The sequence below is a fragment of the Colletes latitarsis genome, chromosome 10 (assembly GCF_051014445.1).
Source record: "Colletes latitarsis isolate SP2378_abdomen chromosome 10, iyColLati1, whole genome shotgun sequence".
Lineage (NCBI taxonomy): Eukaryota > Metazoa > Arthropoda > Insecta > Hymenoptera > Colletidae > Colletes > Colletes latitarsis.
Genome location: NC_135143.1, coordinates 13102000 through 13306195, shown reverse-complemented (window position 1 = coordinate 13306195; position 204196 = coordinate 13102000). Strand labels below are relative to the sequence as shown.

Here is a 204196-nt window from a genome sequence, read left to right as displayed (position 1 = left end):
GTGCACTTCCGTTGTACTAGCAATAAGTAGAGATTTTTTCGACCAACTTTCGCGGTGTTTTTGGATTTGTCTAAGGACTTTGCGAGCCGCGAGTCACGATGTGAAGCCAGCTTTAGGAGATCCACGCTGTGGAAGTAACGCGTTTCGATTTTGCGTTAGCTCAGCTACGCGTGAATCCAGCCAAGGTCAAGTCGTTCCCCGTTTCCGAGCATCCCTCCACCGCCAGGCTAAGATCGATTCTAACGAATTTCATATCTAGGGTGGATCTGCATAAAGGCAAGATAATATTTCGGTCAACTATGATTAGTAACGTGTTTGCTCGCTGTTTATCGGCAAATTTTTTCACTCTTACAACGCCTCCATGCGATGAAAAGTGGTCTTCGATCTTGGAATCGAACGCACGATGAGACTTTGGGGTTGTGGACTGTATGTATAACTTATAATTATTTTGTTGCACTATTGACGAGTATTTAAAACCGTTTAGAACGTTGGTTTTTTTATATTATCATTGTTTTTACACTGATGTATATTTTAATAATACCATTATCTTGAAATTGTCATACGCGTGAAACTTTGTTGACATTATACTGAACGCGGTATTAAAAATTTGACGAAGTGTATTTTCAATTTGACGTAGACAGGTAATAAAAGTTTATTTGTCGAATACAAGATTGTAAAGTGGCCTAGTAATGTTTACGAAATGTTACGATTGAAGTTTTTTACCTATATATAAAAACTATATTTGTTCGTATAATTGACGACTAAATATAACATTGGATTCACAAATTTAAACAAAAAGTATGCAAAGTCTGATTACAAAGAACAAGTTATACATTTTCGATAGTCTTTTATTTTGAATTATTTTTTAAAGAGGTAATAAACACTTATGAAACTTTTTTATTCCAAATTTAATTTTCTTCAAAATTTATTTGAAACATCTTTAGAAATATATATTTACCTGTAGGGAGAAAACCAACAAAGAGTGAGCCATTAATATCTTTGGATTTAATCAATTCTTGAAACGAGAATATGAAATCTAAGTGTAAGTTTTTATTGAAATCTATTCAGCTGTTTAGAGACTCATCTATTGTAACAAGTGACCAACATATTTAATGTTTCTTTTTCTTAATAGTCGAAACGCGATTGGGGAGTTTTGAAACATATTTTTCCGTGAAAAACGATTTTTCAAAATTTTTCTCGAGTACACTTTCCTTCCTTATGACTCCTTATGAATTTTCGTGGAATACTCACAAAGAAACTGCTTTATACTTATTAGTGGCATTTGTTGTAAATAGTTTAACGCGATTTTTCATCATAGACAGAATTTTATTCGCGTAGATAACAAATAAAAAAACAATATCTATGTATTCCATTGGACAGTTATTCAGACGAATCTTTATTTGTTCAATGTGAAATAATATTTAATTTTAAAACTCAAATTTTAATTCTTACGAATAAATAACGAAGCAAAAGTTGAGTAAGTATTTAATATATTTATCTAGATTTTGTCCATCTCTCGTTATCATTTGACATTACTAAACGTTTTCCTATGATATATACAGGGCGCTCCATTTGAAGTGGCACACGAGCCTAATTATCTTCTAAACTTGTTTAAAACAATATACATAGTTACGTGTCAAGCTTCAAGGTATCCTCAAATATTAATATTCCTAATTACCAACCATGATTACTAATCGTATTTCTGTAATAATCAAAGCGAGTATTATCGACACTGATTAACGACGACGCCGCTCACATCTTTTCGATGATAATTCCTAACCACTTGAGTAAACGTGAAAATCGTGATACACGAGACTCTGTTACCAAACTGGTGAGACAAACAAGTTCAAAAGAAACTGACATACGCTCGATACAATCCTTCCAATTATAATAACAATGTTTGTAAGTTTACACAATTGCAACTGTATTAATGATTCTACGATGTTCAGAAAAATTACACAGTTGCATTTGGGCCGTGCAAACCTGGTGGGGGAAGGTATTTAAATACGCGCGTTCTTAAAATTAAACATTTCGAATATGGTGTCCTACATAATCTGAGAACGATCCATATTTCGTTTGTTTATACGAACGTAAAATAAACAAATGATAGACAACTGACAGTGTGTTAAACGATAGTTATAAAAATTTATCAACATCCCCCAAAGAAACGTGTTCAATACAGAAAGCGATAAGAAACTGTTCAACCCCCAAGTGGATTATTGGGGCCCTTCATAAGTTTAAACTAATATTGTATAATATATGTCAATATAATTATAAACGATAGTTATAAAAATTTATCAACATCCCCCAAAGAAACGTGTTCAATACAGAAAGGGATAAGAAACTGTTCAACCCCCAAGTGGATTATTGGGGCCCTCCATAAGTTTAAACTAATATTGTATAATATATGTCAATGTAATTATTTAAAAATTTATGTGATTCTCCATTATCTTTTAAATGCTTTAAAGGAAAGTTGATTTCAATTTGAGGTAAAAATAAACATTGAGTAAAATAGTTTAATGAAGATTGAAAGTCCACTTAGGGGTTGAATTCCAAGACTGGCCAAGATCATCCCAAATTTTCAACTTCCAAAAGCTTCTTATCTTCTAAATTTCCTATTCGATCCTTCGAGCTTTTCCAAGAAATTTCAATTTTCTCGTAATCGTGCAACAATATTTATAAAACGCTCGAAGTTTAACGCGCCTGTTGTTAACGTTTCGACCATGGAATTTCGCGGTTCCCAGTCATGGTCCGTCGTCTGCGTGGGTAACTGTGTGAGTAGGACAGGTGAAAGGCGGGCTCGCGAGCGGAAAAGGGAGAGCCGAAAGTGCTCCGAAGGAGCAAAAGAGGACCGTAGAAGGGTAAAACAAACAAATTAACGTCAGAGTCGCTTGTTTATTGTTGGGTGGGGACACGGTAACCACGCCTTTGTCAAGCACGCCCTCCGAGCGTTATATTCCCCTTTTTGCCCCACTACCATCAACGCCCCTGACTCAGTCTACCACGCAACCCCACTCCGGGAACTGCCATCGGTGGTGGAAATGACGTCAGTCCTGCCAAGATGCAACAGGCTGCTCTATCGGCCAAAACCGTTCGTGAGACATCGGCTCATTCCGCGGGCAACCTTCGTCTCGTACTGTCATTCGAATGCGCTCAAACTACCAACACGTTTTCCATGCATTTTAACTCCGATTTCGATCATGTTACATATGCGTAAAAATTAACTTTTCGAACAACTTTTTCCTCCCCCATCACTTTACATTCATTCGCTATCGTAAGTCAAACGATTACTAAATCGAGTACAATACTTTTTAACCCCTTAACGTTCATGCCCGAGTTTAACTGCTTTGAAAAACGATATTTGTTTAATCGAACGGTTTAAGGAATGATAATATTTGTTTTCCTTCAAATTATACGTTAGATACAACATTGTAATTAACAAAAACCGCATTTTTAGAAACAAATCCAATAAAGAAAACTGATCATTCTTGGTTAACACGAAAAATATGAGCGTTAAAGGGTTAAGTGTCCACTAGTTAAATGGTTAAATGGAAGAGGAAAATGTTGTTCGAAATAGTGATTTCTACAAAATATAGAAAACGATCGGATGTGGGTCATATTTTGTTCTGTTTGCAACTGCGCACCTGTACATTGCAGATATGCAAATCGTGTGTACACGATAAATACACACCCACCTGATTCGTGCATCTGTAATAGTGAAACGATATTTTTGCACTGATAAGGAACACCTAATTTTCTTTTTATTAACATTTGACGAAATTTAGGACGCGAAAGCGAAATTTAGGTTGAATATTTTACGGTATACGATTTGTACTCGTATCAAAAACGGATTTATTTAAGTACCCTTTATATTATGAAGGACCAAGGTAGCCTCTTACACGCGTTCGTTTCACAATATAACGTAATATTTTATTACTTTTACGAAATATTGTTTAAGTACTCTTTATATTATGAAGAATTAAAGTAGCTTCTCACACGAGTTCACAATATAATGTAATATTTTATTACTTTTACAAAATAATTACCCCCCAGTTTCGTTCCAAATAAAACAGAATTATTTTTCGTCTCAACGCCGAGAAAAGTCCACGACTCTCGATGGGATATTTATGAATCCTCTTGTGCACGAGTTTGCACGGTCGATCTCTTCTCGATAGTCGAGCTCAATAGCCCGTTGATGGAAACTAATCTGATTTCGAAAAAGCAACGCGAACAACGGGACACGACGGTAGAAGGAGAATCTAGGCACGGACAGTTCAGCGAGAAAGCTCCGACATAGATTGTAAATTATACCGGGCAGATAGAGAGAAATTCATGCTCTGATGACGCAGCGTTAACCACTCTCCGGTCATGCGATGATCAAAGGTAACAGTAATGACCCGTGAGAGGATATCCGCTTGTATTTCGCCTAATATACTGCTGGGCTAAATGCTGACGCGATTTCGAGGGCCGAAGCAGAAGATGAAGCCAGAAAGAGAGGGACGCGGCGCGCGTGCGAAGACAGGATCGGAACAGAGATGGAAGAAAAAATAAAGAGAGCGCGTAGATCGGAGTAAAACAGGAGAATTTTCAGGGTGTACGAAAAAGAGTCGAACGAATAGATTCCCCGACGACGTAACGGAGAAAATGGCGGCGAAAGGGTGTGGGGGAGAGAGAGACAAGAGGGTTGGGAAGGTCATAAATTGTTGGAGCAACGTGTGTACCTAACGTGCACGCACGGTCGAGCGCGAGATCGCGCTTACCCCGTGGCTTTCAAAAATTTCACACGTTACCGATCTTCCCGACTCAGGCGCTACTCTCACCGGTCGATCCATCATTTCGGTAGTTTACTACGGAATCCGCGAAAATTATCTGATAACGTACCGCTGTTTCATTTGTCTTTGGTACCGTCTACTCCTAGCGATGATGGACGTCGATTCGATTACCGGGGACTCGGTTTCCCGTGAAGATTAAGAGCCTTATCCGGTATCTAAATCGCGTCGTCGATTACGAGGACTCTACGACGGGGTTAGAGTGACTAACAGATTTGCTTACACGCCTCCGCGGTAATCCTTCGTTGCTCGCGCGATCATAAAATCGCCCAATTACTCGCGCTCTAGTCACTATTTACGATTGAATGGGGGCTTATTTTTTTAATTATATATGTTTTATTTTCAAGCAGTGCGTAAACGAATTTACTGTACAAAGCGTGTTACACTACAGACTGATCTATAATCAATAGGTGGTGCAGCAGGTGGCAGTCGAGTTATCTTTTTAATTATATACGTTTCGTTTTCGAGTAATGTGTAAACGAATTGACTGTACGAACCGTGTTACGTTACAGACTGATCTATAATCAATAGGTGGTGCAGCAGGTAGCAGTCGATAACTTACTCTACTTTATCGAGTGAGATTTATGTTTTGTCTTGTTACTCCTGACAAGAGAATATACCAAAATATAGACTAACGCTGACGTTTATTCGTGCCTATGAATTCCTCTATAAACAGGAACTTAAAGATAACTTAAAAACAAAAAAAAAGACTATATGAGGGTTGAAGCTAAACTGCAATAGAGCGTTAGAATAAAAAAGATTGAACGTAATTTGTATTTGCTCAGAGTTTTATCGACAAAAGTTTTGTCTCGTTACTCCTGACAATTTAATTCATAAAATACATTTTATTCCACGCTGAATATACAGTAAGAATTACACTCCTATAATTGTATTTCCTTGTATATAAAAGAATTATAAGAACACCTATGCTACTTTCAACTCCCCTGTAGGTGACACAATGACTTTGAATTTTTGTCGTTCCATCTAAATTGTTTCTTTTAGACGATTCTTCGTCAGAGATTTTAAATATCTTCAAGATGAAGACCCCCTAACCAATTCTACAACGATCGTCCAACCCAACCCTGTATAATCGAGTTTCGTGCTAAACAGAACAGACTATTTACAGTGTACAAATAAATGAACGTAACGGAGGTGTCTACTTCGATTTTAAGGAAATCTCAGCCCCTCGAATCTCTCTCTCTATCGATAAATTCTTTGCAATCTGGCATACCTTGACGCGTTCTGGAATAAAATTCGCATAAACGTCGTCTGGTACGCGTACATTTGTGCATCGTCGCGAGCGTTGGACTTTAATAAAGCGTCAATAGACGATGGTACACCGTGTGCCCCGGGGTGTCGAATATAATGGGGTGTTCGCGTTCGTGTTCGGTATCGTTATAATGGTGTTTCTCTCTCCTTCCTGACAATGGGTCGGCCAGGTCAAGTGTACGTATACTAATCATGTTCCTGGTCAGGATCGAGGTCTGAGAATGTACGGAGGAAATGCGAACTATGCGCGACGCACAATGCCCCTCTCACACTTTCGGCCAGATGCCACGGATATTCTGTCCGCTGCCCCCTGGCTGGACGTCGAACGCGTGTGTATGCTACGCGATGGAACACCGTTATAAAAATTGAAAGGAAAACGAGAAGGAACGGCTACAAGCCTCTTAATTTCCCTAAATATTCGGTTGGTCCTATATTTTCGTACGGCTTCTCGATTATCCAATAATTTTTGTTGCGTGTTCCAAGTCTCTGCACTTTTTCCAGCCTCTTTAAGCAATATAAATACCTTCTAAATTAATGTTAATAATCAAGTGTTCGCCATTTTGTAACGCGGTGTCTATCAGCGCATTAAATACAAAATTTATTCTGACTCGTAAAAATCTTAATTATTCTACATTTCGATTTGAATTATAATCTTATAAAACTGATCAAAAATATTTGTATAAAAATTTCTTCAAAGAACGATACATAAAATGAGAAAGTAAGTAAATCTTATCGTGGACTACCAAATTAATCTACAAGTTTTTTTATTATTGTATCCCAGAGAATCGAAGTATATTAATATTTTGTTCACGTTTATTGCAAACATATATTCTTCTTTCGTTCGAGAAAGGCGAAGTTTCGACGCTGTCGGGGTCATTATAAAGAAAAGCCTAATGTTGCCGAAGCTACGAGAAAAATATACGAGGTCGAAGGAAGATGCAAAACTTCGCGCGTCAGTCACGGCGAAAGAAATTTAACGACGATGATATCAAGTGGTTATATCGACCCCGTAAAAGGAAAATAGTAGGTCGTAAACGGCCACACCGTATATGGAGATTAGTTTTATTGCAAAATAATCTCGATGTTTGGCCCATAAGGTTTTGTGTATAAAAGGTGCAGTATTTTATCCACGCCACTATATACTTCCAGTGCAAACTACTGTATTGTTATTCTACAGATCCTAATAACACCAACATTGCTATTAGGATTTTTTCGGTGTATATTATCAACGTATTACCTGGTCATTGGCCTAAATTATTTAATTTCAATTACAAAAATCACCCCAGACAGCAAATATTAATTCTTTAACCAAGTCAATGAGCTCCTAATAAAATCATGGAAAAAAAAAATCAAAAAAATATCTGCTCGAAGGAAAGAAGACGTTGGTTGACAACGACTGTACTATTTCGCGAAAAAGAACGTGAAATATATTTTCGACTTGTCAGGTATACCCCGACGTCTTTCCTTTCAAGCTCCAAATAGTATCGCCGTCTGGAAACGCGAGAATGAGCCCCGAAAGTGGAACTGCGCGTTTATTCGAAAAGAAAATATGCTCGAAGCCAAGAAGCCAAAGTGTCGTGTCTACCTGCGTGGTAAAAGTAAAAGGGAGAGCACGCAACGCCCTCGCATTCTTCAAACGAAATCCGAGCGATGTTGGCGGAGCTTTCCCACATAAACCGATGGAGAGGCCGCAGAGAGGGTGGGTCTGCCACACGAGAAATTACAATGAAGACTTTCGACCACTGTTGTGGGATCAGTCGAGAGCAAGAAGTGCCTGGCGACACGAAACGTGGACGAAACGCAGATTTACGAGACGCGATATCGCGTGGGATTGCGTGGGATTAAAATTCGAGTAGCCAGCTTTCGCTAAGGGGTGTATAAATCCGGTTGCTCGGCCCGTGGATACCACTGTCCGTTTCTTTTCGACCACCCCAACGCACGATCAACCTTAAGCCAACGTGCTCGAGTAGCATTTTGTGAGTTTCAGGCTCCCTTTCACTTATTTATTTATTTACAAAATTCAATCAAAATTGGTACCATCAAATTTCAATATTATTTCTTAAATTCGAAACATCCGCAAATAGCGAAGTTTATCTGTTTTCTTTAAATATTTAATACTTAATAATATATTCGTACATGGGAAACCTTTCAAAGAATCAGTACTTGGGACCAAGAAAATTAAAATCAGAAGTGACATGTACGTGTCAGGGAAGCCTGAATATCGAAATAAATAAAAAATATAAAGATAACGTATGTCTATAGTATCGCTGACATATCATTTTCTGTAGCTTGTTTACTATAAATAATAAATGATACGTCCCTTTTCTTTTCAACTACCCCAACGCACGATCAACCTTAAGCCAACGTGCTCGAGTAGCATTTCGTGACTTTCAGGCTCCCTTTCACTTATTTATTTTATTCACAAAATTCAAGCAAAATTGGTACTATGAATACTATTTAAATATGATGAAGGAACAGGAGTTCAAAGAATCAGTATTTGGGCCAAGAAAATTAAAATCAAATGTGACAGGTACGTGTCAGGGAAGCCTGAATATCGAAATAAATAAAAAATATAAAGATAACGTATGTCTATAGTATCGCGGACTTTCTGTAGCTTGTTTACTATAAATAATAATTGATACGTCAATAAGTTTGAAAGAATTGATGTTAGGGCCTACGTTTATTAAACACACTTCGTTCGATAATTACAGTGCTTAAAGTTACGAACCCCTTTTTTCGCCACCCTGTACGAGTACATATAAACGACGCGACGGTGCAAAGAAAGAAGGACGATCTCGACGCCAATGGTACGATTCACCTTGCGATGGGTGAAAAACGTACCGCAACGCGCGCGGAGGTGCACAAAGACACAAAGAGAGCTCGAGAGGGGGTGCGTTGAATGGCCGTGTCCTGGATTTAAAATCCGTCCTCCACTCGAAATCGCGTTACCGAATGTGTCTCTATGGGCCCGGTTGCTCAGCGTGCGAAGGGATTAAATACCTACGTAAAGTTCTCTACCCATTTCCACGGTGCTCACCGCAGGGTGTTCTTGGGTAACCGCAGATGCGACACTTCAAAGTGATGTTACCACTCGGGGCTGTTACGTGTGTAAACACGACAACATGTAAGTACAACCGGAAAGGATAAACAGGAGCGTCGTTTATAAACGCGAGGCGGTGAAACGTAATTCGAAATAGAGGACTACGAACGGTGGTCATATACCGGGGATATTAATTTTTTTTTATGATATTTAGAAACACCTGCGCGTGAGTTATAATTCTATAGAAGCGATCGAGTCGAGTTCGAACATTTTAATTATCGAACGTTGATTTGAAAAACTTTCAAGCTTGTTCAAAAAATTCACACTGCACAGTGCAGCTATGCAAATCATGTGTACACGATAAATACACACCCGCCTGACTTGTGCATCTGTGAATAGTGGAACGATATTTTTGCACTGATAAGGAACATCTAATTTTTTTTTTTTTATTGACATTTGACGAAATTTAGGACGCGAAAGCGAGGTTTAGGTCGACAGTATATTTTACGGTGTACGATTCGATTTGATACAGAAAAAAATTAGTTTGGAATTTTCGAGTAGCGTTTTAAGCTTGTTTAAAAAATTCCCACGGCATCGTTGTTGCCGTGTGGACGATCTCGCGGTGTTGTTTTCATCTTGGACATCTTTGAGGTGGTCCACTTCCCATCGTCGGTCATCTGCCACGTTTCTTTGATGATTTCGCCGCTGGTATAAAATGTCCCTGTCCGTTTGCAGCAGGTGACCGGTCGCTGGGTCACCTTATACGCGTACCACGCATTTTTTCGACGTACCGTGTCTAGGATTTTGCTTGCACGGTATACTTGGTGCGCACTGCCCGTGGCTAACGTTACGCTTCTGGGTGGTTCATGGTCTCACCGACGGGTTCCTCTTTTTTCCAAACCGTGCAGATGGTTTACACGTTCCTAGCCCTTTTCGATGAAACTCTACACCCCTCGTCGCGTAATTACTGCGGCACTCTTAACGATAGGTCAGTTCTTCCGGTACGCGTCGGCTAATTTTGACAATCCGACCCGACACGAACGCGAATGAGACTTTTACAAAGATTTGATTACCCCTTTGCACCTTGAATTTAGAAAATATTGGAATAATTCGGGGAAACAATAAACCCCTTCCTCAGGAAAAGTCATTATATCGTCGCCACAAAACCTAACACAAATTAAATTTAGAAAATATTGGACTAACATTTATATTATAGGTATTTATACATTTCTGTGAAGAATATTTGTTTATTTCTAAAAGTCACGTCTCAAAATTGCATTTGGTATTGATAGACTCTAGGAGTGTAAAGGGCTACTACTAAAATTCTATTTAAAATTAGCAACAAGGGGGAAATTTTACAATAGATACAACTTCCTTCCAAACGGAGGCGATTCAGAGATTCGATGACCACTTTTTCCAATTTTAAATGAATCTATCGCGAGTTTCATTTGATATCGAACGTGATTCATAGTATTCGATGTTACGATTCCTATTGTATAAAAAGAGTCGCAGGTTAACCGAAAGAGTCAATCCTGCAACGAGACCGCGTATGTATATTAAATCTCCAAGTAATTCTTCTTCGTGGCGTCCACGTCGATCGCACGGCGATTGTTCGAGTGGAATTGAAAGCGTCGATCTATCACCATCAGAACTTTTTATGGAAATGACAGAATTGTGTCGGCGAAAAGGGTGTCGAAGCGAATAAGTGCAGTTACGATACGACGCCTGTTCGGTCACTAACAATAAGTGATCGATGATCGAGTTCCTGACTCAGCAGACATTCGCGAAACCGAACACCACGGGTATTTTCGCACGCAAATGTGCACGCGACAGACGCGAACAAGGGTATGCCCTAACGTATCACGGCACGTATTACTTAACGCGATATTCATAGATCGCGTGTACCCGACGACCAGTTTCGTCTGCAGGCTGTCGTTTTCGATCTGATCCTAGAAAGTTTTCCAAAAGTTTCTCGAGACAATTACCAGAGGTTCGAACAATTTTTTTTCTTTATTTTCTTGATCCAACATACCGGAGTCTTCGACGCTAGATTTATTAAAACTCGTTATATCGATGATTACATTAAAATGTGGCCTCTTACTAGGTCGTGTATTCGATATAAATTCAATATAAATTGCTAATAATATTTATGAGATTCAAAAGCATTGAAAATAATTTGCTCGCGATCCTATAGAGAAACTCGAAAAAATGAAATATGAATTTCTTTCCGAGGGAAATCTGTAACCAAGCGCGAAGGAAACAGTGCATTTAGATATTAAAAAAATACTTTAGTAATCTGTAAATAAATACGGAAACATAGTCGAACAAAAATATTTTGAAAGTTAAACTAAAATCAGATTAGGAACTTCTACACACGCTTTTTTACATTTTATCGATATAATGAAAGAAAGCATACAACTTCGAATAAGTCTATGTTTAAAAGAGGCCTTCAGATATCGTTTTCCTTGCTCTCGTGCAATTTAATTAATATCCGAAAGTGGGTAATATTTATGAATCGAAAGAAATTCTCGCCAATGACGACGTAAAAGATGACCAATAAATTCGCGCAAGCCGTGCAGTACGATCCCCATAAACGGCAGGAACGCGGAGCGTGGAAAATAACAAGACACCCTTGCTCGAATAATAAATCTCGAACCAACAACATTACCAACCGACAAAAGGATCTCGATGGGCGTGACTCGGCCCTGTTACTCGTTCTGATCGTGAGAGATGGAGACGTCAACTTTTGTAGAATTCGTCACGGACCGCTGTCGGGGCCACGGTTGCCTCCAAGTGGCGCGCATACAGCGTTTAGGTTCACGCTCGAGCTACTCAAACACGCTTCGACGAGGCGATGCACAGTCGTCGGCGTTGATTTGCCGCGCGTGTTGCAGCGACGGCGGTGATAATTCCGATCATTGTTCGCGATCGAATCTATCCGAGATGCGACGAATCATCGGGCCAGCTGACAGCTTGTTTTCCACGGTCGTTATGCAAATACGGGACAAAAATCCAAAACTTTGCACGCCCACGAAAACGAAACAGAGGTAAACGGTACCATTTAAATAAAAACATCGAACGACAAACGGTTTTCAAATAATTCAGATTTTGATAGGTCAGTCAGGGCTAATAAACCTTATTTCTTCGTTATATTTTCCATTTTCACGAATTAATCGACACCATCTATTGGTAAACATCGTCACACCACAAGCAACCTGTAATTATTTTTTGTAAAGGGCATAATATATTTGTTTGCACAAGTTTGCACAAGCTTCTGTTCGAGAGCATTTCGACTAAAACTTTCAAACTCGCGTATGTGTTTTATAACGAAAGGAGAGTAAATAAAAAAAATATATCGTTCTTAATTATTGAAGTATTCTAGCAGGATATTTGATAAAATTTGCACAAGCTTTTGTTCAAGTTCATCTGAAACTTTCAAAGTCATGTATGTGTTTTATAACGAAAGGAGAGTAAATAAAAAAAATATATCGTTATTAATTATTGATGTATTCTAGCAGGATATTTGATAAAATTTGCACAAGCTTTTGTTCAAGTTCATCTAAAACTTTCAAAATCACGTATGTGTTTTATAACGAAAGGAGAGTAAATAAAAAAAATATATCGTTATTAATTATTGAAGTATTCTAGCAGGATATTTGATAAAGTTTGCACAAGCTTTTGTTCAAGTTCATCTGAAACTTTCAAAGTCACGTATGTGTTTTATAACGAAAGGAGAGTAAATAAAAAAAATATATCGTTCTTAATTATTGAAGTATTCTAGCAGGATATTTGATAAAGTTTGCACAAGCTTTTGTTCAAGTTCATCTAAAACTTTCAAAGTCACGTATGTGTTTTATAACGAAAGGAGAGTAAATAAAAAAAATATATCGTTATTAATTATTGAAGTATTCTAGCAGGATATTTGATAAAGTTTACACAAGCTTTTGTTCAAGTTCATCTAAAACTTTCAAAATCACGTATGTGTTTTATAACGAAAGGAGAGTAAATAAAAAAAATATATCGTTATTAATTATCGAAGTATCAACTAGGAGTTAAGAGTATCCTCATTTTCAATTTACTGTTTTATGCCACTCATTAAGGTGCACGTCTAAACACGAATTTTGTTACCAAAACGAGATTCCCTACCTGAAAACAATACTGAATTTCAAATCATTTATGCTACAAATTGTGTCCCTCGTACGCTTTTTTCCAGCATGATAATTCCATCGATATTAAAACAATTTGTCCTTTCGGTTGTTCACATTGATGCGCCAAAGGAATCAATGATCCATGTAGAGATACATTAAACCGAATCAACTGCGCGCAGCGAACGAGCATTTAGAAATATCTTTTTTTTTTTATTCGTTTCGGAAACGAAGTCTCGCGCGTAAACATTTCATTTCGAACCCTCGACTAATATTATTTTTTTATGGAAAATTGTGTAACGAATCGCGGCAGAAAAATTACGAAACACTTTGTACGAATCGAATATACAAAATCTGTTTAATAGTTTCTAAGGATGCTTGTTGACGTTCAGACGTACCTCTAAAATGATTGTATTAAATTTTTTCTGGCTACTTTTTTCTTCAAATTTTGCTCGAATATGGTTTGAAGCGAGGCAAGAAATATTTTCCTTGGCGTTGTTTTAGATTTAAATAAAAGAATAGAGAGATTTTTCTAAAGAAAACTAAAATAACCATTTTCATAAAACGTAATTTCGCGTGGAATTTTGTAAAAAAACCTCTTCCTCTGGCAACATTGTTACATTGTTTTTACAAAACTTTAACCTTTCATTAAAATATACTTCAACACTGTTCCTCTAAAAAAAGGTTGACATTTTCAAATTTCTCATCCACTAATAAGCCTGCCACATAAAATTGTGTTTCGTTTCTTATCCCCAGTTATTAAGTGATTTAAAGACTGTTCTATTTAAATATAATAAAAATATTCCTACAGACAGGCCCAAGCACGATCAAAAAAGTTTCACAATACCTGTTTCAAATTTCCATGAATTATTGCTACTGTTATATTTAAAACTGAACAACGAAATTATGTTTCTTTCCCACTCAATTTAAGAACCTATTGGCGACCTAATACATCATTTGCTTAGAATCTACTCTCAATTACGGCCGGTATACACCTTCGCAGGTACGATTAGAAATCCTGAAACCTGAAACAGATTGATGGTCTCGCTATAATTACGCGAGTAGCCAAAGACATCTACGTGGACTGAGGGTGTCGGTGGTCGGGTGTCGGAGGGTGGCGTGCACGAACAGTCGCGCGTTATCTAAATACCCGTTCGAACGAAGCGTGCCTCAGAAAGAGGAAGAAACAGATAGGCCGAAAAAGGCAGGAAAATTGAAACAGAGAGGAACAACGAGCCAAGGGAGGGACAGAGACAGAATGGGACAAAAGCACTGGTAGTGTGTAAAAGAGAGACGTAATGAAAGGACGGCTGGTGGAGCGGAGGGTGCGGGTGTGGGTCACGTGAGGGTGGCGGCGGTGGAGACGGTGGTGGTAGCGGCAGTGAGGTAGTCATGACGACCGCAGCGACCAATCATCCGGAAGTAACGCAGCGCGAGATAACTCTGCATCCAATCAGGTTTAAAGCGGGGACGGGGCTGGCCATCCCCCGCAGAAAATCACCCCCGTAACGAAATTTCTACCGTACGAGGGTAGATATACAAAACGACAGACGGCCCTCTCTCTCTCTCTCCCCCCCCCCCCTACCCTCTCCCTCTCATTATCTTCATCTATCTATCGTACTTACCCTCACACAGTATTCTCGAATTGAGGATAAGCGGAGACAGTGGTCCTTATCCGTCCTCGAAGTCCTTCTTTTCTTTTAATTCATAATCTCGGACTGTCAGTGATAACCTGGTGAACGTAGATAAGGGGACCGCGACGTCGCTCAAGGACGGTCTTCCTCGAATACTTAAGCAGGGGATTTATATCAAAACACTAAGTGCCATTATACCAGAAACTTTACCAATTCTCGTATTCGATCGACCAGTATCTGTTGAATCCACCAATATATTCAAGATGAAACACTAAATATTTTCTTTTATAGATACAGTAATTAGAAAATATTAAAATCGCCATTACCACCGTTAATTTTCACGACCCTCGATTATTAATATAAAATTTATAATCTGTGTGTTTGTGATATTTCTGTTCCTATATCCCCTATTATTTTGTTTAGTTGTTCATGTTCCAAAATATAAGCTACAAAACAAATTACAAGACTTTAACACTAGAACTACTCATAATTATGATATATTTATTTTTACTAAAGAAATTAAAACAACAGATACTTGAAGAAATGTATAATGCACTGGAAATAAATGTTTATTCATTCTTTTATATAAAATTACGGTAAATTTTCAAAAATCCAGTCGAGTAAATTCTTTTACAATTTTTATTAGAAATTACGAGTCATTTTGACCACTTTGGTAGTTTTAGCGTTAAACTGTGCACCTAATTTAATACGATATTTAAAATCTAAATAATATACATACAATTCGACTTTTAACAAGAGCTCCAGTTTATCTAAGAAAAACCTCAATCGTCCATCATGCTCGATAAAGGAATATAACAAAACAAGTAGAAATAGTAAGTAATGATCAGACGCGCCAATCAAGTCCTAATTCACCTTGCACGCGATCGATGAATTTTCAACTTCGATTTTCTCGAAAACAGAGGCCAACATTAACGAATTTTATTATATATTTTATTAACTTCCACGGTTGGTAGTTTAAATATAAATTAAACATGAGTGTTTTCTGGTTTGATCTGCCAAAACTGCGCCTAACGAGACAAAAATTCTCATAATTAAATACAATGTAAATAAGTATTTTTAGACCAAAGTGTAATAACTATACAATGGAAATTCTAGTTTCTTAGTATTATATTAAAGGCTGCTCGATTTTATGGAAAACCTAGTCTAACCTTTTGCAACGCGAGCTAGGAGAGAACACACGCGACGATTGATCTACGAGGTAAAAATAGAAAAAAAAACTATAACCTTATAATTACACTCGCTTTGTCACCCTCCTGAGAGTTTTCTATGTATCGTAAATTATTTAAGCAATAACAGATGTTTGCGCTATGTAACCACAAACTTTATATTTTTATTTGTATCTCGTTTAATTGCTGTTTTCTTAAGTCAATCGCTTTTTCACGCATTTTCTAAAAGTCCTCGTTAAAGAAATTACTTTTTTATTAAACAAACAATCTTCGTCAGGGTATCTAAACGTCGAGAAACTTTCAATATTGATTTCCCAAATTTTGGGTAAATAAAACTTGTTCGAAATAAAACTTTGAGTGCTAAACGAAGATTACAAAATTCTCAAACTCCTTCCATGGCATAATAGTGCCACGGTTACCGAGATATTCTATATAATACACAATTTTCTCGGTTTTATCGTTACTTGGTCAACATCTATACTGGTATTGAAACTTTCTTTGCTCTTTTCTCCGTTCTTTAGCGACATACATTTGACGACTGATAAACCTTCCAGCACAATACATAATATGTGCCCACAGCGTTCGATAAATACACGTTGGTGACATCCGCCACATAAATGCGTCAACGATGCTTCCTGTACGACGAAGATGCGTTTATGGGCTGGCAGCGGGCCGATAAGAAGGCTCATAAAACGAATGACACCCCATAAGTGTTTGAAGCAACTTCGACGTTACCTTCGACGCGATCGGTTGTCGAACGTATACCTCGCATTTGTCACGTTTATCGACTCTGCTGTATACACCACACGGTTTCACTGTGACACACTTTGACGCGCAAACGAATGGCGCGTTCTCTATGGACTGCAAACATAACACCCAACAGGAGCTATAATAAACCGACGGTGACAAAGTTTTATATTAAAACACGAACGAAACAAACGTTTATCTTGTAAATGTTTTCGTACGGTGGCGTTTCAATTTAGAAGATGTCCATTTAAAATTTCTCTACGCGTTACATTGAATGTGATTTCAATATACTTTTGTTTTTCAAAACAAACGGAGACCGTCGCCTTTTAGGCTTTTCGTGTTTTCGTCCCTGTTCAGAGATGCAGTAAATCGTGATCAGGTGGTTTTTGCGTTTGTAGGGGAGGCTAGACTCGATTGTAACGCTTCCATTAATCATAGATCGTCCAATTTCTTACTAATATATCGGTTGTTCCTAGTCTGACATTTTTTAGTAAACTAGCTTTGATTCAGTCCAATTCGATTTAATACTCCGAGTCGAATGAAAAAGCGAAATGTTTTACTAAATAGTTTGATATTTTAATAGCCTTTTCCATGCCTAGATCTATAAATTGAGACACTCAGGATGGCAGTTTATGTTTGATTTTCCACAGAATATTGTCGAAGAATAAATAAATTTTCACAATAACATTTATTTTTTAGAAAAAGAATGCATCTTCCTGAGTAACTTCAAAGAACTTCGATCCTCGATCAGTCTAGATCCGCCATTACCAAATTTAATTAAATAATAATCCGTTGGCTGTTTATGGATAACGAGACCGCGGATTAATAACAGACCGAAAGGATCCGAAAAAAAAATTATAAATTATATAAACCCGTTTGTGCGGGGATCGGACCTCCTTTTTCTCAAATCAACCGAAAGAATATTGGTCGGCCTCGCGGAAAATTTTCTTCGGCCAGCTTATCATGAAAAAACCTTCCACGATATCGAATCGCTAATCTACATCGCGCCTTCTTGATTACGATACACGCCCAGGCGGGTGGAAGGAATAAAGGAAAAAAATTTTTCTCATCATCCCCGTCGCGCGCAACTTGCCCTCCCCAACTCCCACAGTCCGCTCACCCCCTCCCCCTCCCTTCCACCCTCCGTTCCTCGTCTACTTTCGCCGAGAGTGTGGGTGGATGAATTCCATCGTTATCGAGTCGCACCCCCATTTTACAAACGGGAAAGAAGCTTTCCCGTCCGCAAAATCCCTCGACCGAACGTGCATATTTCCATTTAACACGCCTCAACGATCGCCTGATTTTATTAAAAACCCTCGTAACCTGGTTCTGGCTCTTCGTTCTCGGGTCTCCAAGGGTAGAAGCCTTTTCTTCTGGATGCCTTCATTTCGTTGTCCTGCCTACACCTTTCCGGCGCGAAAAATTGTTCGCGGTGCATGTGTGTAGCGAGCAAATTGAGAGACCCGGAATGAGATTGAAGATTGCTCGTAGATGTGCAGACGCGACGGTGTCTCCCGTTTCTGCGCCGCAACGTTCGACGTATTCTTACATTTTGCCAGAGTGTTTCAAACAAAATTAAAATAGAAAATAACTGCGCGTTTATGGATTTAAATACAATTTTTTTAAAGAGATCTTAATTATCAACATTCTGAAAAATATTTCGCTACTACAGTAAACTTCCGATTATCAGACATATTTACCCCGATTATTCTTTGGTAAATGCTACGAATTATAGTTCACATAAACAAAGTAGTCACAGCCACATGCATCCAGCAATGACGTCGATACTAAACAAATGACGAATAGAACATAGAAATTTTATGTATTTCATTTTTTATTAATATTGTATTGCTACATTACCCATGACTGTGTTTATTAAAATGAAAAACAAATTTTTAAGAAAAATCGACAAGGGTAGGTACCAAAATATTTCGGCGAAAAAAAAATTTCAAATCGTTCTGAAAAAATTATTTTCGGTTGCGCGGGTCAATTACAAGCATTTTTGGTGAATAAACATACCCTCGAATTCCTACGCATTTTCGAAAAAAAAATTCATAACCGAAAATTCCATGTCTGACCATATCACTGATATTTTCACTGAAATTTCATGCGTATCTTTAAAACATCATAACTCTTGAACGGATTGGAGTATTTTAATGTTTCAAAAGGCAAACAACGTGTACTTTAGTGGAGAATATGTAGGAATTCCAGAAATATTCGGAAAGTTGTTCCTTAACCCCGTAAAGTTAGAAAAACCCCATAAAAATGGCCCAATTTTCAAACAACCATAACTCCTACAATAATGAATATATTTCAATGAAACTTTTTTCTGAAGTAGAGCTCATAGGTACCTACAAAAAAGTATTACACAACTTTTCCGTGGCGCGTCAAACAAATTTATTAAAATTGAAAAACGAATTTTTAAGAAAAATCGACAGGGGGCCTAATATTTCGGGGAAAAAAAATTTCAAATCGTTCTGGAAAAATTATTTTTGGTTGCGGGGGTCAATTATAATCATTTTTGGTGAATACACATAGTCTCGAGTTTCTATGCACTTTCGAGAAAAAAAATTCTTTACCGAAAATATAATGTGTCTCCATAAATCATACGTATGTTTATACAATCATAACTCTTGAACGGATTAAAGGATTTTAATGTTTCGAAATGCAACCAACGCATATTTTGGTGAAGAATATTTAAAAATTCTAAGATTCTTCGAAAAGTTGTTCCTTAACTACCTACATTATTTTATAGATTTCACAATATTTTACGTTACTAAATCACCTCAGACGAAGTTTCGCGACTAAAGCTTGGGATGCACGAGTAAAAGTTACTCCACCTCTAATTGAATTTAACTATAAAGTATCTGATTGAAACTTTATCAAATTTACAATAGACTTCGTGATACAAATATTGTAAGAAATTCGAAGATTAAAGCGTAAACCGAGACGATATCAGCATCTGTTCCCGTTTCAAGGTAACGACGTTCGCTATTTCACAGCGACGCGAGGGAAAAGCGGTCTACAAAAGTAAACCCCTCTCCCCCCTCCCGAGCAAGGAGGCTCGCGTTCGCGTGCAATTTTCCCTCGTTAAGAAAGCAGAAATCCAGGAGAACATTAATTCGGATTGGCTGAGCAAGGCAGCGTGCGCGAAACGCGAATTCAGAGTTAATCGTGTTACATTCAAGGCCTCTCTCGGTGCCACTCGTGAAAACACAACCCCTTCGATAACAGAAACGACAACAGCTCGTTACGCGCCGCCATATTTGACCCTCTTCCTCTCTTGGTCCTAATTTTGAAACTCGTCTGCCACACCGTGTCGTACGTAGGTCTTCTGGAGAGGAATCCAGAAGGGAGGAAGACGGGGTGGATAGGTTCGAGAAAGAGAGAAGTCGTAAACGAGGTCGAGTGTCGGCAGCGTATAATTTCGATGACAAGCAAAGGGGTGGTTATATCTCGCCCGTTTCCCTCTCCACTTTCTACGTGGACTGCGAGTGGTGAGCCACCCCTGTGATTGTATTAATTCAACCTACCCTCTCCTCCCCCTCCCAGGTTGCTTCTCAGTTTTCATCTTCCTCGTCTTCGTGACTCGGTTCCACGCGCCCTCTTTCTCCGTCCCTTCGTTGTAGTTCCGCGATGGCCCTCACATCCTCCCTCCCCCTGCCCGTTCCACGGCCGCGACCCTCCTAAAGCACGACTTCCGGAGGCAAACGAAGCGTGCGAGCGTCGTGTATAATGAAGCGCGCTCGTTCGTTTCCTCGCCGTTGTTCCAGGCGTCGTCACCTTCCTCCGTGTTCTCGGACTACCCCCGAAGATTTCTGAATATGCCCAAATTTAAAGGTGCCCTTCCCTTCGGGTGAATTATTGCACGGTGAAATGCGAGTCACGCCACTGGAAACGGGAACAACTTCGTCCGAACGATCGTAATTACGACAATTCTTGCGGTAATACGCGGCTAAATATATTCTTTTAAAACGAGATTAAACCAGAGAATAACGCCACATTTTTATTTATACGTTGTAAATAATGTATTAACATGATAATTAAATTTTGTATACGACTGGGAAGGTACGTCTTATCGCTTTTAATAGAGTTCTAAAAGCATATCTTGTACGAGAAACTGGGCAAAATATTTTGTACATGCATTAAAGACGTGAGTGGAATTCATATTTTCGTACAATTTTAAAAGAAATAGGAAACTATACGAAAAACAGATGACTGGTGTCATTCGATATGCAACGAAAACGCAGAAGGTCGGATGTATTTCTTGCGAGCTACGAATTCACGATAAGCATTCGTGTGTGAACCATGCACGGATGAGAAAAAATAATAAATATATTCGTGACGTTGAATGGCTTATATTTTATTTCTTGAAACGAATAGGTGTAAGAATTTAGTCGAAAGTATCGAAAGTAGTCCAGTTTGGAGAAATGAAATTTTGGTTCGATGCACGTAGAAATTAGAGAAAACGTACTTTATCTATGAGTCCGGCGCGAGAGTCGTTCTAAACGATGTTCGATAGAAACTATGTGCCTGGGGTTGGGTCCTTTGGAAGGAGGCGGTGGCGAATCCCGAGGAAAAAGATGGATGTATAAAGGGGAGATACAGAGAAAGAGAGAAGGAAAGAGAACGATGGTAGGGGGTGAAAGTAGGAGAAAGGGGTACAAGCCGTTTAGCGATATTTCACGGGGCTCTCGTTCGTAAGGGTTTCTAGCCGCGCACGGTATTACCGAAGGCAGTCTTGCAAACTCGAGATAAGGGAAGGCTGGTTCTCCCCGTTGCCGACAGTGTGAACGGAAGCTAAGACGCTTCGCTTTAGCTTCAACTTCTCGTACGTAAGAGAAGAGGATATCTCCGAGAAGAAAGCCACGTGAACCCTCCTACCCCCCCTTTGGTTGCCACGCAGTATCTCCTTTACCTCTACGATCTCGTTTAATATCGTCTGCTTATCCTCTGACGCCATTCGTTTTATTCATCCGCTTCGCTTTTTTCCCCTCACAGGTTTCTTACCTTCGTCGTACAATACGCCGACCTCTCATTTTTTTTGTTTTTTTTCAATTGATTTCTTACAGAAAGTAGCCAAATTGTCCTTTTTATACAGACAACTTCCTTACTGCTAGAAATAAAAATAATCTTCATCCCTAAGGTAGCCTAAACACTAGTTTCGTTTGTTCTTGTACCGGTGGACCGTTCAAAATGTTTTTCGTGTAGTTTAATATTGTTTGAAGAGAGCATCGAGACGAGTATATTTTAATGAAGAAACCTATTTTTTTGTTCACTCATCGTTCAACGTAATAAATACATTTTTCCCCATTTAAACGAAAAAGAAATGTTAAGAATTGTTAGCATGTTGTCAGCAGAAAATAGAAAAAAATCAATTAGCAAGAAATTTAGAAATTTACTAGAGGACAAACATTTTTAACAAACTACACAACAACAGAGAAAATTAAGCTGATCAAGCTATGTGGTGGTTCGTTCTGTATAATAAATAACAGTGAAAGATATTTTTCAGGTTAAGAAGAACTATAGAAAATAATTTAAGGAGTCCACACTCGTACGAAAGAAAATCGTTTTCTCGCGAAAAAGTGTTGAGGGTCTTCGAGAAATCGGTCAAACGTTACATTTAAGTTTCTCGACAGCGAAGAAACGTTGTAAAAAAGTTTGAAGAGACTGGTTCTACCTTTCCAACCCGTTTCTACATTAATTCGAGTTAGAAAATGCTATATTTATTATGGAAAATACTATATTTATTATGGAATATAATTTTTACTAAAATATAGCTTCGAATCGCGAAGATATAAAGGAGGGCGATTGTGCTCTTTTTTTACCCGCTATAGCCTCTCTCGAAATTGTCAAAGCATTTTATTACAGAAATTTAGAGGAGAGATTCTATTTAAAGAGCTGTGGCTCACGTTCGGGCAATTAGCGACCATTTAAGTGCACGTGCACCCGAACCTACAGCTAATCCCTACAATTTCGCTCAAGGGATGGCCTAGCGTTTGTACCAATTAAAAAGAAAAAACCTCAGGGACACCCTGCCGTCGACTCGTTATTTATACCGCAAAAGAGACGCACGTGCTCATCCAATCCTCCGTCCATAATCCTCTCTTAATCACTTCGTTTTACGTAAACAGGCGCGAAGAAATTGTCCCTCTTCTTTTCTATATGCAAAAGAACGAGGCAACCCGAAACGAATTTCGAAAAAAAAACACTTTTTACAGAAAAATACCGTTCCGAGATCCCTTGATCGCGTTCCAATTAACAAAGGTTTCTTAATTAATTGATAATATTATTTCTTTTATCATCTTCGCAGCTTATTATTATTAATACCTAAAAAAAGTCTCAAGGAAGTGGAAATTAGTAAATCTCCAGATTATCAACATAATATTATGCCAATATTAGCTCGTGCTCTTTGAAACTCTTTGTACTCCGAGACTTTATTAATACGAACTAGCCATTCCAATTGCAATTTTGTGGCTTCTAAAAATAAAAAATATTCCTTTCTCCGCAAAAAATAAATTAGTTTTAAAATTAAATTAGTTTCAGTCACGAGTCACATTCTTGCACTTAACCGAGCAACTTCCCCATCCCTTAAATGACCAATTTTGCTAAATGTAAAATCATGCTGTGACCAAGTCACGATAACCCAAAATTACAAAATTCTATTTTTGAACGTGGCTGTGCCCGAAGTATACCAACAGTATCTTACACTTAACTGAGCAACTTCCCCATCCCTTAAATGACTAATTTTACTAAATGTAAAATCATGCTGTGACCAAGTCACGATAACCCAAAATTCCAAAATTCTATTTTTGATCGTGTGATGTGTGTGTTGATTTTGAAGTGTACCAACAATATCTTGTTGTTATTGCTATTTAATAATCCCGCAGCAGCCGGTATACCCTCTGGCAATGAACGCAGCCACCTTGAACTGGCAAACGGGTGAACGGGCAGCCAGTAGCCAGTCTGCAGCGGTTAGCTCGAAAGAGAAAGAGCTATTAGGGGGTGGCTAGGGCAAAAGAGTGTCGAGAGACGCGGCGATAGCCACTAAAAGGGGTTGTGTCCTCTCTCCGGTGCGACGGATGCACCCTTCTGTGTCCCGCCATCGACTCTCTTCTCGCCGCTGACGCCGCTTTGGTTCCTTTTCATGAGGGATGGAGGGAACGCGTACCCCCGCGTCGTCCAACCGGCGGCTAACATTGGCATTCGTATGCATCCACACGCACGCGTGTATATATGTGTTTATACGTCTGCGTATGCGTACATATTTCTACGCGTGTTTTCCTTCTGCGCGTACGAGCGATAAGCCCATCGACGGCTGACTGATCCGACGCGATTATACGTCACTTCGCCAGCTTTTCTTTTTCACGAGACAGCCCTTTTCCGCGGAAAAACTCGTCGAAACGTTAGTCGGACGATTTGTTGAGAAGCGTCGTTAACCACGTCTAATTATCACTGCCTGCCGGACTACAAGAACACCTCGTTCTCATATGCCATTACTCATACGCGGTAGTGTGTGCTCCACGCGTCTCTTTGTTATCTTGGCCTGCACAGTACCAAACGTGGGGCGAGCTCCCGTGTGCCAGAGTGTGGCTGGTTAACTGCCCGCTTCTTAGAAAGGACTGCCTTTAAAACTCCTCCTCCCCCCAGACCCTAGCCCAGCCAGTTATCGAGTCCATTGTGCAGGGGAAAATACAGTACACGATTTATTAATGCGACATTTTAAAAATACAGAAAATGCAAAACGATATTGTGGACTAATGAAAATATTATTCAAGTTTCAGAGCGGTCTACGAGATCAGAAAGATCGCGTATTGCAAGTTTATTTTATTACAAAATTGGTATACAAAGGGGAAAATATATTATTAGATTTATAATAAAATATTCCTATTTTGTGGCATTAGTGTTATATTCAGATGGGCTAACAATTCACCTAACTTTCCTGGCATAAATAGTACCCTTCTTATATTTTATTAACCCTCCATGGGCCCAACAGATCACATATGCTAATATATGGACATTTTACCAAATAATTTTAGTTTTTTTCACAAGATGACGTACAAAATGACGTCTTAATTATGTAATATCTCTGAGATAACCAATAACAATATTGATGAGGGTTGTAAGTCACTTGCAAGTGTATATTTAAGAAAAAAATTCGGCCCATAGATGATTAATACTGTGAAATGCAAATAATATAGGAGTGTCGTGTGTCGTTTCGTCGAAAGCCATACTTAGGTTTCTAATATTCTATAATAAACTAAAGTTAGACAAGAAAATTATTTCTGTCCCATGAAAGTGTTAGAAGAAGCCAAGAAAATATCTAAAAAAGTAACGTCTCTCTTTTCAATGAATACATAAATTACCTTTACTTCCCAAACGTATCCTCGTAAGTTACTAAAGAAGAAATTCAACCCCATCGACTTACATAATCGTCCTGAGAGGAATACTTTTCCCTATCAATCAACACATAAATAACCTCGAAACAATGAAATTAAATTTTATGCAGCGCCTTCTCCACAAATTGCCGACGAACACCGCGAAGATTGCACACAATTTCCCGAGTTCAAATCTCCCTGTAATTCATTAAAATTCCAAAAACTCGCGAGACAATGCACAGAAACAAATATCATCGACCCGAAGTTGCCCAACAGCGCGAATCGACCATCGATTCGAGGGGAAACAGTCGTCCGAAAGGCGTGGTTCGAAATAAACGAGAAAATGTCGAGGATCCCCGTTGGTGCACCACGCACTGGTCCATAAAATGTCATTTATCTCCAAGAAAAAGATCTTACCGAGCCTCGAGGAACGAAGGAACGTCGCGGGGCTGCTAACGCAACCTGGTATTTTTCCGGACGATTCATTTCGTCGGCCTTTTTCTCACGGACGACTACAGCCGATTACTCGTACATTAACATGAATTTCTCGCGCAACTAATTTCCAGGGAGTTAGGGGACAGGGGTAGAGGAGGATAACGCCCGGTCGGTGACGGTATTGTGATCCTCTCGCTCGGCTGGACCGAGCTGACCGACTTAGCCAAAACGCGAGTTCAGTTACGGAGATTTTCCCGGGGGATTTAACGCCTCGCGGCTCCTCACGGATTGGATAAAAGGGATCATCGGCGTGAGCTTCAACCGTGGATCGCGGTTAAGGCCGACGACAAACCGCTTTCTTTTCACTGGCTCCAGACAGGATCAGGCGAGGACTCTCCGCGTCAGCAGATTGCGAGATCCTCTTTCGAAACGATCCTCACTCCGTGTCACGGTGCCTTCGGGTCAACCTAATATTGACGTTTCGTCAGACTCATCCCCGTCGCTCCTGCTTCGATATCGATAAATGTTTAGGTGCTTTGAAACTCGAGCTTCGATAAACACGATAATAATACTGACAGTAAGTTCAGAAAATTAAGAAGTTCCAAATCATTCTGGAAAAATTACATTTTGGTTGCAGGGGACAATTACAATCATTTTTGGTGAATAGACATACTCCGAAATACTACGCACTTTCGAGAAAAAAAATTGTTTACTGAAAATCTAACGTGAGGCCAGAAATGATTCCTTGAAATTTCATGCATATCTTTAAAACGTCATAACTTCTGAACAGATTGGACGATTTTAATGTTTAAAAAAGCAAACTACGCGTATTTTGGTGGAGAATATGTACAAATCACAAAAATATCCGAAAAGTTGATCCTTGACCCCGCAAAATGAGAAAAACCCCATAAAAATGGTCCAATTTTCAAACAGCCATAACTCCTACAATTGCGAATATATTTCAATGAAACTTTTTTCTAAAGTAGAGATCATGGGTACCTACAAAAAAGTACTAGACAACTTTTCTGTAGAGCGTCAAACAAATTTATTAAAAATTAAAAACAAATTTTTAAGAAAAATCGACAGGGGGTAGGTACCTAAATTTTTTGGCGAAATTGAAAAGTTTCAAATCGTTCTGGAAAAATTATTTCCGGTTGTGGGGGTCAATTGTAATCATTTTTGGTCAATACACATACCCTCGAAATCCTACTCAGTTTCGAGAAAAAAATTCCTTACCGAAAATATAATTTTTGGCCAGAAATGTCTGCCCGAATTTTCATGCGAATCTTTAAATCGTCATAACTCCTGAACGGATTGAACGATTTTAATGTTTAAAAAAGCAAACTACGCGTATTTTGGTGGAGAATATGTACAAATCGCAAAAATATTCGAAAAGTTGATCCCTGACCTCGCAAAATGAGAAAAACCCCATAAAAATGGTCCAATTTTCAAACAGCCATAACTCCTACAATTGTGAATATATTTCAATGAAACTTTTTTCTGTAGTAGAGCTCATGGGTACCTACAAAAAAGTATTAGGCAACTTTTCTGTAGGGCGTCAAACAAAATTACTAAAAATGAAAAAAGAATTTTTAAGAAAAATCAACAGGGGGTAGGTACTGAAATTTTTCGACGAAAAAAAAATTTTTCAAATCGTTCTAAAAAAATTATTTTCGGTTCCGGGGGTCAATTGCAATCATTTTTGGTGAATAGACATACCCCCGAAATCCTACCCACTTTCTAGAAAAAAATTCGAGTAGGTGCTGAAAGTTTTGGGTGAAAAAAAAGATTTTCGAATCGTCTTGGAAAAAATATTTTTAGTTGTAGGGATCAATTGCAAGCATTTTTGGTCAATACACATACCTTCGAAATCCTGTGCACTTTCGCGAAAAAAATTCGAGTATGTGTGAAACTTCTTTAAGTGCATAGAGTCAAAGTAAATTTCAAAATAAACATAGAAGTCAGTATAAATTATAATAGTTGATACAGTCTTTCGATAGAGGATGAAAGACTCTTTAAAATGAGCGTTCGTACAAGACGATGGCTTAATTAGTTCCGGAGATATAAGGGTTCGAAGTTTGTTTAAGTTTCATTGTTGACGCCCACGCGAGTTCATTGATCTCGAACGCGTAGATAGTAAATAGTACGCACTAAAATTTTGGAAATACTACGACTTGCTGGTCACGACTGTCAAATTAGAAAAATTACCCCTTTACATAGATTGCGATATCTCCAAAACGGAAAGTCGTATCGAGACAAACAGAAAACAAACTATAAAAACAGAAGTGAATATTGAAAAATTCATTGTACGTGTATCATAGAAGAAACGTTGTGAAGTTAAATGGCGCTAAAATAGCATTGTTAGAAATTTTAAACGAAATTTTAAAAATGGTGCTGGCCAGTTTTGAGCATGGTCCTTGTTCTCGTACGCAATTCGGTTAGGTATTGCCATGCGCGGAGGGACGATAACGTCGTCGCGTCGGTACGACGTCCCGCGGTGTTAGACTGTGACCAAATTCGCGGTGCCCATGCAGTGTTTACACTCGAGATGATGCCTCCTAATGCTAATACGCGGGGCCCGGGCGACGACAACGTAGCCCTCCGGTTTCTGGTTTCTTAATGCTCAATCGCAATCCAATGAAAAGTGTATGAATGGCAAGCGATTATCAAGTCGAACGGGCGCCCTCAATGTGTCCGCCGAGGCGTCCGTGGTAACCCCGCTGCGTTAACCGACGTCGAATCCGGACCAAATGGTACGAATTCTCCTTCCTCTTTCGAGCCCCACCTTTCGCTCGCTTTTCACCTCGTCCGACGCGTTTCTTTTCTTTTTTTTCTTTTTTAGACAAATCGACCGATCACCGCGCGCAATACGAACTCGCGTAAGCGCGTGGTCGAATTTCCGGCTCACTCGTCGATCATAATCGGGTCAGAGAGCAACGAGTAATTACCGTTGTTGGCAAACGCGAGCTTGACAGACGGAATGGACACGCCGACAAAAGCAACCACTAAGGAAAGAGTTCGGTTTTAAAGCGAAGTACACTGTCAGATCATCGCAAGAATGTAATTCACTTGCTGCTTCGTTAGGATGAATAGATCAGAAAATACTTGTTCCTATGCTGTTAAAAAAATTTCGATCAATGATAAATAAAAACATATCTAGGAGATTTGTATTGGATATTTGTGCCGCGCCGTAGCTTTCTTGAATGTTAATTTATGTGCAAAAGGAGTGGTTGTGATAGATAGACGTGTTTCTTAATTAATATTAATTTATGTAAAAGGATTGTGTGTTTGGTGTGTTTCGAATTCGTTTATATATTTATATCATTTGTAAATTTGTTTCAAATACAATTCTACACATATATAGAAAGTTCCCCAAAATTAAACCTCACAATCATATCTATTCAAACATTTAGAACGTACATAATTCCACGTTCCGTTTGCAAATAAAATTTTCCCCAACTAAATAACAGGAATCTCAGAACGCAGATAACACAAGATGCTAGAAACTGAAACGTCGAAATTAATTTTTCTGGAAAACACACCAGTGAAGAGACACTATGCGGATTCGAAATTAGTGTCGTGGATAGAAAGGATTCACAGGTAGGCGCGTAACAGGCATTTCGAAACGAAGATAATTTAATAATCCGTTCGATGCACGGGCGACGAAACGTTGCTCGCTGATAGATATTGGCGTTCGACGGTTACCAGGCGCGTTTTGATGCACTTTTCCGTGCGATCGGCCACGGTGCAAAAGTGCCCTCCGCAGGAATACGTAGCGGCGCGTGGCGTTTATCGGGAATCGAAAATTTGCCGGGATGGAAATGAAAACGGAAGTGGCGTAACAGCGGTGTGCGGGCAAAGCCAGTTAAAAACGGCGGGCACGTTCGAAAAAAATCGCTCGAATTTCTTGCTACTGACGTTTTTCGAACGCAACGAGCCTCCGGGGGCAACGTGTTCATCGGCCACGAAGAGAGTGGCAACCCCGGCGCACGATCCGTTCCACCGAACGATTCTGTTTGCCGACACGCTCGCGAGCACGCGCTGTTCGTTGGCCGCTGAAGGATCGTTTTTCGGAGTCACTGACTCCGAAACGCGTTCTTCTGGTCAATTCCGACGTCCTGGAGAGTACTTGAACATTTTGCACGTGCCCCCGTTGTAAAAATTGAAACGATTCGCCCGATACCGCCGTGTCGATCGTTGGGGGATGAAAGGAATTCGAACGATAACAGGACTGTGTGTTTGCGGTGGATTTTTAGTTTCGTTATTAGTGAAAAGATAAAGAAGGCTTAAATGTCCCACAGGTGGGCAATGGTGGCAGAATCCCGGGGGGGAAAGCATTCTCTTTTTCAGCATTAACCTCTTCAGAACCAAATTATTTTGTTCTTAAACAGAAATGCAAATTGATACTCACTCACGATGTTCGTCAATTTTGTGGCAGTGCTACCGTGTCATGTCATTGGAAAATTTAACTATACAGAGTGTTACTGAACGGGTGGTACCATCGGGTAGTGGGTGATTCTACGTACAAAAATAAATCGAGAAGAAGGAATAAAATTTGTTCATTTGAAGCTTCGTTTACGAGAAAATCGAATTTGAAAATGTGTTGATAATACGTTTGTTATTATTTGGTATTAAAAACTGCCGTATCAAAATTTACAGATGTTTTACGACCACCAGATTTATGGTAATTATGAAATGCACCGCACTCAATTAATCACTTCTCCGTTTTCTGTATTATCATTTTGTTTCGATGGCGACGATTTCGAAGCTCCTAACGTTTTCATCGTGTCAAACTTGGCTGAAGACAATGATTGTGTCAAGATCGAGGAAGACAGAAAATGATTAATAGAATCAAATCGATAAAGTAAATAAATTTATAAAATAATATTAACGTCACGAAGATACGAGAAACCTTCGAAAACCGTAATCGTCAAAACTGGTGATCCATATTTAAACGCGTCCCATTTCTAAACAGTTGCTAATGCAAAAATTGTTGAACTGAACGGTATCGTGTAACGCGATTACTGGAGTACGGAGACAACTTTATCCGGCGCCATTAGGTGGGATCGAAAGTCGTGAGCAATGTCAGATGTTCCCGGTTATTCTTCGAATTACGCACAGAAACTGATCGAGGACACCCGTTGGGCTCACGTTCCGGAATAATTTAATGATACAACCCTCGAGCGCTCCGTTCCTCCTCCTGTTGTCGCCACGAGCCGAATTTCGTTAAACGCTTAACAATTAAACGGGAAACCGACGTGCCGTTGGTCGTCGACACAATGATCTTGAAACTTAACCTTCTGTCGACGAAACCGGTTCAGTGTTTTGTGTTTTCTTATATGTACAGGTAAAGCAATTTTCGACCGACATTCACCGGTAAAAAAATATTTTCGACGACACTTAGATACTTTCAGAAAATTAAATAAAAAAAACATCGATCGTTTGAAGATTCTAGAATTTTAACACTACATTTACGGAAACTTTCATATTTACAGAATTAAGTTGCAGAATTCGTAAATATTATTCGTGAGTAATTTATGTTTCTGATCGATTTGATGATACAAATATATCTTCCAATTGTTGAGGTTTTACTGTATAATGTATTTACTAATTACATATGTTTTATTTTTAACAAAATTGAAATTTACGATTATGTCTCGTTACTCCTGGCACTAATTAAAAGAAAGATCGTATTTTAATGTAACTGTCAACACAGCAACAATAAAAATATCTGCAACGAGTGCCCGTAAACCTACTGTTAAAGTCACAGAATTCATAAATATTATTGGTCAGTAACTTATATTAAATTTGACCGATTTAAGTATATATTCTGATTAAAATAAAAATCGAATATCAATGTAACTGCGTTTAAATGCGTTTCTCTCAAAACGTTACTTTCTTAACTGGCGTAGATAAAATCTCAAAAACTATGCGTTCAATTGCTTTGAAATTTTTACACGTTGTTCCACACACTAGTAGTTCTCGCCCGTACTAAAAACAAATTGTTATAATGAGATATCATATTTTTTTTATTAAAAAGTTGCGAAAGAAACGACGAAATTTTGCAATTTTTACTTTAAGCCTTCACCATTTTGTCAATTTGCAACATAAATTAATTATTTTAATACAGGCGATAACTGTAAACCTACCGAATAAAAATCTTTTTGATTCTTTTGATTTAGTTAACCTTGAGAGCTGCAATCACCTACGCCAGTGTTTAAACACATGTTTACCGCGGGCGTGATAACAACATTAAAAACTAATAAAAGTCAATAAAAAAATTATTTTGTATACCCAAAGGATAGATAAGTAAACTGCGTAAATGAATCATAACGTCAGATGTAACAGTTCCTTAAAAAGAAATTAAGAAAAATAGTTCAACTTTCTATCAATCACATGAGACTCGCCCCTTAAATCGTACGCCAAGGGGTTAAAACGTAAGACGAGCGAAGAAAAATCGCGGGATAACGACGAATCGCGTCGAACGCGATTTCTCTCCCTTCTCTGGCCCCCGTCAAAATATCGTTCGGGGAATTCAGTTTGTAACGGGGCGCGTTTTGTCTCGCGGGTGCTTTGACAGAGAGCGTCGGAGCCGCGAGAATTACGAGTATACAAGCGGAAAGGGGGAAAAAAAAAGAATGAGCGGGAGAGTAAAGAGGCAGAGAAACACAGGGACTGCGGTGGGCGATGGAACCATAAGAGTGTGAAAATGTTTTGCAATTTCGAAATCAGGCGTGCCTGCCAGTTTGTGCCAAAGCGCGTTACCGGAAACTGGCAACCAGTGGGCTGCGGGCGGCACCGACTCTCGCCGCAAAAGCGGATTGCGGTTCCGCCGGGTAACATGCATTAAAAACGCACACGCAAGCTTCCGTCTGCCAAACGGCTACACGTTCTATCTCTGTCTCTCCCTCCCTCTCTCCCTCTCTCTCTCTCTTTTAATTTTTTCCTTCCTTTTTTCACCCTTTTAAGGGAAAAAACGGTGCGCCACCCCCCTTCCTCTCTATGCATAAAGTAATTTCTACGCGCTGAAAACGCAGCTCATTCGCGCACGATCTACCGGAAGAAAACAATACGAATAGGATTAACGCTCCTGTGTAATTCTGTTATAGCAAAATCCACCGTTCTTTCAAATTTTTTCTCGTGCGATTTCGTACGCGAAAATATCGAACCGCGTTCGCAGATAAATTTTAATTCGACGAAAACAATGTTCTTCGATTCTGGTTAGATATGTATGCTCGACCAATTTTGTTATTTAACACGTCGAGTGCGAACTTGTCGTGATCATTCAGACTGGAACGCCATTGAGGATAATTTATGCTCGACGATTCGTTCGAATTATTTTGCAAAAACCAGGAACCTCGTGTACTTATTATTTTGTATAAAATTTTGCAAATAATTACGTTTTTATTTATGGCAGTTTATGTTTTATATCATACTCGAAAATAATTCCATTTGAAATAACAAAGTTGAGCTCTGTATTATGTACTTTCTTAAACCTCGCAACTTTTGTAACATTTTCTCGCATTGTTTGAAATAAACATTATGTATATGACAGCATTTTACGTTTCAAAAACGACAATATCTTAAAATAATTTCCCATTGCTATCTTTGTTGTATAAAGTTAATAATAATGCTCTAAAAGAATCCTATATTCCGGTGTTTTGAGATCGATAAAGATCGAGACGTGTAAATTTGACACCGATAGAGTGTCGTCGTTTGAACGTAGAAAATTCCAGTTAATCTTTGGAGATACAGTGACCAGGAAGAGCCCAGGCGAGGTTAGACTCCTCCCCCGTAGCATACAAATGAAAGTATTCGCGAAGCGAAGGACGGATCTAAAGATGTTGTCGGCGAGATGAGAGGATCATCCCTCTGTGCGAGATCGTCGTCAAAGGGACACGCGTGTCTGGTCCCCTGCTGCGATTTTCACTCGACTGCTCGTCGCTGGGCGTCTCGCCTTGGTCCCCGAGCCGATGTGTCGCGTGCTATTGCCGTTCCTCTCCCGGTTAATAATACGTATCTTCGTCTTTCCACGCTGCGACCAGTCGGCTATCTCTATAGTTTATGCACAAAGAAAATTCCTCCTCTTTAAACACCCTCTTTAACGAGTCTACACTGGCATATTCGGCGCTGAGCCGTTTTCCTGCAACTCTTCCTGTCCTTACTTTTTTATAACTCTTGCTTCGAATGCTCCGACTCCGTCAGAATCTTTTGTGATCGAGATGATACATTTAAATAACAATGCAATTACTTTTTATATCAAAGTATCGATGGAAGTAGTAAAGCATTGTCCTATTTTAAATGTTTGTCGAAATTTTGAAATTTGTATTTGTTAGGTCACCGATAAATAATTTTTAGCTGTCATGGTTGTGAAAACGATTGCAATTCTCTCGAATATCACGGTGGACCTAACCCAGTCCTTAATTTGTAGATTTAAATAGCAATGTAATTACTGTTTACATCAAAATTTAATCAGTCCATGAAAGTAGTAAATGTTCGTGGTTCTAAACACAATTGCAATTGCCTCGAATATCATGGCGGGCCACATATAAAATATTCAATTGGCCTATTTAATAAATTTCATTTATACGTAATTGAAAGTAGCATAGTTTGTGGTGGACCATTTTCATTGGAGCTGTACGCCGAGTTTAAAAGATATTAAAGTTGAAAATGATCGTATCGGAAGGTGGAAAAATGGCGTTTTCTTGCACGATGTGAAATCTGCTGGAGAGTGGCTGTAACATACGATCATTTGTGCGAGTTAATGCGATGATCGGGATGACCGACACGCGCAGCCAAGTATTTAAGATCATAGGATAAGCGAGTCACGTGGCGGGCAGGATCCATGGGATATTTATTGAGAGCTCCCTCTCTTTCGACCTCCGACGCTTCGACGATGTATTGCTTTTTAAGGGACTTTAAAAGCTCCCTTATCGGATCTTCGACACTCGATGATAAATCTTCGACACGACGCCGCGCAGTATTATTCGAATTCGGTCACTTTTCCTTTCCGACGAACGGGCAATCGTCGAAGTAATCGAGTGCTATCCTTCCGCCATCTTCGTCCCGCGGTTAAGGTTACAACCTGCCCACTTTTACGTAGTAAATTCGGTCTCGAAGAAGCTTATTTTTGCGACACTTGCTGACTACTCCATTTTTAAAATACAATCTAGATCAATTTCCATCCGATTTACTCAAAATTTTGTACGGTGATTCCTAACACTATTCTATCAAATTGCATGCACGGAATATTCGATCGAATAATTAATTCCTACGCGGCGTTGAAAAAAATATTGACTCTCTCTCAGGTTTCTCAGATCTTTTCTTCAAAACTCCACCATTTTTTAATGAATTATTCTTTTCATAAATCCTCAAATGCAATTGAAGCTACTGTCTTATAGTTTAAGAAAATTGCACGATTTCTCGTTTCAGAATTTCCAGTGAGAAATCACACATTTATAACAAATTTATGGAGGCCTCTCACACTTGTTCCTATTCTGTCTATAATAACTACGAGAAGTTCGAGAAATGTATTTTCGAACCCATTAAACATTTGTTAGAAAAAGTTTCAAAGCTACCCCCGAAAAAATTCTTGAAAATTGTTTTTATCCTCAACCATCACAGTGGTTTAAATATACTCTATAAAAAGACATGTATCGAACATATAAAAATCGCACAACACTTTCTTTAGAAAGGAAAATTCGTTCGTGGCAATGAGGTCTATTAACCCTTTACCATACAATGACGTGTCTGACTCGTCAAAAACAAATTTATTCTCTCTCGTGGCCATTTCTTGAACGAATAAATTTAAACGAAATTAAAGAGTGCACGTTTGAAAAATTATTTGAAATTGAATCGTGCGTCAAGGGGTTAAATAGAGAAGTTAATGCTCCATTATTTTGACTTCCGTCGATGGTCGAAGGACGCGACAGAATATGAACGATATTTCGAAAAGTTGTCGCATAAATATAAGACCAACACCCGTATCCGGGCAGGGACACGCGTACACACACGCAACAGACGATATTACAAAATTATCGGCACGTCAATGTTATCGGTGCCAGGCCTGCAGAGCACGTAGATACACGAACCGATATGCTCGGCTGGTATAATAGAACCGATCGGCCGGGACCCCTACGTGAAATGCAAGTTCCCCATAGAATAGATGTCCCCCGTGCAGGTCTCCGGTGTCCGAGATAATGCGATAACGAGGTTTACTACACGACTACCGCCACTGTGCGTATATTTGCTGGCGATCGATTGGTGCCACTGCCCCGCGGCAAATAAATCGTCCGACCGGCAAAAACTCTGTCCAATCGCGCGCAAACTCGCTCCAACTATTCGAAACTTCGATCGAAAGTGAAAATCGTCCACGCTCAGACTACGACGAACTCGAGGATATTAAATATTCTAATTTATGCTTTGCATTTAACACGGATATCGAAGATTCCACCGTGCGATCGATAGCTTCTTAATTCTTTGCACTTCGAAAGATTTTTTTTTTCTTTATTATTATTGTATTTTTTTTATTATAATAAAGTAATATATTTAACACGCTTTAGGTTATACACTTTAAACTATGTACTGTGTGTTTACCTCTTGGCTGACGAAATGAAAATGAAAGATATCCTCGTACTATTTAGAGATCACGTGACAGATTACATTGAGTTTAGATTTATGACTAAAAGATATCACGACTAGTCTGATTTGCAACAATTATTAGACCGCTAAATTTACTAATCAATTCCATCGGGGAATTTTCAGTAAATATGTTGACTGAGATATAACGACACGAATGATATACTGGCGAATACATAGGTTGAGATATTAAATAATAAGGGTGAAAGAATACGAACAAGTAGTAATGCCTAGAAATAAAAGAATATTGTTTTTTACACAAAAATGTACAAATACCTGTAACGTAAATTTTGTTCGTGTATTTCCTAAATTAAATTTTTGTTATCATGGAGTGCAAAGGGTTGATGTTGTGTTGCCTAAAACGAAATAAATGAGAATTTCTTATTAGAGATCAAGAAGATCTGCTTCTTGGAGGAACGTGTAAGATTAAATATTTTCTATTGTACATTTTGAATGACAATAAAAAATATACTCTAGGCAAATAATTAGTGGAATAAATCAAAATATGTAAAGAAACAGATAAATCACGAAAAGCTTTCGAAAAGTATGCATAACATGTGCAAGAAACGTGGATAAAAAATTCAATCCAAGGAGGCAGACTTTGAATCTCGAAACAGAACAAAAATGGAAAATTGCTTTCGACGTTTTACGGTCAAAGTAGCATAAATACTATCCCAGTTTCTTCTGTATCAACATTCGTGTCTGCTACGGTGGATATTACGTTCGGTTGAGATCACAACCTATTATTTCGCTAGCTCTGAATGCGCGGGAACGGTGTACGATAAGAAAATGTGACGGGAAAGGCGGATATGGTGCTAGTTTATGGCGAGCGCTTAGAAAATGCTGCAAAAACGTAAACTCGAAATTTCCTAATCGACGACATCCACCGAGTAATTACATTTTTGGGACAAATTACGATCGAGAGGGTGAAATCGATCGAAACTAGCATAGAGGTGAAATTAAAATACTGTCTTAGAGTTAATAGTGACTCGATTGCTGGTAAACGCCCAATAAAATTTTTGGAAACCGACAAATTACGATCGAGAGGGTGAAATCGATCGAAACTGACGATTTGCAAAAATTCAGTCGCGTATATTTTTCTAGATTAATGGATCTAGATTAGTAGATTAATAGAATATGGAAATAAATATTTATTCGTCGTCTTATAGAAAACTACGGTAAATTTGCAAAAATTCGAGTCACTTTGACGAGTTTGGTAGTTCCCATGATAAAGTAGAGGTGAAATTAAAACGCTGTCTCACAGTTAATAGTGACTCGATTGCTAGTAAACGCCCAATAAAATTTTTGGAAACCAACAAATTACGATCGAGAGGATGAAATCGATCGAAACTGGCGTAAAGGTGAAATTAAAACGCTGTCTCAGAGTTAATAGCGACTCGATTGCTGGTGAACGCCCTTTTTCATTGCACGTTCCTGAGAACGTTTGACTCCGAGCGACTGATTGCAGGGTGAATTTCTCGGGAGTTTGCTGCATTGTCGCCGAAGAATAAGTAGGGAGGCGCTGCGGCCGCGAGGGGTGCCAGTTATTTTTCCATCCTCCTTTCGGACCCCTCTACGGTCCTCGTAGCCGGTTCTTCCTGAGAAGATTTCAAATTACAGGGTCCAGGAACGGCGCCCCCGTCGAGGTTCGCCCCTCCCCCGTGGGGGGCATCACGAAAACTTGCACGAGACACCCTGCCACGACGTCACGGTGCACCGATTTTTTGTTCCACGCTTTTCTCTTGCCATATCTTCCGCTCCACTTGCCGATATTATCGACATGACCACCCGATCGTGGGTACGCGACGCGAATACGTTTCTAACGACGATCTTCCACGATAACGAGCTCCTTTAACGCGCCATTATAATTATTTAATATTTCTGTCCCATTGTCTTTTTTGTTGCTTTTATACTCGACGAAAATGTCGGGAATAAAATGGCAAGAAAAATATTACATCGACTTTTGGAGAAGTTCCAAAGGAGGAAATTTTACCTTCAAATTCGTGTTAATTTTAGACGAACGATTACTTTGTCCTTTGAGGAGTGATTTTAATTTTTTATAATAAAAAAATTTTCTTTGACAGTTTTTATATCTAAACTTGTAGCTGACCAGAAACTGATTAACTTTTGTCTGAAACATTTTTTCATCAAACATTATCAAATATTAACAACGTGTATATCTTTCTAAAATTAACTTCTGTCTGGTGTTTGTCAATTGTATCGTTGATTTCAAGTTAATAAACTTTCGTTCTTATACATATTTCATTATGGTGAAACACTAATCTCTAGCATACTAACAACTTAGACTCGTAGTTGGTTGCAATATCCAAACATAAAATTTAATTAAGATGTCGAACTTGTTTAAGATTGTTAAGATTGTTGTTTAATCTTACACGTGGTAGTCGAACATTTTAACAATATAGAATTGTGATTTCATCCACAGTGTACGAATAATAAATAGTATACGAATATACTATTTATTGACATAAATACATTAACATAAGTACAAAGTATACGAATAATCTTGCAGTAGAATGTCTGTGTTCAGTGGTAATGAGTGAGTGGTTAAAGGGCAAAGTATAAAGTGCGAAACCGCGGCGTGCGGCGACAGTTTTTGAAAATCTCTAGGGAGCACGGAGCCGCGTTTCAGACGAGCTACGCGAACGCTCGTGTTATGGGGTTGTCAAAGCAAGGACAGAATGACATCTCTATTATCACGAGCCGACCATAAAGGAAGACAGACGATCGCGATGGCGAGAGAAAGAGAAACGAAGGGAAGAGACAAGAGGTTTCACGTAGGAACGCGTGCCATCGAGATAACGGATCTCCCCGATGATAATCCTCCTTGGTGACACCGTAGGGCACATATGGTCCGACCCCATGACTGTTAAACAGATCCGTGTTGGCAGCCGTTGTTGCCAGACTTTATTTCGCAAGATGCTGGAGATTATTTTCATTTCTTCAAATATTAAGTCTAACGGCTTCAATATTTCCTTCGATATCCTTACGGAATTAATAAAATGCACAGGCCGAAGTGTTTACGAAAATAACTGTGTATTAGAAGTTCCAAAGATCGATTCTTTGATCACCGTTTCATGAATTCTCTTTACTCTTATATTAATATGAACTGTTCCATGAATTTTCTTTATTTGTATATTGATATGAATTGTTTCATAAACTCTTCTTATTTGTATACTGATATGAACTGTTCCATGAATTTTCTTTATTTATATATTGATATGAATTGTTCCATGAATTCTCTTTATTTTTATACTTATATGAACTGTTGCATGAATTCTTTTTATTTTTATACTGATTATTGACACCCTCCCTTTTCCTCGATTCCTTTCAGAATCTCAACAATTGAGAACGTTCTAATAAAAACGAATCTCGACTGTGTACTTGAATAATTGATATTCATTCTTCTTCCAAACTCTAAATTGTTCGTATTAATTTACAGAACAGCTGTCAATACGTTAAATAACCAACTCCGTGATAAATTCAACGCATCGTCGTGCCTGTAATTGACTAATACGTAATTGTCGACTCGTACAATCCGATAAGGGGTTTAAGCGCGTAAAACAGGAAAGAGAGGAATCGTTGGCTTCGATACATTGTACGTGAATGAGGAATGCTCGAAGTAGGACAAGGAGAGAGCGCGACCGGGAAACTGGCCACAGCTTCCGGTTCGCTGCCACATAATTTCGTTACTTTGCACGAAATTGGATTAAGGGGTTCGTTAAGGGCGCATTAGCGCACGTTAGCACGTTACACGATGACCCCGAACTGAATTACATTGTGGCGTTTGGTCAACTTTCAATGGGCCATGTCGAGTGACCCCGCTGTGATTCCGGAAATGCCGCAGATCTATGCGTTTCCCTACTTTTCAAAGTCTCGTTTTCATCGGCTCGAGCCAACACACGGACAGAATCGCCCGGTCCGTGATTCTGTATTTCTGAAATTTCAACCCTCTTCGCTTTGATATTTTCTTTGTTATTCGAAATCCGGTGGTGACGTGTCGTCGAGCACTATTTTTGAATAGTCATTGTACAAATTTGCTTTTTGGTACGTAAATACCGTGCTCAGAATGATCGGGGTAACACGGTTAATAGATTAGAAATCTTCGATCTATACGTGTTGATAAATCTGTAAAAATTGGATACGTTTAACGAAAATACGATTGGCCCTATTTTAAAAGGGAAATTATTAATTTCTCACTCACAATTGAGATTGTAAATAAAATCAGAAGAATTGAAGCTCATAATTCACAGACATTTTAATGCATTTAATACTATTATACATATAACTCTCTAACTAATTTATATAGGGAATAATAAAAAAATCAAGATTGAATGAAAATATGATGGCCAACATCTGTGACGTAAACTCTCTATGGTGATTTTATTTTTAAATTTACCGAATTAAAATTAATATTTCATGATTTGAGCGATATTCTTTTTTTAAGGGCCAATCGAATTGACCGAAAAATGATGGTCTCCCTTCATGATCGAGGCGCATTATTCAGCACGAAATTGCCGAAATTCCCACAGCCTGGTCACGCCATAACTGGCAATAAAAGAGGAAATTTGGTTTGAAGAAGAAAAAAAAATGCAACGCATCGGCGGAGGGAAACGGAAGGACGTCTTCGTTAAGGGGTGCCCGCGGGGCAGAGTTAAAACGGCGCGGAATCAAAGGATCGATTAGAATCGAGCCTCGCCGCGGGATTTCTCTGGCAATTCGTAGGGCAAAGTCGTGGTTCTTGTCGCTCACCCTCGTGCTTCGCTACGAAAACCAAAGAGGAGGGTCGCGTGTGAGGAATAAAGGAAGAGGAGGAGAGGTGAAAAGAGTCACCCTCTCCGTCGCACCACTTTTTGCATCCACGATTCCGAGGGAACCGTCCATCCTCCCTTTCCACAGGAAATTCAATATTTTGGCTATCGAGTTTCCACGAAAATAGAAAATATATACCACTGTACTACCTTTCTCATCCCCTTTTATAGTTCTCGAGCAATTTTCGCTAATACTACCGACAATAATGGTGTATTTATTTGTACCAGAGAAATTAAAACGATAGACACTTGGAGAAATGTATAATGCAATCGGAAATAAATGTTCATTCGTTCTCTTATAGAAAATTGCGGTTTGCAAAAATTCAGTCGAATATATTTTTATAAATTAATAGATCTGGATTAGTAGATTAATAGATCTTTGAAGAACTGTATAATTTTTGCAAATTTAGTGTAGTTTTCTATAAGAGAATGAATTAATATTTATTTCCATTGCATTCTACATTTCCTCAAGAATCTATTAATGTATGATGCAATGGAAATAAATGTTCATTCGTTCTCTTATAGAAAACTATGGTTTGCAAAAATTCAGTCGAGTATATTTTTTGCAATTTTTATTAGAAACTGCGAATCACCAGTGTGTAGGTTCAGTGTTAAGGCATTACTCTCAAATTTTGATATTTTCGATATCGAAATGATTTTTCTTCGAGGAACTCGCCGCGAATTAATTGTCGTGACTTCGTGCGCCTGGAAAAATTGATAAATCTGAATTCTGAGGTGGTTCTCACGCAATATTCGACAAAGTCGATCCAAGAGGCGATCTTGGAATCGAGATTCCGGTACGGTTAATAAAGATCTAAGGAGCCAGGATCCCACGGGAGCGCAAACACGAAGAAAAGACTCGCCCGCTGAGACGAACACCGAGATGGGCGTGGCGGGAAAACATGCAGTCACAATGTTGGTCCAACTACACGACAATTATCGCCGGTGGGCTTTATAATTAAGAGACCCGTAGTCCCACCCGACCCCTTTCTCGCCGCATTCGGGGCCGTATCTAGCATCTCTTCGATACCCCACGGCGAAGATCCGGTCGATGGAACAGCCTTCGATCGGTCGTTGACGATCGACGAGCAAACTTGTTCCATCGAATCCCGCCCAGCGGAGAAATCTTGTTACTGTAACTAAATAGTATGCGTTTCCTTTCTATCGGCCTCGAGACTACGTGCTGAGATATTGTCACGTCGCGCTCCCATTGTCACGAGCTGTTATTTCTCGCTGGTACGCTACGACAGTGCTTACTATATGGGAATTCGACGCATCGAGAAAAATACGGAAACAAATAATTAGGGATTCAACTTATAAAAATTATTTAACTTGGAAACCTTGGAAGGGACTTGGTCCCTTAACTTGGGACCTAGGAAAAATTTTAATGACTCTAGAGGCCAAAATAAGACGAAAATCGAGAATATCAATTTCTTGACTGAGGCTTCGTTGAAAAGGTATTAAAAAATTAAATTAAAAAATTTCAAACCATTCTGAAAAAATTATTTTTGGTTACGGAGGTTAATTACAATCATTTTTGGTGAATACACATATCCCCGAAATCCTAACCACTTTCGAGAAAAAAATTCGTGTAGGTGCTGAAATCCTTCGGTGAAAAAAATTTTTTCAAATCGTTCTAAAAAAATTAGAGTCGGTTTCAAGGGTCGATTACAATCATTTTTGGTTATTACACATGCCCCCGAAATCCTACGCATTTTCGAGAAAAAAATTCCTTACCGAAAATCTAACGTGAGGCCAGAAATGCTTCCCTGAAATTTCAATTGAATCTTTAAAACGTCATAACTTCTGAACGGATTGGACGATTTTAATGTTTAAAAAAGCAAACTACGCGTATTTTGGTGGAGAATATGTACAAATCGCAAAAATATTCGAAAAGTTGGTCCTTGACATCGCAAAATGAGAAAAACCCCATAAAAATTTTCAAACAGCCATAACTCCTACAATTGTGAATATATTTCAATGAAACTTTTTTCTGAAGTAGAGGTCATGGGTACCTACAAAAAAGTATTAGGCAACTTTTCTGTAGGGCGTCAAACAAAATTACTAAAAATAAAAAACGACTTTTTAAGGAAAATCGACAGGGGGTAGGTGCCTAAATTTTTCGGCGAAAAAAAAAATTTTCGAATCGTTCTAAAAAAATTATTTTCAGTTGCGGGGGTCAATTACAATCATTTTTGGTGAATATACATGCCCCTGAATTCCCAACCGCTTTCAAGAAAAAAATTCGAGTAGGTATGAAATTTTTCGACAGAATTAAAATATTTCAAATCGTCATAAAAAAATTATTTTCAGTTGCAGGGGTCAATTACAATCATTTTTGGTGAATAGACGTACCCTCGAAATCCTGCGCATTTTCGAGAAAAAAATTCAGTACGGGCGGAAATTTAAACATTAATAACTTTTTAACGACGCCTCCATCTAAAAATTGGTATTCTTGATTTTCATCTTATTTTGGCCTCTGGAATGTCCCATTAAAATTTTTCCCAGTGGTGGTCGAACACCCTGTATATTTTACTGCCAAACCCAATTCACAACATAACTAAAACAAATACTCAACATAACTATTAGCTACTTTGAAAAATTCGAGTGTCATTCTATGCTTGGTGACCATATTTTATTATTTTTTATTGTCTTTTTAACGAAAACTCACCTAAGTATCTACACTGAGTGGGAAAAGTAGTTAACACTATAACTAACGACAATTATGGTACATTTATTTATACCAAAGAAATTAAAAAATATACTCGATTGAATTTTTGCAAATTTATCGTAGTTTTCTATAAGAGAATGAATTAAGATTTATTTCCATTGCATTATACATTTCTTCAAGAATCTATTAATCTAGATTATACATTTCCTCAAAAATCTATTAATCTAGATTCTTGAAAAAATGTATGATGCAATGGGAATAAATGTTTATTTGTTCTCTTATAGAATACTATGGTAAATTTGTAAGAATTCAGTCGATTAAATTCCTTACAAGATTTAGTAGAAATTACGAATGGGTCGTTTTGACTACTTTGGTAGTTCTAGTGGTAACGGAGAACCGTAAGAAACAGAGTTGGATTGCTCGTATTTCTTTATTGCCCAAAGGAATTCACAGTTTTCTTTGTTGTAAAAGGAATGGAGATATTCTGAATGATATATTAACGTTATTGGTTTCACCAAGAGGATCTAAACCTATACTTCGTCGACAAAAAATTTTGTTATAATATTTGATGGACATTATACCTTCTTCGTTTTGAAAAAAATAAGGGCTAATTTAAGGGTAACTTTTAACCGAGAATTAACATCTCCCCAAATTTAACTATTTTTATATAAATCCAAAAGTGAGTTTTGTCGTCGAATCGAATCGAGATTTATAAATAAAATCACGGTGCATAGCAAAGCGTAGAAAATAATTGTTTTCTTGCGTGGTTGCGTGGGCGGTGCACATACCGAAACAGATTGTTTCGAGCGTGGAAAGTAATATTCGATTCCAAGGGCAGAAGGGTATCAACCTCGTCGAGAGTCCTCGAGACTGCAAGTAATTTCGAGTGATTTCAATTTCAATTTAACCCCTCAAGCCGATTTCGTGAGTTCTCCATTACCCTATTTCGAGGATCGACAGTAGGGACGCAATTATCCGATATCGTTGACGGAATAGAAAGTCTCATTATGAACTCGCTTGTTCGTTCGACGAATACTATTACGGATAGGATTCGATTCAACCGAATATCTTAAGTATCTACAGTTGAAAAGCCGATATTGTCGGCGGGGAATATTAACTCTGAGGACTGATAAAAATATGACGCTGATGGAAAGAAAAAACTCGATACCGTCACGCTATTGGACATCAGTCTTTCATATTATATTAATAATACCTTTATCGCGGTTGGCTAGCAAAAATCTATAAACAAGATTCGTTGTTTAACGCTAGAACCACCGAAAGTAGTCAAAATGATTCGTAATTTCTAATAAAAATTATAAAAAATTTACTCAACAGTATTTTCGAAAATTCACCGTGGTTTTCTATAAGAGAATGAATAGACATTTATTTTCATTGCATTTCGTCAAGTATCCATTGTTTTAACTTCTTTGATACAAATAAATGCACCATAATTGTCTGTAGTTCTAACGTTAAAGAATCACATATTAAACGTGTTGTGAGAAAAATTTGTATACAGAATGTTCGGTCACCACTGGGAAAAATTTTATTTTAAATTTGTTGATGGAGGCTTCGTTAAGAAGTTATTAACAATTAAATTCAAAACTTTCAAATCGTTCTGGAAAAATTATTTTCGGTTGCGGGGATCAATTAGAATCATTTTTGGTGAATAGACATACCCTCGAAATCCTGCGCATTTTCGAGAAAAAAATTCAATACTGGCGGAACTTTTAACGTTAATAACTTTTTAACGAAGCCTCAGTCAACAAATTGATATTCTTGATTTTCATCTTATTTTGTCCTCCAGAATCTCCCATTAAAATATTTCCCAGGGGTGGCCGAATACCCTGTATATCTTGTAAATGATAGCTATGAAACAGAATATTTTACTAATAGCAATAATAAATACTCTCGACATTTCTTCCTAAGTAAAAATTATTTCTTCCCAGAGGGCTAACTTTCTTTTGCTCTTATGTAAAAAATGTTTATCAATTGTTGTTCCTCGTATCACGAACAAGAAGTATTGCTTAAAAATTCTTTTAAAAAGTAATACTTGTTATCAAATTCACCCGGTTACTTCGCGGACAAATTCTGGCGAAGAACGTTCGCGGCAAAGAAAAATTTGAAAGAAGTCGTCACGGAACCGCACCAGAAAGTACGACGAGGAGGGAAAAAGGAGGGGGAAGACGAAAGGGATAGGAGAACAGGGGAGTTTTAAGAGATAGAAGATCCTCTGAATTTTCGACGACGAAAACTGAGCGGAGGATGAGAATCGACAATAACTTCTCGGCTCAGCGTACAATTTGATTTTATGCAACGCTTGGCACGCCTCTTAGCGCGAGATATCCTTATAACGTTTAACTAGATTGTTATGATTGTTGTCCCCAGCACTGTTTCTCTAGATCTCTTTCCCTCTTTTAGTTCGCCATCTTCCTCTCTTCGTCACGTGTATATATATATATATATATAAATGCACACAGCAGAAGTAAGCACATAGGTATAAAAGCACACATAGACTGTTGGCAGCTAAATTCCGAGGGAATTTCAAACCCCCCTTCTCCCACCCCTTTGACCGTACATATTTATGTATACATATATATATATATATATATATATGTATATACACGTGTATATGCATACATACGTTCTTGCAGCCGTTGTACACAAAGATAGTCCTGCATATCCGCGCTTCGTTTCTCTCGCAAAATACTGCCGCATTGCAGCTGCTAATAGAATAACCTGTTAAACGGCGTTAAGTAGAAATCAAGGAAACATCGTTCCTAACTTAAGGGAAGAAACCACTGTGACGGCTGAAAATAAAAGGAATTTTTCTAGAATTTTTTTGGAGGGTAACTTTGTAAGTACAAGTACATTTCTTGAACTACTTCTCGTAAAAATTTCGTAGAAAAATATTAATTATTGTAGACATAATACGAACTGGCGTGAGGCATCCAAAAATTTGTTAGAAATAGGTAGACGTGTAATTTTTCAATGGAAATTTTGAAACGAGAAATTATGCAATTTTTCTTAAACTATAAGAGAGTACTTTCAGTTGCAGAAACTTTGAAGAAAAGATCTCAAAAATCTGTGAAAAGTCAATATTTCTTTTAACAGTAGGAACTAATGATTCGATCGAAAATTCCGTACGTGCAGCTAAAGAGAATAGTATTAGGAATTCAAGCGTTATGCATACATTGCATTTTTTGCATCTACTAGAACTTGTGTGACTTTGCCATTCTTATGAATTTTATTTTAATATTTTAGGAGGTCACTCTTAAAACGCTAAACATTAAAAAGAAATAGAACAAAAATTTCGATTTTTTCAATTCGCCACAGTGATTTCCTCCTGAAATTGTTCACGAAAAGGAAACTTTGTCTTTAGACAATTGGAAACTAGCATATCCATTTGTTAACTGATTTTTATAGCCGCGTTAAAATTCAAGAGTCCTATCTAAATTTATATTCTCTAACATCTAATCTTGAAGATTAATTTTTTTGACTCCTCAGTGCAAAATTATATGACCCACACATGGGTTTCTATTAAGAATTTCGAAAAACTAAAGCTCTTCTAACTGATACAGTTTTAACACTAGAACTATCAAAGCAGTCAAAACGATCCATTCAAAATTTCTAATAAATCTTGTAAGGAATTTAATCGACTGAATTTGAATAAACACTTATTTCCATTGCATTAAGAATTTCTCCACGTATCTATCGTTTTAATTTCTATTGATACAAATAAATACACTATAATTGTCGATAGTTCTAGTATTAAATTTACTGCATACTGTGGCATTAGATGTCACCGTGTGGTACCAGAGTTCATAGAATAAAAATTTCAGAAAAAAGGTACGATCGATCGAAAAAGCAAATAGAGAGGAGCATTTTAATATTAATAGAACATTATAATGTATCTTGCTGTAAGGTTAAAAACAACCTACTTGTACAACAAAGGAAAAACGAAACAAAGTTCTCGTACATCATTACGCAAATAAATCATACAATACTGTGAACACATAAGACGAAGTTCCATCGTACTCTCGTTTTCAAAGAATCGTTATATCGCGTTTTTTTTCAGGTCCCATCGGCAAGAAAGTAGGTAGCCATTATGTCCGATTAGCATTGTGATTGTGTAATCGACGTGACGTGACTCCATTATAAAGTGTGCTCGCGCGTGTCGCATTATGTCAACGAAATACCGTTCGATATAATCGCCCCGGTTCCCTTTCCCTTTTTTTTTTCTCGTTCTCTACCAACGTGTCCCGCCATTCCCATTGACACCGTGCTCCCGGGTACGAGCCACGGGACGACCAAAAATACGAGACAAAAAACGATCAAAAACGCACGAAAATTCCTCCGTCGAATACTTCTCGATACTTTCGACGAAACAAAAGAACGATAGACAGCGTCGAGAAGTTCTACCGTTCGGCGAACAGTTTCGAAAGTATCGTTCCAAGGAGGGTCTCTCGTTCTACTTTCGCCACGGGCCGTAGATTCTTCTCGAAACATTTTTGACATGGCGGGTGAATCGCGACGGAGAGCAGACACGGCTGATAGCGTTGGCGCAAGCAGAAACATCGCCTAGGATATTCCGGTGGCTTGGTAGCATCGCCCTACGCTCGCCGTCATACAATTTATTGGTAAACTTTGCTAGCTTGTTAGAGGGTTACGTGCGCTGGGATAAGAAATATCCAGAGTGGTATCCGCCTCTCCGCCAGGGCCTACAGCGTTCTCCAACCCCGTAGCCACCCTGGCACATTCGCTCGTTCGTGTTACCGACATTCTTTGTCGCTGTGTGCGCGCTAACGGCGCAGACAGTACCTGGGAACGGTAGCCCAGCGGCATCAGCACCAACGGCAGAGGCAACCAGCCCTCTTCGCTGTAGGGTTAGAATACCAGGGTTGCCTCCATCGGGCCACTGGTCTGCACCACTGGCTTCGACGCTCTGCCAACCACCACCAGCCTTTCTGCCATCCTCTGTCTCTCGTTCCTCTCTTCTTGCGCTCTTCGTCCTCGCGCCACCCGACCTTCTCTTGGCAGAGACACTGCCAAGAATATGAATATCATACACGCTGCCCCTAGGACACGTCGATGGATACCGGGAGGAGACACTTGGATTCGCCGAATTACGATCTCCTGCGTACCTCTTGGAGGCGTTTGGCTTTTTGTTTCTTCGTCTCGTAGAATAATCTTTAATCTATTTATGCGGAATAGATTCACGTAATTATTATTACGCGTAGCGAAAAATGTTTCGACGCTCTGCCATCCTCTGTCTCTCGTTCCTCTCTTCCTGCGCTCTTCGTCCTCGCGCCACCCGACCTTCCTTGGCAGAGACTCTGCCAAGAATATGAATATCATACACGCTGTCCCTAGGACACGTCGATGGATACCGGGAGGAAACATTTCCATTCGCCGAATTACGATCTCCCGCGTACCTCTTGGAGGCGTTTGGCTTTCTGCTTTATCGTCTCGTAGAATAATATTTAATCTATGCAGGATGGGTCACTATGTATCGTCATCTAGATTTACGTAATTATTATTACAAATAGCGATAAATGTTTCAGAGGAAGTAGCATGGTTTTAAAACTGGCACATTCTGATGATATTAACCCTTAAGTGGACTCTCAATTTCAACTGAGTTACTTTACTTAATGTTGATTTTTACCAAATTGGTAAATAGAAATCAGCTTTTCTTTGAAGCATGTAAAAAATAATGATGCAATGGATAATGAAGTAATTATTAGTTTAAACTTTAAGGGTTGATTTTCTCCTAGGTGGACTTGTAGAAGACATAAGAAGGTCATTAACAGTCGATACACTTTGATATTCTTCATAAAAAAGCATTGATCCATTCATGTTAAAACTAATGATTTTTCAACATAAACAGGTTAATATTTTTTGGTAATATCAAGATGCATCAATTAACGAAATAAAGAACATATGATTCCATTTAAAGGAATATTAATGTCCAAACTTCCCACGAGATTTTCCCCTACGTGTGATAATAATTACATAAATCCAGATGGTAATATGTGCTGACCCTGTATATTTACGTCTAAATATTGTATTTCGTATTCATTGAGAAGACTAAAGATTTTAAACTCAATATCCAGACTTGTACTAGGTGTTACTACTATAATCTTAAAGTAAATTGAGTATTGCAACTAGTGACGTTCGAACAGAATTATCACAAATTATGAATGTCTTCTTTTAACAGTAAAATACATTATGACGTTCTACGGTATAACATTTAAAGGCGCTCCTCTCCATTTTCTTTATCGATCGATCCTTCTTTTCTTATGTTTGCATTACACATCAAATAAAGTAAAAATGTCAGTTACTTTCAGTAAGTTCGAAAGGACGAAACACGAAACAGTGAAAGAAAATATTTTCATTCTATGCACATTCGTATTATATTTTAGAACAATACAATTAGCAATTGCAAAAATCGTCTAACTGTATAATTCACAGATCCACGAATATAACGTGAGAAAGCTAAATCGACGTGAATGTGTCAATGTCTCGAAACAATGCAACATAGAAAAATGATAAAAATCTTCCGCTGATATCGGATTCCCAAGAAATTATTATACACGAAGTAAGGAAGGATCAAATATTTCTGAACGCAGAAAGTAGGGGTACGCGTACAATGAGAGTTTCTCGTTGGTTGGCTATCGCGCGTTCGCTTTCGAGCGCGAAACAACGTACTCGAACGGATATATCTTGAATCCCCAACGAAGCGAATCGGCTTAAGTGAAAATCACTGGGCGGTTTGCGACCCCGTAAATATTGTACCGTTGTAGCCACGGGTGGGTAAAGGCGAAACGAACGTTTCGGGGGTAAGCGGGAGGGTGGGGTGGGGGCTGTGAAACTCTTGGAAAGCGTTTTTTTTTTTTTTCTAACCGGTTGCTGTTCCAGCGTTCACGCGTGCCTTCTTGCCCCTTGAAGTGGTCCGTGCGATATGGCGGAAGAATCGATTGCACACGAGGAGACCAAGGAAGAGACACTTAAACCTCTTCCAACTACCTCGCGTTTCCTGCGCATTCAAGAAGAGGTTTCTGTCGATCTCTCTTCCGGAAATGAACCGGCCTCTGGTAATTCCACAATCCTTTTGCTGGACAGACCGAATAGCGGAGAACAAAGGGCTTCGTGTTAAATGCTTCAACGGCGCCTCTTCTTCTTCTCTATGGTCACGGTTTCAGTAACTTTCAGTCCATTCGTCGAGGGCTCTGCCTAGGCGGTAAACGATAATCGATTTTTCCTTGCGTTTCCTTAAAAAATCAACCCTCGAAAGCGTTTAACGAGTCTGCAATGTCTTCCAGTACGAAATGCACTTTTTCTAAGTTTCTCTAATTTACTAGATTCGTGTGTTCGTGTTTGAATAACATTCTGAAACTTTTTTGGGATAATATAGTCAAACTTAGTCCCTTTTGAAGAAGATTATCGCGGTCATTTAGTTTATTCGAAACGTGGAAACGTGCAATATTTTAATACTCAACTTCCAAAATTGAATTTTGAATTAAAAGTTTCACTTGTAGCATATAGAAAAGTTAAATATTCGCGGATAATCGTTTGTGGATTTCTGGATGCGTATACAGTCGCGTATAAAACTGTTGCATTTGAATATTAAATGATAAGATTGTGTGGAAGCAGGGAACAGGGATGGAATTAAAAAAACAGGACCATAAAGTTTTACCGTTTGCGATCCTAAAATCATCCGAACGAACGGTTTTGTTACAGCACGCACGAGGATCGCGACAAATCCGAACTTCGCCAGTGTCCAGGGAGGGAAATAGTTGCGAACACAGCGAAAGGGAACAAATACTATTCGGAATGTGCCCGACTACGGACTTTTCAACGTGAAATATCGTCGAAAGAATGGACCGTCTTGAATCGAACCTGCGTGTATGTATTTTAATGTTACACGAAGTGCTTTCGTCTTCGAATGTTCCCCCGCGTTTTGTCGCGTGCTATAGAAGCTAGAAAATGTCTATAAAAGCCCCCGTCCTCTCAATCTCTTCGAGAAAGACTTATCTTGTTCGAAACAAACAAAAATTTTTGTAATACTGCTACTATGATACATTATTGAGACATTTGAATATTAATACAAATACATTGGCTATCCACGAATTTCACATACATCGCATTACGTAAATTCTGAAGAATACGCGAACCAATTTTTGTTTAAAATGAAAATCACTAATGAGGAATAACGTTTAATTTTGTGTCTTTCGTGTGAATAATTACAAAGTGTTAGACAGTAGAGTGATAATTTGTTTTCCCAGATACAACCTGTACGATTTTCAGTGTGACTGTAAGTGAACGTTACGGACTATAGAATTTTAATACGCGTAATTTATTATACACGGTTCGTTGTAAGAGTCCAAACGAACGTATTGACCGACCTGGTGTGCGAATTATGTGGGTAAATGGTGAGGTAAGGCAGCTCGCGAAGGCTAAATCTGGAAAGGTGTTAAAGTCGCGGACAAAGGTTTCGTTTAATTCGTTTTGCACACCCTCGGGCCGTGTATTCGCGTAGTTTTCAGACGTGAAAAAAGCCCTTGGAGCTTCAGAAGCAGCAGGAGAGCCTCGTATTAGCGCCAACGAGTCAGAAAACCCTCCCGCGGCTCGCGTCGCTACAATATTTATGGGGTTGCTCGTGCGAGCGAGCGATTCTCGTTCGCGCGAGTTCGCCTCGTTGGGCGCTCAAGGTCCGATCAAGTCCTAACGCGTGTGCGGGACGAGACTGGGACGAGCGTGAAAAATTAATGAGCGAGGACGCCGACAGAGAAAGCCTTAAAACGTTTATGAAAATACGTCTACACACGTACGCAAAGTGGGCTGATATTCAGAAAGCAAATTGACTTTTAAAATACTCGACGCGGGCTCCTCTGATCGATGCGTTCGACGCTTTAATTTTACGTTACGTTTGCGAGTCAAAATTCCAATAACCATTGGAGCAGAACGATGCAAAACTCTTAAGAATCACCACATGCATTCTGTTTCACGATGTCATACAATAAATTTAATAAAACGATTCGTCGAATTTGTGAGAAGCCGAAACATAGTCGATAAAACAGAGTAGGTTATCGACTGCCACCTGCTGGATCATCTTTTGATTATAGATCAGTCTATGACACGCTTCATACAGTTGAAATAAACATATATAATTAAATTAAATACATTGTGCAGTGATACCTCGACAGAATTAATTAAGGAACGAATAAATAATATTAAAACACATAGTTGAAAGAAAAATATATATAATAAATGAAAATTGTAATATAAGTTGAACTTTTACACTGGGTTTAAAGATTTCTTTGTTCGGTCCTGACCATAGTTCCATCCCCTAATCTTCCCATATATCTGAAACATTCTATTTTAACAATTAATTTTACAAACTCGCTATATCGTGGAAGCTACTATACATCGCCACTCAAAATTCATAACACGTCTATACAAATGCCGAAAGGACCTAGAAGAATAATGAAAATCCTGGAAATATTTAACAAAGAACGCTCCTTATGTTTTACGCAATTATCTACGAGTGAAATAAAAAATGTGTGCAATATCACCTAGAAAACTTCACCAATGCGATTGATAATAATTACTCGTTCGACTTTGAGTTATTATATTCTCTGTACAGAAGCACACCTTCGTTTAGTCTATATTATTATAAACTTGAATGTTGTGCTTTTGTTTGGAATTTTCAAATCGACATTATCGAGATTGAAAATTTTAATATCCCCCCGTTGGCTCTGCTCGCGGCGATTGTAGTTATCGATTCATCGACAACAGGATCAGGAGAGTTAAAAGAAAATGCGCCGCGAATTCGAGGGAACCATTTCCGGTTCCGGCTCTTTGAACGTATTCGAGGAAGGACCGGTACTTACGCCCCCGAACGAAGGCGACACTTCATCGTGATTGCGAGCGACGGAGGGTGAAAAAAACTCTACCACCCCCTTTTTACACTTTTTCTTCTTTTTTTTTTGCCCACTCTCGTAGACAACAGCCGACGGCAGAAGCGCGAAGACGCGAGAAAGAAAGGAAACGAAATGGGAGCCAGAGCTAGACGTAAACCGACGGTCTGCTGATTAGTCGCGAGATTTCGCCCGTTTTCCTCGCTTTCTTCGCTCGATCCTGACGAACGATGACGGCTCACAAAGACGGTGGAAATCTTTCAGCAAACAACGGACGCGAATAAAAATTTCACGGATAATTGTACGCCTCTCGCGGGGGAACTCGAAGCAGTATGGACGCGACTATGTTTGCTTTACGAAATAAACAAAACTAAGAAGAGTGCAACCTTTTTCGTTTGCTATCCAAACTGTTTGAAAAAGAGAAAGAAAAATGTATCGTAGCATAAGTTAATTTTAACATTATTTATTGACAAATGATTGACCCATTTTTTGTACAAAATTGAACTTTCTACTTCAAGTACTCGCCAATCAAACAAAAATTAATGTTTCAAAAATCCCCTACGCATTTCTCTAGCTATACTCGTGTAGACTAAGAGAAAATTTTTTGTTTCTTTCCAGATAGAAAGTTGCGTCAGTTAGAATGGCTCCAGCGTCGTCATTTTGCACTATTTTTGAATAAATATTTTTTTTTGTAACACTTAACCACATGGTTAATAACATTCTCGAATATTATTATCCTCTTACTTTTCCTTCCATCTAAAAAAAAAGAACGCTTTATTTCAAGTTTCTACAGTGGTCTTACCCCTAAAGCAAACACGCACAAGTGTTGAACGAACTTCATAGTTTGTCGCGCTTTCTATAAGCTTGCAAGGATCAAATTACACGATAGACGCGAGACAACTGTCCAAATCTCTTGCAGCGGTCTCGACGTCTCGCGATTAAATAAACGAACGACAAGGGGGTACAGGTGGACGCGTTTACGGAATAAGAAGGGAAGCGTGAAAAAGTGAAAATCCTAGCAAGAAAAGAAATACGAAGGGAAACGCGTGACGAGGGGGGAGGGGGGAGGGAATGTAAAAATCGTTCGGCGTAGGGTAAATAAAGTTTTAAATTTCCGCAGTTCCTTTCGCGTTTCTCTCCGGTTGGCGCCTCCGCTATCTGCATAATATATCTCTAATGTGACGGAGGGAAAAGAGGGTAGCAAAAGTTGCCTCCGCCCGGTATAATGTAAGAAGAAAGGAGAGAAACGGGCGGTTTCTGGTGGCACCCGGCGGTGGCTGAGGCACCAAGCTACGCGGAGATCCAGCGGGAAAACCGGGTCCTCGCGGGAGACACGGTGCTTAAATAACGCGAGTTTGGATTTATAGTAATACTTTTATGAAATAATGTTAGTGGCGGATATTAAGGCAGACACTGGGAGCGTCGCTGGCTAAGCGCCATCCCGCTCTCGCTGCTCCCTTCCTCGACGTTCAACTCGCTCCCGATTTTCCTTATTTTCCTTCTGGCGCGCTCATGAAAAACTTCCGGCGATCTTTACGCTTCTATCGGCAACTCTGCCGCGAATCTGTTCGTCGCGACCCGGAGAAACACGCGTCTAGAAAAATACGGGCCCTTCGTACCGAAACTGGAAACAGAAATGAAACGGCAGGGGAGTTTGAAATTAGGAAAATATTTGGAAAATCACGGATAGAACTGGGCGATGTTTATTTCGAATAGTAATTTTTAAATAGTCGGTTCGAATGATGCGAATTTAACACCGGAATTATCGATAATTGTGGCGTATTTATTTATATCAATAAAGTTAAAATAATAGATCTTGTAGAAAGCTACGGTGAATTTTCGAAAATCCAGTCGAATTTTTTTACAATTTTTATTTTTATGGAAATTACGAATGGGTCATTTTGATAGTTCTAGTGTTAATAGTGTATTTCAATCGATCTTAGGCTCTTTATTTGGTCGATTAATACTTTGACTGCCACGTTACTCATACAGGGTGTTCGACCACCCCTGGGAAAAATTTTAATGGGAAATTCTAGAGGCCAAAATAAGACGAAAATCAAGAATATCAATTTTTTGACTAAGGCTTCGTTAAGTAGTTATTAACAATTAAATTCAAAAATTTCAAATCGTTCTGGAAAAATTATTTTCGGTTGCGAGGCTCAATTCCCATCATTTTTGGTGAATAAACATACTCCCGAAATCCTGCACATTTTCGAGAAAAAAATTCAAAACGGGCGGAATTTTTAACGTTAATAACTTTCTAACGAAGCCTCCATCAACAAATTGATATTTTTGATTTTCGTCTTATTTTGGCTTCTAGAATCCCCTATTAAAATTTTTTCCATGAGTGGCCGAACACCCTGTATATGCTCCTCGACTGTTTCAATGTCCTGGCATCTAAAACAGGGTCTGCAAGGGTTGTCTTAGAGTTTTCACTAGCAGCCACGGGGCAAAACGTTCTTCTGACCTTAAACGTTAATAACTTTTTAACGAAGCCTCCATCAACAAATTGATATTCTCGATTTTCGTCTTATTTTGGCCTCTAGAATCCTCCATTAAAATTTTTCCCAGGGGTGGCCGAACACCCTGTATATGAGTGACAAAACTTCCCCACTATGGAACTAAAACAATTCATTCTGAAATTAAAATTGAAATGTTAAATAAATTTGAATAGGACGAGGTAAATTTTAAGCTATGTAGTTTACAATTGTCTAAAATCGAAGTATGGTCTCGTGAAAAATTGTACGGTTTTGGTGTGGCAATCAACGTGTTAATAGCGAATTTAAAAACTGTTTATTTGAAAAGATAATGTTACTCAACTTCAAACTATCAGTGATATCGACAGACTATAATATTATTTATCGTAAGAGAAATGAAATATGACTAAAACTTCATATTATTTTTAAATAAATTCTTCAAACCACCCAAGTCGAATTTGTAGTACCTACTTGGTACTATTTATAATGTTTTTACATTCACGAATGAACTGATTTATTTATAAGAATTTTATATTTCTGTTAGAACACGTAAGATTTAATAGACTATTGTTCCACTGTGTCGGAGTTAATAACAATCGATAGAGTAGAATGTCGATTATCCGGACAAGTGATTGGCTCAGACTGAGAAATCGGTAATAGTAATAGTATATATTCGATTACGCGAGCAAAATCTATTTCCCTGTTGCCGCTGCAAGAGTTTCTGATCTCTTGTCCGGCTAATCGACAGCCAGGGAAGCGACTTTGAAACAATGGAAGTCCAAATAATCGGTATCCGGCTAACTGTAGATCTACTACTCAAGAAAATGTCTGCCAAACGCGGGAAAGAGTCACTTCAGAAAATCTCCGTTATCAAGAAAATGTATACTGAATTATTAATTGAACATTCATTCATTAATTTGTTCAATATTCGTTGATTTATAACTATAATATAAATATAAATATGATTTCAGTCATCACCGCGTCGTCTATAATTTAACTTACAGTTTTTACAGTTAATTAATATCATACAAACTAATTTAAAATTTGATGTGTGACCGTTTAGGTACGATATCACAATATTGTATTTACTGAAGCGTGATTGGGAATCCTTCCGCGAGGGAACAAAGTCACGAAGGGAACTCTGATGTCAGCCTTGGCGACAGCCTGACTCACAATCAGAGAAATAATTATATCTGAAACAACTCTGATAAAATTAAGACATTTTTAGAGCGTTATGTGCAAATACGGTGGTTCATTCGTAATACAAAACGATTTTTCACTGACGCTATAAAAGAGTTTCGCGGAATGAAATCGCCCTTAGAAGAAACGTAGATTCTACTTTTTTGAACTTTTGAAACAAACTTAAATAAAAATTGAATTTTCTTTCATATCTACGAAATTGTTAACGAAGAATTATCGAAAAATCAATGCTTCCTTAAGTTTATATAAAATTTCAGTCGTCTGGATCTTTTTAAGAAACAGAGTACAACTTGGACATCGGCGCAAGTAGAAATATCGAGCAATGGTCAGACGCGCCGGGCAAATCGTACTTAATTTCACGCGTATCCGAGAAATATTCAAATTCAATAAATCTAGTATAGTACGTACGATAACTATCACACAAAATTCGAAAAACAAAATTTTATTTAACGAGAATCGATCCCACATCGAGAAATATGTAAATTAATATTATACTGTTCGTATCTTTAAAACTTCTAAGATTTTAATTGCAGCCAGTGGATGTTACTTGTGACTTTTGTTATTTAGATATCAATAAAAAAGATATTTGCACGAAAATATTTGTGATTATTCTGAACGACTAAACGAAACTTCCAGGTCAAGTGATTAACATAAAAATGAAATACAATAAATATTGACTAAATATCGATTCTACATCGTCTGCTACGTTATCAATTATACATGACTATAGGTTTATAGTTAAATTTTTCTAAAAAAAACTATCAAACAACTAAGCTTAACGTTTCACACGTATCACTAGGAGACTACGATCTATCAATTTACGTAATCTCAATGAAATCAAAGTCGAACAGTGTGTATTATCAGCTTTCGCCTATACCGGTGATGGCAAATCTTTTTAAGAAATGAGTCAAATTTTGTTCGTTATTTTTTTCAGTACAAGCTCGTGGGTCACTAAGTTGGTGGTGTCACTTGGAAAGGGAGAGGGGAGGATGGTTAAAAACTACTTTTTTTTGGTTCTCACTTTTAAAATCCTCTAAAAAGTTTACGTTTCCTTTTTGTTTTACAACTCTAACCGGACTGATACTCATAGCCAGAGCCTCGTTAGCCGGCAAAGCCGTTGCCCAGCGTCCACCGCGTGGAGGAGAGGTTGGCTCATGCTATGGGGGCCGGTGGGGGTGTGCAAATACCTCCCCCACAGCTTTGGACACCATCAGAGTCGAACAGTTAGAACAGTTAGAGCTTTTCTTGTAAGGAGGAATCTGGCACGTGCCAGTCCTTTTGCCACGCGTGTTTTTTTTTCGATCCCTCGCTATACTGATCTCTCACCACACAAAATGTCTACCAATACGCGATTTCTCGACGATATCACATGATCTATGGGAAAGGCCAGGATCGATCGTACAAGACTCGATACGATGTGTGATTCGATTGATCTAGGTGCTTATACTCGTAGTAGATCGAGTCATACATTACATTGGACACCTGAACACTACCATCTTACTGCTGAGCCTCTCCTCTTGTGGATATACAAATAGACTAACTACATACGTAAATCAAGATAAGTCACTTATATAAACACCGTCTAACTACAATTGTTCCTAAGTCTAGAATAATCATGACAATTCGAGAACCAGGGTTGGGTTTATATTCTGTCAGATAGCTAGGTAACATTTTCGTGCAAAAATTTTGATTGTAAGCGTGACACGTTTCGAGTTATTGTATACCAAAGTCAAAGTGTTACCATTGACCCTGGAGTCTTCCCTGGTCGGACAGCTCTCGATGCAATTAACAAGAATTTCACGAGTCCTCGTCGAAGCTAAACACGGTTTCGTTCGTCCCATCGGCTTTTGGAAGTCGACGAGGAGCCACGAGAAAGACGGTCGCGTCGTAGGCAAATGAAATCAACGACGTTCTCCATCGATTTCGCAGCCCGGTGAGGTACGATCGCAAAAAGGAGGGAGGGGGCGAAGGATCGGAAGGGAGGCAAACGTCGATGAAGGGTATCGTATGTAATAGAAAGAGCAAGCGTTACGGATAGATGTATATTCGTATATTCGATGCCCGGGGGGCGTTTGCATGTTCCTGGCTCCATGTCCGAGAGAGCATGCTTCCGCCTGATCGCCCGCATACATTTTCGTTAAAACGCGTGTTCCGTTCGTTTCATTAATTTTAATGCCCGCCGAGCATTCTGTTCATTTCTGCGCAACATATGAATATATAGGATTCGCCCGGTGTCCCGCGCGCTCTCTGTCTCCGTCTATCTCTCGTTCGGCGTGCACGCGCAAAATCTGCGGGATTAGCGTGTCTGCGTGGGCCACGCGTACACAGAGCTCACCGGGATATAGGTACAGAGGGGAGGGTGCATATAGGAGGGAGGGGGGAGTTACGCGTATATCGGCGCGGCTACGTATGAGAGCGGCAACGAGAGAGCTCGCTCATGCGAACACGGCCTCGGGTTGGTTGATATTAATTAATAATCAGAAACAGATGCGGCCTCAACCCGCTACGTTCCCGCGCGAGGCGGCTTCGAAACGATAATTATTTAAGTCTCTCCGCGCTTCCATCGCCCGTACACCACCCCCGCGCGACCCCTTCGCGCCAAATCCCGGCTCCACACCCACCCACCCCCGCCCGCGCGCGCGTCTTCTTCCTTTTCCTTCTCCCTCAACCCCAACAACTTCCATCCCGGGGTTCCACGGCGGCGCCCATTGCGGCGTGCTAATTAAAGAGCATTCGGCTACGAATTTTACGTGGCTCTCGCTTCGTTATGCACGGCCCGTTACCCCCGGCACCCTTTTCCCCAGAACCTGTAAACCCCGCAAGAAAATACCCCGGAGACCTTGTGCCACATTTTATTTTTCGATTTCGCTTCACCGTCGCTCACGGAATCGGTGAGAATGGCGAGCACGGGGATTCTCCCAAGGCGAACGCGCGATCCGTTGCCATCCGAGGGCAGGGATTCGACGAGCAGGGGTAAACAGTACCCGGTGATTGGCCCTTTAAGGAACAGTTCACGCTTAAATCGCGATATATTAATTTTAACTTGGTAAATTTCTCGTAATAAAATCGACGTAAAATTTATAAGTGTGTGATGGATTAGAAATTGACCCTTTAAGAAACGGTTCACGCTTAAATCGTGAAACGTTAATTTTAACTTGGTTTTCTCGTAATAAAATCGACGTGGAATTTAAAAATATATGACAGACTAAAAATTAGAGCCCTTTATAGGGAACAGTTCTCTCGCTTAAATCGCGATATATTTGTGGGGTCTTGTGGAGCAGATGGAAAAGGAAAGGTCAGAAGAACGTTTCACCTCGTGCCTGCTAGTGAAAACTCTAAGACAACCCTTGCAGACCCTGTTTTAGATGCCAGAACATTGAAACAGTCGAGGAGCATATACAGGGTGTTCGGCTACTCATGGAAAAAATTTTAATGGGGGATTCTAGAAGCCAAAATAAGACGAAAATCAAAAATATCAATTTGTTGATGGAGGCTTCGTTAGAAAGTTATTAACGTTAAAAATTCCGCTAGTATTGAATTTTTTTCTCGAAAATGCGCAGGATTTCGACGGTATGTCTATTCACCAAAAATGATTGCAATTGACCCTTGCAACCGAAAATAATTTTTCCAGAACGATTTGAAATTTTTGAATTTAATTGTTAATAACTTTTTAACGAAGCCTCCATCAATTTTGGCCTCTAGAATCCCCCATTAAAATTTTTCCCAGGCCGAACACCCTGTATATGTAAACGGAAGATCGGTCGAGCATTTGCGAGAGGAACGATCCCTCTGACGGCGAGTATGGGAGGCGATAGACCCCACATATTAATTTTAGCTTAGCAAATTTCGTAGTAAGATCAACATGAAATTTATAAGTGTGTGATAGACTATAAATTAACCCTTTAAGACACAGTTCATCATGCATAAATCGCGATATATTAATTTTAACTTGGTAAATTTCTCGTAATAAAATCGACGTGAAATCTAAAAATGTATAAGAGACTGAAAATTAGTAAAATTTATGAAATTAGTGATTTACAATAAAAACAATTGAGTAGCGAAGGCCTGCTGCTTTTGGTCAGATCTATTTATTATACGATCGTTCTGTTACCATTATTCCACCTGAAAAAAATAAATTTCATTAGCAGTAAAGATACGATTAAAATTATTGAAAAAACTAAGCATGTTTTATCATATTTGTATCTATTCGAATATGATTATAGAAGATGTTATGAAATAAGTTGTTTCTTAATATTCTTTCGCTTTTAAAGTAGGACCGAAAACTGTACCCTTCGCCCCTATAAGGTGAAAAATATTGCCAGCTTAACGACCAACCTATCGCTCCGTTTGCGTTCGTTATGAATTACAAGGATTTCAGGTAGAACGTATGCACGAGCGTTTGAAGCACTTCGAACTGTATCAGAATGGACGCGCGGCAATCATTCGTTACGTTAGATTGATCGAATCGATCCCGTTCGCTTTGGTTTCCGAAACCTAAATTGGTTTTAGGTAGAGTCAACGCTAACGGAAACGTTAGCTACGAGATGAATTTAATAGTCGATGGGGATTAGCGTCCATTTATTTTTCGATTGTAAGAGTAATATCTATTATTGATCTACCCCCTACACATGCTCAGTTTCAAAATTTAAAAATGTTTCACGTCAGTTTTATTTTCAATCAATGTATAGTTTCTAATCCTCTTTGAATACTCTTAGAACAGTTAGTATTTGGGCAAAGCCATTTAAATTGTTTCTTTACATTTCCCTTTGACGATGAACATGTTTTTACATAACCCTGTAAAAGAAAGAATCAATAGTTTTAACTACGAATAATAAAATTCGTTTTTAAAAATATAGTCCATGTTCATATCACAGCTCATCGGGGCCATCTTGGAAAATGGCGGGTAAATTGTTTCATTGACTGAACTGAAAAGTGGTAATATTAACTAGTAACTTTACTAAGTTACTTGACTAAGTCGCCTTCAGTTTCCCTAATGTAAAAAGATGACGGTTCTGCTTATAACCAGAAAAGGGTAAAATGTAATTTGAGTTATCAATAATAAATACAACAGCATTTGTTTATCCCTTGCTCGTTATTTGAAATTTGTATTTAGATAGAAATTTTGTCCACCTTTCGTTACAGCTAAATGAAATATCTCTCGAATTATGTCACCCCATGACTTCAAAATGCCATCTTGCGTTAGGGAGTTCTTAGTGTTACGGATGAAGCAAACGCTGGTAAACTTAACGGGGCTAAAGAATCGGAAGGTTCCTTAATGAAGAAACTTCAAATTGACCAGGGATGAGAATACGGAAAGATCGAAGTACCTACATATATAACTATACACGGGATGACATTTTATCGGTAGAAGGGGTCGACGGGTATAGCGAACGAATATAAATTTGTCCATTATCCGGTGATTAGTTTACGCAGGGTTGCTTTCGGAGGCATCCGGACCCTTCAAAATATTATTCAGGTGGAATGTAAAATTCATTTGATTATGAAATACTTCTCTGCGTGGATATTTAACACAACTCATCGTGGACAATTTCGGAAACGTTAAAAATTTAGGCAACTATACTTAATGAAATCATATAATATATTATTACACAGCAATAATATAATATATTATATAATGACTCTAATAAATAGGCCAGAACTACTATGCAAAGATAGAAAAAAATCTTAGAGTAAAATTTTGTATGATTCAATGATCTCTATTATCCTATTATACGACTTTTTTATTCTATGTTTTTCGAACATTTTCAAACAAAAGATAGAACTTCCAGAGAGGCTACACATTAAATAAGAATTGCAAATGCTTTTTTTGGATGGATTAAAAATGGAGGGTCCAGCTTGTAGGAATTGTTCCTAGCCTTAATATAGCATTTGATGTCATGGTTGAGTTTATTTATTTTATGCATAACATCAAATGGAGATTTGAGTCGCATAATTCTAGAGTTCACGAGCACTATTGCCATTATCGATTCCGAATGGAATAAGATTTGAGCGCTATTATCGGCATGGGTTACAATTATGACCTTTGACATATAACCTAAAAATTAGACAGCAGCTTTTATTCAGAAACAGCGGAAATAATAGGAGTTTAACTTCATCATACTTAGTTCACTATTCGCGAATTATGGAAAATTGTACTTTATTTTAATATCTTTTATCGATATACCAACGGCAGATATATTATCGAGCTACGTTGAAACACAGACGAGGTATGTGAATATACCTTTCACCACAAACGAGGTATACGAGTAGATCTTTCACCTGATAGATTTTCGTGGCCCAATCTGACCGCCATACCGATCTGAAAATTCGTAGATGATTTTAGCGTCCTCTCCTCATGGATGGCGATCAGTTGAAAAACTATTCACTGAATTAGTATTGATAGGCTGACAGCTGTAATGTGTGCATAATTATATTTGAGTTGACTATGCAGGGATTGAAATTCATTTCTAAATCTGTTGGTAATGTTCCAAATGGCACGAAAATGGTAATGGGGTTTCGAGACCCCATAAAAATGGGTCGAAAAAATACACTGGGTGAAAGATCTACTCGTATACCTCGTTTGAGACAATACTCTAGACTCTTTGATGGATGAATGAGAATCGAAACTAACCTAGTGAAGAAAAGCTATATTTATAAACTATATTTATTAACAAACAAAAATTTGACATTTGTAAAACTATAAATACTACAACTACAGGCAAGTGCAGTGACAAAGTAAAAATAGTACATAATATATGTTACTTTGATTCTAAAATGTATTCGTCGCGAAATATCTTCTTGCACGTCAATCTAATGATATATTGTAATAAGTAAAGAAAGACTTTAGATATCTTCAATATCGAAGATACCCAAAGTTGCCAAATCAATTATGAAAGTGAATTTAATTTCTGAAGAATATAAAGGACAATCGGAAACTCTGTATAATGTAAATTTATGGCAATAAGTGATATAATTTCAAAGAATTCTATGTATTCTCATCATTTTTACCTTTCTTTTCCTCTCCCCATTATTCCTTTAGCTATAAGATACATGCCACCTCTTCGCAAGGCCGCCAGCATTTTCAAAATGTTCCGGGCACTTTGGAAATCCGGATGGCAAAACGCTCAAGTTTCGCGTGGAATAGTTCCTTACCTTCAACGCTAGATGGCACTTGTTTTTAGACCTCAAACCCCCTGGTGCTAAAACGCCCAAGTTTGTCGTGGAATAGTTCGTTATCGTCAACGCTAGATGGCGCTTATTTCTCGACCTCAAACCCTCTGGTGCTAAAACGCCCAAGCTTATCGAGAAATTCATCTAGCGTAGACAATACGAACTATTCCACGACAAACTTGGACTTTTTACCATCCGGATTTCCAAAGTGCCCGAAACATTTCGAAAATGCTGGCGGCCTTGCGAAGAGGTGGCATGTATTTTATAGATAAGAGAATAATGGGGAGGGGAAAAGAATGGTAAAAATGATTAGAACATAAAAATTCTTTGAAATTATATCATTTATTGCCATAGATTTACATTATACTAGGTTTTAATACATATGAATATATTATATTATATTATACCATGTCAGAAGTTGTCAACGACGGCCGAGGCAGAGGCTAGTAGAGACCAGCGTATTAAAACTTTGTATAATGTAAATCTATGGCAATAAATGGTATAACTTCAAAGAATTCTATGTGTTCTCATAATTTTTACCTTTCTTTTCCTCTCCCCGTTATTCTCTTAGCTATAAGATACATGCCACCTCTTCGCAAGACTGCCAGCATTTTGGAAATGTTCCGGGCACTTTGGAAATTCGAATGGTAAAACGCCCAGGTTTGTCGGGGAATAGTTCGTACCGCCCGCGCTAGATGGATTTCTCGACAAGCTTGGGCGTTTTAGCACCAGAGGGTTTGAGGTCTAAAAATAAGCGCCATCTAGCGTTCGAGATAACGAACTATTCGACGACAAACTTGGGCGTTTTAGCACCAGGGGGTTTGAGGTCTAAAAATAAGCGCCATCTAGCGTTGGAGATAAAGAACTATTCGACGACAAACTTGGGCGTTTTAGCACCAGGGGGTTTGAGGTCGAAAAATAAGCGCCATCTAGCGTTGGCGATAACCAACTATTCCACGCGAAACTTGGGCGTTTTGCCTTCCGGATTTCCAAAGTGCCCGGAATATTTCCAAAATGCTGACAACCTTACGTAGAGGTAGCATGTATCTTATAGCTAAGGGAATAATGGGGAAAGGAAAAGAAAGGTAAAAATGATGAGAACACATAGAATTCTTTGAAATTATATTATTTATTGCCATAGATTTACATTATACAAAGCTTTAATACGTATATATCATGTCAGTAGGTGTCAACGAAGGTCAGCAGTGGTCAGCAGGAGCCAGAAGAGGACAGCAGAGGCCAGCAGGGCCAGCAGAGGCCAACGGAGGCTGGCAGAAGTCAGCAGTAATAGTTATTAGTTGTCAGAAATACAAGCAGTGGTCAGCAATGGTCAGCAGAGGCCTGTAGGAAAATAGAAAAATATTTAAAGTATTTTGATTTTGAAAAATCGTATTAATAATATACATACGTACGCTCATACATAGGAATAATAAAAATTATTTTTATATGCCGGGATAATAAAAATTATTTTTAACCGAAATTACTTCGGGCAGCTCCGAAGAATCGAGAAAGAGGGCATGCCTTTGTAAATTTTCCGAAACTCTAAGAGCTCACGTACCTGTGATCTGACATGCGGGTGTAGTGCACCGGGTGTTGAATGTGGCATCTCTGATTTATACACAACCAGCCTATTTGGCTATCACGCTAATTCAATGAGTATCCCAACTGACCGCCATCCATGAGAAGAGGACGCTAAAATCACCTCCGAATTTTCAGGTCGGTATAGCAGCCAGATTGGGCCATGAAAGTCCATTAGGTGGAAGGTCTACTCGTATACCTCGTCTGTGATTCAACGTTGCGTTAGATCTATGAACCGAGCAACAATTTTACGAAATATTAATATTTACAACAATTATTTGCCACTCATTAAAAATTACAATCGATAGAAATCATGATATAACGATATTTGTATGGATCGAGAGTTTCGTTGAACTTTTATTCCGAATCGTGACTGTAATTAATATTTATATATTTTTTAAATGTTAATTTAACGATTGATCCATATAAATAACTTTTTACCCAATTCTATAATAAAATGTGGTTCTTAAAGTGCTTCTCAATTACGTAAATAAAGTTTTATAATAAGGAAAGTAATATGTCATTACTTATCGGATGCATCGAGTTTCGCTCGGCCATCAACCTGTTAACAAACAAATAACAAACAATCAGATCCATACTTCATCGAATGCGGAAACTGGAAAACATTATTGCTTAACATCGTTGCAAATTGTTATAAGAAATAAGTGACACTTTTTATGTGAAGCACAAACATATATTAACCTACTTTGCAAACCACTACTTCCAAAAACTCATATTCCACTTTTTCCAAAAGTACAATATATTTCGATGTATTCATAATAATCAACCCGACATATATAAATAAAACTGTACTTAAGCTAATATTATTATTAAACAAAATTATTGTTAAATGTGTAACAAAAAGGCTCAATAAAAAACTTTTTAGGAAGAAAAAATCGAAAATTACTGGGCATTAACTATTCATTAAATAATATATTGATGTCTGTTTTCAGAGTATAAATAAGTTAGTGAAAAATAAATGACATCTGTTAAAGAATGCACAAAAGAATAATTGATATATTATATGTTAAATAAACATAAATGTTTATTTATATACTATAAAATAATTGAAATATTTTTACTAAAAAATGAAATTACTTTGTATGACCTTCAATAGCCGTGATCGTCTAGTGGTTAGGACCCTACGTTGTGGCCGTAGTAACCCAGGTTCGAATCCTGGTCACGGCAATGTGAAAACATTGTCACGGGAAAGGTTCATTTTTTGCATTCTTTTTCAAATTACATAATTATCAATTTGTAACATACCATATATTATTTAATACATATATAAATTGCGACTATTTTATGATTAACTTTATGTTTGTTTACTTTTTTAATACGTATATCATAAGACAACAATTTTTGAGAAAACTAACTGTTATTTCAACAATTATATATATTTTTATATTTATTCGGCACATATGCATGCACATGACCACAATTTCTTCTTGCATCAGTTATTTGAGTTCTGATGCAATTCGATGTAGTCGTGCATATCGAAGCAAGCTTTTATATTATGATAAATAAAAACAATTTGGTCATAAATTGTCAGCAAATTTTCTGTCGCAAAGTCCATATATTTCAGCTAAAAATATGTACGACTCCAGTGTCGAATTTGTCTTTCAAAGAATTTTAATTGCTCTTATTGTTTGATTTCTTAAATATCGATCGTTTGATGCAAGCATGAGGCAGAGTAGATTACCCTTTTTAATTTTTATTTTATATTGTATCGATCAGTACAAATGTGGAGTTTCTTGTGCTAAACTAAATAGTGCGAAGTTACCTGCTACAATTAAATATGGGAATTCTGATACACACAATGAACACAAAGGTAAAAGAACTACATTTCACATTCCATACATTATGGTATGCTCACACTACAAAAAAAGAAAACGTTTCATTCGTATGAAAAGGTATTCTACGATCTACATAAACTTTCACGATTAATCTCGGTCTTTTACAGATTCTGAGTATAAAATACGTTTTGGGAGAGAATTAAAAAATACCGATTTTAATACGGACACTAACGACCTAATAAAACATGATCGAACTTCGCGTGGCGTATTAGGATCCAGACGACACCTAAGACTAAGTAAAGAAAATAACGATGTTAATACAATATTACATTAATTAATGTACTCCTCTATATTGTTCTGATAATTTTCAGGCGATGCAAATCAAATAACAAATTATTTCCTAACTGGAGGGCTAGAAAAAGGACATGCTCATTTCGTAGGAGCATCAAATTGCGATTCAAACAATGATGAAACTAACATAGTTGGAATGAGTGATCCTACAAATGAAAATGATACAGATACATCTGCAAATGAAGAAAATTTAACATATACAAATTCGTCTGAACCCATAGTCGGAATTCCACATATTCGCCCATTAATGCCACTGCCAAAAGTTAGTCCTATAGTACAGCCACATGGTTTGCTCAGACCTATTACTAGCGGACTGCGATCTCTTATACGTCCACCACTACATACTCTACCTGCCTTGCCGCACATGCCTATGACGAACATATTACGTTCAGTTCTTCATCCTAATCTCCACTCATATATTGATAAATTACATAGCATGCCTCATACTTTAGCTAAAGCTGCAAGTTTGCCGCTTCAAAATTTACTTCGGGCGCAATTACAACTTCATCAAATATTGCTACCAACTTTATCTCCAACAGTAAGTACTCTAATATGACATAATGCATACCAGTGAACCCTTGGAAATTGTTCAGAATTTTTCTATGCAAATTGACCGATTACAACTCTGATTAGTTTGAGTCTCAAACATTGGCCAATATCCAAGGCATCACTATGTCCCCATTATTTTTAATATATAATTTCTGTTTCTGTTTTGTTTTCTTAGTCACTGAATAATGCTAAACCAGGCACCATTCCTACAACTGATTTAACACATCTAGTTGGTCACTATTCGCCTGTGGTTGGAGCACCTCCCACTAGCTTCAAAAGTACAGTATGTATTACATTATTATAAAATTTTAAACCCATACAAATAATATCATATATTAAATTTACAGCCAACAGTTGTTGATTCACCACAGCAAGAAGATCCCACTTCTATGGATAAGAATTCAAACACAGAAGAAAACATAGTAAGTTCTGCTAAGAATGAAAAAAAAGATGCAAATAAAAATGAGAAAGATGGAGTACAGAATGAAGAAAATAATTGCAATTAAGTTACAAAAACAGGACAGACAGGCTTTAAGAACAACATTTTGAGCATGATTAAGATGAGCTATTAAATATGGTACCAATAAAAAATTAAGGATTCATATTCGCTCCTTCAAAATAAACAGAAACACTGCTTGATTATTTTAAAACAAAATGGTGGTCATATTTTTACAAAAGGACATATTTGAAGCTTCGAAAGGACAAGTAGCACATTCTGGTGTTAAACATTTAAGAACTGTATTAAATAATAGTGTGGATATACAGTATTGTATATGATTATACAATATTCAGTTTAAAACTGTTAGTTACTTTATACAAAGTGTAGTACAATTACTTTTTGTACATGAGAATAATTCTCATTTCAATATTAAAATATATACGTAAGTAAAAAATATTTGTACACTCTATTGCATTCTCATTTCATTTTATTACCTCCTTCCTTTTCCCTTTCCCTTCTTTGATGAGGAACTCGAAGACTGGGAGGATTGCTCACCCATCGATTGTTTTCCCTGACGAGTTTTTAATTTGGGAATAGTGGTGCCTAAGTAAACCAAAACAGAATCTCTAGTAGGGAATTCGGATTTCACGGGAGTACCATCGTCGTTCTTTAATTGTACACGAATACGTCCGCGATATAACAGTTCTTTGCTACGTTCCCTTGGATGAAGCTTATTCTCCACACCAACATTGAAACCAGCTGCCACCAAAACGTCACGGATCTCTTGATGTGTAGGGTTTTCCACACATTTATCTTTCGCAAGTTTACGCCCTCCCGCTAACGTTCTTTTACTGTTTATGTAAACTGGATAAATGCAAATCCACCTGTAAAAATGAATATTGCACATCTGTCAGTTTCACGTCAGAGAGGTTATGTGGCAAATGATAGTGACGTAAAACATATCTTCAATCAATCTGATCGTACAAACATTCTTCTTAAGTTAATTTTATAAAAATGTACGCAAAAAAGGTTAGAGTAAACGTATTTTAATAAACATACCTTTCACGATCGCTGTGTTTCTTTGATGGATTCCACGCGAGCGCCATGTTTGATACCTATATTCGATAACTCTACGAACTAGTCATTAATTTCAACTTCAACATTTACGTTATAAAATAAAAATATTGTGTTCAATCGTGAATAACAAACAAATTAATAATACTAATAAATAGTAAATAAATAATATTAATGAATAAATTAAATAATAATTTTAAAAATATAAAAGAGAAACAAAAATAATGAAACTTGGGCTCGTCCGGGATTTGAACCCGGGACCTCTCGCACCCGAAGCGAGAATCATACCCCTAGACCAACGAGCCATGTAACAATCATTTTTCAATAGTATTATTATAACTTAACGATATTTAACATTATAACTGCAAAGAAATCGATTCTTCGTAGAAAAATAAGTAGAAAATGTACAATGAATTTTTTTAATGAAATACTTGCTTTTCAAGTTGTATTGAAAAACGAATGTTGATTTAATGAACATGAATATAATCAATTTACACATTATATGTACCATGATTTGTTGCTTTGATCCTGCCTTGAACTTTGACCTGGTCGATTGATTTTCCGGTCTCAATGACGTGTATATAACATGTCAGTTAATCATTCACCTTTTATAAAAGCGATCATACATTTTTGTTCAACATTTGCTAGGCATTATTTGTATACATATACATTTGTTGCATATTTACAGGCGTATGGAGCAAATTCCAATTTACTATCTAATGCTGTTAACATTTCTTTTCTAACGATACGTAGAGAAGAAGCAGCTTATTATGACCAGTTTGCGTAAGGTGAATAAAAAATTACGACAGCGAATGGGAATAAATAACATCGTATAAGAACATAACAAAACTAATAATTTTTATACTTCAACTTTACCATATGTATGGAATTTAATTAGAAAGACATACGAAAACTGTTAATAAAAATGCGTAAAATATTAAGGAACTTAAAATGAAAAAAGTGTGTTTCGTAAACCTGTTTTAACTTTCACTGTAGGAGCTCATTGCGGGGTTAATGAGCAATTATTGATATAAAGGTGAAAGTGAATGTGTTGCGTATTTTACTTTCGCTTACTTAGATTGTAACTGTAATAAGTTCATGGTGTGTAAAATTTACTAATTAATATGGTTTAACATTTAATATCTCGATAATAACCATAAAAAAAATTTTAATTAAAATCGCATTCTCTGTTTCACGAAATATATGAATAAATTTTTTATTTTCACAAATTCAGTGTAGATGAACATCGTTGTACCAAATCGATAAACAAAACAGAAATGTCATTCAATGACGAATGTCACATTTGAGGTATTTACGTGTTGCGTGGAACTATGTGAAAATGGAATGTTTTAAGTAAGTTAATTAATCATATTGAAGTCAATTAAATGTTAATCGACCGAATTTTCAGCAGACTTGGCAATCTAGAGTGTTCAAGTTGCCCGAACAATGGCGTGTATCCTAATAATGAGTGAGTACACGTTCAAAATCTGATTACTCTAATTTCTTCAGACCTGATGTACATTGCAATGTATACAGATTTATAAATAAGGCTTGAGATATTTTTTTAATAAAATTGATATTTTTGTAATTTTATATTTATTTTATTTACAAAGCAGAAGGACATTAAAAATAGTTTAGTATTAATGTCACATACGGTATCATAGGAGAGTCGTTTCAGCTAAAAACATTTAAAATATTAATTTTATTGCGAAGTATATCATGTTGTACGTGAAGAATACTTATTTTTTCAGAAAGGAAAAAGTTAGGCTGAGAAGCATAGAGTTCTGTGACTAAACTTGCCAAATTTTACATGTTTCCTCCATTAAAAAAAAAAGAAAATGACAATGATAAGAAACGAGTCATTTTGACAATTATTGCAAAATTAAATAAATTTTAATATGTTCCGTAGAAACTTGATGACGAGTAAAAAAAAAAAACAAAATTGTTGCTATGCAAGAGCAGCAACCGACATCCGCTCATTGATCTCAAAATAAATACGCGTATTCAATAATAGTATAGAGTCTAGCTTTATTTTTATCTAACAAGATGAACGTCATTAGTAAGAAGCGCCAATTTCAATGAAAATGATCTAGAAATCCGTAAATACAATGGTAGCTAAATGTTTCCACAGAATTTGTTAGAAAAGGAAGGTAAAAATTTGGAAAATTTTACTTGATCGCTGGCGATATTGCGTTGGTTACAGTTTAATGAACCGTGAAATTTGTCATCAAAATATCTCACAGCAGGTTATTATCTGAGTTTGATATTTAAATTTTTTGGGTCTGGTATAAACGAAACTGTTTCCAGTTTCTTAGGGTTCCTTCATTCGCCTATTCGAGTGTTGTCATTCAATTTCCCATGCTTTATAGAATTATTATTTCATTAATGCTGTTAATTACTTACACTAACTATGATCAGGCTTTAAATGACATTAAGAATGGAATACCTCTACTAGGAAATATAAAGGTCTCTAAAATAAAGATTCAAAAAAAGACAAATTTTTTATAATATTTCGGTTGGTATCGTAAATATGGTGCCACCTTATGATAAAATAAGTCTTAAAATGTAATTCATGTATATTTATCTAACCTAGTTAATGTTTATTACCTAACATTAAAATTTATGTATAAAAGTTATATACATACACGGTCGATAGAATGTTCATTTTAGATACTTCGTATCAACTGATAGTATAAATAGTAACCACTTTAATATCGCGGTAAAACTACATCTATATCGCGTGATGTTAAGCATAGCCATTATCATGGATTGATTTCTTTTTTCTATTTTTTTAATCTTAATTGCGTGATCTAGAAATTCGGTACCGCGACTGATAACGCTACAGATAACATAACACAAATATGTATCATTGAAAAACCGTTTCGATCCTTGAAAATTATGTTTGGTATATTTATACAACATTTACGAACTACTTGAATCTCTTTATACGTAGTGTTAATCCTTTTTCTAATTTATCACTTTTCAAGTATATGTAACAATTTTTTCTTCACTGTTAATTACTGTTATACATTCAGTTTTACGTATTCGAATTCGAGTAACGAATTTAATTAATCGATTGCTTAATTTTTCTCAAGATAATCTCGCACGTTATCGAAAAAACCACACACGTAAACAGTCTTTGTGTTTATTCATTTAAGCAAACGTTTCTACCGGCGTAATATTCGTATGAAAAGGAATGACTAGGCATTTTTAGCAAAAAGAAAGCGAGTGAAAATTACCCTTTCAATTGAAACACTGTCACGTAACGTATACTTTTAGGAGAACTATTATTTCATTTGAATATCGCTTCGTACTTTTTCAGTTAAGTGTTCAATTTAGAACTGAAAGGAATGTACAGTATAATAACTAGCAATAATATATAGTATTGATTCGGAAAGTCAGGTTTTTATAGTGCAGACTGGACTATTGCGCAATTCTATTAGTTTTCCTTGAGACTGCAATCGCCTTTCTGCCCCAAAAACTTCGATCATAAGGCCGATTTCTACTACGTCGAGGTTGCAAAAAAATGGGCAGCAGGCATTCACGTTCTTTATCGTACGCACGTCAGACTGACATCGTCAGTTACGTTTGCAATCTAGTCGTGATCGGAAGGATCGATTTCACTGAACGACGGCAGTTCCAATAGAAAACGTTCTTGTTTTTTTTTTTCACGCGAAAATAACACGGTGTACTTAATCGCCAGATCGAACTTCAACCTACGACGAAATTATGAACAGTTATTTTTATTGAATCGTATCGTTGAATTGTAGATTTAATATAATTTTAGTTTTCAATGGGTAGCCCGCAATCAAAGGATACTCGGAACGCACAACGAGCCCACAAAGCGTAAGTCACGAAATTTTTAAATTGCATTGCGTTTGTACTAAAAAATATTGCGCATTTCAAAACCTCGTTTTGGTAAAATTGAAACAGAACTTCGTTTCAAACGTAATGATCTACGGTCTACCGTCATCGTTCTAAAAATGATCGAAAATACTAGCAGTTTGATGAATAATATTGCTGAATCTATAATTTTTTTATATGACGTCGCAGTACTTTAATGGCCATAGAATGTAATCTGATAGTCACGAACAAAATTGATAAGCTAATGTATAATACGTTATTCCGTGCAATCTACGCGACATAGTTCATTTTATTCGCAACTGAATTCATTTTTAGAGTAAATATCTTCGTGAAGTTTTGTTTTTTTTTTTTTATGTCTACGATCATTAAAAATAAAAAAGAAATCCAAAACGGGTTTTAGGAGTTGTGGGGCCCAATTGAGCACATTGTTATCGGATCCGTCAGGTTCACAGTCAAGGTCTACTTTAATGAAATGATTTATGAAGAATATTACTTTAAAGATACTAAATGACTGTACAAATGACCAAATTGTCAGGCTACTAAACTTGGATTATGTTTTTTACTTTCGAATCAATATTTGTAAACATTTGTTTCGAAGAAGAAAATTAGATGTCAGAGGTTAAAAAAATATCGTCAAAACGATTGATAACCCGACATATATTTAATTCCTGTTTTTTGACGCAATTAAAAGTTATTAACTGCGTTGGATGTCTGAATAATTAAGTGAAAGATAACATGATACCGTCTTGAAAATATTAATTTCTATCAATGATTTATCGAAACATAACTCACAGAACAAATTAAAATGTACATAATCGCTGGCCACGCATGATTTTAATTTGATTTGTGCCTTTTTTACGTTTATCAGGCGACTCGTTTGATTTCCGTACATTAAAACGTACAAACAATCGGGGCCAATGTTTGTAATAAACCAAGGAAGTAAAAATGGGCAAATGCTGATCTGTTTACATTTTTGTAAATAAAATAACTAAATTATTAAAAAATTTCAATTCAACTCTAAAAAATAAAAGTAAGCATAGGAGGAAGTGTCATCATTCAGTGATTCTTAACGCGTCATATGCTTTTCAACCCTTCCCGCGAACAATTATATAACTTTTGAAAAAACAAAGGTTTCTTTAACGTTAACCAAACAATATCAATAATTTTCTAGACGTTTATGAAGTAACGATTTGATTGTATTGGCGTTATATCTTCGTTGGGCGATATAATGTATTAAACGGATGACTCATATCAAGTATCATGAGATATTCTTGTGCCTGCAGATTGTTATTACTTGACAACTTTAAATTTTGCATCGTAGACTGAATATACAAATGTATATTATAATTACATACCGCTATATAAATATTTATCTAATTATGATTGTTTACATCCTGAACTGTTTATTTACTTGCAATATACTCCAAAGCTTTCTATATTTGACAAGTGAAACAATAGCCAATATGTTTTGACAATAGTAAAATTAAGGATTGTATAACACAAACGTAATGGAAAACAGAATATTTCTCATTTCACATTGCCAGTAAAGGCTTACTCGAATATACAGGGTGTTCGGCCACCCCTGGGAAAAATTTTAATAGGGGATTCTAGAGGCCAAAATAAGACGAAAATCAAGAATACCAATTTGTTGATGGAGGCTTCGTTAAAAAGTTATTAACAATTAAATTCAAAAATTTCAAATCGTTCTGGAAAAATTATTTTCAGTTGCATGGGTCAATTACAATCATTTTTGGTCATTACACATACCTTCGAAATCCTATCCACTTTCGAGCAAAAAAATCGGGTAGGTGCTGAAATTTTTCGATGAAAAAAAAAATTTTCAAATCATTCTTAGAAAATTATTTTCGGTTGCGGGGGTCAATTACAATCATTTTTGGTCATTACACATACCCTCGAATTCCTACGCACTTTCAAGAAAAAAAATTCCTTACCAAAAATCTAATTAGGTGCCTAAACGAAAAACAAAAATTTCAAATTCTTTTGGAAAAATTATTTTCGGTTACGGGGGTCAATTACAATCATTTTTGGTGAATAGACATACCCCCGAAATCCTACCCACTTTCTAGAAAAAAATTCGAGAAGGTGTGAAATTTTTCGACGGAAAAAAAAAATTTCAAATTCTTTTGGAAAAATTATTTTCTGTTACGGGGGTCAATTACAATCATTTTTGTTGAATAGACATACCCCCGAAATCTTGCGCATTTTCGAGAAAAAAAATTCAGTACGGGCTGAACTTTAAACGTTAATAACTGTTTAACGAAGTCTTCATCAACAAATTGGTATTCTTGATTTTCGTCTTATTTCGGCCTCTAGAATCCCTCATTAAAATTTTTCCCAGGGATGGCCGAACACCCTGTACAGAAATTTATCTAAATGTTATATGCAGCGTGATTTTAGTTATTTTGACTTTGTACGCTTGATGTCACGTGAACATGTGCGCTGGTTACTTACTATGCTGGCTATACTTATCGCCATGACGTGACACAGTCATCCGAGAGTAGCTTAACCCCCATCATAGTTATTGATACAACAGTTTATCGAGAGATGTCATCGAATAAGAGTGGTCGTTTACGGAAATCGCGAATATGACTTCGAAGCGTTTTCTAAAACGGCTAGAGTGTCATTTTACTAGCTTTCTCCGTCGGTCGAACCGTTTACGTTATGTTGCTAATGACCTTAAGTCTGGCACATGGCAGCACGATCCGTGTCATGACAGGTAAAGTAATAGATTTTGTGTTATCAAATTATAATTGACTCTTAATATTGTGCTACCAATATTTCCTGCAATACCGTAAACAAGAAAACGTTCACGACGATAGATAAAAACTACGTCAGTTTTATATTCAATCATTAAAACCGTAATTTTTATGAAGAACATTAAATTCGTCGATATAATAAATAAAGAATGATAATCGGTTTTGATAAAAAAAAAAAATAATTCGACCTTTGAGTTTTACGTCATCTTCAGAAAATAAACAATAATAATATCTTAGGAACAAAACAATGAAATTATAAGTTAAGAAGTCTACTTTTTATAATTCTGAGACAATTGTGAAAGATCGCGCATTCATGATCCATAGTATACAAAACCATCACGCAATAGTAGTAAACTATTGTGCTATAAAAATAAGTCGAACGAATTCATTAAGATTCTGATCCTTTATAAATATTCATGTCGTTACTTTCAGTTAAAAAGAACGTAATTATCTGAATGGTATTGTTAACATCAGTAATGAATTCTTTATTGCATTACTTTAAATTCAGTAGAATATAAAATATCGTTCATGTCTTTTTAATCGACCTATGGTAATTACTGGATATAGATTAATAAAAGCAATTGTGTAAAAAATTATTTTACTCACTACGTACGACATTATTCATGGTCAAACTATAAAATAGAATAATCCCCACTTTAATGGGCGAGCACATGCGACTGCGCTGTTATATGTTTAGTAACGTAATAAGTTCGCTATGTACCCTCCGCTTTCGTCGCTATCGTTTTCGTGCAAATTCCAACGAAAGTTAACATTTTCATCTACGTATAGGCTGTAAGTTTTTAACTACTGAGTATTAACACGTAGTCTGATAGGTTAGCTTTCCTTTATACTTGGCACAGTATAAAAAATGCAAATATTAATGTTTCAGTGACCTACTTGTTATTTTATAACATTCCCAATAACAGTAACACTGTTTAGAACTTTACAAATATTAGAACTCGTTCACTCTAAGTACTTTAAGGAATCATAATAACTTCGAAGTTCTAGTCATCAGTGCCTCAAATCGATCGAGTATTCGTCTCTCCATTAAATTGTTTTATCAAAGAATTATCTTTCATTGGCTGCAAAGATTACTCTTTAAATGTAAATGAAATTGCGTTCCCAATCTCGTAGAAAATGAAAAAAGGTAACAGAGCGATAGTGCGTCGTATATAATTGATACGTTACCGAAACTTAACCCCACGCCTAACCTCACCTTTGCTCGACATTAGTGCGTCCTACCGTACCGACGTTACGTCTCATCAGCCTTAAAAGTTTGCTGTTCGTTTCAGGATCCAAATCCGAAGCAGTAGTCAGTCAGTCTGCGACGACGAATCTTCGAGCATGTCGAGTCTCGAGAGGGATCAGCTGGGTAGCCGGGGAAATGGAGATGCTTTGTGTGCCGGCATGTTACGTGGTCTCGACCATCTAAAGAATCCACAGTTAAATAAGGTACGCCCACGTTACGTGTTTCAATGTGAAGTATAATTACCATTGTTCGTGACATCGGGAAATTTTCTGACAGTTCGTGGCTTAATATTGTCGTGCTTCGTGCTCGGTAAATCTCGCGTTTTCGAAAATCGTTACCTGTATATTAGTGCATAACAATGCTTGAACGATATACACGAGAAATATTATAGCTGCTACTTATTTATTAATCATTATTGTGTTTACTGTCACTGTTTCCATGGGCCGTTCATGAATATCGAACCTGATGCTTCTATTGAAATTGATAAAAATACCTGGCGAATAAATTATTTGCATTTTACGAATCAGATGTAAACGACGATTTGGAGAATTAATAGATTAAAACAGATGCTTTGCCTAAATATGTTTGGATGAATTTAATATAGAATAAAAAAACGTGAAGGGAAAGTAATATTTAAAATTACTTGAGATCGCGAATGTATTAAAAAAACATGTTCGCTGATATGCGCTGAAAACGTAAGAGAAATATTTTAAAACAGGATATTCATTGCGTTATGTTCAATCGGTCACGTAGTTACCGCGTTTCCGAGAAATTCACTTTCACGGAACATAAATTTACGGAATAAAAACTGGTGGCATGACACCTCGATGATGAAACACGTAGACAATTGATTCGTCTTACGTATACACTCGAGTATCGTTATGTCTCTCACACTTTTGAAAGGTTTATGCAAAATCGATCGCCTGACTATCAATTGAAACGCATTACCTGCTATTGAGTCGTCACTTTTACTGAAAGTCACGGCAAACTGAATGATTTTTTTTTTTTTTTAATTCATCTACTTATTTTTGTCAATCCTTTATTAAAATTAAATATTTGTCATCTGTAAAGATAGCTAGGAATTTTTCCGGAATTTCGGAATTAACGAATATCCTTTGGATAATTTCTAACATTCCTTTGTAGTTTCTATGAATCAAACATTCCATTATTCTTAACAAGTACGACACTGACAGATCGTAAAAATAGTCACACAATATTGCACAGCGTTTATTCATCGCTTCTAAAAAATTTTTCTACCATATACGAGCGTCGTTAATGACGGACAGTATAGACAATTTTATGCAATATCAGTGTTTAAGTGGAGTTTTTCATGACTCACTCGCCCCAACGCATACGTTTATGCTTACTCAAGGTGTTCGAACATTCCACTATTTTTCAAATGTTATATTACTACTTTATTTATGATATCAGGGACAAAAAGCATATAAATTCCATCGATGAGCGTTATTCTTTTGACAGTCCGTTATTATACTTATGAAAAAAGTAAAGTTACAGGAAGATAGACCTTGTTACATCATTCAACTGTTTTTTAAAACAATTTACTTCTATCTTTAACCTAGCAGAAGATAGAATCACATAATTGGATGACGTACCGTGTACATATGATGGAAAGTTTTCCTCTCGAGAGCTATCTGGAATAATACTCCAGTTGAACAGGGTTTCTCAAATTGAGGGTCTGCGAGCTCTCAAGGAAGAACTAAAAAAATAAATAAGAGAATGAGAAACATCGCTTTGCCACTTTTACGTTAATATGTTAAACGATTAATATCAATATTTATGTCTTGAAGTATTGAGTTATCTGCGATCTTACATTGTACCTTTTATGCACAGAATGACTCAGGAAATTGTATAAAAAAAAAATCAGCAAATTCTATTTAAAATAAAAATAGTGCACTTGCAACTGTCCCGGATCATCATTGTTTGGGCTATAGTTATAGCTACTCTCAGCTACTAGATACATACAACCTGCATAAATATTATCCTGTCGGAAGTATGCAACGGCGTAACAATGTTGTTCTCCAGCTTCACTTCCTGTTGCACAATATCTTACGTCGGCGCGACTAACCTATGCTATCGCATCCACGAACCCAAGGTTCGTGAAAGAGCCGACGAAAATAAACCAAAGCATTTCTCTCTCTCTTTCTTTCGCGTTCCCAAGGACTCAGTCAGATCACGAGCGATACGCAACGTTACGGTGCAATGCACTCGCGATTCTCTCGCAGTAGGCCGCGGCTTACTTTGCGCTCAAGAACTCCTAGGGCTACGTATTGATCGTGGCAAGCGAAGGGTTGCGTTGCTGGAAGTCGAAAACCCTGACAACCGTTTCCAAGGACGATTGTTTGACATGAGGCACAGGATCAGGAGTTGAAAGGAATGATGGACACGGACTGGTGGGACCTTGTACCGGATTTCCACAGAACGCAACGTATCCCCGAGCCTCTGCTCGCTTTGGATGGAAGGGTATTCTTGCTACATTTTCAAACCCACTCTTCTTTTTTATTTCACTCGTCGTTGCACCATGAGCACGATACCCGACCGTAGTAAAACCAACTTCGTTGCGTATCGCTGCTCGATATTTGATATCTTTTCAACGGAATGAATTTTTGAATTTTTCTTCTTACGGTTCGTTGTCCTGTAGCAAATTTAAAATGGCGGGTCGTTCGATCTGACGCTTGATAGATTCAGTGGCTGACCATGGCGCACAGGATCTGAAATTAAACCATAAGGCAAGGGGTTAAAAAGTATCGACGGAAGTGCTTTGGTATTTCGTTTTGAAGAATAATGACCGTGCAGGATTTTAGAAGTAGCAGAGGTGGGTAAGGAAGGTTTAGAACGTTTCACATAGTATTTACTAGCATAGGTTTATAATCATTGATTATTTTTCTGATTACACTTTGCCCAACTCTGTCTTCGAGGGTTTGGAAAAGTCTCGAGATTAGATCGACCTGACAGTAGCGCGTGCATGGTAATTCAATTCGACGGGAGATAAGTTTCAAGGACGGAGGCTACGCGATTACATCATAAACAGACCACGTTTGCCTTTGAACCGTCTTCTGATGTGTCTACTTGTTCTTTAACCGCGGAAGCATTGCGGTTATCTGCTTCACGTCGCGACATTAGTCGAATAACATTGATAATTAACGGTTAATCTCTCTTCTCAAATGTTAAGAGCATTTTTTGGGCCTCTCCGAAGGACAATTTCTCATTGATCTCTGTGTACTGTCACAGTAAAACTTCGATAATTGCAAGACAAAAAGATTTAAAAGTTGTTCAATTATCAAGGTAACTAATCTATTAAGGAGGCGTTTTACGTATGAAATATAGTCCCACTATCTGTGACTTGTACTTGACCTCTCACGTAATCGCGTCTCTTATCAACAAACCACTTTTGTCTCATACAGAAGACTTCCATTGATAATTTCACTTGTTGCTAACTGTCCATCCCTTCCACGTGTGAACACAATGCAACAAATGAGGTTCGCGTACAAGTATAGGGGTACAATTGTACTGAGATTTTAACCACTTTAGGGATCCAATCTTTTGCTTGAAATAAATAAAACTGATTTAATTAAAGCACATTTCTGAATCTTCTTTTGCATGTTGTAAAATATATTTATGATTTATTTCTTAGTATTCTTTATTAAATTATTATTGTGGTTGATTTCAGATCAGTTATTATCAATATCAGGACACATTGTATTTACTATGAAACTTTATTTGTCCGTAGCCGGTACGATGTGTGTAAAGAAATATTTCGTATAAAGCAACTCAATAATATTTGTTATTACGTGATAAGATAACGCATCATCCTCCATTAACCAACTCACGCAATCGACGAAAACCACTTTCCATGCTAATAGTAACAAAAAAATATAATAATAACCATGTGTTATTAATATTTGTTCCGGCAATATTCAACTGCTCGTAATGTGAGCAATTTTAATTTATAATTTTTAAATTTCTTTAAAGGTTATTACGCAAATAAATATTAATAAGAGGCAAGTATAATTAATATTTGTTCCGACAATATTCAACAGTCTATAAAATGAGGAATTTAAATTATTCTCGTGCAAAGAAATATTATTAATATCGAAGTGTTATTCATATTTATTCCAATAAGATTCATCCGTCTACAAAATGAGAAATTGAAATGTTTAATTTTTAGCAATTTTTGATAAGGCTTATTGCGTGAAGAAATATCAATAACGGTAAAATTCCATTGACTTTGTCTTCGATGAAACATGGCCGACAAATTTCGAGTTAGAAAACCGTTAAGCGTTCGAAAACAGAGAGGGCCCGAAAAACTTGTCTAGCCTTGTCCCTATTATAGTTTATAAAAGTCAATTGCTGTCGACGACGATTGGTCTAGCCCCAACGTTTGAAGCATTGTCAACGACCCCGATGGAAAAATACTACTTTCGCTGAGTGCTTTGACCCTTTCACGTAGTTAAATTCAATTATAAAGGAACACGTTGCCCAATGGAGTCGTTTGTAAAAAGAGCGGCTACTGAAAAGGAAGCTTTATTACAGAAAATTATTATTAAACTGTCATACGACCTCGTTCACATAGTATAAATAAAAAAATTTAATTCACTGAAATGTTTGGACAGTTTAGTTGCATTCAAGTTACCTAATTTTCAATCACCTCTATGAATTTGAACTATGCTAAACGCTTTAAATACTTTTATTGCTTTCTAAATAACGCTGTGCTTAAATCATATTAATGTCTTAGAGGTCAGACGAAAGTACTGACCGCATGTAAATCGTCGTTAAAGAGATTTACATGTTGCAAAATACCAGGCGCAAAGTCTTCTTGCGGAATGACGCAACTATAATACATTCACGTACTTCGAATTATAGTTAATTTTGTTTCGTACGTACCGTTTCTGCATCGTTGATTTCTCGTTAACTTTGCAGAATCAGAAACGTAAATAGTCGACTAGAACAGAAATCATAAATGGATTTGAAGTTATGTTAGATATGTATAATGGCGGTTCAAATCTAGCTGGAGGCATACTGAAGTAATACACAAAAAGCCTTACAATTTTTTATGTTTTTATAAGATGTCCATAGTACTCAAAAGATATAATCTACTTATATTTAATCTAATCAACTGTTATCACTTTCCTAATTCTTACTTTCAAAATTTCTAAGATAATCGATCATGAGTGCGATCATGATCGAGTAATTCATAGCCGCCAACGAAAACAGGAAAACTTCCATTGCAATAGGAAACGATGCAGACAATTTGAAAATATGATATTGGACAATTTAATTAATAAATGCACATTCTGTTGCAATTTGAATGCATAATGGTTAAATTCTTTTCATTCTATCGAAGTACGGTTCGTTGACCATGAATCGATACAGTTCACACAATAATCGACGCTGCTCGAATAATTGTTTCATTGCATTCTATGGCATATGAATCGTCTGTTTTGTTCGAGCAGAGGAGTTATCGTGTCTGGATTGATACGCGTTAACGACTTGTTTATTCTGCAAATGAAGAATGGCCACAGTTGGCAGAGACAATGCATTCATTGTAGATCTTCAACTGCAAATCATTTTAAACTAATTACTTTCGTATTGCGTTCTTCGATGGATAGTCTAGACTGAACTGTAGGATTTCGACTGTTTAAATAATCATGAATTGCAATAGTCCACGATTTAATTTAACAAAATTTGTACGATTAAATTTAAATGATCCATACCCATCACTCGGTGTCGCGAGCTTAACGAAACCTAATCTCAGCTGACAAGGAAAGAGTAGATGTGATGAGAGTAAGCGAGATGGCACACAGTACGTCGAAATCTGGTATTAGAAAGGGCTGCAACGAGAGAAAAAATACTTATGCAGTAAAGAAAATTTCACAATCGGTAATTTTCATTTTACCTTTATGAAAATAGTATCAGTGGATTGTTGAGGTTCTTTCGATTAAGGCTGCACTGTTTTTCAATTAAGACCAACGAAGACAAATGTACAATTCTGCAGCAAAATGTCGTTCCATCTGCATTGGACCTAAAAAAAGTACAGATTCAAATGAAGGATGTTAATGTTATTTTATTTCATTGTATGTGTATGTTTTATACTCCAAAATATATGTTCTTTATTTTAAAATATAATACTGTATTTTATTTAAAAAAAATTATCAAAAATGTACACCTTCACCAACCGTACTATCAGGATATCTAATGATGATTGAATTAAAGTTTTCAAGATTCACAGAATTTTTTTTATTTAAATAGATGTTAAATTATTTGTTGAGAAGCTCAATTTTAACGTACAACAGATATATCCTGATTGTAATGCTAAAACGTCTCTGCCTTAGCAAATCAATAACTTCATCGTAGTTTCATAAAAATTAATTCTTTTCATTTATTCGAGTCATGTTTACGTCAGTACTGCTCTATTACGTTAATAAGAAATTTTAACTTTCAAATCAAGGTTTTAACAATCGTACCTGACCAATATATAAATTATAAACGAGCAATGTTTTTTATATATTAGCGTCATAGCTACATAATCTTAGAGACTATGTATTTCAATATAAATTGAATACATAATTCAACTTATTTTCATTAAAATTCTATCTATTTCAACTAATAAACTTTGAGTTTTATTAAATGGAAATTATATACATAATCTCTCTATAACGACGTAAGCAGAACAAAAATACATACTGTCTTTGTTACGAAAGCGATAAAATGGCGACTATATAATCTGAATATCATTAGCAGATCAATAGAAGTACATCTGTTAAATTCACACAACATAATACTGCAAAATAATAAGAACCATATACATACGTATACATTTGTCAGTTAAGGAGGTGGATTTTGCATTGAACGTTTAAAAAAATCTTAATCTGATATATTATCGTGTCGAATGTAAAAAAACAAGATAAAAGAAATCGGAGATTGATCGAGTGGCATTATCTCCATATATTAAAGTATTGAACTTTGAAAAATATATGAAATGTACATTCAATTAGATATATGTATTATTTTTAATTCATTCGTTATTTTATACCTTTATACTAATTATAATTAGTAGACAGACTTTCTGGTGACTAGATCAAGCAAAATGATTTATTAAGGATATTGATAGGCATTCGAAAGGTTCTCTTCTCTTTTAATCAAGGTCCCTACATTGTTTTAGGTGCCCGAAGCATTTTCCTCATAAGTAAATTGGTCCTTGAATAAATTGCACGTCGGTCATGGAAGTTTATTCTCTGGGGGCATTCGTTAATTCGTATGAACGTCGTCATGATGTATGATCACCATCCCTCAAGCATTAAAAAATTAAAAAGAAAATAGTTATTTTGTACAAATAAGTAACTAATATGAACTTGATTATTTAGGTTACTATCACAAATATATTTGGCATATTTCACCCTACATAGAGCGCAAATAAAAAATAAATACGTGCTCTATGTAAAGTACTTTTTATAAATAAATTTAAATATGCAATAAAGAATGCCTCGCTTCGCAGAGGATCAGCAGACGCAATTTATCACATTCACTACAAGTCACAGTTGTGCAAATCATTTCTTCATATTGCATTTATGACTCTACCGACACTGAAATAAATGTATTAATTATAATGAAACGTATTTAAAGGTCTGTTCTCTTTATTTTAGGGGATGGCATTTAGCATTCAGGAAAGACAAACTTTGGGTATACATGGACTTTTACCAGCAGTTGTGAAAACGCAAGATGAGCAATTAGAACTCTGCCGCTTGAATTTAGATCGTTACCCTGATGATCTCTCAAAATATATCTACCTCATAGGCCTACTTGTATGTATTATATACAAATTATTAAATATTTTTATTCAATACATTTATACTAGAAATATCTTTTTACATTGTGTGGTTTTCACATTTAAAGCAAGGTCCTTCTTCTCACTTACGGTGGGAACGCTGCACCTAGAAAAATATAAAATAAATTAGTATTAGTAAATATAAACTATAAATATTTCATGTTACAGGATAGAAATGAAAAGCTTTTCTACCGCTTACTGGCGGGTGATGTGGGTAAAATGATGCCTCTGGTATATACACCCACAGTAGGTCTAGCTTGCCAGAAGTTTGGCTTGATATATCGTCGACCACGCGGTATGTTTATAAGTATATACGATAAAGGCCACGTATACAACGTTTTGAAAAATTGGCCCGAACACGATGTGCGAGCTATCGTAGTCACGGATGGCGAAAGAATACTTGGACTGGGTGATTTGGGCGCCTATGGAATGGGAATACCCGTTGGAAAATTATCTTTATATACTGCTTTGGCCAGCATTAAGCCTAACCAATGCTTGCCTATTACTTTGGACGTTGGCACAAATACTCAGGTATGATAAATATATTCTGAACTATTGGTAATACTTCCTTGTATGAGCAGTTTAAAATATTCTTAACATGCCTCGAAAATAAAATATGAACATTCAACAATAATTTAAAAAACGATTAAACATTATTTTTTGTTCCAGACTTTGTTAGACGATCCTCTGTACATTGGTCACAGACATAAACGTATCACCGGCGCAGAGTACGATGAATTTTTGGACGAATTTATGACTGCTGTTGTCAAACGATACGGACAGAATACTTTAATTCAGTTCGAAGACTTCGGGAATGCTAATGCGTTCAGATTGTTGAATAAATATCGGGATCATTACTGTACCTTTAACGATGACATCCAAGGAACTGCTGCTGTTGCCGTGGCTGGATTATTGGCATCACTTCGCGTCACAAATACGAAACTCTCTGAAAATAGAATTGTTTTCCAGGGCGCTGGGGAGGTAAGTAATTCTTTGAATTAAAGGTGTCAAAACTGTTTAAAAAATACAATCCGAGTATTATTAAGACAAGCTATATTTTCTAGGCTTCGTTAGGTATTGCATGGTTATGCGTTATGGCGATGCAAAAAGAAGGTGTCAGTTTAGAAGAAGCAAAGAGTAAGATCTGGATGGTTGACTCAAGAGGGTTGATAGTGAAAAATCGTCCGTCGGGTGGACTGACAGAGCATAAAATGAAGTTCGCTCGTAATGACCAACCAATAGATTCTTTATTAGAAGTGGTGAAGACGGCTAAACCTACTGTCCTCATTGGTGCTGCTGCTGTCGGCGGTGCATTCACGACTGAAATATTGGAAGAAATGGGAAACAATAACGATAGGCCAGTAATCTTTGCTCTTAGCAATCCAACTAGCAAAGCAGAGTGCACAGCTGAGGAAGCATATATTGCTACAAAGGTACAAATAATATTTTCTATATTATCAAAGACCAAGTTCTTGCAAATAGTTGTATTATTTCAGGAAATTAATTTTAAGGTTTAGAATAGGATTGGGACTATAATATTTGGATATCATTATTATCATATTTAATTATAATATGATCGACGCATTATTGCGTCGTCAGACTTTTAATGAAGCTAGATTAAAGAATATGACTTACACTCGGAAATCTAAAAATTCCCTTGCTCAATTTATTGTTCGCAGGGAAAATGTATATTTGCCAGTGGATCGCCCTTCCCACCAGTAACGTACAACGGTAAAACTTACTATCCTGGCCAAGGAAATAACAGTTACATTTTCCCAGGAGTTGCATTAGGTGTTATATGCGTTGGTATGCGTACGATTCCTGAAGAAACATTCCTCGTTTCTGCTAAAACATTAGCAGAAATGGTCTCGCAAGAAGACTTGGACCATGGAAACTTGTATCCGCCGTTGCAGGATATTCAAAAGTGTTCGTTGACGATAGCCTGTGAGGTTATGAATTACGCGTATAAAAATAGTAAGAAAATATGATCTTTATTACCCGATTGACACACGTTGATTATTATTTTACGAATTAAAATTTCTTTTTGCGTAGACCTTGCATCGGTTCACCCAGAGCCTAAAGACTACAAGGAGTTCATCAAGGCGCAACTGTACGATACAAGTTACAAACCATCAATACCTCCAGTATATTGCTGGCCTGAAGTATAAATTTTACTATTACCATTACATACGAAAAACTTCGATAAAATTTAAGTATGTTGGGTACTCACATGTGTCAAACATGTATTTAATGATGTTTTTTTGCCTTTATGCTGCCTGTTGAGCAGGCATAAGATGTTCTGTGCAGATGTGTATGAGCATGTATGTGTGTGTGTGTTTATGTATAGAAAGCATCTTCTCTTCAGAGGAAAAATGTATTTCAGATTGTATGAATCACCGTTCACTTTAAATTATTGGGATGAAGTTTAATTTACTGCTTGTAATAATAAATGTGCAACGATTATTTGAAAGAAATGTGTTTTATTGCTACTCGAAACAGCATTTTCTCAGTGCTCAGGCATATTTTCTTCTTTGTACGAGCAGCACGATCGTTTAAATTTCCTTCGTATCGTATTTATGAGAGTTAAAAAGCAAACAAGACGTACATGAGTGGTAGGAGCTTCGTAATTTGAAGATTTCATTCCCTATTAAACAAAATAAAAGCAGATGCACGATCCGCACGTATTTATGTACGTAAGCATACGACTTTTAGAAAGATACGCGATACACGCAGCATACAGTTAATTCCAATACAATTAATTGGAAACAAAATAAAGTCGCCTCGTACTTCTACTGATTTTGTAAGGGCTGGTGAAACAGAAAACACACATGATTGTCTGCAACAACACGAGACAATACAACAAAATTTAGATATACGCCGAACCAAAAACTAATTCACTTCAGCTCCATCCAAATGTCGACAAAGTACATTTGCGTTTCCTAAAATAATCACGTATCCTCTTATGGTTTCTGAGAACATTAACAAGTGTATATTTACGACGATGACTTGGCGTTCCTAGTTTTTCTCACACACTCCCTCTCTTTCTCACTCTCACTTTCTCCTTTTAATTATCTTAATTATCTCAACACGTACTCATATATTTACTGTCTTATCACTAATCTGATTCTTACTACTAGACATGTCGTGGTCATCAATCTATAACAAACAAGAGTATAAACTGCGACCATTCTTTCCTCCAAACTTTGTTGCATAGTAACATCCGTAATAAAATTAAAGAATAAAATGTACAGAAGAGCATTTAGAAAATGTATACATTAATTGGGACTCTGTTACGCTACACTGAGCAGACACACTGGCCATTTCGCGCCAGTAACAAGGGATCTCGTCAATAATTTAGCTATCTACCAAATTTTGACGTGCGTAAACGGAGATAAGAATATGCCGATGATATACCTTGACACGAAGATCTTAACGATCTCGTCGTATAACATACTCGATTGAGTCCGAGTTCCACAGCACCAATTGCACTACTGCTTTTATTTCACGTTGTGGTAAACAATACGATTATTTGATATTTTAGTTGACATTATTAACATCGAATTTCATCATATTATCTATCCCACAAAATTTTGAGCATCTTCTTTTATTAGCTCAATACTATTTCATAAGCCTCGACTGACGTCATCGAATCTTGTTTTCGTAGACAAAACATAGTCTTGCGAGACTCAAGTATGCAAGGATAGTGACGTAGAGCAGTAGTGTCGTCGTCGACAGTGGAGTGTCTGTCCAGCACGGAAGTCGGTCCCTTTCCTAGCTTCATCGAGAGAGAGAGTGTGATCGCTCATGAGATTGTTGAGAGTCACCAGCTGCTCGAAGGTCTGGTAATCTTTGATTTACTGGTAACGCGTCAAAGAAAGGATGTGCAAGTGCGTCCTTTAGTACTATCCTCTGGGCTGGTTCGTATTCTAACATTTTTTGAATGAGATCAAACAACTGTCGGTGTTCTTCGTCATCCGTGAGCATACAACGCTGTTGAACACGAAAGAACGAACGCGTTACTTATTACACACTCTTTGCTATGTTGTAATTAGTAATGCGTAAAGCTTAAGAAAACTTCGAAACTGAACTCATAAAACATAACAAATATTTCTTTAATCTATAATAAGAGAACTATGTGTTTATTAATTTTCATTTTAATTGTTATTTCTTCTTATAAAAAAAAAATATATATCTAGAGAGAGAGAGAGAGAGAGAGAAATCAGTTTTCGGGCCGAAGTACTAGACTGCCTCCTAAAAGCTGCGTTTTCAACAATTGTATGTAAAACTAGAGATTTGAACCTTGACCCATCTCAATAATATTAATTATAATCATGAAATATCACAACGATCACTCACGTGTAAAGGTTTACAATTATCTCGAACGAATCTGCCGGCTGAGCTCTTCTCATCCCAGTCCAATTTACCGTGATAGAAGTACTTGGTCTTAGTTTTGCGAGCCATACGATGTGGAATCGTGCCAAGTATACGCTCCATCATCGCTAAGTGCTCGCGGTTGTCGTGTGTTTGGAATAAAGTAATACCCAGGTACAGTTCGAAAAGGATGCAGCCAATCGACCAAACGTCGCAAGGCTGGGACCAACCTAATTCTACAAAAATAAAAGCGCCGTGTCAGTGTGCGGCGTGTTGCAATGAACAGATGCGACTCCACACGGTTTCACTTACCTAAAATTACTTCAGGCGCTCTATAATGTCTTGTGCTAACGATCGTGCTATGGTGTTCGTGATCGAACGTGGCACTACCGAAATCTATCAGCCTTATGTCTGTTCGTTTTATACGCTTGATTTCCTTTCGCTTAAAAAGAAACTTCTTTTGAATACTTAGACCATGATGCCCCACCGGTTGTGTTACTCGAACCCGGTAAATATATATCGCTCTACGTTTAGCTCAGGAATGGGCAAAACGAATTTCAAAAAGTATTCGAAGAATTGCTTGTTTTAAGCATTCGATTGATGTGTTCAGCATTTTAAACGTACTTCGATTATAAAGTTATTCGAGTGTGCCCATCCCTGTGTACAAACAATAAACAGATTCCTCACCTTTTTGTTATTATATACTTTCTCGTAATCAGAGTCTACGAACAATATATTTTCCGGTTTCAGATCGGTGTGCGTGAGTTTGTTATCGTGCAGAAATTTTACGGCGTAGCAAAGCTGATATCCGATGTGCCTAACGTGCTCCAACGGATAGGGCTGGTAATGGTTGTCCCTCTGCGAACACGAAACGGTAACGTTACTGACCGACGTCGTCTCATCTCGCGTGTGAAGTATACGCACCAGGAAATCGAATACGCTAAGTCCAAGCATTTCGAAGGCGATGCACATGTGCCCGTGATAATTGAACCAGTCAAGCATCTTTACGCACAAGCTGCAATACAAGACAAACCAACGTTTTATCGATAAAGAACAACAGAAAATTCACCAGCCGTCGAGAATAAAATCAGCCTTGCGTATACTAACTGTTGGCCTTCCGGATCCTTGGTCGCAATTTTCTCTAAGGCGTTTATTTCGAGCTTCGCGGCTTCCCTATACTTCTCTACGTTCTTGATAATTTTCAGAGCCATCACGTGATCCCTGCAAACGTCATTGTACTTTTATTAGACAAACTGCTCTCTTTGCGCCCACCGAATCGTCGTCCGATATACCACATCGTGGGAAGCGCATCAAGACGCAGAATTGCGTCTAATCGGTCATAAACGAAGGGGGAAATTCTCGGGTCCCTGGGGTCCATGTTACCAACTGGGCCGGGTTTTCTCGTGCATGCGTGTTGGAAACAGCATCGATAAAGTATCATAATTTAATGAAAAATATGGCTGAGTCGGATGTTCAATATTTCTGTAATTAAATATTCGAATATTTTGTGAATATTCGTAGTATTTGAATAGTGCCATCTGGATTATAAAGGATGTTTTTTGAGCACATCCATTCTTGACGAACAGAAGCTAGTTAATGTTCTTCAACTGTGAACAGCTTCTGTTTGCAGCCATTATTATATTCTCAGCTGCAAATGTGAAAAACATTTCGCTAATTTTGTCATTGGAGGAAACTTATAAATTCTGTTTCGCTTAGAAAATTATCTAAAAGTTTTATAATCTATTACGGGAATTTTATATTTTATTTCTTTGTAAACTTTCTATTTATAATTCGTTTTATATGATTATGGTCGTAGCTCGTTTATATAAAACTATTACCATTCATTTTTCTCATAAGACATGAATTAATGTAGAAGTAGTCAGCTAGGGTTAGCCATCTTGGAGAACCCACCAAAAATATCTGTACAACGTCTCGATTTTTATTTTTCTTATCTTTTCGTTTCAGGTTTTCTACCATATTCCCAATACACATGCTACTATAGCCATTACTCTCTTAATTTCATGACTTTATTTGTTTATTTGTTTTCTCAACATTGTTATCCGTGTATCCATGTAATAAACACTATACGGATTTTAACACGGGTATGTATCATCTGTATATACCTCGTGTTGCTCACCAATTTTTCGAAAACTTTTAGATAACTTTTCACAAATAACAGGGGGTCGTACGACACACCTTCGCACTCGATCGGAGTACTTAAACGACGCCATTATTTTGGAGGGCGCGTGCGTGGAGAACCCGGCCCGTCTTAACAACGCCTAACCCGACGCGAATTTCGCGAGATTTCGAGTCTCTCGCTCGCGTCGGTCGTCGAGGATGCCTGGTCCGTAAAACAAAGTGCAAGGCCATCCTATTATTGCGACTACTCGCGCGTCATTTTGTGACAGTGCGGCCACGGCTATTTCTGACACCGTGCTGTGACTCGAGCCGCGCCACGCACCTTTAGGATTTTCCTCGACGCGTGCGTCGGTCATGGGGAAAAAAAGAAAAAAAAAAGGAAAAGAAGGCACAGGAGAAAGAAAACGCAGACCCGAGATTGTAGAGTTTACCTACATAGTAGTTACGTGAGCTGCCACTTACATTTGCAAGTCCTTAACCTTGACAACTTTTCCAAAAGTACCCGCTCCTAGGGTGGCCAGTACTTTATCTGCAATGTAAAAAGGGAGATAAGTGCCCGGTTAGATCGAAGACCTCGCGTCCACGGAAGGTCGTCAGCGTTGCTCCTCCCAGGCAATATACCGACGGGGTGAAACGTCCCGAGTGATGCACGAATGTTTTCCCTCGTCGTTGACGTCGTACTCTCTCCGTACGTCGGTGCATTGGTTACCCAAGAACGATAAACTTTTGACGGAGGAGCAATGCAGACGTACTTCCGGGGTATGGACGTTCGGCCGATCGTTCTTGTACGCCATAACGTCGTGAACGGATGTATGATAAAGTGAAAAAAAACGGTATCATAGAGCTTGTTATCGATCGGAACTGCTGCTCTCCTAAAGGCTGAGGTACACCTAACCGTAAAACGGCGGCCGAGGACACGACATTGACTATCAGTCCCGATGGCGCCCCGATCGGTTTCGGTCAGCCATCTTGGTTCATTCGCGAACGAGACAAAAACAAGGATGGACTCGAGCGCAAGAACATCGTCGAGCCTGGTGTCTAGCTAAGTTGTGCGGAAAAATCATCGGGATAATGAGAGCGAATGTCGAATGTCCTCGCGCGGCCTATTTAAAGAGAGAGGAGCACGTCATCTCGGAGAAGACGCATCGAGGAGATAGCGCAAGCGTAGTGTCTCTTTATCTCTCCTCCTTCCATCGCCTCTCTGTCTCTCTGGTCCAGCTTCACCTTCGACGATCACGTGTGGCACCGAATACCATGAAGTACGAAGAATAAATTATGTCAACTTCCCTGATCGTAATCGAATTAATGCCCTTGAGAGTCGTGTGTCTAACCTATCGCGTTCTCTCTATTACTGGAACGAACAGACCCGAGCCGAACGACTATTTTGAGGTTAGAATCTACTATTGGAGTTCGAACAGGCGCCGAGTACGTTTCCGAGAAACTGACGATATTTTACCTTGTACACGTTTCGCGACAAATGTCCGGTCTGACTGGAGTTTGTGTTACTATTGGTCGCCATTTTTTCTTTGTGAACAAAGAACGCACGAAAAGATAATAAGAGGGCAAATATCGTTATCTTTCTTTTTACATGGAATATAATTTTAGGGGAATTCTCAATCAACTTGAAGCATATGTACACGTGACTTTAGTTTTCTTTTTAATGGAAAGCTATTGGGGGGAAGCAGTTTGCTTTCAATAATTTCTGTTGGCCTTAAATTTCAAAGTAAAATGTTTGAAAACCAATTTCCAACTCGGTTGCACAAATTCGTTTATAAATCTTATAACGAAAATCATTTTTACAACTTACATCGCGTCCCTATATGATCTTGAAACATTGTTATGCCTCGATAACTACTTCCATGAAGTACACTCTTCAACTTTCCATTAGAAAGGAGGTCACCTTTGAATTTCAAAATTAATTGCATCTTTTTACGTTTGTATCCCATATAAAAAAAAACTTTTTCCTGTTTCATTTATTATGCAGCATTCTACTACGAGAAAAATACTGGGTAATAACGATGTGAACACCGTGTGTGTGCGTGATCTAGACAATAACGTTTAGTTTGTGTGAGACGCAGAGCACATTGTTTTTCACGACAAAAAGTCTACGGAGTCGAGTAAAAACGAAAAGAACTTTAGCGGAGAAAAATTGTTGAACATGACCGGTTTCGACGTAGATAGAAAGTGAATTACCAATGTCACTAACTGATCAAAGGGAAGTCTTGTTCGGTCACCAAAATTAAGTTACGTTGTACACGTTTAATGTTCGCATATACGACCCTTTGAGATACCTGTGCGCTACAATTGGAGCCCAACTAAAACAGTAGGTCCGAGGCTAATGAGAAAGCACGAGGACAGAGATTCGCGCCAATCGAATACCACTGAACTTAAGGTGTATCGTAAAAAAAAACTGTACAAACAACTGAACATAGAAAGCACTGGTTCTCGTCCAGATTACCGAACTGAAATTACGCGGTTGGATAGGGATCGATGCTCTGTATTCGGTGTGAACAGTCTAAAAAGCTGTCACGTGTTGTCGATGCCCTAGAAACCTGATGGATACTCGATCGTAACGGTAAATGCAAAGAAACAAAAAAACAAGTGCGTGCAGATTGAAAGACCTGAACAAAAAGAAGGACGAAGGAGAACTAAATCTAGCGAGACAGAGAGAATAAATGATCCGTGGGAAGGAGAACAAGAAACAAAGAGAGACTATGGGCAGATACCGTAGGTAACCGTCCGATCGATCGACCGATCGATCGATCTGAGGCTTGCTTAAATCTACTACAATGAGTGTATTCACGTATTCACGAACATCTATTTTCCAGGATGTCGCCGGATTGGTAAACAAGGTGGCCCTCTTCGTCGTCCTCGACGGAGAGCGGTCGTGGGCTCTACGTATGGGCCGGCGGAATCGGTATCAGCGGCGCGTGCCAACAGAGGACCCAATCAGTGTGGAGAGCACCGTTTGGTGTCCGGTTCATTGCGTCGACGATCGGTCGTCCCACGTGTTTCGGTATCATGATGATCGCCGACCAGAGAACGGTTCCCCAACCGGTCGTTGTCGATTCATCGCGTCGTTGGTAGCCACCAGAGAGGGGTCGTCGGGTCGTGATCCATTGGTAGAGAGTTGGTCGGGGTCCGCCATCCAACGGGGTCGTCGCATCAACCGATTGCCACACACCGTCATCCACCACCACCACCACCACCACCGCGAGGGCGGAGACCCGTGTAACACGCGGTAGAGGACGTGTGTAAGCACGGACGAACGTATGAGTGTGTCGATGGGGAGGAAGAAGGGGCATACATCATCATCGGTCATCATCGAATCACCCGATCCGAGCGCCCAGTCGACCATAGTGACCAATCCGTGTGCCATATCCATTTCCATTCCATTCCATTACAACGGAGATGGTAACCCAACAATCAGAGAGAAAGGGGAGAGGGCAAAATGGTTTGCCAAGTCAGAAAGTTGCGGTTACGAATTTACCATCGGCACTAAGCGAACTTTTTTTTTTATCTTTTACTCTTTTTTTTTTTACCTCTTTTTGTATTTACTTTTTTTTTTAATCGTTCAGATTTCGTTTTTTTTTCCTATACTCGTGTTAAAAATTAGGTTCCGTAATCGCCTCGAAGGAGCCGTCCCGATGCATTTATCCGCGCGATGAATACCGAAGATCAATAATCGATATCTCTAGCGTACACTTAGGCAGGCAAAAGACCAGTAAGATTATGTTATACGTTCATAAATCGCGAATGGAACCAATGTACCAATGTAAACTTCTTTTTCTTCCAGAAATCAACGAAAACGGAAATCGTTTTATGTAATACCGTCGCGCGACAGAATATCAAAGTTCATCGTTGGAAAATGCAAACAAGGAAATAATCGTCGGACAGCTTCTTTCGAGTGCTCGTTATATTTGTTTCTAACACGCTCGGAGAGGTCTTTACTTTTTGTTAATTATCAATCGTTTACAGAAACTTCGAGTACTTACGTGATCGTGCCTGGTGGACAACTCCACGATGATCGATCTGACGATCGATCCTCGTGACGCGTCGTCGCACCGTGGCAGTGCCGATCGATCGATCGACACTTTTCGAGTCTACCTTATCGATGGAAGGACAAAACGCGAACCGACCTGATATTTTCAATCGTTTATCGCGCAGACTTTTCATGTAATTGTTTTTGGTAGAAAAGGGTTAGGGTAGGACGACGGTACTCTTTCGGTTAGTTTCATCTTTTATTGTACACGACGTTCTTATCGTGTCTCGCTGAAATAATGAATCGTTCGAGCATGGGAAATCTAATAAATCCAATGTAAAAAAGAAACAGAACAAATCGATCGAGGTATTACGTACGCGAACCGGCACAAAATTTATCCTGACCTATTACGACTACTAATTGGTAGAATGCCAATCATCAATGTCATTCTACCCACCGGAAGTCTTTGCACCTCCGTGGTGTCAGGATAAATTTTGTCTACGTACGCATTCTGATTACATTTAATCTTTATATACTTCCATGTATGCATAATATATATATATATACTTTCACGTATGCATAATAAAGATATTTAATAATAATAATAGTAATAACTGTCGTTTTACAGTTGATCCCACAATATGTCAATAAAACCAACGTAATACTTATTAAGATTACAACAATGAATACTGGATTCTCGATAAGATAGCTCCAACGTGAAATATCTCCTGTGATCAAGACGAACTTTCACGACAAGGATGTTGAAGTTTTCAAAGGTATTTTAACATTAGTCGAAGATACGCAAGAGGGGCCACAGACGTAACAATTTATCGTACGATAAATACAACTGTAATACGACTGTTTAACCGAAAATTGTAGTATACTTGGGGTTGTTGTACAGTAGATTCAAATGATTTTCTATCCCTGGTATCACAAATACACTAGTTGAGTCAAGATCTACTTTTCAGTCAAGAATACGAAACTATCGTTGCACTTCGTGTAAACGCATCGTATGCTAAATCGTTGGGTCCGCGGCCTCTGCAAAACGGACTTCATAGGTATTGTAGGGAGAAAGAGAGATCAGTTCCGGGTTAACACGTTCACTGTCCATGGCCCGTATACGGGTCATAGCACCACGCTTTTGGATACGCCGCTAAAAGACCGGACAGTGAACGCGTTAAGAACGTACCCAGGTACCACGAGTGCAACACTCTTTACTAAGTCTGATTAAAACGTCTTGCGATTCTTTCCATGATTGATCTTTCATTCTCCCTCCAAACATGTCGTTAGTGAACCTCTTTCGTCGTGACAGCAAAACCACAAGCGCGGAGGCGCACGTGGCCAGGCCTGGGAGGGTAGGTTAAGGTTAACGCGTAAACGCAAAACAGCCACGCGTGAGTAGAAGGCGGGGAAATACAACAGCAACAACGGAAAACTGCTCAACGAAACAACACTGCCACGAATCGGCGGCCGCGGTTAGCCAACGCGCGGTTCGACAACTTACAATCGCGTCCTGGATCGTGTCCGCGTCGCTAACGACACTCGCGACCGAGGTCTGCGCCGCGTCTTTTCGCTCGTTTCGATGGTTGCTTTTCCTATACTTGCTGGCGATAATGTCCATGGTGCTGGGTCGCATTCTACCCTGGCCGCTGGCGGCCAGCTGGCTGTACGTCTCCTCCATTGCGGCATACTTCAAGATCAGACTCTGTATCTCTTTACGTTTCGCCGCTCTCTCGGAGATCGTTGGATCGTTGGCGTCGTCGTCCGCGACCTGGAGAGCAGCGTCGACGGCGTTGTCGCTGCCCGTGGGCGTCTTGTCCGGGTCGACGGGAGTCTGCTTGACCGTCTCCATCTTCGCGGGTCGGGCCAGCCTCAACGCCGTCGATTTCGACTCCAGTTGCTCGCTCTTCCCGTTTCTATAAGGCCTCACTTTCAAGGTACGAGTCTCCGCGTGTCCCGACTTGTGTCTACCGTATCGTCGATAGGATTCCGAATTGAGCAAAGTCTGTCTGTCCGATCGATGGTAACCCGGAGTCTTCTCGCGCTTGAACTCCTTCACCGTGCCAGATTTCACGTAAGGGTAAGCTTTCTCGGACAGAACCACGTTGGTTGGACTCTTCACGATGCTGCGTGTCACAGACGGTTCCAAGGTCCTGTCATCCCGCACGAACGGGCTGTCTTCGCGACGATAGTAGCTATGGTCCCGTTCGTGGGTGCGTCTGTGATCCATGGAGTCGCGATCGTGACGCTTCTTTCTCGAGTACTTGTCCAGGATCGTGGAGTACTTGTCCTCCAGCCGGGTCCTGGTGCTGTTCAGCTGACTGGCGTTCGGGGAACGTCTCGCGGCGGCCGTCTTGTTGGCCATGTTGTTGTCGCTCAACGCTGACGTTCCGCGTACACGGGTGGTAAGTCGCTGCAGGAGGCTCGAGCAGGAGTCGCTGAGCATCTGCGTCACGCTGGTGGTCGTCGAGGACCGCGCGTAACGACTTCGCCGGCTCGTCGAGCCCTGACGAGACGTTGACATGTTGTCGCGTGGCGCGAATATGAACATCGAGACGGACGCGAAATCTTCCAACTGGCAGGAGCGTTAAGGTCGCTCCAACTTTCGGTGACTTTTAAGGGAAGAACGAGGATCGAACGCTTACGATAATCAGAAGGCGTTCGCGGACTGTGAAATCACGATGAGTCGCGCACTACGTTTCGAAGGATCGAAAGACTGGCAACTGGCGAACCGAAGTATTAAGATTCGGAGGATCCAGAGATGGTTTCGAAGGTCGACGAATAATTCCACGGAATCGAAAGCGCTTGATTTCGATCCCGTTTGTTTTCGCTGGTGAGTCAGTCGCTTCCTGGAATTGATTTGGAGCAAGTTATCCGCTCAAGGTCGTCCCGCCAGACCTTGCCTCGCGGTCCGATCGTGACGCATCCGTGTCGTTTCGAACGGAATCGATGATCTGGGATCCCGTTGCACCGATTTTATCCGCCGTGTCCACCGGTCGCGAGGAACAACCGTGTTCGCAGGTGCATCACCGCGGAGGCACGTACATGTCGATCGCACGCAAGAGGGACGACGCCGCCGAAGGCACTAAACTACACGACCACGACGACGGTCACGGAGACGACGGCCGACGTCGACCGTTCACGAAGAAGCAAATCGGTGCACCCCGCCAAATACTCTCGTCGCACTAAAAATACCGAGGAGCGGTGGTGAGCTCCGACGATTCTCGGTCCTCTCTCGAAATGAACACTTCGCGATCGGATGCGAACCGACGGAGACGGAGAAGAACCACGAAAATAAAGAGCAACGGAGAAAGATGAACGGATAGACAGATAGATAGAAAAAGAAACGACAACGGAGGGAAAAAAGAGACGAGGAGGGGACCGATTACGTAAACTTGTCCCTCGTTAGAACGATGAAGTTCGGCACGCTCTAAGGGATCGGGGCTTGGCAACGTTGCGCTTCCTAGTGCACGGAACCCGCCATCCGGGAAGCGTTTTCGCGAACAGTTCGCGCGGTGCACGCGTTAAGAGGAAGATGCTTGGTGCGTTTTCGCGAGGCGTATCTCTCCGCACCTTGACACATATAGAAATTACGAAATCGTCGGTGAGCCAGGCGGTTCGAACGAGAGCAAGTTTGGCGGTCCGCGTCCCGCGATGAAATTCCGATCTAACATTGTCGGAGACGCGTCGCATAATTAGAACGGGCCGATATCGAAACCGTACCCCGAATCTAATACACGTGGGCCACCAATGCTGCACATTGTGACGCGAAACGGGGATACGTCGATCCTATCGCCGTCGACCTTCGCGCGATTCGAATTTTGTGCGTTTAAATAGCAGAATGTTTCTACGGTTTTTTATTGCACCAATATTTATGAAACTTTTTAATCTATCCAAAAATAGGGGATTCCGTACGCAAATTCTCACGGTTTCTAAAAAAAGAGTGTATATGTAAGTAAAGAAGAAATTTAAGACAGTCGAAAATAACACTTAACCACTGTCGCGTACATTAATCATACAAGATTAACTATCTGCTGTCGTCCGAAAGAAATCGCTGCAATTATTCATTTTATCTTCTTAGCCTCTTTAGAGATACACTGGACACTACCGTTCAAAAGTATTTCATCGTGCGTGCTGGTGTAATGGAAATTGATTTGTTTTTACTAGACAAATATAGACACTATCGAAAAATAATTATTAAACTTTCTAGTACGTGTACGCGTTGATATTAATAATCCTTTTTAGGACCGTTTTATCTCAAAATCAAGAAACATTGTTCTTTTTAAATGAGCTAGAAAAAACTTAATAATGTAAACGCAACGTAAAAATCCGTTCTAAAGCTTCCTTCCGGAATACGTACAGAAATAATTTTATTATGGATTACATTTGAACGAGAGTCCAATGTCGCGGAGTGCGTAGAATGAGAGCATCGCAAGTTGATAGATGCCACGGGTCAATGTTGCTTTGAATTTTTCTTCGTTTAAAACAAAATGATTCGACCCTGAAATTAATTGCCAATGTGCATACAATATCAGTGAAACATAAATGTACTTCCAAACGTTTGCGACTAAAAATAGTAAAACTGGTTAACCTTTTTATCAATTATATATTTTACTCGTGCCTGCACCGCGTTATTTTCCATCGAAAACTATAAAAAAGTTGCGTGCAACGCTTGCTTCTAACTACGCTAGTTTTCGAGATAGAATCCGAGGGACCAAGTTTTGAAAGTTAATTTCACTCATTAACACGTCGACTGCCACGAAAGTTCGTTTCTAGACGTCCTCGACAAGGATTTCAAGCTTAAACTCCGTCAACTAAATTCTTCAAACCTCGTATTTACGAATCATATTAAGCTCGTGTAGATGATTTTCAAGACAGTACCTCGATACCTTTGAACTTCCAGCAATCTCCAGTGTTATGAAATATGAATTATTTTGAGTTAGTCAACTAAACTAGACCAAATGTCCAACACGAAACTTTTTAAACTATCTTTGTATCGTTCTACCGTTCACGGCGATATCGTAGCAAAACTTTCTTGTTGTTTGCGGAAATGGAAAACCATAACTGCTTGGAAGTACATTTTCAGAACAAGGCCCACATAAAACTAAAATTAACAAACGTGACGATTCCTTAATAATAACGTCAAGTAAATATTTTTGAACGATCGCTTCGAATGGCATCCGTACGAACCGTCATCGATTCTAAATTTTAAGCGGAAGCTCGCTTAGAATATGGTCAGATACCACTGAGTGGTTTCGAATACTCCGTTACTATTAATAAAGCCAAGTCGTCAAGGTCGCGGAGATTCGGCAATATCGTCGATTTTCCACAAATTCATGTATCAAGTATAAATACGCGGCGTCGAGAAAACAGCGACGCAGTTCGCGCGTCGTTCGCCCACGGAAATACGAAATTTTCTTGGCGTGACAAATTCGTCCCTATCCATCCGTCTGCATCCAAACGTCTATGTATATTCTCACGAAAAGTCATTCATACGACAGGTCATCGAACAAGATGGTCGCTACATCCACCAATAAACACGAAGATCGAATGTTTTTCCCATCGTTAACGCGTGAACAAAGAAATTTACGAATCTAACTTCGGAGAAAATTCGAAATGACATTATATCGTGATATAATTGAAGACAGTGTGATTTTGATGAAGATAAATGAAGGATCGAAAAAATGCCAGAAGATATGGACAAGTATTAATGATTTCGTGCTAGCAACAAAACAAATACAAACTATTTGAAGAACTTATGTCACGCTTGATCGTTATATGCCAAATTTTTCTATCCTCTTTTTTCTGTTCTCTCTCTTTGTATATATAGTTAATTATATAGTTAAATCCTTAATTGCTTCGCCAAAAATAACGGAAGAATCTTTTCTCTTTGACGCGAGAAGCGTGTCGCGACGCTTCGTTCCGCTTTCGTCGACGCTAGAAGCAGCATTGAGAAAGGTTAGTCTATGTGTCGCGTTTCATCGAATGTATTTCGCCTTTCGTTTAACGTGTTTCCAACCTTTTTTAAAATCTGATCAAGAATGGATTCGGTGCGTGTCTTGTAAGAAACGGACTCAATTAAAATGCGGTAACGATACTTCGAATTATATGTGCATTAACTGTTGTTTACATTTAGAGGGATAATAATAATAATATTAATAATAATACGTGTTCATTGCACTCAAATTGTATAAATTGAAAAATACAATATTTAGTGAAAATAAGAAGAAAGCAAAAAATGAAAATTAATGTACAGAAGTAGACGTTAGTTATATATGTTGTTGTGCAAACATAAATATAAGAGAATAAAAATAAACAATGTCTTTTATTTGTCATTTGGTTACTCTCTACAGTAGGTAGTATTGGATTAGTTATAGCGAACCTTATGTATAAATACAAAAGAATTACTCACTGGTTCATAGGATAATTGAGTGTTTTATAAATAACACTTGCGTGGAATGAAACAAGCGTCGTAAAAACTGATTTACGTAATTCTACATGGCTGGTTATGTCTTTCTAGCGAATTAAGCAGGCACGTCTTACTGGAGAGTAAATCAATAACTTAGGACGAGACCCCAATTTTTAAGCTACTTTTGCATAATATACCAGACGTGGGTAGGTATAACATAATCTTTTGTTTAACACGCTTCTTTTTATATAATCTGTCAAGTTTTAGAATAAGTTACTTCGAATGTTACTTAAAATGTAACGACTGTATCTTTCCTATCCATAATTTAATTATAAGAAACGTAATTGAAACGAACACACAGTTATTACTGAATCCAACAAGTATTAATATCAATTTTCTTGTTTCATTTTATACCAAACAAAGTGTCGATAAAAAACAGGAAAACTCAAAAAACTGTATCATACGTACGTAAATTTTGTTGGTGCAATAATCGATTTTCTGTTCCATTAACACGAGCGACGTTATACTTACTAATATTAGCGTTTAATCATCAAATGTTAGTCTGGCCTCAATGAGACAGTGTCTGTTATATAAAACTCTCTTATTTTTCTCACTTCCATTTTTGCAATTGTTTTCATATAATTTACTGTCGACGTACGATCGCACAGCAGTTATAAATGCTTAATCACCGATGACCTTTGCTTGCGCGTAACATTTGACGAATGAAAAGAAGAATATGAAATGTCACGTCTAAAGATTTTCTGGTAATTAGTGAATCGACTAATTGATTATTCTCACGTAAGAATTATCGCATCTTACGATGAATCTGTAATTTACAGTATAGATTAAAGATTATAGATGTCGTAAAACGTAGAATGCACGGGAATTTGGTCATCGCGACATCTGTGAACGGAAACTGGTCGTTTGCACTCGAATTATGATGTATATGATAACATCATCAAAATATAATCTTTGTTGGACTGATTTAGCCGATCAAATTCTAGTTTTAAGACAGAAATCAACAACGACAAACATACGTAACACGTTCGATTTGTTGAATGCAATAAAAACTAAATTTTTCATCGCAGAACAATTCCGAACGTCGAATTGGACAAACAGTCGTTTAAGAAAGCGAGTAAACTGATTACAACAGTCAACAATTAAAATCTTGGTACATTCAAACGTTTACAACTATTTGAAGATTATTGTTTATTCAATCCGACCAACTTAAATCCTACTTAAAATTGTTTTTGAAAGAATTAAAAAGTCACGGAGTTCGAGACAGAATCCAACGAAGAAAAAAGATGGCGAGATATGAGATCAGCATGCCCAACGGATTCTCCCGACATGCTCCTCGCGTGTGTTTATCGTGGTCGCGTACGAGCCTGCCAAATATAACCAAGAAGCGTGAAACGCGTGCGTTCGTAAGACGGAACGAGCGGGTCGCCATGAGTCGGTTTTGTCGCGTTTAAATGTTAAGGCGAGCACCTAGCTAACTAGCACTCGCTAGCTGGCTTACTACTCGCTGGTTTCGCGTCACCGTTGCTGCTGTGTGGCAAAGGGCCAACAAAAACAGGTACATGCGTAGGCGAGTTGCGTGTTAAGGTAAGTTCAGGCTTAGGTACATTCTAACTCGGTATTTTGTCAACGGTGTCACCCCTTCTTCGATTGATATACGATCGCTCATTAATTTCAACTATTGGAACAACCGTGTCTATTGATAAACCTCGACCTTGCAGGCCACTACTGCTATCTTGTAATTACGATACATGGAAGACTAATCGCGAGTGTATCCAAGACCGGGATTACATAAATGTGATTGAAGCTGAACGTGGGATTATCGATACATAGAAAGCATAATTGCCGCGGTGTCGATACAGTTGAAGGATTCGCGAGAATTTGTGGTGGTATATCACCGTATGGCATTGATTTCTGCCGTTTGTGGGAAACTTCTAATGGTCACGCGTCTGAAACGCTAGATGGTATTGCGCTCATCGCGCAATGGCGCGAATCTTACGCTTTCAAATATCTAAATTTGTTTCAATATAATTTATTAAATGACGAGAACGTGAAGCTCAGAATAGAACGTACTCGATCCACGCGACATCAAAAGTGGTAAATAACATGTATGCGAATATATCACACGCGTTTGATACGCCATAATATACAACGATAAGTACTAAACAAATAATTGAACTGATAATTCGTATAAATATTAACTATAGATTTTGTATTCTGGACACTTGTGTTAGGTATATGTATCATTATTATCGAGTTAATCGCGTCGAGATCACGTGTTTTGGAAAGTTTTCAGGATACGTCATCGTATCGATATAGCATGCCATCTAACGTCTCAGCCGACAACTAAACGTACCGCGCAGAAGGGAAGGTAACTAGAGTAACTAGATTTGGTGACTTTCCCCTCACGCGGCACGGATCACTGTCACTTGGCGTATTACTTGCTTTTACGGCACCGTTATTGTAACAATAATAATAAGCTTTTAGTCGTCGCGCGACTAAAATGATACGTGACATATAATTATAATATTTAAACCTCGCAATAGAACCCGCATTTGATAAATTCTATTATAAAAGTTGAATAACGCCATCTACGAAAGTTTCAATCACGCGACAACTACAAACTTACCGCTAAGGATAAGGGAGTGGTCTGACTCGGTGACTTCCCCTAACGCGCCACGGAACCATCGTCACCGAGCTAATAAAGACATTCTGTTTCGTTCATGCTACCTCGAAAGCCGATGTGTCGTTAGACTCCGGCGTCACGTCGAGCTTCGCGACGAACTCTCCGGTCGGTTCAGGCGCACCGAGCTTCCGTAGCCAGGGTTCCACGCCGTCCCCCGGCCACCAGAAGATGTCCTCTGGCATCAGCAAGGCGTTCAGTTCCTGCCCGGCCGGCGACGACGTAGCCGAAGGTGGTCCACCGTCGGCCAAGCCGCCGCCGCGCACGCAACAGCCTCCAGGATCCAGGGCGACCGTGCCTACGTCCACTCCGTGAAGCGAATTCGAGTTCTAGGATACGATTTATCGCAGCCGCATCTCGCCAAGCTCGGCCAGTACGTGTATTTCTAAATCCAGGCTGATCGATTCTGGGTCACCAGATCCACGAAGCTGGGACGCAACGCGCTATGATTTTCAGCGGAACAACGACGTCCCGAGAGTTACCTTGAGCGAACACTGTTAAAACGAAAACGTTCTCTTCCCCGATCTTCCGAATCCTTACATTCTATTCTTGTGCACTTTATCCGTGAAGAGAGTCGATTCGTAGATCCTGGACGCGGCAAGTCCATCGGTTTCGGATCGTTCGCCACCCTTCCGAGGCAAACGTCACACGGTCGCGATCTTTGACGTGATCGCGGACTCCTGGGTACTCGAGGACACTGTTCGCGCGCGCGTCTCAGCTTCCGACGGACCGGCTTCCCTGCCGTCGCGTTTCCCGACGACGATGCCGGACGGTGTTGCGCTGGCCATCTGGCGCGACTCGCACTAAAACCACGGCGAAACCGCGTGACGAGCATAGATGCCAGATTCAGCACCCGGTGCGATACTCACACATGGCAGACCACGCGTACGTAAGCTCGTGGTGTTTCGGAAAGTCGACAAAGGCAAACTGACACATGCCCTCTTTCTCGATTATTCCGAAGCTGCCCGAAGTAATTTCGGTCCGCCTCGTGGGAGTCGAGAGAGAAAGGCTCACATTTGCCTTCTCGCTCTTAACAATTGAAATCCGACCTCCCGTCTACGGCATACGATTTGGAATCTCGAGCCGTGATTTTCGACTGCCCAGGCATTTTTATTTTCCGACCTATGTAGGCGCACATAAGCAAAGTACCCATAATGGAAAAAAAATTTTGTAAAATTTATTTTACCGAAATACATGTTTTAAAACCCCCTGATTATATTTTAATTATTGAAAAAAAAAGAAATTTTTTTTATTATTCCCATGTATGAGTGTACATATGTATATTATTAATACGATTGAGTATAAATGGCTGAATGAATTTAAATGGAACTTTACATTTAAGTTTTATGTTCTCATTTCAAAGTCCGATTAGTCTTCGTCTATAATCAGCCCATGGATAATAATGATTATATCTCTTGTTTCATAGTTGTTCCGATACATAGGCGTAATTTATAAAAGATCTTTTAAATGTTTCATATAAATCTTGGGAAAAATTCAATTTTATGTAAGAAAAATTAAATAAACTTTTTCTTTATCTTCTCTAGAAAAGAAAAACTTAAATGAAATCTTATATATTACATGCTTACTTAAATCGCATTGAAAACGAATATCACAAATGTTTTAGAATAATGTGCAAAATGGTTTTACTCACAAAGGGTTAATTGAGAAATAAATGCTTGGTAATTAAAAACAGCAGTAAGCAGCTTAACCGACTGGGATTTTCGCTAAAACAAATTGAAAACTCGATTCTAATAAGGGAAAGTTGGAATGGTACCCGATTTTGGGTTAAGTTTTACTGCAAGATATTATTAAAGTTATTACAGCTACTTCTCTTCAAAAATAGAACCAAATTCACCAATAAGTAGTGTGGTGTGAATGATGGGGTGTTTGGCTGTAAGTTCGAGCTTCTTTTGCTCTGCAGGTTCGAACTCTGCTAAAAGAAATCTTTTTTTTTTAATTATATTTTAATCGTACACTAAATGTGACATTATATTTTTGTCTGATCTTCGAATATTTGTTTTAAAGTTGAATTTACCAATTACATTTAACATGTGTTATTTTCAATATATGAAGTACATGAATCTGGATCGTATTTTTCGTAAAAACAGTCAAAACATAAAAATTTTAAACACCACGTACATCTAATGAAAATTCTGTTTTCACAGAAATTACAAAATTTTGTATTTAACTCTGATGGAAAGGCCGCTTCATTTACATTGATATAATGTGAATGATTTTCGGATTTCGATTTACTTGTACCTCGTACTTTTTACCTTATACTTCAGGTAAAAAGGGATATAACTGGCTAAAACAGTTTTATGATAGTACCTGCTAACTCATGTTACTGTTCTAAAATGAAACGCTATGTTTTGTACCTTTAAAAATATTCGACTATGTCCTTTTCAAATTTAAAATCCAACCCATACTTTGTATCATACTGGCAAACGGGATCACTATTCCTTTGTTTTTAAACGGTTTGATGGTGGGGATCTCGTGACTATTGCTCGTATGTACATTAATCAAAAATTAATGTATCTACGAGCTCTTTTTTCATTACATTAGTTTAAACATTTCAATATTGCACATTGAATAATTAAATAACAATTTTTTACATTTCCCTCCTGATGGAAGAGACCACCACTTTCCCGTGATTTCCATTGAACAGTATCGTGCACATTATTAATTTTTATGGATCGATACAATCATTTTTTTATGCAAAATTAAGCCAAATCAAACATATAATATTTAGTTCGTCATAACAAATTGATACGGTTGTTTAAATATCGCGTTAATTCGACAATCGAAAAACGTCGGTTAAACCGTCACGTGATCGAGAGAAAAACGGGCCATTTCTTGTACGGTGTTGTTCCTTGTTTACGCGACATTCCAGAGGCTTCTCTGAGGCGTAATACGTTCCAGGAACAATACCGCATAGAAAAACTCTGTATTTACATTCGATAACAGTTCCGCGATCGGCCCAGTAACGGTTCCTATACGAGGTGTTACTGCGCCGAAACGAAGAGAGGATTCAAAATTAATAAGAGACAGACAGCTTAGATCAGACAACGCCACGAGATGAAAATTTTCCCTCCCTCGTGGCCACGGTTAAGCAGGTATGTCTCAGGTGGACTCGCTATTTGGTTCTCGACGAGAGCGGACCTCGTCGTCGACCTCGTCTGAAGTCGGAGACCGATTCTCGACAAGTTAGTTTTGTCTAACTTGTCGTAGAATTATGTGAACAAAGTTGCTCGGAATGGAGACTGCAGCGGATTTAAATAATCCTGCCCTTGAGTCGAAATATTCCGGCTATACGTTCACATGCAGAAATCGGTCACCGCGACGAACGAACCATTTTGGAAAGAAACAAAATCCAACTGATTTTCATTCCACTTCACTCAAAAAGCAACCGAAGGCTGAAAAGTACCAAATTTACACTTTTATAGTGATTGGTTACCGCCATCGGTGCTGAATAAACTCGTATTGCTGTAATCAGTGGTCGTGTAAAAGTGGAAATGAATAAAATCAGCGTGATTATCTTTCCAAAGATTTATCCCGCAATCGGTGGCTGAGCATAATCAAATTTACACTTAAATAGTGCTTGATTATCGCCACCGTTGCGACGAAGAACACGGATTGCTGTAATCAGTGGTCGTGTTCGAGAACCGAGAGAATTTCTTGATTCTCTGCTTGGCTATTGCACGGTTCAAAAACTCAATCTATAGGGCGACTTTGTTGCATTCTCCCTGGGTTGGGTTCGTCGTTTTCCAGGGTCGAAACAAAAGTTTGGGATAACACCCGATAGGGGCCTTATTGGCATTCCCTGGGTAAATATCTCGGCTGGTTTCGACCTGCTCGAGCGTGGGTTCCAGATCGTCAGTGGGTACGGACACTCGACGTAGAACTACGTTCAAAGGGCACCGTGGTGTTAGACCCTTAATAATCAGTCGCTTCTGCGCAGTTAAGGCTCTGCATCACACCGATCCCGTACGGACCAGGAAACGGCGAGGGACCGCGGAGTTGACAACCTTTGGAGCCTTACAACCTCCACTTGTTGTCCTCTCCTGCAAAAACCAAGCCTGCAGCAGTGGGAAGATCGAGATTAGAATCTCGTCTTCCCCATCTGCAATTCAACGTTTCCAAAATCTGAAACGTTGAAATAATAATACAGTCCACTAACACAGTTGTGTATCGTTGTGTAAGAATCCCGCTCCTGTTTACCGTAAACGGAAGAAGGAGCGTGTGGATTAGAGCGAGTCAGACAACGCACCGAGCGTTGTCAGATATTAACCGCCGGATTTCGGTATTTCTTTTTGATTACAGAAGACCGAGACGAGAGCCGTAGGGGCCAACGGCGGCGCAGGTTTTTTTTCCCGAGCCATCAGCTCGGGGTTTTTTCCTGCAATTTTTTAAATAATAAATAAATTTAATTTCGATTATTTAAATTTCCTTCATTTTTGTTTAATTAAAATTTTAATTTTTGTTTAAATAAACGGCCTGTGTCCAGTGGACCAGGCGAAGGAAATTTTTAAATGTACAATTCACTTTCCCACACAATTCCAATCCCTTGAATTTCGGACTCCCCGTTAAAGGGTGAGAGATCAGGTCAGGGGAGAAAACCCCCCAGAGACCGACTCGCACCTATTTTAACAGCGGTTTACTCAAAATATATCGAGGAAAATCATTATTAATTAATTTCCGCAACTATTAATTCTACTTTTTTGTTTATGTTATAAAAATAAGAACTCTTCTTATTGAAAAATGCCACAACGTGCACAATACTGGCAAAGAGTGGACTCTCATTTTACTTTATTAATTTTCAATCTTAAAAAATTTTGATTTTGAAAAATCGTATTATTAATATGCATATGTACACTCATACATGGGAATAATAAAAAAAATTTCTTTTTTTTCAATAATTAATATATAATCAGGGGGTCTTAAAACGTGTATTTCCGTAAAATAAATTTTACAAAATTTTTTTTCCATTATGGGTATTTTGCTTATGTGCGCCTACATAGGTCGGAAAATAAAAATGTCTGGGCAGTCGAAAATCACGGCTCGAGATTCCAAATCGTATGCCGTAGACGGGAGGTTGGATTTCAGTTATTAAGAGCGAGAAGGCAAATGTGAGCCTTTCTCTCTCGACTCCCACGAGGCGGACCGAAATTACTTCGGGCAGCTTCGGAATAATCGAGAAAGAGGGCATGTGTCAGTTTGTCTTTGTCGACTTTCCGAAACTCCACGAGCTCACGTACGCATGATCTGGCATAGTGTGAGAAAGCACCGGGTGCTGAATCTGGCATCTCTGGTGACGAGTCCCCCTCGAAAATAATCGTCGGTCGAAAATAGCCGACGCTGGGTAAGAAAGAAGAATCATCGGCATTTGCGCCGGGGCACGTCGCGCTAGTTGCGCCGTATCTCCCGCGTACCGATCCTCCGCTCTTTCTCTTCGTACCGTTTTTCTTCTTTCCTCTTCTTTCTATCCTCGCTCCTCGATCCGTCTCTGCTTCGTTCGTCGGTCCAACCGCGTATTTATATCGCGACGCGATCCACGGTATCGAGAACCATGAGGGATCCACGGCTCGACAGATAACGGGACGATGGTATTATCAAGGCAAAGTATCCTCGGATTTGTTTATCACGTTGACCGTCGTGCTAAATCTGACTTACAGAGTCGTATTCTTCTTGCTTCTGACCTAAATCTTCATCGTCACTGTCGTTGATTCTCGATGCAAAAAATTAATACGTAATAAGAATTTTATTTTATGGGGTTGAATCCCTAAGGCTATTAAACGTTCCTAGAGGACATATCATTCACCAATTTCATGAAACTTGCACAGCAAACATTACAGAGACTCTCTAAGTGTTCCGTCATGACGAGGACGGAAGGTAACTTAGAGAGGAAAGGTAACACAAATTTGATCACTTCGCATATTCGTAGAGGACAGTTCTAGTTACCAAGGATAATCCAACCAATGACAGCACCCCATTAACGAGACTTTATCTGAGAATTTACCTTTGTTCTAATATAACATATTTTCATCCCTCATATAGTCGAAAATTTGTACAGCTAAAATTCAATTCTGGCCCATCGTGCATTCCCGGGAAATCTCGACATCGTCAAGTGGCAAGATGCTTCAGAGATCCCCGGACCCGATCTCAAAAAAAAGTCGTCGGGTTCTCGCGCGCCTCTGGTTAATATACTTGAGAAGTAAATTCCTTGGTTGCAAATTGGGGCGTTTCGTCCTCGATCCATAAGAGGACTCTTCAGTAAAAGCTTTCCTAGCGGATTCTACTTTAGACGTGACTAAACGTTTGAACAATTTCCTATTTGTAGAAAATTCGGATCAAACTTAGCAGCTATACTTAAAGAACGAGACGTGGCAATATTTTTGCTTTTATAACCAAAGAATTTATGTCTCATAGATGATTTCAAGAAGATTTTGTTGAACGGCGAATCTATAAGCGAATATTGAAAATACGAGTGAACGTGTTTATTTCCATAATTATCGCCACTTTACATATCGCGCTTTGATAAAAATATATATTAATAACCTGACGGAATAAACACGTCGCTCGAATTCGAGTGACACGGCAGTTAACGCGTTACAGGAGATGATTCACTCGTTCTATATCGGAACCCAGTTTCTCTTTTCTTTTTTTTTACCATGAAGCAATAACAGGAACGCGAGAGAAAAAGTATACAACGCTTTCGCACAGCTCGCGAAACGTCTAAAATTATCGGACAAGATGCAACCTGCAAAAAGAGGATCATCTCTCTGCTTGGCTTCGATCGTCGAGTACCGAAACGATCCTAACCGATAGAGTACCGCTGGCACCTGCCAGTGTGTATGATTATTGCTGGAAATGGGTATTCGGGGGTTAGTGTGAGGGGATAATCCTTCTTATGTTACTCGAGAGTATCGTATAGTCCGAAGCCGTGCAAAAGACGTACGGTCGGGTATGCAAACAATTTTAACAAGTCGTCGACACCTTTGGACTCACCTGACTTTTGGAGGACGGCGAACGGTGTCGGTGGCGTTCCTGGCTTGTCGACGACGAGGCATGGTGTCGGTAGATCCTTGGACGCCAGGAGGTCGGATGAGCTACGCGATCGCGGTCGCGATCACGATCACGATGCCCGTGTTGTCGACCGCTGCTCGGTGATCGTCGGTGGCTTCGCTTGTATCGTCGCTCCTGGCTCGTTCCTCGATCGTGTTGACGCGACCTCAGCACACGTTCTCCGCTAAAATTCAAAAGTAGATTCGACGTTAACCAGAAAATCGGTGAGAATTTCATCACCGTATCGTCGCTGAAAAACAAGCTACCGTGCGTGTTAACGTCAGTGTCCTTCGACCCATTCATCCCAAAATTATTAATCTTTAGTGGGTCGGTCTTATCTTCCGGAAAATTTATAAATTTCGTACCAGAAACTTCTACATAGTAAAATCTCAAATACCTACAATTTTGACTCGTTTTAGCCTGTTAAAACGAGGGATACGTACTCGCGTACGAAACAATGTGTTGTTTTTAAAGTTGAACGAGCACACGTATGTATGTACCAGATGTCGGGATATCGTTGCTCGTTATTACGGTACGACGATCATTTTTTCCTCGTATATTGCAGGATAAAGCTAAATGCGCCGTTTGTCGAGTACTGCAAAGGGAATAGCTGAATTTTAATATTTAACTCGTGTCTCAAATTAGTTTTTCTATAATCGAAGGTGGTATTCAATTAAATTTTATTAACAGTTAAGCAGATCTCGTTTGCGTACACTTAATGGTTCGCCTATTCAACCATAGAAAGTTCATTAAATTAAACGCGAGATTTACGAGTGTACTGATATTTATTATTCGGTTTCTTCTTAAACCCAAGCAGAACTTTCTGGCATATCTAATAGAGAAACTGATCGTAGAAATTCTGCTACGATTGTTAGAAACGATCGTACTTTCACCCTGTTATTTCAATGACTTGGCGATAAAAAGGGAGAAAGGAGATCGTACGATTTTCTAACACATTTGTAACGTGACTGGTAGATCATGTTCTTGGATAATTTACGACCTGTACATCAGAAATGAAAGTGCTACAAAGTAGTTAATGCAGCAACGCCTGTACAAAACGCTCAATTTTCATGTTAAAATATTTCTGATCTTGGCGAAGATACATAACAGTCGTTTATTTATATTAGCAAAGATTCGCCAGATAATTTACTGGAAATAAATTCTGCGCATATTTTAATTACGTGTAACCTTACAAAATATGACCTTGAAAGAAATATGTTATGTACCATTGTATTTAGCGCTTTGTTTATATCACCAAAAGTAGGCAAGTTATTAAAACTACGCACGAATGTTGGATTATTCCAGTGAAAATAATTATACCGTGTACGCAACGCACGAAGAAATGTACAACGCGAAACAGAACTAATCGCGACGATTATGGTCGCTCGATATAGCGAATTCGATGTAATGCGGAGCTGACTGAGAATTAAGCTTAGGCTGAATATGCTGCACAAAATGTACGTGTATTTCAGAGCAACAGTGAGTTGACCTACTTAAGCTGTCTGGCTTCAAATAGACCATTTCACTTAAGAGTATTCGCTGACGTATTCTTTAACGTCTTGATCGGGCAGACCGTGTCAGAAGTCCTAAATTTCAAGGTTAAACGCTCCACAGCTGTTACTTTGTCGCGTATTTGGTTTTCGAGGTCTGTCGGAAAAATTTTATATTTCGTATACAGGGTGTTCGGCACCCCTGGGAAAAATTTTAATGGGAGATTCTAGAGTCCAAAATAAGACGAAAATCAAGAATAACAATTTGTCGATGGAGGCTTCGTTAAAAAGTTATTAACGTTTAAAGTTCCATACCGATCGGAAAATTTTTCGACGGAAAAAAAAAATTTCAAATCGTTCTGAAAAAATTATTTTTGATTGCAGGGACCAATTATAATAATTTTTTATCAGTAGACATACCCTCGAAATCCTAACCATTTTCGAGAAAAAAATTCCTTACCAAAAATATAATTTCAGGCCAAAAATGCTTCCTGTAAATTTCATGCGAATCTTTAAAACACCATAACTTCTGAACGGATTGGACGATTTTAATGTTTAAAAAAGCAAACTACGCGTATTTTGGTGGAGAATATGTACAAATCGCAAAAATATTCGAAAAGTTGGTCTTTGAGCCCGCAAAATGAGAAAAACCCCATAAAAATGGTCCAATTTTCAAACGGCCATAACTCCTACAATAGTGAATATATTTCAATGAAACTTTTTTCTGAAGTAGAGCTCATGGGTACCTACAAAAAAGTATTAGACAACTTTTCTGTAGGGTGTCAAACAAAGTTACTAAAAATCAAAAACGAATTTTTAAGGAAAATCAACAAGGGGTAGGTGCCTAAATTTTTCGACGAAATTGAAAAGTTTCAAATCGTTCTGGAAAAATTATTTTCGGTTGCGGGGGTCAATTACAATCATTTTCGGTGAATAGACATACTCCCAAAATCTTATCCACTTTCGAGAAAAAAAATTCAGTATTGGCGGAACTTTAAACGTTAATAACTTCTTAACGAAGACACCATCAACAAATTGGTATTCTTGATTTTCGTCTTATTTTGGCCTCCAGAATTCCCCATTAAAATTTTTCCCAGGGTTAGCCGAACACTCTGTATAGTACTAATTAGGTAAAATACTCCATTATCTTTACTAGCAGGTCACTTATACAATATAAATAGGCAAAACTGTATTCAGAAAACAGATAACCAATAAGAGTAATACATAGACGTTTATTCTATCGAACAAGTAAATCTTTATCTTTACTACATAATAAACAAACTATCGAAATAAGTAAAGAAAACTATCTATTTCGAACCTAATAAACAATTTTTATCTTTAACACTAGGTTTACGGACACTCGTTGCGCACATTTTTATTATAATTCGCTACGTTGACAGTTGCATTAAAATGCAGTTTTTCTTTTAATTAGAGGATACATCCATATCATTACATCAATTCAATTCAACATAAATTGTTAACAAATAATATTTATGAGTCCTATAACGTTAAGTTTAGGATCTGAATGCGTCAAATTGGCGCGTACCGTAAACCTAGTGTTAAAATTCATCGTTTTGGTTCTTTTAAAATTCGTTGAAAATAAAAAATGATAACGTTCAATCGAAGCTAACGATACACTGGATACAAACCACAAGCAAATCTTGATTCTCGTCGACACAGCCGATCAACATTTATATTCCTCGTTGAGTTATGGAATTAGCGCCGGAGTCGCGATTACCGAGATCGACTTCTCGATACCGATCGCGCACTCCGGACGGAAGTTTATCGAAACGCGCGAGATCCCACAATTAGTTACGTTAAATGTAAATCACTTTGTGCGACAAACGTGCGCAACTCGCCGGAGCGGAAGGACGACGTTACGCTAGCAAGGATTGACGAAAAGTGGCCCGATCACGCTCCAGCTTCTCCTGCTGGCTCGTGTCTTGGATCACGTCCAAAATCCCACCGAAACTCTGGCGAGAACGTGGAATTGATAGCGCAACGTGTATCCTTTCCGAAGAATCCTCGAGCTAAAGAGGTCATAGGATTATGCGCAAAAGACCGCCCTTTAGCCGCAACGCTGCCCCCCACTTTCGGTCGTGCTTGTTCGTGCTTGCTGGTGCCAAGAGAAAAAAAATAAAATAATCGTCGCAGGAAACAAACAACCTTCAACGAATTCTTCCAGTCATTTAACTGGCTCCTTTGAATGAAACGGAATGAAAAGCGTAATAGTTCAAACGGTTGTTTGCGTCTGCTCCATTCAATGCTTGATGCGATACACGGGATGCGTGAGATTTGTTTCCCAAGGTCGTCTCAAGGTCATTATTTTCAAATGACACGCTGTATTTTCGCTCTTGTACCGCGGAGGTACAGGTAGGAAAATGAGTTACTGACACGGTTGAAAATTAAGATACGTCGTTTAACACTTTATGCATAAAATATAATTTAAGAGGATTGAAAAATTAATTTTAAAGTGTTACTTTTCGTTTATATTTGTATAGAAAACACGTCCACTAAAGATTGTTACTAATTGACAAATAAGAATGTACAACAGTGTTCATTCACGAATCGATAATAGAAAGAATCGCGTCATAATTGGAACAAAATCAATTGGCCGGTCAAGGCCACCGAGGAAGCTTCCCCACCATATACAGTTTGGCTACACCGACGCTCTATCTCTCGTCTCATCGCGTTAACCTCCAGACAGTTGCTCCCTGCCTCACAAATAGAAAATTTACTTTCTAAGCTGGCGTATCATGAAAGTACAAGTCGAAGTTGGCATGAGTCACGGGGGAAAAAGTGACCTTAAAAGCATGAATCGCCTTGAGTTGATTGTATTCAAACAACACAAATTATTTTCGGTTGCGGGAGTCGATCACAATCATTTTTGGTCAATAGACATACCCCCGAAATCCTACCCACTATCGAGAAAAAAATTCGAGTAAGTGCTGGAAGTTCTGAGTGAAAAAAAAGACTTTCGAATCGTCTTGAAAAAATTATTTTTAGTTGCAGGGATCAATTGCAAGCATTTTTGGTCAACAGACATACCCCCGAAATCCTACTCAGTTTCGAGAAAAAAATTCCTTACCGAAAATATAATTTCTGGCCAGAAATGTCTGACTGAATTTTCATGCGAATCTTTAAAACGTCATAACTTCTGAACGGATTCGACGATTTTAATGTTTAAAAAAGCAAACTACGCGTATTTTGGTGGAGAATATGTAGAAATCGCAAAAATATTCGAAAAGTCGGTCCTTGACCCCGAAAAATGTGGAAAACCCTATAAAAATGGTCCAATTTTCAAACAGGCATAACTCCTACAATAGTGAATATATTTCAATGAAACTTTTTTCTGAAGTAGAGGTCATGGGTACCTACAAAAAAGTATTAGACAACTTTTCCGTAGCGCGTCAAACAAATTTATTAAAAATGAAAATCGAATTTTTAAGAAAAATCGACAGGGGGTAGGTGCCTTAATTTTTCAGCAAAAAAAAAAAATTTTTAATTAATTCTAAAAAAATTATTTTCGGTTCCGGGGGTCAATTGCAATCATTTTTGGTGAATAGACATACCCCCATAATCCTAACCACTTTCAAGAAAAAAATTCGAGAAGGTGTGAAATTTTTCGACAAAATTAAAATATTTCAAATCATTCTAAAAAAATTATTTTTAGTTGCAGGGGTCAATTACAATCATTTTTGGTGAATAGACATACCTCCGAATTCCTACGCATTTTCAAGAAAAAAATTCATTAACGAAAATATAATCTGTAGCCAGGAATGTTTCTGTAATTTCATTTTCTGTCTCATTTCCTCGTGTATTGTATTTGATTTTTCGGCATTGCCCCGGTCCCAAGTATGCCGATAAAAGGACGAATTTTATTGTTAATAAGAGGACAATAGGAGATCCGCAGTGGTCCACATTGGAAAGTATACCCACAGATAACAGTAACAGAATAACTTTATTATAACAAAACAGAATACATTACGCGTCGCTACGAGAGCTCAAGACGATCTAGGGATCGCACGCCGCGAAGCTTCGTTTAAGTAGCGGTTCGCTTGACAATTGCCGATCGCCGAAAAAGCTAGAACGCGATCGGTCCACGTGTGCAGGCCAGGCCGTGTGCAAACCACGCCGTGTGCAAGGCGAACCGTTAACGGCTTTCGTCTCGTAATACAATGTAACGCGGCGGCTTCCCATGACAACAAATTTAACCCTTTGCACTCGAAGTTTTTTTTCATTCATATTACCAGCAACTCGAAGCGATTTTAGTGAAAAGATCATATTCACATGTAAGTTAATGATATTCGCATTAAAAGAAAAGTCATCGTGGTATGTTATTATTTTTTTAATTGTTTATGAATACAAATGTTATGATATATAAAAAAACAAAAAATTATAAAATTATTACATTTTGTAATCGTCCAAAGTGTGATACCTCTCGAAGCAATTGCCAATATGTAATCTTGGCTTTTCTAGACAGGTATCACAAAAATAATGGGTCTGCCGTCTTTCACCCGGAATTTTTCTATTGGAACACACTACACAATCTTTCTTGGTTCCAGAACGTATAATGTGTAGGTGGTTGTTGAGCCTGCCCTCCGTATTTGGTGTGTAAGTGTATTTTCGAGATGTGCTGTTTTGTCGAAAATTCCCAATCAATTGGTCCACCAACAATTTTACAAACTTCAAATGTGACATTGGTTTTTCATTATTTATTTTTTTAACAGAAGTGTACAATATGTATGAATTTACTGTACACATTTCCATCCCCCAGAAGAATAATTTCCTCCACCATTTCAGGGATTTTTTCAAAAAACAATATGTTGCAGCATATTGGTCGGCCCGATCTACTCCACGCATATTTTTTGTGTAATCAATAACAATTTTAGGTTTTTGTATTCTGACTAATTCACCACCACGTACTCTTCTATCAACCGATATCAAACCCGCTTCATTACGAGTACTTAACAAAGTTACAATCCTTTTGTCCTTCCATGCAAGAACTAGGGTTTTGCCTTTTCTGTAAGCCACTGTTTTTCTGTCTCTTACAAATTGCGGTTTTTTTATTACCATTGGTAAATATTTCCTATTTGTTTTTATTGTGCCGGTGAGGAAACAATTCATTTTTAGCAGTTCTTCAGCAAGGGGTATACTTGTATAATACCTGTCGGTATACATGTGATAACCTTTAGCATTAGGAACATTGTCCAATAGTTTTCTATACAGGTCTAAGGGAATTCTGGAACTGACAGGCAGATCAGGTCTTATGAGATTTTCAGAAGTAATACTGCCGTAATAAGGCAAAACCGAATAAACATAACCGGTATTTGAGTCGGCCAGAACGTGAATTCTAATTCCCCATTTAGTGGGTTTAGCTGGATTATATGTCATAAAACATATTTTCCCCTTAAATTTTATAATGGATTCATCAACGCAAATCGACTGATAAGGTACAAAATGTTCGGAAAATTTTAAGTTGATGTATTGTAAAAAGTTATTAGCCTTTTGAATGCGGGTCCTTAAGCATGTATTTCTGCCTACTGGTGCATTTTTGTGTAAATGAAGCATCCAAAATATTTGTTGGAATCTATCTCGGGTAAATACGTCTGAAAAGAATGGAATTTTACTGGTGAATTTGGTACACCAATATTCCTGGAGATTTGCAACCGGCATGGTTCCCATATTCAAGATCACTCCAATGAAGGCCAGAAATTCTTTCCGATTAACATCACTCCATGTATTCCATATTGATCTCTTTGACAATTGCTTTCCTCGCAGTTTTGAATTTGCGTAATCATTTGTCTCTTTTATTATGGAATCAATCAATGTATCCGTAAAGTATAATCGAAAAAAATCTAATGGTTCTTTTATATCGTTGGAAATTTGTGGTCCGGCAATTCGAGGTGAAATATCGAAATCCATAGGAGATGGAATATTATCCACTTCCGAAACATCTATCCATTCGTCATTTCCAGTTGAATCTGCTGTGTCTTCTACATTTTCTCCGGTATCACTTTCAGATCCCTCAATATCACTTTCAATTCTCGGTATGTATCGTCGTACAACAGGAAATATATCACTATCATTAGAATCGGATTCATGGTTTAGTTCAATATTGTCTGCGTTATCATGGGTAAGAGCGTCTATATTATTTATGTTATGTTCACTATAAACTTCAAATTCTAATTCATCGCTACTACTTTCAATATCACTATAATTTTCACAAATTTTTCTTTTATTTGCCATATCGGGGATATAAATATGAATTCAAAATATAAAAACAACAGATAAACTCGAATCTGATACACTCTACTACTAAATAATAGGACTTAACTCACTTGCATCCAAGTGCGGACAACAGAATGTTGCTCAAACCGCGATTATTTGCTGTTATCGAGAGCATAACAATCCGCGAGCTGCGACCGTCATTTGTCACCAACAGCGAAACATCCTACAACTAGTTTTTACGATTTGTTTTTGTTCTTATGTTAAAAACTGAAAATTATTTGCATTGTCTCCGTAGCGGAGCCCTCGAGTTTGAAGACAAATTTTAAATGGCTCCGCTCCGGAGCCCTCGAGTGCAAAGGGTTAATGAACTCTAATAAAGTGACTCTCAAGTGACTTCAATAAGTCACAAGAAACGATAAATACAAACAGTTAACCATCACTAGTACTTCAAATTATAATTCTTATTAAGTACAGGAATACATAACGTGTGTTCTGAGTGTGAAGGTCACTTCTAGCTGATTATTAGAAGTCATGGAATTCGTTTTTTATTAGCTCCAATGCAGCAATAAAGAAAAATAAGCGTTGGCATTCAAAAAATTCAAAATGATCTTGACATTTCATAAACTACAAGATATGAAGGAAGTGAAATACTTCTATTCCTGGAGCTCCATCAAATACAATATATTTCATATAGAAACTTATCCGTGAATTGTTGATTTTCTTATAATATATTGTACTTTACTTATAATATAATTTAAACCATAAATATTAATACACCCACGAAACGGAATTTTGCAACTGTTATAAGGCATAGATTTAGCAGAAAGCGTTCCAAGCGTGCAGTTCTTCAGTCTACATCCAAACTTTTAGGTTTAAAAGCATCTGTTTACCTTTACAAAAACCTGTGTGATATTCGAGTGTAAACCGTGTAATAGAGTAGGAAAATTATATTGTAGGAAGAGACAGGAATTAATATTTTATAATCGTATTCCCGTTATTGTTATACTGTTAATTTATCGTTCGCTTTAAATCTCAGAATTTCATTATTTATATTAAACCAGACTTTCTCTTCTTTCTTTTGCTCACACGAGCATAGAAGACAAAATTGACAAGGGAAGTGTAAATTATTTGGTTTTATCGAACAAATACTAAAATTAATTTAATTCTTTGCTCACAATGTTTCGACCAGATTTGCACAAAACTTTATTCGAGCAATAAGTAACCAATAAAACTATATTTTATTCGTATATGACAAGATTCAACGCGGACAAAACCTCAGGTAAATACATAATAATTTTTGTTAAATTTAAGATTGATTTTAACTGTTTCTGTAATTTTGTAAATGTCGAAAACGTCACGAATAAAGAATTCAATTCTAGCAGTTGCTCCACAGAACAAGATAAGTTTGCAACTCCCCTGCAAAATTTCTTTGTTCTCTTCAAAATCCCAATACTCCACGAATGAATCGTTGCCTTACGTTCTGTATTATTATTTCTCTTTTCGTAGGGGAGTTTCAAATGTACTGTACCTTGGTATCCAGGAAGCGAGGGCGACGTAGAGGACTGGCATCCTTTAACTTCCGTCCGTCTTGTGACCTGAATTACAATTGAACAGTATATCGTAATCGCTGCATCGTATCAATGTATCATCGTTTTCCCTCCGATGTATCAAAGATTATTGCAAATACGAACGAATACTCGCGCGATTATCGCGGTGTTCCTTCTCGCTAGGGCGCAAGGAGGAAGCTCGAACGTAACCGTGTAAACACTGTGAACGTTCTTTGAGATTCGATTCATCAACACTTCTCGGTCCACGCACTAGAAAACGCCATCGTCGAGGCATTTTATACGCGCGTCTTTACCACAGGAGAGAACGTTTTCAGTTACATCTATATTTAACCCCCCCGAGTCCTCATTTTACTAACACATAATCGAAGAGAACGATGCTCCATTTATTTTTAATCCATTCAGTACAATATTACTGTTGTTTCAAAATTAAAGATTCGAAATGAAAAGACAAAATAATATACAGCGTGTTCGACCACCCTTGGGAAAAATTTTAATGAGAGATTCTAGAGGCCAAAATAAGACGAAAATCAAGAATACCAATTTCTTGATGGAGGCTTCGTTAAAAAGTATTAACAATTAAATTCAAAAATTTCAAATCGTCCTGGAAAAATTATTTTCGGTTGCGGGGGTCAATTACAATCATTTTTGATGAATACACATATCCCCGAAATCCTACCCTCCTTCGAGAAAAAAATTCGAGGTGTGAAATTTTTCAACAAAATTAAAAAATTTTAAATCGTTCTAAAAAAATTATTTTTGATTGCAGGGACCAATTATAATAATTTTTGTTCAATAGACATACCCTCGAAATCCTAACCATTTTCGAGAAAAAAATTCCTTACCGAAAATATAATTTCAGGCCAAAAATGCTTCCAGTAAATTTCATGCGAATCTTTAAAACATCATAACTTCTGAACGGATTGGACGATTTTAATGTTTAAAAAAGCAAACTACGTGTATTTTAATGTAGAATATGTAGAAATTCAAAAAATATTCGAAAAGTTGTTCCTTGACCCCCTAAAATGAGAAAAACCCCATAAAAATGGTCCAATTTTCAGACAGCCATAACTTCTATAATAGTGAATATATTTCAATGAAACTTTTTTCTGAAGTAGAGCTCATGGGTACCTATAGAAAAGTATTAGACAACTTTTCTGTAGGACGTCAAGCGAAATTATTAAAAATCAAAAACGAATTTTTAAGGAAAATCGACAGGGGGTAGGTGCCTAAATTTTTTGACGAAAAAAAAAATTTTTAATTAATTCTGAAAAAATTATTTTCGGTTGCGGGGGTCAATTACAATAATTTTTGGTGAATAGACATACTACCGAAATCTTATCCACTTTCGAGAAAAAAATTCAGTATTGGCGGAACTTTAAACGTTAATAACTTCTTAACGAAGCCACCATCAACAAATTGGTATTCTTGATTTTCGTCTTATTTTGACCTCTAGAATCTCCCATTAAAATTTTTCCCAGGGGTTGGCGAACACCCTGTATATTTCTTCGATCATCGATTTGAACAAAAAATAATAAATAATTCTCCTTTTTATAAATATTTGTCGAATCTCCTCTAAGTAGAACGCCGATACTCAATGGGGGAAAGTAAATTCGTTCGTAGTTTTGTTACGTCTACGGCCATTTTGTTCCTTCGATGAATCGCTGAGAAATTTCAAACTTGTACGGTCAAAACGCCGGGTGGAAACAATTATAACGATATTTACACACGATTATAAATTAAGATCGAACTGGATTATTTCGAGTCTCGTTTCTCGTATCTGATATCTAAATTGCTAGGCGAAATTACACGCAACCAGAAACTGTGATCGCGGAGAAAACATCGCGGAACACTTTCGCCGCTCGATGAACGAAACCATGAAATCACGTTATATGTTACAAAACAACATTCAAGAAACCGTAGAATTTTCAGACGAACGTTTTCACTGCACGAAAGGAAACAAAGCAAAATAGGAAACGTCGAACGGAGCTGATGGATGTTCGAAGGCCGAACATCTTGAAGAAACTTTCAACTATTTTCGTTCGCCTTTGCAAAATACAACTTCAAAAAGATGAGATACACCAATTTCTGCGATATTACCATGATCATTAGCAGTAAGTAACGATAGAAATGTCGAACAGAAATTTATTGACGCAGTACTGTACTACAATGACGTCAGTCGTTTATGATACAGATGTACATTACGCGAGCAGCTCTTATAAAATCGATTTGTTTGAATCGTTCTAGTTTATAGAGCTTTGTTTTGTATTTATCGCTTATGATTCATACGTGTCGTTTAAAATTCTTTTGCAAGCACGCAGTAAGCCGAACACAATACATATGGCAACACTGATAAATTATGAAAACAATCTTGATATAATTTTGTACAAAGAAGTATTGATATTTTCTCTTTGATCAATCAATTCTCAAAATCTTGAGAATTAATATCATAAATATAATTTTTTGAAATATTCTATTCTAATAATTATTTTTAAAACTGAATATATTTCTTATTAAATGGTCGTTAATTTCAGCCGAAAAATACAGAATTGAACTTCTGTTACGTGCAATTTATTCGTATATTTACGTGTATCCTTCGTGAGAAATTTTGCTCTCATAGCACGGTTCATAGGAACTATTACGAACCCTCGAGGTGGATGCGCAAATAACACGATGGCGCGAGAAAATAAACGACCACAGGACCTACATACCTAGATTCTAAGCTTAATCAGTTTTCTCCGAGCTAAATCCGTTGTTGATGCTCCCTGTAAATTTGCAATCACACCGAAGAAATAACGAGATGAAACTTTTCGAGACCGTTTCAAATTTAATCGAATGGAAAGTAAATCAATCATACGAGCGCGCAAGGACGTAAACAATTAATGAGCCTGAGAAACTTGAAATAGAAGGCAATCTATTATATAGAATGAGTCAATACCAATTGCCATTTAAAGTAATTGGTTGTTTATTGATTTTAGAAAAAACAGAAACACGTTGTTTTCGCGTCTTGTATTTTTCTTAATCGAATTATATTAAAGAACGAATTGAATAAATTATAACGAAGTGACGAAGTTAATCTTCTTTCCCAATTCCGACACGGATATATCGTTACGTACTTGGAGAGAATGCTTTTCCGTGATGAAATCAAGGCCACTGACAATGACATTAACCAGTTAACTGTATCGCTCCGTGTTGAAAGTGCGAATTTCTGTGTGTCACGAAAATCGATCGATGACGAGTATACTCGTCAAACACAGTTAACTGGTTAAACGATAAAGTATTAATCGTTTCGTCGACCAGTTTACGACGCGCAAATTAATTCGCCAAGCATGTTATTTATTATTAGCGATCGCTAAACGCGTCATGGTTTAATTAATTATACGATGATAAAGGCAATTAACTCGCACGCGTTTCGAAAAGTAAAAATTAACTAAAGTATTCCCGTGAATTTTTCGTATACGGATCGAATACTGCGTTTCGTATTCTCGGTGAACATTCGCGGTACGTAATCGCAGAAAATCTAATTACTTCTGCAGTTTTGCACGCCGTCGAGAATTTGCAGAAGCAACATGCGATTTTCAAGCGTTAAATGCTTCTTCGAAATCTTCGATCTCAAATAACGAATACTGTTTGAAATACATTTCTACCGCGGAATGTTTTTATGATATATAAAGTACCGATCAAGAACATTTAATTATTTCTTTTGACGTTAAAGATACAAAAAGAAGTATTCCAATAAAAAATTAATTCATTTACACTTCTTCGCGGTAATCGAGAATATTAATATTTACGTAATAATGTTTCGAAAGAAACTTAATAATATAGGAACAAAACGTTTGTGCCATATGCAAAGTCTCGTGATTGGCAGAATAACATGCATGATTCTCTATTGGTGGAAAGCGAAGTCACCAATGCTACTCCGCCAATCGTGTAACCATTATTTAGTTACAAATATATACAGGATGTTCGGCCACCCCTGCGAAAAATTTTAATGGGAGATTCTAGAGGTAAAAATAAGACGAAAATCAAGAATACTAATTTGTTGATGGAGGCTTCGATAAAAAATTATTAACGTTTAAAATTCCGTCCGTACTGAATTTTTTTCTAGAAAGTGGGTAGGATTTCGGGGGTAGGTCTATTCACCAAAAATGATTGTAATTGACCCCCACAACCAAAAATAATTTTTCCAGAACGATATAAAATTTTTGAATTTAATTATTAATAACATCTTAACGAAGCCTCCATCAACAAATTGGTATTCTTGATTTTCGTCTTATTTTGGCCTCTAGAATCCCCCATTAAAATTTTTCCCAATCGTGGCTGAACACGCTGTATATTTATTCGTTTTCAATGTTATCCTGTATATACCGAACACCTATTGCGTTTCAGCATCATTCATATTTAAATATCATATTAAATGTGCATATTCTTATGTGATTGACAGTACGTCTGTAAAAAATATTTCCATCAATTGAATTAGCAGAACAGTATGATAATGGCTGGCCAAACGTTTCGAGAATACACAACACGCATTTAAATCAGGCATACCATAGTACTAACAGGAAGTAAATATAAATAGATTGAAAGGCTCAGTCAAAAGCTAGCCAATGTCCAAATCAATGATAAATTCCTCCCATTGTCAAACTCGTGGCCACGTATGTACGTCATAGTGCCTTTCTTTATCTTTTTTATCCATGATCGCGACCATGAGAAAACCAGGAAATGATCTTAAATATTTATTAATCAAAATATGCGAAGAAAACATTTTTCCATATATTTTTGTTAATTCTAAAATACCGGAATGTCTATGTAAATGAATCATTTCTATATTACTCTCACAATCGATAAAGAAATCTACACTAATTAAATTCTAAATCATGACGATCTTATATGCAATTATACTTCTATCAAAGAAACCTATATATTGAAATATATGATCGTTATGCTTCCTTATTAAAATTTTTGTTTAATTTAAATTCTAAATGAAGGTAAATAATTCGATAATATATTTCTTTACGCGAAGGGAACAATCAAGATTAAGGAAATTAATATTGCATATTGTTCGTAATTAAAATCGGGCATCGACCTACTAGAGCAGGAAGTAAATTCAAGGAGAAATTACCACCAGTCATTAGCACAACTTTAAAAGCAGCAGAGAAAAGGTCTAAATATTTAATTGATCGCCAAAGCAAATCCGCGCTCTTTCTAAGTTTCACAGTCTCTTGATCGCCTAAATTGCACAATTTATCCGCGTTTTTCAATTGATGTATTTTTTTAATTGCTCAAATACATAAATGTTTGCTGCATAAACGTATCCAAAATAAGTTTCAATTTTCTCGACTGTGCAAACATAGAATTTTGAAAGTTAGGTATTAGGAATTATAGTCGCCATATTGGAAACAACACGCAACACCATTGTCAAATCTATTGTAGCAAATTCTTGCCTTGTTTGTTGAATTCTATAGTAAGAAACGATGCATTCACGTTTCTCGAATTATTAATTCATTTATCGCGATTCCATGAAGTCCATTTATAACCTCGTAAATTCCCTAGAGTCAAGATAACTCGTGCACGTGGAAAAATATTTTTCCGCTTCGCGGTGTACGGAGAGTCCAATGCAACGGAACTTGCGATTTGTAAATGATGTAAAGTGGAATTAAATGCTTCTGTAATAATTATAGAGTTTGCTAAAGTTACCAAACCATTTTCTTCGAAATTATTAGGGATAACAGCATGAAACGTAATGGACGTTATGAGCGTTTAGAACTTTTCCAACTTGTTGATTTAGATCTACGCGAATACGATTACATTAATTTACAATTAAGAAGTTAAATTAACGTAAATATTCCATTATTTGAGGTTTTAAACAACTTTCCAACGAATACTTCACGAGAATAATAGCAATTGCCTACTGAGGGCATTTTAATTAAGCGATCTAGGCGCACTACGACTTCTGCGAAACACCTTCAATTCTCGCGCCATTGCATCGTGGAGCATTTATAGAAGAATCCTTCCGCGTTGCTGACGAGCCAGCGTAACTAAATCAACACCAACATCAAAATTCAATCACGAACTCGTTCCTTTCTCGAGTCGTCTACTTTATGATAGCTAGTCAAGATAATTGGAGGCACGCTATAGAAAATCAGAAGCGATATGCGTGCTCCCCAGCTACTTCGAATTAACATATTTCAGTTAATAAAATTACAGGAAATTTAATAAACCCCCTTTCTATGGCTATTTCAAATTATGATCAATCTACACAATAACTAAGTATAGATCAGTTAGAAAGTATATTTATGAATGTCTTGAAAGTTATATTTAAATGTACACGATGATCGATACCACCTCTTTCATTCTCAGTGGCCCTGAATTACAGGTAGAAAGTTATCTAATTGCTATATAATGTCAAACAACGGTCTATGAATGATCGTATAGTAGTTTAAATATGTGATTAGCACGTTCAGGTATGCCTAAACGTTTGCGAATTTGGGATATGAAAAATGCACAACCAATCTCAGCAAACATGTGAAACTATAGAATACTTCTACCAAAGCTGATCCTTTATTATTTTAGTCTATAAACTAAACATAAATGAAACGTTACTTAGTTTCTTAATCCCTAATATTCGATCCAGCCTCCAAAATCTAACATACTATTAAAAATAGTTGGATAATCACCTACTCATCCAAAATAACAAAGCATTTCGAAAATTAGGATTACTAGAAAATTTGTGACATTAACATGTTCGTTACCATGCGTCACGCAAACATGACGCATCGCTTCTTGTGAGAGACCAACATTACATGTGCGTGACAGCAATAATTTTCTATTTTATGTCTGTACAAACACAAGTATTAACCAGAGACCAGTATCACATTACGTACGACATATTCTTCAGAATATTCAGCTGACCGCGAATAAATGTTTTACATTCAAACAGTCTGAGACACACAAGGAACGAAGAACAAACAGAACGTCATTTGTATGCAATTCGTTATGCTTGACGAATCGCAATGTTTCAACGTCTAGAAAGTAATGATACGCGTCAGTCTGTTCTCCCCTATGAAACAATAACGATCCGTTATCGGTAACAGTGATAGAAACTGTTCTAGACGTAGCATGGGAAATATTAGGTCGGCTACAAAAAGCAACGTTAATGAAAATTTATTGCAGACTCGCAGCTATTAATTTTACTATCCAACAGGTAAACTCTATTCATCGCAATTACATTGGATTGAACGTTTCCAAGCAACGACACACAAAATTATAATCTAACAAATAAAAACAAATGGACTTTGATCCATTATTCATTCAGTAAAAGATTACAATTCGAAAAAGTTTATCTCGATAACTGTTTAACTCGAAAAATTTTGCCTATCTTTGTTTTCGAACAACGAAACGAGAGTTTGAACTACGCGCGACATTACTAACATTCAGTCCTCCCACGTTCGAATGCATTGTCAAAAGCGTTTCTCCAGAAAAACTTGCTTTTTCTCTCGTATACAATCGTTTGTATCTTTTTCACATTTGCAATTCTCTCGCATCGAAATCATTTTGGATAAGATTCACGTTGACACTCACGTATCTTCTCTGAACAACTTAACAATAGCCAATGATAAACTCGTGTACACGAGGATTGTGCACGTAACTCTCGAAGATCCCGTAAAATTTTCCAGTGGAAATGTGGAAGCTCGAACGCACGGACCACGACTGACAGCCATAAAGATCTCATGGAGAACTTCTATTGCTTGTTCATACTAAGCGTCTTCGGAGTGGGAGACCGTTCGCGCCATTGGTCTTGTGTGTAGCTCTACTTATTCCCCACCCCTTGTTTCTCAATCTTTTTTGCGCAAGTCTTACAAAAACTACGCGACGATTTTACTCTCTTCTCAAGGCACATTGACTAAATTCAATCCTATCCAGCATTAGTAAATTATGCTCTGCTCCAATTTTCTGCTTCCAGATATAAGACCGATGAACATTTCCTCGCATAAACTTTGTAATGTGCACGTTTGTCGATCGATTTCAGCATATATCATGTACAAGTGTATGCCAGATACAATTTACTATTATTTTCATGATGATCAACATTAAATATTCTCAGTCAGAATCACATTACAAGAAAAATTACAATATAAATGCCGCCTTTTATTGTAAAACTTACCTATACGTTCCTTTGCTCTGTGGACTATCATAGTCAATCCGTCGTTTTTTGTGCTCGTACTGAAGAGACCCAGCAGAATGTGAACGCGCCCTCGAATGGCTGCGAGTACGGTGATGTCTCCTGCTTCGTGGCATCTAAAACAAACATTATAAATTTATTTAACATTAATGTGTAACTTTTAGAATCACTTGTCATACAATGAAATAATTTGTGGCTGAAAATATTTTAATTAGTAACAATACTATTCTACGTAAATTATCTGACAAGACTATCAGAGCTTTACTAACACTAAAACATGTACTTCAGATCATAATGATGAAACTGTTCATACATTGTTATACCATATACAAACATATACTAGCGTGCCCAACGATCATTACCTTCCACCTATTATTAAACATTCAAATATATTTAATATTCACTTTTTGTACAAGTTTCATAAAATGATAAAAACAATTTGTTAGTACACAAATATACTATCTTAGATAAATTATTTTTATCTAAAATTTTAAAAAATAGCAAACAGTAATACTGAACTCTTTAAATAATGGACATCAGATGCATTGAATAATATTACCATAATGTAGCTACGCAAGGCATATTAACAAAGAAACAATTAAGGATTATATCATACATGCATAAGAAAATATAATGTTTTATATGCCAGAAATGGCACAAATAAATTAACTAACTATATCTAATTATTTAACTTTGATCAATTCTTTAACACTTTACCTATTAAATTTAATACTCATACAAATGAATACAAATACCATTCACATATGCAAAATATAATAGTTACAAATATTTATAAAAATTGCAGTTCAATTCTTTATAAACCATTTTGTCATAAATTAAAGAAAGAACAGAAACCAATAGTAAAATATAAATGAACAATAGATATTAAATTATTAGATTGGGGGATGATTTTCAACAGTGACAGACGCGAAATTATTAGCAACACTGACGTCAAAAATCGAAGAATCCAAGATTATAGACGTACACAATGTATCTGCGATGATGTTGTATGACTTTCCTGAACGAATTAGGACCAGAGCCTTTCTACAGAAGCTAGACAGCATGTACTTACATTGGGAAGGCGAAACAGGCTCACTTGATCCCGAATGAAATCGAAGATGGATGATATCCAGGAACGTGAAGATGATGCTTGCGGTATGACACTGTTTTTGGACAACGACGTGGACATCAGCTCAAAAAATTCTGCAAAATGTGGGCAGTCGCATCGTAAAAGCGTACTAAGCACTACGAAAGGAAACGGCCCACTCCGTAAGGATAAATAAAAATACCTATTATTTGTAAGAATCATCGAAGTGTAATGTAACCCTATGTAATCGAGAGGACTTATTGTAAAAACGGAAATACAAATCCCGCCAAAATCTCTTTATCATAGATTTCACAAGAAATGTGAAAAGAGAAATCGACTAGAATGACAGCATGATGTACACAATGGAGACACAGTAGAAAGAAGGGAGATGAAATGGAAATGAGGTAACGGGTACGCGTGGGCACGCTCGCTAACAAAATCAATGTTAACGAGATGCTTGCCTTTTAACACGAGGTGTCGAGTTTAAACATTAACATTTTCGAAGAATAGATCGTGCATTGTGATCAGATACAATGCACACACATTCAATGACTGTGGAGTTGTAAAAGCGATGAAATATACAAGTAGAGAGACATATCGCAATGCATATGCCATAAGGAACTTTCATGAAACGGCGGCCATCTTGGAGATAAAGAAGCATCAAGTACCAGTGAACGTAACACATGCACAATTTCTGTCCAACATTTGATAATACTCCAAAATTTAACACATTACGATCAATTGCGAGAAAATAACTTACATTGAGAGATGAATCAGGCTCGATTGGTCCCAAAGTATACTTGCAAACACAAAATATCCAAAGAGCGCAACGATGTCCTACGTATAACACTGTTGTGTGACAACGACGTGGAAATCGGATCGATGCGATTGGCGAACGATACTCGGCTATGTTCGTACAACATCGTTCACGAACGAACCCGAGTATGCACGAATTTTGCCGATTAACCTCACCGTACGTACTTCCGGCAGATACAAAACCGATGTAACATATGTGAGTTGTGCCGGCTACCATGTTACAGATAATACTATTTTCAGAATTATCTACATAATTTTTCAATGTAATAAAATATTTTCGAATTTAAAAATAACTATAATTAAGTTAAATAATGACGTATTTAATAATTCCATACCCAATGATAAAATATTGATATTATTTCAAAATTATAATCCATATAATTGTAGGCTAATATTATAATTGAATCATGAAATTACTTAAGCAATATTTATAATATTATCGAATTTTTTAATACTATGATCAATTTTAATCAATATCAATGTTGAAGACTTAAATGTTTGAACATAAACAATAAAATGTTCTATGGATATATATATGTATATAATATAGAAATTAAATAATATGAATGTTCTTGTCGATACCCGTGTAAGAGAAAAATATCTTAATTAAGTTATACAATATTTGAAATATGTATGTGTTTGATAACCTCGCATATCCATGACACAAAAAAGAAATACAATATACGTAAAAAACATGAAATTCATATTGTATCGTGCTAAATAGCCACGTGCATTATCCCATTGTATAATGAAAGTAATATTTCTATCTAAAATTGACGAAAACAATCTAGTGTTTAATTTGGAGCGACAACTACATTATACTTAATTTGTCACAGAAACCTTACGTACCTGTCCCCAAATCAAATTAGCAATAACACGCACAACGCCACATTGGATTAAAGTTATTAAATTCCAAAACATGCTTGAATTTTAACTAAGAACAAGACTAATCATGATGTTCACGAGGTCTCTAGATAAAGATGTAAATTCCGAGTGACTAGTTGATGACCTCTGTATATTATTCTAGATGGCACCACACTGCAAGTATATTAGAGAGGGTAACTACTCTAGTTAAACTACATCGTTATCGATTTTTTTGGAGACTGTATGAAAGACATGACACGCGTGCATGTACTTTTCGGTTTCATTTATATTTAGTATATCAATTTTCTTTTTATGATTATTTTATTCTTTAGTTTGTATATAGTTTTGTTTTTCGTGTATAGTTTTAGCCATAACAACGTTCCTCTCATGATTTTTTCACGATATGTCTTACTTTATGTAATCAAGTGAGGTTAGGTCTTGGACGCTGCTGGCTGTAGAGGCCGACAGTGCCGACTCACGTCTCTAGATCCTTATGGTGTTTGAGGGGTTAAATCTATTGCAAAATCAATTTGTACCCTGAAATTAAAGGCTCACTCCCTTCCTTTTAGAGAACCAGAAAGAGTAGAAATCCACTTTAACTTAAAATCACAGAAATCAAGTACTTTGACCTATGTTCCACCAAAAGCACCAGATGGTTCCACCATCTATCTCTGCCCCAAATATTATTGTCTAAATCTCTCTAGCTAAAGCTAATTATTACTGAATGAATGAATCGCTATTTAAGATCAACACGATCTCCAGTCCACCCTGGCAATGTGGGATAAAGGCACATAACCTTAATCATGTGCTTTGGCAATGTCTTATGATGGAATTGTACCAGCAAACTTTTTTATAGGAACTTACGAGGCAGGACTATTGATTCGTGTCTTGCCAAACTATCTTAAAACTTTAGTCACTCAGCAAGCTTCTACATCTCTGTAGAAATGTAGAAGATCCAGACTGATTAATTATATTTGAATTGTTAAATAGTTTAAAGAATCTATTGAATATATAAAATTGCTGCGAAAATTAAAAAAACAATCGAATTTAGCTTACCTCTATTGTCGAACTGAACGCCATATGCTTACAATTAGACTGAGTCCCGTTGCAATATTTCGTTACCGCGGAAGAAACCAAATCTGCTATGAACGTCCATAATTCTTTGTACGATTGCTGCAATTAATTCAATTATCGATTTACGTTGTGGTTGATTTAAAATTTCTATTTTTGTTTATAAATTCAATAATTAAGAAAGAACAATGCGAAGACTTTTACTGTCGCCCTTAATTCAATTATTGTCACCTGATCAAATATTAACTAGATAAAAAACTCGATTACCTATCCTTCGATCGAAAATCAAATTTCAGCATTAATAGACAACATTTGACAATACAAATACATAACGTGAAGGATCTTTATATAGCATAGAAATCATACAGCTCACAAATAGAATACATAATATCCCATACGTGTACGTATATAAATAGTTTAATCATTTATGTAACAAATTTTCGTTATGCTAATATCAAATAAGAAAATCTTAAAAATGTCTAATTCTGTTAAATAGATCGAGTCTCGAGCTTTCAATGCTCAAACTACAGATCGAATTTCGTGCTTTACAATCTTTTAAGCTCAAATTTCAAGATTTATATATAAACTTTGAAAATTCAATCTTCAAGATCGAGCCTTAAAGCTTCGAGGACTCAACATTTACATGCAAGTTTTAAGGATTCAGCCTTTATAGAAAACGATTACAGTCTGGTCGAGGCCACGTCGATAATTCAACACGAGTAAATTTATCCTAGCACAAGGATACGCGATAAAACTAGAATTACTTCAATGGTGTTGCAGGGAAGGAAAAATCCCGATCGTTGGATTGATAAGAATAATACAGTCGCAATTAAATGTAGTCACTTCACTTTCACGTTATTTTCACTCCACGTACCTGTCGCCCGCGATAAAGGTAATTATCCTGACCCTTTAACACGCTACTTAAGATAGATGCGGTTCTGTTGGTAAAATGGTAGAAGAGACACTGTACGAAACCTGCACCCATCGTATCCGGATAGTTGCAGCTTACCGCGAGGGCTCCGTGCAGATAACGTGTTTTATTGTGCAGCGCTTGCGCTGTTTCGCGAACAACTAACCCCAGATGCGAAACGACTCTGTTCGAGCACGTTTCATCGTAATTAAATAACAAAGGGTATTTTCTCTATGCAGCGTACCGCGTATTCGTAGATCATGTTGCTCACTCGAATGTAAATAACGGAATAAATGTTGTCACGTATCGAAGGTGATTCATGAATTAATTATGTAAGCTTACAAGTTGGAAATCGTCCATTGATTAAAGTCGAACGCCTGTCCTTATTTCTAACGGCTGCGGCCGCAGGAGGCACGTCACGCGAAATTCGCGACTGCCGTTTAGGTCTTGCTTCCTGTTTCCTATAAAAGACAATGAATGACGTTAGTTGTGAAAAAGGCAATTGCTCCGAGAACAATCTAGGAGTCGTTGAATATCGTACGGTGGTTTCCGATTTACGCGGCATCCAGGTCGCGTTTGATGTTGGCCCCAAACCAAGATTCGAAACTCATCTAAAGCCTGATTTAATCTGCAAGCCAAGAATAATATCAGTCATTCACGCTTCGCAAATTCGAATTTTATGGTAAACGTTAATTTAACGCGACGGGCAGCGTTACACCTTAAACGCGTAAAGTATCGTATCGCAAATGTTTCGGAACTTTCTCCAAATAAAATGACACTTAGTAATAAATAATTCGGCGCGAATCATTAAATTACAGTGCCCGTCCAATCGTATGCGGTGGGTGGAACTAGTTGCTAATGCATCAATTCGATAATTCTTTATGAATCATATATGAATAGAATACATACGACACTGGTAAAATGGATGTCAAGATTGTGACAAAACCGAAGGTTAGGGAGTCAATCAATAAAGTAATGCAGAAACAGTTCGTCCTTTTAATTAAACTTCCCTATAAATATCAAGGTTCATGCATTTTCTAAATAACCTGGCCGTGGCTATAAATGGCGCTCCTAGTGGAGTACTCAAGTATAAAAGAAAGATACAACGAAAAATACTGTGAAACTGGAAGTCTAGGTACACGATTTTTACTAAATTTGTGAAACGAAATTGTGAATAAAAATGTTTATTTAAAAAAGCAACAATGAATTTAATATCTCAAAGTATATGAACCTTGTTATTCCTTCCCTTCGACATCTTGTAAATTCATGTTTTCAAAGGGGTGTTCCCATTCGGGGCCGTTGTTTTTAGAACGATCTTTGCTACAAAATATTTCTTATAATTGTGACAGTAAACGACAATGTATCTATGACAATATTGCGAAGGTCAATAGTTAGAGAAGCATCAGATAAGATTAAGAGATCTTAATCTAGCACTTCTTGATATCTGGAAAAACTAAGAAAACTCAGTAAGTTAAGCGTATGAGTTCTGCACAATTTAACGGAGAAAAGAAAAATAGAGAATATTACTCGAAAAGGACAGTATGTAAATGAAAATCAACAACCTCAGCCAGAACCCAAAACCACCCTTCATGGTAAGAAGATTCTTTTTTACGTGTAATGTTATCGAAGAGGAATAATCCATTATGAACTATTAAAACATAATAAGAGAGTTACAGCATGGTATACGAAAAATTGCAAAAGAAACGAGTAGCACTTGTCGCGTTTGGGGTCGAACACCCAAGAAAAAATTTGGGAGTTTGGTTGGTCCGTGTTACCTCACCCTCCTTATAATTTATTTGGATCCCTACGAAACTCTTTAAACGGATAAAAATTCAATAACGACAACTATGTACAGAAGTTTGTTCAAATGCTTTTTTCATCCAAAGAAACTTATTTTTAGCATCAGGAATCGACAAGCTACCTCGTTTGAAAGAGAAGTAAAGCTAGTACGAAATAACGGCAATTGTGTCTCGATTCAATATAAACGTTCAAAATGAAGGTTCATTTTTCGAGAAAATGTTATTAAATTCCACGACCTAGCCCACTGCGCGTTCTCCTAAACGTCGCGACGCGAGATTGTAAAAATGGCATCGTCCAACGAATTGGGCAAGTGCAGGCCGTCGAAGGGGGGTTGCGCTTCTAGCATATCTAAGGGAGGTGGGAGGGGAGGTACGTGTAGATAGCCGACTGGGTTCGCAGAGACTGGCAGTATATTCGTGGTGCCGCGTTCTCTCAGGTAATGAAAAGGATCGATGCGGTTTCCGTGGTAACGGCACCGTCAGAGGAATCGCGGATGGTGGTGAACGGAGCATCGAGTACGGAACTGATGCAGTAACGACGTCGCCGTCGCCGTCGCCGTCACCGAGGGCTGGGACGCTGTTCTCGGACGCGTCGTTCCACCACGCGTGTGTACCCGTGCTTCAAATACCCCTTACGAACTGTTCAGACCGCACGACGTCGCTACGAAACGACGAGCATCATGCGGAGGCGTCAAACCCTCCGCTCCTGGACTCTGACAGCAGGGACACGTTCGATCGTCGAGACGCCAAGAACGGCAGGATGCACGAGCAACCGTCACAGCAGGAGAAACCTAGATTTCGCCTGCTGCGACGATGGAGCGACATGCCACAGCACCTTCAGTTCAACCCTCACATCCGTACCGGATACAGACCGCTCATGACCGTCCGCCAATGCCTCGGTAGCCTCTTTTACATCCACAATGAGACCGTCAATATCATGACGCACGGTGAGTTTCAGAGCACGAACGGAGACCCTAGTTCAGTGATTCCCCCAACACTATGCCAGCCGTACACTTTTCGTGAACGGCGATACGAGGGTCGATTGACAACTAAGGTCTCCAATCCTATGAAATATGTTTCAGATAAGAGGAATTAATGAAACTGATCTCAAAACAAAGTAAATATATTATACTTCAAACGCACGTACATGTTTATTTTTCTACATAATCACCATTCGGCACATTTTTTCAAATGCTCTATCAGTTTTCCCATTGCATTCGTGAAGAAACAATCTGGTTTATTCTTGATCCAGGAACTTGAACTTTGATATTTGACGGAAAATGTTAACTTTTCGATACCTCTTTCGACCCAATTCTAAAATAAACATTGTATCCCCATTGTTTACACAATTTTTGGAGACTCTAGTTATTAATTAACTCTCGTAATATGGCTTTACTTAAACTTGTACGACACCTGCAATGTAGAGATTAGCGCGTAACTTACTACTGAAAAATCAGTAATAAAGATTTGATAAGATTCATACAGTATAAATAAGTGAAAATAGTGTAATTCTTTAACTAACATCATTAATTAATTTCTGTAGCTTAGATATAATTATTTGTTTTATTGAATTGTTCCTAATTTTTGATTTTAAGTTATCTTTTTCTAAAGAGAACCCAACAAGAAAGGGTCGAATGCGTTAAAATATTGAATCGGCTCGTTAAAGGCTATTGAAATATCTATTAATTTTAGTAACAATTTTAAAAGCAATGAAAAATAAAAAATCCACAAACATTTACAATACACTTCAAACAAAACAGCTTCACGGTATGATGATGTGCCATCGTATAACGGTTAAGAATAACTGCTGTCATCGGATCGAAATCAATTGACCGTTCAAGGTCACTGAAAGGTCATTCTCGCCATAACGATTGATCATCAAAAAGATGACATGGCGTGGAAATAGGGGAGGTGACCTTGAGTTGTGGACTGAATTTGATCCGAATGAGTTGAGAAAACGAGAGTGGTCTACTCTGATTGAATTAAATAGAAAAATGGATTACCCTTGAGTTACGCGATTTCAAGGTAAACTGACATGGAAGATCCTCACATTCGGATCAGCGCATTGCGGGATAACTAAAAATCGATCGTCGAAGCCGTACGTTATTCTTCCTGGATTTACTCTTGACACCGATGCATGACAATGACAATAGTGCTACGTATTAATAGAATCGATAAATTCATTCGTAGAAAAAAAAACACCTTACAAGAGCAATTTGCGTACATACCATGTAGAAAATTTCTAACACGAAAATATCATAGTATATCGATCGCAACAAAGAGCTATTAATAAACAAAGACAAAAGCGTGATCGCAGAGCTGAACGTAATGTCGGAAAATCATGTTTTGCTTTTATTCGATGAATTATTTATTTAACGCGACACTGTTGATTTATGCATGCCGGTATTCTATGCAATACGACGCGATAACATTCTGCAACTATAATCAGAGGAGAGATGTGAGATACTGTTTATCGATCTCGCATTGCATTGTATAAAATGTTATTTGATTACAGGTCCGCGCTTGTATTGAAATAGTGAAATCAACAAGCAAAATTCACCGCCAGAACTATTTTGTAATCTTTTCATTATTCGCACGTAAGATGAAAAAAGACAAACACTTGTTGCACTGAGAAAGTTTACACCTTTGCTCTATAATGTTTGTATACGCTAGAAGCAAAAAAGTACGCACACTATCGTTTTATCAATCCAGTTTCAGTTTCAGTTTTTAAACGACAATGGTAGAAAATGGCCGAAATTATTATTGCTAATAATCAATATTTATATCGTGCATGGAAATCAGGTGCTTGCTTTAACTAAGAAGATCCAAACGTGTACAGTCTAAGATCACAGATAGTTAGTTTTGGAAAATTGTTTGTTATCGTTCAAAGCGGAAGAGAATTTATAACATAATACATTAAACAAATTCCACTTCCTTGTTGCGTAAGTCGTAAGACTTAATTCTTCGAATAAATACATTGTTATCTGTCGTCTTTATTAACTACCTTCTGTGATTCTCTTTTTATGACTTTCCCATCATTTGCAGGATATAAAATTGTGCTTTTACAATATCTTAGAACATGTAGAATTATACTAAATATTTTAAGTACCTGGCGAACCCAGAGTTTGGCCATTTTCTACCATTATCCTTTATTGGATAATGTAACTATGCTTTCCCAGAGCAAACAATGGTATTAGATCGATTTACAACACGGATAATTCGTTCCAGGATTCGCTATCTTGTACATGCTACTGACGATACCACAACTTCTTCCATGGAGTGCTCAAGATACCTTCACAGGAATTTTATCATGGTGTCACTTGATCGGCGCCGTTAGTCCGTGGATTGGATCTTTCGTCTATCATCTCTTCATGAACTTAAATTACGACGATGTATTCTATAAGAAGCTGCTGAAATTAGACATGATTGGGATATGGCTGTGTCAAAGTTTCGGTAACGTATCGTGATTAAAAATCGTACAACCCTCCTCGATTTGATCTTGACGAACTTAAATTCGCCTTGACGTCCTCTACAATATAATAAGATAAAAAAATATATTGAAAATAACTAAAAAATTGCTGCTAAGCTGCCACTTTATAATATGTATTGTAACAAATGTAATTAAAACATTGTAGTTATATTTCTGCAATATTTCATGCTGTGTGGGTGGTAAGATATTTATGGCTGACTTAAAATCGATAATTTTGCTATGTATAATATATGCTCAAACCCATACACATATAATAATACATATGCATACATGTTTGATGAAACTATGCAATCTATTACATTTTATATTGAATATTTAAAATTGATCAGAAACTGCATCTAAAAGTGATAAACGATACAACATTCAAATGATTATCAGCATAATTGTAAAATTATCGCTTATTATTTTAGGAGCAATACCAATGATAACAGCGTTCGTTCACTGCTTACCTACCACCTACTGGTATTGCTGTATTTTTATCTACTGTTTTCTTAGCATTTGGGGACTCCTTATGGTATACCATTCTCTTATTATACAGACTTTCTAAATTCTAATTTCGATCCTTGTAATCTATGAATGCCACTTATTCCATAGGCAATGCACGCCTATTCTCCGTGGGAAAGAAGATTATGTTTCGCACCTCCTTTCCTTATGAGGATGCTAGTAATGACTCTACGATGTTTTGGAATTGGCGGTGGATCTCCGGATGCTTTGCACCATGTTGTGCTACAAGTAAGATATCAAACACTGAGATAATAAGACTGTGTATCGAACCAACGTGGCAATAAAAAATGCCCACAGACGTGATTAAAATAATACGAGTCGCTAAAGCAAAATCATATTTTTTCCATAAAACAGTTTATTTCATAAACATACATTATAATAAATGCAAATAAAATATAGTTTGAGTAGTGGTTCTTAACTTGCGTCCGCGAACTCCAAGGGAGCCGTAGATAAATATTTGAGGGTCCGCAAATTTGTACATTTATTTTCTATTTGAATATCCTAAATTTATCATTATATTTTGTACAGAGAAATTGTAAGCTTTCTTAATTAAACTGCCGATTGAAATATATCACTAAGACGGAATTGAAATCCCAAATTTTCTAACGATAATCTGCGATATATTGCAACAAGCCAGTATTGTTAACACTGGTTGAAGAACATTAATTTAACTAATAATTGAGAACGTTAAACTGAAGAACATGGCATATAAAGGGATCATGATCTCCATCAGGCTGTCAAATGGGGTCCGTAGATATAAAAAAAAGTTAAGAACCACCGAGTTGGAGAATTACATAATGTTGAAAGAATTATTTTTCAGGACCTGATAGCTGTTGTGGGAGCAACCATCGGAGCTTTGCGTATACCTGAAAAGTGGATTCCAGGGAAATTGGATTTTATACTAAATTCTCATAATTTGATGCACGTGCTAGTTGTTCTGGCGGTGTGTTCGATGCACGCCGCCACTTTGCTGGATCTAGCTTGGATGTCCGATCCGTCTACGTGCAATGGAACGTCCTTCGTTCCGTCGATGCACGACGAACTGTGATTGAAACGTGAAAACCTTTCACTGTAGTCTGTGATAAATTTGAGCCTACGACAGCCGGCGATTATTCGTGTAGATGCTTAGCAATCAATGACCAGAACGCCTTTCGCTCGCAGAGCGGAGAAATCTTTTTAAAAAAACAGTTGTATCAGAAACGAATGATATATAGATTATATCAAAGTTTCATAGCGATAACGAGTACGCTGTGAGCGTGTTTTACAATGCATGGAAGAGTTTTAAGTGCAATTACGAGTACAAAAGTGAATCTGTCATATCGAGAATAATGATATAATGTAACAAGTTGTCTAATGTAATCCAAACATTAATAAGGGGCAAAAGAATGATATTGATAAAGGTAACGCGACGAAAGAGATCTCTCGAGTGAAATAAGTAAGGCGGAATAAGCACATCAAAAATACGTTTATTATCGTAATTGTAATAATAAACATCCACAGAGCAATGTACAAGATGTGTTCCATGACACTCGTCTCTTTGATTCGATACATCGCTTCACAGTGTCACTACTTTCACTTGAAAGCATAAAATGGTTCCAAAATATCGATCGTAATTCACTTAATTTCACCACTGTTTGATTATTCATACATAAATCAATTGCCTATACGAAGATATCAGGAAATTATATTATATTAGAAAATGATCGACTTATCCACGATTCAATCTCATAATTACAAAATAGTATATATTTGGTTGATCGTATTTTCGTTCCTTCCATATACTTTGACTGAGTGTATAGGTTCTTAAGTAAAGTTCTACGTAAAATTAATAACGTACAGAACCGCAAGAAATACAGTTTAATTAACATCCTGATGCAATAAAAATTATTGACAGGCAATGTAAAATACTCTTGCGATTCGAATTGTTCATATTTGCATGCTCCAGTAGGTTATAGTTTGACCAAAATTAATGATTAATAATCAACCTACTGTGTCAAATATGAATAAAATATAAAAATAATTTTGGAAATATGAGCACCTATTTTGAAAGCACATAAGGCACTATTAAAGTGCATAATGTAATAATAAATTATATATATGAATTATTTATCTATACTATCTATTTAAAAATTAACGTAGGAGATAGAACTTAAGAGGAAACTGTAATATGAGAATTGTATAGTAGGCAAATAAAAATTATTTAAGAAACAATAAAATAACAAATGAAGAATAAAGAATTTTCTTATTACGACCGTATCTATCATACATGATTATAAGCCAAAGATTACGTTGAAGTACGTGTTCACAATGTACAGTGATGTCTCGGAAATTGGCTGGTTGCCATTCCTACCAATTCGTGGAACTGGTTTCCCGCTTGTCCCGGCGGCCAAATATGGCGGCCAGGGATTTCCTGGATGATCTACCTTCCTCAAACTTTGGTCAGTTTCGGTCCCGAACGTCGGCCAATAACCAAGGCATTACTGTAATTTGTATAAATAACGCTGGCCCGCAGAATTTACTCTTCTTTTACATATTTGTTTGATTATTGTACTTTTACGTACTTCGAACGATTAATAATTTTATAATCTCTTACAATTGCAGAGGAGCTTCGCTTTCTTGGGTGTAACTTTTAACCCTACTAAATTTGAAGGGCGGATATTGCCTGTCGATACCCGATACCCTCCATTCCTTTCCAGTTGGTTTTTTCAAATACGATTTTTCTACATGTCCGTCCCTATATTTCGTAAACATAGTATAACTCAACCATTTCAATTGTGAATTCATCCGTCCGAGGTGATTTTGAATGTTAAATTCCTATAAGAACATTATCCTACAGTATCTACTTTATTTTCGTTCAATAGTATGACTATGAATACATACAATGCGAAACGTTTGTTCCCCCAAATCGTGTACAGGTTCTCTTTTCTTTTTACTGTAGTTATTAAGCTCTTTTGCTTTTTGTTGCTTGAACACCAGAATTACACAATTACCGTGTAATCTGTAATGGCCAATGATAACCGACGCATTTCGTGGTGTACAAGTTTTTAAGGAATTTATGCAATTTTGCGGTTCGTCGGTTGAAGTCAACATTAAGACTTTTCCTTCAGGAAAAAATCTGTTTATTGAAAAAACGTTATAGGAACTGAAAATTTGTAGTGAGCCGTTTATACCAAATTACGCTGTTTCATACCTCAGGTACCTGAAGTATTCCAAGAGATACCAAGGTCTATAAAATCGATCTTGGAAACTATTTTCACCTTCGCGAATATAACTGATTTTACATATATAACATCCATCGTATCTTAGTCTAGGCCGTTGTAAATACATTTCTCTCCACGATTGGTATTTTGGAACATAGGTTCCACAATTTACACCCCATACTCTACATAATTTATTAATTTCATGGTTGTTTCATTATTATCTAAAAAAATTTAATCAACGGTGCCTATGGCTTACCTAATACAGGCAAGTCTCCAAATCTCTGTATCTCTTGCAGATACGTAAAATCCGCGGCATACGCTAGAGAACATTTCAAGAGACCTCAAGTCAAGTTCTGACGATACTACCCATCTTAAGATATAAAGCACTATTTCTATTGGCAAGGCAGAAATATGTGTTGTCTGAAATATCAAATGAATTGCAACAATTACTATAATATTTGATAATAGCAATATGTTTAAATATGCTTTGACATAATTTAAAAAATTGTCTTTTACTCCTAAATAATAAGAACTTACATTTTGTTCAAATTTAGGCAAACAAACACATTTATTATGGTTTATAATTTTGCATAGTTTAATAAATAAATTGCTCTCTTCTTCATCTTCATCATTGCAATTTTCATTGTTATCATCAACATTGTTCACAATATTATTTAAATCTTCTAAACTATCATCATTAGACTTTAGTTTGCTTGAATCATACAAACGAAATTCAATATCAGGAACTAATTGCACAGCACGCTTGTAGGACTGAATTGCTTCATAAAACTTTCTACTTCGCTCATATTCAATTCCTTTCAAAAAAAAATGTTTTGCCTAAAATCAGAATTTCTTATAATATATCTGTCTAATGCCGTTTTCTATAAACTGTTGTACCCTGTTTTCGATGGAATCTTCATCGCAAGCAACATCAATCTTAACCGTTTTCGAGGAATGAGCTTTGGGAATATCGCATTTTGGCGATAAATTCAATTCGCGCTGCCATTGCTCTCTAAAAGATGTTAAAGCATCCTCGATGTTGGTATCAGAAAAAGAAGACCCTTCTTGATCATCTCCACCATCATCCGACTCACCAGATTCACTAGAGTGACTCTATTGATGTACATAAATAATGCTCACAAATATAATCAATCGAATGATTTGTATAAAACAAAATATATTAAAAGAATTGAAACAATTGGAATGTACAAACTATTAAATGTTTCGTTGAAAAATCATACAGGGAATGACATCTGCTTCGTTTCAGGTTATGTTGATGTAATGAACTTTTTATGCAATAACAATGGAAGAACAGTCATTGTTTCCAACTCCTTACGTACCATTTCTTTTCCCGATTCAATTTACACGATGATATTTCTTCAACGCTTGTACATTCGGTCGGTAAAACGTAAAACACAATGAAAATACAAATTCCTCACTGGGACCGCCGTTTTAGTTTTCGCCTTTCTGTACTGCGACTCAATTCACTCAATTAAAGGTCATAATGTACTATAGATTATTTCCCTGTACTTTCAGCTGGCGCAATTTACATAAAATCCGTATCATTTACAAATAAACGGTTTCCGAGGAACCACAGACTTCTGTGACTTCTTTTAAAAATATATTATAATACGTATAATATGAACAAATTCCTTTCCATATGTATTTAGATAAACAGCAGAGAATGTTAACCACGTGTATCGATAGCGTGCAATTTTAAATTTAAATAATTGGTATGTGTCAGTTGGGATAAATATATTAAATATTTATTGCTTAAACGTGATCATTGAAATTACTACTTTGATTCCTATTAATATTATCTTTAGAGTAAAATAAGTAAAATAAAAGTTGTGCGATTCAAATTTAAAATTTATGAGGGAAACGCAATGTGAACATTTATCAGTGAATAGTGTTGAATATGACAAAAATTGCGACTTGAAAAACGATCAAAATGTTGGTCGATTTGAATTTAGAGAAGAAGCTATCTACATATGTATATTTATGAGGAGAATTGTAGTCGATTTACTTACATTACTGCTATAATTTTGTACTTGGAGCCATTTGTAGACAAATAGTAGCGCCTATTGTCGACGGTGAACAGATTCGGTTTTAAGTAGGCTCTACACGATGCGGTCAGCAATGGATTCAAGTTATAACACGATAATCCTGTTGCACTTTACACGAATTTCACTTTCACTGTGATATCAACCACTTAACATTCGACAGATCCGATAATCATCATCAACAGTACGGACGCTGTGTACGAATTAAGTTTAAAAGAACAAAATGGCTCTCTGGAATTTGGGTGGTCGCGTTGCAACTTGAACCCATCGCTAATTGCGCGGTCAGCCGCATCATATAGGGCCACCTTCACACGTTAATCGCGAAGATAGTTGTATACATATGACATCTAAACGAGTCAGACGCTTATGAAAACGGTTATTTAAGGGTTAGAGTAGTAATTAAAGTCTCTCTGATTTATAATTAACATATAAAAATAGAAAATTCTTTGGCACGTACTCGGATAATTATTACTAAATAACACGTACATTATTTAAAGATAAAGATATGTAGTAATCGTCACATTTAAGAAAAATTTTAACCAAATGACGCAGAAAGCAATCGAACGTTCTAGAACAGTGGTGCACAACCGAGTAAAATTTCGAGAAAGAACAGGAATTATTTAAAGTGCCGTACAGGTTAAACCCGAAATTTTTGAATTTCCAAGTGAGGGATCACTCATAAACAAAATGTAAATTACTTTTAATAATATTTGTTGTATTATATTATGTGCACTTCTTATCGTCATAAAGTCTACGTAGAGCTACGGATTACAGTAATTGGTATGCAATGGCGAGCCATTGTTAAATGAGGTAAATCATTGATATATCGATTATGAAACTTCTGTATTCAACCGAACACCCTTAATACATATGTCAAGCCATTATGTTAGAAAGAATCACTAATCTATATTCGATTGTGTTCTGTTTTGATGAGCTCTTATCAGATACGTTCTTCTAAAAACTTTTATGTCTTCGAACACAGATCTAAGCACGATCGTTTCTCACAAAAATTTACGTTCGAATGGAGGGTAGCTGGGTTCGGTTAGAGCGAGTTTCCATTCGCAATGACCTTGAAGTTGGTGAGATCAGGTCAATTAATATTATTTAGTATGTAATTAATAATCGTACCACTTTTAGTCGAGTAATACAATCATTAATTGCGTAGTAGATTATTTGGCGAATAGTGAAAGAAACGATTCGCTTGCTTGTGTCTTTTTTTCCACCGTAGATACGTCTCATACACGTGTATCGACATCGTGGACCCCACCTCTTCTACAAAGCTATCACTACCTGAATATCATCTTCCCGAGTAAAAGCCGCGTGCTAACCGAACGTGGGCACAGACAGCATCATGAGCTTGGTGAGTACGAAACTGCTCATTCACTGTACATTTTCTACGATAAGTTTCTCTATTTTCACTATCGTCCTCGTCTCCGGTATCTCGCATTTCATATTCGTGTATGTCTTCCAACAGCGACGGGATACATTTCGTGCAGCGTGACAGTGAATCGCGCCCATTAACGACAAGTGAAAAGTGTCGATAGTTTCTTGAAGGAGCAAGTGTAAAAATACGTAAAAGGAATTCTATCTGATCGTGTAAAAATTTACATTTCCAACATTAAGTCGATATTCGATCGAACATATTTTAAATCAACTAGAATTCGTTACACGAAGGCATTCAGGTAGAAGTGAAATTTCTTTTATGAACAAAAGTATTATTTAAATTTAGTAATTATTTATCAAAATGATGTCGCCTTATTAAAAAAACGTATGTAAATTACGTCCACGAGGTGGCGATCGAAAGTTAGTTGTGGCGTGCGACTTGTTGCTGGAAAAATTCAGATTTCTACTCAAGAAGAAGTTCCCGATGAGCATTCTGTGCAGTCGACTTTCTTCTCCCGTATTTGTGTGCTTCACGATTCAGATATCTCCAGGTGTACATATACGCGTCGCCTCTTTCAGTGTTTCAATTCATAGTATATTTATTCAATCTCGCTGTTAAAAATTAATTAAGTATCATTTAAGACTTACTACAGACACGTACCGATGACCTCTATAGATAAAGTAAATACGTGTATTCCTGGGACGTTCAATTAGAAAATTAATTTGTACAACGTTGAACAACGTCGATCAATTTTTCTTGGAGCACTTTGCGCGTATGAACGTTTTATGCGAAGTATCCTCCGATTCCTTATTGCTTATAGTTTCACTGCTAGACGACGTTCATTCTTTTATCATTAAAAACTTTCTTTCGGCCATCACACTCTGTTCCTGTAACGTGTTCCTTCCGTCCTCGTCGTGCTATTTTCTTAACTATGCGCATACTTTTCGTTTTGGCATTCCACTTGTATTTAGAGCATCGTACATATTTCGTTCCTTAATTGCCCGACGAAGAAATCGTTAATACAGTCTACCAGTCTCGAGAACTGTCTCGAATTCCTCGGACGCAATGTGCGTGTTTCGTTAATATGCGATGTTAACAACTCGTTTCTTATTTGGTACGAGTGCATGCATCGCAATTAGCCGTAGACATTAATTGAAATTCGAATTAGTTTCACGCAAGAGCTGCTGACCGTCGTAAAACACGCAAGTCGGTCGAATCTGAAACGATCTTCGTTCTTCGGGAGACATTAGCGAATTTCGTGCAACGATAGCTTTCGCGGAGTTAATGAACCGATACGCGGGATACAGATACTATTAATTTATACGTGTAATGCATACACGCATGGAAACTTAATACTGCGGTTATGGCTGAGGCTTTTCATCTATCGCTTACCACAGTTGGTTGCGTTTGTCGTTTTGCGGATGTATAAGGAAAAGTGTTCCATTACCCGCGAAGTTCTTGATCTCTACCTTGAAGGCAGAATTATAAAATGAAAACGGAAACGACTCGTCCCCTTTTCAAAAGGACAAATTACATTATTCAACCTGGAGAATACAAATTGTCAATTCGATGATGTATGTAGTTTAAAAATAATTCTTTAACTATCTAACAGTTTCTCATAACTCTTGACGAATCCATTTAAATATACCTATTCGAATATCTTTAAAATTATTAATTGTTCAAAGCGTAACTGTTGTTATAGGTTGTTATAGGTTAATGTTATAGGTTGTTTGAGAAATAGACATCTTTCCGATTCGTTTCGTTTTAATACGCAGTTAGAGGGACGAATATCTATGCCCCTCGTGTGACCATCGTCTGAGAGAAAGTAATTACCAAATAATTTATGATGAGTCTCGAATTGGGTGTGGATACTCTATGCGTCGGTGATAGGTTCGTTGAACCTTAAGCAGGTGGCATCTTTTCGGTACCTGGAGAAGAAAGTTTTTTCCGTGTTCAGCGATGACGTACGAAACAATCTTAAAAGAATATCAGCCGCCTTCGATCGGTATTAATACATATTAGATGTCCGTTATGAGACGACGAATCATTAATTCACTCATAATCTCCCAAACTATATAATTTAGAATAACTAGACAATTTTTCTGATACTTGTCATTAAACACTTTGTATTCGCATCAAAATGGGCAAATAAACTAAATTGTCATTTTGTGAATTTAGACACGGTTTAACGATTTATATTACTGATTATAACGAACGAATATTCAATAGTTATTCGTTGAGTTGGAATTGTACGCAAATGTTGTACTCGATCTATTTTTGGCTGGCCCTTTCTCATAACCAATCTTCTTCGATCACTTTCCATCGATCTTTCGGACCAAATCGATCACGATATCTCCTTCGGTTATACGCCTTACCCAATAAATTGTTCCGAATGGGGACGTTCCTTTGATGTTGTTACGAACCTGTCATCCTCGACTTTCACTCCTCGCCCGCGATACGACGCGTAGCAATGCACGCTGCAATTAAATTGCATCTGCTCGTCTTTTTGCTGGCCCTGCCGGACCTATCCATTATTCAACGCCAAGGACTCGTTGTATAATCGTCGTGTACTTGGCGACACTGTCAAAACGCACTTTCTCGCGCCGAGATTTCCGCGTTTCTGTCTAAACCTGTTCGCAATACAAAATACTTCTCTGTTATATCGGAGGAGGGTAGCGATTTAATTCAAAGAATCGACCTTCTTCTGTTTCAGATATCTCAAGGTGATATTCTACTGTAAACCTTTCAAAAGATTTCAGAAACCTTCGTTCAACCACCTCTTAAGCAAGTTGTCGATTACCATATTTTCTCAATCGTTAAAATACTTGCTCCTTCCTGTAGTGTCACAACCATCACCCCTCCATCATAAGTAAATCTATTTTGGAAAAGGAACGCATTATCGTTATTCGAAAATCTGATCGAAGTCTAAAATCTAGATGAGTCCTCGGATCATCTCGGTCTGGTTTAGAGGCATTAATTACGGTTGTTGCGTCGCGATGTTGTCATTCGCAAAGTGCCTCGCTATCTGGCGAACAATCGTAGGGAAAACGCGGTCGAGCAGTTACATCGAATCGACTCCAGGGTTTGCACGTGACAAAACTCGAACCCCGGGGCTCGTAATATCGAGCTTAAACGCTCGTCACATCAACGGGGACGCTGGCAAGTTCATGAGCGCGGGCATCCTCGACACACTACCGAGTGAAAGTATCCACATTCTGCCCGCGGCATCTTCTCTTCCACGTTCTCCACCTCCTGGCCCCCGTTTTGCGAAGACGTAGACGGTCTCACGGTATTTTGTTTCCGATCGTGCGATGTTAACTACTTAAAACTCGCCACTTAATATTATGAACTGACCCCGAAAGTTGCTCGTTGCTCGTTCAATAAGTCCAATTATCGTATCTGCTCGAAACATGGTCATACATGCTTGTAAACATTGAATTCCATGGAAGTTTCAATATTTGACACTTGTAGTAATCGGTAGACATCTGTAACGTACGGATACCGTTTCTTTCGTGGCCTGTGAGCACCCCGAAGGGCCAAATATTCCAAATGTTGTAACATTGTTTAGATAATACTTTGGATTGATTATAACTTTACAACAATGATGGAGAAAAAGGTCCTACTAAATAGCGTTGTCAAAAGTCAACCAAAATACTGTGCTCCCCGGTTATATGAAATTGAGTCAGATCGATTTGAATTCACATAACCGGGTAAGGTAGCGTTTCTATTCCACGAATTGATCATTTTCATCTGGAGTACAACCGAGCCTTGCACGTGTTGCCCGACGAAAGTGAATTACGTTCACTGAGAGAGAGAGAGAGAGCGAGATATAGTAATATGTAGCGTGTGAATCTCACATTAGGCACGTGCGTGGGACGAGTCATCCACTAATTGTAAATTAAGTGTCTTAATTATCGATATATTTACCGACAATGTTCATTTTCGGAGATAATAGAAAATTCTGGGGATTCCAAGTCCATTTTTACAAGCTTACTTAGTATTGGTATCATTATTGTTATTTATTAAAAACCGAAACTTCACGGCTTTGAAATAAGTCGTTTACAAGGGGAACGTCACCCTTTACTCTCACTGATTTTAATATAAATTGAAAAGTTTTGAAAGTGTAAGTAATGGATCGATGAAATTCTCTCGATGCAAATAAGTCTAAACTCTACTATGTTCGAACTGCTTTCAATTGCATGTTATGCGAATCTATGATTAAGAGCGTTTAAACGTATTACGAGCGCATAATTAAAAATCGTTAGATGAAAGTCGCGTTTAGTTTTATCTTCATCGAGAAAACTTCACTAGTTCATTGATAACAGTCTCATATTGTAATGCACTGTTTCAGCCAATGTAAATTTTCACATTTGAAAGTCCCCTCGAACAGTTTTCTATTATGTACATTTAAATATTAAGGTATACATTGTAGAAGGGGAACAGTTCTTGATATGCTGATGATTCGAGATACATATCAAACATTCTATTTACAGTGTACATTATTGGTTTACAATTCATAGTACTGAATACAAATAATAAATTTATTTTACCATTTGGAACTTTCATTCTAAAATAAATAAATTTATTATAAATATATATCTCGTACGAAAAATATATGTATATGATCTTTGCTTTCCCTTTCGAGATGTTTGCTATCTTACGAATTTTGGGCTAGCTTTCTCGATGTGCCAGCTGTGATTGCAAAATTCAGTGAAAAATGTTCTAACGAGATTCAAAAACCTGTTTCTTCTTTCACATATTTCTCGAGAACAAAAGTGTCTAAGACTCTTAGATATACACACTATGTGTATACTACAAATTATACCCAGTGTTATTCTAAAAGCAATTTCCACACCTGTGGGCTCTCAATTAATGTAGGCTATACATTATCAAAACATTTTAGATAAACATCCTCGTTGACAAAACACATCTAGAAGGATATAAGAGACGTACTTCGGACTGAAAAGTATTCGAACACTCACCGTTTTCAATGAACTTTCTTCCACAGATTTGTTTCATTTTACAACATTAATAAAACATCGTTGCTTTACTTTTTCTTTGGCCCCGGCATTTACAGATGTTTCTGTCCCCGCTTTTCTCTTTGTCTTCGCGTAGCAAAGTTTTCTGCAAGATATAAATTAATATAGTGTATTCCTGCCGCTTTCTTCTTTTATTTGTTTGCAATCTAGATCCTGCTTTTGAGAATTGTCTCGCTAATTTTAGTGAGAATTGAATTGTACTGGCAGAAGTTGAATTACACGAGGGATTAACTACGGTAGTTAATTGACACGAGATGTCACCGCGAAAGGAAATGTTTCGTGTATCTTGAAAGCATAATTTTGTCCAAAAGTACAGTGTTAGAAGTAAATTTTTCTTCTACGCATACTAGATGGAACTTTGAATCTACAAGTCAGGCTAAAAGTTGCGCAAACCATACGAAAACTAATTAATTTTCACTGCTACGAAACGCGTTCATCTTCTTACAAGGTATGCAAAACTGTGTTTTTTATCGAACTTGCAAACGCACGTTAGCAAATTTCTTTTCTTCGAGAAAACCGCTCTCCGTAATTTTCGTGGTGAAATCGCCTAAGTAACGACACGAATTGATATCACCATGAAAACACAAACTTCGAAAGTTTAGACGTTCGTTCTCGGCATCGTCCGTTTAGAAATTTGGAAACAGCAATAGTTGCGAACTATCTCTATTGCTTTTAGCCCCGATCTTCCCTGCTACGAAATTAATAAACGTAACGATACGTTCTATAATTTTTCTTTTTTTTTTATAAATAAAAGATACGTAAGTAGATCGTGGGAAGCAGATGCAGTGAAATGGTCTTTAAAGAAATCCAAGCGCGACCGCAACAATAAGAAACTGAACGTGGGATATCATCGCGCGACATAAAGTATCACACGAAACCTATAGCAAAATTATTACCGTAATTGGAGCTTGACTGGCTTACACTGATTGTTATTGCGTGATAATTAATCCAATCGGTCAGCGAATCGCTCGATGCTTAATTGCTACAGATTGCTCGTTAATGATACGTCAACAATGAACTCGTCGGCAATCTGACGCAACAATTTTTTTAAAAAGTTGATCAATGTTCAGGCTTCAAAATTCAACTTGTTATCATTTAATACGACGTATACAGGGTGTTCGGCCACCCCTGGGAAAAATTTTAATAAAGGATTCTGGAGGCCAAAATAAGACGAAAATCAAGAATACCAATTTGTTGACGGAAGCTTCATTAAAAAGTTATTAACAAATTAAATTGAAAAATTTCAAATAGGTCTGGAAAAATTATTTTCGGTTGCGGGGGTTAATTACAATCATTTTTGGTGAATACATATACCCCCGAAATCCTACCCACTATCGAGAAAAAAATTCGAGTAAGTACTGAAAGTTTTGGGTGAAAAAAAAAACTTTCGAATCGTCTTGGAAAAATTATTTTTAGTTGCAGGGGTCAATTGTAAGCATTTTTGGTCAACAGACACACCCCCGAAATCCTACTCAGTTTCGAGAAAAAAATTCCTTACCGAAAATACAATTTCTGGCCAGAAATGTCTGCCCGAATTTTCATGCGAATCTTTAAAACGTCATAACTTCTGAACGGATTGGACGATTTTAAGGTTTAAAAAAGCAAACTACGCGTATTTTGGTGGAGAATATGTACAAATCGCAAAAATATTTGAAAAGTTGGTCCTTGACCCTGCAAAATGAGAAAAACCCCATAAAAGTGGTCTAATATTCAAACAGCCATAACTCCTACAATTGTGAATATATTTCAATGAAACTTTTTTCTGAAGTAGAGCTCATGGGTACCTACAAAAAAGTATTAGACAACTTTTCTGTAGGGTGTCAAACAAAATTACTAAAAATGAAAAAGGAATTTTTAAGACAAATCGACAGGGGGTAGGTGCTTAAATTTTTCGACAAAAAAAAAAATTTTCAAATCATTTTGAAAAAATTATTTTCGGTTGTGGGGGTCAATTACATTCATTTTTGGTGGATACACATATCCCCGAAATCCTACGCACTTTTTAGAAAAAAATTCGAGAAGATGTTTGTCGGCAAAATTAAAACATTTCAAATCGTTTTAGAAAAATTATTTTCAGTTGCGGGAATCAATTACAATCATTTTTGGTCAGTAGACATACCTCCGAAATCTTGTGCATTTTCGAAAAAAAAATTCAGTACGGTCGGAACTTTAAACGTTAATAACTGTTTAACGAAGCCTTCACCAACAAATTGGTATTTTTGATTTTCGTCTTATTTTGGCCTCTAGAATCCCCCAGTAAAATTTTTCCCAGGAGTGGCCGAACACCCTGTATAGCTAAACGACAAAAGAAAATTTTTTTAACGTAATATTTGTTTAAAGAAATTCAAATAGAACGTATTAAATAAATTCCAGAACCGTTTCAACTGTTTCAATCCTTAAAAAAATATATATCGAAAAACAGGAAGCTTAGAATTTCTTAAAATAGTATACTCTATTCCTCCGGAATATTCTAAATCTGTTTACTTCGATTCAAATTGAATATCAATATCTTATTTTTATTATCGGTAAAGTCCATGTTTCTTTTTTCTATGATGTACTTTCGAATAATGACGAACTATTAACCTTTTTGCGTGTCGTTGTTATTTTCTAATAGGCGAGCCGTTTGCTTGCCGCGGAGAAATTCACGCTGGATCCGTTCACATGTTGGAAAATGACGAGTCGGTGGAATTGTCTTCTGGAAAATCGACCCGTAGAAAGCCGATTGTCGATGAAGACGTCGCTCACACATTCCGCCATACAAATACCTCGACAATTTCACATCGAGACTTCTCAAATCGTAAACTGCTTCTCGATTTTGCATTTTTTCCTCAACTGTTAAGAATCAAAGACAAATTGTCTTTATCAGACAAATATAAGTTTGATTTAAGTAGTCAGGAATGCAACTTCCGAAGTCATAACACGTTTCACACACGAAACATTGCACCCACTTTTCTCCTCTTTTGTCGTCATTGTAATTCATATTGCAAAATTTATACGAGACCATCAAATTACCAAAAAGATAGAACTCGATGAAAACGATCTCGAATCATTATCCTAATTAGAGATTAGATTTTACGCGACGTTGTTCCTGTGACCGCATTGCGCGATTTCGTTTCGACTCTGTCGTTTAAAAATCTACAAGGACAACACGTGTCGAACGATCAGTCAACGAACACGATTTTCGAAAGTGAAACTCACACCGAAAGTGCGGACGAGCCAATTCGTAACACATAGTCTCGTTCTTCCAGCGTCCCCTGAAATCGTTAATGAGATGCTGGACCAAAAGAGATTGAGACGTTCGTACGATTATTCGGCGGTTTAGAAAGTTTCTAAAGATAGTCCATTACTTTTAATAGGTGTCTGTCCTCTTCCTTTTCGTATACAACCTAAAAACGTAGAATTGGAGACTCAGTGAGACCCGTTTTCTAATCATTAACCATTTGATATTCACCTTTCGATGGCTAAAAATACTTCAAACTACAATCAAAATGTAGTCTTTAGCTTTTAACTTTGTCATAGCGTTATGTTTTCTCGTCTTTGCGACTTAATTCTTGTTATCTAATTTTCGCGTAAGCTTAGTTTCTCAAGTTTTTGGCGTAATATCTTGAAGATGATACCGGGTATAAGTTCACGTTTTCAAAACTTTCTCTCGCCGCCAGAAAGAATCTTCAGATCTTAAAATAGAAACGGACCAACGCGAAGTTTGAAACGACATTCGAGTCGTAAACCGAGCATCAGGTTTCTCCTTTCGACAAAAGCAATAATTGTCACGGCAATTTTTCGTTGTCCCTGATCGTTCTAACATTTATACCCGAGTCGCTTTGTTAAACGTCTCAGTTATACGTTTGTGCAAACTCCTCGACGCGCAACTTTCTTTGCAAATGTCATAGGCACCCCGTTCGCGCGGCCAAATTCTTCTCTCGTCGAGGGCCGGGCACTTAACTTGTTAAGTACACGGAACACCGATGGTTTCTCTTTGGCATCGCGACGTCGTTACGTCGACGCGTCGAACAGAAGCGTTTCAAGCCCGTCGGCGTTCCTCCACCGGGGACGATGAAAATCGCTTTTCCTTTTCGGTCGCGGAGACTTTAACGACCGGTGTGAAAGTTCGCTGCTGAGGTAATATCTACTTTAGCGGAAGGGAGCTCACGACCTCGCGAGGCGCGGTCGCCGCTGCGAATGATCTGTTTCTCAGCCCCAACGATATTTTCTCCTCGTTCCAGACACATTGCATTTACAGCGGCAAACGATAATTACAGTAATTATCTGCGATAAACCGCCGTGTCGAACTATTTCTTATAGAGCTGCGTGCTAAGAAATTAGAGTGTTATACCGTCGACATAATTAATATAACATAACCGGTTCTTAATTTAAGGGGGCATTCCCATTTGGGGATACACATAAAATTTTTAATGCACAATACAGCTTGTTCTCTCTGACCTCGACAACTGTAACAGTTCATCACATTTCAGTGTGTTCCTTTTTACGTGAAAAAGTTATACGGTATATTTGCCCCGACTATTCTTCGGTAAATGTTACTATATTTCACACAAACACAGAAGTCACAGCCGCATGCATCCAACAGCGATGTCGATATTAAACAGTCGAAGCGTAGAAATTTTATATACTTTATTGATAAATTGTATTACTACATTATCCATGATTGTGTTTATTAAAAATGAAAAACGAATTTTTAAGAAAAATTGAGAGGGGGTAGGTGCAGACATTTTTCGGTGAAAAAAAAATTTTAAATCGTTCTAAAAAAATTATTTTTAGCTAGGAGGGTCAATTGCAATCATTTTTGGTCATTACGCATACCCCGAAATCCTACGCACTTTCGAGAAAAAAATTCATTCAGCATGTTTGATTTTCCGGCATTGCCTCAGTCCCGAGTATGCCAGTTAATCGGAATTTTACTGATTCATTTTACAGTATAATTGTTGACACCGTATAAAAACGCATAACTTTGCCTTTCCTCGCCACCAAGCTCAACGAATGAATAATTAATTTTAATTAATTATGTTACATGCAACATTATGCCACAGATTTCGACTTTTAATACAGACGTCTACGTATCGTTTCTTTTTCTGCTCGTAACGTTCGCGATTAATTTAAGAATTATCGAGGAAACGAGAGTCTTGAACGTCTACGAATTTTATCGACGAATATTTTACTCAGGTGGACAACTTTCACTGTGAATAATTTATGCACGTTTATTGTACATCTTATGAAACGGTATTCGCGTTATTTTGGACGTGGAGATATTAAACGAACTGCCATTTTATTACTATTCGATTACTGTATTAAAGTTGAGAATAATAGTAAAACTATCGAAAAAAGAACGTAATAATTCGAACGATAATTAAAAGCCGTACATTTACGATATTTTTAATCGCGCGGAAAGTTAAAGAAAATTAATAACGACCTACATAGTAGTTATCGCGAAGGATCTGTGGAGATTTTGACAACATTTATGTACAATATCGTCGTAAATCTATATAAATTTATGATTTTTAAATTGAAAAGTAAAAGTCAGGAGCGCATGTAATAAATTTACATTTCTTTTCATACATATGCATACGCGTATGCATAGTAACTTTCAAAATGCCGTCACTATCGAGTTGGAATAACGAGAATGAATGAAATATGCATTCATTAACTGGGACCATTCATTTATAGTCACGCATATAAAGCAGTTCGCTAAATTGCTTCTCTTGCTTGAATTAATGAAGTGTCATGTTCTGCAGATATTTAATAGTTACTCGAGTAGATCTACATCGATGAATACAATAGACAAATTGTAATCATTTCGGTGTAATTTTTCAGGTAACGCTAGTGCTTCTATTGGCCACCGCATCGGTCACCCTGACGAGATCTCAAGAGACAGAGATCTCCACCAAGGGTTTAGACGCGACGCAACCGCCAATAAAATTGGACAAGAATCTTCGTCAGGCCCTCTTGAAGGCATTGTCCGACTTAGAAGCCGAATCTGCCGAACAGCACAAAAACGAGAAAGAAGCCATCGTTCAGAGAGATATTGCTAACATCGCAGGTGTATCGAAGAAGAACCTCAACAATGAGCTTGGCGTGCAAAAATCCATGTACTCTTTCCACGGATTCCCCACGGACGAAGAGTTACCTTCCGAAGACAAGCTTCAGAACTCCAGTTTCATCGATGCTGTTCATTACGTAACGCTGAAGACACCTGCGATGAACATCGAGAAGGCTACGCGCGACGATGCCAGAAGCTTTCACGTTCAGAATGTGATATTACCTGACAAAAGTTCCATGACTTTCGGTGCCAAAACTGAGCCCAAACTGGAACAGAAAGCGACGAAAGTTCCACAAACATCCAATACTTTCTCCGTGAGCAAGGTGGAGAGCCTGACTCTGAAGCCAACCAAGGAAATCTCTGAGAGCCTCGCTGATAGCGCGACCACAGGCATCGCGTCAGCCAACGCGCTGGTTACTAAAAAATTGGTCGAATCAGTTCCTACGATCGCAACTAATAGCAACGTAACCGCTTCCAGCGAGTCCAAAGATAAAACGGAGGAGGTGAAAATCTTCCAAGCGCCTCTAGTAGCTGCGTTCACCGTCCAACAGGACGAACTCGGCGTGCCCAAGAGCGTCGTGCCTATCTTCAGATCGCCTAACGACGGACAAGCCTTAACTCTCCAGGAGCAATTGGAATTTAAACAGCAACTGTTGGAGAAGCAACTGGCGGAGCTTCAACAGCAACAACTCCAGCAGACGCAGTTTCTAGTGAGACAACAACACATCTACGAGCAACAAATCAGACAAAAACAGCATCAGCAGTACTACCTTCAAGAACAAGCCAGAATCAAACAACTAGAGGAGCAGGCTAAACTAAAACGACTCGAGGAGCAGAGGATCAAGCAACTGGAAGAGCAACGTTTCAAACAATTGGAAGAACAGAGGCTGCGTCGGTTTCAGCCGCAACGCCCGCTTCCGCAGAAACAATATTTCTTCGAACAGAACAATCTGTTGTCGTTTCAATCGCCCGTCGACGCAAACGTGCATCTTCAGCCTAGCGTGGCTTTGGAAGTCCCTAACGTCGCTGCGCCTCCGCCTTTCCAACCAGTGTTCCAAGAACAATTGCGCCTGCAACCGTTCCGTCAACAACAACCGCAGCACTATCAACAGCAGCAGTTGCAACAACCGCAACAGCAGCTACAACAGTTGCAACAGCCGCAACAGCAACAACTGCAGCCGTTGCAACAGCCACAACAGCCGCAGCAGCTGCAACAGTTGCAACAACCGCAACAGCAACTACAGCAGTTGCAACAACCCCAACAGCTTCGTCAACCTCAGCAGCAGCATCATCATCAAAGGCTGCAACAAAGCTTCGCTGCTTTTTCGACCGATTTTCAGCCTTCGTTGCCGTCGACAACGAGGTTCAACAGACAGGAGGCCTTCAACGCGGTTGGCAATTTTGGATTCAACGTGGACAAAGCGCCCAGCAGAAACAACTTTGGATTTAACGTGCCGCAACGAAATACCGCAAATTATTATAACCCTTACACGCAGTACAGACAGATGAAGCCAACTACACCTGCTAAGCAGATTCAGCATCTTCTGTACCAGTCTGGCATCGCTGGAGATCTGAACAACGTGCCGGGCACCGGCAACCACGAGGATCTGAACATTGTCTCCAAAGTCCTGGCCCTGAACGTGGGCCATGTGCCCAACAAGGGCTTTCAATACAAGACGAACCAAGGGCCTATTTCGTTTGGGAAAGCATCGGCGTGAAGAAAGAAGTGGAACCAGAGGTAGACGAGTCATGTAAATGCAGGACGATATTAGTCAGGTGAAATCGAGCTCTCACTTTTTCCTCCTTCGCTTCTCCGTTCGTATTCATCATCTTGGATTTGACGGGTCCCTCGCGTAGGTACCCTTGCAGAAATTATCAGACTGCGGCTGTTCCCGCAAAGACGCATTAGAGTGTCCCAGAAAATGATGCGCGTTTCAAAATTGGAATTTTTTAACTGACAACAGGCTTCTATTGGATGCAAGAACAGCCTAATATTTTTATGAAACTTCAATGATAAAAAAAACTGGTAAACTACTTTGAAAATATTTCGAATTTAGATGACTTTTCCGCACATATGGATTACGATACAGTGGATTACTTATTTGTGAACCTAATATAATCTCGACAATCGATGTTACTTGTATTCATATAGCTGCATTTAGCAGTAACTACTGAATGGGGACCACAGAAGAGATGTTTAATCTCTTCTAATTAGTAATTCAATTACTGGCTCGGATTCATTATCGCGATCGTGGAAGTCTAAACGGCAGTTTGCTGCTCGCAGTCAGACGTGTTGTAATCAATGGATACGGTAATCTTGAACAATTCCAAGCGAAATCGAACCGAAATCTTCGCGCAACTAGTTAAAATTTGCGTTCCATCGTGCGTGGGATTGTTACGATTCCCGAAGAAAAACACAACTTTCCACGCAGCAGTCTTCATAATGAGGAACTCCTTAAGAGGTCGTAATGATATTAATTACGATTCAGAACATTTGAAACTGGGGTTCACCGTATGCACCAGCCTGTGTCTTCGAATTACGTAACGCTGAACCCTATTGCAGCACAGATTCTGTATATAATCGCACGATTCTTGCTTCCTATCTTCAATTGCGCTTTCATTTTTCCTTTACTTTCTGTGTTATCCGTATTGCCAGTTTGGTCAGTTACTCGTGAAACGTGCTCAATCACCGTGAAGTTTCTTTGTGGTATGTTGCTGGTCTCTAAACCAATCTGCAATTGGTGCGATTCAAACCAATTTTACTGACAACTTTTATACACAGCCAGTGGAAGACGGTTAACAGGGATACTATAAGTAGGTTTCACGGTATCTATAAAGTGTTATAACGATTTTCGTAACTGTAAGACATACACAGGGTGTTGGATGAAGTTGGGGCTAAATTGAGAACGTGTACAGTTTTATATTGCCAACTGTTCGAATTTTAACCTCGACATTACACGATACTAATGTTTCTGATTTAATCATTTCTCCTCGATTTGCTCTTTGACTTTAGAAAAATATTTTCTTTTAACAATTATTTTCATAATCATTTGCATTCAAGATGTCAAAAAACACGTTTTTGTGGAAATAGGTATGCATAAAATCACGGTAGAAATAGTGTTAAAGTCGGGTCCCAATTTTTTCTCAGCATCCCGTAGTGAAGAAGATGATGGCGAGTGTTTGTGCGAACCATAGTATCGGAGCCAAAGTCAGAATTTCTGCCCAAGTTCAAACAAACCTGTTTAGGGTATGGCGTTGAAGCCTCGCCTGTTTCACGTCCCCGACAGTAGTCGGATCGAAACGCACTTGCATCGAAAAACAACGGTTACGGACGATTGCACCATGGTACTCCTGGTGCTTTGGGCCAACCTTGCCGCTGACTATTAATTATTTATCTAGATGTACGCGTAGAACGAACTAGCTACGGGACGTTGCGCTACCAGGAATTCAACTCTCCTGAGATCAAGGGTCTCGCAAAATCGTGTATCCGGCCACGCTTTGGGATTGAAAATACCTCGTCGACTGTAAATAAACTTTCGCCACGAGGATACCTCACAATGCCACCGGGGAAGGCTTCGCGCATGTGTACGTGCATGTCCTCAATTTCACAAACGTTTGGCATAGATTCCAGATTTCTCTCGGCAGACGAATCTCGTCGAAGGGTAGCCGTGAATCGATATCGATAAAACAATAACTTAACATCGATGAAAATATCTATTAATTTGAATACGATCAAGCCCCGAGGCCGTATTCCTCTCAGTAGCACCATGAAAATCTCGAGAATTTTTCGTAAGTGCATAAACGAATGCGAAACGTGCGTGGGATGCACTTTAGGCGAGAGGACCCGGGAAAGTTGTAATACAATAGCCACACACGCCGACGATTTCTAAATGTGTGTTAAGACTTAAATTTACGTTACAAATTAATATAATATTAGGGTACGTAGATGATATGTTAGACGTAATCGACAAGTTTTGCTTGTAATTTATCTGACGCCAAACTGTACGAACCTTTGTAAAAATGTTAATAAACTAATTCGTTGTAAAAAAAAAATAATAGATACTCCGTTTTTTGATAGTATTAAATGGTTCCATCGATTCTGTATCTGTACTATCAATTAGTAACAAAACACTTTGACAAAATTGTTTTGTGCATAGTGTACCTTTAACGATAGAAAGCAACGTGTCTATGACGATCAATCTGGAATGTACAACTCAGCAAGTTTAATAATATCATTGAATTGACCACGGTAGGGATGAGACCAGGTAACTAAACTATCGTAAATGTACGCACCCTAGCCAGCGAGTATCATCCGATTCGTTGATGTCAAATTGAGTCCAGAGATTTCATTTAACTTGTTGAGACGTATTTAATAAAGAATTTGCTTCAGATGTTCTTTATTACGGGTTTGCAGGACCGCACATCTGGTTCTACACTTGTATAACACCAAAGAATTTGCTTCTGCTTGATAAGTTGACGATCTGACTATACTGATATTCGTATCATTTAAATATATTTTTCTTGTAATAATGATAGTATTCGATAATAATATTCAAATTCAAACTTACCATAAGCTTCGTACTACAATCAAAGAGTAGATGTACCTATCTAATTATAGCTGTACAATCTTTGTAAGAATGCGTAATGGTGCATATACAAAACAAATATGGCGGAGGACAACGTAGGTTCGTTGGAAGAAGAAGCTTTAAAAAGAAAAGAACGTTTGCAAGCTCTCAAAAGGAAAACTGAAGACAACAAGGAAAACAAGACAGAAGGTGGTGTTAAACTGCCAAAGTAAGTTTGTATTTCTTTTATATAGTTTAAAATCTAACCTCAAAGAAGAGAACAATGTATCTACTGAATTTTAATAGACCAAAATTTCGAAGTTACAAACCACAAGATGAAAGCCTTAAAGGTAAAGTATTAGACGATGCGAAACCCGGAAATGTAGAAGCAGAAGTACATGATCAATTAAGTGCTGCAACTACCAAAGTTGTTATTGAAGAACTTGTAAGTAGATGTTTGCTACATTGGAATATTCATTTCATCTTTTTGTTCATTTATTATAATTTATTAGGATATTAGTAATCTTGCTCCTAGAAAGCCAGATTGGGATTTAAAACGGGACGTTGCTAAAAAATTAGAAAAATTAGAAAGAAGGACTCAGAAAGCAATAGCAGAGCTTATACGAGAACGTCTTAAACAAGGACAGCACGACTTAGCTGTTGTAGTGAATATGGCAGCTAAAGAACAGGAGGAATCACCTACCTGATTATATTAATCACTTTCATGCTGTAAGATTTAAATTATTTTGTATATATAAAATAATAATGAAATATATTTTTAATAGTTTTATTAATTGTAATTTAGATCATGGTTTGTTTCAGTTTAATATATTTCATATATGTATACATATATATTTGTGAAGAAATCTTATTAGCTACATGATTCAATATAATAATTCATTATGCCAGCCATAGGAATTGTTACATAAACACATACAAATATCAAAGGCCCCATTTTGTAGATTAATTCTGTTTTCTTCATCTACCAAAAAAAAATAGCTTAAATTTTTTTTAGTATTTTTTCTAATTCTATTGTGGCGTATTGTAAAGAAGCAAAGACTGTAACCTGACAATCTTGTGTAATTGCACTTTATAATCAGTCTGTAGAAGAATCAACTCTTTACTAATGTGTACATATATACAATGTCTAAAGTACTCTTATATTTAATTATTAGTAATTCATAAATTACAGTCGAAAATAATAAAAATATTTTGTTTTGATTTTATGTGCTATAGTAAAAACTATACACACAATATTTTTTACGCGTAACTGTATATAAATTACTTGTCATCGACATTTTGAATACTATTAAATATTTCTCATGAATTAAATGTGCTTTGTAACAATATGATTTCTTTTTTTTCGGTCGTTTATATGATGCTATTAAGAAAATTGACCAATATAAAATGTTCGTAATCAAAATTTTCTGTGATAAAGACAAATCTGGAATTGTGCGAGTACATTATAAATGTAACTTTAATGTTTTATTTTTAAATTCTTTCTCAGATAACATGGTCCATCTGTATTTCAATATTTTAGAGACTTCCCTTTCAGTGTTCTCATAGCTGCAACTATTTGTTTTAATCCATTCATAATGCTCTGGCGACCAATTCATTATTTTTAACCAATCCCTATCGCATCTCTTTAAAACTGTATTTCGTCGGACGTATAAACAGCGTAAGGCCTTGGCGGTCGAAACGATTTCTAAAATCGTAGCTGTTGATATCTTATCTCGGATCATCTGTAGAAAAATATTCCTTGGGTGTAAAATTTTATCAAATTACTAGTCTAAAACTATTCAGATGTCTTTCAGAAATTCACCAGTTAGTTACTACTATCACAATTACATTAGCCGTAATACGAGAAACTAAAAAAATACGGGGGAAACCAATCCGTGCGGATACGTGTAACTTTTAATTGAAACATTCAATTTTACTGGACTAAACATCGATCCAATCCATAGCCAACTTATCAAATGTGTCATGGTAAAATGTTTGCCTCCCACTGACTGGCTTCCAAGTCATTGATATAAAATTGATCTGTATCTAAGTCTGTTGCCTTGTGTACTATTCACAGACCATTGACATTGCCACACAACATATGTACATAAATAGAACTCTAAAAGGTTCAAGAGAAGTTTTCGACGTTTTTAACATATTTCCTACAGTTTGTGTTATATATACTGAGTTACAGCTTCATTAGATGGAACTTACAAGAATGGTAGTAAAGCCTTTTGTACAAGAATTTGAATGCATGCCATCACACCGTAAGAATTGTGTTAGAATCAGAATTTTAAAAAAGCTATTGGGTACAACATCAGAAATTTCGTTCAAACACAAAATGCTACCAGTGTATGAAGATTTGGACACATTCTGCAGAATTGCACTAATGCTTCATCCAATCTTTGTGCAAAATTTCTATGCAAGAAGTATCTTGTCAATCCTTTGAATGCATATACTTTCATTGTAGATGCAAAAAATGTTCCATGATTAAGAATAGTAGAAGATGAAATCTGTAATGTTTATTTTAAATATGAAATTATAAAACGAGTTTGCTTATTCCATAGCATATACCAACCTGTGTATTTGGATTATCTACAACGATACTATGACATGGAATAGCACCATGCTCTAATAGATCAATGGGCAAAAGTATATCTGTAGGTTTATAACTTTCCACTTCAAAATGTACTTTAAGATAAGGATTATTTGCTTTCATTTTTACCCAAGAAATTCTTTTAGGCTGAATCAACATAATTTTAAAAATAAGGTGACACGTTTAAAAAATTTAGTCTTAACTAATACTGATATTTATATTACCAATCTTATTGTAGTACCCTTTGGACTGTAGCGATTTTGAACAATATGAAGATGTTTCAATTTAGTATAGCCAATTAATTCTATTACATCTTCATGAAGATTTTGAGGACTAATAATCAACACCTTTGCAAATGAAAACAATAACTTTAAATCAACGAATTTATATCTGTTTAAAGTTTTTTATCAAATGAAACTTACATTTAGATTAATAAACACTCCAACATGTAAAAGGGAGCAATTATACATTGTGGTATTAATTAATACTAATTTCGACAATGTTTGCGTACAATTTGCACAAATATCATCCAGTAAATTTAAAGCTTCTTTACTATCCAACATAAGATCTATCAACTCTAAGCATGTCATGTTATGCAAATTACGCATGAGTCTCTTCAATGCTTCTAGCAATTTTCCACCAGTACCAAAGAGTCTAATGCGGTCAGGATCATCTCTGTTTGCCATATTGCAAGGAAATGTAAATTTAAGATGCCTAATATAAGTACCAACTCCTGCCACTGACGTATTATCTGATCCTTGTTTCTCCGTGTACCAAGATATCATATTCATAAATTCATAAAGATTATAAAAATTTAACATAGGCTCGAAAACCAGTGATCGAAAATGCATTCCAACTTTATTCAAACATGCAGATGTTCTCATATGATCCAAAACATATTGCCAACCGCTATAATAATTGAATTTACCCCTAGTAAGCGTTGTATCCTCTAATGTAAATGTTGACCATACCCTTTGGAATTTAAAAGCACGATACCACGATTTACACACCAAAGAAGCATAATAACGCTCACGAACAGTTAGGTATGTAAAAATTTCTTCTAGAAGTATGTCAGGCGTTTGATCCCAATGGCTATATATTTTATTTTTTTTATCCTCTTCTGTGTCTTCATCCTCAAGGTCTATGTACAATGCTATGAAATTTCATTAAAACGTACAACATAGGATAATTGTTCACGATTTTATACTACTCTGCAATACCGAATACGTATACGAGATGATTTCACTAAATATATAGAAATTGTATACGCGACCAGTTAACAGTTCTAAAATCTTATTGTACCTATTATCTTACAAGTTTTTAAATTTTATTCGCTTTCGTTAGTATACTTTCTGACATTTATTGCTCTGTAACCTAGAATATTCCGATGCTCACCTTTGTTTTCTCCGTTAAATTTCCAACAACCTTGGCTCATTTTGGTCACAAATCAGTGTCAATATTCTGTTAAAATACGATAATCGTGCGCTTGTGATAAAATATTTCTATGCAATATTTCTAAAAATACACTAAAATAGCAAGAGGACGTTGCAACCGACCGAACATCTCCATGATGTAGCTACGATAGAATATTCTTAGAATTTATACACCGTCGTGAACTCTATATTTTCGTACCACTAACATCTACGATGCTATTAAAATCAACCAATCAAATATTATAATTTATAGTCATAGATAATGCAACTAATTAAGTGTTAACATTTAGCAAATTATGAGATTGAAAATATATATGTTTAATTTCCAACGGCGATTTTAATCCTTTGATCCGAGACATTCTTATATTTCGTTTCAGCAAATTTCTAATTGTCCTACTATCGTATATTCCATATAGTAGTAAGAACAATCTAATTCACAATAATACATTTAACATAAGTGAAGAAATAACATACAATATATATTTCATTATAATTTGTAATGTAAACTTAGTCATCGAATGGTATTTTTTGAGTCACTCTCGTGTAGCTTAGACTTTCTTTCCAAATATGAAACAATTATATTCAATCTTTGTCTTAATTTACGCATCAACTAATAGTGTAATATAAATGTGATTCAACCTAATCATGTCTTAATCATATTAGATTGCAAATACTGATTGAATAATTATGAGATGCTTGCATCACAATATTATGAGAAGATACAATGATAGTCAACAAATTCTATGTCATGGTCAGCTCTGGTTTATGATTATGATTATGACCGTGGCTGAAGCTCTTTGTTCGTAAAAACACAAAAGATTTTAGAAATAAAGAATTGAAAAATATACTCGAATTCTAAAGTTATATTTCGTATATGTAAAATTCCTAACAACAAATCTTCCTAAATTTGAACGTTATGAAGTCTCGATATGGAATGATTTTGATTTTCGACTTTGAATTACATCTTTGTTTTTAAAGCGAGAAATTCTCATTAGTAATCCCTAAATCAATAAACGTTTCTCGTATGCAATTTATACTAAACAGCAAAAATATGTGGCGATGTATTTCATACACAAAAGCAACAAAAGAATCATAATTATATATATATATATATAATATTCGTACCAAGTATTAAAAATGTTTATACGAAAGTATACATTTTGCTCAAATCTGAATATTTCCCTCCATACCATTCGCGATAATCGCGATTAGAAATCATATGTATTGGTTCGTAGGGTTGGCCGTGGTGGCACTAGCTTACAGTTAAAAAAATTTTGTTTGTGTCTGACAAAAACAAATCGGCGAAATAATGGTTCTAAATAGAAATTTATTTGTTACTAAACAATTACTACAGAATGTTAGGTAGAGAAAGCTTAATGAATATTTTGGTTCTTCGTTGTTTTCAAATAAGCGAATAACGTATTTAATTATTATTTAATTATTTTAAGGCAATTCCGTTACTCCTATTCAAGTAAACAAATATCTAAGGATCTTAATAAAATAGCCAATGGTCTTGGCTTACGAACCCGGCCTAATAATTTAATAACCATATGCTCACCGGTATATGATTATTTTTTATTAAACTTGTGTAAATACTATAACAGAAACATGTGCCACTGACTAAGTTATTCTTGTAGATTGGATTTAAGTTTAATATTGCAACAGCGATAATAGGTCCGGTTGCACTTTTTCCAAAAGCTATTCTGTCTTGGAATGTCAAGAATGGAGAGAATATAAATAAGGAAACATTGTCACTATTTCTTGTTCTCGATCCAAAACCAGACGTGATAGTCATAGGGCTTGAAACTCAATACAAATATAGTAAAATTTTAGACATAAAGAGCATGTTTACTGAGCATGATATCAGAGTTGAAATACATCCTGTACGAACAGCATGTGGTATTTACAACCTTCTGAGTAACGAAGATAGATATGTAATAGCAGGTTTGATACCTCCCCTTGCATCACAAAAGTTTATGCCAATAGGCCTTCAAGTCTCTGATTAAACGTAAGTGTTATGATTTTAAGAGTATGGAAACTAAACTCTAATGTGTAACAGAGTTTAACATTAATTGATTAATTTGTCATGTGATTAATAATTTAGTTGTTAGTCTGTGGCAATTGACAATTGACGACCAATGATTCTTTTTATTGATCAAAAATTAGATCAGTCTGATTTACAATTATCCATTTCAATTGAAATTGTTAATCATATTGTAATTTAATTTTGCCCAACACTGATGCACAAGAGTATACAAATACTGTAAGAATTTGTGTATGTAAAAGTGTAGAATATAAAATAAAATGCAATTTTATAAAAGAAAGTGCTGTTTAATTGCTTACCAAAAATTAAATCATAACGAGTTGAGATTTAAAGTAGTTAAAGAATTAATGTAAATATCGTAAATGGTTGTATGTGTATATGTATGTGGATAACGAAATACATATGGTGCTCGTTGGTAGTAACATAACCTAATATAGCAAATCTGATGGTGAGACGACCATGTGTGAATGCGATACGTTTTCCACGGATAGATAATCTTTTTACAAAAAGTTCAAGGTAAATTACGTGTAGACTAAAAACGTGATTAAATATATTATAATTCTTCTAAAAAATATAATACCACGTCGTGTGCGATAAACGGCCGGTATTTTTGATAACTGTATTTTTTTGTTTAATAAACTTAACGAACTTACATTATGCTAATAACGCATATTTTTGTAGATGACGTTGAAAAATTTCCCAAGGGGTGGAAAAAAGCATGAAGAAAAATCTTCAGATACGGTAAATATATTATTCGTTAAAATAACTATCATATTCATTGATTATTTCAGTGATGCAATATTTTTGTTCCAACAGCTATTTAAAAAACGTGGGAAAGTAAATAAGAAGAACCGCGAGAAGAAGAAGACAATAGCAAACAATGAGAGTGAAGCTAACTTTGTTGCTAACACTGCAGAACGATTGTCATACACAACCATTTGCGAAGGATTAGTAGTATTGGGATGTGTTTTCAAAGTAACAGAATATGATATGCTTATATCTTTACCTGGTGGTATAGTGGGTCAAGTTCAAGTTACAGATATTAGCGAATCATACACAAATTTTTTACAAAATTTAATTGAATCTGTAAACGATCAACCAAATGAATTTAAATCATTGCCTGAACTTTATTCTTGCGGGGATTATGTTGTATGTTATGTAAAGAGCATACAGTCACAAGAAAAGTGGCAAATTGTATTATCCCTTGAACCTCGATTGATAAATCAAAATTTGAACATTAGTTGCTTGGAAAGTGGCTCAAAAATAGTGTGTACTATTAGTAGTGTAGAGGATCATGGTTATGTTGTAGATACAGGGTTAGCAAATGTAAGAGCATTCATATCCACCAAAGACAACAATAATAAGTGCTTATGTAAGTAAAGTTTAGAAGTTTGCAAATATTGATTTAAATTAGTTATTAATGCGTAAACATTATTTAGCTCCAGGTAAACAGCTCTTATGCCATGCAAAGGAAATTAAGACAAGTGAGAATACATGGACTATTAAATTATCTACGAAAGAAAGATTAGTTGCAACAGTACATGATACTGAAATCAAATCATTGGACAACTTAATGCCAGGAACGAAATTTCAACTGTCTGTAAAAAAAGTTCTTTCCAATGGTTTGCACATTTCATTCGGCGAAAACAATGTAGGCTACATAAATCAACTTTACTTGAATGATCCTTTATCCAAATATTCAAAGGGAATGGTAGTTACTGGTACATTGCTGTATATTTTACCGACAGTGAAATTTGGATATTTCAGTTTAATAATAGATAAGCCTAAAGATAATACCGTTGAACCAGGAGATATTATAGAAGGAGCTACTGCTTTATTTAGAGAATCTGGCGGAGTTGTGTTGCAATTAACTAAGAATAAAATACGAGGGTTTGTTCCCTTAAAAAGAACAGATGTTAATTTTGATAAAATTATCGAAAAATTCGTACCCGGTACCAAACATAAATGTAGGGTATTACGGTATTGTTGGATGGACGCTATTTATATCTGTACAATGCAGTGTTCGTTAATGGAACAGAGATATTTCTCGCTTTCTGATTTCAAACCGGGTGATAAAGTAAATGTAAGAATTACAAGTATCAACACGGAAAATGGTTTCTTAAATGTACGAGCTGGGAAGATTACCGGACATGTTACAGCAGAACATGTTTCCGATGCGGGTGTAAGCGCTCTAAAAAAATTAAAAGTTGATAAAGAAGTTGAAGCAAAAGTTTTAGATATTAACGGTACACGAAATAAAGTATATTTTACTTTAAAGCAGTCACTACTGACAAGCGATTTGCCTGTTTTAAGTGACATACGTCAAGCAAAATGCGGATCGATGCATCATGGTACTGTTATTCAAATAAAAAAGAACGGGTTATTGGTAAAATTTTTTGGCGATGTCAAAGGCTGGATTCCACGTACTATGTCAGATAAAGATTCATTGGCTGTTAATTGGAACTATTCCATCGGCCAAACAGTTTTGGTAAGGATCGAATCAGTTAATGAAAAATTAGGGAAAATAATACTAGGTATAGGTACTAAGGAGATAAAAGTAGAAGAAAATGTATTTGTCATCGGGGAACGTGTAGAAGGAACTATTACAGAATCCTCTACTCAAGGCGTGTACTTGAGAATCAGTAAAAACGATGGACGAGCCGTTAGCACAGGATTTCTACCAGCTGGACACATGTCGCTTTGTATGGAAACTGCTGTTTTACTAGCATCAAAATGCATACCTGGAGATACTCTCGTTGCTTTGGTGTTTGCTACAGTACCTAGTTTGATTCTTACCAGAACGTTTTTGCCCGAAGAAGAGTATAGAAATTTCAACCAACTAAAAGTAGGCAATTGCATACCTTGTTCGGTTAGAGACATTGAGCCAAACGGCTTGAGAGTTATTATACCTATTACAGACTGTACGCCATTCGGATATATTTCCTACAGTAACGTCAGTCATTTTAATCTGTTGCATATAAATCAAATTTTATTTGCAAAAATTACCTCCATTAACGAAAAAGAGAAGCAACTAGGCTTAACGCTCGCGCTAAAAGAAATTTACGATGGACTGCCTGATGCTAAAAGTAGGATGACGGCAGCGATTGACACTCTGAGCTTGTACTTTAATAAATTAGCAGAACTAGCGGAAAATTCCTTTTACAAAAACAGACCAATCTCGGCGGTTACATTAGGACAAAATGTTACCGGGACAATTGAGAAAATTACATCCGATGGGCTTGTAGTTCAATTGCAAAATAACTTGTTGGGTATAGTGAACAAGAACCATTATTCTGGGAGTTTTAAAGTTGGGGATACAATTACTGGAACAATTATGTGGAAAAATTATATACACGAAGTCGTCGAAATGACCATGTTACCTTTGGTAATGAAAAGTATAAGTAAGAAGCAGAAGAAGCAATTAAAGGTTCCCAAAGGAAAAGTAATACGAGGAAAAATTTTAATGGTGACCAACTGGTTTGTTTTAATTGTTTTGAAAGGCCACGGTAAAGGTTGTTTGGCAGCAATGCCGGTTCGACGTCATACGAACGATGTAGAACCGGATTTATCACCGTATGTTGTTCATTCGAAAATACGGTGTTATATTATGTTGAATTCTAATGAATCGAATATTATGCCTATCTGTATGGTGAAATCTGCTTTTGAAGCAAAGTATAACCCAGTGACAAAACCAAGTAACATATTAAAGAGAAAGAAGACACTTAAGGAGAATGGAGAGATACCTACTAAAAAGGTAAAAATAGAGAATGTTGAGACGGGAATATGGGAAGAAGAAATGAACATCGATACGGTTAAACAAGAAGAGGACATACAGTCGACTGAAATCGATATGAAAAGTATAGATGATAATATCAAAGAGGAAAAGTCTGGAATACCAGAGTGTGGATTTTTCTGGGACGACAAACCCAATTTAGATCTGCTTCAAAATAAAGAGTCGTCTAGTGAAAGCGAGGATGAGATGGAACAACCAAAGCAGAAAAAAAAGAAATTAAGTGCTGCTGAACGTCGGGAGCAAGAGAGGCAAAAGGAACGTGAAATTCGCCAAAGAGAAGAAGCATTGGCTAGCAATCAATTGCCAAATTCGGTCGATCAATTCGATAGATTGGTTTTGGCAAGCCCGGATAGTTCCATAATTTGGTTACAGTATATGGCTTATCATTTGCAGGCAACGGAAATTGACAAAGCAAGAGCAGTTGCAAGAAGAGCCACTAAAACTATTAATTTCAGAGAAGAAAACGAGAGGCTAAACGTGTGGAACGCATGGTTGAATTTAGAGTCGAAATTCGGAACTCCAGAATCTTTGAATGATGTATTTCAAGAAGCAGTAAGAACCAACGATTCTTTGAAAGTTTACACTCACATGTTAACGGTACATATTGAGGCTGGTAGACAGATCGAATTGGAAAAAATAGTTACTACTATGGTGGGAAAGTTCAAGCAGAATCCTGAAGTATGGATCGAATGTGGCACAGCATTGTTAAAAATGGGTTTAAAAGATAAATCTAGACATATTATGCAGAGAGCATTGCAATCTTTGCCAGCATCTGAGCGTACGTATATATTAAAAATAAATACACTAAGAAAAAATAAAAAGATATGATAATACTAACATAAATTGTTTTATGCAGATGTAAACTTGATGGCGAAGTTTGCAATTTTGGAGAACAAGTTTGGAGATAAAGAAAGAGCGCAAACCCTATTCGAGCAAATTCTATGTTCGTATCCTAAGCGCGTGGATATATGGTCGTGCTACGTAGATTCGTTAATCAAATCTAACGACATTGATATTGCGAGGTTAATATTTTGTCAACGATTTTTCTTCTTCTAACGTAATAGAGTATTTACAATATTAATATAAGACTATATTTTACTTACAGGAAAGTACTGGAGCGAGCAGTTGTTCAAACGTTGCCGCCAAGGAAAATGAAGAGTATATTCAAAAAGTTCATTAGTTTCGAAGAGCAGCATGGTACTGGAGAAAATGTCGCTCGTGTTCAGCAAATGGCTGTTGAATACGTAGAAAAACAATGTAACAAGGAATCTTGAGAAGCTTGAATAGCACGAATTAAATATAAATTACCTTTTTCATGCACGTTTACATTTACGATGCGATAGCCAACTTTCCTCAGGATAAATGAGAACTCATGGAATGATAAGTATAAAATGTAAGAACATTTGATTATAAAATGAACGCTGAGACGAAACTTAATATTTCTGCGAAAGTAGACATTTCGATAGATCGATTAACGAAATTTAAGTCGAAAAGATTTTCTTAGTGTTGGCGCGGTCATTGGTAGTTTACATAATAGTTGTCACGATACAGTGGCAGCACTGGCTGGACACCAAGGAAAATGGAGTATATTTAAACAGTTTATTAGATTTGTAGAACAGTATGGTATTCAAGAGTATGTTGCTCGTGTTTAGTCAATTGCTATTGAATACGTAGAAAAACAATATAACCAGGAGTTTCGAGAAGCTTGAGTAACACAAACAAAACTAAATTATTTTTTCATACATGTTTTCATTCACTATGCGGTAACCATTTTTCTTCGAGATAGATGAGAATTCGTGAAATGGTAAGCATAAAACGTAGTAAATTTCAGTTTTAAAGCTAATGTTAAGACCGAACTTAAAATTTCTACGAATTGTAATTAATTGAATTCGAAAATAAAGTATTTGGTGTTCAGAAGGTTATGGAACGTTGGTTACTTCGATAGATCGATGAACGAAATTTAAATCGAAAAAATTAACGCGTCGACGCCATCATTGGTAGTTGAAATAATGGACGTCACGATAAGGTGGCAGCACTGGTAAGCCGTCGTTCCACCTTGGGCAAGCGAGATAGCATTTTCGTCTGCGCTAGCGCAGAATACGGTAGTCGCTGAAGCGATGACTGTCAACGCGGAAATCGGCAACCTTGTAATCGCCATATTGTTTGCACGCACGTTGCGTTAGTAAAGTCGTCAGAGTGGTGATAATATCGTGGTGTTACAAGTGTTTGCGCGGTGTAGGCCACGGAAGAGAAAGGAAGTGTCCGGAGAAAGGTAAATAACTCGACCTTAATGCATCAAGTTCGAGAAGCATATCATACACACGGTGGCACCGGATCATTATTTCAGTTTCGTACGCGGTATAACGTGATCGACGTAAACGTGCAGTAAATCGATCGTGTCCCTCGATGTTCTCGTACCGCATCGCGCGACTATCTACTCACCTCAGTCACGTCGGAAGTCCTGAGTATTCGTCAAGGTGACGTCACCGACAGTTCCGAGGGATGGCTCGTGCCTCTCCTCCCTTTTTCCTCCCTGCAACGAACCACCGTAAATTTCTCGCGTACACGGCATGACCATGGTTACGCTGCGAACCAGTTCGTAACAGCGTCGTTTTCGTGAAATCGTTGTGGTAGCAGATCCCCCTCCTCCCTGCGATAATATATTGAGTGAAACTAAGTTACTTCCTCTTTTGGAAGCATCGGACCGTGAGTATTTCCCTTACACATTTTCTGTGAATGACTCGGCGCGTGAGTGAGTTACGATTCCCCTGAACCGGGTTCCCGAAAGTTTTTAACTTTGGAACGCGAGAAATGCCAAAGGCCGTCCGAATCAAAGCGTCTTTCTGTCTCTTTTACTCCCACTACCATTCGGCTGTGTCCATCTTCTTTCTGGCCTCGTGAGCACGGGGTTAGGTTACGAATCGGAACAGCTCGATAAAAATATTCAAAGTATCGAGAAATGCTTGTCGCTTTCGTAAATTTTATTTTAGAGACGAAGCGTCATTCATCAATTGGAATGGTATTGCACGTAGCCGAGAATCGAAAAGAAAACGACAAAACTTGTAGTGATACACTATCGAAATGCTCGATGATAAAATTGTTTCGTGGAATAATGATTTTTAAATACCGTACACTTCCTTTGATCGAGTCGATAATGCAGTGATTACGATAGCTTTCTAATTTCGCGATTTGAGTTCGAGACTGCGACGAAATATATTTTCTTTCCTCGTTCTTTGGTTCGAATGTCTACAAAAAATAATACTTTGTGATTGTTTGAGATTTATTTCTTTTTTTATTGAAAGTTAGACACGGTTCTCTCGTCCGCGAATCGATGCTCTGAAACGTTGAATTACGTACATATGCCTTGAGAGAAACAAAGATGGGAATTACTCTATGTAGAGATGAAAGATTTACCGAGGCACTTTGATCACGTGACCGAAAGTTTCTTATCGATATGAATGTTAATTGAAGATTTAAAGTTAATTTAAATTTTAACAAGTGATCGAATTATCGTCGAGACAATAAGATATTTAACACTGCGAACGCTTGTGGAGATATTAACGACCACACATAATTTTAATTGCGGTTAATAACTCGTCGACAAATGTCAACGATAATTGATTGTCTAGTTGGTATGTAACGATTCATGAAATTAAACAAAAATATTTATATATTGAATAAAGTAATTATTAGATACATATGTTGGATATTATATATTATATTAACACGTTGATTTACAGTGATTTTTGAAACCGTTCGCTACAAAGGAATCCTAATATTCATAGAATATTGAATAACGAAAAGAGTGCTACGAAATAGGAACCATAATTTGATCAAATGACAAAGATAACTCCATTCATGAGAAACCAGCGGGATGGTCGTGTTAAAATACAGTTATTGAAACCGAGATAACAAATAGCCTTTTGGAGAAAAGAGATAAAAGGAATAACATTTAGGGCAAAGTCACTAAACTCCAGTTTTATCATAATTATTTATTTTTTATTCTTGTGAGAAGTATCAGACTTTGTATATCATGGAGCTAAGAAGAATTTTCACGTTATTGTAATATCAACCCTTAAGTGCGTTTATGCTTGTAAATAACGAAGAAATCGCGCAATATTTTATGTTTTTTTTTCTGTTCTGTCGTTTTGTTATTGTTACAGTTGCCACTGGAAAACATGAAATATTCGACTGTCGTGTATCTGTCCTCGCGTGGCCGGATCAAATTACGGTTTTTTGTACATTGGAGAGTCACTTCTTTCCAGGAAGGAAAGAAGCGTCGCCTTAAAATTAGCCAACACGAGCGACGTTATCTTATGTAATACAACACACACGCGAGAGGTGACTTCGAATGTGACTAGCATGCTTATAGGTGAATTCGAATCGATTTTATTAATCGCGTTACGAGTGCAGTTGCACGTGAAACGTAACCCGTACTATTGAAAACTTCAATACTATTCCCCGTACACGTGTACTTGTTAAGCAACGTGCGCAACGAGCGTCGCTGAGCATACTGGAGGGTCTTAGAAACGTTGTTCAACACTTTGACTGCCACGTCACCTATGTATAGGACTTTTCGCTATGGAACTAACAAAATTAATTCTCAAGTCGAGACGAGGTTATAAAAATAAGTACTAACAAGGGAAGGTATTTGATCAACTGATAGTTGGGCAAAACGTAATCTGATTGATGATTGTAGAATAAAAGATAATGTACAATCGCGTGTTAATTAAAATAACAATTTTTTTGCGAATACATTTGGGATACAGAAATTTTTATCGTTTTTAGCTAGGAAAGGAAGGGGGGGGGGCAGCAAAAGTTTGGAAACCATTGTTTTATAGGATGAGCTTAGCTTTGCAAAAAGTAGCAGCTACGCGATGATAAGCGACATTGCTCTTTCAAGTGGGGGAAAATGTAGCAGGAAAAAACAAACGGCATCGGCATAATTGTTTCTATTACGCGTTGTATCACCATCGAGCAACTACGGATGTTCATTTGAATTGCTGAGAAAGGTTATAAAGCTCGTGGTAGCAAGAAAATGGAAAGGAGTAAAGATGTCTCGCTTTCGTTGCGTAAACAGATAATCTACTCCCTCGGAATCCATGTGTATAGATCCTCGTGATGCAATCTGTACGATCCTCCGCTCGAATAAAGCTATATTTCCGCTTGTAAACGTACTTCTTGAAAATATCGCGTGTAGGGCGTATGGAAAGGGCTTAATCCTTTGCAATGTAAAACATTTTTTATATTCTCTGAAACTTTGTTTATGATTAGATCCCCAGAGACAGGATGATAAAATGAATAAAAATTATTGAAATCGGTGAAAACGCTCTAAATGTAAATAAATACTTAGTTTATTTAAGAATTATTGCTACTTTAATATAATTTTGTAGGTCAAGGTTAATTTTGTGGCAATTTTTTAACAGACCTCGATCGATCCAAAGGTGTAGAATCCCGTTTTAACGGTTGTGACATAATAATTTCCTTAAACCCCGTGCACCGGATGTGGTCATCGTAACAATGCTGGTTGCAATAGTTGAAAATGTGGTCAAAGCGCACAGTCGACTCTCTCAGTCCGTTGGTTCGTATTGTAGAATTAGTTACATAATTTCAATTGTGCTCTTTATGTTATTACATAACCACGTTATCGACTTCGTCTGCGAAACGTAGGAGATGACCCGTAATGTCTTGTCGTAATTAGTCGCGAAGCTTCGCTATACATAGCGCATAATCTCAACCGTTTATTATACTTAACGTTTTCATGTTTCATCTTCCAGATACAACCAGAGAAATATTCGAAAAAATAATTACAAGTCAGTGTGTAATCAAGTCGCTTCCATAAATAGTGCAAAACCTTCAGTTGTAATTATATTATTGGCGCTGTTATTAGCAACTTGAAAAAATCCCTCGAATACGTCTGTATGGGTATTAAACAGCGTTACTTGTTTATACTATCTTTGGTGAAATCCAAGACGTTACGTTTTCATATTGGTTTTGCGCGTCCGATTCCGGTGAAAACTGGGATGTCTGCCAAACCTGGGGAAAAATCTCGCCAAAGCGTGGCTGCTTTCTTGACGCCAGGTATTTGGCAAGATCGTGCATTTTCCTGTTCAACGTTGCATGCACGGTCACACAGTTCTTTTACGTCGTCGTTTATTCTGAAAACAGAATTATTAGGTTGACCAAAAAGTAGTATTGGAATTTCCAGTAAAAAACATTATTAACACTAGGTTTACGGTACGCGTCAATTTGACGCATTCAGATTCCAAACTTAACGTTATAGGACTCATAAATATTATTTGTTAGCAATTTATGTTGAATTGAATTGATGTAATGATATGGATGTATCCTCTAATTAAAAGAAAAAACTGCATTTTAATGCAACTGTCAACGTAGCGAATTATAATAAAAATATGCGCAACGAGTGTCCGTAAACCTAGTGTTAATTCTTTCTCAAATATAAGAAACTTTATTAAGCAACGTTATCCGTTCGGTGCACTCGTTTGCAATTTGCAAACGTTTTTGTTGATTTGCTTCGCTAGTAAAAGATTTGTTTCTAGCAACCGTTTCGTTGCATTCGGTATTTTTTGTGGACACGTTGCACCGTTTCATTGCTAACTTTTATCAATTTCAAAGCTAAGATTTGAACAGCCCGTTGCTAGTCACGCGTGACTTCGGGGTTTTGGAGAAAAGTGTACCTACTAGTCGCGGTCAGGGGTGACTCGAGAACGAAAAGGGTTGATAAATGGATCGTCCTTTCATTCTGTCTCGGTTAGGGCCCGCGCTGACAGAATATTTAAAAATCTTTTGTATACGACACAGTTAAAACCCGTAGCACGCGTGTCGGGTATTAACCACCGCACGAGTGGCTCCCGACGAACCACATTTTTCTCGGCTCAAGGTCAGCTCGTTCCTTTTTTTAACTCGACCTGGTGACCTTTGGCATTTCTTCGTTTTATATTCTCGGTGGGCACAGAATTTGACGGTAGTGAAATAGTAACCGATGCGTCCTACGGTAGCGCAAGAATTGTTCTCTTTACGCATCAATCGGTAACGCAACAGTAGATTAACATTGTAGGTAATGTAGCGTTCGAGTCATCGTCGATTAGAAATTGTCAAAATTTTGGTTTGAATAAAAATTTCTAACGAATAGAAAATCCCTGCAATATTGAGATTAATTGCGTGACATTACATTTTGTAGTTTTGTTTCAACGATTAACAGATAAACATTTATTTATCTTTTGTTCGTTGTTCCCAAAAAATTGGTTCGAATATAAATTCTTGACTGGTTCTGTTCATAGTGCGAATTGGCCTTAATTCGGTTGAGAAAACGAATCGATATCCGGTTGATCGCATAACGCAATGCAGTTCCAGCTCCAGCGTGACAGAGATATTCACTTTTTCCCCAGTTTCGCGGGCGCAGCCTGGCTAGAGTCTTCCGTGGCCAGCTGGTAAGTGGAAAAAGGGGGACAAGGTGAAGTAGCACGCTCGAGTTGCAAGGTCAGCGTCAGGTCAGAACTAAAGCTGGAATGGAGCTTTAACTGGCGGCACGGTTGCTTTCTCTTGTTATTCTCCTAAACCTACGAGAAAATCGTTTCGTGCAGAGTTATTGATTTAACCGGTTACTAACCGAGCGCACGAGTAACATGAGCTAGTCAAAATAATAAGGGTATTACATGGTCGAGTGGCTTTATCGCTCGGTAATGCGATCTGGCTTTGTCGGAATCTTATTCTCGCTATTTAGTCTCCCCCAATAGTCCGGAATCTGGTTTTCGAGATCTTCAACTTCGCACTAACCACCAAGAGTAGTGCCCACCAAAGTTACAAAGGGAGGGTATCTTGACACGTTGCCACATTGCATAGCGCGAATGTAAATTTATTGTTAAGATATTCCAGTTTCACCGCATCCGATACAAAGATGTACACGAATTATTTATTCAATGGCAACCACCGATTCATTATATATGGAATTCATAACTACGTATGTACAAGTATAGTAGGGACTTGCGCAGCTGATGGTAATTTTATATATTTATTCATGACATTTGCGGGGGTAACAGTTTCAGTTTTCAGCAGTGTCATTAATCCGTGAAGCGTGGCCTTTCGATTCCAAAACGTTCCCCACCCCCGTTCCTAGAAATAGAAAATAATCGAAACGTCGAAGCCCTAACCATATAATCATCAAGTTCTTCGGTATTGTTGGGATTCAGGAAGTCTCTAAAGAGGAACAAGAGCGCAAGAGAGTGCGAGTGAGATTGAGAGACTGGTGACCCGGGTGCAATGTCATATCACCGTGGTGGCCAGGCGGGCGCCGTAGCAGTGTCGTACAGCACCAGCCCAATGGCACCACATTCCCCTAGCAGACGATGCTCCAGCGGTAGCAGCGGCACCAGCAGCTCCGCCATCGGCACCTCCTCCTCCAAGCTGAATACCTATCGATCTCCTGGCACTTCGTCGATCCTAGATCGGCCGACGAACTTCTACACCTCGTCGAGCAGCTCGGGCTTTCGTTCGAGCTACACGTCCGAGTACAGGCGATCCTACTGCCCGTCAAGAAGGTGAGTTTCTCTTTCTTCCCCATCGTACGAGGGATTCTATTGGATTCCAGGGATCGGCAATTACGCTCAGACTGCCAGAAACGCCTACGATGTAGCCGATGTTCGTATCCTTTATGCTTGACTTCCACTATAAGTCAAGAAGACGCCTCGCGTTCAAGGAAATATTTATTAGAAGGTTGCATCGAAAGCCATTGTACTTTTTTTTTTTTTTTTCAATAACACCGGAATTTCCATAGGTCCATTGAAATTTGTTCATAATTTTTAATCGTTTCGATTATTGGTTCAACGTCAAGAAACAAGACTCGCCTCTCGCTAGAAATCACAACACGGATCGAATGAGCGGAGGTACGAGAAAAAGTTTAAACTCGATGGACCCAAACTGTTTCAAGCTTTATTGTCACGATTTAAGTAAGAAGCCAGGATCTTTCTAACGGTAGAAATTTCGGTGGTGGGAGAGCGTCACGATTTAGATTGCTTTTAGCTACACGGATAGAGCGCCCGATATATTTGGATATCAACGAGAATGGATGCGTAATATGGATCTCCTAGAAGATATTTTAATTCTATTCATGGAGCAAATAGATTGCGAAGACCGCTTATTTCGATATATGCGATGCAGTGGTTCGCCCTTTTCGCAAATCTGAATCCGATCGAGAACCTCTGGGACACGTTAGCTACAGTAACAGAACTTAAAGATAGCATACAAGCGTGGGATAGTATAGACGCGTGGCGTCACCTCCCCTACTCGCCACCAGAGGGGTCGCTCTCTCGCAAGCGCTTGACCGACCCCTCCGTTCCTACGTACACACTCCTCGACCAGCTACCCAATGTCCCGTCGTCTAAGGCAGGGCCTGCTAGGAAGCCTTACTGGTCCACTAGCAGACCCGAGACCAAATACTACTTCCCTCTTTCTTCTTTTTCTACCCTCCTTCTTTTTCACTTTCTCCGCCAGCAAAAGCGCGCCACAGACGTGTATCGACCTCACAAAAACTTAATTAACAGTACGAATAATAGAATTTCTCAAGTTGGTGTACGAAAAAAATTCTTATTTCTGTCAGATCGAATCAGTATTCGTATTTCTGTGGGTCGTTTAGCGTGCTGCCGATCCCAGGCTGCGCGATAAATGCGTTAGTATATTAAAATTGCTCATACTCGATCGGCCCTACAGTTTCTACTCGTTAACGACGACGGGCACGAGCATCCGCAGGAACTACGTGCCGGAGTACAGCCGGTCTCGCTGCTCACCCGCAAGGTGAGCAATCCCTGACAAGGGGTGTTAACGTCGCGAGGTCGCCGATTACGAGATCAACGCTGTCTTCGTTGTCGCACGACGCACAATGGGATATTTGTCCTGAAAACCCAGAGACGATGGTCGATTTAAAAAATTTCCGTAGAGTATATTCGTTATGAAATGTTACAGTGCATTTGCGCGTATACCACATAACGGAGATATTATTTAATTGCGACGAGAACGTCCTTTTTAATAGGAAAACCTATATTTTTTATTAATTTTTATCAGAATATACAATCTCTCTAAAATGTAAATATAAATATAAAATATATCTTGTTGCAGAGGTTCAGCGTACGCGAATGAACGGACGAGTAAAAGATTCATGCATTCTAAAAAAAGAATCTTAGCAAAGTTATAGTAGTCCGAAGATCGAGCAAATATTAAAATAGTTTTGTCCGGCTTTTCAGGACAAATACCTCGCTACGCGACGTCCTGATAAGTATCACTGGCTCTCGTCGCACTGTTTCCTCTTTTCGATTACTTCCACTTGCGATTACGCTTAATAACGAGATCGCATTTCTATAACGCCATCGCTCCATTACCGTCTCTCACACGAGAACGTCGTTTTCAAGAGGATTGATCCAAAGTGTACTCTATTAACGCGTTGACTGCCGGGTCTCCATGTCCGAGGATGTCCTCGAAACTTTTTAAACCTACATCGTGAAAAATTATAAATATTCGTTATGTCTATTACGTATTTGTTATTTTATAGCATTTCCAATGACGATATTATTGAGACTGTACAAACGACGAGCGACCACCGTGGCAGTGAACGTGTTAATTAACAGAGACAAAAAAAGAAATAATTATTTCAATGAAACAATATTTTCGTAAATATACTACTTAGAGTATTTATGCACTCGCTAACAAAATTATGGGTCCAGACATGCTACCGTTTGTGTATAATTTTTTGCATCTTGTACTAATTTTGTTGCCCTTTTTTCTTTCTCTTCCCGCCATCGTCGATATACAGGGTGTACTACGTAACTGGAAAAAAAACTATCCCTAAAACGGTTAGGGATCCACGTGGCACGAGTCGGTACAATTGTCATCGATTTCCTTTCCCTTTCACCAATTATTTTCGTGCCAATAGCACTCTCCAGAGAACAACATGACTACATAATGGGCACGAGACACTTTCACGCTATTCCCTGGTACACTGCGTTATAAATATCCACCGCGGGCAACAGGTACTTGTGCCCAACGATGTCCTCGGCAAAGCGCCGATTGCTTCTGTTCGTTTCTCGATAATCCAATTTCTTGGACGCGAAAGTTTCTGTTTCTGTGGCATCTGCCAATCCTAACGACGATGGTCGAGGCGAACGGTGGTAAAATGGGCCACGCTGTCGCATGGTAACTAGGGGTGCGCGGGTGGGTCCCGTTTAAACATCGAATCGTTGGGCAAATTTTATTCTCGAATAACGAATAAAAATGTTAGATTCGCTCCTAGAGTAACTTTTAGCCTAGACATTGGTTTAAAAATTCCTTTTAGAAACGAATCTAATATTTTTGTTTCAAAAAATGTGACTGTGAGAAGTTTTGGAGCCACGCCTACGATCGATCGATTTGGATCATTGGATCGAAGTCCTTGACCTCGATGAATTCCCTTCCGCTCAGCGAGAAATTACTTTCTCCTGGAACCGTGTCACGATCGCTGAAGATCCCCCAAAGATCTCCCTTCTCGACTTGTACATTCAAGTATCAAGTACCGTTTACAAATCCACCGTACGTAAACGGTGTTACGCGTCTGATTTAGTAACCTCCAAACCCCGAAGAGGATCGTTCTGGTCGGCATGTAGGCCAGCGACATCGACTTGACCGCGCAAGAAGTTCTTCGACGATGCTTTCCGCCTCTTCCGATCGACGGTCGGTGAAGCGGTTGTCCCGATGATTATTTTCGTCGTGACGCCTCTAGAGTTCAATTCTTTCCGCGGTTTGATCCCTTACGAGTCCGGATCGTCCCACTTAACTCGGGGCCAGAAGCGTTCGTTTCTCTCAACTGAAATAGTTTTAACCCGTCAAGCTCTGTTTGTCCTGGAATCACCTAAGCCCCAAGGCCATCGGGAGTCTTTTTTTAACTAGTCTAAAAATTCTAGCTAATCGGTCGGTTCACCTGTCGCGTGTTCCGTTTCCGCGAACGGCGTCCAAAACACCCTTTCGACACGAAAAAAGAAAACAATTGGCAGATCTCGCGTTACAACAGAACGCGACAGACAAACTGCGCCGTCGCTTCTAATTATAAACGAACTGCCAGAAAAATCGTCGAACAGGCGGGAGTTTCGGCTAACGAAAGAACTGAGCAACGTAAGAAAGATTCGTTTAAAATTTTAGACCGATGTACGATGAATGTACGAACGCCTGGATATGGGCCCTTTTGATTTATTTTTAATATTTGAAATTCACTCGAGCACGCTGTGATTCAGAACGAAAGAATCACGATCACGGTCGGGAACGAAGTTGAGTCGCAACCGTGATCGTGATCGTAACGCAATCACTGTCGACGAGTAACGTGTTGGTAATTTTGCATCCGTAGTCCTTATCGACGTATCCACGATCCCCCAATGCTTGCGTCCCGTTTCTCTTAGCCGCCAAAAATTGCTTCGTCTCGCGTCTGCTTGGTCGCGTTTAAAAAGTCTCCGGCTCTCGCGGTTCGAGCAAACGGGCCATTACTAACACAGCCGCTTATACTTATTCGAGTGCACAAGAGTTTGCGCGTGCGTGTGTTTATAAGCGGTTGCGTGTATGCTCGCGATGATTGCATAACACGAAATACGAGAGAGAAGGAGTGTTAGCCCTTGGCCGCGGGCCCAGCCGAATGAAACGACGTTCGCAATATTCACATTGGACGAACTTTGCAGGTCAGTTTCGTCGTCGGCGTACAGCAATACGGGCACCGGGGGCGGCGGCACGTCCACCACGAACGTGACAGCGAACGGGACCAGCAGCGGTGGTAGATACGGCCTGTCCACGTCGTCGTCCTCGTCGAGCATCTCCCTATCGTCGAGGGACAGAGCGCAAGAATCGTCGTCGTCGAGGCACGATACAGCAGCGAGCAGCGCGGCGGACATAATCAGCAAGTACTCGCCGTCCGGTTACGTGCCAAACATCCGCCAGACGAGCAACACCAGCGGCGGATCGCACCATTGGAAACACCATTCGACGGGTTCCTCGTTGACGGAGCTGTTCGGCGGGGACGAACGCGACGTCGAACGGACCAGAGACCGTCCCGAGTCCTCGCTCTCGTCGTCTTCCTCGTCGTCCTCCGCCGCTGCTGGCGGTGCACTCTGGTCCAGGTCGAAGAGAGGAGGAGGACCACTGTTCAGCAGCACGGTGCTTACCAGCGGACATGTACGCGCGGAGAGTGCCGCGTCGCCTGGCGAGGTAACGAACGACGAGCGCGGCACCGCCCGCGACCTAGACGAGGACGACAACGACGTCGACGATGACGACGACGACGACGACGACAACGACGAGAACGATAATACCGACGACGATCAGCACAACAACAACAGCAATGGGAATAACAGCGGCGCCGAGGATGCTTGCGGTTACGGAGTTAACAACAACGACGACGCGCTCGACGACGACGACGACGACATAGACGACGACAATCTGAACAACCGCCATCACCACCAACAACGCGCCGCTCATCGAACCGACGAGGTCTCGCCTGCTAAGCATAATAACCTACTGTCGCCCATTCCCGGTGGTGTTGGCGGCGCTGGTTTTATCGGTGTTAAGCTCGAGCTGCTCACTAACCTTGACACTAACACGAGTAACATGGATCTGATGATCAATAACGGACAGGACAAAGTCACGCGGCCCGAGGATTTCGAGATCGAGGAGAACAGCGAGGTAATGCGCGGCATCGACGATACAATTGCGTTCCTTCAAGGCGGTCATACGGACGATTCAGATATACGTCGCGACCCCGAGGAGCAACGAAACGCGACCACCTCGTACGTTATCGATCATACAAGGTTCGGTGGAGGCGCCACGCCGCCTATTCTGCAAAACGGCGTAGCCGGAAGACCCTCTGGTAGCTACGGGGACGATTCGGCCGTACCATCCACGTCCAGGAGACCGGACAGTCATTTCTCAGGAAGCACGAACGCTGCTGGTAGTAATTTGACCTCGTCGCCCACTGCATCGTCCACGGCACACCAGAGTGTCTATCGCGGTGTCGTCGAACAGTTTGTGAGTGTCCTAACGATTATGTGAATTTCTTACGGATCAGTGGACCGTCCCTCTCGCGATATCACGAGAATCTGGTTATTATTTTATCATCCTAACGACCTCGACGATTTACAATTATCCACAAAACTTGCGTTTCTATTCTATGCATCGGTTTGACTGATAAGTTTATCGTTATTGCATCGGTAATCTGATTAGGATTCAGTAACTCGTGATAAACTCTTCTCATCAGAGGCGCGATAAGACTTTTCTTCCACGAATCTTTCTACTTTAAATACGTACGTTATCGAAGTAGGCGCGGTCGTTAACATGGTAAATAATTACTAGAAATTTTACGCGCTACGATCGTACGTACTCCATGAGGCCCCGGTATCGAGGCTTGGAGGTAATTGTGTGCGACTTCTCGCGCGGTAATTGAGGTGGTAATGGATGCTTAAACATGCATCGGCTTTCGTTATTTCCACTATTTCGTCCAGATATTTATCGAGTCAACGTTGTCGTTGTTTTTCTTTGGTCGATCGTTTCTCGAAACGTCTGCGCAAATATCGCTCGCTTTATCTTTCTCTCAGGCTGCCTATTCTCTGTAGTGTTTGTTAAAGCAAGTAGCACGAGTCTGGCAAAATATGGCTTTGGGAAATGTGGTTGATTATTAGTAGCGATTCGCAGGTCCACGTGAATGGTGTAAAGTTATTGGTTTTGACGTTGCCACATTCAATTAACCCTCTATAACCCTGATTATTTTTAACTTTTGAAAATAATTATGCAATGGAAGGTAGATAAACGATGATAATAAGATACAAAACGAAGCAAAGTTTAATACATGCAACCTTTCGATTAAATTCATTCCTGTGCGAGAAATTGTATCCAATGCAAATATAGTCATACTATTGCTTTAACTCTATTTCTACTACGATTTTAAAAGGTGTCTTGCTAGAAATAATATTTATTCGATAATATAGATAATATAGAAATACTTAAAGTGTAGTGCGTAGAAAACATTTTCCATGCGAGTCGAATAACATTTGAATTAATCAATTACTTTCCAATATTTTCTGGCAGGAGCTTTATTTCTACTTCACAAAACTCGTACTTCCTGGTTTCTTTTCTTAACCAGTGTTTACTTTCCTGTTACAGACTTGCCCACATTTCACTATCGCTAATAGTCTTTGGCTATCTCCTCTCCGATTCTTAACTCTTTATTGCATAATGTGTCTTATCGAAAACTTAATAAAAGCAATATATGCAAAGTTTCGCGAGAAAATTTAACAAGATTTCCACAGATTTCATATTTTCTTATATGGGAAAATTTAGTAGTTCAGCAGATTCAATCACATTGATTGTTTAATTCGAGCATAAATGAATTAATTAATTTCATCGGCAAATATCAAGATTGTAAAGAGGCAAGACGCATCGGAGATGATATTTCTAAATCTAATTTATTCGCAAATGAATGTATAAGTAATCAGAGAATAATTTCTTTTTCGAACCATGAAATGAAATTTATGCAGTAGAGAGTTAACTAAATATTGGAATCGTATCATCGTATTAATATACTTGTATATTTTATTATACTTTGCTTCCTTATCCGCAATTTTATTCGAATAACAGATAACTGATGATACCAGAGTATAACAACCGAATTTATTTGATCGCTAAATTCTTATCTGTACGTTGCGAAGTATTTTATCGTGATCGTCGAAACTTGTATTTTTTATTTATCGATTAGCGGATAAATAGTTTAGTCTGTTATAAACGGCACGTCTCTGTCTTCGAGAGTCACGAAGTTATAGAGGGTTAAAAACGTTGAATTCGTTTAGTTCTTCGCACGGATGCTCGTATATCGATACTTTAATTATTAATAAACGTATTTGTCATTCGTATTGATCGAATGCTATGCGTTCTCGATTATGTAGCAGCTTCGTAGCGCGATACAGTACCAAAAAAGCACGCAGTACGAAAGCAGGGTCGCGCAGTAATGAAGCTCGAAAAAGAAACTGTCTCCAAACGTTTAAAAACGCTAAAAGAATGTTCGATTAATGTTGAAATTCAACCATTCGTTCGGACATTTCCTCTCGTAGAGTAGAGTCTTGTCTACTTTCTAAAATATTTCTTCTTTAACAGCGATCAGGAATTACTCCATTATCAAAAAATAGAAATTTGTCCAGGTTTCTCGCGTTATAGTCCCGTTCGTGGGCCACGTGTGCGCGCGGCCATGGCGGACCGCCCTTTTCTCCCCTCGGATCTACGGAAAGTTCAGTGGCACGGTACGAAGTCATGAGGGCAGAGATACGAGGGCGACGTACGTCGGAAACGTGTTCCATTTAACGCGCGCGATCGCGGATTCGTCCGTTACGAAACAAGCCTGGTCGGCTCCTTGGAGGTTTTCTTCGACCAAGAGTCTCGTCGACGGTCGGTCCGCGTTGCTGGTTTTTATTAATAGACCAGAGCTCCTCTCACCGGGGGAGCGCAGAGAAGCGCGGTCAACGGATCTCTCATAACATAACGGTACCTCGTGGCAACTCGTGTGTCGAGTACGCGTTTATACGCCGCGCGCATAAGCGACCGTGGGGGACGCGTCCGTGCGACTGTTTTTAGTCCATCGATCGACCATCTTTTTCGCGACGGAAATTCCCTCGAGATTGATCGCTGGTGCGGACCGTCGCCGTCGACGAGACCACAGCCGGACACCGGGTGTCCGTTTAGCATAGTGTTGTGTTACGGATGTGACGGGGGTGGGTGGGGGGAAGGTAGAAACAAACATACGAACGAAACATCGCCGAGCGCGGACATCGTAGTTCGTTCCTTTCCCATCGATGCGTCCAACGATGCTTGTTGTTTCCGTTCGTTCGTGTCGTCGAACGAACGAAAGTTCGACGGAAGTTGAGTGCAATTCGACAGTGCCGCCAGGACTGATTCCCGGAAACTAACGCCGCGTAAACTGGCTTACACCCAAATAATAGGCTGGGGGTTGTGGTGCGTATGGGTGGTGATCGCCTTAATGTTCGTTTACGCGTTCCTGCTGGGTATCGCGGCACCTCTGACATCCGATAAACATCGCGTCCACGCCGGTGTTTGTTCCATACACTTCGGTAAATCCGTAGTACCCGCTCGCGCTCCTCAACAGCCTCCAGCCAGTCGCACGAAGGTGAGTGTTCCGAAGAGAGATTTACCAGTAGCAATGAGGACCGTTCGAATCGTTTCGAAGCTTTCGACTCTCGAGAGCCTCAAATGTTTTGAATATCTTGAGTCTCGAAGGTCTTGACGGATATTTGGGAGCGTTGAGAGTTTCGATAGCAGTTGTACAATAGAATCGGTGAAAAGAGAAAGAGAAAGAGAATCTCTTTACCAGAAATTAGATAAATATCTCTCTTTTACTGCCATTTCTATGTTTCGATCAACTACCGGAAACTCGTAACGCTCCCAAATCTATCGAGGCCTTCGAGACTCGAGACATTAAAGATTTTCGAAGTGCTTCGTATGTTCTATCGCTATTTACGAGAGCGTCTCAGGAAAGAAAGAGAGACCGCGTCGCGAGCGCGCAATGATGTTGCCATTATGCGCCACTTATTTTTCACGGCTGTCGATCGCCTTAAACATTTACACCGTCTTCCCTTTTCTCAATGTATTGTGTACGGCGTGCTTTCTGTTCGGAATTGTCCACACGCCGAGCTCGAACGCAACAAGAAACGTACGTACCGTGTGTGGAGTTTCTTTCGATCCTGACCTAACCATGGCTAACTAATGATTTTGCTGCGTTGACGGAATCTAAGAAAGACCAAGTGTTTTCTTCACTGTTGTTTGAAAGAATAGTTCTTAACTGTTTCTGGAACCGAAATCGATATAACTGTTTCTCGATCCCCACTTTTTTTTTGTGCAATGTATGAAAATTTTGCAGTGATTTTGCCGCGTGAGAGTTTGTTTTTACCTAATCCAACGTCTTTGCAACCCCGACGATCAGGGATGAACAGAATTCGAACGACGATAACGCTAGTAATTTGTATTCGGGTTCGATCGTAGAAGAGCACGGAATATTTTTATTCCACCTCGTCGTCGAATACAGAATGTGTGCACAGGTATAATTGCCTGGTCAGTCAATGTCGAATATATTAGCATTTCATATTCAATGGCTGAGCAAATGCAGAATACTTCATTCGGTTCGGTATTCAGTGCATTTCGATCTTAGGTAATACGCGAGACACGAATAAATTTTCATCGAAATGGCCGAACGTGTGATGTAATTATGCGTATATGGTATAATTGTGACGTTTGCTCTTCAAATTGTATATAAATAATTTCATAATAATATCGCTCTTTTTATAAGACGACGCATCATTGTGCATTCGTTAAGAGTTTACAAATAAAAATCTATTAATAACTTTGCAAAAGTATTCAAACGAGAATTCAAAATTTGTTCGACTCGAGACCCTGTAACTCGAGAGCTGTATTCGTTGGTTCAGATACATTTCAATTAGAACTTTGTTCGAATGTGTTCATCCCTGTCGTCGATTAACCCAGACTTATCTATTATACAGGGTGTTCGGCCAACCCTGGGAAAAATTTTAATGGGAGATTCTAGAGGCCAAAATAAGACGAAAATCAAGAATACCAATTTGTTGATGGAGGCTTTGTTAAAAAGTTATTAACGTTTAAAGTTTCGCCCGTACTGAATTTTCTTCTCAAAAATGCACAAGATTTCGGGGGTATGTCTATTCACCAAAAATGATTGTAACTGACCCCTGTAACCGAAAATAATTTTTCCAGAACGATTTGATATTTTTGATTTTTGTCTTATTTTGGCCTCAGGAATCCCCCATTAAAATTTTTCCCAGGGATGGCAGAACACCCTGTATACCTGTTATTGTCAACGTTCGTTGAACGTTTATACATTTCTGTCGTAAGGAGTGTCGTTGCTGTGTCGCGCAAGCTAGACCGCAGAACCACTAAAGAATTAACTTGCCATGCTTTCTACAAAGAAACGCGACAGTTTTTGACAGTTTCCAATCCCTGTAGAGACGTAGAATCCTAAACACGAAAGAAAGAACGTATTTTGAGTCGTATCGAACGAAGATTGATGTTGCTTTGCGTTACAGGACGGAAGCCCGACGAACAAATCGACACGTAATCGGCTACAAGCGCATCGTGACGAGCGATGCGGGTTAAATGGGTTGCGAAATATTGGGAACACAGTGAGTATCAGCTTTGTGCAACAGTCATTCTGCGATCATTTTATACGTTTTAGTATTTCAAGTAACGAACGTATCCTCAAAATCTTAACTAAAAATGTAACAACAAAAAAACCTGGTCACTGAATCAAGCAACGAATCTTCTCTAGTTTTTTTCGTTCAGTAAGCAAGTCCTATAAATCTTTCCCCTTTCTTTCTGCAGTGTTTCATGAACAGCGTGATTCAATGCTTGAGCAACACGAGACCATTGCTAGAGTATCTATTAAACGAGCAATATCTGGCGGACATAAATACCACCACGTCCAGTATGAAGGGCGCCCTCATCAAAGCGTTCAGTCAGGTGATCCACGAATTGTGGGAGGTTGGTGGTGATCACGTGGTGAACACAACGGCGCTCAAGTCTCAGATACAAAGATTCGCCCCGCGTTTCATGGGGTATAGCCAACAAGATGCTCAAGAGTTTCTCAGATACTTGCTCGAGGGATTACACGAGGACGTGAACAGGGTCACGGTGAAGCCACAGCCGATACACACAGATATACCTGAAATGTACACGTAAGAAACTCTTCCTTGATCGTTGGAATATCAACGTATAATTTTAATTATGTGCTTATATCTAATATTTGCGAGAGAAATACAGATTTCTAAGTATAAACAAGACAATTCTAACGAATACAAGAACTTGAAGTATACTTGTACGCTTGTTCTATAGCTGGGGTACCGAGTAACAGGTACCGCGTACCGACGAGTCGTTAGAAAATTTGTCTAAAGCGAGACATGATCTTTTTGGAAACAGGGACAGCCAGAAGGCCGTAGAGAGCTGGAAACGTTATCTCCGCAGCGAGGATAGTATGATAGTGGATGTGTTCGTTGGTCAATTACGCTCCTCGTTGCGTTGCACCTCCTGTGACCATGTGTCCGTAACGTTGGATCCTTTCTGGGACTTGAGTCTGCCGATACCAACCAGAAGTGGCACGGTGAAGTTGAGTCAGTGTCTGGAACATTTTACTAGAGAAGAGGTTCTCGATGGCGACGAGAAGCCCACCTGTTCCAAGTGTCAGATGAGGAGAAAGTGTACCAAAAGCTTCAGCATACAAAAGTTCCCGAAGATCCTCGTTATTCGTATCCTTTTTCAAACGACAGTTTTCTCGGACTCTGCGATATAAATAGCGTACAAGCAATGCGTTCGGGATACGTATCTTCCTTAACGTATCGTTTCCAGACTTGAAACGTTTCTCCCCCATGGAACGATTTCGCGGCAAGCTAAACGTAATGGTGGACTTTCCGTTGACGGGATTGGATCTCAGTGCCTTTGCCGCCCCCAGAGTTCCGGGCTGTACATACAATTTGTACGGAGTCGCGAATCATTCGGGTACCACGTACTCCGGCCATTACACCGCGTATTGCAAGCATCCGTACTCAGGAGAATGGCACGAGTACAACGATAGCCGTGTGTCTGTCGTTTCAGCGAGATCGGTCGTTTCCAGCGAAGCCTACGTGTTGTTTTACGAACAGCAGCCTCACAGCTCTCACTTGTAACCTTACGCCATGCTTAGAGTTAAACGACCATCTTGCCTCTCGATACCTCAGTCCAGCATAGTGTAATAAATACTACTTTATCGTTTGGTATTGAAAAGCGACTAAACACTGAACGACCAACCGGGTCGTTTTCGGGTCGAGAAATACGGAGCGCGTGTACGATGTGACATTGGCGATAATCATGTCTTCTCGAGCAGATTTCTTTTTTTCCTCGGGCCGCAGAATCCTCGATTGGTCCCAAAGATCCCTTTCCCTTCGGCTTCTTTAGTGACCAGACGCTTTCATGTATTTTTGAAGGAGGTATGGGAATACGAGTAGCCTCCAGCATACGTAAGAGATGCTTTCACGCGAGGCGATACTTTCGAATTACATTCTCGGCCGAAATATCGCTAACAAGGATTGTAATCATTGTAATCATGTGCGTTCTTTTTTCGATTTATTTTTATCGTTTCTTTTTTATAGAATATGCGTCTGTCGTATGTTTCACGGACGAGTTTTGCCAGACAAAAGTACATATACGTACATACAGATACTTCGGTATTTGAAGAAAAACGAAGAGTAATCATGACTTCGCCAAAGATCACGTATACGAAATAATGCGCTTCGGATGTCTAGTTACTTTTGAATAGACGATATAGTAACATCTATCCTCACACTCTTCACCTGGCAATCTACAGCTATTTACTTTTGTAAAATATTTTGTTTAATAATATATCACAGTCAAGAGTTATTTATTTAATTTATGGAAAGAGAAAACTGATAAAATATTAATATATTCGATATTGACGAATATAATATATATAAATATATAAATATATTATTATACGTATTACATACCAATAAAAGTAACACAGATTAAGGGAAAAATAACGAACGAACTAAATGTCTTTATTTTTCACGAATTCAACAAAATTCCCACGTTACTTTCTCTTCTTTCCCTCGCCTACAAATATTAATCGTTGATATAAATTAATTGCATCGGATAATTACGAGAAAGAAAAGAAGAATTGGTGCAACAATTCTAAAAAATTGTACTTTTTTTTTTATCGTCCATTCAAACGTACTATGTATACACTTTAAACACGGTATCGCACCCGGTGAAATTATCGTTTGAATGTGTCCCTTATTTTAAAAATTAAACATTGCTTTTAATTAGTATGTTTACTTAAATAAAAGTCTGTAAAAATTCCATAGACCTATTGGTATTGACAAAGCGTGTGTGTCATAGAATACAAAATTTCTTGGGACATTGAAACTGTATTTAGTTCGTGGACTAACAGATGCTACAACAATCTAAAAGCAACACTAATGAGCCAATCTGACGCCCGGACACCTTGTGTACATTAATCCTTCCCGTCCCAATGATTCTATGATGCATCGGTAACTTTAAATTTCATAATTACACATATCTCACACAAAAATGTTATAATATAGGTTATCAACTGTCATATAGACCCTACAATCATTATTTTTTAGGTTCTATAGAAGTTTTGAAACGGTTTCGAATCCAATCTTATTCACAAGTTGGAAAACAAGCATCTAACAAAAGGCCAACGTTAAGGTATGTGTTAAATTTTGCAAAAAGTGCATGGTAATAATTATTTATTTCGTATACAAGTTCACGAATAGTACAAATAGTTCGAGACTGGTTCGGGTGACATTAAGGGGGTACATATCGTCCTTCCACGAGAAGAAAGCACAGCGTGTTTACATCCCCACTCTTGCTGCAGTCCGCTGATTGGCTGTCACCGATCTTCGTCGCCGATTTCGACCAATACCTGTGGGTTAGCGGACTACGACAGGAATGGGGATGTAAACACGCTGTGCTTTCTTCTCGTGGAAGAATGGTACCTTTCTGAGGTTCAAAAATCGATTTTTATTTGTTTATTTAATTGTATATAGCGTGAAAAATATTTTGTCAAAGTTAGAAACATTTTATCAAAGATGGGTAGAATTATTATCTAGATGAAAACTTGGAATGATTTCGTATTCGTTGCTCGTTGAACAAAAATTGGAATCAATTATAAAATTCAATTATACCTGTTGAAATCTTTTATCAATCGAAATTTTGTCCGTTTTTGATGAACACGAATTCGACGTAAAAGCAGAGCAGTGATAATCGATTCGAATCTGCAAAATGGCGGAAAACTCGAATCGTTTCGAATCTAATTCCAAGTCTTAAAAGTCTTGATCATTTTAGTAGTTCTGAATATTTCGGACTTTGGTGAGTTTTGTATTTTGAATTACATTGAAATCGTTTCGAATGTGCGTGCAGTACGAGTGTGTGTGCATGCAAAGTGTTAACCTCGTGATAACAGATGGTTGCGCAAGCGCCGGTATCCCCTCCATCGCGATAACCGTCGGTCAATTCGCGCAAAATCCTGCTGCTAAAATCGCGATACAGATGGCGACGTTGCGCTCGTTCGACTAGCTGCCACGCGTGCCAGCAAAAGAATGGAATCGTCGTCTCGTCGCCGGCTTGTGCACATCGTTCACCTTCGTACGTATACACACTGTCCGTCGTGGTGTGCGTTGAATTTGCACACACATACACACACACGTGCTACGGGGCGGGGGGAGCTGGGGTTTCTAAATCCCTCGTTCTTTCTCCCGCGAAAAGAACGGGGTTTTTGCGATCCGGATGGCTGCAGTCTCCTTGTGTCGCGATATTCGCGAGGACACGCAAAAGTGCGGGCAAGACGTGAAATACTCAGTGCACTCCGTCGGGATTAGTGTGTATCGACCATCCACGAAAAGTTCCGTCGTGCATCCGGCCGGTTCTCGTCAAGAAGAAACACACACGGTCGTTCGCGAGTGATCGTTACGTCTGGCGGTCGTTTGTCGTCTGATCGTCAAGACGGCTCGATAGTCTCGACGATTCTGACTCGAGGGAGGGAAGCTCGGTACGTAGCGATGGGAACACCGTTCTCGCGAACAGTGTGTGCTAACTGTTGGAAATGCATTTCGATTCTTACAATTTCAACGCTGCTTGACGATCGTACGATAGAATATAATTATAGACGATCGTCTCGGGATCGTTCGACAGCGCGCAGAACATTTTCGATAAATGTTCGCTCGTCGACCATCGGACTAATGTTCGCGAAACATTTCGCGAATCGTTTCCATCGCTACTAGTTTCTTTCTCTCTCGTGTCGGTCGTCGACTTTTCGTGTGCTTTTCACGCGTAACGAGCATCGCGAAGAACATGTTATTCGCCGATCGTCCTGAGGAAACGTTTCGCGCGTGTTGTTCGCTGCGGGCTCGCGGATTTCGTCGTACATCCCTGACCCCCGTCGTCGTGGTGGAGGAACACACGACGTCGACCGGCCAAAGGAACGAGAGAAGGCACCGGGTGTGCGTGAGGGCAGTGATCTCTCAGGGAGCGGCGACCTGACGTACGAACCGACGAACGAACGAACGGTGTCCGATAGATACAGGATGTACAGGGTGTCGTTTATCTTGACCGTCATGGTGTCTCCTTTGGAAAGACACAAAAAAAATCTGTGCAGCTTAAACAGGTATCGTTTTCCAAAACTATCGCGATTTAATGACTTCTTTACCTCAAGGTCATTTTTCTCCGAGATTCCAAGGTCAAGATAAATTAAACATTCCGTACAGGATGTTTGTTAAATCGTAATACAAGGAGATAGTACGTGTTTTTGATCGGTTTTCATATTATTGCCGTTGCTTTCGATAAAAAGTTATATCTCGATCGGTATCATCCTGACAGGCGAGCAGAATTTTGCAACGCCGCGATGTAATCTCGAAAAATAAACAACACGAAACGTGCCCGATGTATTCGCTGTCGGTAAGAGCCATATTAGTTTCTCGCGAAAACCACTGCGGCCAATCAGAAAAAGCACTATTTCCGTGATTGGCGAAATTTTATTCGAACGACAGGCAACGAACAAAGAAAGAAACTTTGCATTACGATTGTATTTGTTCGACGCGATAATTTATATACAACGAACAACGCCGTTCGAAAATTGTTTGTCTTTTATCGGTCGTTCGACGTTCTTATCTAGATAGTTTTTTGAACCGTCTCCAGAGTACAGGTTTTCCACTCCAACCTAACCCTTTTTCAAATCAAATCCACCTTGTAGGTGACTCAAAAGTGAAGTAATGCAATGCCATTTTGTCATTTTTTTGTGATTATATTCGTAATTGGCGAGCCAACACTCAGAAGATGGCCATTCTTAGGATCGAATAAGTATTTTATGTTAATTTCACGGTGTTTTTTGTTTAAGAGTTATTACATGGTATAAAATATTTATTTCAGAATAATAACTTCGTATCGGATTTTATCGTTACTCGGTGGCTTAAGAAAACAAATTTGTAGAAGAACTTGATCCGCAAAAGGGTGAATTTGATCTGTGAAAGAGTGAATATGATCTGCGAAAGGGTTAATTTGAAATGCAAAACCTGTATCGTACATGTATTACGATTTACACCGACAGCCTGTGTATCTGTGCGTCATTGCTACGTTCCTTCGTCTTTCATTTTTGATTTTTACGGATTTCCACGGCACGACGGGATGCAGCAACGTTCCTGACGACGAGGTAAAGATCTGTCGTATACAGTAACCAACTTATGTATGTACTTCTTGCTATGTCGTGTTTTAACATGTTGATTGCCACGGTGGTCGCTAGCGATCGGTGTTTCAAATTTAGAACGAGTCTTTAAAACGTTTACAATAAACAAACTTTAACCTTTAGCTGTCCCAGATGATTTTTGGTATTTTGTTTTAACGGGCCCGGTGCTTAATTCAGATATTTCCATTTGTACCTGCAATGGTTGGACAAAATGATAGCACACTTGTATCTGTACTTATAACGAGATATACAAAAGTGTATAGCACAAAGACTGGTGTGGCAGTCAATATGCTAAGATGAAAATTTTTATTTGCAAAACTCAGGTAGTCGGTGGTCTTTCTATGTCAATAATTCATTTCGATTTTATATAAGTTCGTTTGAACAGAGTCAAGACGTTCAATTTTTAATTTCCTCGAATCAGTTTCTAAAAGTCCCTCGGCAGGCATTGCGGTCTTTCATAATCTTTATCGAACTTTTCATCCCCAAGTGTCCTACGGGGCGGGGCCGTCGCGATGCACCGAAAGAGAAATTTTTCCGGCGATTGTTGGCCCAACCCCACGAATACATAGGGTGTTTCCCACATGAATGGCAGAGTGGCAGAGCCACAGTGTGCAAGCAAGCTGCAGCCAAGCGCTGCAGTAGGCCTGTGGGCCAAGGTTCTCTTTCTCCCTTTTCTTCCTCCCTGTTTGCCTTTTCCCCTGTTACTTTTCAATTCCTCTTTGTCTTCGGTGTTCTCTTTATCCCAGCCGTCTTTTCAGACGGCACGCATTTTCATCCTGCAATCGCGAACCGAAGACGATACGTCCACCCGAGATTTTATCGCGCGATTCCACGGTATTTTATTCGGTTATTATCGCGGCCATCGTTCCGCCTTAACGCGCTCGCCCGCTAGTATCTCTGTTTTCACGTTAGATATTCGATTGGTCGGTTTGTAAGTCGAGTGCAACGACCTCCGCTTAGTTGGGTAGATCACCCTACGCAGGGGAGGTTAACGCGATCGAGCTTTTTCAATTCTTTAACCTCGATACGTCTTAATTCGCGGATGCAGATGCACCCGTTGCCCCCACCTTTGCCCGTTCTATTAAGGTACCCGATGCTGACAGGCGTGGCCCCTTTCCCTGCGAAGGTTTTTCATGAGGACCCACCTGGCCTTTCATTGGTCGCGACCCAAATGAGAATTTTTCCGACGTGGCCCTTTGGCCCGACCCTCTCTTCCTGCATTTCCCCTCTCATTGGTCGTGGCGTACGTTGCACCATGACATTCATCGACGCGATTTTTCTAACCCTGTTGTTATTCTAACTACCTAATTTCATACCTTTGGAAATTTTTTTGAAACCTCATGGTGATCTTTAAGACGATGTATTGTTATCGTCGAGCAATTCAGTGATTCACGATGGCATAATCTTCGCGTGACCTTGAATACGAAAAATCGAAAAGTGAAAATTTTTAATGGTCATTTTCATTTAATACGACATTGCGGATAAGGAAAGAGACGAACGATCGTTGAGACAGTAGCGTAACAACGTCGAGTTTCGAAAAAGTTAAGGAAATCAGAATTTGTCTAATTACAACGCGTGCATAAATAAAAATTAAAAAATGTTTATCGCCACTACAAATAATGCTTGTTGTTTCCGATTGTTTCCCGGGGATTTTTTGAAAATTTTTTAATCGTCGTAGCGCGCGGGTCTTTTTGCAAACCGAAAGGAACGAAGGGGCCGTACAATTCGCGGGGCTGACTACCATGCAGCTCGATCGTACGTTCTGCATTGCTTTTTTTTTCCGGGCTGGAACGTGCACGTGCTGGTGCACAACGCATACACGTACAGGGGCCGTTCGTCTGTTGGTAGGTTGAGGTTGCCGGAGGCCGCTTCTCATCGTCTCTGGCTCGTCTAGTCTCGTGCCAAGGTGTATACCAGCGTTGCTCAACCTTGCTCTACGCAAGAGCTACTTTTTTACAGTCGAACAGCCTCGCGATTCACTGGCAAACGCGAGACAAGTACAAAATTAACGACTTTCCTCGGCCAATATCGCCAACACTTTCCATACATTATCAGATATCGGATGTGTTCGAGATGTACAGAGCGATTCTCCAGCTGGAGGCCTCTACCAACTTTTACGAAAAGTCCTTCATTCACTCATTGTACGCGTGATCCCCAAATGGGGACCATGACACCGTCTAACCACTCTTTGATGTTGCTACAATGTTTCATTAGACATCAAAAACAGAGAATTATTTTGTAAATAATAATACCTGTAATAAAAAAGTCGATCGAGTCACAAAATTTGGAATAGAAAAAACCAATTTCATTCTTGACTCTAACGAAAATATATTCGACTAAGTTTTTAGTTCGTTTGCTCTCTCGGAAAGTTTATTAATACGCATTCGAATGTTTATTAGAATAGAAATTTATTCGAATAATGTGTACGCGCAAACACGAATGCTCGTTGCAGCTTGTCGACAAGGAAAGACGATCCAGCAGGCTCGAAGGGGAAACAAACATAGAGCAACATGCATTCAACCGGTATTACTGCACCGTATGCATGTATCCGGTATAGTATGGGGACATCCTGTAAGTAATCATGGGGTAGCAAAATGCTCGTCAACAAATAAAAATAATTCACGTTGATTAGCTTTCAAGTATTTAACGTTTGACGTTCTCTGGCCATGATATTATTTTGTAAAATTAATCACGTTATCTTAATTTTCGACGAAGAATAATAAATTGTACGTAAATGAAACGAGCTGGTTCACCACTGTGCTCGTAACGACAGTTCGATTACGCGATCGGGCCTAAACTTTCGAACCGTTTCGAACGATGACTCGAGACTCTATGAACCTCGAAATTCTCTAAAAATAGACGAAGGCTGGAAAGATTTCGAAGATTCGACGGTACGTAGGCGACTGCGTTCGTTAACCGTACCGGAGAACCAAAACGAGCAAGCTACATTTGTATTCATCGTTCGATGCGTAAAATGAACGCCCCCGCTCCTTCCTGGAGCTGAATATTATCGCGTGTCGCGCAAGAGGGAAACCATTCCGTTTAGCTCGAAGATTTAATATAACATTCATATTTTCATTCGACGCTGACCGTAGGCTCGTTTGGTAATTTAGTCACATTCAAATCGAGTCCATTTTCTGATCGAGTGAGCTTCCTCCGCCACTCGTTAATACCTTTACTATTAATTGTCTTTCGTGGTTGTGACCTACTGTGCTCGATAATAGAGATAAGAGCCCGTCAGAAAAATTTCGTTCCGGATAAACCGAGTTCTCGTCCGAGAGAAAAATTTTCAAATCGCACCCCCCGTTTAGAGAAGGACGAGATGATATTTAAGAGGTTGGAAACACAGGCTTCGTCGGGGGGAGATAAAGCGAGGGGTGAGGAAGAAAGAGAAAGACAGAGAGAGGGGTTCCTCTGCGTCCGCGGGGCTTCGGTGTCAACAGGTTTTATTTTTGCTCCGCGAAAAGGCCAAGGTCCTCTCCTGCCCCTACCCGTGCATACCCAGGGTCCCCTGCCCGCGCCCAGCCCGTTTTACCGTCCCCCTTTTCCCTCGCCATCGGCTCCCCTCCATCCTATCGTCTACGTCTCCTCGACAAGTGGGGAGACTCCCGGGGGATGCTACGAAGAGAACCTTCTGGATTAATGCCCGTGCCTCGGGAGAGTCTACTCTTGGATCGGTCGAAAGATTCTGCGGAGAGCAACGTGGTCTGATAACTTCCTGACCTCCCCTCCTCTGGGGTATACGGATCCACGGATCAAGCTACCAAGTTGCTATTTTAATAACAGCCCCGAAAGCCACTAACAAACTCAACGGATCGTTCTTCCCCGAGCCAGACGACTCGCGGAGGCAACGTGGACACAAGATCCTATCCGCTAAGTGCTCGCGCAAGGACATCGAGAACATAGACGATGCTCCGCAAGGAGACGTACCCACGTAACTTGATCAGGTGACTTTGTACCGGGGGGACTGTTCCTCGACGTTTACTGCATTCGAACGCTCCGCCGGAATATTATTTCTCGTTTGAACACCTTTAGTTATTTATTTATCAGTGTAACAAGTCCGTTCGTCTTTTCTTATGAGAATATTAAACCCTTTCTGTTTTGAAGAACCTGAAAATCGAACTGATATACAGGTTCTATAATCGTCAGGTTCCGAATATAGTGTAGGTAGATATTTGTCGTTTGCCCTATTTAAATGACCTATTTATCCAAAGTCCAATTTCCCGAAAATTATCGCACGAGCGTGCTGAGAACTTACTACTATATTTATCTAGAAAATATAAATATCCATTATACTTGAAGGTAATTATCGTTATTGTGATAAATTAATTTATCATATAGCTTTTTACAAAGGTCTGTTTGCCCCGAGACTCGCGGTGCCCCGGTCTCCTCCTCCAGAGCGGTTAAAAAATGGTGAACGTTTCGGTGAATGGTCCTGATACTTATGATCGGTAGTGTACCCTGCGTAGGTTCGATAACGCAGGTTCGAGGGTGAGTCGCGATAAATTCCGAAGAAAGCAGAGCTCGTACAGCCGCAGCCTCCCGTGCGCGCAAGCATCGCTGGCAGGAAGATCGTCGGTGGTGAGACGATCGGCCCTCTGGCGGGGGCGGCGAGGGCAGGAACTGACTGAGGGACCGAGAGAGGCTCGGAACACCCGACGGTGGTGGAACGAAGAACGCAAGAGGTTTCGCGCGAGAGAAAAAGAACGGCAGAAAACACGCGAGAGATAGGGGGTATACGACAAAGAGGAGCAAGCGAGAGACAGGTATAGCCCAGTCGTCGAAACGAGAGAGAGGCAAAGCGACAGACGGTGGTGCAAGCGTACACAGGATAGTGGAAAAGAACGAGACGAAAGGTGGAGCAGAAAGAGAACGAGCAGTCTAGCTGTGTACTTGAGAGAGGGAGAGTCGAGTGAGACATGGGTAGCGATGGCCTCGAGACGTTTCGAATCGAGATAACTGTAACGGCCTTGAAAGTATCTAGAGTGAAGCTCCGAAACAGCAAAATTCTTGAAAACTGACAATCCCCCCTTTTCAAGAACCATGCAATTGTATTTTAGCGGGGCAAGCCAGCGTCTATCGCGCGACAAAAATTTGTAATCGGAGTTTCGGCAAAGGTGCCCCGAGGTCTGTGAAGGAATCGAACGTTCGAAGTTCTTCGTATCTACCGAAATAATACCGGTATTACATATTTCGGTATCTCGTTCGGCCAATGGTAGTAGGAGTCATCAAAGATTAAACTGACGAGTCTTTCTATTTCCATTCTAATCATCTTTTCATTTGTTTATACCCTGACTCTCTTTATATCGCCAAGTCTAGTATCCTACTCTAGCATGCGAAAGACTACACGCGGTGCGGAGTTTTATTTTTCTTTAAAACTCGGGACGTGCGCCTATAACTTCGTTAATTTTTCGAACGCAACGAAATCCGTAGGTAGAAATATTCTCAAGGGCGTACGTTTTCAGAAAATGAAATAAAAAAAAAAGGAAATTAATTTGTCGAGGGTTCTAGACCTAGAATTGTCCCTTCAGCCGTTGATCGCGTGGTTAGAAATCGCTCGAAAACTGGCAACAGGCGAAACACCTAATAGCGTCCATCGCTAGTCGAGGTGCAGACTGTTTTTGGTGGGAGAGAGAAAGAGCAAGAAGCACGGACCGCGACGAAAGAGGACAGGTAGATAATCAAAGGAGTGGGAATCCCGCTAAGGGGGGCAGCGGTAGAGGGGTTGTCGGGAGGATCGGCACGAAAGGGGGAAGAGGACAGAAGGGGTAGGGGGGAGGAGGGGGCAAAGAGTGCAGCGGCCTGGCCGCCTATGTTCCGTGCGACTATAGGCGGTCCGGCTAGGCTAGAGTCCGCGTATAATGTATTCTCGAATATCGTGCACTCTCTCGTGATCAATATAAGCTCCGAC

At 38.2% G+C, this 204196-nt stretch overlaps 12 protein-coding genes, 3 long non-coding RNA genes and 2 other non-coding genes across 33 annotated transcripts; 10 read left to right on the top strand and 7 right to left on the bottom strand.

The window, feature by feature from the left end:
* Positions 1–61465: 61465 nt before the first annotated feature.
* Positions 61466–70612, bottom strand: Srp19 (signal recognition particle 19). 3 transcript variants are annotated; one of them, XR_013080535.1, is made up of 5 exons: positions 70339–70610; positions 69774–70163; positions 66672–66706; positions 66125–66372; positions 65743–65907 (listed from the first exon to the last, which is right to left on the bottom strand). XR_013080535.1 is itself a non-coding variant. In XM_076775773.1 (4 exons), the coding sequence occupies exons 1-4, from the start codon at positions 70383–70385 to the stop codon at positions 61481–61483; spliced, it is 510 nt and encodes a 169-aa protein (XP_076631888.1). In that variant the 5' UTR covers positions 70386–70611; the 3' UTR covers positions 61466–61480. The 3 variants fall into 3 exon arrangements, 1 of the variants encoding a protein (XP_076631888.1); XM_076775773.1 differs by lacking the exons at positions 65743–65907; positions 66125–66372 and adding an exon at positions 61466–61518 and having other exon boundaries at positions 70339–70611; XR_013080534.1 differs by lacking the exon at positions 66672–66706 and having other exon boundaries at positions 65744–65907; positions 70339–70612.
* Positions 67261–67332, top strand: Trnah-gug (transfer RNA histidin (anticodon GUG)). The gene has a single exon. It is a non-coding gene; the product is annotated as a tRNA-His (tRNA).
* On the top strand, positions 67865–68437 carry LOC143347002 (uncharacterized). The gene is made up of 3 exons (XR_013080538.1): positions 67865–67975; positions 68108–68236; positions 68312–68437. It is a non-coding gene; the product is annotated as an uncharacterized LOC143347002 (long non-coding RNA).
* On the top strand, positions 68539–69346 carry LOC143347135 (uncharacterized). The gene is made up of 3 exons (XM_076776062.1): positions 68539–68829; positions 69016–69123; positions 69188–69346. The coding sequence occupies exons 1-3, from the start codon at positions 68539–68541 to the stop codon at positions 69344–69346; spliced, it is 558 nt and encodes a 185-aa protein (XP_076632177.1).
* Positions 70587–70658, bottom strand: Trnap-cgg (transfer RNA proline (anticodon CGG)). Its single transcript has one exon. It is a non-coding gene; the product is annotated as a tRNA-Pro (tRNA).
* Positions 70659–73939: 3281 nt separating this feature from the next.
* Positions 73940–88560, top strand: Men (NADP-dependent malic enzyme). Of its 3 annotated transcripts, none has more exons than XM_076775763.1 (8): positions 73940–74199; positions 78287–78446; positions 85905–86063; positions 86255–86617; positions 86756–87067; positions 87151–87519; positions 87766–88060; positions 88139–88560. In XM_076775763.1, exons 1-8 carry the CDS (start codon positions 74147–74149, stop codon positions 88252–88254), a joined length of 1827 nt encoding a protein of 608 aa, XP_076631878.1. In that variant the 5' UTR covers positions 73940–74146; the 3' UTR covers positions 88255–88560. The 3 variants fall into 3 exon arrangements, with proteins under 3 accessions (XP_076631878.1, XP_076631876.1, XP_076631877.1); XM_076775761.1 differs by lacking the exon at positions 73940–74199 and adding an exon at positions 76794–76954; XM_076775762.1 differs by lacking the exon at positions 73940–74199 and adding an exon at positions 77695–77786.
* LOC143347001 (uncharacterized) lies at positions 76902–78290 on the bottom strand. Its single transcript, XR_013080537.1, has 3 exons — positions 77892–78290; positions 77601–77784; positions 76902–77019 (listed from the first exon to the last, which is right to left on the bottom strand). It is a non-coding gene; the product is annotated as an uncharacterized LOC143347001 (long non-coding RNA).
* On the bottom strand, positions 88547–132436 carry Doa (CDC like kinase darkener of apricot). Of its 6 annotated transcripts, none has more exons than XM_076775758.1 (11): positions 132066–132436; positions 130201–130334; positions 112694–112934; positions 95412–95490; positions 93059–93125; positions 91565–91678; positions 91382–91472; positions 91145–91315; positions 90770–90914; positions 90443–90693; positions 88547–90076 (listed from the first exon to the last, which is right to left on the bottom strand). In XM_076775758.1, the coding sequence occupies exons 1-11, from the start codon at positions 132336–132338 to the stop codon at positions 89864–89866; spliced, it is 1779 nt and encodes a 592-aa protein (XP_076631873.1). In that variant the 5' UTR covers positions 132339–132436; the 3' UTR covers positions 88547–89863. The 6 variants fall into 6 exon arrangements, with proteins under 6 accessions (XP_076631873.1, XP_076631874.1, XP_076631869.1 ...); XM_076775759.1 differs by lacking the exon at positions 132066–132436 and adding an exon at positions 131291–132014; XM_076775754.1 differs by lacking the exons at positions 112694–112934; positions 130201–130334; positions 132066–132436 and adding exons at positions 98083–99153; positions 99192–103798 and having other exon boundaries at positions 90770–90899; positions 91145–91472.
* A 4726-nt stretch (positions 132437–137162) lies between these two features.
* Positions 137163–143010, top strand: LOC143346995 (progestin and adipoQ receptor family member 4). Its single transcript, XM_076775771.1, has 5 exons — positions 137163–137712; positions 139994–140218; positions 140666–140769; positions 140850–140987; positions 141580–143010. The coding sequence occupies exons 1-5, from the start codon at positions 137526–137528 to the stop codon at positions 141805–141807; spliced, it is 882 nt and encodes a 293-aa protein (XP_076631886.1). The 5' UTR covers positions 137163–137525; the 3' UTR covers positions 141808–143010.
* On the bottom strand, positions 141820–145549 carry LOC143346994 (F-box only protein 9). Of its 2 annotated transcripts, none has more exons than XM_076775770.1 (8): positions 145300–145548; positions 144857–145072; positions 144497–144796; positions 144216–144379; positions 143950–144141; positions 143640–143874; positions 143353–143573; positions 141820–141931 (listed from the first exon to the last, which is right to left on the bottom strand). In XM_076775770.1, exons 1-8 carry the CDS (start codon positions 145300–145302, stop codon positions 141892–141894), a joined length of 1371 nt encoding a protein of 456 aa, XP_076631885.1. In that variant the 5' UTR covers positions 145303–145548; the 3' UTR covers positions 141820–141891. The 2 variants fall into 2 exon arrangements, with proteins under 2 accessions (XP_076631885.1, XP_076631884.1); XM_076775769.1 differs by lacking the exon at positions 141820–141931 and adding an exon at positions 142206–143239 and having other exon boundaries at positions 145300–145549.
* Positions 145550–147199: 1650 nt separating this feature from the next.
* LOC143346991 (uncharacterized) lies at positions 147200–162483 on the top strand. The gene is made up of 2 exons (XM_076775760.1): positions 147200–147382; positions 158272–162483. The coding sequence occupies exons 1-2, from the start codon at positions 147374–147376 to the stop codon at positions 160213–160215; spliced, it is 1953 nt and encodes a 650-aa protein (XP_076631875.1). The 5' UTR covers positions 147200–147373; the 3' UTR covers positions 160216–162483.
* On the bottom strand, positions 149592–174075 carry LOC143347000 (uncharacterized). The gene is made up of 3 exons (XR_013080536.1): positions 174032–174075; positions 151030–152530; positions 149592–150923 (listed from the first exon to the last, which is right to left on the bottom strand). It is a non-coding gene; the product is annotated as an uncharacterized LOC143347000 (long non-coding RNA).
* Positions 163152–164020, top strand: LOC143346999 (coiled-coil domain-containing protein 12). Its single transcript, XM_076775774.1, has 4 exons — positions 163152–163291; positions 163369–163507; positions 163575–163791; positions 163885–164020. The coding sequence occupies exons 1-3, from the start codon at positions 163164–163166 to the stop codon at positions 163767–163769; spliced, it is 462 nt and encodes a 153-aa protein (XP_076631889.1). The 5' UTR covers positions 163152–163163; the 3' UTR covers positions 163770–163791; positions 163885–164020.
* Positions 163834–167862, bottom strand: LOC143346993 (uncharacterized). 4 transcript variants are annotated; one of them, XM_076775764.1, is made up of 7 exons: positions 167054–167858; positions 166081–166811; positions 165883–166005; positions 165641–165805; positions 165411–165575; positions 165277–165336; positions 163834–164804 (listed from the first exon to the last, which is right to left on the bottom strand). In XM_076775764.1, the coding sequence occupies exons 1-7, from the start codon at positions 167091–167093 to the stop codon at positions 164526–164528; spliced, it is 1563 nt and encodes a 520-aa protein (XP_076631879.1). In that variant the 5' UTR covers positions 167094–167858; the 3' UTR covers positions 163834–164525. The 4 variants fall into 4 exon arrangements, 3 of the variants coding, with proteins under 3 accessions (XP_076631879.1, XP_076631882.1, XP_076631883.1); XM_076775768.1 differs by lacking the exon at positions 163834–164804 and adding an exon at positions 164890–165181 and having other exon boundaries at positions 167054–167862; XM_076775767.1 differs by lacking the exon at positions 165277–165336 and having other exon boundaries at positions 167054–167850.
* On the top strand, positions 168254–169415 carry LOC143346996 (NADH dehydrogenase [ubiquinone] 1 alpha subcomplex assembly factor 3). The gene is made up of 3 exons (XM_076775772.1): positions 168254–168453; positions 168540–168651; positions 168729–169415. Exons 1-3 carry the CDS (start codon positions 168401–168403, stop codon positions 169095–169097), a joined length of 534 nt encoding a protein of 177 aa, XP_076631887.1. The 5' UTR covers positions 168254–168400; the 3' UTR covers positions 169098–169415.
* Positions 169520–174731, top strand: Rrp5 (Ribosomal RNA Processing 5). Its single transcript, XM_076775748.1, has 6 exons — positions 169520–169651; positions 169817–169876; positions 169952–170507; positions 170575–173706; positions 173785–173950; positions 174034–174731. The coding sequence occupies exons 2-6, from the start codon at positions 169817–169819 to the stop codon at positions 174200–174202; spliced, it is 4083 nt and encodes a 1360-aa protein (XP_076631863.1). The 5' UTR covers positions 169520–169651; the 3' UTR covers positions 174203–174731.
* Positions 174732–175000: 269 nt separating this feature from the next.
* On the top strand, positions 175001–194892 carry LOC143346988 (uncharacterized). 4 transcript variants are annotated; one of them, XM_076775749.1, is made up of 8 exons: positions 175001–175200; positions 181139–181486; positions 182655–182738; positions 185636–186974; positions 192062–192157; positions 192357–192709; positions 192951–193276; positions 193377–194892. In XM_076775749.1, the coding sequence occupies exons 2-8, from the start codon at positions 181209–181211 to the stop codon at positions 193691–193693; spliced, it is 2793 nt and encodes a 930-aa protein (XP_076631864.1). In that variant the 5' UTR covers positions 175001–175200; positions 181139–181208; the 3' UTR covers positions 193694–194892. The 4 variants fall into 4 exon arrangements, with proteins under 4 accessions (XP_076631864.1, XP_076631866.1, XP_076631867.1 ...); XM_076775752.1 differs by having other exon boundaries at positions 175002–175200; positions 185636–186440; positions 193377–194886; XM_076775750.1 differs by lacking the exon at positions 175001–175200 and adding an exon at positions 175291–175634.
* Positions 194893–204196: the final 9304 nt, after the last annotated feature.

Bases quoted from the DNA above. Each gene is read 5' to 3' on its own strand.
- LOC143347135 (XM_076776062.1), top strand. From the start codon at position 68,539: ATGCCACTGCCAAAAGTTAGTCCTATAGTACAGCCACATGGTTTGCTC. The intron at 68,830-69,015 runs GTAAGTACTCTA...TTGTTTTCTTAG, and splicing joins TACCAACTTTATCTCCAACA to TCACTGAATAATGCTAAACC. The intron at 69,124-69,187 runs GTATGTATTACA...TTAAATTTACAG, and splicing joins CCACTAGCTTCAAAAGTACA to CCAACAGTTGTTGATTCACC.
- Srp19 (XM_076775773.1), bottom strand. From the start codon at position 70,385: ATGGCGCTCGCGTGGAATCCATCAAAGAAACACAGCGATCGTGAAAG. The intron at 70,164-70,338 runs GTATGTTTATTA...TCATTTTTACAG, and splicing joins AAACACAGCGATCGTGAAAG to GTGGATTTGCATTTATCCAG. The intron at 61,519-66,671 runs GTAATGACATAT...TATTTTTTTCAG, and splicing joins AAACTCGATGCATCCGATAA to GTGGAATAATGGTAACAGAA.
- Men (XM_076775761.1), top strand. From the start codon at position 76,824: ATGACTTCGAAGCGTTTTCTAAAACGGCTAGAGTGTCATTTTACTAGC. The intron at 86,064-86,254 runs GTATGTATTATA...TTCATGTTACAG, and splicing joins TCTACCTCATAGGCCTACTT to GATAGAAATGAAAAGCTTTT. The intron at 86,618-86,755 runs GTATGATAAATA...TTTTTGTTCCAG, and splicing joins ACGTTGGCACAAATACTCAG to ACTTTGTTAGACGATCCTCT.
- Doa (XM_076775753.1), bottom strand. From the start codon at position 99,129: ATGTTCATATTCGCGCCACGCGACAACATGTCAACGTCTCGTCAGGGC. The intron at 93,126-95,411 runs GTTCGTGAATAC...TTTACATTGCAG, and splicing joins CGACATCCTGGAAAATAGAT to ATAAAGTACTGGCCACCCTA. The intron at 90,077-90,442 runs GTGAGTGATCGT...CGTGTTCAACAG, and splicing joins ATAATTGTAAACCTTTACAC to CGTTGTATGCTCACGGATGA.
- LOC143346995 (XM_076775771.1), top strand. From the start codon at position 137,526: ATGCACGAGCAACCGTCACAGCAGGAGAAACCTAGATTTCGCCTGCTG. The intron at 140,219-140,665 runs GTAACGTATCGT...TTATTATTTTAG, and splicing joins ATGGCTGTGTCAAAGTTTCG to GAGCAATACCAATGATAACA. The intron at 140,770-140,849 runs GTATACCATTCT...CTTATTCCATAG, and splicing joins GCATTTGGGGACTCCTTATG to GCAATGCACGCCTATTCTCC.
- LOC143346994 (XM_076775769.1), bottom strand. The intron at 143,875-143,949 runs GTATGAAACAGC...TTCAATAAACAG, and splicing joins GAATACTTCAGGTACCTGAG to ATTTTTTCCTGAAGGAAAAG. The intron at 143,240-143,352 runs GTAAGAGATTAT...TACAAATTACAG, and splicing joins AGCGAAGCTCCTCTGCAATT to TAATGCCTTGGTTATTGGCC.
- LOC143346999 (XM_076775774.1), top strand. From the start codon at position 163,164: ATGGCGGAGGACAACGTAGGTTCGTTGGAAGAAGAAGCTTTAAAAAGA. The intron at 163,292-163,368 runs GTAAGTTTGTAT...GAATTTTAATAG, and splicing joins GGTGGTGTTAAACTGCCAAA to ACCAAAATTTCGAAGTTACA. The intron at 163,508-163,574 runs GTAAGTAGATGT...ATAATTTATTAG, and splicing joins AAGTTGTTATTGAAGAACTT to GATATTAGTAATCTTGCTCC.
- LOC143346993 (XM_076775764.1), bottom strand. From the start codon at position 167,093: ATGAGCCAAGGTTGTTGGAAATTTAACGGAGAAAACAAAG. The intron at 166,812-167,053 runs GTGAGCATCGGA...GAAATTTCATAG, and splicing joins ATTTAACGGAGAAAACAAAG to CATTGTACATAGACCTTGAG. The intron at 165,806-165,882 runs GTAATATAAATA...ATGTTGATTCAG, and splicing joins AGGGTACTACAATAAGATTG to CCTAAAAGAATTTCTTGGGT.
- LOC143346996 (XM_076775772.1), top strand. From the start codon at position 168,401: ATGGTTCTAAATAGAAATTTATTTGTTACTAAACAATTACTACAGAAT. The intron at 168,454-168,539 runs GTAGAGAAAGCT...AATTATTTTAAG, and splicing joins CAATTACTACAGAATGTTAG to GCAATTCCGTTACTCCTATT. The intron at 168,652-168,728 runs GTATATGATTAT...TTATTCTTGTAG, and splicing joins TAATAACCATATGCTCACCG to ATTGGATTTAAGTTTAATAT.
- Rrp5 (XM_076775748.1), top strand. From the start codon at position 169,817: ATGACGTTGAAAAATTTCCCAAGGGGTGGAAAAAAGCATGAAGAAAAA. The intron at 169,877-169,951 runs GTAAATATATTA...TTGTTCCAACAG, and splicing joins AAGAAAAATCTTCAGATACG to CTATTTAAAAAACGTGGGAA. The intron at 173,707-173,784 runs GTACGTATATAT...TGTTTTATGCAG, and splicing joins ATCTTTGCCAGCATCTGAGC to ATGTAAACTTGATGGCGAAG.
- LOC143346988 (XM_076775749.1), top strand. From the start codon at position 181,209: ATGTCATATCACCGTGGTGGCCAGGCGGGCGCCGTAGCAGTGTCGTAC. The intron at 181,487-182,654 runs GTGAGTTTCTCT...TCGGCCCTACAG, and splicing joins TCCTACTGCCCGTCAAGAAG to TTTCTACTCGTTAACGACGA. The intron at 192,158-192,356 runs GTGAGTATCAGC...TTCTTTCTGCAG, and splicing joins TGCGAAATATTGGGAACACA to TGTTTCATGAACAGCGTGAT.